Raw genomic sequence first — 288,358 nt, 5'->3', positions numbered from 1 at the left:
ATAGCCTACTAGAGGGTGATAAGTGCATGGGGAGAAATAAACCAAGATAAGGAAATAGGGTTTGCAGTTTTAAAAAACACGGTGAACTTCATGAGATGACAATGGGGCAGAGGTCTAGGGAGTGAGTGGTGGTGACGATTTTGAGGGCACTTACCACAGCTTAATCGCCAAAAAATATAGCACGGTTCCTTGCACGTGATAAATATTTAATAAATGTTTACTAATTAAATAAAATTCAAAGACTTGGCTAAAACCACACACTAGATCAAAGATTAGTCAAGAATGATGTATCTTTAACACATCAAAACTATGATCCCTACTGATCCCTAGAGTATCCCAGCCCTATCCAAAAAAAGCAAAACAAAACAAAACAAAAAAACAAAAAAAAACACTGAATAATCAGTACGAACACAGTGGAAGTTATTAAAAATTACTGTTACCATTTAAAAAAAGAGACGCCTGCCTGGGTGGTTCAGTCGGTTAAGCGTCTGACTCTTGGTTTCCATTCAGGTCATGATCTCACGGTTCACGAGTTTGAGTCCTGCATCTGTGCTGACAATGCAGAGCCTGCTTGGGATTCTGTGTCTCCCTCTCACTCTGCCCCTCCCCCACTCGCTCACTCATGCTCACATGCTCTCGCTCTCTCTGTCAAAGTAAATAAAGTTTAAAAAAAAAAGAGAGAGAGAGAGAGAGAAAACAGAACAATGCCTCTTCAGGAAACTTTTACTAAGCAGCCTCCCATTATTTCAAATCCAAAGTCAGCATTTACTTTCCACAGAACCCTGGGATATGTATGTCAACTGGCCTTGGCTTTCTGCCATAAGAAGTTTATGTGCCACGATAAACACTATGTTTGTCAAGAAGGACCTTGCCTTTTGATTTAATTCTAGGTTTAAATGATGAAGCTACTTCAAATATGTACAGGTATGAATTCAGTGATTAATGCATAATTATATCTATATAACTTATACACTGTCATCAGTAATAAGTTATATTTTAACTTATTATAATTAATGCATAATTATATCTATATAACTTATACACTGTCATCAGTAATAAGTTATATTTTAACTTATATACAACAAAGTTTCCACAATTTTTGTCAATAAATTATTTCACACAGGTATATGCTTATGAATCTATTTAATTATTCAAACTGTGCTAGAGAATACATATTTTGGAATACATATTTCATCAGAGTCAGTTACAACATACATGATTTCCAATGGAAATTTCCTACACTACCCTGATTATCAAAAAAAGTCTGTGTCATCTGCCATCGAATCTGTGCTATGTCAAAATATATTTTTCAAATACGCATTTAATGATGTCACATTCAGCTCATTAGTCTCATAAATGGAGATTCCATTTTAAATTACTTTCACAAATATTTTGGAAACACGTTTTCCAATTATTATTTTTCTAGTGAAGACATATAATTGACCTATGTTTACCTATAAATTTTCTCTGCACAGTGACACTTTTTAAAAAGAGAACAGTATGGAAGGTGCAAAAGCTCTGGCTCTCCAAGGCAATGCCAAAAAAAAAAGAAAAGAAAAGAAAAGAAAGTTGAAATTTAATTATGTCTTCTGATTTTTACTCTTTTGAGTTTTATTTTCTCCCCTTGTTTCTTTTTTAAATGCTAGGAATTATATTCTTAAGGGCATCTACCCCTTCGGGCAAGGATAATGAGAGACTTCACTACTTAGAGTTAAGAACATACAGTTGAAAAGTCATTTCAATAAAAATAATAATGTTACTATTTCAATTGGGGGGGTTAGTTTTACGTGAAGGAAAAAAAATCATTGTTTCAAATTCACTGGTGGTAAATATATTAACTTTCTGCATCGAAATGAAGAGCCTTTTAAGATAAGGAGCTATGCAGTCAGCAGTGACTTCAGTTAGTCAGGGTAACAGGAATCCGGGGTCAAGGCTGTTTCCACCATCCTGGTCACACCACCATAGGTAAATGGGACCCTATTTGTGTAGCACTTGTTTCTGTCATAAGTGTAGCAGACCTCACTCTCTTCATCACAGATGTTGCTTTGGCTGGCCATAACTATTTGATTATCCAGCTCTACTTCCACAGGATCACATTTTTTACAGCTGAAAAATAAAAATACGTATTAGACAATATCCACCAGATGTTGTATCAGAACCTGAGTGACTATTCGTTTCTATCCACAATCAGCTGGCTCTTGCAGCTCTGACTTGACCACTAACAAAAGGTAGCTCCTTTCAGACCTCAGCTGCTCTACAATACAGAATAGTTAACAGGATTTTTCAGCCTTTAATATACAAAAATTCGTTGAAAGTAAACAATATAAATTAATGATATGACAATATCATGGTTTTGTCTATACTGTACCTCACCTTCTAGTCTGTTAGGTTTGTTCCTAACCGTAAAGGAGAATTAAACAGGTTATTTACAGTGACAAAGAAGAAAGAAATATTTTTTAAGTGTATTTATTTTGAGAGACAGAAAGCTTGTGCGTGCACGTGGGGAAGGAACAGTGAGAGAGGGAAAGAAAATCCCAAGCAGACTCCAGGCTGTCAGCGTAGAGCCTGATGCAAGCCTCGATCTCACGAATTGCAAGACCATGGCCTGAGCCAAAAGGAAAATTCAGATGCTTAACCAACTGAGCCACCCAGATGCCCTGGGAAGGAAGAATTTTTTTTAACATTTATTTATTTTTGAGAGAGAGACAGAGTATGAGTGGGAGACGGGCAGAGAGAGAGGGGGGGATACACAGAATCAGAAGCAGGATCCAGGCTCTGAGCTGTCAGCACAGAGCCCGATGCGGGGCTCAAACCCATGAACGGTGAGATCATGACCTGAGCGGAAATCGGACGCTTATCCAACTGAGCCACCCAAGGCGCCCCAGGAAGAATATTTTTAAGGAAAAGAAATTGTCTGATGTTGGATTCCATAGCTTCCAAAGTAACACCTACATGTTAATATGTCTGAAATCCAATTATCTAGCTATTAAGACAAATTGGCCCTTCCTGTACTAATGGCAATAATTTCTTATTTAGAATAAATTTATAGCTGGGGCGCCTGGGTGGCTCGGTGGGTTAGTCTTCCGACATCAGGTCGTGATCTCCCGGTTTGCGAGTTCAAACACCGCGTAGGGCTCTGTGCTGAGGGCTCAGAGCCTGGAGCCTGCTTCAGATTGTGTCTCCCCCTGTCTCTGCCACTCCCATGCTCATGCTCTGTCTCTCTCTGTCTCTCAATAATAAAACAAAACATTAAAAAACAAATAAATAAATAAGAATAAATGTATACCTAACTTTTATCTGTGATAAAGTTTTATAAATGTATGATATCTCATAATGAACACAGGAATTAATGTATTCAAAGCTCAAATTATATTGGTAAATGTTTATTCCTCATATATTCAGAAACATTCTTACTAACAAGTTTAAATAAAAGTTATGAACTTCCATATCTATATTAGTATGAAGGAGAAAATCTCTTACACATCGGACAAATGGTACACAAAGTTGGTTCTCAGTGGTGAGGTGGGATCAGAGATATTCTCCCTGTTGTTCAGAGGAACACTAAAAAAAGAAACAAAAGAGATCAAAATAATGAAACTAGCAAATATTGCTATTTTTGGTAATAGGTATATTGCTTGCACAGTACTTACTGTCTCATCAGCAGTTTAGTACATTTGTACTCTATAACACTCTACAAGCGCTCTACAGTAATACTATTGCTCAGATTTCACCGTAATTTGCATATTTTAAACATTTCCCATTCAAAATAAATCTCCCAGAAGCTCCTCTGTCGATGATCTTCACTTAGTTGGCAAGTCCCTGCTTTTCCTCTAAAAATCAGCTCAAGTTTTACCCTCTTTACGATGATCATTCTCACCCCTGAACAAACTCCTTCCTCTGTTGTCTCACTGACATTCATGTATGAAGTTCATGTATCTTTATTATGGCAAAGGCCATTTCATAGTTGCTTGTCTACAGAGTGGTTGCTGTAGTAGATGATGTAAGTTCTTTGTGGCAAAAACATTTATGCTTTCTCAATGCCTTTCTAGATGTGTGGCATGTAGAATGTGCTCAATATTTGTGGAATAAATGGACAAATATTATTATCCATATTTTAGGACTGCAGAAAGTATCAACTGGAGAGCTCTATGATCTACCCAAGTTCACACAACTACTAAGTAGCAAAGCTGTAACTGGACTCAAGATCCCTAGATTTGGTGATGTTCCGTGAAAAATTAGGTAGCCCTTCTCAACTAGTTGAGGTGATTTCATTAATGCTTACAATTTTTTCATCTATGTCATCATTCCTCCTCATGTGCACCCCTCCCTACCAAAGGACACAAAGGAAAACGTAACGATGGATTTAGCAATACCATCTACATACATGTCAAGCCAAAACCTTAGACACCGTCTCTAAGTCCTCCTTCTCTGTAATGACCCATATCTAATCCATCTACCAGTTCAACTGACTCTGATCCTTTGCAATCTGTGCACAGTTCAGGACACCGCCGTTTCTTTCCTAGATCGTAGCAATATATTAGCCACATTATCGCCAAAATGGCCTCTAAAACACTAGCCTAATTTTCTTCTCTGCCTAAAGCCTATAGTGTCTTCACACAAATAACAGAGTACCCTTATGATGGCACAGAAGGCACTTCATGATATGCTTCCCCCTCTCCAGCCCCATCTCTCACCATGCCACCCTCTTTACGTGCCAGCTGTAAGCAGCTGCTTGCAATTCCACATATTTACTAGGCTTTTCTCATCTCCAAGTCTTCACAATAACAAAAGCAGTTAACAGTTCTGACATTTACTAAGTATTTACAGTGCGCCTGGGATTATGGTAAGCATGTTACATGATGATCTCATACGATTCCTTACAGCAACCGTTTGCTTTCCCAAGAATGATCTGTCTCACCTACCAACCCTGTCACTCCCCACACACATTTACCCAATTAACTCCCACTCAGCTAACAGCCACTTCCACCTACTAACTCCAAACACCTGACTCCCACCACCATTTTCCCTTCACCCTCCAGGACTGGACTGGGTGCCCCTCCTTAGTGTTTCTGAAATATCTTATGCTTATTCCTGTCATAGCATTTACAATACCGTGATTGCCTTTTAAACTGCTTAAAATTTCCTACCAGACTGTAGATTATTTGATGGCATGGGCTGTGTTTTATATAAACTGTTGTATCCCCAGCTCCAATCCTCACTGGCATTTAGTAGCAGTCAATAAATGTTTCCTGAATGAATGAATGAATGAATGAATGAATGAATGAATGAATGAATGAATGAATCTATTCCTTATTAGAGTATAAGGCTCTAGTAATATCAGGAAAGACTTTAACTAATGAGAAAGATAAGTAATAAACATATATGAGGGCCTACTGTGGGTCAAACACTGTTCTAGGTGCTTTTGTCCATTAGCATTTTTAACTCTCACATAAAGTCTGCATGTCTATATATGTACATAGATAATTAACCTTTTTTTACAGTTTAGAAATAAGTTCTTCTAAGTACTGCACATCAAAAAGAGGGGTATAGACAGATATTACATTCAAACAGTGGTTAATATCTGAAAGTATCTCTGCTTACAACATGCAGAAATAAAAAATTTTTAAATGCCACGTACATAATTCTGATGTTTCTCTCCACAATGTCTTCATTAGAATCTTCAGCAGAAGGGATGATCCTGGAAGTAATCCGGACACACTTACATTTGTTGTCAACGAGAACAGTCCTTTCATCTTCATCTTGGGCTTGAAGATAAAACATTATTAAGAAGAAAGGGGGGGAAAGGTCTGTTTATGGACTTTTACTGAGGTAATTTATCTTTTTTCCTGTAGAAAAACTAAGTTTTGTGGTTGATCAGTTTCCGCTTTCTCCATTTGTTCTCTTTCCTAATCTAAAATGCTAAGTGGAATCTTACAGCATCAAGAAGGAAATCCAAATGCACTCCAAACAAATTTTTTTCTTTTTCTCTTGGACCAGTCTATGGGAACCTGGCTGAAGTATTTCTGATTTTCGTCTAATACTTTTAATAGAGGCACAGCTCTCTGAATAATGCAGCCTTGTAAAAATTGGTGCCAAATGACAAAATGATAGAGAAAACAAAAAATCTAGATGATATTTCTCTCAGACCAAAGTAATTATTCAGAAGTGAACAAAAAATAACTTCAGCCTTTATAGTTCCAGTTTGAAGTGTCACATCCTTCCTGAACCCCCATTTAAACTTTTTTTACTCCTTATATTGCATTAGAGTTAAAAACAGGCACGTTTTCTCCAAGATAACCTTACTTGGTGAGACTTTTAAATATTCTTTACTATAGTTTTCCTATCTTCTTTTTCATAATAACAATCAGGTTATCATGGCATAATGATTCATTCAAATAAAATAATAAGTGCTATATATGTTAATATTTCTGATAGGAATTGTTTTAAAAGATATGGTATATATAGATGTAAAGTGCTATAAATTTGCAAAAACAGTTTAGAAAATATTAAAGATACAAGCTTTTGAATGGATACACAGATGACCATTAAAGCCTTAACTCTGACAATCAACATTTATGGTCTAATCTGAATATTGGAAAAAGAGGTCTGGTAAGTGTTGTAAAGAATAAACAAACAAAATTTTTATAATCAGGACTTGTATCAGTTAGCAAGTATTTGAAGAATTATAACAACTTTATTTAATAGGCTAATTAAACAATAATAATGATTTTTGATATATTTTTGTTTTGTTTTATTAATTTTTTTTATTTTTAGATCATTGTAAATTCACAGGCAGTGATAATAAATACCAAAGAGAGAACCCATGTACATTTTACCTAGTTTCTCCCAGTGGTAACATCTTGCAAAACTATAGTATAATTTCCCAGCCAGAATACTGAATTTGACAGAATTCACAGATTTTAGCTTTTATTTACTCAATGTAGGGTGCTTTAGAAAAAAAAAATCTTATAACCCACTATAATAAAATTGATCAGGATAGATATAATTTTAATTGGAAGTCTAATTATTTCAGAGGTATCCCAGAACAGAGAGGACCTAATTGCAGTATTTCAGTCTTAATGATTAACAGTGATTACAAAAACATTTTAAGACCATTGTTTTGTACTTCAAATTGTTGGAAGTACTTTACAATGCATTATTATGGCATTATTCATAACTTCTTAATATGTCTTCTGATAAAAGTCTGTACAGTATTAAATATCTTTTTTTTTAATTTTTTAAATTTATTTTTGAGACAGAGAGAGACAGAGCATGAACGGGGGAGGAGCAGAGAGAGAGAGGGAGACACAGAATCCGAAGCAGACTCCAGGCTCTGAGCTGTCAGCACAGAGCCCAACGCGGGGCTCGAACTCACGGACCATGAGATCGTGACCTGAGCCGAAGTCGGATGCTTAACCGACTGAGCCACCTAGGCGCCCCAAAGTCTGTACAGTATTGCAGAAGAAACATTATGAATTCAATTCAACATAATAATAAAACTTTTCTTAACATTTTGAAAAGAATAAGATGACTTAAGTGGTGTCTTTCCCCTACTCCTATATTCAAGACTCTTAAATGTTTTTCTCAATAAAATACAAATGAGTACGTAACGCCTGACCAAAAATACCGATTGAGTCAAGTATGTGACTTATCTATTAAGTCTTAAATAGAAAATGTCTTTATTTTATTTATAGCATATAATTTCTTTTCTTTTCAATTTTTTTTACTGTTTATTTACTTTTTGAAGGAGAGAAAGACAGAGCATGAGCAGGGTAAGAGCAGAGAGAGAGGGAGACATAAAATCCGAAGCAGGCTCCAGGCTCTAAGCTGTCATCACAGAGCCCAACGCCGGGCTCAAACTCCGGAACCACAAGATCATGACCCGAGTCAAAGTCAGACGCTCAACCGACTCAGCCACCCAGGTGCCCCATATAATTAATTTTCTTACCAGAAACCTAGGAAAAAACTATTCCTGTTTATTACTACTTACTGTTATCATATAAAAATATTAGGCAACCTAATACATCTTCCAGGGAATATACAAATACAGTCAATGCACCAAGGCTTAAAAGATCCTAATATTCTCACTGACAGACAGCATTTTTCCTAATAAACCTGTTAGTACTAGAATGTACCTTACTTTATTCCAAGAGCACCTGAGACATAGCAGGTGCTCAATAAATATTTGTTAAATTTAATTCAGTTCAAAGAATAAGAAAATATGCTTAACAACACATACTAGATATAAACATGAGTTTACTAAAAAGTGATTCTCCTATATAGGCAAAAGAGGATAGAAGTTAGGAGTGTGGTCTGTAGGGTTAGATGGCCGGGGTTCTACCTACCACATGCTTGCCATGTGATTGTAGCTAAGTTATTTCACCTTTCTAAATCTCAATGGACTCAACCATGTGTTAGAAATATTAAGAGTACCTATCTCAAGTGATTACTGTGAGAATTAAATGGAATAGTATATGTAAAGCAGCTAACATAATGCCTGAAAAATAGTATGTACTTAAGAAATGACAGATCTTTTACAAATGTATCTATATGTATTTCATATATATGTTTATAGATATATAAACATGTTCATAAATGTTTATTTATATATTAGAGGTCCATATACTGTACATTTTTAATTCTACTATCTTTGTGTTTAAATATTATTAGAAATTCATTATTTCTAATGCTAAATTAGCAAAACATATGTTTAAAATGACTTCTTAATTACAACATACCCTGTTCTGAAATGAGAGAAATAAGCTCAGTAAGTGTTAGAAACAGGCCAAATTATATCATTTCTAACTTTGCCCTTCTACATGAACATTATTACATCTAATGGTCAGGGTGTATTCCATTTTCTACAGTAGTTTGAAAGGTTAATAAACAAAACAACCACAGTTGTGCCATCAAGTTATAGGCAACCTGTATAATATTAAACATTGTTAAAGTGTCATAAGAAATCTGTAGGCTCAGATTCAGGAAAGTTGTTAGAAGCAATATCAATCTCCCTGGGTAAGTAAAATCCCAAGCATTCTATATTGTAATTATTACAATTACAGTAATGATTATATCATGTCTCCAGAATACTCTCTTAAGGTACTCAAGGAGAGGATTACTGGTCTTCAAGATTCAATATGAAAATTTATATAAGCATAGCTGTCAGCACTTATCCAGATATATATATTTTCTTATTCTCTAAGTTATAGTAGGCAAACAAATAAGAGGAAAAAAAAGAATAAAAAGAATTACAATGAGTCTCATCTGCAGAAAGATCACCGCCCATATGAAGGTTAAGGCATGTTAGAAAAAAGTAGCCAGACAGCTAGCTAACTGAAGCACAAACACAAATGTTTAAAACTGAAGAGCAGATCTGTGTTGTATTTTTCCTTTCATCTGGGTTAATTTTCAAAATACCACATACCTGTCACAAGAACAGCCTTAACAAAAATGGCTAGGACTCCCCAGAAAAGCAAATGGTTCTTCATCTTGGCTTCACTTCTTTAGAAAAACTGAAGCTAAAAAGTCAGGGTTAAGGTGTGTGAAGTATAAGGAGTGTGCAAATGATGGTGCTTCTGCTTTCTTAAAATAACACCCTAGGCAGCTAACAAACTAAAAACAATCACAACTGCGGTTGGAATCTGAAATTTAAATGCAGCACTAGACAGAAGTGTATGTCTCAGATTTCTGTATTTTCTTCCAAAGTAGCCCCTCCAAAGACCTACTCTGATGCAATTACTCTTTATTTCTCATTTGCTCTATAAAGTTAAACCAGATGATTCATAATGATTTCAAGTCAAGAGTACATTAAGAATGTTTAAGTAGGGATTCCTAACTTTAGTCCCTACACAATATTGTTTTCAAATCAAATATGTGATATTTGTTATGCCTAGAACAGTAAATGAAGGGAAGAGAAGGAGAAGAAATTAAAGTCTTTCAAGGTCCCAATTACATCTTATGTCAACTTTTTCTCCTAGCCCTTAATTAACCAAGCTATCAGATTTAAATATACATATTATACATGACATATGTAATATATACATATTCTGATTGCTTTCAGTTATTTTATAAACTCAAACGTGAAATTGGAATTCAAAACAAATGGATACTACATGTATCAGTTGCCATTAATTTGACAGCATAAGGCAGACCTTGTGTTTGATCATCTAGTAACAGCTTTCAGAATTATAAATCCATGAAATGATTTTCATTTGAGATGCCTCAACAGAAAACTCAATCAGTGCAGTATTTCTTGTAAGTTTTGGTCATTAATTAGTGTCAACAAACTAACTAACTAACAAACAAACAAACGCCTGAGCTTTTGGACAGGGCATCCCCCTACCCTCTGCCCCAACACGTTAGAATTTCCTGACTCTTAGGCAGGGTTGGTTCCACAAGCATGCTGGTTACATATATATTCAACATCAAGTCTAAGTTACTTTTGGTTCTCAGTTCTCTAATTTTTTAAGGATCTCTTAGAATTTTGAGAGGCACTAAAAAGTGCTTCAGGATCATCAGCAGGCAAGCAGATTTCACAGCCAGCAGCAGAAGACAGCAGGATGAGAACTATTAATGGCTAGCACAGAATTGCACTCCTTCAGTCATGTACTGAGTCTAACAAGAACATGGTGCTGGGCCCTAGAACATACAATATTACTATACTGTCAACTTAACTCTCATTTTAATTTCTGCTATCATAGGACTTAGAAAGATATTTAGGGTTAAGAAAAACATATTGGAGTCACATGAACAATTGTATCTATTTGAAAAAAAATCTGAAAGCACATTATTTTAATGTATGGTCAGGATGTCAAAACAAGCATCAACCACTTAAGACCTCCTCATCTTTAACTGTAGTTTCTAAATAACTGATTTATTCATTCATTCCCAAAGAGAGTAATTAGAAGTTAGCTGCATACTTTTTTCTTTAGTCATTATGTCCTTGAAAATAAACTCAAGGCTAGACTGCCTCCCCAAAGCAAGCTGGATAAATCCCTGGGGACAAAATGTTTCCTCCAAAGCTTATTTTTTTATAAAAGCAAATATTATTTGATTCATAATTACTAAGCTAAAGAAAAGTTCTATATATGGTGTTTCTCTTCTTTCAATCTTACAATTTTGTATTTCTATTATGTAAACTATGCATCTAAAAGAAATTAATTCTGGCACAAAACAGACACTCAGATCAATGGAATGAACAGAATAGAGAACCCAGAAATGGACCCACAAACGTATGGCCAACTAATCTTTGACAAACCAGAAAGAATATCCAATGGAATAAAGACAGTCTCTTCAGCAAGTGGTGCTGGGAGAACTGGACAGGGACATGCAGAAGAATGAACTGGACCACTGTCTTACACCATACACAAAAATAAACTCAAAATGGATGAAAGACCTAAATGTAAGACAGGAAGCCATCAAAATCCTCACAGAGAAAGCAGGTAAAAACCTCTTTGGCCTTGGCTGCAGCAACTTCTTACTCAACAAGTCTCTGGAGGCAAGGGAAATAAAAGCAAAAATGAACTATTGGGACCTCATCAAAATAAAAAGCTCTGTACAGTGAAGGAAACAATCAGCAAAACTAAAAGGCAACTGACAGAATGGGAGAAGATATTTGCAAATGGCATATCAGATAAAAGGTTAGTACCCGAAATCTATAAAGAACTTATTAAACTCAACACCCAAAAAACAAAGAATCCAGTGAAGAAATGGGCAAAAGACATGAATAGACACTTCTCCAAAGAAGACATCCAGATGGCCAACCAACACATGAAAAAATGCTCAACATCATTCATCATCAGGGAAATACAAATCAAAACCACAATGAGATACCACCTCACACCTGTCAGAATGGCTAACATTAACAACTCAAGCAACAACAGATGTTGGCAAGAACAGATGGGAATGCAAACTGGTGCAGCCACTCTGGAAAACAGTATGGAGGTTCCTCAAAAAAATTAAAAATAGAACTACCCTACGACCCAGCAATTGCACTACTAGGTATTTATCCAAGGGATACAGGTATGCTGTGTTGAAGGGGCACATGCACCCCAAGGTTTATAGCAGCACTATCAACAACAGCCAAAGTATGGAAAGAGCCCAAATGCCCATCGATGGATAAATGGATAAAGAAGAGGTGGTATATATATACAATAGAGTATTACTCAGCAATCAAAAAGAATGAAATCTAGCCATTTGCAACTACATGGATGGAACTAGAGGGTATTATGCTAAGCGAAATTAGTCAGTCAGAGAAAGACAAATATCATATGACTTCACTCATATGAGGTATTTAAGACACAGAACAGATGAACACAAGAGAAGGGAAGCAAAAATAACAAAAACAGGGAGAGGGACAAAACATAAGAGACTCTCAAATATGGAGAACAAACAGAGGGTTGCTGGAGGGGTTGTGGAGGGGGGATGGGCTAAATGGGTAAGGGGCATTAAGGAATCTACTCCCGAAATCACTGTTGCACTATATGCTAACTAACTTGGATGTAAATTAAAAAAAAATAATAATAATATTATTAAATAAATAAATAAACAAGTACATGACATAATATTTTTTAACTTGTTTTATTTTTTATTTTTTTTAATTTACATCCAAATTAGTTAGCATATAGGGCAACAATGATTTCAGGATTAGATTCCTTAGTGCCCCTTACCCATTTAGCCCATCCCCCTCCCACAACCCCTCCAGCAACCCTCAGTTTGTTCTCCATATTTATGAGTGTCTTCTGTTTTGTCCCCCTCCCTGTTTTTATATTACTTTTGTTTCCCTTCCCTTATGTTCATCCGTGTTGTCTCTTAAAGTCCTCATATGAGTGAAGTCATTTGACTTTTGCAGGACATACTATTTTTAAAAAATAAAAATAAAAGAAATTACTTCAGTAAAAATAAGAGGTGGTGACCCAAGTGTCACTTTTGCCACCAGAAGACAGTTACCTATACCTGCAATATAGGATCAGGACCAGTGTTTTGCCAACTGTGGTCCAAGGATTATCTTCCCTAAAAACATCTGGAGTACTAGTTAAAATATGGATTTCCTGGCCACACCCAATTAGAATTACTGGAGACGTAACCTTGGAATACTTATTTTTAAAAAGGCTTCCAGTTAATTCTAATGTACAATAAAGTTTGAAAATTGGTAGACTAGAAGCACCAGCAGGGGGAGGGGGGAGGAAGGGTGATAACTAGAAGTATTATCTACTTATCTACTTATAGAAGAGCAAGAGGTTAATAGAGGTAATTTTTTTAAACACATAGGCTTACATTGAAAACAACTTAGCTGAAGCTTCTATTTATTTTTACAAGTCTGCGCTATAGGTGAATTGTTTCATAATCTTTTTAGCACTAACCAATTATAGGTAAATAACAGGTCTTGGTTTAATTTTCAAATCATTTCATCTCCAGTTTTAGTTATGTTCTTACCAACAAAAATATGTAAAATGTGAATAGTAGAACACTTTCCATGCAAGTGAGTTAAGCTACTGGGAGCTTAGCCATACATTGTAAATTCTTCACCACAAATAGTTTCGTTTTCTACATTCATATAAAAGATTTTTTATAGTAAGAGGTTCAGTGACAGACTCATCTGGATGAAAGACAGCTTAAGGTAATTTAGTCTCACCTTCTTTACTCCTACTCAAGGTTTGTTTCAATTTCCTATACAGCAGACAGTATGAGTTCAGCATTTGTTTAAAAACCATCTGAAATAGGTCGATGCTTCACTTCCTCTGAACACGGCTTATTATATTTGGGATATTCAAATCATGACTTTATTCTCTTGGGACACAGAGAAGACGCTCTCCTTGTCATGTTACTATCTCATTGGTGATTCCTTCTCAGTCTCTGGCTCAATTTTCCTGTGAATAATGAGGTTTGATCCTCAGTCTTCTCTTTTCTGTCATCCTTGCCTTAATTAGTCTTACCTGATCCCATGGCTTTGACTACAGGACATGTTGTGACTTTCAAATATACAATCCTAGACTTTAGCTTCCCTGTTGAGCTCCAAACTCCTACATCCAACTTTCTATTTGATATCTCCGTTTGTCTGTCTAACAGGTATCCAAAACTTAACCAGGCAAAACAGTACTCTTGATAATCAAGCCTTCACACTTCCATTCCAATCTTCTTCTGTCTCTAGTCTTCCTTAGCTCAGTAAACCAACCTGGTTATTCAAGCCACAATTCTCTTCTTTGATTCCTTTCTTTTCATCTCCTCCACATTCAATTTATCACCATGTCCTGTTGGTTTTATTTCAAGAATATATCCCAAATTTATCTGATTCTCTCCATTTTCTCTACCACCCTGGTCCAAGTCTTTATCCTCTATCTAGACTACTACAATAGCCTCAGCCATAAAGTTATTTTTCCTTTGCCCCAGCATTGGCTACTAGGACCCACACCTGACAAAAAAAGAATGGCTAAGTACCCTAAATACTAAAGAGAATCAGACACTTCCTCCAAGGCTTACTAGGAGGCTACAGAACTCAACTTAGTGGCCATTAACCACAACCCCCACTGCTGGAGCTCCTCCCCTAGTCTTTAGAGGACTTTGGAGGGAAGGGGAAATGGCATCATAGGAGCTGTTGGCTTTGTGGAAACAGTAGTGTTTATGGTAAAAGAGACTTTCCCCCCTTACTCTTGGGAGAAAGAAAGACAGAATGCTTTTTCTCTCCCCAAAGTCAAGTGAGGGAGAGATTTAAGAAAATAACCCAGAGAAATAAGGGACCCTGCAAAAGGGGAAAATTGAGAAGCAATAGAACATAACAGTTAAGAGAAAGGATTCTGAGTCTGATTGCTTGAGTGTATTTTCCAATTCATCACCTATTAGCTGTGAAATGGGCAAACCTTAAACACTCATTTAATCTCTATCTTTAAAATGGGGATAATAACAATACATATTCCATAGGATTGTTGTGGGGCTTAACATGTATTATAACATATAAATGAGTTAGAAAGATTTTGGCCTATAGTAAGCACTCCATAAGTAGTAGTGATTATTGTCATCAGAACCATTATAATCATCATCATTATGTTGGTCACTCCATGTTGAGTTTCAGAAAATGCAAACCTAACCTGGAGCTATCTGCTACAATGAAGTTTGAGGAAAGCGTTCCTGAGAGAATTGGACATTTCCCCTTGGGTTGTGGGCATGTAGGAACATAGAAACTGATATGTGCTCATGCTGCATGACCCTTATAAAGTATGAATGAAAATATCTAAAAAGAAGCTATAGTAACCAACAAGGTATGGTTCTGGCATAAAAACAGCTACATATACAAACAAACAAACAAACAAACAAATAAAACAGACACACAGACCAATGGAACAGAATCTAGAGCCCAGAAATAAATTTATACACATAAGGTCAACTATTATTTGACAAAGGAGACAAGAATATTCAATGGTGAAAGAAGAGTCTCTTCTATAAATGGTTTTGGGAAAACTGGAAATTCACATGTAAAAGAATGAAATTGGACCCCTATCTTCCACCATTCATAAAAATTAACTTAAAACAGATTAAGAACATAACCATAAGACCTGACTAACTCCTAGATGAAAGCATAATGAAAAACCTCCTTGACATTGGTCTCGACCATGATTTTTTGGATATGAGACCAAAAGCAAAAACAACAACTAAAACCACATCAAACTAAAATCTTCTGCACAGCAAAAGAAATAATCAACAAAATTAAAATGCAATTACAGAGTGGGAGAAGATATTTGCAAACCACATATCTGATAAGAAATTAACATATAGAATATATAAAGAACTCATACAACTACATAGCAAAGAAGCCAAACAATCTGATTTTAAAATGGGCAGAGGACTTGTACAGACATTTCTCCAAGGAAGGCATTTAAATGGTTAATACGCACATGAAAGGTGTTGAACATCACTAATGACCAAGGAAATGCAAATCAAAACCACAATAAGATATCACCTTGTATCTGTTAAAATGGCTATTATAATAACACAAGAGATAACAAATGCTGGTGAGGATGTGGAGAAAAGAGAACCCTGGTGCACTGTTGCTTAGAATATAAATTGGTACAGCCACTGTGGAAGACAGTATGAACGTTGTTCAAAAAATTAAAAATAGAACTACCGTATGATCCAGCAATCCCACTTCTGGGTAACATCCAAAAGAATATCCAAAGGAAATTAAACCACTATTTCAAAGAGATACCTGCACACCTGTGTTCATTGCAGCATTACTCACAATAGCCAAGACATGGAAATAACCTAAGTGTCCATAAACACATGAATGAATAAATAAAATGTGATATATATGATGGAATATTTTTCAGCCATAAAACGGAGGGAAATTCCGCTATTTGTGACAACATGGGTGGACCTTAAGGGCATTTTGCTAAATGAAATTAAGTCAGACAGACAAAAACAAATACTTTATGATCTCACTCATGTAGAATTTAAAAACATTGAACTCACAGAAACAGAGAGCAGAATTAGTGGTTGCCAGGGGCTGAGGGATGGGAGAAATGGGAAGAGGTTGGTCAAAAGGTACAAATTTCCAGTTATAAGATGTATCAGCTCCGGGGATATAAGGTATAGCATGGTGACTATAGTTACTAACATTGTATTGTACACTTAAAAGTTGCTATAAGAGAACTTTAATGTTCTCACAGTAACAACAATAACAAAATGGTAATTATATGAGGTGAAGGATATGTTAACTAACTTTCCTGTGGTAACCGTTTCACAATATATATGTATCAAATCATCACATTGTATACCTTAAACAGTTATATGCCAGTTATTTCTCAATAAAGCTGGAAAAGAAAAAGAATATATCCAGAGTTTTTCTGACTTGAGGGAGGAAGACAACACTCAGAAGAAGTGTTAGCTTTATTTAAAATAGCCTGAAACTTGGGGCGCCTAGGTGGCTCAGTCGGTTGAGCATCCAACTTTGACTCAGGTCATGATCTCGCAGTCTGTGAGTTTGAGCCCCACATCAGGCTCTGTGCTGACAGCTCGGAGCGTGGAGCCTGCTTCGGATTCTGTGTCTCCCTCTCTCTCTGCCCCTCCCCTGCTCATGCTCTTTCTCTCTCTGTCTCAGAAATAAATTTAAAAACATTAAAAAAATTTTTTGAAATAGCCTGAAACTGGAAGCAACCTAAATATCCATAAACAAATTGGATGAACCAATTGTGGTATGTTATTCAGCAATAAAAGCGAATGAACTGTTAACACACACAACATGGATGAATCTCAAAATAATTATTCTGAGTTAAAGAAGCCAGACAAAACACTTTAAAAAGAGTACATACAGTATGATTCCATATATTATATGTGTGTGTGTGTGTGTATATATATATATATATATAATTGAAATACACATTACAAAAAAATAAAGTCATGTATTTTAAATATTATTTTGAAATTATATTTTGATATATTTATATTAAATTGTGTACTGTATTAACTAATTATTACCTTATTCAATTTAAATAATTATATTAAAATTGTAATTTAATAAAAATGATTCTTTTAATATAAATAATTCTAGAAAATGAAAGCAAACCTACAGTGACAGAAAGCAGATCAATGATTGCCTAGGAAGGTAGGGACAGGGAGAGAAGGGAGGAAGGGAAAGATTACAAGGGTGCCTGGGGAAACTTTTGGAGAGGATGGATATGTTCATTATCTTAATGTGGTTACAAATCCTGACTATACACACGTCAAAATTTATTATACAGTTTAAAGGTGTGCATTTCATTGTATATCTATTAAATATCAAAAAAGCTGTTAAAAAAAATCCACATCTTTATCAACAATGGCCAAACCATGGAAAGAGCCCAAATGTCCCTTGACTGATGAATGGATAAGGAAGATGTGGTATGTATATATATATATCTATATATATATATAGATATATATATAGATATATAGATATATACACACACACACACACACACACACACACACACACACAGTGGAATATTACTCGGCTATCAGAAAGAGTGAAATCTTGCCATTTGCAATGGCATAGATGGAGCTAGAAAGTATGCTGAGTGAGATAAGTAAATCAGAGAAAGACAAATACCATAGGATTTCATTCATATGTGGAATTTAAAAAACAAAACAGATGAACATATGGGAAGTGGGGGGGAAAAGAAGAGAGGGAAACAAACTACAAGAGACTCTTAATGATAGAGAACAAACTATGGGTTGACAGAGGGAAATGGGTAGGAGATGGGCTATAGGGGTGATGGGTACTAAGGAGAGCACTTGTTGTGAGGAGCACTGGGTGTTTTATATTAGTGATGAATCACTGAATTCTACTCCTGACACCAGTATTGCACTGTATGTTAACTAAAATTTAAATTAAAAAAAAAAAAGGTGGGGGGAGAGAAGGCAGAATAATAAGAATTGAAAATCAAAGAAAAAATGAAAAAATAAAAGTGTTATATAGGTAGAGGTGCAGAGTGATATTTTATTATAATTCTACTCTGTCAACTAGTTGAGTACCTACTATGTGCCAGATACTTTTCTAGATACTTGGACAAAAGTAGTGTCTTCATGTTGCTTACATAGCAATGTTGCTTTTGTGAAGGTATTTGAGTACTTCATGTGTGAGATATTGTGGCTGGTATAAGATTGGTAAAATTGGAGATGTTAGTGATGTTCAGATTAGGGATATGTTTCATATGAACCAAATGTTCTATAACTACTGAAGTTGACATTTGGGAAAAGACAAGACAGATTTGTAGAAAAAATATTCACATCTTCAGAATTCAGTTTTTAAGTATGATGTTAGGTTTTCCTTGAATGTTCTTTCTCAAGTTGAGGAAGTTCCCTCCTGTTCGTAGTTTGCTGAGATTTTTTTTTTTCAGAAATGGAGATGGCATTTTTTCAAATGCCTTTTCTCTGATTATTGAGATGACCATATGATTTTCCTTTTTTTTATGTTTGTTAATACAGTGAGTTATAATGATTTTAAATGTTAAACTAACATTGCATTTCTGGGTAAAACCCAACTTATTCATGATGTATTATCCTTTTTATAAATGGATGGATTCAATTTACAAAAATTTTGCTTTGAATTTTTGTATTTATGTTCATAAAGGATATTGGTCTGAAATTATTATTTTCTTATGTCTTTGCCTGGTTTTGTTTTCAGGATCATCCTGAATAGGATAAATCTAGAAGTATCTTTTCCTCTCCAATTTGCTGGAGGTGTTAACTGTAGAATTAGTATGATTTTTTTTCTTTATATGTTCTGCAGATTTTGCCAGTGAGGCCAGGGCCTGGAAACTCTCTCAAGCTGGGGAAATTGCAGAGGACTTCACATTTGTTTTCTGTCTCTCAGAGATCATTGCCCTTTGTTACCTCATGTCCAATCTCTTAAAAATCGTTTCATAAGTTTGTCAGGTTCTTTAGTTGTTTCAGGTGGGAGGGTAAATCTGGTCTCTGTTACTTCATCTTGTTTCAGATTGGATGTTGGAGAAAGTGAGGTTGGGATATAAGTTTTTACACTGAAATTGACTTTTTTTTATGTGTATTTATTTTTGAGAGCGAGAGAGAGACAGAGACAGAGTGCAAGTGAGGGGAGGGGCAGAGAGAGAAGAAGACACAGAATCCAAAGCAGGCTGTAGGCTCTGAGCTGTCAGCACAGAGCCCAACGTGGGGCTTGAATTCACAGACTGAGATCATGACCTGAGCCAAAGTCAGACGCGTAACTGACTGAGCCACACAGGTGCCCCGACTTTCTTTTTTTTAATAAGCTACTCTTTAGACCTGTTTTAGGTTCAGAAAATAAATTAAACATTTAATAATGGAAAATTTCCAAAATTACTGTATCTTCTTAAAATATTGTCAGGGGAAGGCAAAGAAAAAATTAATTATGGTGATTTGGAAGCAATAATTAGTAGGAAAAAAATGGTTTATGTTTATAACGCATTAAACTATTCACTGCTCCAAACTCTTCTCTACATCCAGTCTTACCCCCATGACTCATTGTCCACTCAGCAGACAGTGATCTTTCAAAAGATAAGTCAGATCATATCTGACTCAAAACCCTCTACTGGCTTCTCATTACATTTAGAATAAATGCAAACTCATTATTTTACCTGATTTCCCACAATTCTCCCTTTCCCTCATCACTCTCCAGCTACTTACACTCAGGGCCTTTGTTCTTTTAAATCCCTCTGTATGAAATGCTTTTCATATCTTTGCATGGCTGTCCCCTCATCATCATTCAAGTCTCAAGTCAAAGGTCAGTGCCCCGGAGAGAATTTCCCTCATTGCTAATCACCCGAACCCAGTCACTGTCATATTACCCTGTTTTATTTTCTTCATAGTATTTATCATAGTTTGGATTTCTTGTTTAGTTTATGTAGTATCTGTCTCCTCCTCATTAGAATAAAAGCTCCTTGAGAAGGGCATTGTCTTGTTGCTCATTTCTGTTTCCAAGATCAAAGCACAAGAATACCTAAGATATACTGATTGAATAAAGGATGAATGGAGAACATTTTCATAGGGAGTTGAAAACTCTAGTTAAGTCCTCTAGCAGTATTAGTCTCTTTTCTGAACAGGCTCCATAGTATCAATATATGCAATAGTCCAATTGCCATCTGACCTAGTATAAAGTAGCAGGACTGCAATATTTTTCAATAAATGCCACTTAGGATAACAGTATCTCTCTTTTGGCAGCTATGTTACCCTATTGGCTTCTAACAATTCTACAGTCAACCAAACTCCCCTTTTAAAAAATAAATGCTTCTATAAGGTAATAACCTCCCCACATTTAATACTTAAACAGTTGGAATTTGCGTATGACATTTAGCCTTGGTCCCTAAGTTTTATCTTGCTAAACTCAGACTAACATTACCACCTATTAGATTCTTTTTAAGTCCAGATTTAGTTAATTCTCTCAGCTTCACAGCATCTACAAACTTGATACACATGCCATCAGAATCCTTACTTAAGTTGTTAAGAAAAATATTCAATGGGTTAGTGCTGAAGACAGACTTCTTTGGCATACATCTAAAGTCTCACCTGTAAGCTAACACCAATCCATTAATAGGCACATTTTGGTTAGAGCACTTCAGTTCAAGTTAATTCATATAATAACATCCTATCACACACAATGTAATTCCCCATGTCATCCGTAAGGATAGTATGAATACTTATCTTAAGAAATCAATCTCTCTTCAGCCTCTATCTTTAATGTCATGTGATTTCTCCCCTTGAAAGTCTTTCATAATATAAAAAGATCCTTGATATCCTGGCATCTGGCCACTTAAACACTTAAAAGGGATGATGATATTTTTTAATAGCCTTCTTGGCTTTAAATCCAAGATGTAGCTGAACTCTCTTGATCTTCCTTTTAATGGATTAAATTCTGCATGTAGTGTAACAATTTAGTGTTCCCATTTGTCCTTGAACTTTATATGAAAAATAAGATTTGGTAATTAATAGGACTGTCCAAATCAGCTCCAAAAACACAACATCTAAAATATGTTACAGGGTCATCAGGAACATGGCCTTTATACCTTATCTATATGTACTATATCTTTACCTTCTGTATCTCTGAGACACTAAACAATACAAAAGTAACTTTTGAATCAACCCAGAAAACTAAACTGAGAGGAGACCTTACTAGCACCAGAGGAAAGATCTTCTGCTGAGACAAGGCAACAAAAATTATCTCCAAGAGAAGTGAAGCAAAATAAAGCATTCAAAAGTGGAAAATTCTTTATGTGTGTGTATATATACACAGTATAATGAATATATCATTGCAACCAGTTTAACTTTGAGTATCCTGAAAGTCCCAAAACACCCTACACTCACTCAGAGTTCCACAAATCTGTTGTACATAGTTATTCACAAAGATTAAAGAGGGAATTTTCTAAAGTGAGCTAAAACTTTTTATCTGACTGCAATCTATTCGTCCCCACAAGATGATCCTGGCTGGGTTGCTCTGGACTTCCCAAAACTCCTGTAGAGCACTCTCTTTCCAACTCTACAAGAGCAGATGCAACTTATCAAGGACGATTAGCAGCTCTTTTCCATAGTGTCGTGGAGGAAGTAAGCTGCTTTAGGATGAAGCTGAACAACTCTTTCCCAGCTACTGGCCGCCATAAATTCACTGAAATGCAAACTTCATACCTTTTATGATAAGCTTATGGCCAGAGACGTTGCTGTTGATGCCCTGGGTGAAGAATGGAAAGGTTACATGGTCCAAATCAGTGGTGGCAATGACAAACAAGGCTTCCCCATGTTTTGACCCATGGCCGTGTCCAGCTGCTGCTACTGAGTAAGGGGCATTCCTGCTACAGACCAAGGAGGACTAGAAAAAGAAAGGGCGTTATGGATGCCAATCTCCGTGTTCTCAATTTGGTCACTGTAAAAAAAGGGGAGAAGAATATTTCTGTATTCACTGATCCTACTGTGCCTCATCGCCTGGGGCCCAAAATTGCTAGTGGAATCTGCAACCATTTCAGTCTCTCTGAAGGAGATGATGTCCACCAGTATGTTGTGAGAAAGCCCCTAAGTAATGAAGGTAAGACATCTAGGACCAAAGCACGCAAGATTCAGGGTCTTGTTACTCCATGCGTCCTCCAACACAAACATCGGTATACTGCTCTGAAGAAACAGCGTACCAAGAAAGATAAGGAAGAGACTGCAGAATATGCTAAACTTTTGGCTGAGAGAAAGGAGGCCAAAGAACAGTGCCAGGAACAGATAGACTGCTAAGAGATGGAGGCTGTCCTCTCTGAGAGCCTCTACCTTTAAGTCTGAGTCCAGTCAAAATAAAATTTTCTACAAGTATTGAATAAATAAGATCAGACGTCCAAAAGAAAAAAGAAAAAAGAAAAGAACTATTATCACTAAAAGTTTAAAGATATGCTTAGTAATGTTAAGGAGTATATAAGCAATTACAAGTGTATTTGTAATGCTCTATTTCTTAAACCAAGTAATAGAATGCATATGTTTGTTATATTATCTTTCACAGTTTATATATTCATAATGAATTAAAGACAATTAAGAATCATTATTAAAAAATAAAGACCAATTATCACTGCAAACAATGCATGCTTATCCCTTCCCTTTCAGAATCTTAATCCTGAAACTATTTTGTAGATTAAGAATTAAATAATGGTCCTACATTTTGCATATTATTATAGGTCAAGCAAATGTTGAGTATTAAGTGTAGAATTAAGAATACTAAACTTTATTTCCAAAATTAATTTCTAATCTTTAGAAGCATATATAAATGCATTTTATATGATCATACTTCTGCGCAAATTACTTTGTGTTCTTTTTTGTCACTGGCACATTTTACACACCAGTTTCCAAAAATTGATACAGAGCACATGTTAACCTCTGAAGTAGTTAGATAATATTTTATCATATTGATATACCATGGCTTACCATAAAGTTTCTACATCTCATTTGGGGTTACCCCATCTACTATTATATCAAAAACTACTTTTCAACAAATGTATGTTGCAGATCTAATATGTGTCTTATACGTTGTACACTTGATGCAAAGATACAGATGACCATAAGCAGCCGGGCCCTGCCTTCCCAGAGATTAAATTCTAGTGAGGAACACAGATAAGAAAAATAAGATAAACAAAATAATAATAATAATAATAATAATAATAATAATAATATCACCGTTTGTGATACATACAATGAAGGGAATAAACAAAGTTGTGTGACCAAGAGCAGGTGGGGCAGGGTTGAGGTAGTCTACTTTAGAAGACATACTCGGGAAAGGCCTCTCTAAGGAAACATCTAGACTAAAACAGGGGCCTGTACTGGCTTTCCACACCACTGTAACAAGTTACCCCAAACTGAGTGGTTTACAACACAAGGGTATTATCTCACAGTTCCATAACTCAGAAGTCCGGTAGGCTCAGCTAATTCCTCTGCTCCAATTTCACAATGTGGAAACCAAAGGGTCAGCCAGCCTGGCTCTTATCTTGAGGTTCTGGCAGAGAATCTACTTCTAAGCTCATTCAGATTTTTGGAAGAATTTGGTCCCTTAAGGTTTTAGGGGTGACATCCCTATCCCCTTGCCTGCTGGGTAACAATAGTGGGATAAGTCCTTCTCTGGCCTCTGCTTTTGCCTCATCTCTCTTTCTCCCAGCTAGGGAAAGTTTTCTGCTTTTAGGGCCTCCTGTGATTACTTTGGGCCCATCCAGACAATTGAGGATAATCTCCCCATTTCAAGGCCCACACCCATAGTCACATCTGCAAAATCTCTTTTGCTATGTAACAGGTCATACATGCACAGGTTCTAGGGATTAGGGGATGCGCTTGAAGGGGGGTGGGCGCGTGCAGGGATGTTATTCTGCCTACCACAGAATCAGCCAGACACTGTTCCAAAATAAAGAAAACAGCAAGTAAAAGGCCCAAGGTGGGAAAGAGCTTGGACAAAACGAGTAGCACGGAGGAAGGCTCTGGAACTGTGGCAGAGTGAAGGCAGAACCGCAGTAAATAGTACCGTGCACTTCTTTATAGGAGTAACATTTTTTTCCCATTTGAATTGTGTGAGTTTAGGATCTACTTTGAATTTCAGAATTGGGGGCGCCTGGGTGGCTCAGTTGGTTAACCGTCCGACTTCAGCTCAGGTTATGATCACACAGTTCGTGGGTTTGGGCTGTGCTGACAGCTCAGAGCCTGGAGCCTGCTTCCGATTCTGTGTCTCCCTCTCTCTCTGCCCCTCCCCTGCTCATGCTCTCTCTCTCACTCAAAAATAAATAAGCATTAAAAAAATTTGAATTTCAGAATTAATCTTCGTCATTCTAAAGTTAAAGGAGCATAGGCCTCCTAACTTCCAGTCCAATTCACCTCCCACAAGACTAAAAGTCATTAATATTCTTTATATACATGGAGAAAATCCTTCTAATTCACATTTTTTAACCCTAAACATTTTTGCGTATTGCATACAGAATTTCTCAATATTGATCTGTATCTAATCACAGTATATGTAAAATTTATATTTAAATATTAGGAGGCAAAAACTAAGTTTAAAAAGAACTTAAAACATGAGGAAGAAACTTCATCCCAAATTCTTTTTAAAAATTAAAAAATTAAGACAAACAAAAAACTGAATTCTCTTTTTTTCCAACGGCTTTCCACATAGACTTTATGGTCGTCTCTTGTGGTTAAATGTTTATAAGGAGAATTGCACCTGTGTTGTGGTCTGTTTTTAAATAAACTTGCACCTGCAGTGGCTTTTCACAGAACTGCTATTTGGGATATTACATGTCAGTCGTTTGACTATCATGCAGAGCTCTTTCCTCTTACACGACTTTCTGGGAAGGTCTTAATTTACAAACAGCCTATTTCCAAAAATCCATTAAAAAAAATAGCAACAGTAATTTCTCTCTAATTTCTCTCGAGATACAATAATAAACAGGTGTTCCAGAAAACTCCTCAAACAACAATATGTTCCTTTCAATTCATAAAGTCCAGTGGTCTGGTCCCTCACTGCTTTAAGGAAATTCTATTTTCAGGAGAGGCCTCTGCTATCTATTCAAATACGTCTGCTTTCCTTTTCCTGTATAGGATTTGCTAATTCCTGTTTCAGAATCTTTTTTACTCTGTTATTTTCCTCACCATAAACTTCTTCCTTTCTGCCAGCTCTTGTTAAAACTCCTAAAATCTTTGAAACTAATTCTAGTGTCTCCCCTGCATAATGTCATTCCACTCCGTTCACTCCTTTACTCTCTGTTACTTCATTGCTCATCTCCTATCTCTTTATATCATTTTACACGAGTGCGCACACTACTTTACACTTTTACCCCTTCTCTTCTTATGTGTGTAATTTATCTAAGTTAATGCTTTCCAGATGCAGGGAGGGGATCTCTTTATAGAGCAATAGCAATTGGCACCCAAAAACAGGATATGAGAAAACATATATAAAGACCCATTCTAAAGAGTCTTTATATATAAATTATAAAGAATTATTAAGACTCAGAAAAATAGATGGGAAAATAAAATTTTTCTTGCTAACTCTTCTATTCATATTTAAGTGCCACACTAAGTCTGTTTCCTCTAATAATAAGAAGAAAGAATAAATCCATGGTGGAGAATATTCAGTCAATTATTTTTAAGATACTGGATGCATTCTTTGAAGTCAATCGTAGTAATTCTTTTGTATCTCTCTTGGAGTTGCAAATAAATTGCTTTGGCCTAAAAGGTATGCCATAATTGATTATTTCCCAACTAATTTTACATTATAGCTATAAATGTATCTTAATTCTAATAATTTACAATACCTAAAACAACATAACACACTGTAAAGATGTGTTTTAAGAGACACACTATCTACCATCTTCCTATTGAACAAAGCAAAGGCTCTGGAGTCAGATTACTTGGTTCCAAATGTGACTCTATTCTCCTCAATTTCATCTACAAAATGAGCATAACTGTGGTATATACTTCAGGGGATTGATGAGAATTAACAGTTGTAAGCACCTAGAACGTGCCTGCAGCATGTAAACATTCAAATATTTTAGCAAATTATTATTATTCTTTTATGTTGAGAAAAGATAGCATCTTCTTTCAGATTTACATAAATAAATGCTAAGGTATAATGGTAGGCAGAATAGTGGCCCATCTAAGATACCCATGTCCTAATTCTCAGAACCTGTGAGTATGTTACATTACATGGCAAGGAGGAATATAGGTAGCAGGTGGAATTTTGGTTGCTAATCAGGTAACCTTCATATGGGAAGATTATCCTAGATTATCCAGGTAGGTCCAACGTAATCACAAAGGCCCCTAGAAGGGAAAGAGGGAGGCAGGACAGTCCGTGAAAGAGTGAAAGAATGAAAGGGAGGCTGAAGATCCTACACTGCTGGCTTTGAAGTTAAAGGAAAAAGCCATGAGCCAGAGAATGAAGGCAGCATCTAGAAGCTGGAAAAGGCAAGGAAACATATTCTCCCCTAGAGCCTCCAGAAAGAACAGAGCCATGCTGACAGTTTGATTTTAACCCAATGAGACCATGTCGGACTTCTAATCCACCGAACTGTAAGGATATAAATTTGTATTGCTATAAGCCACTAAATTTGTGGTAATTTATTTTAGCACCAATCAGAAATTAATATAGCTATCATTTTGGCTCAAAATTTCCTAGTATAATTGGGGCAACCATGTCTTTTTATTTAAAAAAATTTCTCTTTAGGAGGACCTGGCTGGCTTAGTTGGTGGAGCATGCAACTCTTGATCTCAGGGTTGTGACATTGACGATTTGGATGAGAGAAAACGTGACTATTCGAGGAAATGAATGTTCAATATGGCAACAGAAATCCAGAGACAATGTGTTTTATATGTTTCAACATACCTTCATTCAAGTACCTATTACAGCGTTGTGGGCTGTGCACAATTAAAACATTTACATGGATGTAAACTTGGCATTACTGTATGATATGGTTGTAGAGTAGTGATTTTGTATAATTATACTTGATTATTAAATATCTTCATTTAGTTCAGTTCCTTAGCAACATGAAACAAGTTTTCAAGTAGAATATTATCAGTTATTTACATTTATATAAAAGGAAACACTTATGTGAACACTAATGTGTTCACTGCTATTTTAAATATTGTATAGTAGAACATTAATTGTAGTAGCTGGTAATTTACAGTGTGAAGTAATATTCTGATATGGCGATCAGTGTAGACAAAAAGAAATTGAAGGAAAATAATTTATAGCAAATAAACAATTTTACCAAAATCACAGAAGAAAAAAAATAAATTTTCCCAAAATTAATCAATGAGGAAACAACAGACCAATCTCTGAATGAGAGCCTCTAATTATGCCTTATGATTATTTGCTTATACTCTGAACACATCTACTACATGCATGGTTTCCCAGGCCCCGGAACAAAACTGGAGAGATGAAATATGGCCGATGCCTCCTAATTCTCTTATATTTCTCTTTCATTATATTGGTTGAATTTGATACCGTATCTCTGAACGGTCTTAGTCTGTACATGTGAGGGTCCAAATTATTTCAACACACCCTGAAGCAGAAATGAATGTCTCTGGGCTCTACAAGTTTTTCGTTAGTGATAAAATATGAACTAGGAAAAGGTTCAATAAAATGACAAAACCAACTTCAGTGTGAGACAGACTTGGGTTTAAGTACCAGTTATATAACCTTGGGTAAATTACTTCACATTTCTGAGCCTCATCTGTGAAAAGAGGATAATAATGGCACCCTTCTCAATGATATCTTACAGTAAGATAAGGTATTTTAAATACCTAACACAGTGCCTGATACATAATTAGCATCTCCCAAAATATTCAATGTTATTGACAATAGCTACTGGAGACAGCCCAGAGATGTATTCAAACTTTTGGACATGATAAAAATGTGAGTCAAGCACGAATGGAGCCTTTATTCAGATGTATTTTGTTGTTGTCTTTGTTGATAATTTTTCATGGCTCAGTTTTACAGGGTACATTTAGAATTCTTAAACTTTAATAAGTTTAAATTACATATTTAACTGTATCTAGCTCATTTATTAATCTGAACCTTTTAAATTTGACATTTGATAGATAGACAGATAGATAGATAGATAGATAGATAGATAGATAGACAGACAGATAGATCTATAACTGTAGTGGCAGGCAGGTAGTATACTCCTTCTGGTCTAGTTTATGTGTGCTAGCTACTTAAGTAAAAACAATCCAAACCTTATTTTGTCTGTTTTCAATTATATATCAAGTATAGTCTCATGTTCCAACTGAATGCTGAAGACCCCCAAATGCCTTTTCTAGCTTAGATATTTCTCCCAAGCTTCAGACTTATATATTCTGTCAAAAGGCACCTGAACTTCTTCACAGACACCTCAAATGCACTGTCCAAAATTTATTTACCCTTGTTTCCTGCACCCTGATAACCTCTTTCTTCCTGAGTTTTCTTAGTTGGGGGAGGGGGGGTACTATCATCCACTCGGTTGTCCAGAAAACCTGGGAGTCACTATAACTCCTTGACCTTCACACTGAAACAGACACTAAGTCCTATAATACCATCTCCCAAAAAGCTCTTAATCTGCCCACTGTTTATATCCTTATTCCCAAGGCCCTAGTTTAGACACTAAAATTCATCACCTAAATGACTGTAACAACCTCACACATAATTTTACCTCTTCCCATAAATTCTCTAATTTTGTCCTGTTTAAAACCCTCCAATGGTTCTCCTTTGCTCTTAGCAGAGTCCAAGTTATTACATAACATCAAAAATGGAGACAGATCAATGTCCCATTTGCAGATGCTTATTAAATTCTTAGATTGTTCTTAATAACTTCTAATATCTTACTGAAATTTAACAGAGCTCAATTTAACTCTCATTTGATTAGCTATTTATCAGTACTTACTATACACAGTATACAGTACTTACTATTACACAGTATACAACTGAGTAATTGTATTAGATATTATAAGGGTTAAAGACGAGCAGTGATATATCTGGCAGAAAAGATGAATATTCTTAACACAATGGAGAAAATGTTTTAAAATCCCAACATAGGAAGAGTTAAAGGGCTATTAGATGCTAATGGAAGGAACTATGTCAGAGAATACAGCCTGGAAAAGATAAGATCTTAGCTGGGCCTTGAAGGACATCTAAGAATTGAGATGTAGGGCAGCATAAGCAAAGGCCAAGAGAAAGAAATCTCAAAAAGAGAAAAAAAACAATGAGTGCTTTAGTTTGGCTAGACTGTAGAATTCATTGAGGAAAATAGAAGGAAAGTAGCTGGAAAAATAAGTTGGAGCCAGGTAAAGATAGATCCTGAACATACATAAGGCTAAGAACTAAGGCCTTCATTCTATAGAGAATGAGGAATGGCTTAAAGAAAAATATTCTACCTGAACCATGTTTCAGAAGACCTTCACCATCAAAGCTATAATTATCATTGAATCAATAGTTAATACATAAATAATTGTATCGACAAGGTTCCTCATGATAAAAAAAAATCAAAAAGGATTAAAATAATGTTTACAAAATAATTACATAGTATTTAGTTATATTAGAGTTTGGAAAGGGAAGTGGTGTCACAATCTCATTAAATTCTTCATTTGGTAATTAAGGCCAACAAACCAAGTCATCTTTAAAAGCTTCAAAGTCTTCATAGATTTATCCCATATTTCAGTACAAGTTCTATATTTTGCTTCACTTTTAGGACTTTTGTGTCTTTAAATAGATATAGACTTTAGTTGCAAAAATAATATATAACCTACTGGTTTCAGAGTAAGTGGTTTCTGAGAGAAATGAAAGCAGATGGCCACTATACCTCCTGTCTTCCATTTTCTTTTTTACACTTAAAAATAATCCTTCTTTCTTTTCTGTACCCAAAAATAGTTCAAGGAGTTTCTGTGATTATATCGAACTATCTGAATGAACTATCAGTGATGCATTTTCCCATTATTGCTATCATATAAAATTATTTTTACCATTACTACTTCTCTAAGCATTAAAAATTTAAAAAACACACTACTTGTTTTTACTTCAGTCAACACAACCTAGTCTATGACACTGGCATTGCAAGTAAATGTGCATTTAACTATTAGCTTAAGTACACAAAGCCATACATTAAATATTACATGTTACTTTTACATTTAAAAGGAGAATAGTGATGACTAGAGAAGCACAAAAGATACTGCAATTCATTGTTAAAGGCTGCCACTTTGATAGGCTGACAGTGAGTATAGCAACATATTTACTCAAGTTCTGACCTAGATTCTGAAGATTTAAAAAATGACTACATGGACCCAGACTTAATGGGGCTCATAGGCTGAGCGGAGGAAGAGCAGTAAGTATAAAGAGAAAGATGTACAAAACATTATGGGAATGCAAAAGAGGAAGCTCTTCACCCTGAGGAGGCCAGAAAAGGCTTTTAAGGTGACATTTAAAATTAGTCTTAAAGGATAAATAAGAGTTCTCTAAAAAGTATAGAAGAAACAATATGTACAAAGGAAAAGAAAGAGCACAGCCTGTGTGTGTGTGTGCATATGTGTGTATACATACACACATATATAAACAAGGCTATATTATGTATGGTGACACTGAGCATGGGGTATGATGTAAAGTTTAAGATGTACACAAGAGTCAAATCATAAGGAATATAAACTTGATCCCATAGATATTGGAGGCTTTTAAAGGACTCTCAGTTAGGGACCTATATGGTCATTTTCTGTCTGCTTATTTGTTTTTTAATTGAATCTTAGATGCAAATAATTGATTATTCTCCTCAGTTTCTGGCACATTATCATTTTTTGTCAGAGAAGGCTCCTCTCCCATTCTTTCTAGTCTCCAAGCATCATCCCATTCTTTGCCCCTTCATAAACAATTGTTCTTTTCACATTATTTTGTTTATATGTATTTACAAAACGTGTATTTTTTGTGCATGCATTTCTATATGTGAACAATATAGTAGTATGTATCTCATTTTTTGCTTTTCTCCCCAAGCACTATGTTTTTAATATCAATTCATGTTGCTCTGTGGATATATAATCCACTGTTTCCAGTCACTGTTTCTAATTACTATGTAGTTAAGATGGCCAAATAATTTATAACCTCAATCATGAGAGTAAAAGAGTGCTATTAATAATTGTACCAGAATAACAGATTAAACAGGACTGTACCAGGTCCACCAAGATATATGGTCATCCCATGCTTCTAAATTCCACGATGCTCATCCATGACCTTTTATTGATCTGCTCTTCCAGGGACGGGCATCCAGGTTGTCTCTAACTCCCTGCTATCAATAATAGTTTTTCAAAGAGTCTCATACAGTTTCCCTTATGGACTTATGTGAGATTTCTTTGTTAGCCAAAAAGATATCTGCAATGATTTGTAAATTTCTAACATAAGTAATTATGAAGATACTGAAATTGCAAAGCAATGTTTGGAGACTAGAGCAGTAGAGCACATAAGTTAGAATGAAAGGTTTCAGTAGGGGAATAATAAAACGTATGGCTGGAAGAGCTACTTTTTGGCAAACTGAGGGAAGGTCATGTACGGTATGAACTTTATCTTGATAGTAACTGAGAGTCATTGAAAAAGGTTTTAAACAAGGGTGTGGGATGATGGAAATGATATTCTAGGAGGATATATCGTATGATACTGAATCAAATGTACAGCAGAGACTGAAAATGAGAAAACCTATTAAGAAAATATATGAAAGCCAGTACTAGCTAAGCAGTTAGCTATAGTACAGTGTGGGTTTTAAGCCAGATTGTCTGGGTTCAAATCTAGTTCTACCACTTACTAGCCTTATGACCTCATTTAAGCTCTGTGTGTCTCTTTCTTAAATTAGAGACATTGTAGTACCTTCCTCATAGAGCTGAATTTCGAGAGCTTATAACACTTCTTGGCCCATAATAACTGCTCTCAATGTTAGTTATTGTTGTTGTTGCTATTATAATTGCTATTGCTGTATAGTCCATAACTGAGCTCAATTTAAGCAAATCTGGCGACAGAACACCTTCAACACCCAGAACTCATGCCCTGAATAAAGTATCCTAATAACACTTAGTGTGTCATTTACAAACCCCTACTTTCCACAGTAAGATAATCCCCAAAGGTCTTAGAGCTTAGAATAAGGCAAAAAGGATATTCTCGAGAAAACAAAACAAAACAAAAACCTGGTGGCCTTCATTATGTGTAGCTTGCTAACTCCTAAGCCAAGCATCACAATAATGTAATATTAAAGTTGATGATAAACTATAGTTGCCACAAATATAATGGTTAAATGTCATATGTTATTTAATATTTATTCCTTTTCTCTGGGGACTATGTGTTTTTCTCTTTAATTGGCACAGGCTTATAACAAAGCTGCTAAGCTGTCTTTTCAGAAATACAAGTTTTTTAAGAAGAAAAATTTCCTCACCTAAACAGTAAATAATTCTAAGATTAAGCTATGGAAGATCAGGCTATAGGAGCTGCTGGAATTGAATAATTAGCTTCTGAATGGTTCCTTATCAAAAAGATCTGAGAATGTTGGACTATAGCATTCTCTCAATATGCACTGGATATTGCAACTCTATTCTGAATAGTTAGGAAATGCAATCATTAGTATAAACTAAATAATATTAGAGCAATGTGATCATTCCCATTAAAAGTAACAAAAATATTTTTCTAATTTCTCTATAAAAATGTATGCATTCTGGTCCTGAAATATGGCCATAAATTCTCAATAATTTGCAACAAAATTAAGCAGAAAAACTTGGATTTATGGGCCTAAATAAAACTTAACTTTTAATACATTTAAAGCAATGATATAATTACAGTCCCACTTAGATGCAACATTTTTTTAAGCAATGTTCCAGAATAACAATCCAGAGGCAATCTCTCACCCCTCTGATCTCTCACAGCACTGGGTTTACATCACACACTGCTCGGTAATTTAGTAATCTGTGTATGCTTGTCTTCTTTTGTATCCAATTATAAACTCTTTAATGGAAGAGACTATGGCTAATTTACCTTTGTATCTACTACACATGTAGTATTCTGCTACAGTTAGTAAGCAGTTAATATTTGCTTAATGATAAAACCTATTAAAAATCACATTCAGAGGTGAATTCTTGCTTACCATCAGAACATAGGACTTTTACCCATACCTTTTTAATTCATTAAATTGTATTTTCTAAAATGTTATAAAGGTTTTAACATGCTTAACATAACTTTTAACACTTTAAAAATATTGTTTAGCTCAAAATACCACTTTTCTAAAAATTTGTATTTTTCTTAAAGACACTATATGTTCGCCAAAGAAATTGTGTGTCACTCTTAATTTTAGCATCATATAGAAAGTTCAACTCAACTCCCTACATTTGAAGGTGTCATTAATACTAAAAATCTTAATCTATCATATGCAATGTATGAAAACCTTAAATTAGTCTAAGATTATAGGACAGTCCTTTCATACTTCTAGCCCTAAAAACACTTCTAAAGTTTGATTAATTCTTCTTTTATTATCACCCTCCTCCTCAAATATTAACCTATGCTCTTGGTTTCTTTCATCCACCCAGCAAAACCTACCCTCAGGAAAAGGTCTGAAACTCATTCACACTGAAGACGCAAAGGACTGATAACAGCTCAATGTGAAAGCCTGGTGTGGGAGCCCTGCCCCTGGTTTCTGTGCCAGGTATGCTAATGTAACCTCCCTAAGTCTGTTTCCACATGTATAAAATTAAAGTAGTTGAATGTTTCTTAAAATCCATTCCAGCCAGGTTATTGCCTTTAGGAACGTTTGCAGCTTTATGCATCATTCATTCAGTGTTTTATGTAGCATCTGAGATAAGGAATACTGTAATTTCAATACTTATTCATTAAACTTACTCTGCCAGACACTGTATTGGGTCCTTTCAGTATAAGTGCTTGCAGAGATCTACTAGGTTAAAGAAGGGAGGAAAAGACAAGTAGGTAAGTAAAGAGACCACACAGAAAATGCTTACGATCTCTTCAATACAGTAAAAATTTCCCAAATTTGGGTAGGAGGACTACACCCTTTTTTTTTTTTTAAATAAGGGGAATGGCGTGTACAAAGGCAGCGATGTGAAAGGCGCGTCGAGTGTTTTCGGCAGCTGAACGCTGCGTAACACTGGACGAAAGTTCACAATCCCTATCCTATTTAGAATTGCCAAGAGTCGTGAGATTGATTAACGCGTGTCCCTCGCGAGGCCACAAATTACTTAAATGCGGGAACAGCGTCTGCTTTTGCCCACCATTGTCTTCCCAGAGTCTCACCCACTGTCTCATGCTTAATAAATGTTGAAGAATTAAATAAAGGGTCCGCCCCTGAGAGTGACAGGTCCAAACATCTTGGGTGAACTTTGTCCACTAAAAAAAAGTCGTGCGGTGCCTTCTGCAGCCAACTTGAGTTCCTGGGAGAGTCAAATCCTAGAACGGGGCGCTCGGGACCGACACCCCTCGGGGACACCCTGAGAGACACAAATCACCGCCGAGTCACCGAGCCCTGATGGGGCAGAGAGCTGGAGATGGGCTAATCCGAGGCTCTGCCAGGATTCTGGAGGCCAGCGGCGCCGTCACGGCCTCAGGTTATGGTGCCCAGATATAGAGTATTTAGACTTTGTGGAGAGAAAACAACATGTTTAACTTCTAGGCTGATAGGCGGAGAAGGTAGATAACAATTCCAGAACCTAGAGAGTTCCCATAGAGCTACGCTCGTCTCCAGGTCGGAAACGCCCGGCACATGCGCAATACAACTAGCCAGGAGCCTCTCCTACGCGAAGAGATAGAGCACCCTCTACCGGCCCCCACGACTTCGCCTCGCGGTCCCTCAAGATCCCGCGTCCTAGCCACGCCTAGACTCGCGAGAGTAAGAAGTCTCACAGGGCTCTACGGAACGGAACTTCCAGTATTTATTGTTCCTACACGGAAGGATTTTAATTCACCGGAATAGATTGGCATTAAAGTGCAAAAGCGAAAACGGAAGAGCTCCTAAAGTGACAAAGCTTACGGGGCTGAGCGGAAGTCCTAGTTCACTCGCCAAGCGGAGAGGATCCTGGGGCCCGGAAGGAGGTGGAATCTGTAGCCGACCTGTTTGCCTGTACACTCGCCTGGGAGGAGAGCGCGTGGCTGTTCAAAGAGGCGTGTTACTGGAGCGCGTGGCTCGTGCGCTGAGGTCAGAGGTGGCCAAAAGCCCGACGTCGGTGTAGAACTTGAGACCGTGAGTTATGGTGGGGAGATCCCGGCGGCGCGGAGCGGCCAAGTGGGCAGCTATGCGAGCCAAGGCAGGTCCCGGCCCAGCGGACGAAAATGAAGACGATTTAGAATTGCCACCGTCGCCAGGGGACTCCAGCTACTATCAAGATAAGGTAGATGATTTCCATGAGGCCCGATCTCGGGCTGTCTTGTCTAAAGGCTGGAGCGAAATGGAGAGTGGGGACGAGGAGGAGGATGGCGATGAGGAGGAGGAGGTTCTAGCCCTAGATATTGGTGATGAGGACGATGAAGATGGAGAGAGTGCGGAGGAGGAGGAAGATGATGATGATGATGATGGTGGGAGCTCCGTGCAGAGTGAGGCCGAGGCATCTGTGGATCCCAGTTTGTCGTGGGGTCAGAGGAAAAAACTTTACTATGACACAGACTACGGTTCCAAGCCCCGAAACCGACAAAGTCAACAAGAAGTAGAGGAGGAGGAAAGAGAGGAGGAAGAAGAAGCACAGCTCATACAGCGGCGCCTTGCCCAAGGCCTGCAAGAGGATGATTTTGGGGTGACCTGGGTAGAGGCCTTTGCAAAACCTGTACGTCAAGTAGATGAGGCTGAGACCCGGGTCGTGAAGGATCTGGCGAAAGTTTCAGTGAAAGAGAAGCTGAAGATGCTGCGGAAAGAATCACCAGAGCTCTTGGAACTGATAGAAGACCTGAAAGTTAAGTTGACAGAGGTGAAGGATGAGCTGGAGCCATTGCTACAGTTGGTGGAGCAAGGGATCATTCCATCTGGAAAAGGAAGCCAATACCTGAGGACCAAGTACAATCTCTATTTGAACTACTGCTCCAACATCAGTTTTTATTTGATCCTGAAAGCCAGGAGAGTCCCTGCACATGGACATCCTGTCATAGAAAGGCTTGTTACCTACCGAAATTTGATCAACAAGTTGTCGGTTGTAGATCAGAAGCTGTCTTCTGAAATTCGTCATCTACTCACACTTAAGGATGATGCTGGAAAGAAAGAACTGAGTTTAAAAGTAAAATCCACCAAGGCCAAGCCAAAATCTGTTTCAGAGACTGCTGCTGCTGCTGCCTCTGCTGTTACAGATATTTCTGATGATTCTGATTTTGATGAAGAAGCTGCACTGAAATACTATAGAGAAATAGAAGACAAGCAAAAGTTGAAGAGAAAGAAAGAAGAAAATAGCACTGAAGAACAGGCTCTTGAAGATCAAAATGCAAAGAGAGCCATTACTTATCAGATTGCTAAAAATAGGGGACTTACACCTAGGAGAAAGAAGATTGATCGGAATCCTAGAGTCAAACACCGGGAGAAGTTCAGAAGAGCCAGAATTCGCAGAAGAGGCCAAGTTCGTGAAGTTCGTAGAGAAGAGCAACGTTATAGTGGTGAACTCTCTGGCATTCGTGCAGGAGTTAAAAAGAGCATTAAGCTTAAATAAAGTTTTCACTTAGCTTAAGTTTTTTGGCAATAACTTTAGATCAATAAATTTTTATTTTTAACCGAAGTTATTGTATTGATATATAATACCTAACCCTAAATTTTAAAAATTCTTGTCGACGGGGATATTTGGGTTGTTGTTAAGTTTTATTTTATTATTATGATTTTTTTTTTTTTGGTCCTTTGAAGTCATACTAAAAAATAGTATGGAGGTAGTACTTTTATATTTGGAAGCAATATGAAAGTACTTGGGAAAAACGGAGGTGTTGAAAAAAGTAATCTGTCAAGTAGTAGTCTATGAAAATTTCACAGATGGTTGTGAAGCAACAGTCAAACTTAGAACACTTTTAATATTTTTCTTGTAAAGTGAAAAGAATGTACCTTTGCAATCATCTTATTTGTAAGAGTCTGTAAAACAGTTCTGACACATATTTCACTTACCTAAGTGTAATTCATGAGCAGGATACTTGTTAATAGGTTTGTCAACTTAAAGATTGTGTACATTGTGTGTAGTAAAAGCTTAGGAATGTAGAGGAACTTCGGTTAAAAGTAGAAAGAGATATACTTTAATTACATTAATTGTGAATACTTCTAATAGTCAATGTGGTAAATAAGGTAAAAATTCCATTTTCCATACTGTACTGGTGACTTGTAGCAGTTGCTGTTTGTATACTCCATTTGCTGAAAATTTGGTAGTTTTACTGCTAGGTAAGTGACAAATTTAAATAGTAAAAAAGTTACATTTTTCTTTAGTTACCCTGGTTTTTACAGTAGGAAAGAGATGCTGCGATGGTGAACTAATTTTTTTTTAATATTTATTTTGGGGAGAGTGCAAGGGGGGAGGGGTGCAGAGAGGGGGACAGAGGACCCAAAGTGGCTCTGTACTGACTGGCTGACGGCAGCAAGTCCGATGTGGGGCTCAGACTCATGAACCACAAGATCATGACCTAAGCCGAAGTCAGATGCTCAACCAGCTGAGCCACCCAGGTGCCCGTGAGATGAAAATGAAAAATAGTTGGGGTGATGCCAGGAAAGGAAATGACAGGACTAGAGAAGGAATGCACAAAACATGTTCTAACTATGCCACTGTTCATTAAATAATATCTAGCTGCTAGAGATGCAGAGATGATCACTGGTTAATATTTATTAGACAGTTGCCATGTACCAGTTGTGTGTCACCAAATTTAACCTTTACAATAACTTTCTGAGGCGTGGTACTGTTCTCCATGTATCATTTATGAGGATGCTGAAATTCCAGGAGGTTAACTTTATAAAGGACACACACTTGGGATTTGGACCCAGACAGGCTTAATAGGAGCCTTCATTATCTTTATCTCTGGGTTACAGCTTTCTCAGTAGCACGTGTCAAGTAATTTTATCTTTTGTTTCCTCATAAAGAGGTTGGTTGGAAATAAAATGAAAACTTAGTAAGTGCTAAGGTACTTTTGTAAGCACTTTAGTGTACTTAGTTTCTTATTCCTCACAACTCTTGTACAGTAAATTCTATTAGCCATATTTTAAAGATGAGGAAATTGTGACCCAGAAAAACAACTTTCTTAAGGTCATACAGCTATTTAGTAGAGTCAGGATTTCAATGCAGCTTTTCTGGCTTCAAAGCCCCATCCTACACTTCCTTTTCTGATACAGTAGAAAAAGTAAAGGTTTTGCAGTTTGGGTGTTTTTGCGTTAATTACTTGATGTCAGACTCCTTCATCTGCATGACAATTATACCTACCTTGGAGAGGTGATATAACAATGGTTAAGAGCTGTGAGATAATAGAAAATAGATGTATTGGCTCTGTCCCGATTCTTGGAACAGTAAACCCTTGTTAATTCCCAAGTGATAAGAGCACTCGGAGCATCTTTTGTTCTTTATTTTTTTTTAATGTTTATTTTGAGAGAGATAGAGTGCACACACATGAGCAGGGGAGAGGCAGAGAGAGGGGGAAAGAATCTCAGGTGGGCTTTAAACTTGCTGCAGAGCCCAGCCTGGGGCTCAATCCCACGACTGTGAATGATCTGAGCCGAAAGGTAACTGTGGGTGGGCTCCTGGCATGGCTTTTGGATGATGGTGATGGCTCACCAGAAAGACCAGGCCATAATTGGAAGTTTGGAATTTTCAGCCCCACGCCCCATTCTCTGGAGAGAGGAGAGAGGTTGGAAATGGAACTGATGATTGATTATGCTTATGTGAAAAAGGCTCCGTAAAATCCCAATAGTATGAAGTTCAAAGGAGCTTCCAGATGGGTGAATGCATCCACACCGGAGGGTGATGCTCTCCAACTTCATGGGGGCAGAAGCTTCTGTGCTTGGCACCCTCCCACACCTCACCCTATGCATCTTTTCATCTGACTATTCATCTGTATCCTTTATCCATATCATAAAGGTATCATTTATACCTTTAAACTGGTAATAAACATAAGTGTTTGCATGAGTTCTGTGAGACACTCTAGCAAATTAATTGGACCCAGGAAGGGGGTCATGGGAACCTCAGATTATAGCTGATCAGTCAGAACCACGGTAACAACTTGAATTATCTCCAGGTAGAGAGTGTCAGAATTGAGTTAAATTGTACAACACCCAACACAATTGCTTGGTGGGGGGGGAAATTCACATCTGGTGTCAGAAGTATTGTGAGTATAGCTGTAGTGTAAAGGAGAAACAGGTGTAAAACAGTTTTCCCAATTCGAGGGTAGACTAGACTATCCAAGTTCCTAACCCAGTTCCATCACTTAGTCTATGATTTGGGGTAAGTTGCTTCATCTCTCCATTCCTTAGTTTTTCATATAAACTGCAATTAGTAGTAGTAGTACCTACTTCATAGAGTTTTTATGAGGGTTAATATAATTAAATTGTTAATTAATGTAAAGCACTTAGAACAATCCCTGTTATACAATAATCACCTAGTAAGTGTTGGCTCTTACTATAGTGTGAGAATTAACACATCTCACACACAGGTGCTGAGTGAAATGTAGCTAATAGTATAGCGATTCCTATCATTGCACAAATATAGAGAATAAAGTGTAGATATATGTAAAAGTGATTCAGATATTTAATGTCCTAAGTTTAGAAGAAGAGGGGAGCATTGGGTGACTTGAAATACAGAAAATCTGGCACAAGACAAAAAGCAAGGAAATGAAGTTAGACTTAAAAAGATTTTCTATGTCAAATCCCTGCCAGATGTACAATGTTGTGGTGAGGAAAAAATGTTTTAAAGGAAGAAAAGCCTTCCATTTAGGAAAGTGGAAAAAAGTTATGCCTGTTAAATATTCCCCCAAATGTATCAAGTACTCCTTCAGAGACCTCACAATACATTATAAACGTTAATTCATTCTGGAAAAGCTAGGCCATAGATGGTGCTATCCTGATTCCGAACATAAAAAATGACTTGCCTGATGTGAACTGATAGCTAATGAAGTAACAAAGACTGTTGTATATGATATTTATGTCACCCAAATTTTGTATTTACTCAAAGAGAACTGAGATGTGCTGGGAATCGTCATAACACAGGAATGATAAATTGCTAACTACTCAATGTGATCACTTACCATAGTGACTCCTTTGTGAACTTTGGGGAGTCTCATGGGTAACAGTTCCAATAAAATAGATTACTGGTTTCTGGCATCAGTCCAAGGCAACAACCTGTTTTATGTCAGCATGTTAAGCTATGGGTAACTATTGATAATAAAAATATTAAAAATTAAAGCGGAAGAAAATACCAAATTAGTGATCCAGTGACTTACTCTACCTGCTGACTAGCTTTGAGATAGTTTCTCTAAGCCACTGTTTCTTACCTATATTCTTATGAAGGAATTAATGTATCCTTTAATTTTTGTGTAGAAATAAATTTATTTGCTTATCAGACCTCAATGGTCAAAGCTTTTGGCAAACTGGGAAATTACTTTTTGTGATCCTAAACATAAAAAATAGCTTCGGTAACTTGAATAATTATACTCACATATCTGACACAAAAAAATAAATTCCATCTCTGAGGAGTAGCTGGAGTTGCCTATTCCTTCCTTGTCTAAAATAAAAGAATTTTAAGTTAATGTTACAGTAATATGTTAACCAAAGTAATTCAAGAAAGGTGAAGGTCAGTATAATTTACATCTCAGAGATAACAATGAGGAACATGTACCACTGTCTGAATAATAAATGATCCCCCAAAATCATGTAGGATTCAACTAAAGTTCCAAATCATTCAAGCTGAAAGTTGCTTCAGGTAATAAATCATAGTTTAAAAAATTCTTTTAGGTAGTGATTCTTTTTAACACATTTGCATTTTGCCATTAAATGTGTAAACACAGAAACATAAAAATTTAACACCACCCAAATCAACAAACATTAACATGTATGTTTTAAATTTTGCTTAAAGTTTGGGGTGCATGGGTGGCTCAGTCAGTTAAGCATCTGACTTCAGCTCAGGTCATGATCTTGCGGTCCATGAGGTCGAGCCCCGTGTCAGGCTCTGTGTTGACAGCTCAGAGCCTGAAACCTGCTTGGGATTCTGTGTCACCCTCTCTCTGCCCCTGCCCCACTCACACTCTGTCTCTCAAAAATGAGTAAGTGTTAAAAAAAAAAAAAAATTAATCAATTTTGCTTAAAGTATATTTTCTCAATACCAAGGTTTTTAATTTGATATAGTTACTTTAGCTACGCATTGCAGATATGTTTTCTGGATTCCTTTATTCATTTTTGAAGAAGAAAATGACTTTTTTACATGGGTTTCTATGTAAAGCTTTAAGTGATAGTAAATACTAAGAATAAATATTTTCAAAACTACAAACAAAACAACAAAAAACTCTGGAGGAAACGAATAAAATGGTCTGCCTTAAATAATACAGGGTAGCAATTAGGAGTTTGACCTCTGGAGCCAGATTTTTTTAAATCCCAGGATCACCACTTACAGTGTGTCTTTGGCCTACTTAATCTCCATCCCAGTTTCCTCACATTGGATAATATATGATGTTATAGCCATTTAAGTAGTTAAACCATATAATGTACATTTAGAATAGCACTTGGCAGGTAGTTAAGTGCTTAGTGTTAGTTACTGTTAATCCATTTTAAAAAATTACTCCACTTGAGTTAATTTTCTCCTTGGAGCTATCATATCACAGTGCTACAATCCAGAGTGCCTAATGTGGTAGGTTTAAAAAGCAGATTTCTGTGCCCTACTATCACAGATTCTGATTTAGCTGACTTGGTGTTGATTTAGGGACTTGTATTTTTAACAGGGACCTCAGATGATCCTGATCCAGATGGTCTACAGAATACACTTCGGGAAACACTGCCCTGGGCACACCAGTTTTAGGTTTCTCTTAGCTAATAACAGGGACATGACTGCAATTAATTACAAGAATGAAATATGGGGTGGTATTAACATGGGACTACAAAACCTCAACTTAGTCCCGTGAGAATCTCTTGAAAGCAATGGACCTTCCCCGTCCCCCGCCCCTCAGTACAATAACGTAGGCTTAATCACATTTTACATACCACAAGTGGGTTCCTGGACTCTCTGAAGCTAGAAGTCCTTGGGCCTCAGGAAACTTTACACTAGGGGACTGTTCCTTTTATCCTCAAGCATTGCTTTAAGTGGCCTATGTTAAATGGCCTATGTTAATATATTAGGAGATCACCTTACCATGGGTAGGACAGGAGTATATTCAAAATAAGTAGATGACTAAACAAAACTTTATTAACACCCATAATTTTTTATACTTATTAAATGAGCTCTTTTAGACATACAGTTGACACTTGAACAACAGGAGGATTAAGGATGCCAACACTCCTGGCCCCCGCCCCACCTCCTGCCCTTACAGTTGAAAATCCATGTATCATTTTTGAATTCCCAAATACTTAACTACTAATAATAGCCTACTGTTGACCAGAAGCCTTACTGATAACGTAAACAGTCGTTAACATCTATTTTTATGTTATATGTTATTACATACTATATTCTTACAATAAAGTAAGTAAGCTAAAGAAAAGGAAGAGAAAATACACTCACCAATCCGGACTCAATTTATTCAAAAAATCCTCAGATAAGAGTACCTGTGCAGTTCAAACCCATATTGTCAAGGGTCAACTGTACTTACATTTTTTTTTTAACGTTTTATTTATTTTTGAGAGACAGAGCATGAGTAGGGGAGGGGCAGAGAGCCAGGGAGACACAGAATCTGAAGCAAGTTCTAGGCTCTGAGCTGTCAGCATAGAGCCTGAAAACAGGGCTCCAATTCACCCTGAACCAAAGTCGGATGTTTAACCAACTGAGCCACCCAGGCACCCCATTACATTTCTAATCACACCACATTCAAAGATACACATAAAGGGAAATTAAGGCTAAATAAATAAGTTTATTCCTTACACTTCATTTTGAGTCCAACTTCTCTTAATCATTTTTTTATTCAGGGTCCTGATGGCACAGAATTTTGAGAAGATATTATTTTTTAAAATATTTGTTTTGGGGAGCCTGGGTGGCTCAGTCGGTTAAGCATCCGACTTCGGCTCACGTCATGATCTCACAGTTTGTGGGTTTGAGTCTCGCGTTGGGCTCTGTGCTGACGGCTCCGCTCAGAGCCTGTAACCTGCTTCCGATTCTGTGTCTCCTTCTCTCTCTGCCCCTCCCCCACTTGTGTTCTGTCTCTCTCTGTCTCAAAAATAAATAAATGTAAATTTAAAAACATTAAAAATAAATAAAATGTTTGTTTTTGAGAGAGTGCAAGCGGGGGAACAGAGGGAGGGGGACAGAAGATCCTAAGCAGGCTCTGCGCTGACAGGTTGACAGCAGCAAGCCCAATGTGGGGCTCAAACTCACTAACAGCGAGATCATGACCTGAGCTGAAGTCGGAAGCTCAACCAACCTTCTGAGCCACCCAGGTGCCCCTTAAGAAGATTTTAGAAAGAGGAAAGGGATTTTTATTGCTGGTGAGGGAGGTGGCCTGAGAACGACCAGAGGAGCAAACCTGTTGTGTTGTAAAAAGGAGAAACTCAAAGATGTCAACCTTGAGACTAGATACATTGGTGGAAGAGATGGACATGTTGCAGTTGGAGTGATTAACTGCTTAGTTAGTATGCTATGGAACCTCAAAAGAAGCATGTACCTCTTACATAAGGAAGGCAGAGAAGTTCCACTTGATAGAATCTTGGAGGAAGAGTGAGTGTAGCAATATGGGTAATGCCAAACATTTAAGTTAATCCAAAGCAACAAGGGCAAAGCAAGGTTGGGAGATAATATTGAAAAGATGGGGAGGGGTTAAATCATGAAAGACCTTAGATTGGATCCTAGATATGGAGAAGGCAAGCAAGGTTTTTAAGAATCTGTGTGACATAATTAGATCAACCTTCAGATAATTACTCATTCTAACTGCTATAGAGCAATGGGATGGGAATAGATTAAAAACAGAGACAAGAAAACCAGCTAGGTGTCCTTTGCAATAATAAAGGCAAGAAAAGAAGATTTCAGTTAAAGCAGAGAAAACTAATTAAGGGACAGATTTCACAGAAATTTAAAAGAGAATGTAAAGAATGTATGAGAAGCAGAACAAATGGCGAATAAAGTCATAGGTCAGAAAAGCAAACAACCAGATAGTTTCAACAACACTATTGAGATATTAAAACTCCAAGCTGACACAAAATATATATGATAAGCTTCTCTACCATAAGGCAGTTGAACTCTACTTCACAGCAAACACAAGGAACACCACTTTGCTCTTTGCTATTAGATATTCATAAAAAAAAAGTATAATTATCAAACTTAACCCAAATCATCCCTCAACATGTTATATTTTCTATGATAAAGGTAATGCATTCATTATAGACTACTTGCAAATACAGAAAAGTAGAAAAATGGAAAAACACATCCATATTTCTCCCACCCAAATAAAACTGCCATTGTGTGACCTAGGTTAAATATATTGCTTAAGGGAAATAATTTCTTAAGAGTGCATTCTGGGACACCAAGGTGGCTCAGTCGGTTAAATATCCAATTCTTGATTTCAGCTCAGGTCATGATCCCAGGGTTGTTGGATGGAGCCCCAGACCAGTTCTGCGCTGATAGTGGCACCTGCTTAAGATTCCCTCTTGCTTCCTCTGCCCCTCTCCCCGAAGTGCTCGAGTTCCCATTCTCTCTTTCAAAAAAAAAAAAAAAAAATTGCATTACAAGTAGTGCTTCTATTTCTAAGACTATTAGAGATAAAATAAACATGGAGAGAACATATATATTGAAGTATTTTTGTAATTAATATTTTGCCAAAGTAAATTAGTAACAGTGATCAAAATCTTGTGATTGAAAAGTAAAGCTAAGTAGACTCTACAGAGAGCTTTCACACTGAGGCTTTACATTAAATGGTATAAATAAATTTCTGCACTTATAAAATCAGAAGTTGGGGCGCCGGGGTGGCTCAGTTGGTTAAACATCTGACTTCGGCTCAGGTCATGATCTCACAGCTCATGAGTTTGAGCCCCATGTCGGGCTCCGTGCTGACAGCTCAGAGCCTGGAGTCTGCTTCAAATTCTGTGCCTCCCTCTCTCTCTCTCTCTGCCCCTCCCCTGCTTGTGCTATGTCTCTCTCCCTCAAAAATAAACGTTAAAAAAAAGTTTAAAACAATAAAATCAGAAGTTAAGCATGAAGTGTTAAATTGAGTGTATTATTTTCAAATAAGTCTTTTCCCAAGTACCACACAATGAAACATAAACAGCTCAAGGAAACCATTATTTTTAAATGATAACAAGCTTATATACTACACCGGGAAAAAAAAAAAAAAAAAGACAAACAAAACCGTTTCAACTGTTTCCAAGAGGTATTTTTTCTCTTATCATAGTTCTAAAAAGCTTATCCTATCATCTTGCAGTCATGGGATCAAGACCCATGCCAGCTCCAAGGTAAGCATGGAGCCTGCTTGAGATTCTCTCTCTCTCTCTCTCTCTCTCTCTCTCTCTCTCCTTCTGCCCCTCCCCCACTCGCACACACTCTCACTTTCTAAAAATAAACAAATAAATAAACAGCTTATGCTAAAAGTTCACCCATGACATTGATCTCTAAAAAGTTTTGTCCTATTGTCTAAGTGTCCATCCTTAAGATCACCAAAGAGTTTCAAAAAAATCAAAGATGGAAAACTAAAAAGAAAATGTAGGCAAGTTGAAAAGAATGTCTTGCTTTATTTCAGAAGAAAATTAATAAGGCTTGATTCTCACAGTGGCTTGGATTTTGTCACTTTAAAACAGTATAGTAAGATGTTCTGTGGATTTTCAAGAAGTAACATGTTTAGGCTTGTTTTTATAATCTTGGCTTCCCTAAATGTGTGTAGCAGCTGAATCGACTCTTATTGCACTAAAGTTTATGCAGAGCTGTGACTATATTATTGATCCAAAAGCTAAAAGCATAAGCAACTAGGAACTTGGAGTAGCATCTACCTTTAAAGAAAAGGCTCATAAACAGCCTTACCTATAAATTTTAAAGGACTCATACTTCAACTGGTTTTCTATATTCATTACACTGCCACTTAATTAATGACATAAAGCATAAATATAACTGCTTGTAAATGCAGAGAGGTACACACACACACACACACACACACACACACACACACCCAATACGCTGCAAAATTCCACAGCATGTCGATATTTCTAATACCTCTAGGGACCTTGACAAACTAGAATGGAGAAAGCTGGCAATTTAGACTAGATAGTATTTCACACTTTAACTCGGTGACTCCCTTGGCTGATTGTGATTTGTGAGGACTTTGTTCTTTTCTTCTACCTACAAAGGAGTAAGTGTATATTCTTGTCAAATTCTTTACTGAAACATTTCAAAACATCCCTGTGAAGGAACTAAAATACTTAAAATTTTCTGCACGCAAAAACAAGATAAAAGATCCAGTGAAGGATGGACATTAAAACCATGCAATACATCTGGAATCTTTGTTTTTCTCTTCAAGGTATTACAGTTTGTAATTCCTAAAAGGCAAATGTGTTTTTATTAAGACTTGCACCTTCACCAAGACTTAAATGAAAAGGTCCAAACAACCTAAAGATACAATGAAAAGTTTTTTTTTTTTACCCTCAGTTTTTACTACTGTAAATTATATGCTGTTTTGCCACGGTGATGAAATATAGCTTATAATAATTATTTTACCCTATGCCAAATCTTGTTTTAAAGGTTTTCCCTATATTTCTTATTTAATCCCCGCATCTCTATGAGTAAGTAATAGAATAATTTTTACAAAAGAGGAATCCTGGCTCAAAAGACAACTCAAGCAGGCAGTAGCGCTGGGATCCACAGGTCAGTGAAATGCCAGAAACTGAAAAGCTACTAAGAAATTGTCAGACTCCTTGAAATCAGCCTCTTGTAAACATCTGTTTAAATACTTTTTGCTTAAAAGTTTTGACGGAAAAGAGTATTAGAAGTTTCATGTTAATTTCTTGTACTTTCGAGAGTGGTTTTCAGAGACTATTAACAGTAAAAAGGTTTAGTTTCCTAGAGAAGTATAACTTTCTCTACAGAGGGAAAGACGGACCAAAGAAAGAGAAAAGCAAGTGGGCAAAATGTTACACAACAGTGATTTTTAATTAAAAGTCAACATGGATTCTATGCCAGCATTTTGCAACCTGAACACAAAGCTAATCTGCTAGGAAATGCAAGGACACATTCACAGAATCCAGCGTAAGAAATAACGATAATACTGCAAATTGTCTTTATTAGAGAAAGAAATGTTTACTTATGGGAATTACAGGATCAGTAATCATTGATTCAAACATTCAGAATAAAGCAACAGCGGCCAATTACTAGCGAGACGGAAGCACTATGAAAGTGAAAACTGCCGACCTATAATAGGCGCTTGCCGTATAAATTCTGATCTGTTTGGCTTAAAATGCACTCATGCGCACCCAGAACACCGGAAAACCAGGGAGTTGAAGTCAAAGCAAATACAAGATTTCTACAGGGCGCACAAGAGAGCGAACAAAAGAGGTGGTAGGAGGAAGACACCCACCTCTAGTTTCTCACATAAAAAGCTGAGGAATCAAAACCGTGAATCAACGGTTAAAGTTCTAGTGTATGAAAGGCAAATGGTACAGTTTAATACCCGGGGGGAGGGAGGTTCCTTTTTAAAATTAGCTTTGTCCTCTTCTCCCACCCAGATCTTTGTGCCTCCGTGCTACGGCTGAAGTTAGGCTGCAACACAAACCGCCGCTAGCTATCTCACCAGGTCTCCCACCTTTCAAGCACTGGGGAGGGCAAACACACCTGACAGTTTAAGAGGGCCGTGCCGGGGGCGGGTAAAGACGCGCACTGGGCGCCGTCTCCTCCCCTAGGGTCGGGAGGGAGGTCAACGCCGGCGGAGGGAAGCGGAAGGTGGGAAGTGGGAAGAGGAGGACACCGCCCCCTAGGGGAGCCGCGCCGCAGGCTGGGGGCCGGGGCGGGAGGGGCGGGCGAGAGGAGGCGGCCGGTAGGGAGACCGCTCCGTCGGGCGGGGCCGTCGCACCAGCTGGCTCGGACCCCGGCGGGGCGGGCTGTAGACGGCGCGGCGGAGCCCAGACGCCGGCCCGCAGCCAAGGAGAAAGGTGGCGGCGGCGACGCGGACGGGACGAGGCGGCGGCTCGCCGCCGTGACCCTCTACTCCCCGGCCCAGGCCCGGGCGCGAGTACGAGGCGGCGGCGAAGGAAGGAGCGAGCATGGCTGAGACCGCGCCGCCGCCCAACGCCGGCGCGGAAAGTTGCAGCGAGGAACCGGCGAGGGGCGGGGAGCAGCTGCTGGAGGAGCCGAGCCGCGCTCCAGCCGGGGGCGCGGACCCAGAGGGCGAGGCGGGGCCGCCGCTGGCCTCTCCTGCCGGGCAGTCGGATCCCGGCTCACCAGTGGCCGCCCCCTTCTTCCTGCTCTACCCAGGCGATGGAGGCGCCGGCTTCGCAGCGCGCCCGCCGCCGCAGCAGCAACAGCGCTCCTGGAGGACCCCGCCGTCGCCGGGCTCCCCGCTGCCTTTCCTGCTACTGAGCTACCCGAGCGGCGGCGGCGGCGGCAAGCACCGTGAGTGGCGGCGGGAAGGGGGGACTCGGCCGGGAAGGGTGCAGGGGGGGCTGCCGCGGTCCGGGCGCCGGACTGTTTACCTCGGAGTCTCCCCAGGCCGCTGGCTCCCGCCCGGCTCGGCTTCCCCTCCCCTCCTGGGCCGGACGCTCGTCCTCGCCAGCCTCCCACGTGCTCGCCGGGTCCCAGCCCCCGGTCCCAGGCTGGGTGCCTTTCCCGGAGGAGCCGAGGAGGGGGCGGCGCCCAGAGACCCGGCAGCCCCGTTGGCCCGCCTTCTGTGAGCTCCAGGCGCTGGGGCCGCGGAGTAGGTGTGGCTGCTGCGCCGCCGCCGCCCGGGCGGCCTCGGTTGTACCACTAAAATTTTTACGAGTGTTCACGCCACACCCGTAAATATCACAGATGCGTCCAAGGGATTGAGAAGAGAAATCAGGAACAGTACGCGAGTTGACATGAATGGAATGTGTGGTTTTGGAGGGGCCCCTCCCGAGATCGTATCGTTTGGCAGGCAGAGGCCTCCACCTTTTAATACCACCGCCTCGGGAGCCCCCTGAATGCAGCGGACCTCACTTTCTGCTTTATCAGTCAACAGCTGTTCATTGCTACTTGCCAGGAGCGGGGTCCTAGAGTAGGCAGTGTGTGTAAAAAGACTTGGAGGAGTGTTAAATCTGGTTTAACATGACAGGGTCTTACAGTATGAAAATGTGGCTGAGGATACAAGGCATGCTGTAAATGCCAAGTACTTTGTTGTACGAGTTCTGAAAAGGGGGAGAAACTTGCCTAAGGTGATGAGGGAATCTCTTTCCCAGAAATAGAGCTAGAGACTTCTTTTCTCACCAGAGCAAGCCTTTTAACTGCTCTATACAACCAAGAAATCCTGACTTTGTCTTTTCTACCCCTAATCCATCCCTTATGACATTAAGAGTCAAATGTTTTCTGTGTGCATATGCTGTGATTATCATAGTTAATCCTCACATCTGTGAGACAAATAGGATGCCACGTTTTCAGATAGAGCTGAGGATCAGTATTATTGAATGATTTGACCCAAGTAACAGCTTTAGAGTAGGACTGAAGTTGACCCAGATTCCTTGCCTACCAAGCCCGTGCTCCTTAAACAAACACCAAACCTCTGAAACTGGGAGCATGGTTCTCTTAGGTTAGGAGCCATTGGGTTCAGCTGGAGGTAATAGTCCAGTGTCACCGTTTCTGTTACTTACCTAGAAAGAGGGCCAACACTGACCACTGACAAAAAGTCTTAGTAAAACCATAGGTTGTGTGTTGGAGTAGTATGTGCTAATCTCAAGATGGGAGTGCCTAATCAAGGTAAAAATTAGTCCTTTAATCAGTAGGGGAAGTAAAGATAATATTCACAACATTACTTTCAATTTTCTAAGGAATCTGCTTTCTACTTTGTTCTTTAAGCATGGCCTCTTTTTTCTCCTTAAAATTTTATTTCTGTGTAATCTGCTTATTAACCACATCACTATAGAATGAAGACACTCCTATCAATTCTTTATAATTCTGTAAAGGTTGTGGTACAACCATTAGTTATTTATTTATTTTAATGTTTATTTATTTTTGAGAGAGAGAGTGCGCAGGTGCGTCGTGGGAGGGGCAGAGAAGGAGAGGGAGACCCAGAATCCAAAGCAGGCTCCAGACTGTGAGCCGTCAGCACAGCGCCTAACGCGGGGCTTGAACTCACCAACTGCGAGATCATGACCTGAACAGAAGTCGGAGTCTCAACCCACTGAGCCACCCAGGCACCCCACAAACTTTATGGACAGAGCAAATGCTCAACTGTGGAGGTGTCAGCTGTGGGGATTATCTGAATTTCAGTTAATTTACTTGATGCTTCCTCCTATTAAGGATTAGCTTTTTTTTTTTTTAAGTATTGTTAGAAAATTAGGGTCTAAGCATGATCAAGATCAGGAATGAAGACTTGAAGCTTCATAGGTGTGATCTCTTAGTCTCTACCTTACAATACAGATGTATTGAGCAGTTCTTGTCCTGAGTTTTTATTTTTACCTTATTTTTTGTTTTTTTCTTTTTTTTGAGAGAGAGAGAGAGGGAGAGAATCTTAAGTAGGCTCCATGCCCAGCATGGAGCTGAACATAGTCTTAATCCTGTGACCACAAGATCATGACCTGAGCCTAAATCACATGTCGGAGGATTAACTGAGCCACCCAGGCACCCCACCTTGTTATTTTTATATGTACTTCAGAACACATGCATACTTGGAAAAAGGAATACTCAATAAATTAAAAGATTTTTTTGTGGCTGCCCTGCAGAGTCAATGCAGTATTACTTTCTATCATGTACAGTATGCAAGCCTTGGTTTGCAAGCCTAATTCGTTCCAGAAACATGCTTGTAATCCAAAGCACTGTGTATCAAAGCGGATTTCCCTATAAGAAATAATGGAAACTCAGATGATTCATTCCACAACCCAAAAACATTCATATGAAAATGAATAAAATACTGTAATATAATACAAAATAACAAAGAAAATATACAATATAAAGAAGCATAAATTAACCTTCACTTACCTTTGAAAACCTTCATGGCTTGTGTGTGGGAGACGAGAGGAGGGTCATTGTGTAGGATGACTTTCACTATCGTTAACGGATGTTGAGTACAGTATAAATAAACTCTTGTCATATACAGTATTTAATGTGTCTGGCAAGAAGGCAGCAGAGGAAGGGGTCTCTGTCTGCATGCAGCCTGACCTAGAATGAAGCAAAGCATTCCTAAGCTTACTCTTGGTTGGAAAAGCAAGGGACCGTCCAGAGGTGCTTTGAAGTGGCAAAAAACACACTAGTGCCAGTTGTGGGCACCTTCCAACATGCATAAATTTCTGCCAAATACTGCGGCCTGAGACCGACATGGGACCATACCCCACAATCCTGTAGAGAGAGAGGGAGAGAGAGGGAGAGAGAGAGAACCATTGGCTCAGTTGTGATCATGTGACATTCAGCATCACGTACTACTTGTATTGCAAGACATCGCTTGTTAATCAAGTTAAAATTTATTAGAACGGTTTGCTCGTCTTGCGGAACACTCATAGAACAACTTACAGTCACAAGGTTTTACTGTACTTGGATATCAGAACTCTGCATCTCCTGGCTGTTCACTTGAGCAACCTGAGGAAACAGTTGTTGGTGTTTTTTTTTTTTAATTTTTTTTTTTTAACATTTATTTATTTTTGAGACAGAGCATGAACAGGGGAGGGTCAGAGAGAGGGAGACACAGAATCTGAAACAGGTTCCAGGCTCTGAGCTGTCAGCACAGAGCCCGACGCGGGGCTGGAACTCATGGACCGCGAGATCATGACCTGAGCCGAAGTCAGCCGCTTAACCGACTGAGCCACCCAGGCGCCCCCCGAGGAAACAGTTTTAAAAAGATTTCTCATTTCAGTTACCAGGACAGTACTTAGATTCAACCTCAGTACCCAATGAGTATTTGCCTCCTCATCACCCAGTTTTTAACTCTTGTTAATGTCTTTGCCCAAAGTACTTAATATAATAATTTTGAGGTGTTGTATATTAAGGCAGTGCCATCTTTTTTATTGTAGATACCTTGATTGTATTCAGATATTTTAAAAACTAACCTTTACATTTGAGTTCAGCTTTGTTTATTTTTTTATTTTTATTTTTTTAGCGTTTGTTTATTTTTGAGACAGAGAGAGACAGAGCATGAATGGGGGAGGGTCACAGAGAGAGGGAGACACAGAATCCGAAACAGGCTCCAGGCTCTGAGCTGTCAGCACAGAGCCCGACGCGGGGCTCGAACCCACGGACTGTGAGATCATGACCTGAACCGAAGTCGGACCCTTAACCGACCGAGCCACCCAGGCGCCCCGAGTTCAGCTTTGTTTAAATGACACTGATAAAGAATAGCAAAAATGTGTGTAGGGAAGGTAGCTTAAACTTTTCAGTGTTCATAATGTGTACTATGTCAGTGTAAAATCGTGCTAGATATAATATCCTTAATATATTCATCATGTTTAAATACAGCAGGAAGGAAGGCTTCTGATTTGCTGTGTTGGATTATGTTCCTTTCTGAGTCTTTCAGTCTGCTAATTAGCTAGTCTGCTAATTTTTTATGCTTCTAGCTTTTAAATGTCATAAAAATTCCTAACCATGCCTTTAAAAAAAAAAAAAATGTTTATTTTGAGAGAGGGAGAGTGAGCAGGGGAGGAGCAGAGAGGGAGAGAGGGAGAGAATCCGAAGCAGGCTCCACACTGTTAGCACAGAGCCCGATGTAGGGCTTGATCTCCTGAACCGTGAGATCATGACCTGAGCTGGAATCAAGAGTCAGACACTTAACCAACTGAGCCACCCGGGCGCCCCCCTACTATGCCTTTTAAAAAATATTTGATCTATAAAAACTACAAGTAACACATAACATAAATCTATTGTCATTGTTTAAATATTTACAGTACAAGAGTACATTGAATACAAAGTGAACTTTCCTTTTGGGTAGGAGACCTACCACCTTTTCTGAGGATACCACTTTTGAGTTTGGTGAGTTTTCTTCCAGAACTTTAGCATGCATTCACAGACATGTATGGGTTCATATTTCATGAGGCTTTTTCCCCTTTGGTGTATGACCTTCCACACCAATTTCTCATAAATGATATAAGGAGCTACTTGCATGCCGTGGTACAATGCTTTTAATGCTTCCCTTTTCCATCCTAACTTTAAAAGGCTTCTCATGGATGAGTAAGAGATGGCTTCTTGGTGTTGGAGTGAAGAGGCACTCCTGCTGTCTGCATAGTTATCAGCTTCTGACAGTGATTCGTTTCTTCTTCCAACTCCCAGAGCCACAGCTAACATTTATGTTTAGGGCAATGACATGCAAATAAACCCACATCTCTGACTTTGTCTTTTCCATTTCCAACAATGTACCAAAAAAAAAAAAAAAAGTTGCACTCAACAAAGAAGCAACTTTCTTTCTATACTTGTATGTGCTGTTGTGAGATGGTAGAAGGGCTAGGAGGGGAATAGAAGGAAGAAAAAAAGTGGGAAGGAATGGTAGCATTGCTATGTCCACCCACTGTAAAGTTGAGTATAGCTAATAGTGAATGCCTTGTTGAGCCCTGGAAAGTGCAGAGAATGAGGGTTTCTGGAAACATTCACAGATGTGCTTTCTCACAGATGCACTTTAAGAACCCATGTTGGGGAAGGAACTGTCTCATTTATGTATAAATGAAAAAATAGTTTTATGTTCGGTTTATACACATATATACAATATAAAGATGTGTATATTATATATGTATGTGTGCATGTGTATATATTATTTATGTGTGTATATGTATATATTCTGATCTTAATTTATCTTCCATGGACATTTCTATTATTGTGTCTCTTTTCTTTTTTCATTGTTTAATAGCACTCCAGAAAACATGATACCTGGTTAGCAGTTGAATACACATTAATTAGATGACCTGATGTATTGCTTTTTTTTAATTTTGAAAAGACAAAAATACTCCATTCTATTTTGTAAATATAGTGGCATCTGCTCAAAACTGATAGGTATTCGGGGAAGGATTGAACAATGAGAACCTAAAAGTATTTAAGGTTCATCTTTATACTAGTAGTTTTTAGAATAGCAGATGCAGTTGTGACTTTTTTAAAGACAGCTTTTTGGTATAATTGACGTAGAGTGGTTCCTCCATTTACAATGCTGTGATTCATAGGCTTTCAGCTCTTTTCCAACTGTGTTAAACATACTTTACCTGTGTTAAGAATCACTTTCTGATCTATTAAATGTTATTTTGTCAAATGACAGATATAAACACCCATAGAAAAGGAAAAAAACCCTTCAGAAATGTAGCATCTTCAGACTTAAAAAAATTTTTTTTAACATTTATTTATTTTTGAGAGAGAGGGACAGAATGCAAGTGGGTTAGGGACAGAGAGGGAGGGAGACACAGAATCTGAAGCAGTCTCTAGGCTCAGAGCTGTCAGCATAGAGCCCAATGAGGGGCTCAAACTCATGAGCTGTGAGATCATGGCCTGAGCTAAAGTTGGACGCTCAAGCGACTGAGCCACCCAGGTGCCCCCATCTTCAGACAGTTTAATTGTAAGTTAGTGACTACCAGAGAACTAGAGTTTAGAACTAAAGAGTATCTAAATACAGGTGGGTCTTTTCCACCCACAGCTGCAGTAACCTGGTGAGGTATGGGGAGCTGGTTCATGCCCCCAATTCCCCCAATTCCTGCATCCTTTGGCTACAAGAGCCTGTCTGCTGCTTCCTTTCCTGATACAGCTCTTATTATCACTGCTGCCTAACTTATCACAGTTTGTCTTCCCAACCAATTTCTCCCCTTCTGCTTCCTTTCATTTGTTTTACTTACACTTCTGGCCCGGCATTATCAAAAAGCTCACACTCTGATTGACAAAACAACAATTTCAGAATATTAGATGTAATCTTTGAGACTTTGTTTTGACTGCCCCCCTCTTGATAATCGTAGGTTAATTCTTTATACACAGAGTTTTCTTTTTTCTTATTTCTGGTCTTAGCTTCATTTTGGATACTAGAGGATCCTAAAAGGCTCTCCATTAGATGAAAGAAGCTTTACTGTAGTTCTGTAATCCAAACAGCTACAAAGAAAGAATGTGAGTAGTAAGATAATAGTAGTAGTAGTTAGTGGCTACACCATTTTATGGAATATTTTTATGTGCCCTGCAAAGAGCTAAAAAGTTCACATTTATCAGTATGTGCTGATTTTTATTAAAATTTGATAGAAGATAGAAGAGCTGATACTTAAAAACTACTCTCTTAACAATGAAAACTGAATGGGGCGCCTGGGTGGCTCAGTTGGTTAAGTGTCTGACTTTGGCTCAGGTCATGATCTCGCGGTTTGTGGGTTAAAGCCCCACATTGGGCTTTGTGCTAACAGCTCAGAGCCCGGAGCCTGTTTCAGGTTCTGTGTCTCCCTCTCTCTGTCCCTCCCCTGCTCGTGCTCTGTCTCTCCTTCTCTCTCAAAAATAAATAAACATAAAAAAAAAAATGAAAACTGAAAAAAAATGAGTCCATGTAGAACTCATATAAGTAGATGTATACAACTTATGTTTTTTGTCAGAGTATTTGGTTCAGTATCTCTAAATGACTTATCTAAATTATTATAAAATACAAAAATTCTGATAGAGTAGCCTTAGATTTGCATTTGCAAATCTGGAGACACAGATTCTGTGGTTTTAGGATAGTTCTTAACTCAAATTTTGCACCTATCAATCACCTGGACATCTTGTTAGCACAGATTTCTGGCCCTATCCCCAGAGATGTTTTGTTTGTTTATTTTTAGTGAGGCACAACTGACGTATAACAGTACATTAATTTCAGGTATACAACATAATGATTCAATATTTGTTTATATTGCAGTTTTTTTAAGTGAAGGACAGAATGAATTCATATTCCTGCATAGTGTGGTGTCACAGCTCATGTTCTTAATCACTGTATGCTCCCTCACCAAAGCATTAAATCAGTTTAGGTAGAAAGCAGTAAGTTTGGTGAGAGAGAGAGCAGAGCAAAAGTGGCAAAGAAAGCAACTTTTGGAGCTAAAAGATTAGTATTGGCCTCAAAACATATTCACTTGACTTACTCTGTCTTGCATCTTTTTCCTTTTTGTTTAGCAGAAATCTGTGTTAAAGAGATGGAATCTTACAAAGAAGCTAAGAGAACATATTCTTGTAGTATAGGTTATAGGTAGTAAAAAGTCTGGGAGAATAACATAGCAGAATTAACTGGATGAAATAATGATATTTTCTTGTTGTCTAACATACTTGAAAATTCCTCAAATAATTAAGTGTTGCCTAAAAGACACGCTGCCTCTTTACCATTGTACAAAAGGTAATGAGTCCCCATCATAAATTAAAGAGTCCCTATTTATGTATGTAAGTAAGTAAGTAAGCTCTACATCCAGTGTGGGACTCAAACTCACAACCCCAAGATCAAGAATCACAGGCTCTACCGACTGAGCCAGCCAGGCGCCCTAAAGAACCCCATTTTAGGGGTGCCTGGGTGGCTCAGTCGATTGGGCATCTGACTTCAGCTCAGGTCCTGATCTCATGGTTCAGGAGTTCCAGCCCTGAGTCAGGCTCTGTGCTGACAGGTCAGCACCTGGACCTGCTTTGGATTCTGTGTCTCCCTCTCTCTCTCTACCCCTCCCCTGCTCACACCCTGTCTCTCTCTCAAAAATAAACATTAAAACAAAAAAAAAATTTAATGAGTTTTGCAGGATATCTGAACTGTTGTTTTTCCACCCAAACCTTATTAACATGGAAACTTCTTCCTCTAGGGTAAAGTGGCTCAAGTGTGAGCTGTAACATTTATTTTGGGAAGTCAGTAGTGTAAGATAGCATGACTTAAAATTATGAGAAAGGAAATGTTTTTAGAGTTACAGAGCGGTGGTACTTGAGAGAGTATCAGTATGATCCCGCCCACCTACTGTAACTACTTCCGAATAATGGGAAGGTTCATGGTCTTCCTAAAGCCCACCAGGCAAGGGCTGCTGACCAAGGTGGGTATCCCTGATTGCAGGGATCCTGTTAGTGACTGACTGGTTCTATACTTGTTCTGTACCAAGTAGACATGACAGGCAGCATGTGTCAGAGGGAGTGGCATGGAAACTGAAAAGAAGTTTATAGGGGCAGAGGTGGGGAAATTTGAAACCTCATAAAACATAGGAAAAGAGCCTGTCAGACTGTGACAGCAAGAGGCATGTAGAAAGCAGAAATTGTTTGAGCATGTTGCCTTTTAGAATACGGTTCCTCTAATTTTAGAATCTGTTTAGGGACTCTACAGACATAAACATCTGCTTCCTCTGCGTTTTTTATGAACTTAAGAAATCCGGTCACCTGATATGAATGCCTGGTAAAGTTCTGACCCATGTCTTCCTTCCTCAAGGCCTGAGAGATGCCCCAGCATCCCCTTTGCTCACATCTCCTTTTGACTTTCCTCTACCTCAGTCCTATGAGCTTTCATCCTTGCTGACTTACGCTTCAAGTGATGGTAGCATTTTTCCCCCCAGAATCCTCAAGCACCTATAATGATGATAATGGCTAGTATTTACTGGCTGCTTACTTTGTACAAAGTGCCATGCTAAGCATTTTACTTAACATTACTTCCGTGAAATCTGAAGTAGTTAATATTATTATCCCCATTCTGTCAGTGAAGAAACAGGCACAGAAACAAATACGATGCCAAAGTTATTCAGCTTCTAAAGGTGGATCTAGGATTCACTGTGGGCTTTCCGACTCTACATGCTCTCAGCCTCCTTTACTGCCTCCCATTACTGGAATCCCATCCTAAACTGAAGGCTCCTTTTCAGACAGCAGCAGTCCGTTAGTTCCTCATTCTGCTCAGTGAGGCCCTACTTCCTAAACGAATAAATAAATGTTAAATTCAATAGTTATGTATGTAAACAACACTGAATAGCCGTCTGTGCACCTGTAATTGCCTGTTTTTTGTCTACTACCTTGTTCTTATGTCCCTCGTGACTAACACATAGAACACATAGTAGGTGCCCATTGCATGTTAAATGAATGAATCTGTCAGGTACAAGTGACTAAAGCCTGCGTTAGAATGACTTATTTGTTGGGGCATGAATATAGCTTGGTTTTGAGGAACTTGGAAGTTTTCATGGTTAAGGTGAAACAGGAGGGTGAAAATATACCATTGCAAGAGTATAGAGTGCTTTGGAGTTACATACCTACACCAACAAGTATCTTTTGGGACTGATACTTGGTAGGTCCTGTTTTAAGCAGATGTATAATGGTGTATAAAGCAGGCAAAGTTCTCATGGAGCCCATGAGCTTTGTGAAGCTAGCTTTTTAGTTTCATTTTATAGTTGAGTAAATCAGGACAGGAGCAGGATAAATTTCCAAAGATATCTACTAAGTTGCTGGTAGCTTTACATCTGTAAATCATTACCTACTGCCACTTAGCCATGAAATCAGTTTTAGTTACTAAGATAGGAGTTAGCTCTAGCCTGATGCTGGTTAATTTTAATAAAAGATTATGCATGGTAATACTCCTGGTGGTTTTTGTTCCTAACAAAATAATTAACTCAGGTATAATCATTTTTTAGTACTTATTATCATTCTTGGTTAATATCTACAAAGTAATACTGAGCCTTTCAAATGTATAAATCTACAATTGTAGAAATCTGAGCATCAGAGGTAAACATAATAGATTTTTGTCTGAGAGAGGGAAAGAAGTAAGAGGGATGGAAGTGGGTGGAAGACTGGAGCATGTGAAAAAATCATGATCATTCAACTGAATAATCTTATACTTTAGCAGAAACATCTAGACTTTCCACCAATGTCATCATGATGGCATTTCATCAAAGAAACCCTTTTGTGCTGACAGCACCTAGTAAAATGTGGGGGTGGGGGTGGGAGAATTATTTTCTTAAATTGTAAAACTGTGATCCCAGAGGCTTTGGGAAGTAGAACTTGTGAGGTTTACAAACTGATTTAGTTGCACAAGTCAATAAGTTTTAAAAAGCACCAGTATGTGCCCAATAGGAACTAGGTAATAGGAGACAACTACCTATAAAAGAAATGTGAAATAGTTTCTTACCTTCAGACCTGTTGAGAATTGGTATACCTACAAGAAATCTATTTCTGGGGGCACCTTGGTGGATCATTCGGTTAAGTGTCTGACTCTTGATTTCGGCTCAGGTCATGATTTCACAGTGGTGACATCAAGCCCCAAGTGAGATTCCCTCTCTCCTTCTCCCTCTGCTGCTCCCCCACTTGCGCCTCTCTCTCTCTCTCTCTCTCTCTCTTTCTCTCTCAAAAAAAAAAAAGAAATCTATTTCTGTAAAGTATTTAAATAATATTATTTAAAACAAAAAAAAAATTAGAAATAACCCATACATGCTCACCAGCATGAAAATGGATCAGAAAATTTTTTACACATACAATGGAATATTATCTCATAATACAGCAGCCAAAAAGATAAATTATAGCACACTACAATGTGGATGAATCTTTAAAAATGCAATGTTGAGGGGCACCTGGGTGGCTCAGTAGGTTGAGTGTCCAACTTCGGCTCAGGTCATGATCTCACCTTTCATGAGTTCAAGCCCCATATCAGGCTTACTGCTGTCAGCGCAGAACCTGCTTCAGATCTTCTGTCTCCCTCTCTCTGCCCCTCCCCTGCTTGTGCTCTCTGAAAAAATAAATATTTAAAACATAAATAAAATGCAATGTTGAGCGAAAGGCTTTCATACAGCATGAAACGCTTTCTATAAAGTTAAGATGAAGCTAAATATATTGTTTAGGCATCCATATATTCATAATAATACTTTTAAAGTAAGGTAATGATATACACAAAATTCAGAAGTAATTGCCTCAAAAGGGGAGGCAGGAATTCAGAAGAGAGAAGGAGCACATAAATTTGTTGGTTCATTTCATCAGTTAGGCAATGATTTCATGGATATTGGTTGTATTTTTAAAGTATTAAAACTATATTTTGAAGTTTGCTATTTGAAGAAGTTCTGGAATAAGTCATTTGAGAAAATAATTTCCCCTTCATTAATCTTTTCACACTACTGACTGTATTAAGCGTTGTTAATTTTTTTTTTAATGTTTACTTATTTTTGAGAGAGAGAGAGAGAGGGAGGCACAGAATCCAAAGCAGGCTCCAGGCTCTGAGCTGTCAGCACAGAGCCCGATGCAGGGCTCAAAACCACAAACTGCGAGATCATGACCTGAGCCAAACTTGGACACTTAAAACCGACTGAGCCACCCAGGCGCCCCTCAAGTGTTCTTAATATGCCCAACTAAGTTAGTGGATGAGGCGGGAACTTGGTAAGATGCTTATTTCCTGCTCTTTCCTCAGAGTGGTAGTACAATAAGTAGTGTATCATCCTTTACTATGACCAGGAAGAATTTGGTTTACCCTTTGCCAGCACACAGCAGGAAAGATCTATGCTGGGATCCCAGTTTCTCAGAAAATGCCCACATATTAAAAACCTGAACTGAATGTATAAGAGAAAGTGGAATATGTGGTTTGTAAAGTGTGAAAGCTAATACAATTTTTTTCTTCCTCAAATCTTAAATTTGTTCAAATTCATATTTGGGAAATTTTGTGGGGACATTGTGCTATTTTGTTTGTGCTTTTTGTTTTGTTTTTGTTTTTCCTAAGTAAAATTTAATCCTTCGATTGGAGTGCTGACTTTTCAGGGCATGAAAGAAAGCATGGACTTTGGTTTGAGGGCATTAAGACAAACCTTGGAATCCCAGATCAGCCACTTGTTAATTGTGTGATCTTGGGCCAGTTACTTGGCTCAACTTTGGTTTCCTTGTATGTAAAGAGGACATACCATATCTCCTTGGCCAGATTCTTGTGAGGATTTGATACAGTATTTATAAAGCACCTAGGGGCACCTAGGTGGCTCAGTTGGTTAAGCCTCTGACTTCAGCTCAGGTCATGATCTCACAGTTCCTGAGTTTGAGCCCCATGTCAGGCTCTGTGCTGACAGCTCAGATTCTGACTCCCTCTCTCTCTAACCCTCCCCTGCTCGTGCTCTCTCATTCTCTCTCTCTCAAAAATAAATAAACATTAAAAGAATTCTAAAGCACCTAACAGAAAATAGAGATTCAATAAATGATAGCTAGCTTAAGTAATTTTTCCCTATTGTATAACAGGGACATTGGGCACGACAAATCAGACTTTGTCTTATAATAGTAGCTGAGTATTCTTTAAAAGTGACTTCTGACTTTGACAGTGAATCTCATTTGCTTTGAATTAATTATAAGATGGAAAATTCAGGCTGTGTAAGCAACTAGAACATAGTATTATTCAGATCATCACCTTGGATTTGAATTTCACTTAGGCCTGTTAGTTCTGCTTCTAGGGCCACACACTATACCTCATCCCTCCTCACAACCATCTTACAAAGATGTGCCTTTATTCACAGGTAGGATCAAATGAGAAAAAAGTTCAAGGTTTGTCTCACTGATGACTTCATGTTACCTAAGCTAATATGTTTACCTAGTAAAGACCCAAATGTAAAAACAGTACTAAACAACGTTTAGAATTATTTGTTAGTCTTCTACAAACAGTGCTTATTCTCATAGGAAATTCATTGCCTGTGAACAGTGCGTAAGTGTCCACACTGAAGACTCAAAGGTGTTTACCTGCAAGCAGGTATGACTGAGATAGTGGAAAGACAGGTTTTCCTGCTCACCCACAGTTCTTATTTCTGAAATGACTCCTAATGCCTCCTTAAACTGAGAGATAACCAGTGCAGGAAGGTTTTTCTCTCCTTGGCAGAAGTGTTAGTTGCTTTGGGCTTCCCTCCTGATATCTTCTACCTGGAGAGAAGGACCTTTGGAAGGAATGTTGACCAGGTCTTCTCTGTTTATTGACCTAGATTTTCTTGTATGCTAGTGTCTTGTAATCAATCCAAGTCTGTTTAAGGTTATTAAATGCATATTGGTTGCTAAAAAGATTGTCATGGTTTGTGATAGGCTCAATTCAGATATTCATGGAACCAGGAAATCTCAAAGCATCCAGATTTTTCTTTGTTTTCACTATTCTATATTTCAAGAATGTGTCAGTGACCTACAGTCTTGGTGTTGTACGTACAGAAGCCAGGGCTCTTTGGCATTGTGATTCCAGGAACTATTCAGTGTAAGTTTAAAGATTTTAATGACTGCTTACTAGGTTATAAAGTATTGCATGGTGAAACTATAAACTGTCCCCTTTAAGCTTTAATGTATAAGATGGAAGTATGTATGTCTAGAAAGGAATCGACCTATAATTAAATGTGAATGTGTTAAACGAAGACTTGTGTTCAGTATTTGGGTACATAAATTCTGCTTCTTTGAAAGGGTGATTTTGTCTTACTGAATGCCCAGTGCCTGGATCGCTGCCTGACATGTGGAATACTTTGACTGAATATTTACTGAATGAGAAAATTAGTCAATGAATAGCTTTGGGTCCAGATGTAGGATAATGTTGAAAGATTTTAAATAGAAATGAATAAACCTGGGGTATTTTGTTTTCCTTAGTAATTTGCTGATTTTCTTCCTAATTGTAAATAATCATATATATATATGCATTTTTACGTTGTACCAGTTTGCTTTCCCTCTAACAGTATGAGAAATGCCTGTTTACCTACAGAACCTGATTCTTAGCATTTTTTCTTTGGGCTCAATCTCAAGTTAGGATGCAACATTTGTGAAATTTTAATATTATATTTGTATGTAATATACATATAAAATGTCATTATAATATTCAAGGAGAATTTTTTTCTTTTAGTTTTCAAAAATCAAGGTATCCTTCTGAATGAAATTCCTAAAATAGAATAAATCGTCTTGGCATATATTTCTTGAAGTTGTAGCTTCCACCTTAAAACCAGATCCTTAAATAGAAAAAATACTTGTTTTCAATTGTCCAAAACATTTTCAAAGAAAATCGTTATCATCCCTTATCTCATTATTTATTGCAGCTCAGAAAGGAAGCACCTAACTTTTTGCTATCAAGGTATAAATGCCTCATTGGATAATACAGACATGTATGTGGGTAGGTGAGTTGGTTGGTTGGTGAGTTAATAATGTATGATAATATGCCCTTAGGATGTTCCAGGATGGGAGGCTTTTTAAAAATATAACATAATTTTATCTTTTACTTAGAAACATAATACATACTTTATGCAGAAACTTGGTAGGGGCGCCTGGGTGGCCCAGTTGGTTAAGCGTCCGACTTCGGCTCAGGTCATGATGTCAAGGTTCATGAGCCCCATGACAGGCTCCGTGCTGACAGCTCAGAGCCTGGAGCCTGCTTCAGATTCTGTGTCTCCTTCTCTCTGTCCCTCCCCCACTCACCCTCTGTCTCTATCAAAAGTAAATATTAAAAACAATTAAAAAAGAAATTTGGTAAATACAACAACTTCAAAAGCGGGGGTGGGGCAGGGGATTGCCATTAATTGGAAAGGATTTTACTTTTTTAGCATCAAGGTTTTTTTCTTGCACTTCTATCCAGTCTGAAAAGTCAGGTTTTGTACCTTGGAGAAGGAGATTGTAAATGCCTTAGAGTATGATATTTAACTTGAAAATCTGCTTTGGCTTTTCTTAAAACACCACCTTTAGTAAAGAGCTTTGATAGCTAGGTATATGAGGGTAAAAGATGGAAGTGAATTATGTGCTTACTAAATTAATCTAACTGCCTCTTTCATCATCTTTGCAATGAAGTATTACCCAGTGTTAATTGTCCTCCTGTTATCTAGCCCTTTTATCCCAAAGTGAGGGAATTGATGAGGATAGGTGCATTGTGTTATGTCTGATCACAGTTTGACTAGCACAGTCTGGAAGTGGGTTGTACAGGATGAGAGCAGCAGCTTAATTGCTCTCCCTGCATCAGCAGCATCTATAAAGCATCCTGGGAATTGCTCGCCCTACGTTCAGAGCAGCTGGTCACATGAGCCTGGATTTTCAGTTCAGTTCATTAGTCAGCCATTTTGGTCAACACCCTGCTTACTGCGCACAACCAATCCTATTAGAACTCAGCATCCCGGCTCATCTGAGCAGATCCTGGAAGTGATTTCTGCAGTTCAGGATATTTTTTAAGCTAAATTGAAAATATTGGTTTATTTTTTGGGATTTTGGGGGGTATTTTTTTTCCTGCACAAAGGAGGATTTTTCACTTATTCATTCAGAGACCAGTTTTTTAAAGCCAGCTAAGGTGGCATCGGCTGTGCAACGTTTAAAGCCTATAGCCCAGCTGAAAAAGGAGGGGGCAGGGAAGAGAAGATAAAAGAACAGAAGCTAGAGAAAACAGGCATCATTTTATTTTGCTATGTGGTAGGAACTGTCTATGAGAAAAGATAGTAGAGGATTGCTTGTCTTGAACAGTTGGTTCTTAAACCGTAAGGTATTTTTCCTTGTGTTTTGTTTTAATCTCCCCCACCCCTTTTCCTGAGAGCTTTGTTTCAGAGCTTTGGATTTGGGGTTTTGGGGTAAGGAGGTTTTATTTATTTTTGTTGGGGTGAGTGTGTGTGTGTTTGTGTGTGTGTGTTGTGGTCCCAGCTGAGTCATCATGTCTGCTCTGACGCCTCCAACTGATATGCCAACCCCCACCACTGACAAGATCACACAGGCTGCCATGGAGACCATCTACCTTTGCAAATTCCGAGTGTCTATGGATGGAGAATGGCTCTGCCTGCGAGAGCTGGATGACATCTCACTTACACCTGACCCAGAGCCTACCCATGAAGGTATGGTCAGAACCTGTCCACTAGTGTCTCACCAGCGTCCTCATTGTTACAGTAAGCTGGGAGGGTCAGGGAGAGGTAGGAAGAACCCGTACTCTGTACTCTAACCTGTTAACAACCATGACAACCTTTTTTCCTTACCTACCACCCAGTTTACCTTCTCTACTTTACTGGGAAAAAATATTATTTCCCTGCCCCCTGAGGTATCCTTTCAATAGATGCTGGTGCCTATTTAGAGCTCTTTGTCTTTAAGCCCCTAAAGAGAACATGTGAGGTCACTTATCACATTTGGCCCTAATTGATAATGAAAAAGCTATTAATATTGATTATATACTAAAAGATTATAGAAATTACAATAATTCTTAATAGATTAAGTTAAGACAGCATGACTTTAGGATTGTACTTTACATAGTTGAAACACTTGAGGTGTTTTACCAAGGGATATCAGGGTATAACCTGTGAAATAGGCTATGATATCTAGAAAATAGTTGATCAAACATTATCTTTTTTTTAATAATATGGACCGTAGATAAGCAGTTTTCCATTCAGTGCTTATTTAATGAATATGGATGCTTTAAAAAGCATAATGCCTCAAAAAGGTTAAACATGATTAATAAGGTAATCTCTACCCATAGAATCTATTGGCCATTGCTTTTTATAAGTTATTTGTGGTAACTGTGATGACCCATTTGAAATTTCCACTGTCAGTACCTTTGAGACCTTTGAGGTTGCTTGACTTGTGACTTTCTCCCAGAACCTTTTCTAAATTGCCACAGGTTTTTAGCTTGTACCCTTAATTCTCTTAAGTCAATGCCATAAGGAAGAGAGTTAATTTAAGTCATAGCTACAAATATTTTGTTTTTTATGTAATGACCTTTTAACTAGTGTTTATTCTCCAGCTTTGAAATAATGCAGAAATGCTCACAAATGAGAAATTCTTTATCAACATCTGCCTGGTATTTAGGTATATCTGCTGAATGGAGGGCATAAGGTGAATTGCACATAGCAGATTGGGTTAGGAAAAGTGATTCCTTGCCCTTGACCTTGTGTTGCAATCTTAGCGTGACTCAGATCTCACCCTTTATGTCTGAAAAGGTTTTTATTTCCCCCGTTAGGCTTAGCCTTGAGAAAGTTTTAGAGAGAATGAATACCACAGAACACAAAGCAGTCATTTTGGGTGTGTCTTTAAGGGCAATATTTAAGTAGTTTTTAAGACCCGCTGCGTCTTTTAACAATTGGTTTGTCAGTTGGACAGCTTCCTTGGCTCTAAGTCTCAGAAATGTGCACAGGGGTTGGCCGACATCAGCTGGAAATCCATAGAATGCCAGTACTGTTTAAAACAACCCCCAAAGGTTTAGGAATCTTTAGGGAAGAAAAATACGTTTTTAGAAGGCTACCAAGAAATCTTTTAGTGAATGCCTCAATTTACATATTTTGTTTTTAAAAATACTCTCATCCATCTTGAAAGTAATATAATATGAAATATTCCTTTAATTATAAAATCCAGTATATTAGTGTTTCATAAATAATTTTTAACATTTTTAGTACTTTGAATTTATATTTGTTTTTTGAACAGGATTCCTATGAGTGAGCAAAAATGAGCTCATGGTTCATGTAAGCATTTATAGTGGTTCTGTATGAATCCTTCATGGAGAAATCTGTGATGGAAATCTGTACGAGGGCTGCAGCCTAAGCTCTAAGTGGCACATTCTTTGATTAAGGAAAAGAGACAAATAGGAACTTCCCAATACCTTAAAATCAGCTATAGAGGATGTGAAGGAAAATAGGGAAATACTGTCCTTGAATTTTGGAATTTTGCCTTAAAGTGGGCAAGAGAAACAATAATTTCAAGTGATTAGAAATGGATATAATAAAAGAAAGTCCAGACATCTGTGGGTTTGGGGACCTGGGAAACAAGGTGGTGCTTTTCAGAGCTTTTATTTCCTTGCTTCACTGGCTAACTCAGGATGTCTGAACAGTCATTTGGACTCAAGAAGTGTCTGCTTTAATATTAATACCAGTGATAAGTATTAGGTATAATTTAGCTATCAGCATGTAAGCAGTTATCGCCAGGCCAGTGATACTGTGAATCTCTCACCTTGTTGACAAAATGGAGCACCTGGTACCTGGACACCCAGGAGGATTCACATTATACTTCCCAGCTGATTCTTGGAGGGAAAGCCTTCCAACCACACAAATCCTGCAATGAGGCACCCTGACTCCCACAGGAGAAAATGGACAAAAAGCATCATATACCCTCTTAAGACAAGAATAAAGATTGGGCATGGCCTCAGTTAGAAGATTTGTAGTTTCCAACTTTTGTTTTCTGAAAACAGCTCATGCCTCTCACTGTGCAGCCCACAGTGCAGGCCTGGACCTAGAGTTTCCGCCTAGCTTAGCCCTAAAATACATGGGAATAGAAACATTCATGTCATCATGTCAGTGCTTGTTGGTAGTCAAGGAAGTGATCTCTCTCTCAGTACCCTTTTTTTAAAACCAGGAGGATATCTATAAATCTGTGTGAGTAGATTTCCCCTAAGACAAGAGCCCAAGACCGATTCCACAGAAGAGGAGAGGGTTCAGGAAAGGCTTCATTTAATGAGTGAGACTGGCCTGGACATTGTACATAATTAGGTGATCATCAGGCAGATGCAGGGTGAAGAGGGGGGACATTTCCAGCAGTACATGGAGAGCTGGTCAAGCTGGAGAATAGCAAGTAGTTATGGGTGGTAATTATCTGATTGTAGGTGAGAAAAATTGAGATAATTAATGTAAACCCTATAAATGTTACTTATGTGTATAATAGTTATTCATGGAGCCTTAGGTTGAACTGCAGCATGTTTTTGAATACATTACCATTTTAATGTATATGTTTGTTTTTATGTCTAATTTTTTGGAGCACTCTGAACTAGTTGTTTACTAGACAGACTAAAGTAGACCGTTAGTAGCTTAAATTCATATTTTAGCATTATCCTTTCTTGGAGCTCTATAAAACAAAGTAATTGATTAAAAATACAACTTAGTTATCAAGCAATACTTGTTTTCCTATTAACCTTTTAAAGAATGGGAATCTGATGTTGAGAGATGATGTCCACAGATGATCAATTTAATACAGTAAAATGTACCATCTGGTTACAAAGACAGGTATAAGCTTTGAAATTACTTTTTTGACTTAGGAAACTTCCTTTTCAGATACAGATAATAAGAGACAGACTATGGAGGCAGTGACATATTGGACAGACACGATAGTTTTCGGGTATTGTAGAGAACTATATGTGATGGCAGACCTAATACATGCTATTATTGCATAACTCTGCAGTTGCCCTGGTGGTGTCATTTTGCTTCAGTGTTCATTAGAATAGCTGGCATTTTACTGTAATGTATAAAGAGGTAGTTTATATGAAACATCTGTCCTTGACATACAAGGACGTGTTCTGGTCTGCCTGTTGGTCAGAAATATTTATTAGGCATTCCTTGATGCAAAGTCCAGTTCTAGGGACTAAGAAATAAATAGACACCCCTTCACATTTCCCGAAGGACAGTCTGGGTGTAGATTATGGGTGCAGATTTGTGATCAGGTTTTTCCATTTGATAGGAACTACTCTACTGATCAGATACAATAGGAAATATTCTACTGATAAGATATAATAAGCAAGGAAAAATCCCCTAAAGATGTAATGGAAAAGTGTTTATTATTCAGTGACTGTGGGAAGTGTCTCATGCTGAGATCACTCCATTGACATTTACTAATGTACTTTTACTCATCAATATCACTGCACCCTAGTATAACCCCATCCTGCTTGGGGTGAAATGTGTATGTTTTAATGAAAAAGGTGCCTGTCCCAATGGGCGTTTTGGCAGGGGAAACCAAAGGGCTATTTACCAAGAAACTTCAGAGCATGAATTCACTATAATGCAGAGCTTCTAAACCTGGGACCCGTGATCCTAATTATCATTCAAAAAATTTTATATCTGGACATTTTTTTCCTGTAGAAAAATCCTTAGTGTCCATTAGAACCCTCAAAGGAAAAACGAATAATGCTTTAAAAACTCAGCTTTTATCATACAGACCTTGGCCCTTCATTCAACATGCATTTAAGTATCCTACTTATGATTTATGCCCCACACTTATAATTTATGTCCTAGTACAGTGAAGTGAACAAGTATGGTCCTTTGGATTTTCTGGGCTTATTTGATAGGTTGGGAGGTGTAGGGTGGGGTACTGCAAGCAAGTAAAATGACAGTCATTGCAGTACAGTAGTACAGAGTGAAAAATCTTATTCCAGAGAAGATTTCCAATTGAAGTAATGTTTGAGCTAAGACCTAAAATATGTGCAGGAGTTATCTGGGTATAAACTGGAGGCAAGGGAGTCTTAAGGGGTGGGGATGGGGAGGAAGAACTACACAGACTCAAATGCCAGAACTGAAAGGTGGTTAGTATTTATTTTCAGCCCCTTTCCAAATTTCCTCTCCAGTAAGTTTTCACATGCTTTACTGGGAACAAAATGTTAGGAGTAGTGATGAAAGTAGTAGGGTTTTTTTTTTTCCTTCTGGTTGTGCATAATGTTAATTTTTTAACATTAAAATTAAGTGTTTTAACAGTAAGTTCATTATGTATGTGCATTTACTCCTATACTTTAATAAAATAAGCATATATTATATGTGAATTTTAATAGCTCTCCTGAATAAGACTTAATAGTCATTTCTCCCAATTAATAGAAGAACAAAACTATTAATCTTAAAAAAAAAAATTGTTAAGCTTTATTTATTTTTGAGAGAGAGACAGAACATGAGCAGGGGAGGAACAGAGAGCGAGGGAGACACAGAATTCAAAGCAGACTCCAGGCTCTGAGCTGTCCGCACAGAGCCCAATGTGGGGCTCGAACCCACGAACTACGAGATCATGACCTGAGCCAAAGTCGGACACTGACTGAGCCACCCAGGCATCTCAAAACTTACTCTTAATGTTGAATCCCAGTAACCTGCAGATTTGTGATCAGACTTTCTATTTTCACTTATTTATATGTGAACATTCATTTATCTTTTTGATGATGAACATGTATTTACTAAGAAAATTATAAGCATGCAATACTCAAAGGTTCTTATGTGAAATGACTTTAACTGAAGTTGACAAAAAATCAAGGCTCCAATTTTCATAAGTGAATATATGTCATTTGTATCAAAAGCACTTTACTAAACTATATATAAGTGATCTTTCTGAATTTAACACAACACCTGTAGACACACAAGGCATCTGGCTATTATAGTTTTCTGTTATGATTAAACAAGCAAATAGTGCTACATGTGTTAGGGCGTAAAAGAAGGATATATGTGCTGTGTTCCACAACAAAGTCTTAATTCTGTCTTTTATTTTCATTTGTACAACTACCAGAAGCTAATTGTGTCACATCTAGATTCCTACACCTACTTTCAGCTTTTCTCCAAACCCATTTCTCTTCCTATACTGATTCATTCTTCATAAAATTGCCAAATGAGTCTTTATGAAAGCAAACTTTTCATTCTTGTACAAGAGCCCTGTTTCAGGCAGCCTTCTGTATTACATGTAGACTACTCCTGAAAAAGTGGTAATGGTGTTGGAACAGGAGAAGACGTTATCGTTTATTGAACACTTATTTTGTGCCAAGAACTGTTCCAAGTAATATGTATATAGTATGTCATTTAATCATTGCAACAACCCTTTGAGCCTAGGTACGATTATTACGCCCATTTTACTAATTGACATTTGGGAATGTAGTAAGTGATGGAGTCAGGATTCAAACTCAGGCAGCCACAGTTCAGTCTGCTTGGGGCACTCCTATAGCAAAACTCAGTAAAATGTAAGTCTACCAATAGACCTGCATGTAACAAAGGGCGTCTACTCTGGTGACCTATTTCTAGCAGTTTTGTACACAGTTGATCACGGCAGTGGCCAGTGTAAGTCCAGTGAACATCAAAATGAGGCCAAAAGCATGCTAGTTGGGGCATGCTTGGTGATTGCCATTAATTGAAGTGGAGATCTTAGCTTTTATCCACTTGTTTTCATTTTCTTCTTTCCACTCGTTTTTATGAAGTGCGTGAAAATATTTACATAGTTGCAGAGATACTCCCAAACAGCGGCACACTGCTAAAACTGACCTAGCTGGCAGGTCAGCACCTTTATGTGCTAAATTTAAAATGTTTCTGAGGTAGATGTACAAAATGATGTGAAAAGCTGTTTGTGGTAAGAGAAATGCTCATGATTATGGATTGAAATAGTAACTACATTGAATCCTTAGTCTTTAGCCAAGTATTTCCATGCCCTTCTTTGGGTAATTTTACTTATCTAATGTTTTTTCATACTCCTGTTCCATACTTAACCTATTTCAGCCAGGTTGTAGATTCTCACTTCGCCAGGACCCTGATTATTCTTGCTGTTACACTATCCCCTCTTGAGATTCTCCATGCTGACATCATACCAAGAAATGGAAAGGCCCCTTGACTCCCTTCATCCAGAAGGCCTTCTCTAGCATGTCCGTTACTCTTCATCTCCTGAATCATATGCCTTGAGTCGTTGGGTAGTGTCTGTGCCACTTGATTGAATGCACTTGGAATCATTCTCCAGTGATTCATTTTAATCTATGTGATCCCTCATTTATGAAATTATATAGAAAGTTCTTTGGGCAAAACTTTGTTTTGCATCCTTCAGAAGGCCTTGTAGTACCAGGTACTGCTTACGGTAGCTATCCAACACACTTTGGGTGAATGCAGTAATGCCCCATAACTCCAGAAAATAATCAGTGGTGAAAGAAAAGATTATTGGAATACCTTCCCTCCATCACACACAATTTGTGCTTTTTTAGGTTTTTTAAATATTTTTTTAAGTTTATTTGAGACTGAGCATGAGCGGGAGGAGGGCAGAAAAAGAGAGGGAAACAGACTAGGAAGCAGGCTCCAGGCTCTGAGCTGCCAGTACAGAGCCTGATATGGGGCTTTGAACTCACGAGCTGTGAGATCATGACCTGAAACCAAGTCAGACACTCAACCAACTGAGCCATCCGGGTGCCCCTTGAGTTTTTTTAATTTAATTCTTTTAGTCATTTATCTCCTATTCCAGATTGACTGTATCTTACTTAGAAAGTTGAAGTTTTGTACAATGTAATAGTTCCTTATTGTTGTTTTCTACTAAATCCAAGCATACTATTCAGTGCTGATGAAAGCAGGGGAAGCGTTGGGCACAGGCTCTGCTGGTAGGCGTGCACATGGGTGCAGCTTTGTTGGGGTTCACTTAACCCTGTGAATCAAGAGCCTCGACAAGTTAAATCCCAGTGATTATACCAAACATCTGTCTTAAAGAAATAATCAGAAATAACAGGCAAGTCCCCGTTTTAATGATTTATAGTAGCAGGACCTTTAAAAGCAACCCGAGTCGCCCAATAGGAAAGTGGTTCAGTAAATTGCAGAACATCTATACAACAAGCCCTAAAAGATGATTGTGGAGGAATATTTAATGGCATAGGGAATTGTTTCGAATATAATTTTTAAAGTTTATTTTACTTATTTATTTTGAGAGAGAATGTGAGAGCGGGAGAGGAGCAGAGAGAGGGAGAGAATCCCAAGCAGGCTCCACGCTGTCAGCACAGAGCCCGATGTGGAGATCGAACTCACACTGGGAGACCAAAGCCTGAGCCGAAATCAAGAGTTGGACACTTAACCAACTGAGCCACCCAGGCGCCCCTAGAATATAATTTTTAAAAGCTGTTTCCCAAACTACATACACTGTGGTCACAATTTGTGTTAAATGCAGGGGTACATATCCACCACAAGTAAAACAAAATGTACCAAATATGTAAAAAGTAATTACCTCTGGACAGTGGAACGACAGGTGACTTTTATGACATTATTTAAACTTCATGTCTTCCAAATACTCTGCAAGAGGGTATATTAGTATAATCAGGAAAAAAAAAATGCTCTTTTTTAAAGCAAAAGGCTGTATCAGTATAGGTGTGCGATCATCCGCCTGACTTGTATTTAATAAGTACTTTCCTTAACAGTTTCACATCCATTGTCAGAATAATTTTTTTTTATATTTCTAGTAGATATTTTGAGTTTTTCTGAGTCCTAGGCCTGTATTTGTGTACTGGCATGCTTTTTTTTCAGAGCTGTCTAAAAGCTGCCTGCAGTACACCAGGTGACCCACAAGGTCTAGACTTAGATGCATTTGGTACAGCATTTGATTTATTCCTTTCAGAAGTGTTCAGAAAATAAAGCCTGAATTGTTAGGATTTAAACGGAATCCTGTTACTGTTCTTGGCTTTCAATATGGCACACCTCCCTTTATAATCTGCCCTCGGTGAGATTACGGGAACATTTGTTGCCACCAGCCCTGATAGCCTCAGATTTATATTGTCAGGTTCTCCAAGTTGTGATTACGTGTGCAGAAGGCAGTCTTTGTGAACTTTCGAAGTGTGGACGTGGTAGCTTGTAATACCATCTTGGAAGCCTATTGGGCAAAGTTCTTTGGACAAAGTTCATCCCTTTCTTGTTGCTCTGCTGTGGAAGAGCTTGGCTAGTCACCCTTTCAAGGTAAGTTTTACCCAAGTTTTGTAAAATCCTTCCTGGGAGAGAAATATCAGCAGAGCTTTGTGCTGCCTCTGAGCTGACTGTAATGTGCTCTCCCTGAAGTCAGCACTCTCCTTCCCATTCCAGTTCCTTCCCACCTCCTTCAAATGCCTGCACTGGTGTCCACGTTAGTGCACTGTCGTAATCACAGTGCCTTACTGTCTTTGCTCTATTGGTGAGCCTTTCTGGACCTTTCTGAGAATAGAGCTGTTTCTTTCATCTTTAATTTGTGCCTTTCTTAATGGAGTTTATAGTGACTCTTCCTTGGGTTATCAGCTTCCAGTGCAGAAGGTCATTCCTCCTAAACTTCTCTTTGACGTGTTTATCATTTTCCAGAGGTAAATGCTGTACCCGATTAGATAACTACTCAGTGATAGAGCTCAGATTGGAATTCAAGTCGTTGGATTCCCAAACCTGGGTACTTGTAAGGCGTGGCTGGAAAGGGCAAGTGCTATCGTCTGAGAGTACCCACAGGATTCTCTGCTTTTCAGCTGTGGTTCTGTATTTTGAGTTTTGTCAGTACCTCCTTTTTGTGGGGAAATAGAAAGCATAATGGGGCGCAGTTTTCCACTGTGGTTCCTCCAACCCCCACCGATTCACTCTGACTGCTGCGAAGTGCTTTTGAGTCCAGGGGAGTAAACACAAAAAACTGTTCCTTGCAATTTTTCATAGTTGAACTTTGCCAGAGAACAGATAGAAAGATTTGATGAGCTTAGAAGCACATGTATAGAGGGACAGAGAAGTAGATTTGTTGACAAATGGCCCCTAAGGAATTATTTATTTTTCGTCATAATTAAATATTCTCAAAATAAAACATATATGTGTCAGTCTGATGAAAATAATGTTTTTTTAGAAAATATTTATTATGTATATAAGTATTTTATGAAAGCAACTTTATTTTTCTAGTTATAGAAATGATATCAATTCATATTGTAAGAGTTACAGAATACAGAAGAGTGTAAAACACAAACTAGTAGAGGTCACCTAAAGTGCTAGCACCTATTTTTTAAAAATTTTTTTAACGTTTATTTTTTGAGAGAGAGAGAGACAGAGCATGAGTGGGGGAGGGGCAGAGAAAGAGGGAGACACCGAATCTGAAGCAGACTCCAGGCTCTGAACTGTCAGCACAGAGCCCAACACGGGGCTCGAACCCACAAACCACGAGATCATGACCTTAGCAGAAGTCAGATGTTTAACCGACTGAGCCACCCAGGTGCCCCAGTTCTAGCACCTATTGATAACCACTAATATGATTTAGTAACTAGATTCTCTTTTTTATTAATATATACACACAGTTCACTTACAAGCTCACACAGTTTTTATACATGCAAAATCGTACCGTTCCTGTGTTGTGTGACCTGCCTTTTTTCCTCTGCGGTATCTTTCCACCACACTAAATAGAAATCTGCATCACCTCACTTAATGTCTTCAGTTTTTTGGATATGCCATAATTTCTTTGACTTCCTTATTACAGATGTTTAGATTGTTTCTAAATTTGGCCACCACTTTCATTTGGGGTATTTTTACCCAAATTATGTTTACAATTTGAACAGTTTACCAATTGTCATCTTTAGAAGTGGAGTTTCTGGGTCAAATAGTAATATATTTTAATTTTTTATACACATTTCCAAGCTGCCATAAACATTTTAAAAAATTTTAATAGCATGGTATCGTGAACTTTCGTATTAGCTTTTTCTTTTTGTCTTTCGCTACTGCAGTTGGTTGTGGTTTCTCACAGTACTAAAATCTGAACTTTCCAAATGAAACAGTTGTGGTTTTTAGAACAGTTGATTCAGCAGCTGTAAACTCCATGATTATGTTTTATCTGGTTTTTTTTTTTTTAAGCCAGTGACAATATCTTAGGTAGAAGAGAATGAGTTTTACTGTTAAATGTACAATGAGAAATTTTCTGATTGCTGGAGTTTGTTTTCTGGGATGAAAAGGCTGCTGAGATTTCTCTTTCTCCTAGAGCTGTAAAATTCAGGGTGTACTACATTTCATCTCAGAATCCCACAATGTCTAGGCCTGTGGGCAGCAAGCTTCCCAGTTGAGGTATCAGACACCTCATGATTATTTCTTCCATTGCAGCCATTCAGGTAGGTGGCAAAGGCTCTACTAATTTGGGGAGGCCACCTTTCCCTCATCCTCTCACTCTCCATCAGGCCGTGTCCTCCTTAGCCTTCCAGTATCACGTAGCTGCTCACCTGATTTAGGAATCCATTTTATCTTCTCTTATCTCTCTAATACCAATCTCTGTTTACCTCATGTTGCAGTTACTTAGTTCTGAAGGGAAGTGCCTGTGATATTTCATACTTGTGACTTCTGTACAAATTCACTGTACTATCTGCCTTAGTAAAAGCCTTTGTTCAACATAAAGCCTAAGTATTAAATGGCCCAAATGTTGATAACTGTATTAGGAAAACCTATAGTTCTCTTGTGTCTTTCTCCTTTCACTCAGGACACCTCACTTCTAACACTTCTGGTCACCAGATGTATGTGTGTGGGGCGTTTGGTCCAACACCAATCTGTGACACCGGCTGGGTGTACAGTTTAACTCAATTCTGACTTTGCCTACCTGGAGGTAATGTCAGATCCCACAGGTTAAGAGCTCAGCCCCACAGAACTGCCCCCCACTCTAGATACTAATCACAAGTAGTAGATCCCCAGGTTACCCACAACTTTTGTCCAACTTGGCTACAAATCAGACGTCCCCATGACCGCTTTCCCCTTAGATTCAGTGATTTGCTAGAACAGTTCACGGAACTCAGGGAAACACTTAAGTTTGCCAGTTTATTAAAGGTTATGAAAAAAGGATACAGATGAAGAGGAGATACATAGGGTGAGGTCTGGGAGGGTCCCAAATGCAGGAGCTTCTTCCTGGTGGATTTGGGGTGTGCACCCCCCTGGAAAGCTTTCAAACCCCATACTACTAGGATTTTGTGGAGGCTTCCTCCATTGGCATGATCAATAAACTCCATTTCCAGCCCCTTTCCCCTCTCTAAAGAAGTGAGTGGTGGGGCTGAAAATTCCAAACTTAGAAGCATGGCTTGGTCTTTTTGGGGACCAGCCCCCATCCAGGAGCCCACCTAGAATCACCTCATTAGAACAAAAGATGCTTGTAGGGCTCTTATCACTTAGGAATTTATAGGGGTTTCGGGAGCCCTGTGCCAGGGACTGGGGAAGAAGACCAAATAGATATTTATTATAAATCACAAGATCACAATCACTTAATATACCTTTTTTCCAAGACCATTTGTGTTTCTTTGCTGATATTTTTGTTTTTAACTCTACTGTGGGGAAGAAATAGATCTTGGTCTAAACTACTGGTTTATTAGAACAGAACCTCTTTGTACTTTTTAAAATTAGTTTGGCAGTTCCTTTACTAATTTTTATATTACTAAAGCTAATTATGTTACTAGTTAGTTTAAGAGTATCTCAGCTATTAAACTTGTCATTTGGTCTGCTTGTGTTGGCCTATTTTTACCCTGTTTAATATTAGGTTTTTTTTTTTTTTTTATTTAACCCCATTTCCCCCTATTTTCTTTTTTAATTGTGGCAAATATACTTAGTGGAATCCAGCTTGTTAGTTTCTTGTAAAGGTAAAGTTCACATTGAATCTAAGGTGTGCTAACTTTAAATGAGTTAGCTTTCATTTTCATAACAGTCCATTGAAGAGTGCTTTATGATCAGTAGTTGGGGCTTCAAGAAGGCTTTCCCCCAAGAAGCTAATAAGCTTTTTAAAAATAACACTCTAAATCAGAGTCACCTAGCATCAAGGAGACAATGTAACTTGGTTACATATTTCTCTAAACTTGGCTGTAACTTTGTTGTCCATAGTTATAAGACTCCTGGAAAAAGAATCTATCAAGAAGAGAGATCTCACAGCCCTGGATACATAAACAATGGCGAGGCACTTTGAGCACATTCAAGCATTTCTCAGGAGAGAAGGAGCTTCAGCTACTTCCCTCATCAGAGAAAAAAGATGGAACTACACAGGGCCCAAGGCTTTGTGAGAGCAGTGGTCCTACCCCAAATATATATCAGTACCAAAGCCAAGGTCCCTCCTACCAGGTCACACAGCCATTGCCATTGAGTCACCATGTTCTGTAAGAGCAAATATTTTACGGTACTTGCTAATTAGTTATTTATAGTGCCATATATATTAGTTTGCTGATTTACTCATTCTTAGACTTGAAACAGAACGATAGCCAAGAAAATAGTTCATTAAACCTCAGATCAGCTATGCTTCCTTAATTCGAGGCCCTCGTACACTTCCAGCCTTGTCTCTTATTTCTTGACTTTAGAAAATGTCTTTGTTCACATGCTCCTCCTGAATCTGTTAGGTGCACCATTTTTAACCATGTTATCTAAGCATTTAGAGTGGTGTGGTGGTCCTGATGTTTCATTACCAGACTTAGGGCACCACACACAGTGACAGTCCACTTGGCATTTCTAAGCTATGCACTCATAAGGAATCAGTGTTCTGAGTGGGAATGAGGCTGTCTGTTTAGCCAGAGTAACCTTGGAAGCTCCCTTTACTATTTACTTTAACATTTACAGTGTACATTTGACATAGTTCTGACTGGTACAACTCTGAATTATTCATTATCTATAGCAAGATTTTAATTCAGGACTATCTTCTGTAGCAATTAGCAAATCTTTAGGTTACCGCTCTCTGAAACTTGTGAATATGTATTATTATGACACAAATTAAAGTTACCATAGATTTTTAGATCAGGCAAAAACATGCTGAGAGTAACAAAGTATAATCCCTAGAAAAATGAAACGTTCTGGCGAAAAGACCAGAGTTATCCATGCTAGTACTTTCTTTGATTCATGTATTAGACACTTTCATTGTTGTTTTGACAATTTGAACATATTCCAGATAGCATAATTTTTAAAATATTTTGTAAATCCTTCTTTGAGGAATGTAAAAGAACAGCACAGTATCCATTCTTTATTGCAATGAAATCCTGAGCGTGCCGAGGTAAGGGGAGAACAACTTTAGAAGGAGAAAACACGCCTCTTATCTTTCAGGGGAGGAGGGCTCTTTTAAATTGATTCCATCACCCTGATACTCAGAACCTTTTTGTTTTAAAAACAAAACAGAAAATATGTCTGGTCAGAGTAGACTGGGAAACTTGTAGATGGGACACGGAAGGGGAAAGTCAGAGAGGTCCCTTGTACTCACCAACCATTCCTACCTAGAAATTCACTTTCCAGAGCTCTTCTGTGCATGAATCTCAGAGGATCTTTATATTTCATTTCGATAATTAGGTACTTTTATTTTATTAGGTGACAAATATAGTTTCTAAGTGAAGAAAATGAAGGATAAATGGTAATATTCACCTTGCTGACTTTCACAAGGTGAGCATAGCAAGTCTGTAAACTAATGTGATGGTTAAGAGTATATTCTTATTGGGGCGCCTGGGTGGCTCGGTCGGTAGGCGTCCGACTCCAGCTCCGGTCATGATCTGGCAGTTCGTGAGTTTAAGCCCTGCATGGGGCTCTGTGCTGACAGCTCACAGCCTGGAGCCTGCTTCAGATTCTGTCTCTCCCTCGCTCTCTGCCCCAGCCCTGCTCACACTCTGTCTCTGTCTCTCAAAAATAAACAAACATTAAAAAAAATTTTTTTTAAGAAGTACATTCTTATAAACCTATAATCCTATGTAATATAAATCTGTAGCATATTGTCAGGATATTGAAAGTGATATATGGAAATATATCTATATGTAATGTATTTTAGCACTAATTTACTATAAAATAATAGTAACTAGCACTTATATTATGCTTTTTCTATATGAAACACTAAGTGCTTTGCACATACATATACACAATTGCAGAATCCAAAAACGCTCTGAAAACCAAGAGCATTTTTCATAAATTTGCCTGAATTCATTTGGTGCTAAGACATGACCTGAATTCATTTGAGGTTATTTATAGTCTTTATTTATCCTATTTAATTTGAACATTCATTTATTTCCTGCAGAAATATTAATGTGCTTGATTGTGAAGTGCTGCCCTGGAGCCTGCTAGTTCTGCATGGTGTTGTGGGGGGGTTTGGGCCTCAGTATTTACCATTTTGCCTTTCTAAAATTAAAAAAATAATCTGAATTTCAAAATATATTTGGCTGGAAAATATTAACATGAAGGACTTGGCATGTGTTACTCTTTTGCTCCTCACAACAGTGTTGTCAGATAGGTACTGTTCTTTTCCCTGTTTTCCAGAATGAGGAAACTGAGGTAAGAGACATGAAGTACAGGGACAAGGTCATAGGGCGAGTAGGGGTGGAGCTGGGATGCCAGCCCCAGTGATCCTGAATCTGCTCTCAGAACTGTGCTCTCCTGCCTCCCTTTGTAAGGTGGCTTCCTTGGGATGTTGATGCAAGTTAGGGATTTAATCCTATTTCCCTGTGCCCTACATCTGTGCTTGGTTTTCTAATTATTAATTTCTAGACTTTTTAATTGGGAGACAGTACAAGTGTAAAAGGTTATAGATACTTGCATTCTTCTTGCATTGCCTGTCCCCATGTCTGGCCTAACCAACAATCTATATATAGTTTTCAAAAATTGCTACTTTCATCACATATCAACATATTATCATAATCACAACATCACAATACCAACATAATCACATATTACATCCTCATCTGCTTCCCTGTTTTCTGAATTTAAACTGAAATGTTTTACATACTTGTATGTTTTTTGCACATCTTTGTAGGATAAGTGATCATATATTTATTTATTTAACTAGAATGTGCCCTTACAGCCCACTTGAATAACCACTATACCACAGCAGAGCTAGAAATTAACCAGTTGAATTGAAGAATTACAGTGATGATATAATAAACTAGTGAAAAAGCAGGACAAATGATAAACTCCTTTCCTAAATGGTGATTTCCACTTGTTGCTTCAGATCCTGTGCTGGTTTCTGTGATACATTTTTCAAGACGGAAGGCTTATCGTGCCCATTTTCATTTTTGTTGTGCTTCATCCTCTGAGAATGTCCCTTTATTTGCTGCATACTTACACACACAAAATTCACCTGATTTTGTGAGTTTGAATATGAATATTGCAGGTGTGTACAATATAATAGCTTCAGAATTACTGAACGATGAAGCTGGTGTACTTTTTGAAAAATTTCTATAGGTTCTCTTATTTCCAAAGTCATCTTACAGCTTTAAGACACAGAAGTACCTATTATATTTGTAATCTTCGCATTCTTTCCTGTCCTTCTCCCTCACATGGAATATTCTGTGTACAGGAATATTGAATTTATAGAAAAAGGAGAGAGTACTGTACTTTTAACTGAAGGCACATCTGTATTGAATTATAAATGATTTATTTTGTCTGTCTTCAAAGCAGCATCTTTTCCTTTATTTTTGGTTTGGGGAAGAACTGTATGGGTGGAGGGTTTTGAGAGAGGTATTTGGACTTTTATGTGGTTATTTTAAGAAAAGTCACTAGTTTGTATCATATTTGGCCTGATTCTAAAAAGCATTCCACATATTTTCCAGCTCCACTGAAGTGGTCAAAACAAACGTTGAATGAGGCCAATGTTGTGTGCACTTAAAATACAAAGAGCCTAATCTTGCTTTTCAGTGGAAAAAAAATCTGTTATTTTTTATGGGATATGAATCCTTGTTTCCTTTTGTTAGAAACTTTGAAATGATTTTAGCTTTGAAACAAATTTAATAGTCGTAGTCGATGTCTCTGCTTAGAGTCCTACCCCTTCTCAGTATTTCCAGCCGTTTTCACTGTTAATCTCTGGGTTAAGCTGAAAGAATTCTAGGAAATCTCCCTTTCAGTTATCCTTTTGAAACCTTGTTTTTAATAGCACTTTTCTTTCTTGGCTTGCATGACATTTTATCTTTCTTTTCCTTTCTTTTTGCCGTTTGCAAAGACTCTTGGGAGGATTTGACAGATTTGGTGGAGCAAATGCGCGATGATACAGAAGGTGCGTGCCACACCAACATCTTTCAGCTTTTTTTCCTTTCTTTTCTTTCTTTATTTCTTTTTTTATTTATTTTTTTTAATTTCTAACCACCTTTTGATTGTTTTCCATAAGCGAGACTGTCAGCTTTAGGTTTTATTTCCCATGGCAATAATTGGAGTAATAAAAATATTTGCTACATTTTCCATACAGGTACTTCATTTGTACAGGATTAGGGTTTTCAGAGTCTTGCACTTACAATCTTTATCCTTGTGGTTCCAAGTAAAGCATATATGTTTATGCTGTTCCTTTAGGATATTTGTTAAATATCCTAATAATAAATGTTTTAAGGGGACTTTATTTCAAAATTATATCAAATTTTTCTAGGCTGTTTTTTCATTTGTTGGGAAGATGTAAACACATTTTTTTATCATTTGTGAAAAAATATATTTCTGTGAATTCCACAGTGGCCAAAAACAAACCAATCCCAGGAATCTGAAGTATCCAGTCTGGAATGTTGTTCTGATTTGTAGATTTCCATAACATGAAGCACTTTCATCTTGGTCCCGTATTATCATTACTTTCCAGTGGAATTACTTTCAAAAGTAGCACATATGCTCCAATATATGAAGTTTCCCTAAACCAATCGTTTCTTCTGAAATCGGCACCAAACTTTAGGGAGCTCAAGGTAATTTATACATTTTATAATAAAAATAGAAAAATTGAAGTTTGGCTCCACTGCACTCTGTCATTTACATTCTCCCACTTTGCCTGGGCACTAAACGTCCCCCAGCTTCAGCACACACTCTCCTAGCACACACAGGAGACTGGCCCTGCGCGCAGACTGGCCTTTTCATTGCCTGTGCCTGAGTGCCTTGAGTGCCTTGAGTGCCTTGAGTGCCTTGAGTGCCTTGAGTGCCTTGAGTGCCGTCAGCCTCCTCTCCTGCCTTGTACCTGCAGCATTCCACCCAGAGCACTTACTCCCCTTCTCCCTTACCTGCCCTGCGCCCCGCTGTGCTTGGGGCACCGCCCTCTAGCCCAGATGCGTGCTCCAGGAAGGAAGTGCTCCTTGACAGCTGTGGCCCACGTTCATTTCTCCACTCAAGTTCTTCAGAACTTGGAGCTTAAGGCTTTTTACTTGTTCTCTCCTTTTTGTGTTTATCGTCCTAGTTCAAGTGTAATATCCTTGAATAGAGGTTGTCTTAAACTTCTTGGTGTCCATGTGAGATCTGGGGTGGTACTGTGCTCAGTCCATTTGGTCACACCAGACAAGACAAGGCATTCTGTCTCTACTGATGCCCAGTAGTTTCTTCTTCACTTTACTTTGAATGAGTAAATTATTATGAGTTTCACCTCATTTCCCACAGTCAAACTATGTCTTTATTCCATCTTTTAATATAACCAGTTACATATAATTCGATGAAAAAGCAAATCAGTATTACCTAGTTGATTGACAGTTCATAGACAACGAAAAACAAAGAGGAGGGTGTTGATTCATTCAGTGAGTACCGTTTACTATTATGTTAGTTGCTATTACTATTATTTACCAGGCACCACACAGGTATAAGGTTTCAATTCCTTTAATAGACTAGGTACTAAAAAAAATGCTGCATAAAAGCCAAAAAATCTATGTCCTTCTTGAAGACTTCTTCCCTAGGACTCAACCTGACAAAATTCCATTTCTTTAATACAAAGTACTACTGAAAGAATCAAGCCTACTGTGAGAGTCAGCCTCCTCTTTTTCATCTTGTTTTTGTGGGAATTTTTGTGAATGATTGCCACAGGTGAAATCAGAAAGGGAAATGAGGTGAATTGTAACAATATAGCACATAAAAAGCCCAGAAGATGTGAACTGTCAATACTTTGATGATAGTAGTAAATTACCAGTCATGTAGTGTATGGTAATGTTGGTCAAGAACGTATTTACAGAAAAGTCTTTCTGGAATGGAGTTTTTTAAAAGAAATGACAATCAGAATGGTGGAAGGGAAGGGGCTTTACTCATTAACTTTTTTAAGTCATTCATCCCTGTCTTTTTTATTATCATTTTCTACTTCTCTTGCCTCATTTCAGTTATGTAAAATGCTAGAGTTTTACTATGTTATTACATAACAAGAGTTTTTATAAAAGTGCTTGTTACAAGAATAAACATGAGTTAAAGAGTATTGCCCACATGTAACAGAGTTAGCAACTCAGAGCCTGGGGTGGGTTCTGGTTTCAGATCTGAGAAAGCTGAGATGTATGTAGACTCAGATCTTTTCAGGAGACCTTTACCGCTGAACTGTTTCAATTCTGTCTCTTATCTGTTATTATGGATGTGTCATAACAGTTGACTTTTTAATAGATGAAGTGTTAACACCGGCCTCCAGCCTCCTGAAAATTTGCTTTTTAACATAACAAACTCTAGGAGGTTGCAGATTAGAACTATTAGCTTTTGGGTTTTGTTTTGTTTTAAATTTTGTCAAGATTGAAGTTTCTTCTGGCAAACTGATTTCTTACAGTGATGGTTGTTGGTTTTACATTCAGTGTGTCTGTCACTCCTGTCTAACAGAATATGAAATGTCTTCTGAGGATGAAAATGTATCTTGCTTACAACACTGATCAATCATCTGGCATCCCATCTCATTATACACTATTAATTTGTGTCTAAAAGTTTGGAAACTCACGAGAAAATTATGAAGATTAAATGAAATAATAAAAGCGGATAATTTACTATCTTTAGTTTCTCAAATATTAAATTCCTTTCTGTACTCATTACCAGCCTCTTAAATGGATTCAGTGAATTTGCAGTTGTCCAGATTATTGCCCATCTTTCTGAGCATTGAAATAGTTGGGATGTTACTTGAATTAGGGAAATGATACACCTTTGTGACATACTATTTGATCAAGACTGCTTACTGGTTCCTTGACATTTTCTTTTGGGTTAAGACTTAATGTCCACCATCGTGAAAAATGGAAGGAACATATCTAAGAGATATTCTTAGCATGTAACACTGTGTCACATAGTCATTGAGTAAAGGTTTATTTTAAATAAAATTGTTGCACTTATACTTATGGAAAACCATAATAATTTTAATCACTAACAATGTTTTATTCTTAGCATGTCCCAAGCATTTCTAAATATTTAACACATACTAATTTGTTTAGTCTTCAGAACCCTAGTATTGCTTTATAAATGAGGAAAGTGAGGCCTACCCCGTGAAGAAAATTGCCAGGTGGAATACTGCTCGGCAATAAAAAGGAACAAGCTATTGATACACCCAACAACTTGGATGAATATAAGGAATTATGCTGAGTGGGGAAAAAAAATGCCAATTTAAAAAGTTACATACTGTGTGATTACGTTTATATAATATTCTTGAAATGATGAAAGTATAGAAATGGAAAATAGTAGTTGCCAAGGGTTAGGAGAGGGTAGGGGGCTGGAGGAAAGTGAGTTTGGCTTTAAAAGGGCAAGATGAGGGATCCTTGTGTTGATGGCAACGTTGTGTGTGTTAACTGTAATTCAATATGAGTATTCTGGTTATGATAATGTACTCTAGTTTTTGCAAAGTGTTACATTTGGGGGAACTAGGTTAAGGGTACACACAACAACTACAATTTTTAGAACTGCATATGAATCAACAATTATCTCAAAAAAAAATTCAGAGAAAAAAGAGATAAACTTTCCCAGAATCGCACAGGGTAGAATTCAAGTAGAGTTCAAACTCCCACAGGCTCACTCCAAAGCTTGTGCCCTTGACCACTACACCAGAGTTCAAACCTATTTGACTTAAGACCCACTGTAAAAATATGTTTTCATCAAAACTCAGTACATACATCATTTATTTGTATGTACCTAGAACATGACCTCTAGAACATGTATCAATACATGATCTTACTATGGTGAGACATAGTAAATCAATTTTATACTCCACTAAGGAGTGTGACCTTTAGTTTGAAAGCTGCTGTAGGTACTAAGCTCTAAGAAAGAGAGCTCTTCCTGAAATGGCTCTATTTTAGATTCTGTTTCCTGCATACAATTATTGTCATCCTCCAAAGGCTGGGCAACTAACCCTTCATCCTTCTGTTTCTGTATAAACCATCTCCTCTGGTGAAAGCATCTAATAATTGCCACTATTATCCCTATGCTAATGATTATCCAACCTCAAACTTTAATTTGTATTTACAGCTATGTGATGAAAAAATATGTTGAGAATACTTCCACATAAATGTCCTTTACCATATCTGAAACCAACCTGATTTTACCCCTTACCCCCAAATAGTTACTCAGTTTTTTCATTTTCATTTCCAGTCTCACGGGGCAAAAACTTTGGCTGTTCGTGACTGTTCTGTTTCCTTAACTGGTACAGTCCTTCATGGCAGGCAGTTTTGGTCCTCTTCCCCCCGCCCCCCGCCCAAATTCACTGTGCATAATCCTCTCAGACTCATCATCTTCAAAGTTTTGATTACACCATCTCTCTGCTCAAAACCTAGAGTGGTTCTCATTACCTGTTTCATTACCTGTCTGCTTTTAGAGACCTCTGTCACCTGACTTTGTCACCTTTTTCACTCTGTCACCTCTGTCACCTTTCCCGTGCTTGCCAGCTCTCCCCATGCCATTCTGATTCTTTTTACCTCATTTCACACACCCATTCCCACCTTTTGGAATGCATTCTTCCGTGTTTTCTGTGATTTCACCTTGAGGGTCTTCCTCAAATCCTACAGTATTTGGTGGTGTCTCATTTGGAACACAGGTGTACAGTATTCCCGGCATTAACCTAAAGATCGAGATTATTCCAGGTTTTTGGTCAGGTCTGGAGTTTACCCTATTTACAAGCTGAACAATTAGCCTGATTCTGTTCTTAGATACTGGCAAAAGATACAAGACTCCTAGTGGGAGACAAAGGACTTTATTACTCATGACGCTGCAAACAGCCTGAACATCAGCATACTGGTGTCTTGCACAAGAGTCCCACCTAGTAGACACCATAAGGCTCAGCAAGATGCTCTGCATGTGGTGGGTGGGTGTTGCAGCTGAGGAACACTGACTTTGGAGAACCCATTGCTTTTATAGGAAGCAGTAAGAAAGCCTCACCTCTCATGACTATCAGCTGCATAAACAGCCCTGACAGATGACCCAGATAAAAGAGTGGTCAAGGTCTTGTTGCAGTCTTGATACAACCCAGTAAAGACGTGTAATGGCACAAGAGGGCCAAGGAGGATTGTCTCTCCCAACATTTTACAGGTAAAATGTAAAGAAATGAGAAATTTTCGCAGTATCAGGGAATGTGAGAAACGGAGATGTAACTCTTCTAGATCAGAGCTCTAGCTGTCCTAAGTCACAGTGGTGCCCTCAACATTTAAACTATTTCTATGGAATAAGCTGAGCAAAGCAAGGAACTTTTGGGTTTGTACTTATCTCCTAAATTTTTTATGTTGCCTCAAAACAGAGACGACTGACTGTTGTCCTAACTTATAAATGTTCCCGGAAATTTTCTAGGTATTCTTCTGTGGTGTTGAGTTCGGGAAGCTCCCAAAACAAAAATTGATTATATTATGATATGGGAGCCTAATGAAGAAGAAACCAGTGCATTTTCATAGGAAACTCTTGGAAAAGAGTGTGTGTAAATGGACATCTTTTAAACATTAAAGATAGTGGATGCCTAAAAGAAAAACACTTTTCCTTTACTGCTCACACTACTTCTGACACCAATTATGCGGGGGATTTTCCCACACCAACCAATTCGCCAGCATCAGTTCAATTCTGACACCATCTACCTGGAGTTAGTGCAGACTCCACGGGTTAGGAGGTTACTCCTACAAGGTGCCCCCTCATTTCAGATGCTAATTGCTAGGCCAGGTTGTCACCTCTGCTTCTGACCAACTAGGCCTAAATCAGAGGTTCTTGTGACCCCCTCATAAAGTTTGATAATTTGCCAGAATGGCTCAGGCCTCAGGAAGAGAGTTTACTTGCTAGATTATGGTGTATTACAAAAGAATACAACTCAGGAACAGCCAGGTGGAAGAGGTGCATAGGGCTAAGTGTGTGGGAAGGAGCACAGAGGTTCCATACTCTCTCTGGGTGCTTCACCCTCCTAGCACCTCAGTGTGTCCACCAACCCAGTGGCTGTCCCATCCCTTTTGGTTAGGATTTTTATGCAAGTTTCATTATATAGGCCTGATTGATTAAATTATTGGTCATTGATGACTGAACTCAGTCTTCAGCCCCTCTCCCCTCCCTGGAGTTGGGGGGTGGGGTACAGCTGAAACTTCCAACCCTTTAATCACATGGCTATTGCTCCTGGGTAACCAGCCCCCATCCTTAGGGACTTTCCAAAAATGCTTCTTTTACCCTTAACTCTGGAGCTATTTCAGGAGCCAGGGACAAAAACCACATATAACAAAAGATGTTTTGGCTCTTATCACTTAGGAAATTTTAAGGGTTTTAGGAGCTCTTTGTTCAGGATATACATATAAAGTTCACAATGCCTTATCAAGAATGAGTGATAGTATATAAAAGAATGGTTTGGAAACATTAAATCACCAAATAAGATCATTCAGTTCAGTATTAATGCCAATTAGAAGGGGTTTTTGGTTATTTTCAGAGATGGGAAAACAGTATAGAGGTAGTCTTCTCATTGGAGGTTGGCAGTTAAGCCTTGACCTGAAGCAAAAGAAAACAGAACCTCTTTTTTATTTTTAATTATGGAAGTTTTCAACTACATAGAGTAATGAAGCCTAAAGTTGCCATCACCCAGCTTTAATAATTGTCAATATTTGCTGATCTTATTTCATCAATTTCCATATTTTTGTTCCTGGAGTACTTACAACCCCCAACTTGGGACTTTTTTACTTTATGGTGGTGTGAAAGGGATATTCATTCAGTAGAAACCATACTTCACGTTGTGAATTTTCACCTTTTCCCAAGCTTTCCCATGATGGTGGGCAATAGCAGAGAAATGTGGCTCCCAGTCAAGCCACGCAGTCACAAGGGCAAACATCTGATACACTTAAAACCATCCTGTGCCATACAGCCATTCATTTTTCACTCTCAGTACAGTATTTAATAAATGACATGGGGTATTCAACACTTTGTGATAAAATAGGCTTTTGTTAGATGATTTTGCCCAACTCTAGGCTAATGTGACTGAGTATGTTTAAGATAGGCTAGGTCTGTTAAAGGTTAGGTGTTAATTTATGATATTTTAAATGGAAAATGCGTTGGTTGGGATGTAACCCCATCGTATCTTGAAGAAGATCTGTATTTTTTTATTTTTATTTTTTAAATTTTTTTTAACATTTATTTATTTTTGAGGGACAGAGACAGAGCATGAGCGGGGGAGGGGCAGAGAGCAAGGGAGACAGAATCCAAAGCAGGCTTCAGGCTCTGAGCTGTCAGCACAGAGCCCGACACGGGGCTCGAACTCACGGACCGTGAGATCATGACCTGAGCCGAAGTCGGACGCTTAACCGACTGAGCCACCCAGGTGCCCCAATAATTTCTTAATAGTACCTACTATTTATTCAGCTCATTTTCAAAGATTGCTTGTCTTAAATATGTCTCTTTTTAATTGGTTTATTCAAATCAGGATCCATACATAATATACATTATTATATATCTTAAGTCTCTAGTTTTTTTATTTTTTAATTTTTTAATACTGCTATTATCTTCCTAATTTTATTTATTTGTTTGTTTTTTCTTTCCAAGTTGTTATCTAAATTCTTTTTTGTTAACATAGAGTGTAACAATAAGTTTCAGGTGAAGAATTTAGTGACTCATCACTTATATACAGCACCCCGTGCTCATCAAAACAAGTTCTCTCCTTAATACCCATTACCTATTTAACTCATCCCCCTGCCCTCCTCCCCTCCAGCAAGTCTCTAGTTTTTTGAAAGAACTGCCTTATTGAGATATAATTCACCATACCATAAGAGTCATACCACAATACCATAAGAGTCACCACTCTCAGCTGTATCATTTAGTAGTTACTATATTTATAAAGTTGTACCTCCATCACGACTACCGGAATATTCTCATCACCCTATACAAGACCAGTGCTGAGCTACTGAGCCTTCTCCTTCTCATCACCCTACAAAAAAAACCCTATACATATCTATTACCATTGAGTTCCTATCCCTCTTTCCCCCAGGTCCTGGCAACTACTCACCCACTTTCTGTTTCTATAGATTTGCCTGTTCTGGACATTTCATGTAAACGATCATTAAACATGGGGCCTTTAGTGCCTGGCTTCTTACATTCAGCATGGTGTTTTCAAGGTTCATACATAACATGGCATGTATCAGTACCTCATTCCTTTTTATTGCTGTGAATGACATTTCATTGAACATGCCACATTTTATTTGTCCATTCATCAATTGATGGACATTTGTACTATTTCCATGTTTAGACTATTATGAGTAAAGTTGCTATGAACATGCATGTATGAGTTTTAAATGGACATGTGTTTTCCCTTCTTTTGGTTATACACCTAAAAAGGGAATTGCTGGGTCATATTGGTGACTATGGTTTAACCTTTGGGGAACTGCCAGACTGTTTTCCAAAGCAGCTGTACCATTTTACATTCCTGCCAACAGTGAACTAGGGTTCCAATTTCTCCACGTTCTTGTCAACACTTGTTATTTTCCTTTAAAAAAAATTTTTTTAATTACATCCATCTTAGTAAATGTGAAGTGGTATCTCATTGTGTTTTTGATTTGCATTTTCCTAATGAGCATTATTTCATGTACTTGTTTGCCATTTATATGTATATCTTCTCTGAAAAAAATGTTCAAATCCTTTGCCCATTCTTTTTTACTGGGTTGTCTTTTGTTGAATTGTAAGAGTTCTTTGTATATTCTAGATATTGGATATAATGTGATTTTTTTCTCCCATTCTGTAGGCTCTCTTTTCACTTTTTAAGGATGTCCTTTGAAGCACAGATTTTTTTAATTTTTATAAAATCCGGTTGTTTGTTTTTTCTGTTGCTGTGCTTTTGGAGTCATTTATTTTTTTTTTTAGTATTTATTTATTTTTGAGAGAGAGCAAGAGCGAGCACAAGTGGGGAAGGGGCAGAGAGAGAGACACAGAATGTGAGGCAGGCTCCAGGCTCCGAGCTATCAGCGCAGAGACCAATGTGGGACTCAAACCCTTGAACCATGAGATCATGACCTGAGCCAAAGTCAGATGCTTAACCGACTGAGCCACACAGGTGCCCCACTTTTGGTGTCATTTAAAAAACCATTTGGTCATGTTGTATAATCCTTTTTATATGTTGCTAGATTTGGTTTGTAAGTACTTTGTTGAGGGTTTTGCATCTATATTCATAAGAGGTATTTATTAATCTATAGTTTTTTTATACGGTTGCCTGATTTTTATCTAAGGTAATAATTGGTTTCATAGAATGAAATGGGGAATGTTCCATCTTCCAGTTTTTTAGAATTGTTTATGAAGGGTTATTTTCATTCTTTATTTTTTTGAATGTTTGATAGATTTCAATAATGAAGCCATCTGGTTCCAGCTTCTTTGTGGGATGTTTTTTTTTTCTTTTCTTGTTTTGTTTTGTTTTGTTTTGTTTTGTTTTGTTTTGTTTTGTTTTGTTTTTAAAGAGAGAGAGAGAGAGAGAGAGAGAGAGCGAGCAGGGGAGAAGGGCAAAGGAAGATAGAGAGAGAATGCCCATGTTGAGCCTGATGTGAGGCTTGATCCCACGACCCTGGGATCATGACCTGAGCCGAAATCAAGACTCAGATGCTCAATTGACTAAGCCACCTAGGCACCTCTATGGGATGTTTTTTTTACTGACAAATTCCGTATCTTTACCTGTTACGGATTTTCTGTTTCTTAAGTCAGTTTTGGTGATCTGTATCTTTGTTAGAAAATGTTCATTTTGTCTAGGTTGTCTAATATTTTGGCATACAGTTGTCAGTAGTATTCCCTTCCAATCCTTTTTGTTTCTGTAAGGTCAACAATGTCTCCTCTTCATTCCTCAGTTTAGCAATTTAAGTCTTCTCTCTTTTTCTATTGGTCAATCAAGCTAAATATTTGTCAGTTGTTGATCTTATCAAAGAACCAACTTCAGGTTTCATTGATTTTCTCAGTACTTTAATGTGCTGTTTATTTCTGTTCTAATCTTTTATTACCCCTTCTTCCTGGGGCTTTCCACTGGTATATGTGTTTATTGGTTGCCCTTGAGGAAGCTTCTGTGAAATCATGGAATTAAGTTATGCTAGAGCTGGAAGAGTCATGTAGGTCAGTGCCTTGACAAACTTTAATGCACATATAGATCACCTCGGGTCGAGTTAAAGTGCAGAACCTGATTCAGTAGTACCATTGGAGCCTAAGGCCTCCCATTTCCAAAAACTTCCAGGTGATGCCAATTTTGATGCCAGGGCTACATGTGCAGTGGCAAGGATCTAGTTCTTTTGGTATCAGGGTCATTTGTGGGGTTTTCCAAAACCTGTTGTTTCTCTCCATTCCAGAGTTAATAATATACTCCCCCGACCCCTTGAGAATTGGTGCTGCAGGGAGTCATTAGGATCGATATGGGTGTGTGTTGTTTCCACCAGATAAAAGAATTACTGAACAAGCTTAACCCTCATTTCACAGATAAGGAAATTGAAGCCCCAAAGAAATGAGACTCCTTGCCTGGTGTCATAAGTTAATTGGTACAAAGAAGTGATTAATATCAAGCAGATTAAGAGTAGTGGGTGGATATGGTGTTCCTGATAATAAGGATGGATTTTAGTGAAGCATATCTTTGATTACGCTATTACCAAGGAAAGGTAGCAATGAGGATAAACAAATTTGTTAAATTTTCTTGACTAACTAACTAATTTTCTTTAAGATTTCAACCAGACAAAATGTTACTTAAGTGTATTTCCTCTTTATTACTCGAGTAGAATTTTATATGGTATTTGGAATGGCATTAAGGAGAATAGATAGATATGGGTACATAGGTAATCTAAGGGTCCTAAGACTCTTGATTATTTTTACATTTTTGAAAAGATTTTTTTAATGTTTTTATTTATTTTTGAGAGAGAGAGAAAGAGACAGAGCATGAGTGGGGGAGGGGCAGAGAGAGCGAAAGATGGAGACACAGAATGTGAAGCAGGCTCCAGGCTCTGAGCCCTCAGCACAGAGCCTGACCTGGGGCTGGAACCGTGAGATCATGACCTGAGCTGAAGCTGGACGTTTAACCGACTCAGCCACCCTAAAAAGATTTTATTTCTAAGTAATCTCTCCACCCAGCATGGGATTCAAACTTACAACCCGGAGATCAAGAGTTGCATGCTCTACCGACAGAGCCAACCAGATACCCCATCTATTGATTATTTTTTTAATACTATTTAGGTTTACTTATTTATTTGGAGAACTTATTTATTAAAGTGAGCGAGGGGAGGGACAGAGAGAGAGAATCCCAAACAGACCCCATGCTCTCAGCGCAGAGCCCAACATGGGGTTGGAACAAACCATGAGATCATGACCTGAACTGAAACCAAGAGTTGGACACTTAACTGACTGAGCCACCCAGGTACCCCATCTATTGATTATTCTTAAATGAGGATTGAGTCAAAGTTCATGATTCTCAAGTGTCATTAGAATAGTCAAATTGTGTTTTATTATAAGATCTTCTAGTGCTTTCAGTAATTTGTTCACTATCAAGGACTAGCAATTTTACTCCCAGCTTTTAAGAAATAGTACAGGGGTACCTGGGTGGCTCAGTTGGTTGAGTGTCTGTCTAGCTCAGGTCATGATTTCGTGGTTCGTGGGTTTGAGCCCTGCATTGGGCTTGCTGCTGTCAGTGCGGAGCCCGCTTTGGATCCTCTGTCCCCTTCTCTCTCTGCCCCTCCCCCACTTGCGTGCTCTCTGAAAAATAAATAAAACACTTAAAAAATAATAATAAATATGTTAAAAAAAGAAATATTACAGAAAAGGTTCAAAATAGATTTATTTAGGAATTATTGGCCTTCAAACATTCTGAACACAGTAAGCTTTCCTCTCTGTATCTTTGTTATTTTGTCATTTTTAATCTCATGTTAATGTTCTTAGGTATCTTTTGAAAATCTCTGTATGGCAACTTTTGTTTCTCATATAGTCTAAATTTTTGATCTATCAAATAACCAGGAAATTCTAAAGAGTAACTGCTTGTGTTACATACGAATTATTCCCAACTTACCCAGAATTGGGTACAATATAACATACTTAATATATGTTAAGTATAATTTAATTTTCTTCAATTATTCTTAAAATATTTCAAGATTTCTCTGTATGAACGTTAGTCATTTCACTAAAGAGATGGAATGGGGTCTTGGTCAGATGATGGGTTTGCAGAACAGTGTGACTCAGTGTCACTCTTAGCTATGTGACTTTGGGTTCACTTTTGTCATCACTATTAACTAAATGAGCCTCATTACTCTGTAAAGTTCATTAATATTTCCTCATATAGAAATTAGCAGTCTTGAAGACCTGTAGTAAACATACACATATGCTTGAAAGAACTTTGGTTTGAAAATCACTTAATATAGTTTATTATTGTAACTATAGTCATTTCTGTAGTTTCTTTAGTCCACTGCTCCTGGTGTGTTCCCCACCATGGTGCTTTGTACCCCTACCCATCTATTCACCAAAACTAGAAAATTACTCTCCATTCTTCCTCTTCCTCCTCTCACATCTAAGTGGTCATCAAGTCCTGAAATCCTGACATCCTACCCCTAGAACAGCCCCCAAAGCTAATTAATTCCCTCTTCTCCCCACAGCTCCGATGGCTCTTCCCTTATTGTTTCTCTCCCCAACTATTGCAGGAGACCCTTACTTGCTCCACAGCATTGAGTTCTAACACCCTTCCAGTTTGTCTTCCATGTGGCTGTGACAGTGGCTTCTCTAAAATTCATATCTGTGGGGCGCCTGGCTGGTTCAGGCGGAAGAGCATGTGACTCTTGATCTTGGGGTCATGAGTTCAAGCCCTGTGTTGGGTGTAGAGATTACTTAAATAAATAAAACCTTAAAAAATAAATAAGATTCAAATCTGTGACATCACACCTCTCATTAAACTCTGTACTGATGAAGTAAAATCCATACTCCTTAACAAAGATCCTTAGCAGTCTTTTACCTATTTCCCTCATCTCATTTCATAGCATTTACTCATATGTACCATAAACTATGACACTTTTTCCATTTTATTTTTCTTAGTGTGCCAAGTTCTTTTCATTCTTCAGTGCCTTTGCCCCAGCTGTTCCTTCCATTCTGCTCCCTTCCCAGCTCTTTGCCAAACCAATGTCTTTCTGTCCTTTAAGACTGAACTCAATTGGGGTGCCTGGGTGTCTCAGTCGGTTGAGCTTCCGACTTCAGCTCAGGTCATGATCTCACACTCGGTGAGTTCAAGCCCAGCGTTGGGTTCTGTGCTGACAGCTCAGAGCCTGGAGCCTGCTTCAGATTCTGTGTCTCCCTCTCTCTCTGACCCTCCCCCATTCACACTCTGTCTCTAAAATAAATAAACATTAAAAAAAAATAAATTAAATTTAAAAAAAAAGACTGAACTCAAAAGTCTCACCCTCTGTTACCGATGTGTATGGCACCTAATAATGTCTGTATATTAATTTTGTACGCTGTTACCTTAATGAATTATATTTTCTTGCATATTTTGTTTGTTTGATTTTCTGGGTGTAGAATCAGACAGAACATGTGAGAGGAGTAATGTTTGACCCACTCTTTCACAGGTTATATGTCTCCAATTTCTTTATCTTCTTTAATTGCATTCTTCCACTTTCAGTACAGTGTTCAGAATTAGCCATGTTAATATGTATTTCTTAATTTTCTTAAAATGCTACAGAGTGACTAAAAACATTTTATTAGCTGGAGAAAAAAAAAAGTCTCAAGGTGCCTGGGTGGCTTAGTCAGTTGAGCATCTGACTCTTGATTTCGGCTTAGGTCATGATTTCACAATTTGTGAGTTCAAGCCACGGTTTGTGAGTTTGAGCCCCGAATCAGGTTCTGCGCTAACAGCATGGAGCCTGCTTAGAATTCTCTCTCTCCCTCTTTTTCTGCCCCTCACCACTGTCTCTCACTTGCTCTCTTTCTCACTCTCTCTCTCAAAATAAATAAATATTTTTTTAAAACCAAATAGCCTCATCTCTGAGAACTTAATATATACATACCTGCCCTTTAAATTTGAAGGGAAGGGGCATCTGGGTGGCTCAGTCGGTTAAGCATCTGACTCTTGGTTTCAGCTCAGATCATGATCTCACAGTTTCATGGGTTCAAGCCGTGCGTCAGGCTCTGTGCTGGCAGCCCTCGCCCTACTCACATTGTCTCTGTCTCTCTCAAAATAAATCAATAAACTTAAAAAAAAGTTCTTTTGAAGGAAAAAGGGAGCCAGGTTAGGTAGCTTTCTTCTGTGCATATTCTCATAATATCCTGTGTATACTTTTGTTAGTGTTCTTACTACAGTACGTTTACACAGCCTCTCAAACTTTTCCACATCCAGTGGCAGAAGAAATTGTATTAGACTTGTATACAGTGTGTCTGAAATTTTACATTAATATCGCATCTAGTATCTTAGCCTTAAAATTTATATAAAATTTACATTTGATTCCATAGAAAGAGGATACTTGACCTAATATAAAAATATTTTAATTTTATTTGTTCTGAAATAAAATTGATCTTTGTCAGAGATGGTAATGTTTATTGTGAAATTTCAAGTGTTCTCTATAAGTTGCCCTGTTTTTGTTCTCCAGACATTTGTGTAAACCAAGTTTGATAAATAGTGAGCACTTTGATGTCAGGAACTAGGTCTTTTATCTCTGGAATCCCAACATTAAATATCTAACACCAAGTAGATGGTCACTATTTATAGAAAAAAATGAATGAATGAACAGAAGTTCAGATTTTGAAATAATAGTGTTAAATGTTAGCATTGTTAAACGTTTTTAGTTATTTTTCTCCTAGAAAAAATATGACATAACATTGTGAAAGTCATGCATTTGTTTTCACTTTTTTTTTTTTAGCCCATGCACAAGCGGGGGAGAGGGGCAGAGGGAGAGAGAGAAAGAAATCTTAAGTAGGTTCCACGTTCAGTGCAGAGCCCGACACATGGCTGGCTCCCACAACCCTGGGATCACGACCTGAGCTAAACTCAAGAGTCGGACGCTCAAGCAACTGAGCCACCCAGGCACCCCTGAAAGCCATGCACTTTTAAAAACCATTTTCTGGGGGGCACCTGGGTGGCTCAGTTGGTTGAGTGTTCAACTGCAGCTCAGGTCATGATCTCACAGCTCGTGAGTTTGAGCCCCGCGTCAGGCTCTGTGCTGACAGCTCAGAGCCTGGAGCCTGCTTCGGAGTCTGTGTCTCCCTCTCTCTCTGCCCCTAACCCACTCACATTCTGTCTCTGTCTCTGTCAAAAATAAACATTAAAAAAAAAAAAAATTTCTGGGCTATACAATATAACAAAACTTTAAAATGAAAACTTTTATGGTTAAAAGTATAAAATATACAGGAAATATCACATTGTAAGTATTCAGTGTAGTGAATTTTCACACACTCAACAATTGCACACCAAAAACCAGAACCCCAGAAATCCTTCCATGCTCCCTTTGGGTTGCTGCAACCCTTTTTAACAGCATATATTCATTCCACAAAATCATTTTACACTCGAGTACGATTTAAGACAAGTAGCAAACTGATTGAATAGATTATTTTTTATTTTGTGACAAATTAAGTTAGTGATTTGGTGATCTTTACTAGTACCCAACATTACAAAATGGAACAAAGAAATAATTAATTTTAAGTGCTAATTATTTTCAGTAGTTTGATTTCGTACTAACCAGGAAATGTAATTAAAATGATTTGTAATGCCCATACTCTTATATACTATTCACAAAAATGATAATAATAAGCATTAAATAATAAACATTTTACCTTCTGCATTAAATAATTAATAATGAGCAGTGAAGTCTTTTGAGCTTTTTATGCCTAATGTCAAATTACCCTGATTTTTGTTTGACCTTCTTTTATTATTTGTTTAGAGTAGTGGTTCTCAGTGGGGAAGCAACCTGATTTTATCTTCCAGGGGACAGGCATTGGGCAGTATCTGGAGATATTTTTGGTTGTCATAACTGGAGGATGCTACTGACACCTAGTGGGTAAAGGCTTGGGTTGCTACTAAACTTAATTCACAGAACAACCCCACATCCCCTCAAAAAAAAGAATTATCTGGCCAAAACGTTAGTAGTGCAGAAGTTGAGAGCAGTATTTTCTAAAGAATGAATGGGTTGTTTGTGTTTGATGTAGATTAGTTCAATAGGGTATAGCACCATACTAAGTCATCCGAGGTATTAGGAATTTAATTTCCCTAGGCATTAGTTCATCTTTCTGCATGGTTTATGCACCCCAGGCCACAAACAGATGTCTTGAACATGTTGCTACTGATTGTAAGAAGAATGACATGAGGCAATGTAGAAGTGTAAATCCATCACCATTCTGGCAAGAGTCTCCAATCCAGCTCTCCAATGACATTTTCTTGCCATCTATTGGGAGGTTAAACAGAATCTAGTTGCTGCCCACAAACATTTATGCACACCCACACATGTTTATCCCATTCATTTCTTCCAGTGATTATGGGAGGTTAGAAACACTGGAGTGCACATAAATGCCAGTAACAAAGTTGGGAATTAATGTCTGATAAAACTGGTTTTAGCGGCTGTGTTTTAGGGGGTAGTTTTGTTGTGCATTTTACCTTGTGAGCTTATTCTGGTCTCAACACTTACCTGCCCTGAGGAAAGAGAGTCACATTTGAGGCCTGGTGTTAAAGGATTTGTTGTGCAAGGAAGAATTAATGGCAATATATATACCAATTCTGACTTTTTTTTCTTTAAAACTACTACTCAGAGAACAGCACAACAAAGCCAGATTTATATAGTTGGAACTCTGGCTTTGTTGTCTCTTACTGGCTGGGCCCAGGGACTGGCTCTTTCACACACTTAGCCTCATTTGTAAGTTGGTGCTACTGGTAACTGTCTCACAGCCTGACGTAAGGAGGGATTGAAATTGTAACTGTCAGAAGCAGCCCACAGTACCTGGCACAGCATAGGCCCCAGTAAGTGAAGGTAGCAGGTGCCTGGATTGTGCCGAGTTCTGTCGGATAAAATGTGGTACTTAGTCCCTTTCATCAAATAATTTATCACACTCTATGCTAAGTCTTAAAATTTTGGGAGTTAATACGGTTAATTATTTTTAGTTTATGTAATGTTTAGTTTAAATAATAATAATGCTAATTAACATAAATAGTAATACTGATGTCAATCGTATACTTGGAACAAAGTTTAAGTACTTTTTTTTCTTCTACATTGCCTTTAATTTTTAGAGCACTTCACAAACTGTGTAGAGAATGAGGTGGGCAGGGCCAGGGTGGAATCACAGAGACCAGTGTGAAGGTTGTGCAATAGTGAGGGAGCTAGGATGGGCACCCAGGTTAGGTTAGGGCAGAGGTGGTGGTGAGATTATTAAGACTGTACTCAATGCTTGAAATTTGATAAAATAAGTAATTTTCACTGTTGCATCAAGGATATTCCTAAAGGAAACTGGCATGTTTCTTTTTTTTAACAGCAAGTACTTGGCAGAGAATACAAAACCACTGTCTCCATTCTTGCCAAGACACCCAACAGTCCTACCCACCATTGCTTTTGCACCTTCGATGCTAACGTCAACACAATGAAACATTGAATTTCTAAATGTGCTGTTTCCACTAACCAGGCTCCATCCTCTCCCTCTTTGGCCGTAGATCCTAATTATCTCATGGCTAACGAACGCATGAACCTGATGAACATGGCCAAGCTGAGTATCAAGGGCTTGATTGAATCAGCTTTGAACCTGGGAAGAACTCTGGACTCAGACTATGCACCCCTCCAGCAGTTCTTCGTGGTGATGGAACATTGCCTGAAACACGGCTTGAAGGGTAGGCCATGGCCCCAGAATGCAAATGTGCACGCAGCTATTTTCTAGCAATACGTGTTCAAGAAAAGTGTTCTTTCTGGAGCCAAAGAATAAGAGGCTTGAATTAATAATATTAATCTATTGGAACGCACCCTATATGAGCACAGACAGGGAGACAGGGATGTGGTTGAATTAAAAGACATGCAGGGCTTAAATCCTTAAATGCTAGAGCTGGAAAGGACATTACGAGTATCTAGTCCAATACGGCAGTTCTGTTGGACAGGTGGAAACAGGCCTAGAATGGGAGGTAATTTGCCCAAGGTCACACAGTGAGTGGGGGCAGAGCAAGTGCTAGAATTCATATCTCCTGAGTCTTGCTTCTGTGTTCTTCCACTTGACCATAAGCAGGTTACATATTCTTTCCCATTGGACTCTTTTCTTCACTAGTACCACACAGCTTTAAGTACTATATTGTTAAAGCCTTTTATTGTTATTATTATAGGTCTAGTTATAAATTCTTCCTGAAAGAGGAAGGACTGAGTCTTGGGGAGTGGGGGATTTTTGGCTTTTACAAAATGTTATCTGTTCTGAAAGCATGAATAATTTCAGAACTGTCTGATAATGCAGAATTAATTCTCTGATAAAAAGGATTAAATAGATGAGAGAGAAGTGTGTATATGTGTTTGTGTGTGGAGGGCATGTTTATGTTGCAAGGGATATTAAAACATTGCTTTGTTTTTATCACCTTAGCTAAGAAAACTTTTCTTGGACAAAATAAATCCTTCTGGGGGCCTCTAGAACTGGTAGAAAAGCTTGTTCCAGAAGCTGCAGAGATAACAGCAAGTGTTAAAGATCTTCCAGGACTTAAGTAAGTTTAAGGTCCACAATTCTGCTAGGAAAACATTAACCATTGCCTTCAAGTCCAAAGATAATGATGACCATAATCATTTATTTCATAACAGTCCAGAATGCATGCTGTTTTTATGAATATGTACTACTACAAGAGACTTGCTAATATAGAATATTAAGAGAAGTGTGTCTGTGAGGGATAATTATCACTAATTTAAAAGAGGTTGTATTCATATTAAAATGCCAAAATTTTTCTTGTTTTTTTAAAAGTACTTGTGGGAATCAGTTAGAGTCTCAAGAAATCAGATCTTAGGAGGGAGGTTGCTAGACCCAACTAAGAAAAAGAATGTGTTCAATGAAGTTTTAAGAGCCAAGATTAAAACCGTTGTCAAGTGGACCTCAGGAACTGACACTGGGAACCTGCCTCAGAACTCAAAAAGAAGACTGATCATTTTCTCAAATTAGACTGGTTTAACTTTAATCAGATAGAGGCCTAAATGGACTGTGTCCACATTGCGAGTATTTGGACACTTAAATGATCCACACTAAGTTTATGAGGATTTACCGATGCTAATGTGATAGAACATTTTCATTTGGGACTCCCAGAGGTTTTTATCTTCAAATTGTAGTCTCAGTAATTCATTCTTCACAAGAGCAGTTGTCCCAAACACACCCCTAGTCCCACCAGCCCACACAGAACTCCTCACATAGGAATGTGGGAGAATAGGTTGTAAGGAGCTCAGTGTGCATGTTATTACTGGGGACTATTAACAAGAGTAAGTGAATCTGTCCCACTATGGCCTCTATCTCTGCTACTTGTAGTTGTTGGATTCATGTGTTTCTGTAGGACACCAGTAGGCAGAGGAAGAGCCTGGCTTCGTTTGGCATTAATGCAAAAGAAACTCTCAGAATACATGAAAGCTTTGATCAATAAGAAGGAACTTCTCAGGTATGAACATCTTATTGAACTTTGTTCTTTTCTTGCTATGTTCTATATTTTATATGAGGTCAAATCATATAAATTTGCTGTTTTTGCAGATCAAAAACAGTTGTTTCATGACAATTTCACATAGTTCAACTAATACTTCCTCCCATACCTCACACACACATACCCAAGAATATATGTTTATTACATGTGTTCAGTCTGTCACTGTGGCATATATATGGTCCTTTGCAGGGTAGGCTAAAACTTAATACACCCAGAAAACAGGAAAGGCTTTTGACTCAACCTTAGCATTTACCCAGATGCAATAAGACAGGAAGTTGACATGTTACATTAAATTTAAAAACAGCACACAAAATTCTAGATGGATTATAGACACAAATGGCAAAGAGGAAACAGTAAAAATTTTAGAAGACAATATAAGGTAGACAAAAATTTCTTAAACAAGACATAAAAAATTCTCCCTGTTAAAGAAAAAATGGATACATTGGTCTACATTAAAATGAAGAACTTCATTCATCAAAAGACACAAGATTAAAAGGCAATCCATAGAGTGTGAAAGGAGATATTTGTAACACATATATTGAATAAATGATATGAATCAGGGTATGTGAAGATCTCCTTCAGTCCAGTAAGAAAAAAACAAGGGCGCCCAGGTGGCTTATTTGGTTAAGCCTCCAACTTCAGCTCAGGTCATGATCTCGCAGTTTGTGAGTGTGAGCCCTGCATCGGGCTCCGTGCTGACAGCTGAGAGCTTGGAGCCTGCTTCAGATTCTGTGTCTCCCTCTCTCTCTGCCCCTCCCCTATTCGTGCTCTGTCTCTCTCTCAAAAATAAACATTAAAAAAAATTTCTTTTTTTTTTTCAAAAAAGAATAGATGAGCAAATGTAAAAATGGGTAAAGGATTTGAACAGGCGTTTCACAAGAGAAAATCAGAATGGCTAGTAAACATTAAAAAGAGGGGTGCCTAGCTGGCTCAGTGGGTAGAGCATGTGACTCTTGACCTTAGGATCGTGAGTTCAAACCCATGTTGGACATAGAGATTACTTTAAAAAAATATAAATGTAAGGGCACCTGGGTGGCTCAGTGGGTTGAGCATCCAACTCTTGATTTCAGTTCATGTCACAGTCTCATGATTCATAGGATTGAGCCCCACATGCTTGCAGCACAGAGCCTGCTTGGGACTCTCTCTCTCTCTCTTAAAATAAACTTTAAAATATATATATTTATATATATATATACATAAGTTCACTAGCCATCATGTAAATGCAAATTAGAACAACAATGTGATACACACCCACCTACAAATAAAGCAGATCTCCGAGGCAAATTTTTAAAAAACCATTTTTTAAAGATGCATTAAAGATGGAAAAATGATCCCTTGCATCTCAAATACAAATATGTGGGGAAAGTATAAATAATCACTTCAGTGAAACTACCAACTTCTCTTTCAGCTAGGCTGTCTATTATCTAGAGTCTATTCATGCACCTATTATCTAAAATAAAGTATTCAGACCATCCCCCCCCTTTTTTTTAACCTTTTCTCTATTATCATAGTACCCATATTCAACTATGAGGCCAGCATTTTCTGCTTGTCTCATGATTACATCATTGGATTCTTGAGGTTTTGTTACAACAGAGTATTCTGTGGATTTCTCTTACAGCGAATTCTATGAACCCAACGCCCTCATGATGGAAGAAGAAGGAGCCATAATTGCTGGTCTCTTGGTGGGTCTCAACGTCATTGATGCCAATTTCTGTATGAAAGGAGAAGACTTGGACTCTCAGGTATGCACAATGTGCTCAGTTACGAAGTGCATCACTCTGAGTTTTGTTAGCTCAGAATTTGGGTTGATCAGATTACACCAACCAAATTAAGAGAAATTCTGTGAGTCATGAATAGTATTTGTAAAAATTTTGATGTGAATATAAGCAATTACTTTGTTTGTTCTTCTAATTTGACTCATTTATGTATTATGAGTGTTTTTCAAATTTTCTCTTGACTGACCCCTGTTTAAAATAGTTTGTACAGACTGGCGCACCTGGGTGACTTAGTCAGTTGAGCGTCCAACTCTTGGTTTTGGCTCAGGTCACAATCTCACGGTTTGTGAGTGCAAGCCCCGCATCGGGCTCTGTGCTGACAGCTCAGAGCCTGGAGCCTGCTTCGGATTCTTTGTCTCCCTCTCATCTTGCTCCTTTCCTGCTCGCACTGTGTCTCTGTCTCTCTCAAAAATAAACATACATTAAAAATTTTTTTAAATAAAAATAAAAAAAGAATACAGACTGAAGCCAAACTGTTTAGGTTCAGATTCTGCTTCTTTATTTTCTAACTGAATAAATTTTGTAGTTTCTCGATGCTTCACATTTCTTAGCTGAAATACAGGGATTTAAAAAAGAGTATCTGTATCTACGTCTTACAGTTATTGTGTGGAATAAAAGAATTAGTAATGTAATTCACCTAGTACAGGGCCTGGCACGTATTAATTGCTTACTAAATAAAGCTGTTGCTTTCATTCTGACTCGTTCTCACCCCTTCTGTATGAAATACTACAGCAAATTTCTGTTACATTTTACTCTAAGAAAATGGAAAAGGAAATATGATATTTCGACCTGTATTAAAAAAATAAGTAAACTGAATAATGAAATAGCACTCCTGAAAAATTTAGACATAATGCATCAATGAAAGTTTGGAAGAATAGATATCAAATTGTTACAGTGGTCCTATCTGGGTGGTTGGGACTATGGGTGTTTTGTAGTACATCCTTTTATTTATCCGTATTTTCCAAAACTTCTTTAAGGAACTGTGCATTCTCTTTGTAATTATCATTTTTAAACTATTATTCCTGTAAGTGAATAGGGATTCAGTAGCAAAATACTTGAAAGACACAAAGGAGACAGAAACTTTAAACCTTAAATTTATATTAAGCATTCCCTTGACTTTCTTGTCAAAATCTTCTGTTGACTTGCATGATCTGGTCTTCTGGTCCTATAAAAGTAAAACATTACATTTTCATCAAAATTCCTAATAACTGTCATGACTTCATTGCTGTTCTGAGTGCCCAGAAAGAGATATTGTATTATGCCTCGGAAAAAGTATCTAATTTTATGTTAAATTCTGAAAATTCTCTTTGTAGGTTGGAGTTATAGATTTTTCAATGTATCTCAAGGATGGGAACAGCAGTAAAGGTAGTGAAGGGTATGTACAAAGAAAATTAAGTTTCTTTTCTCTTTAATGTTCTTCGATAGCATTTAATGTTTACAACAGTAGTGCTTTAACACACTTGCTGGAAGAATTTCCGATGATATAGCTTTAATAGAATCTTGCCAAAAGTATCTGACTATTGTGCATGCTAAGCCCTAAAAAGATTTTGGTTAAGTGGTTTTCTACTGTGTGGTTCAGGGGCTAACAAAATAAAATAAAAAGGTTTATAAAAGGAATCCCTTGCTCCTTCTCTTGAAGTAGTGTTTGAAAACGTGGCCTTCTTGATCAGAAAATTGCATTCTCCATTTCTTAAAACTTGAAATATTAAACATACAATATGGGGTTATGTACAATGTTAACATTCGGGGTAATGAGGTGAAGAATAATCGCAAACTCAGCACTGCTTTTACAGCTCTTGTAAATGTAAAATTACTTCAGAATATCCACATGGCCCTTAGAAATTAGACCTCAGAGGGGCGCCTGGGTGACTCAGGCGGTTAAGCATCCGACTCTTAATCCCCACTCAGGTCTTGATCTCACAGGAGAGTCATTGTTGTAAGTAATACCAGCAAAGCTAAAAAGGCTACCAGTTGTGAGATGAAAATTTTTATTTTTAAATGCCTCTGATAAATTATAGTGTTATACCTATAACCTGAGTTATTAAGGGACTTAAGCTATAGCAAACGCTTTATTAATATGGAGAATTTTTTTGTTTCATTTTTAAATCTCTGAGTCTTTCTTGTTTGAGGGCATTATACATCAGGTCTGTCTTCTGGTTTCTGTGCTACAATTTTCTTTTCTCTGTTATATGAAAAGATTAATGGAGGGAAGATCTTGGTGTTTCTAATGTTATTTATTTTATTTCTGTTTTTTCCTCCAACTCTCCCCTCCCATCCCAGAGATGGCCAAATTACTGCAATTCTGGATCAGAAGAACTATGTAGAGGAACTCAACAGACATCTAAAGTAAAGAATGAATCAATACTTTTACTTTACTGGGGATTTTGTTGCAAAGGAAGGAAAGAGTAAACTGATGAGCCATGAGATAAATTCAGGCAATACTCGATAAAAATAAATTGAATTCCTGCTTACCAGGCACTGAGCTAGGCACTAAATAAATGGCATTTAACTGTTTGGGTGACCTTTAGTGAAAGGCAATTTAAGATTAGTATGTAATTATAGCTCTAGTGATTGACTATGTTCAGTTAAAAATTCTTAACCATGTGACATACCCAGCTGAAACTAGCAGCCTTCTTGGTTCAGTAGATCCAGCCACATATTTCAAGAGTGATCTTGGGTAATCCACTCATTGCCTTGGGACCTTTCGATTAATCTTGTTGGTCCCTTGGATTTGTCATTTACACATTGAATTGATAGTATTAGTTTACCCTCTCTTTGCCATCACTACCATTATTTTCCCAAATACTAAGTATTTTTCAGAACTTCCGGAACATGAAACCATCTCCTCTTTCGTGAGGAGAGCGATCCAAATTCTGTTGGTGTTCTCAAGTACATTGATGTTCTTGTTATGCTAAAGACTGTTGAATAATTCAGAAAAATTGATCTCTCCATCCATTAACTATTATCTTGCTTACAATTCTTTTAAAAAGATAACAATTTTAATAAAGTAAGACCTATTATATGATTATACCAGTATTAGTATAAATTTTGAGTAGTCTTGGTTCCAGCTAGAAAATTCCAGAGCAGTTTAAGTATATTTTCACTGGAGACCAAGAACTAATAATGACTACAGTGAATTAATGGAGATATTAGTCAAGCAGAAGTATGCTTACATTTGATAGTGAAATAGAAGCATGACAATTATTTACTCTTTCATGCATCAGCTTCGTTATCTGTCTTTGGGGATACCTAATGCATAGGGTTGTTGAAAGGAGTAAATGAAATAATGCAAATAAAATAATTTAGAAAAGTGCTCAGTGTATGGCAAGCACTTAATTCATGTAGTTTATTATTATATACTGTGCCGTGCATCAGCTCCTTAATTTCATCCAACAAGTACTTCTTAAATACAAGCTTCAGTGGCCAGGATATAACAGTTAAGACACACAGCCACTTGTAAACTGTCTTAGAACCTGCAATTCTATCACGAATTGTGGACTTTAGACAATGAATGATAAATGCGATGGGTGTTTAAATGGAAAGTACAAGATATTGTTCTGTTTTTCAAGAGAAACCATTATGGGTTTTTTTTTTTTTCCTTTCTGGATAGTGCTACTGTAAACAACCTTCAGGCAAAAGTGGATGCATTAGAAAAATCCAACACTAAACTGACAGAGGAGGTAAGTGTTTTGGAAACACTTTGATTGACATAGAATTTAATAATGTGCATTAGTGGAACCAGTCATTCCTATGGAACTTTGAAAATAAAGGACTTGGCTTTTTCAGATAATGTCTGTAATAGGACATAATCCCTTGTTCTGACTGAGAATGGCCAGCTGGCTTATCTCAGGGGTGTCTGTTATCCAGTTGGACTCTGAAGGCGTAGAACCTGGGCCCATCAGATATCTTGCTTTCTTTTGCATGAATGTTTTGTCTGGGCTAGCCTAGAGTTAACCTTTAGCATACAGCTTGATGTTCGTTTGTTCACTCAACAAACATTTGGTACTGCTTACGTGCTAGAGCTAGAGAGAGATTTATGTGTGCATTGGTTGATGTGTGCCAGATTGGCAAGCTCCCACCCTCAAGGATCTCATTTTCTCCTTGGGGTGGTAGGGCAGATAATATAAAGAGCTCTGGTCAGAACACCAGCATTCCCTGCTTTTATGTCACGCTGCTTACGAGTCATGTGCTTCTGAGCAAGTAAGTCACTTGACCTCCAGGAGGCCCCATCCCTCACTGGCAGATGAGGGTATTTATACTTCCCCTTTCAGCCTCACTGTTGCTTTGAAGATCACAGGAGAATATATATGTGAAAATCCTTAGGAAAGTCCCCAAAATAAGAATAAATATTGACCTCATTTTCGCTTCTGATTAATAAAGAAATTTTTTAATTTGCCAGCGGCTAAGCCACATTTTTTTTCTTCAATAGCATTAGATGTTTCTATGGAAAATGTTACATAAAATTTTCAGGTGACAAAGACTTTCTCTTATGTGTTTCTGATTATAACTACCCTGTTATATACTGTGAGATAGATTTGGTCTAAATAAAACCCAAGTTCAAGTACTGGTCGGGAAGATGCTGTTTAAACATTTTCCTTCAGAACATTTTCATTGTTACAACTTTCAAACACCTTCCTTATTTCTCAGCCTTGTGGGCTTCACTTTTGGATATAGATTCTTAAATTATATTAAAACTTAATGGAAACGGTCCTTAGAATTTTACTCTACAAAGCTTTTTTTTTTTTTTTAATGTTTACTTATTTTTGAGAGAGTGAGAGAGAATGCGCACACACCAGCAGGAGACAGGCAGAGAAAGAGGGGGACAGAGGATCCGAAGCTGGCTGTGTGTTGACAGCAGAGAGTAGAGAGCGTGATGTGGGGCTCCAACTCATGAACTGTGAGATCATGACCTGAGCCCAAGCTGGAGGCTTAACTGACTGAGCCACCCAGGTGCCCCTCTACAAAGTTTCTGAAATACTCTGCATAGAAATTTTCTGCCGTGTTTCTGCTGCTCCTCTGTTGAGGCAATAAGGCCCAACAGTGAAGCATGGTCTCTAGATCTGGGCTACATGGATTCATGTCCCAGCTCTGGCACTTGCTAACTTTCTAATCCTGGCCAATAACTTAAGCCTCTATTTCTTGATCTATTTCTCTGTAAAATGGGGATGATAAAATAATAGTAAGGTTTTTGTGTGAATTAAATGGTAATACATAAAGGCCTAGACCAGTGTCTGACACATCATAAGCACCCAGTAAATATAGTTATTAATTTTATTCCCTCAGTCACAAGACTTGTCCTTTTGACCTAGATTTATTTTATTAGCAATATTAATTCATTCATGTACTTATTTTACCAGTAACATTTATTTTATTGAAACCTTGGATTTGTAGAGATAGGTAAGCACTGTGTATAGGCTTTATAAAGAATAGAAAAGGCAAATCAGATCTGTTTCTTCCATATGTCTCATTTCTTTTCCATATATCTATATCTGGATGTCTTTTCCACCGAGATCTCTTTTCCATATATTTTGGATTTAAGAGGGCCAGGAAAAAAACAAAAACAAAAAAACAAACAAAAAAAACCCCTCTTTTCTTTTCCTGAATGAATCAGTGTGATAAAGTGAGAAGTTGTAAACAGATGATGATATAAAAATATCCACTTTATTATTGATAAAGCTGAATATTCATAGAAGGCCCACTTGGAGATACAGACATAGTTTCCTAAAACTTTCTCTGATGTTAAAATCTTGGAAGTACCCATTTGAGGGTGTCTTTGGATCTAGAAAGCAGACCTACTTGTCCAGAGTTAACTTTTTTATGCACCGTGAGGCCCATGGAGCAGAGGGGAAAATGGGCTTCCAGACCCATCTCTAGAAAGCAGCCTGAGCCCAGGTTCCTCTGTACTTACACACTAGAACCAGAACTAAGCAGAACCTATGCTCACTGCTCATGAGGAGATCCCCTCCTGTTGGAATGGGGATATAAATGTTTCCCCTTAGCAGTGTACTGCTAATAACATTACCTTACCTGTTTAGGTGCTGAAATAAAAAAGTCTCTTTGATACTTAATGGTATCTTTTAGAGAGAGGACTTAGTTCATTTCTTTACTCTTAAAAATTATCTATCAAAGTTCTTATGTATCATTTGTAAGATGAATCCCAAGGCATGAGGTGACTTCTTTTTTATATAATGTTTATTTATTTATTTGAGAGAGAGAGTATGCATGCATACTTGCGTGTGTGCGAGCAGGGGAGGGGCAGAGAAAGAGAATCCCAAGAATGCTCCACGGTGTCAGCACAGAGCCCGCGCAGGGCTCCATCTCACGAACCGTGAGATCGTGACCTGAGCCAAAATCAAGAGTCCAACAGTTAACCACCTGAGCCACCCAGGTGCCCCAAGGTGACTTCTTTATTAAACATTTTAGAAATAGGTATTATAACAAAATATAAGTTACCCATGAGAATACCCTTGAGATAAACAATCTTAAGTTAACATTTTGGTCCTGAAAAAGAGTTTACACAAAAAGCAACAGTAGATATTTTTTATTTTTACCTAACCTAGTTTAAAAATACTTTTCCTAACTTCCCACACCATGAGAACATTTTTATGCAGTCATAGAAAGCTTTATTTCCTTCTAAGAATATTCAAGCCTGAAAATGATGTCCTAGCAGATCATGAATTATCTTATCCTCTGTTAAAAAAGAAAAATAAAAGATTATCTTTTAAATTTTTTCAACAGCTTGCAGTTGCAAACAACAGGATTATTACCTTGCAAGAAGAAATGGAACGAGTTAAAGAGGAAAGCTCCTACATATTGGAATCCAATCGGAAGGTTAACCTTACTGGATTTATAAAACATTCCTAGAAATGTGTTAATGTGTTAGCAGGGCGGTGGGGAGGGCCTCTACTCTAGAGGACTGTTTGGAAGTAGCAAACGTATATCTACTTGACATATAGCATGCTGTTTTTACTAAGACTCCATGTAGAATCGAGTGAATAATGGAGGTTATGCCAGAGTGAGGCTCCTTCTCCTACAGATGCTCCTTGGCTTCTCTGCCACCTACATCTGTTTAAAGATTCCAAGAACAGGTCTCATTCAATTTCTTGTTGTTTTGTACTAATGATTTACACTGTAGTTCAAGGTTATATTCATTATATTAAATATATCATTGTTTTTAGTCCATGGTACTATTTTGTAAGAAGTGTTTATCTGGTACCACTGGGAGTTACCATGTACATGAGTTTACCAGATAACTTAACCCCTTAAAGTATCAAACTTTTTATATATGTCTATACAGATTTTTTTGCAAACCTTTTATGTACTACACAATTCTAAGCAGTCTTAGATAGAGGACATAATTTAACACATTTAGCCCTTTATGATGACTGAAAATCATAATTACCAACAGTGGCAATTCTGTACTACATTACAGTGATGCTACCGTAGGGGCTGTTGGAACTGATAGAGCTTCTAGCACCTATACTTAAATGTTTCCAGGTTGCTCTGGGTGCTTGTTCTCTGCTATTATGATGTCACTGGCATCTGTTGCTTCTCCCTGAAAGTATTAGTGTCTCCCCACTCCCTTTTATCTTCATACTTCTAACCTTCTGTGACCTAAGAATCCAAATATCCATAGTTATTAAAATTATTTCTAAAAAGAAAGCAACTAGGCTCTGAGTGGGGATGAAGTTGTTTGCTGTGAGTAATGGGTTTGGCTTTAGTGTGTGGACTTTATGAAAACAAATGTGATTTCTCAGAACAGAATTTTTTATTTACTAAGCTTCTTCAATCTCTTTGTTGTCTTCATTCATTGTTACACCCGTTTAACCACATATAATCATTTTTCCTTACTAAACAGCAGTACTAGTGTCAGCTAACGCTGTACAGGGTGGTTTTTTTTTTTTTTAATCCTTAAATATATTTACTATTTCATGTATCTCTTCAAGGGTCCTAAGCAGGACAGAACTTCAGATGGGCAAGCACTGAGTGAAGCCAGAAAGCATTTAAAGGAGGAGACACAGTTGCGACTGGTAAACTTCACTTACGTTCTAGTAGTTCAGAAACCCATTAAACATAAAGGCCCACTTAGAGAGGTTTGATCTTACAGACCAAGGTCAGGAACATTAATAGTGACCTAACAGATTTTTGTAGATCCTAAAAAACTGTTTCTCACTCTTCTTTTTTCTTTTTTTAATTTTGAGTATGTTTATTGTGAATATGGTTCTACATAAAGGCAAGTTTTCATATGGTTGATTTTTACCTTCACTGGGCATTAGTTGTATAAAACACTCTTAACCAAGGATATTACCTTCTTCCATAGGAAGGGCTAGCTGCTAATTGATTAATACAGTGCATATTAGAAAACCATAGGAAATTTTGGGGGCGCCTGGGTGGCTCAGTCAGTTAAGCACCTAGCCCCGGCTCAGGTCATGATCTTGGGGTTTGTGGATTTGAGCCCCGCCTTGGGTTCTGTGCTGACAGCTCAGAGCCTGGAGCCTACTTCGGATTCTGTGTCTCCCTCTCTCTCTGCCCCTCCCCTACTCACGTCTCTCTCTTTCTCTCTCCCTCTATCTATCTCTCTCTCTCTCTCTCAAAAATAAATAAACTTTTAAAAAATTAAATTAAAAAATATTTAAAAATGGTAGGAAATTTTTAATTATCTGACTCAATTAAAACGAAATCTAGAAAACCCTCTTAGCTAAGTCTTAGCGTGGATTTTTTCATATCATAATATTTGCTAATGAGAATATTGTTCATACAGAGCTCTTCTGTGACTCTTGTAATGATACTTTAATTAGTTGTTTCTTTGACTTCTTTTTTTTAATTAATTTTTTTATTTGAGTGTAGGTCACACACAGTGTTACATTAGTTTCAGGTGTATGTTTCTCACTTTTTTTTTTAATGTTTATTTTTGGGAGAGAGAGAGACAGACAGACAGACACAGAGCATGGGTGGGGGAGGCGCAGAGAGAAAGAGGGAGACACAGAATCTGAAGCAGTCTCCAGGCTCTGAGCCATCAGCACAGAGCCCAACGCGGAGCTCGAACTCACAAACTGTGAGATCATGACCTGAGCTGAAGTCAGACACTTAACCAACTGAGCCCCCCAGAGCCCCGTTCCTCACTCTTTTTGAACCCATATTCCCTATAATGCTTTCTCAGTCCATTTTCTGAGACAGCTTTTGTAGTTTTATAGTTTCTGTTACAAGAACATTAGGTATATGGGACCTACCTTTTTAAACTTTATGATCCAAGCCCCTGTGAAGATTCTGATTTGTCTCCTTGTGTGTGTGTGTGTGTGTGTGTGTGTGTGTGTGTGTGCATAAATGTATAATAATGAATAATACTCTTGTAATAGATTTTATATAAGTATTAGTATATTAAGACACCCCTTATTATACTAATAAGTATTAGTATATTAATATTAGTATATTAATATTAATATATCAATGGCATTGATATATTAACTCCTGCAATTTTGATAATATGACAGACAAAAGTATCTCCCCCCACCAATAGTGTTTCTGAAAATAGGGAAAAGCCTGCAGATAAAGGTGCCCTGCTTTGTACTAAAAATTATCACCAACTAACAGTGTAAGAATAGAATTTCAGGAGTTCTGAGAAAACAGCAATATAATCTTAGTATCCTTGAAATGACTATCATTTTCCTTCTATGTGTTTATGGATTAGATCTCAAAACACTTTCTATGAGGAAGATTCTAGAAATAATATATGTCAGCATTTTAAGAAGCAGTCTCATTTAATCATGCTACCCATGCACAGAGAAGTACCTCAGATGGCACATCAAAATCAAAATCTCACACAAAATTTTCCACATTCCTTATGTCACAATAAGATACATGTTTGTTAAAAAAGAAAAGAAACCAAGCAAGTAGGTCCTAGATATGCCCCAGGCACACCTCAGGTCTTTGTATCTTTGATCATCCAAATAATGTTGCACTAATAATGGTTGAAACAAAAATGGGTTTCATGTTAAGTGAATATAAAAATTCAGTTACCATATCGATCATTCCCCGTTATTGAGATGTTTATGCTGGGGACCTAAAGTATCTTTTGGGTTTCTTGAGCTCTTAAATATGTCCGTAACATCCACATTGAAGAGAACTGCATCTATTTCATTTTATGGTAGCTACTGTAGCACTCCATATACATTTCCATAATAGGACATGACATCCCTTCTCTTACTATCACGGAGTGTCTCAAGTACGTGCATATTTTACACAGATTAAATAGCAGTATCTTGACCTACCAAGTTTTTCAGATTTGTAAATTATTGAGTAAATATTTTTGTGATGATCCTAATTATTGTTGTTAATGTCTCTGCATTGAATGATAACTTGTAGCTATTTTGCCAAAATATTCAGACCTGAGAGTTCACACCTTTTCCTTTGGAATTACAGAGTTTGAACTTAGTTGATGACAGAGAATAAGCAGTTTATTTACCTTTGGGGGCAGGATGTTGAAAAAGAACTGGAGATCCAGATCAGCATGCGACAGGAGATGGAATTGGCTATGAAGATGCTGGAGAAGGATGTCTGTGAGAAGCAGGACGCCCTGGTGTCTCTGCGACAGCAGCTGGATGATCTCAGGGCTCTCAAGCATGAACTTGCCTTTAAGCTGCAGGTAGGGGGAATAAGAGGAATAGGCTCACTGGCTCTCCAAGATCCTTGGGCTTCCCAGAGTCGCATCTCATTTTGAGGCTAGCTGCCAATAAACCACTTTAAGAATCAGACCATTGCAGGGTCCTGTGTTGCTGTTCTGGAAAGCCATGGTCACTTTTCAGATTGTAATGGGAAAGGGGGTCTGTTACATCCATAAGATAATTTCTACTCTCCAGCCTAACCTGCCAACTGAGTTCTGTATTCCATTAGCTTTTATACTGGAATGTGATAAATTGATGAACCTTCTGATGTTCATTTTTGTGGCAAAGATGCTTACAGCAATATTAATTTTGAACATTGCTTTTTGTTTCTTCCCCATCAGGAAATTAACTGGTATACAAATATATGAGCATTTCTATTTCTCTATCTCCCACTTACTCGTAAGGTTCAAGAGGCCTGTGTGATTTATTTCAGGACTTTACGTTATATGTACATCACTCATACTTCTTTTCCGTAACAGAGTTCAGACTTAGGAGTGAAACAGAAAAGTGAATTAAACAGTCGCTTGGAAGAGAAGACTAATCAGATGGCTGCTACCATCAAACAACTCGAACAAAGGTAAAAGTGCTGTTTCTTTAGTGAAACACTTGGGGCTTTTAGTGCTGGAAGTAAGAGAAGTGTGCTCTGCATTTGGCAAACAAAGTGTATGAGATTCTCCCAACTTAACAGCAGGCATGCTGGTAGAAAGCCAGTTAAATTTTGTGTTTCTCTAAGATGTCACTGAAAACATTTTTAAGAAACATATCAGCCTCTTGTGACTGTTTTGAACAGCAGAACAGTAACCCTCTTCCATCGTCCCATTTCAGTGTCATGTTGGAGGAGGGATAACCTGTGAGGATGAAAGCACTTTTAAATATGTTTACAGTTGTTATTTTCTTCTTCATCATTGAAGTCTCGGAATGCATTGGTGCTAGTGATGTCAGGGGTACTGAGGGCCCTTCTAATGCTTTAGCTCCTTTCTCTCCTCCCCACCATCTCCCTCTTGTCTCTCCTTTCTTCTGAGTGGTTCTGTGTGCCCACTGTCACCCCTGCCCGCTATCTTAAATTTGTCTCCAGCTCTGTCCCCTCTGGAGACCAGTCTTGGGTTTTCGTCTTCTGACTGGCTGTTTCAACTGGTACCTACAATTCAGTCTGCCCGAAACACATCCTCTTGTGAAGGAGTTGTGGCACCCACGGTCATTCTGTGTTGCCAGCCCGTGATGCCACCTTTAACACCCACTGGTCACCCTTCTTTTACTTGAGCAAAACTACACAGTTGCTGGTCCCTGCACATGCTTCCACTTTCCCCATCCATTCCTTCCCTAGTGGACCCACCAACTAGAAATGCCCTTCCTCTTCCCACTCCCTTGTTCTTGACATACATTTTTTACATTCAGACTCAAATGCCACCTCTCCAAAGCTTCCTCTGATACTTCTCTGATAACAGTAATCTACCCATTTGCCCTTGTTGGAATTCCCAGAGCCTTATATCCATACCTGCCCATAATGCTTACTTCTCACTTTCTGCCTCACGTTACAGCCGTGTGTGTGTGTGTGTGTGTGTGTGTGTGTGTGTGTGTGTGTGTACCTTCTGATGAGAGTGTGAGTTCTCAGGGTTAGTAAATGAATTTTTTAAGTTCCCTCGTTGGATCTGCCTCAGTGCCATGAAACATGCGAGATGTTCACTTAGCTGGTGCGTGAATGAAAGGATGAATGGGTTACTTCTTTTATTCAGATGATGCTTGACCAGGAGGTGGTCCTAAATGGCACTGCATATTAATGGTAACTCACAAGTTAATTGCAAATGAGCAAATAAGTTTGAAACTTCTGGTTTGACTGGTTTTTAATAAAAGAGTATCAGGTCTAACTAGGACATTCTCTAAGTGCTTGCTCATGAGCACTTACATGTTTATGATTTAACAGATTAATTTTGGTGTTCATAAGTTGTATTTTTGAAATGTTGTGCAAATTATTTTTTGATAGTTTTTTGACGTGGCACTTAAAGTAGACAGAACTAAAACAGTGACTTCCTTCTTCATATATTAAGCTGACTTTTTCTCTTGTTATTTTTGTCTTTCCCGTTTATTCATTTTCTCATTCCCCTTTCACTCCATTTTTATTTTTATCTTACTAATTTAGTGAAAAGGATTTGGTGAAACAGGCAAAGACCTTAAATAGTGCAGCGAATAAACTGATCCCCAAACATCATTAGGCACTTTGCAAGTGGTCACCTCGCAAGTCTGACGTACAACTTAATTGTAAAGAAAGAAATCTGGAAGTTACTACATTTAGGCTCTGATTCTACATAAAATGTCACCAAAAATTGACTTTGAATTTGTTGGGACTTTAAAAAAAAAGAAAGGAAAAAAAAACCAGTTTGATATATAGGCTGTGGGTTTTTTTCTTTATTTTCTCCCCAGAGTTAGAAACCTTAGTATAAGTTCTCAATTAATTGCCAAATAAACTTTGAGAAATTACTTCTGAGTTGACCGATAAACACACCATTTAAAAAACACACACACAAGAAAAGCCTAGGGAATTAATTAAAACCCAGTGTGCAGATTTTATTGATGCCTTTACAAGCAGTCCCTGACCATATCAGATTCTAGGTGCATTGTGTGTACCAGCAGGCCTGCTCGGCCACTGCGACGTAGTGAACAGGAGGTGACAGCATATGGACTAGCACTCTCCTAAAATAGCTCTGTGTCTCCTAGGCCCTGGCCCCTTTCCACTTCTGTTGTGTAGGTTTACTCCCCAAGCCACGGATAAGTACTTAGCATCTCACTACAGTTCTATTCTCAGTAACCAAGATTGCTTGCAACTTTTTTGCCTTAGTGACTTTGGGGGGGGAGGGGGTGGGAAACCCGCATCATTACATTTCTTTAAAGTACATAGAGATAAAGGTAGTGATTAGGTAACTTATGATAACGTAATAATGTGGAAGCTTGGAAAACCCTCCTAATATTTGTCATCTTCTACCTCTGCCATTTTCCTGCAGTGCCACTTCCTATTTAGGTAGCTCAGAGAGAACAATTTTAATGAAAAACTCGTCTATTAAAAAAAACAAAACAAAAAAAACACACAAAAAAAAAACACTACACAATTTTCAAATCTATCTTGCTTTTCCTTTTGAAGCAAAGACAACAAGGTATAGACATGAGTGATGGTTCCCCACCTGTCATTCCTTGCTGGAAACATTGACTTAAGAGCTTCTATTACTTTCTGTTCAGATGGGGATTTGCTAGTCTCTAGGAAACTAACTATCTGATTTTATTAGAAAACCATCTCAAGGTAGGAAATAGATACATAATAAACTCTTTATTATTATTTAGTCTAAAAGCAAACATTCCCAGTAGATAACCACAAGAGTGATTAATTAGCAGGGCTTCTTTTTCTAAGTGACCCCAGATCTACCCCTTTCTAGGCTTTGCATTGTAAATAATCCTATAAATACTTGGATTTTTTTTTTTAATGACTTTTGATATGGGGGAACAGGCTGTACATAAGCCTTCATTCCTTCAAAAAGTCTTGACAAAAAAATGTTTTTTTCTCATTTTGGTATGATTTGCAGCATTTCAGCTGCTTAGGTGGGAACAAATATAACCCCCCTTTGCTTCCAGCTTTTGAAACTCTTTACCTTCTTCTTGGAAAAACCAGAATTAAGAGAGTAAGATAGATTTCACTTGTGCTTCTATAGGTCCTTACAGACTTGAACCAAAGTCAAGTCAAAGAGCATATGACTAACCTCATGGAATATCCTGTGCTCTTGAACTTATTTTAGTTCTTATAATTTTGCACCTGTTCTTATCTTCATCAACCTTTTGTGGTGATGAATTGCCTTTTCTATGAGCATTTGGGAGGAGTGCTCAAACACTAAAATAAAACATTTTAAAGACTACAGATAGCATGCTTTCAAATTCTATTATATAGAGCCCCAGAGGTTTCACCTTTTAGAACATGCTTCTTTATAGGTGCAAAGTTATGGGATATATAGAAGAAAACATTCATTAGAATTCTCCAGAGAATACGATCAGGAATCTTACATAGGCCCAGTGCTGAGTTGTTTGTCCACTTAGTCACACACAACCTGGTGGGAATGGAAAAGGAAAGAGATGGCCAAACTCTGGCAAAGGCTTTTCCTTATAGAAACAGCCGAAAAGCCTTGGTAAGTGTTAATGTGTAATGTCCGTGATTTAATATAATTTGTGGTTTAGGGAAAGGACCAGGAACATGTTCTAATTCCACATATAATAAGGTAGTTGCCCATTTGCAAGTTCCAGTTATGTGTGTAAAGCAGAAATATGAAGTACCAAACCTATTAGGAAATAAACACAAACAAAAGGTGGATTTGACTTTAATTACTGTGTACTTGAGGTTGGCTTTGGATATGGATTTTCTAAAAAGTGATGTTTTATTGTTTATCATCTAATGGCTGTAAACTGTAGTACTAGAATAAAAAAAATTGGAAAATCAACTTTTCCTCTGCCTGGTTCACCTTCATCTTACTTTTCGTTGGAATTTGTTTCTTCTCCATCTTTTTTCCTCCATATAATTTCTTCCCCTGTGTCCTGCAAAGCTTTTTGTCCCCCCCACCCCACCCCGCCACGTCTCTCCATGCCTTCTTCCCTGGGTTGCTTTATTTTGTGTTGTAAACTTGGTCTTCCTCCCCACCATGGCTTTTGTTTTTTATCACAAGTTCATGTGGCTCACATCCAGATTGCGCCAGGCTGAGCGAGACCGCCAGTCTGCTGAGTTGGACAACCGGCTGTTCAAGCAGGACTTCGGAGACAAGATAAACAGTCTGCAGCTGGAAGTGGAGGAGCTCACCAGGCAGCGGTGAAGAGAGGGCAGCAGGAGCTGACAGGGTGGTCGTGGGTAATTCTAAGGCTAGTTGCAAGATTAGGAGGTCCCAGGATCCAGCCCCCTCTGTTCTGTCTTTGTAATGTCCTTTCTCTGGAATTAGATTCAGAAAGCTTCACCTGTATCAACATTTCCAAATCTTGTCAACATGCTTTGCAACCAAAGAATTAGGAAATTAGAATTCAAGGTCCCAAATAAATAGAAAGGAGTAAGAGAATTAATAGCCAACCTAACACTAATAATGGTATTTCCTAAATTTTTACTGTGTGCAGAAACTTCACAAAGTACTTCACAGGCTTTCTGTCATAACATCTTCCCATCAACCCTATTAGTAGTTGACTATATTACCCCCCATTTTCAGATGAAATTAAAGCTTAGATGGGTTCAGTTTGTCCAGATTGACACAGTGCAGCTAGTCAGTGGCAGCATTCTCAAAGCCTGTCTCTCTCTTGACTCCCAAGTCCTTAACAACTCTTCCATATTATCTGTCAAATGAGACTCAATTCTCTGCAGAAGCCACTGACTTCAAACAAAGAGAACTTTGTTGTTAGATATAAAAGCACATGGCTACTAAGGACATTAGTGGCTGATGATGTAACTGGGCATTGAACACATAACTATAAAGAGAGACCAGCTAATTAAAACGAAATGGGACTACAGTGTTAGTGCTTTCATATTGTTTCTTGTTGAAAATTGGTAAATACTGTCTTTCATTATAGCAAATCCTACTAATTGCCATTCAGTTGACCACAACTCTTTATTAACAGTTAACATTAGGAGCGCCTGGGTGGCTCAGTCGGTTAAGTGGCCGACTTCAGCTCAGGTCATGATCTCACGGTTCATGGGTTCGAGCCCCGCATTGGGCTCTGTGCTGACAGGTCAGAGCCTGGAGCCTGCTTCGGATTCTGTGTCTCCCTCTCTCTCTCTCTGCCCCTCTGCCACTGGTGCTCTGTTTCTCTCTGTCTCTCAAAAATAAATAAATGTTAAAGAAATATTGTAAGACTCTTAAAAAAAAAAAGAGTTAATATTAATACTGATATTCAGAGAGTGGTGACCCTTGGGTACTAGGAGATCTTAAAGTACATTCTTAATTACCCAAGAAAGATTTTTAAAATGTCTGTATTTTAGTGTTACTGGTTTTACTGTATTATATTTTAACACCTTAAAACCTGATTGCCCATATATATCTGGTATCCTTTTATTAATCAAGTATTAAAATGTAATTGCTGAGCTTTAAGAAAAGGGTTGGGCGTTCTTTAGAGATTATGAGTGCAGAAACCCAAATTTTCATCCTTTTCCTCTCCCATCTGTCCCAGGCACCAGCTTGAGTTAGAGCTAAAACAGGAAAGAGAAAGAAGGTTACAAAACAACAGGAACATCCCAGGAAAGGGCTTTCAGAAGCCAGAACCCAAAACGGTAATATTTGTTATTCCCTTGTTCATTTACTTAATTTTTAGAGGCTACTTCGATGGGCTGGACAGTTTTCTCTCCTGGAACATGAGCTTAATTGCTGTGTCCTTGAGTATGTAGATGGCAGACAAGACCTGGGGTAAACACAAGGCCTTGATTCTCAGTCTGTCTCTGGACACTCTCTCTGACTTGATTTCATTTGGAAAAGAAGATTAATAACCATGATTTCCAGTGACCCTCTTAATCCCTTTCGCTTTAAGATTGTTTTGGTATCTTAACAAAAACTGGTGTTCCTTGGGATTCTACTGGCTAACATCTTCAATAATATGTTATAGTAATCTTTCCCCACCCTGATTTTCCATTTAACAGAATTGTCTTAAATATGGATTTGCTTCTGTATACCGTTTTCAGAATCATGAGGATTCCAGTTTTACTTTTCTTGGGAAATTAGAAGAGGAACATAGAGTGATTAAAGAGCAAGAGTAGACATATCTACAGGACAGTCTTAGGAGTGAGACTCCCAGCTCCTGTAGTGGTTAGGAAGCTAAAATGGAAAAGTCCATCTCTGGGATCCATGAAATGGGAGCCAATGTTGTTAAATAATAAAATCAGAAACATATGAAATACATTTTCTGTCAAAGAGAAACACAGGGAAAAAATTATCTTCTTTGTTTACATCATATATAACAAAGCAGGACAGATTTATAAGCTTCTTAATTTAAAATTGCTAGAGAAAGAGATGCTAATTTGCTGGAGAGCAGAAAATAATGGTAAATAGAAATTTATTATGTAGTAGTATTCACTGCAATTTAAAGTGTACAGAATACCACTCCTTTTGTAGCATGCCAACTTCATTATTTTAGTTTAGCAAACATAAAATCTACTTAGAAGGGCTTATAGAGATTTACTTAAATTCTTGGCCTTTTTTACCCTGCTTTTCCAGTGAGGCCTTAAGTTTCTCAATCTGGAATTGTCCTGCGGTAGGGGTTCCAGGAGTGTAAATGTTGCATTAACCTCCTTTCCTTGACACTTGAGTGGTCTAAGAATGTGCATTCTATTTTTGGAGGCTGATGGACAGCAGCTCAAGGCAGACAGCAGTGTCCACAGAAAGAATTTGTCACTGAAAACTGCCTAGGCAGGGCTTACACACTTTGGTAGAGTGGATGTTTGGAACTTTACATTGGTCCTTCAAAATACAAAACTCAAGTGTCTAGGCTATGCAAGTTGTTACGGTGTTGTGGCAGCTGCTTGACTGAGTGTCCACAGGGTTATAGTCTGCTATATATGGCCATGCTTGGTTTTACCAGTTATCCAGAGCTCAGTGGGGAGTGGGAGGTGAAGATACATAGAGATAGACAGAAGTAACTAACATACCCTAAGCAGTAACTGATACCTTGAGCTCACTTTGCAAGTAAATAGGATATATTCTGAATTTTATTTGAATTGCAAGAGTTAAGGAGAATACCTACTCTGAAAATCATTTGTTGCAAACCCTATCAGAATAATTTGTTAAGAAAGTGATAGAGTAAACAATGAGGAAATATTCTGGAAGGTAAATTCCTTCCATATAATAATAAAGCTGCTTAGTGTTATGCCTAAGCTAAGTCAGTACAGAAGAAAATATCTGCAGCATCATCACTGCTTAGCATTCTGAATAATTAATATACTGGGCTGTTTTCTTTTGGCAGGATGGGAAGCACAAAATTCAAGAGGAAAATGCTAAACTTAAAAAGCCCCTGGACGAAAGCCACAGGTGTTTGTTAATAAAATACTAAGATATAAATGTATTTTGGGTGGAAAGAGGGACCTTTCGATACATATGGGCAATGGCACTGACCAGACACTGACTTGTAATAGTAATACTCCAGCAAGTTATTTCAAAGGGGGCATGAACAAGTCAAACAGAGAGCACGTATTAAAACCAAACCCATTTAGTCCATTTTAGAAGAAAGCAGGGTAATAATCAAGCTGTCCTCCGACTCTTCCCCTGGTTAGTCCTCAAACTCACATGATCACTTCAAAGATTATGTTTCATCTTTACTGGATCGGCATCACAAAGGAACGAAGTACAAGTCATAGCATTTCGCAGGGTCTTTAGTGTACTTGAGTAGGACTTGTTTCCACTTGTGAGCTAGTGGAGGGCAGCTATGTTTCACATAAATCCTCTCATTTCCCTCGTGTCCTTTCTCTTAAGGGTCTCAAACAGCCTAACTCTTTGTCTTTTTCTTAACTCTTCATCTGATTTGCTCACTATGAAAAGTATTAGGATAGTATCAAGGAAGTGAACTTTTAACAATTATTTTAGCAAGTAGAAATATAACAAAATATTACACAGTGCCACTGCATTAAAAAACAAAGTGTGATGCTAAGTGAAATAAGCCATACAGAGAAAGATACCGTATGTTTTCACTCTTATGTGGATCCTGAGAAACTTAACAGAAACCCATGGAGGAGGGGAAGGAAAAAAAAAAAAAAAAGAGGTTAGAGTGGGAGAGAGCCAAAGCATAAGAGACTCTTAAAAACTGAGAACAAACTGAGGGTTGATGGGGGGTGGGAGGGAGGGGAGGGTGGGTGATGGGTATTGAGGAGGGCACCTTTTGGGATGAGCACTGGGTGTTGTATGGAAACCAATTTGACAGTAAATTTCATATATTGAAAAAATAAAATAATAAAATAAAATAAAAACAAAGGTGGTCCAACTGTATAACATTCTGGAAAAGCCAAAACCATGGAGACAGTGATTGCCAGGGGTTAGGGGATATGCATGGATAAGCACAGTAAAAATTTTTTAGGACAGTGAAAATACTCCTATGGTATTGTAATGCTAGATACATGTCTTACATTTGTCCAAACCCATAGAATGTACAACACCAAGAGTGAACCCTAATGTAAACTGCAGACTTTGAGTAGTTATGACGTGTTAGTGTAGGTTTGCTGACTGTATCATTGTCTACCCCCTCCCCCCCTTCCCTGTTACAGAATGTAGATATTGGGGGAGCATGGGGGGCCGGTAAAGTATATTGGAAATACTTTCTGGGAAATGTTGGTACTTTCTGCTCAGTTTTTCTGTGAACCTAAAACTGCTCCAAAATTCACTCTGTTACAACAACAACAACAACAACAACAGCAAAGGTTAATAACAAGAAAGACACCACAGTGGGGGTTGGAGAGAACAATGCAGTGTACATTTTTGGCAGCTGTCCCTGTCTAGGCTTTGATGCCTCAAGAATAAGGCCGTGTGTCACCTGAGCAAAGTAGCTGCTGGAGAAGATAAATCAGAGTCCCAACAGTAGACTGATTATGCAGGCACTTGGCCTCCAAGGCCAGAATGATTCCAAAGCCTTTAAGTTTACTCCCAAAGAGAGCATGGTCTGATGTAGGACTAACCTTAAACTACCCCACAGATCAGCATGGGCCACAGAAAGGAACTAGAAAGGCTATAAAATTTACAAGGACTTAAAAGAGCCTTTCAGAATCGGCCCCCTTCCAGCCTAAAACCAAGTACTTTACAATCAGGAGGACCTTACATGCCAGGTTTTGATTTAGGCCCTGGGAATATAAGACAAGACTACCTTATGTCTGTGTCACGTCACATTCATTATTTCCTTAACATTTTAATTCTTAGGAAAGTTTAATCATCTGTTCCTACTTTACAGATGCGAAAACTGAGGAGCAGAGAGGCAAGGTGGCACACCTAAGTTGCCTCTACTTACCATGTCTTCTGTGTATAAGTCCTTTGTCTAAAGCAGCTCCCAGATCCTGAACTACAGTCCTAAAACATACCCAGGTTTCTTGGGATTACGGTCTAAGGAACAGCTGAGAACCTGGTCACTCTGGTGGTCACCCTGCCACTCGATGGAAGAGAACTGGAGCCACTGTGGATGTGTGGTGCATTATCCCCAGAACTGTGACGAACTCATCCATTCTCTCCCTCATTAATTTGCTAAAGTTCACATCTTAAGAATATTTGGAAGAGGGGATTAATACATGACATATAATAGGTTTCTATAATATCAGAAAAAAGAAACTTTTAAAATGTATAGCATTGGCCATTGGAGTTTTATAGGCTGGGATACAAATGCTAACTATTTTCTTGGCAGTAAAAAGAAAACAACAAATGTAACTCCAAATCCATTTTTAAACAGGAACCATAATGTAGGTCAAGGATCAGATTCTAGTAATAGGTTTAACTACAAAAATTTCTTCTCCTTGGAGGTCAAGATTAATAATTATGTCAGTCCCAACAACATAAAAGAACCATGGTAATGCTTTTTCTTTGCTTTTGAAATGATTCACATGGAAATATAATAAGTTGCTGTTTGTTACTGTTTTTAATTTTCCATTGTAGGCTGCCGTCTCCCCCTGTGAATGAACAGGTAACCGAATCTCCTGTTCTCAAACGTCTCGTGTAAATGATGTAGTTGGCTGTCCCATTCCTAGCTGAACACAGGCGGCATGGGAAGTAGATGAATGCACACAGGCCTCAGTGCCCCGTCCTTTTAACAGTATCCTCAACAAACACGCATTGGCCTGAAACTCTCACAGGAAGTAGTACAGCTCTGAGCAATTTACTAAGGAAATGGCACGTCTCACTTCTTAGAAATTCTCTTTGACCTAAGAGAGTGCCTCCTCTTCCCTTAGTTTTCTCTTCTATAAAACAGAAAAAATACTTCTTGCTCACTTGGAAATAAATATAAATGGTTGTAAGATACTTTGCATATATAATAGGATATGACAACCCATGAGAAAGAAGACAGGCTGCTATGACTGAGTCACCCCTTTCATTTATCTGTTAGGAATTAAAAAAAAAAGAAAAAAAAAGAAAAATAGAGTATTGCTTTCTATTCCTGATGATATGATAGGAAAAGAGGGATGGGGCTTTTTAAAACTTCTTACTTCATACTTGTATACTTGAATTTTCTTTTTATAACTGAAATCACATGTTACTTTATTATAAAAGTGAAAAGAGCTCCAAGGATAGTGATAGGATTAGTAGAGTTGTATTAAGGCGTGAGGACCGTATACAATTTGTTTCTTTAGTTTCCAGATAGCCTGTAGCGTGGTTGTATTAATTTTGTAACTTAAAAAAAATGAGTATTCTGAAAGTATTCATGTTTCTGAGACCAAGAGAAACTAACTGGCTCAATATGTGGTTTAGGACCAGCCGCTACTCTCTGCAAAGCCACAGATGTGTCAGCTGTGCCAGCAAGACGGCGGCCTTGCAAAGGTAACGATGCTGAGAACCAAACAGGTTCTTCACCAGGATGTCCGTTACACCACTAGTCCCTTTCAGTAACAGGGACTTTGCTGTGTAGAGGGCAGAGTGGGGAGAAAAAGCAAAAGGAGCAAGCATTTATTGTGTACCCATTTTTTTCAGTCATAGTATGTCATGTCAGTAAATCCCAATGAACACAAATATAAAGAATTTAAAACAAATTTATAAATGTTTATTGAGTGCCTGCTGTGTAGAATGTGCTATCTCGTGTGCTGGAGAAAGAGTAATGAGCAAAGCGTAGACCACGTCCCTGTTGTAAAGCTTATCTCCTCTGTGACATCATTTTGTAGATGAACCTTGGGCTCAGAGATGTGAAGCACATTTCTCAAAGTTACTCAAGTCATAAGTGGCAAGGCCCAGCTGCAGCCTGACTTTGGCCCCAAAGTCTGTACTCTTCCAGTACTCCAGAGGGAAATGAGCTCTCTCCACCAAAACCACTTGTTTTCCCCTCGGGTCCTCAAGGGTCTCTGCTTGAGCGCTTCCCCAGTTTGCTAGAGTAGGCAGAGTGAAGGAAGTGTTCAGATACAGCAAGTGTTCTGATAGCCAGGTCTTTGACCTGCTCATAGTAATATCCACCCCCCCACCCCGCATGTCATGTGGTCCCCAGTTCATAGACGTTCAAGAAATGGGCAAATGACTGTAAGAAACAAGTGCTTGGAAGAGATGAGGAAATGTGCCGAATTCTGCCTTTGCAGCCTCTATGCCACCCTTTGTGATCATGCTGAATTTTAACAAGCAAAACTATAATATGACCTAGTCTTAACGGAATCAGATAAAGATGAACTGCCTTTATAGAGTTGGAATTACAGAAATAATGTCTGTTTCTGGAAGAGAATCTAATTCTGGCTTTTCTAATTCTGCACAGTAACTACAATATGTCAGAGGAAAGTTCCTCTCGGGCTTTCAAATAAAAGTGACCCCCTACCTCTGCTGCATCCTCAGGAAGGTGAATTGTTTGGGAGAAAGCAGCATTATTAACGGGGGGAATTACTCTTCACAGCCTTTACTAGGGACCCTTGGAGCTATGTGTGTGCCACCCTATCACACAGCCTTACCAGTGACACTGCCATAATGACCCACGTGCTGTCCCATTGCATGGCCACTAAATATTCAAAATGCTTAATAAAGAGACTGATTTCCCTATAAAGAGGATGCAGGGAAGCTGTCCTCCTGCTGCGCTGATATCCCAAAAGATATGTCTGTAGAGTATTACAGGGAAGCATTAAGCACATCAGTGTATTAAGAATTCTACTTTCACTTCATGCTCAGCAAGTTTTTTAATCCTAGGCTGGCTACCGCTACCCAGTCCATGGCTAGGTCACTCACTGCCTGCCTGCCTTATTTGGAGTATTCTTAAGTACTTGCAAACTAATTTTAGAATTAGCCCACATAAAAGTGAATATAATGGGTGGGAACATTCTAAAAGTAAGCAATTTGTGTATTATTTGTTCTTTTGAATTCTGTGGCACTGCTTCTCTTCATTTAGATCTAAGAACTAGACAGTAGGCTTCCTTGTAGACAGAAACTGTGTCTGGTCAGATACTATCTGGCACATAGCAGACATTAGTCAATAATTAGGTATTGAGCACTTACCATATTTGGCCTTTTCTATTCCATGCATCTATATGCCCTGCTCCTCTATCCCCCACCTAACCTCCTCTTCTCCTTGTAGAATATGTGTAAGAACTGCAGAGGAACGTTCTGTGATGCCTGCTCAACAAATGAACTGCCTCTTCCCTCAAGTATCAAGCCTGAGCGAGTTTGCAATCCCTGCCATGAGCATCTGATGAAACAGTATTCCGCCAGCCCATCGTAAGACGGGAAGCCAAGGCCTGGACCAGTGTCTGTACCTGTGTTAGATGTCAAGATTTCCTAGAACCCAGACCTTAGAATCAACTCCAGAGTTGATAGCAATGATTTAAATAAACCAGGTCCAGGGAGAAAAGGCAGTGAGTAGTTGGGGGTCCTGGAAAGTTTGCTCATTTTCCCTAATGACTGTATGAATAAAAGTTACTCAGTTGAGCCCCTCTCTTCTAAATCTAAACAATCCCACCTTGAAGGCTTAATTCTGTAGCTTGTCTTTGGAGGGGCTATTCATTTTTATGAATAGTGATAATAATACTGGGGTAAATATAATAGGAGAGAGAGTCCGACAGATAAGAAAAGGAAAATGATTATCTCCCTCTATTGATGTGCAGATTCAAGGGGGAAAGATAAATGTTACCTGAGATCAAAATAATAGATATTATGTATTTTCCCTGGGTGCTGCTAGACATAAACATTGTTTCCTCTTCACCCCCACTAACTACCTCTTTCAAGTATCTCTACCAAACTGTGAACCCAAACTCAGGGAAAAGAAATTAAAGAGTAATATAAATTTTGAATGTACTTAAAACAATATTATAATTTATTATAGTTTCAGGACCAGAAAGGCCCTGGGCTATAAATGTTTTCAATATCAGAACAAGAGAAACACTTGACAGTTTATCCACTTAATGACTTCAAAAGTAAATATCTGCCCTTTTCAGAATGTCCTACTAAGAAATAAGCCAACTCCCTTCTTCATCCTTCCCTGCTCTCCCAAGTCCTAAGGAAAATTGTAAGATATTTTAAAGATAGGGTTTGACTTTTGCAAGTAGTTATTGGAAAGCAAAGCTAAGTTGCGTGTAAAACAAATTTGTCCATGTCTGAGAACAATTAGATCAGAATATTTATTAAATTTTCTTGAATAAGCGATACCTTATTCTGAGCCAAGAATTTGAACTGGTAGACAGGTTTCTTGGAAAACGTGACACTCAAACATCTCTTCATAACAAACCCTTTGGGGGAAAAGAGGAATGTGCTTTCCACAAGGGAAGGAAAGAAATGGTATATGCTATTTTGATTATGTTACATGTGCCTAGATTGTTTGATTCCAATTAAGACCTAAGAAGATACGATTCTGTAACTGGTTTAGAATTCTGGGGTGAAAACATCCTGGAACCATGATACTTGATAAATTCTGTCTCCTGAGAAGGGTTATAGCCTGGGAAAGAGTTGTTATTCGGGAAGTCTGGCTTGTTACATGGTGAAGTTGAGCTATAAGAGTACTAGGAAAGAATAAAATCTAATAGTCTTGCCTAGGTTGTTGACTGGTTTTTTTCCCTTTAAATATTTCTGTGTGTGTGTGTGTGGTTCTTCATTCGTCTTATTTTTGGCCACCTACATGTTTTCAGCACTGTTCTAAGTGCTACAGATAATATGGGGAATTATCCTAAACTAGCAAAAGTTATTTATAATTAGTTTTGAATTAAATTGAAAAGAGGCAGCTCTGTACATGGAATGTGAGGAAGAATAATTAGCCACTGAGATTTTACTGAGACTTACACATAAGCTATTTAGCATTTTTTTCATGTTTTATTTTTTTAGAGAGAAAGCACTCAAGCAGGGGAGGGGCAGAGAGAGGCGGGGGGACAGAGGATCTGAAGCAGGCTCTGTGCTGACCACAGATGCAGGGCTCAAACTCATGATCCGTGAAATCACCACCTAAGCCGAAGTCTGACGCACAGCCAACTGAGCCACCCAGGCGCCCCAGCCCTTTCTCTTTTTGAAACAAAGCTCCAACGACCTGTTATTAGTGTAGCTGTCAACAAAAGCAAGGAAACGAAGTCATGAAAGGCTTGACTTCATAGGTCTGTCTTCCTTAAAAACTGTTCTTTCCACTATTCACAGTAGCAACAAGAATACCATTCTTAGGACTAAACAACCAGAGGCAGAAGACTTGTACACTGAAGACTATACAACACTGCCTAAAGAAATTAAAGATAGCAACAAATAGAAGGACACTCCATGTTTATGAATTGGAAGACTTAATATCATTAAGATGTCAATACTACCCAAAACCATCTACAGATTCCAAGTATCCGTATCAAAAATACCCATATTTTTTGCAGAAATAGAAGCATTTGTCTTAAATTCATATGGAATCTCAGGGGACACCCAAATAGCCAAAACATCTTGAAAAAGAACAAAGTTGGAGGTCTCACTTCTGAAGTCAAAACTCACTACAAAGCTACAGTGATCAAAACCACATGGTACTGGCATAAAGACCTAGACCAATGAAGTGAAAGAACTTAGAAATAAACCTTCACATATATGGACTAAAGATTTTTGAGATGGGTGCCAAGACCAAAAGGGGCTTAAAGGATAGTCTTCTCAACAAATTTGTTGACAAAAAGTGGATGTCCACATGCCAAAAAAAAAAAAAAAAGTGGGGCCTCTACTACATAACATACACAAATTAACTCAAAATTGTTCAAAGATCTAAACAAATGAGCTAGAACTAGAACTCATAGGAAAAAAAGAGGAAAAAATTCATCACAACTATTTGGCAAAAATTTAGGTAAGACCCCAAAAGCACAGTTAACAACAAAAAATAACAGAGGTTGGATTTCATCAAAATTAACTTGTGGAGAAATTAGAACCCCTTGTGCATTGTTGGTAGCAGTGCAGCCACTGTGGAACAGTGTGATGGTTCCTGAAAAAATTAAAATTAAGACGTAATAGAGCAATTCCCCTTCTGGGTATACTGTAGTCAAAAGTGAAAGCAGGGACTCAAAACACATTTATACACCTATGTTCACAGTATTATTTACAATAGCCAAAATGTGAAAAGCAACCCAAGTGTCCACTGACCAATGAAAGAATAAAATGCAATAGATACATACAATGGAATATTATTCAGCCTTAAAAAGGAAGGAAATTGTGACATCTACTACTACATGCATGAGCCTTGAGGGCATTATAAGTGAAAGAAGCCAGCCATAGAAGGACATATGACTCCACTTGCAAGACTCCTTAGAGCAGTCGAATTCAGACACAGTAGAATTGTGGTTGCCAAAGGCTGAGGGAAGGGGAAAGTGGATACAGAATTTCAGTTGGGGAAGATGAATATGGGTTGGTACACAGCTCCCTCTGCTGAAAGGGCCTGGAAGCCAACACTTGGACACAACGGGCACAACCCAGCATTCAATCTTTGTATGGAAACCAATTTGACAATAAATTTCATATTTAAAAAAAAAAAAAAAAAAAAGCTTGGTTTCTGAGGGGACTGGTGGCTCAGTCAGTTAAGCACCTGCCTTTGGCTCAGATCATGATCTCACGGTTTGGGAGTTCAAGCCCCACACTGGGCTCTCTGCTGACAGCGCAAAGCCCACTTCAGATCCTCCGTCCCCCTCTCTCTCTGCCCCTGTCCTGCTCATACTCTCTCAAAAATAAAAAAAAGAAACAAGTTTGGTTTCTAATACCATTCTCCAATAAAAGGAACGAGGGCTCTTTGGAGAAATGGCTGATTCTAGGTCTGGGACATCTTGTAATACCAGAAAGTAAGGAAGTGGCATAAAAACCAAAAACAGTGGGAGCAACAAAATAGGATTATAAGCCAAAAAATAAAACTTTAGGAGTCCATATTGATATAAAAGATTAAGTAAGGAAGAAGTGGCACATCTACACAGAATTACAAATGATTTATGTAGCTACTATTCCTCAAGAAGATGGAACTTCCTGCTTCTTCAATGTGGGCCATGCTTAGTAACTTGCTTCAAAAAAGTATGATATAGAAAGAAATAAAAGGAAATTTATAGTCACTTAGCAAACTCTATGTTGGCAAGATCATGAAAACTGATGCCTGTGATAAGTCACGCTTAGAACGTGAATCTTTGACAAGGTGTAGTGTAATGGCACCTTTGTGTTCTTCCTCCCCAAATCCTATAACCCCAGTCTAACCAGGAGAAAAACCTCAGAAGACTCCAATTGAGGGACATTCTACAAAGTACCTGACCAGTATACCTTAAAATTGTCAAGGTCATCCAAAATAAAAAAGTCTAAGATTAAAGAGCCATGATGACTAAATGTAATGTGCCCTGGAGACAAAAAGGATATGAAGAAAAAGCCAAAAAAATCTGAAGTGTGGAATGTAGTTAATGGCAATGTACTAATGTTAGTTATGACAAATCTGTAGCAATGTAAGAAGTCAACAGTAGTGAAACTAGGTGAGGTGCATATAGAAATTCTATTCTTGCAATATTTTTGTATACCGAAAACTATCCTGAAATTAAAAGTTTAAAAAAGGGTGTTTTCATACTCCTAACTATAGGTCTAACCTTATAGAACTTAATTTAACTCCCTAGATGTTATTTCCAAATAGAGTAAGAATTTTCCTCAGAATGAGGATTTTAAGTCAGATTTATTCCTCAGAGTAAGTCAATAAAAATGTATGATGAAACTCTTAAAGGGAACTTAACCATTCTGTGAAAGGACTCAACGACAGACTAGTGATTTTGAAGTAGTTCTCAGGACCGCTATTATAACCTCATTTCAGCTTTGCTCAACAGAAAATGTAGACCTTTTTTAAGGAATTGTATTTCAGAAGTGACCACGTTTTGATTGATTATAAAACATCTTTCAAATAACTTAGCCTAATATATCCACTTAAAAGTCCCTCAGGTCAAATCTCAAGGATTCTTAGACGCTGAGGAAAATTAATTTTGTTAACACAACTACTTTTGTATAAGAGAATCTTATAAGCATCTTAGTCTATCAAATCAGAAATCAAGTATCTGAGAAATACCATTTCTACACCTAGAATGAAAGGTAAACTTGGAGGCGCCTGGGTGACTCACTCAGTTAAGAAACCAACTCTTGGTTTTGGCTCAGGTCCAGATCTCACAGTTTGTGAGCTTGAGCCCCGCATGGGGCTCTCCACTGCTAGTGCAGAGCCTGCTTGGGGTTCCCTCTCCCTCTCTCTCTGCCCCTCCCCTGCTCATGCTGTCTCTTTCTCAAGATAAATTAAAAAATAAACTTTAGAATAAAAGGCAAACTTTATTCAGACAACGTATTATCTTGAAATGTAAAATTAGTTAAAAATAGAGCCAGTGACCAGTTGTAAGCATTGCTGACGATGTCAGATTCCTACAAGTTAATAATTGAGTTTGATAGAGACACAGCACTCGGGCCTCCAACAAGCAGGTTCAGTAGAAAAGCTATACAAGTCCCCAGGCAGCAACAGTGCCTTACCATTTGGGGGGTGCTGCTTTCCGACACAATAGCATCCATTCATATTCAACTATAAGGTCTGTCAAAAAACAATTTATTCTCAGAGCCCCTGGGTGGTCCATTCAGTTAAGCATCCCACTGTTTGATTTCAGCTCAGGTCATGATGTTAGGGTCATGAAATCAAGTCCCCCCGCGGGCTCTGCACTAAGAGCACAGAGCCTGCTTAGGATTCTCCCTCTCTCTGCCCCTCCTCTGCTTGCACACTCACTCTCTCAAAATAAATAAACTTCAAAAAAAAATTTATTCTTAGAAGTCAAAGGTTAAAAATTAGCCCAACTTGTATTGGGCTTGTATTCCCCCATTTGCTTTCTCAAGAGGACAAGAAATGGATGGAATTACAGCCAGCCTACCAGAAATTGTGAATAACTCAGTTTCTCTTTAACTCTTGGTCTTTATTCTCTAATGTCACTGTCACGTGGCAGAAAGAAAGGTTGAGAGCCTCTTTAGTTCAGTTAGAACCAGTTATGTTTTGCAATCACGGTCTTTGAATATACTTGTGAAATTTCACCTGTGGACTTCAAATTCAGTCTTGATCATTTGGAAGGCGGCTTCTTAAATGTATCTTGGTGATCCTTGTGAGTTTCACTAGGTCCATCCATATTCCAATCCACCTTGGCTTCATGCCTTGTTACCAGGTACTTTCAAAATCATTTCACTAGGATGTCCTAATTGTGACACAAAACCTAGAAGCCATACAAGGGGAGATTTAAGAATTGCACCACATAATAATAATTTGTTTTTTTAAAAAAAGTAAGCTTCAAGCCCAGCATGGAGCCCAATGAGGGGCTTGAACTCATGACCCTGAGATCAAGGCCTGAGCTGAGATCAAGAGTTGGATGCTTAACTGACTGAACCACCCAAGAGCCCCCATAAAAATAATTTCTACCATGATAAGCAACCAAAATGACAAAGTGCCAGAGGGAAAGGTATTCAAAGAGTTAGCTCCTTGCAAGAATAAAGGGCTCCATGAGGCGCCTGGGTGGCTCAGTCGGTTAAGCGTCTGACTTCAGCTCAGGTTACGATCTCACACTCCATGAGTTTGAGCCCCGCGTCAGGCTCTGTGCTGACAGCTCAGAGCCTGGAGGCTGCTTCAGATTCTGTGTCTCCCCCTCTCTCTGCCCCTCCCCTGCTCATGCTCTGTCTCAAAAATAAATAAAAACATTAAAAAAAAAAAAAAAAAAGAAGGGCTCCTATTAAGAAAAAACCCAAACACAATATAAAAACATCACAAAAAGGCAATCAGCAAAATTCAGTTTGTGGAAACCTCTATAAATAAATCTTATTTCTTCAAATAAGGGCAAAAGTAATGGACGGGGAAACATGGATTAAAAGAAATCATAGGCACTTCATCTTCATTAAAGAAGATATTTGTATGGCAAATAAACATGAAAAATGCTCAACATCGTCACGAACAGCAAGTTAGAACCACAACCAAGATACCACTACACAGAATGGCTAAAATTACAAGCTGGCACCAAACAATGAGGATGTGGGCCTACTGGAACTCTCATATTGTTGGTCCATATAAAATAGGATGACCACTTTGGAAAAAGGTATGTCAATTTCTAGTAAAATTAAAAAGATAATCAATCGTACAATTTAGGATATTCTACTACTGAAAAGAAAGATTAAAACATAAATCCACAAAAAGGCTTGCACAAGAATGTTCATAGCAACTTTATTCATAAGAGCCAAAAACTAGAAACAGCCCATTGTCCACCAGTTGTTCACCTAAGTGAAAGGTTAAATTGTGAAATGTTCATACAATGGAATACTACTCAGCAATGAAAAGGAACAAAGAGCTGAAACATATTAATGAAATCTCAAAACATGCTGAGTGAAAATTTACACAGGAATACATACTGTATGACTCCATTTATATGAAGTTCTAGAACTGGCCAAACTAATCTATGGTGAAAACAAAATTCTAACAGGGAGAAGGGATGGGAGTGGTGTAGGAATTGACTGGGAAAAGGAATTTTCTGATGTGATGGAAATGCTCCATAGCTTGCTTGGGGTTTGTGTTACACAATTGTACATTAACACTCATCAAGTGGAAGATACACTTAACATTTGTTCACTTCACTGTAAATTTTACTTCAAGAAAAAACCCTAATTAACAATATGTATTCCAAAAAGCTTAAGATCAAGCTTAAGATCAATGCTTAAGATCAATCAAAGCTTAAGATCAATGTCTGCAACTTTGACATCTATAAAGAAAAAAAGATAGCTTGATGAATATACAGATATAAAGTGAGGAAGAGAATAAGACAAAATATTATTAGGTGTAGTTATAGGTATATGTATAATTCAACTTTTCTGTATGCTTGAAATTTTTTATTAAAAAATATTACAGGCCGGGCGCCTGGGTGGCTCAGTCACTTAAGGTCCAACTTCAGCTCAGGTCATAATCTCACAGTTTGTGAGTTCGAGCCCCACGTCAGGCTCTGTGTTGACAGCTCGGAGCCTGGAGCCTGCTTCGGATTCTGTGTCTTCTCCTGTCTCTGCCCCCCCCCCCGCCCCCCGCTCATCCTCTGTCTCTCTGTCTCTCAATAATAAATAAACATTAAAAAAAAATGTTTTTAATAATAATAAAAAAAAATATTACAGGGGAAAGTCATAACCAACTGCAGTGTGGACTGTTGTTTAGATCCTGATTCAAATCAACTTTTCAAAACATTATTTGTGATAAGAAATTAGTATTTTTAGGAATGGTGGTATTATTTTAAAGTCCTTTTTAAAGACAATATATATACTGAAATATATTTAGATAAAATGATGCCATGTCTTGGATCTGCTTTAAGATTAATATGAAGAGAATAAGTAGATGGAGATTTTAAGAGAGAAAAAAAGACAATTCACAGAAAAGGAAATCCCACAAGTCTTAAACATGAAATGCCACCTCATAGAAGAATACCATTGTGTTTTGGGTTTTTTTTTTTAACCTCTCAAGATTGGCCAAGAATCGACTGCTAATATGCTGTGTTAATGAGGCTATGGGAAAATGGGCACTTGCATTGCTGGTGCAAACTAAGAAAAAACAAATTATAGACATAAGTTTAATTGTAGATCTAAATTACAAGTGCACATACTCTGACCATTTATCCTAGAGAAATTTATGTATGTACAAAATGACATAAGTTTATTACAAGGTAATTCATTTCAGCATTACAGTAGCAAAAGATTGCAATTTTCCTGTTCACCAGTAAGGGACAGGTTAAATTATGTACATCCATACTGTACATTTTAAAAAATGAGAGGATTTTATATACGGATATAAAATGATCTTTAGGATGTATTAAATGGAAAAAAATGGCACAGAACAGCATGTATAGTATACTATAAATTTATATTTTTAAAATGAAAATATCTATTAATATTTGCTTATCTACACAGTAAATATCACTGAATGTTTACACTAGAAACTGATGGCAGGGTTGCCTGAGAAGGGGATCTATGTAGCTGAAGAACAGGATGGGAGGGAGATTTCACTGTTTACCCTTTCATATCTCTTGATTTTATTTCATTCAAAAAATAAAATATAAACAATTTACAAATTACCCCACCATTTATTTTCATATCATACAGATTTAAGAACCAAAATAAACCTTCCTATATATATATCCCTGTCCTAAAATCCAGTAAGAAAACCACCTAACTAAAATACTGGGTGGCAAACCAAACCAAAGGCGTCTCACCAAAGGCAATATGAAGATGTAAATAAACACATAAAAAGATGCTGACCATCTTAGGTCATCAAGGAATTGCAAGCTAAAACAAGAGAACCAGCGCACATCTATTAGAATAGCTCAAATCCAAAGCAGTGACAACACCAAATGCTGATAAGAACAAATTGCTGCAGGAACTCACATTCATTGCTAGTAGAAATGCAAAATGGCACAACCACCTAGGAAGAGTTTGGCAGTTTCTTACAAACCTAAACATAGTCCTACCATATGATCCAGCAATCATACTCCTGGGTATTTACCCAAATGAGCTGAAATCTTATGTACACACAAAAACCTACACATGAATGTTTATAGCAGCTTTATTCCCTTCCTACAAACTTCAGAGATTCTCTTCTAATCTGCTGAATTGAGGGAAAATGTATTCCTACTACATTACAGCAATTTTTTTCAAAGCCCCTGGAACTTAGGCCTGCCTCTACTTTACTGCCGATAAACCATTCTACTCCATAATAAGGTCCTGCCAATTGAATGTGAACGTTTTCACATAATGTAGGAGAAACTCTTAGAACAATGGAATGTTAGTGAATAGAATGTAACTCAAAAACAAACCTGGCCAAGTGAGAATCTGCTAAGGGACTGTTTATGGCAGAAGATGCCAATAGGGCATGTTGATTAATAATGAGCAAGGCCATTGCCTCAAAAGGGCATGTGGCTGTAAGTGGCCTTCTCCTGCTTGCTCCTCCCTACACCACAGAGACTTCCAGTCCACAGTGGACAGTCTCCTTTCCTACCTGGCAGAAGCCTTATTCGACCAGGCAGAAGGACAAACACTTTGGGACCCTGCTTCATTCTCTCCTATCAGCGGGTGTATCAATCAGATCATGATCTTTAGCCATCTCCTCCTGGGTGTCTACACAGAGTTCCCTCCTGCAATTCTAGTAGCTATCTAAAGCAGGATGGGTAACCTGGCCATATCCAAACCTGCTATTTTTATAGCTTTACCACAAAAGAGATTATAAAGACACAAAAGGACCCAAGCAGAAGGGCGAAATTCACTGTCATTACTTCTTTCAATAGCTAATAATAATACACAATCCAGTCTTGTCAAAGTTCAGGAGAGAGAAATATGTCTTTTGATTGGATGGAATAAAAGATTACTCTTAATCTATTACGTGCTTTTCTTCCCCTTCCAGTAACTACATTTGCCGTCTCAGCAATCATTCGTTTACTATCCTAAATAACAAGCTATCACCTATTCAAGGAAGGAGTATAGTCAAGTGTCTGAATTTATAAAATGACTTCCCAAGAACGGCCACCTTTTGTACGCAGTACTCAGTCATTAGTGTGGTAAGATATACCCCTTCATGCTTACCCACCATATAAGCTTTGCTCTCATTCTTTTCCTAGAGATGTGCAAATGAAAATTCATTGGCTTTAAAATATTTGCAAATGAATTTCTCACCAACCCCAATCCCAACAGTTCCTACAGACTTTTTTCATGGCAAATTAGATACCTACTGCTAAACAGAGAGAAAAGATCATATTGTAATATATCACTCCACTATAGACACCAGTTCTGATAGCTTGATACACTCAACCATATATGAAAACACATTTCTATTTAAGTAGTAATACTGAAGACGTTAAGATGGTTACTTCAAGCTCATATGATAAAAACACAAATGAAAATTAACAATGTCTTCTTACACTATACCAGGACTTGATGTAACAAAAATATATTTGGTTGATACACACACTCCAAAATAAATACTCTTAGGTAATCTGCAGCCTGAAACAAGCCTTCATTTATTGACTACTTACAGTACAGTGATTTCATATCTTAGCTGGTAATCAAATATGGTTATGTATTAGGTGAGAGAAGGCATCATCTCTCTTCCAGATATCACCTCTCAGAAATCTGGGCTAATTCAATTTTAAGAACTAGAATTGTATCTCCTGGTAACTATGTGGCAGTCGTCACCCTGAGAACAGGAACAAGGCAAAGAAAGTATACAGGACTTTGATTCTCCTACACAGGTGCACAGAAAGTTAGTTTATTAACGACTACATTTTGAAGCCAGCCATTTTGATCCAATATTTAAATAACAAGCTGTTTAATATTAAGCAGAAGGTACTGTCACAATGTGACAGAAGTACAGCTTTATCCATAAACCCTTCACACAATTATACATTAAATGCTATTTTTATTTAAGCAAGGCACCCCTACTTGTTCTAAAATATGGGATATGCTATCCCACTGAAAAAGCAAATGAGGAGACACATTTTTTTCCTCTAGGGAGCTGGTTTAAATTCAAGTGAAGCCATTAATGTCCTTACCAGTCAGGACTGTTCTCTCACATGTCACTTCACAGTTTTGAGACTAACACACACCTTATGATTTACCCAAAATCAAAAAACGTTGGGGGTGGGTGTTCAGTGAACTTTTAAGTTGAGACTAGAATTCTCTCCTTTAGTATTACAGGCACCAATGTCAAATGCCTTTAGCACAAGGCGTAGAAAGGCAAAACATTTCTAAAGACCTAAAACTGCCAAATTGTTGTCATTTACACTCACTAACCTGTGGTACTTATTTTTTGTTTTGATTCTTTCTTTTAAATTTCTACCCCTACCTAAGTAATCTAATACACCTAAAATTATAACTACTCTGCCAAACCATAATGGTTTGAAGGTCTGAAACCTTTCCTTGCTTTGGTGAGTATTTGGTTAAAATAAATCAGCATTTCATTCCAGAGAAGTTTTACAATCAGAGCTCTCAATTCACAGGCAGAAAGACAAAACCTCAAACAGATCATCTGCAAAATGGGAGGAAGATTTTCAAGGACAGTGCTGAAAAAAAATATGTAGTCTTTACACTGGGTAACATAACTTCTATGAAAACAAAGTGTTTAATCGTATAAAATAAAAACCAGATTTTTAAATCAGATCCTGAAGATTAAACAAAAATTTAAATTTGTGGTTTATTTCATAATTCCAAACTGAAACTTTCCTTTTCCTTTCTAAATAGTCCACTATGTAATTTGTCTTATAAGCAATTAACCCAAAACCCCCAAATCCTTTCTCTAGCAGTTGCTGCTACAAAACTGGAACTTTATACTCCACGTCCAGGAAAGATGTGCAAATGAAATGCTTCCTGTTTCATCCTGAAAATAAAATGAAAAATGTTGGACATTTACTCACAATGAAAAAGTGTTGCCCAAACAAACAAACAAAAAAAAAGCGTTGCCATTCCCAGACCATTTAAAATGATCAATTCTTTTCTTCCTGGTTTAGTGCAAGTCCATTTGGTGACAAATCCATTAAGTTAAGGACAATTATTAGGCATTAGTGTTTACAGCCTGGTATGAAGACAGTAGATCTTCACAATTAAGCACAAAATACATATAACATGGATTTAACTAATATCTAACATCACAAGATTGTGGGACTTAATATTCAAAAATAGCCTATGACAACTATAGTAAAAAAATGCTCCATGTATTTCCAAGAAATCATTCTAGTTAACAGTCTCAAATGTACCACTATATACAAAAAAATGATTACAATACATTAAAAGATTTTAGGGGGAAATAAAAGATACCACATAACATTTAGTCAAGGGAGGGGACATCAAAACATTTAGATTTGTCATAGGTTAACTATGAAATCATGTACTTCCTAGGACAACCATTTTCATAACACTTTTTTAGGAAAAGAGACAGTGTTACAGTAAGTGAACATAACAATGTACACCCCGATTTCAGGAGAATCATTTTAAACATCTTAATATCTGAGAAACTGAGAAAATATGTTTAAATTTTATAGGAAGAAAAACTAACGTAGTAAGCACATTTTCAGTGTGATATAATTAATAGGTATTAAAGGTAAAAATTAATTTTAGGCACATAGATTCATGCATATTGGGAATGATGCCAAAAGATTCTTTGTGATGCTCAATATCATGATTAGTTTGATCTTCATTAAAAAAAAAAAAAAAAAAATGGTTTCCACCATATTATAAATGAGTTAATGCTTAATTTATCAACTGAAAATAATTCCCACAATTGTACCTTTTAAATTTACCTTATTATCTGGAGTCCTTGGAAGTCTTATTTTCCCTTTGGACATGAATTCAGGAACAATTCAATATACCTATGGTCTGAGAATGACAAAAAAAGATTCACTTTAAGAAACTGAAGAGGAAGGGGTGCCTGGGTGGCTTAGTCAGTTAAGCGTCTGACTTTGGCTGAGGGGTCATGAACTCAGGGGTTCATGGGTTCCAGTCCCCTGTAAGGCTCCATGCTGACAGTATGGAGCCTGCTTGACACTCACTCTCACTCTCTCTCTCTCTCTCTGCCCCTTCCCAACTCGTGCTTTCACTCTCAAAATAAACTTCAAAAAATAAAATCAAAATAAAAAAAAATAAAGCTTTTAAAAAGGGAGAAACAATACTGCAGCCATTTTCTCATAGTTCAGACAGCAACTCAAACCCTTTGTCCATTACTTTTCCTAATTAAAAACAAAAACAAAATCTAAAAAACAAGCAAAAAAAACCCTACCTAACTCTGTACAGAAATATGCAGAATTAGCAAACAAACAAATGCTTTTCATTACAATATAGTGTTTTGCCCTTTTTATATGTAATTTAGTAGTATTAACAGAGCAAGTTTACCCAAGTAGAAAGTCTAGGTAAACTCAAAATACAGAAAGGCATTTGTAAGCAAAGACAGACATCCAAAATGACAATGGAAACCATGAGCAGCACTTACGAACATGGGACCGATCCTTGAGCATAGCTGCAACAGCATCCTCATGGGTATCGAAGTGCACATCGGCTTCTCCAGTGGCCTTCCCATTGGAACTGTATTCCATGGTGATCCTAACAGGCTTCAGTGGAGCAAAAAACTAAACAACAAAAGAAGCCAAAAGGAACATAATGGTAGGAGGCCCAATTTCTAGAAGTCTTAAGGTTCTGCATTTTTTTCTTTCAGACTCTGATTCATACGCTCAATAAATTTGTTTTTAGGATATCTCCTTAGGCAACAATGTAGTTACACATCTACCATCTCTTCTGGCTTTTCTGATCCTTTTGGAACTCAAGGTTACATTTCAAATATTTGTTCACTGGAAACGTAAACTATAAGTACACTACACAAAGAATACTCAAACTTTTTTATGCCAACAAGGACTACTTTTATTACTCCTCCCTAATTTATCCTTCCCTGTTTCTAAACAGCATCCATCAAATATACTTCATTTCTTAATAAGTCGTTTTTACCATATTTTCATCAGACATGTACCTGTGAATCAGGTTTTTTACCAGCACTACATAAACCACTACCACACTGAGTATGGTTATCATTTCAAACCAAAGCAACACGAATGTAATACTTTAATGAGATTGTGCAACTTCCGTCTGGTTAAAGATATGACTCCTATTGGGTTTTTTTTTTAAATAATGAAGACAATTTTGAGGCCCCACCACTAACTGAAGAGTCTAGGCTGGAATCTACCTTACGTATATGTCCTCAAGTTCATGAAGTCAATATGGCTGTTGCTTCCTTTTGTTTTCATATACTATCTATTATAAGAGTATTTTTAAAATTCCTTTTCTCCAAGAATTAGGGAATCCTGACGAAGAAGCCTACATGGTTCTAAGCATAGGAACACTAGATTCTTGTTTAGTATATAACTGCCTTGTGACAAATTCCCTCGGAGTCTGTTTCCTAAACTCAAAAATGAATAAAATGAACCATTTTGGAGAAAACCCAAACTTTCCTGTTTTGTTTTTTTGTCTATGTTTATCTGTCTTTTGGTGTTTTGTTTTTTCAAACTTTCTTAATTAGAATACTAAACATATACCACATTATTTTGTATCTGTAAAATCCTCTTTATCATTATACATTTGACCTTAATAAAACCCACACTTCTCAGCCTCTACAACAATGGAGATGCCATCTTACTGTCCAAAGATAGTTCAGAAATATGGTATTTTCTTCTCTATCTTTCCCAAATTAATAGAAGTTCAATTTTAGAACTTTTGTTCAAACCTATTGAGATTGGGTATCTTACTGCCACACACGTTTATAATGTCTTGAGCATTAGCTTGGAAAGGCAATCCTCTCATGTGGACAAAATGTAGTGAAGATGGGGTTCCAAAATCAACAGCCTCTGGAAGCTTTTCGGACATCTCCTTAGGCAATTCTGGGAAGTGGAACAAAAAGCACTATCAGGAACATAAAGGCTTCAAGGGTTATTAACAGATTATAATTAGGCATAATCTTTATGTCCAATTATTCAATTCTTCTTGAACCAGTAAAGAAGGGCTTTAATTTTATTAATTATTTTTTATTTTTTGAGAGAGAGAGACAGAGAGAGAGCACACACAAGCAGGGAGGGGCAGAGAGAGAGAGGGACAGAGGATCTGAAACAGGCTCTGTGCTGAGAGCAGAGAGGCTACAACTCTGGAACCACGAGATCATTACCTGAGCTGAAGTTGGACGCTTAACCGACTGAGTCACCCAGGAGCCCCAGGAAGGGCTTTAATTTTAAAAGCAAAAATAATCTGAAATGTGTGACACCTAACAAATATCACCTGAACCCCCATGAATATTTAGTGCAAAGATTTAGTGCCTCAAACTAATACCAGATTATAAACTACAGATTTTTCTATAAGAACAAAGAGAAGAAAAATGATTATGAGTGAAGAAATAGAGGCAACAGAAATTTGGGGGGTTATAGCCACTTAAAAAAGAATAAATATGGTAATGGGATAATCCCATAGCACCAGTTTAAAAAGGATTTATCAAACTTCAGTGTGGCTTAGTGGTCAGGAATCAGAGGAATAATTAAATACAGAGGCAAACAAAACTCTTTAATTCAGTCAACATTTCTGCTCTCTACCCACATCTTTTCTCATCTTTGTTTATTTAAATTTATTTATTTTGAGAGAGCACGAGCAGGGGAGGGGCGGGGGGAGACTCTGTCTCAAGCTGGCTCCACGCTACCAGCGCAGAGCCCAACACAGGGCTCGAACTGACAAACCATGAGATCATGACCTGAACCAAAACCAAGAGTCAGACACTTAACTGACTGAGTCATCCAGGCACCCCTCATCTGTAAATGTTGACATTTTACCTCCTTTTATATTTGTGCCACCCAGCTTTTTATACAGAATCTACAAAAATGATTAAATAAAAAAACTTTATGAAATAATTAAGCCCTGCTGCACATATTCAAAGTACATACTACACTCAAAGACCGATAAATCTTCAACTCAATTCCTTGGTCCTATAATCTAATCATTTCATACAACATGTTCATAAAAAATATTTTAGTATCACAAGACAGACTTATTAAATCTCAACAGGATGCAGGTCCTTACCTATTTCCTTCTCACTTTCAAAAGCTGTCATGGGTCGAATATCCTCATTTACTTCATGTTCTTCAAAGACCATTTCTGGCTCAGTTATATACTTAGCAGTAGGAGATGTCATTTTCTTTCCCTTATGAGAACCAACATGTGTTCGGACTTCATTTCTTCTGCTTGGAAATATCTCTATATATCTATGTCAAAGCAAAAGTAAACAGGCACAAGCAATGCAAAGTAACTTTAGACTGAACTCGTTTAAAATAAAACATACATATATAATATTTCCAACACAAAGGTGTTATGAAACACAAGTGATGGAGGAAAAGTAAGATAAGATATAGATATTAGCCCATGAAAAGTACTCTCAACAGAACAGGTCACTGATTCAATCTTTCTCACATCCCTGCCCAAGATAACAGCTTTCTTCATATACATTTTAACAGTATTTTCTTTCTTTTTTAAAAAAATTTTTTAATGTTTATCTAGTTTTTATATTTTTAATGTTTATTTTTGAGAGAGAGAGACAGAGCATGAGTGGGGGAGGTATAGAGAGAGGAACGCACAGCATCTGCAGTAGTCTCCAGGCTCCCAGGTGTCAGCACAGAGCCTGATGCAGGGCTTGAACTCACGAATCCTGAGATCATAACCTAAGCTGAAGTCAGACGCTTAACCAACTGAGCCACCCAGGCACCCTTTAACAGTATTTTCTATTCTGTCTTGCTTCATGAGGACAACTATGCAAAGATTAATTGTGTGTATGAAAATAATCTGGTAAGAAAAGTTTTGTTTTTTATAGTTGGTTATCAATCTCTTGAAGCCTCACAAGTCAATTCTGTGAAAATTAATGATATCTGTATAAGATATTAAAAATCAGGGGCGCCTGGGTACCTCAGCTGGTTAAGTGTCCAACTCTTGATTTTTGGCTCAGGTCATGATCTCATGGTCATGTGATCGAGCTCTGTGTTGGGCTCTGTGCTGACCATGGAGCCTGCCTACGATTCTCTCTCGGCCCCTCTTCCAATCGCACTCTCTCTCTCAAAATAAATGTATTTTTTAAAAAATTCACAGTATATGAGGAGTTAACTTCCCCCAGAACAACACCAAGACGTCAATGAGGATTCATGAACTAAATGTCAATTCTGACTTGCTATCTACTTGGCAGTGGGATTATCTATTAAATCCAAGCTTCTGGAACCAGCTTGTTTTTTTGTGTGTTTTTTTTCCCTCAAGACTGCTTTTTCCAAATTAAGTTATCAAGATTGAATTGCAAAAATCATTTGTATTTACAGATCCATAACTATTAGATAGGCACCACTTCTTAATTTATTGAAGAGATTTATACACTGCCATAACATTACCACATAAAAACATTGATGTATTTGTCCTAAGACATACATGAAAACTACTGAAAGAAAATGGGGGGAGAGGGTATTTTTGCATACATATTTTTATCTAAAAAATTTAATAAAGACCTTTGAATCAATTCTATACAAAGATCCTGAAATACACAACTTTAAAATGGCTTTTCTTTTTTTTTTTAAACTTCAAAGCAGCCAAATAACACAGCCAGAAAGCAGTAAAACAGCAATCTAAAATTTGACACTTTTGAGTACTCCTCCAAATTTGACACAAATGAACCCATCCATCATATGCATTCTAATGTGATGTAATATGCAGTATACAAAAACACCTATATTGTATCCATATCAAAATGTTAACCTGAATCAAGAATTAAGACTTTAGCTTTAACTTCCAGTTTTCAGGAAATAAGAGAGGATACAAAGAAACTAGTGACACAATGAAGAAGCAATAAGATCAATATAAAACACGAGACACTGTACAGGACGACTGATTCAGTTTATTCAAGTTAGTTCAAGTTAGTTGCATTTAAAAAGGGGAAGAGAATAAAAAAATAAATAAATAAAGGAGAAGGGAACTTGCCCTAGTTTAAGAGAACTGGAGACATAACAATCAAAATGCACCTTGTGAACCATGTCTAGATTCCGGCACCAAAAAAAAAAAACCAACTCAGACATTTTTGGTACAATTAGGAAAGTGATTATGGCCTGGCATTAGATAATAAATTACTGCTAATTTTGTTAGATGTGATAATACTTGGATCACATAAGGTAAGAAAATGCTTTCTAAAGATGCCTACTGAAAAAAACAGATATATTAAATGTTAATAATTTGTTAATCCTAAGTGTCAGGCATTTGTATGTCATCATGCTATCCTCTCTGCTGTGTTTAGATAATTTTACAGTTCTATCACAGCGCATACATAAAATGACCCAATGTATGATACTTCCACATTATTAGAATCTGCTTCACTTACCGGTTACCAATTTCTTCCCTGTGTTTCAAGAGGGCTTGGTTGGCCATTTCTGGTTCTTCAAACTGCACATAGGCTTCTCCTGTTTTTCTTCTCCCTCTGTAGTCCATGACAAAGGTGATGTCTACTATATTCAGTCCTAGGACACCAAAAAATTATTACAAATTAATGCTGACAGGAGTCTTTTTTATCCTTAGAATATAACACATTCATTCACATACTATTAATTTTTTTGAATTTTATTATTAAAATTTTAGGTGTATTTTGCTAGTCTCTAAGCTGAATACATGCCTAATGGAAAGAAAATTATTATCCAGCTACACCTACACATCTGTATTTCCAGAATGTTTAGAATCCATGCAGTCCATCTAAAACACACAATCTCTCCTCTCTTTTTTTGCCATTAATTGTGTTGTAGGAGAAATAAGAATTTAGACTAACATGACTAATATTGGTACATTTTTTAGAGCTAAAATTAGATGATAATGCTTTTAAACCATATAAATTGTTACTGTCTTAGACAAATACAGCCACTCTTATGAGAGATTACCTTTCTCAATAGTAAAATAAACCTACATGAAATAATTTTGAAATGTGGAGTCCACCAAAGATCAGCATGATAGGTCAAAACATTTCTATAAACATTGGTAATCTGAGTGAAGAGTTCTCCCCTAAAGAACCAAATATAACTGAATGCAGTTACCTAGGAGAAAAGGTTCATCTAAGATATAAAAGGAAACAACAGGAGGAAAAAACAAGGCATGAACATAATGTAACTGATATACTGATATAAACATGATATAATTCATAAACATGATATAACTGAAAAGCACCTGCAAAGAAGTCTACAATGTCTTTTTCATTGCAACTATAAGGAAGTCCTCTCAAACGAACCACACCATCATTTATCGCAGGTGAAGATTTGACCTGCAGGCTCTTCATTAAGGCGTCCACATCTTCATTATTTATCTCATAAACTGCAATGTAAAAGCACAAAAAGTACGCAAATTTACATAACAGAAGACATTAAAAAAAAATCACACTTCTTGGGTTATCCAAGAATTTTAAAATAACAAATGATATTTATTGACTATTTACTGTGTGCCAGCTGTGACTTAAACATCCCATCTTGTGAGGTAAACTTGGTCAACATCCTCATTTTATAAATAAGAAACTGAGATTATCTCTGTGCTTCATTTTCACAGCCTACAAAAGGATATATTCCTAACATCTAACTACTTCATTATTGCTAAGGATCAAATGAACTGCCTTAGACAGTATAGGCTAACGTACTGATCACAAAAAGCCAGAACGTGACTTCACGTACCTTCCACATACCGCTGTCCCATGTACATGCGATGCTTTTCTAAGGCTTTTTGCACATCCTGCTCTGACTCCATTTCAATTAAGGCATCACCCCTTCGTTTCCCATCTCTATTTAAGAGGAAGTGTATTCCATTCTCACCATTGCGAATTCTGCAGTCTGAAAGTATGTGAGTAAAATCAAAACCAGAAATCAAACTTTTACTTCAATTAGAAAAGTCACTAGAATGCAATCTTCCAATTCCAACAACAAAACAATGCATGAACCAAAATGCCTATCATATTCCTTACAGAAACCCCCATCACTGAAGGCGTCCGAATGCTAATAAGGTGGATGTCTGGAAGATGTTCCACTTGAAAAATACAGCAAACCTTAACATATAAGCTTATAATCTCCTGATCATTACAACAGCAAACAAGCTCAACACAGAACAAATTATGCCCCTCCCAATGCTTCTACAATCAGTTTCAAATCACTTAAAAAATTAAAATATGATTAGATTTATATAGAAGTGTTTTCTTTTGTTACAATCGTAACTATAAGAACTCTAAAATGCTATAAGAATAATGTTGTTACCATAATTGATTGTGCCCCCTTTTCATTACCAAGGAAAAGATCCCCATACTGCATACTTATAATGGCAACTAGTTGAAGATGTAACTGGCTTCATAAAATACTTGACCCACTCAATGTTATGCACATGAAAGTACACAATATATTATTATATGATTTTATAACATTTAAGGTGGCATCTTCTAAAGGTCTTTTAGAGCAATATTAAAAATCACAGTCAGATACAGAACTTAAAAACTAACTGTAGATATGTAAACATTCCAAAAATGTTATTAAGGAAATTATATCGCTTGACACTAAGTGATCCTGTATTCTAAATGTATGTGTTACATATAAAGAGCTACCGTTAACAGGTTTTGCTTTTTGAACTTCAGAGAAAACTGGTTTCTACCATGTAGTTTGAACACCACATTTTTTAGTTGCATTTAAAGTCTTTAAACCTGGCATATGCCACAAATGGTACACATGGTGTTACTTGGTATGATATGAAACCAGTCAGAACTAGACAATTCCCAAATATCAAATAAGACGTCTATAGCATAGCTTAACTTGGGTTTTGTGAGACTACCTGAGTAAAAACTCAAACAAAATTACATATTTCAAACATACATAAAATATACCTGAGAAAAAGTTAACCACATCTTCTATAGTGCACGACCACGGCAATCCTTGAGCTCGAATGAGATAAACATCATCCACTTCTTCTCCTAACTTGGACGAAGCCAATTCATACTCAGGGAGAGGTGGAAGGTCTTCCAGGTAGGTCGTTTTGGACTCCTTCCAAGAAAAATGGAAAAATGTAAAAATACTTCTCTGACAACCTACTTAGAAATTGTTTATTCCTGCAAACTAACACTCCGAATGTTATTCTTAGGAGACAGTTACTATTTCAGAGGCAAGAAATAAACTTCCCAATCTAACCCATCCTATTTTGGCTTAAATTGTATACTCTAAAGCAACATGCAGGTATATCCCAGTGATTTGGCAGGACATAAATTTTATTCTGGGCTTGTTTTTAAATTCATCAGCCCCAATAACAATAGTATTTTAGTTAAGGGAGAACAAGAAGAGTCCCTTCAATCTGACAAATACAAGTGCCTCCTACTCACCATGTGCCATGTTAGGCCCTCATCTCAAAAAGCTTACCATCTAAACTAAGACAAGCATTACAAGACAAGATGCTTTAAGTGCTGTAATTAAGATATAAGATTATTAGAGGAATTCAAAACAGAGCATTAACAGAAGAATCAAGACATAATATATGACGGGCCTTGAAAGGACAGAATTTTGACAGCCATATATAAAAGATAGGGCATTCCAGTTTGAGAGGTGAGGGGAAGCAGCAGCATGAACAACAGTCCATTTGCAAACCTGAAATAATCCCATTTGGCTAAACTGCAAGGGACAATTAGGAGCCAAAGAAGATGAGCTGGCAAAAGGAACTTGGTACCATATAGCAGAGGCACCTGAGTGTCAAGCTCAATGTGTTCTCTTAACCTGGTAGGCAAAGGGGAGTTAATAAAAGATAGGACTGGGTAAAACAAGACAGCAGGAGGCGTGTAAAGATTAATCTGTCAAATGGCAAATCCGACCAACTGAATAAGGGAAAGATCATAAAAGGTGACAGTAGTAGTATAAGGTGACAGAAACCTGAGACATACCCAAAGAACTCTATTTTACAATACTAAGCAAACGCTGGAATTTAATAAGATTCCAATAAGCACTACAACCATAACCAGGAACGACAACTGAAATTTTAAGACTTGCACTCTACTGGCCTAAGGAAAGAGATTCCTTTGGACCATCCCACGTTTACATTAAGACTTACGTCTAACTGCAAGAAGTAATGATAAATGTAAACCTCTAGCAGAAGTCTCTTACATACTTAATAAAAATGCAACAAGCACAATTATCAATGTGGAAAGACAACTCAGGTTTTAAGACAAGTGACTTGCACTCTATCGGGCTAAAGAGATACTTCACTCCTCTGTATGTTCTCCTCATTTTCATGAAGACTTACATAGAATTTTAAGAAGTCAATGATAAATGTAAGCACAGTGTGTAACAACACTAGTAAAGGCTCAACAGATACTATTGTCAATTTCACAGAAAAATAATCAAGAGAGTAGCCAGCTGGCAAAGGCTTATTAGAGATAGTTTGTGTTTTTTAATAAAGGCAACATTCCCCATTTTCCCAGAATTCCACAAGCATCACAAGCTTTTACAAAAAGGGCAGCACAAAGTACTGGGCCAGGATTCAAATCCATTAGCTCAGACACTGGCAGACAGAAGCCATGCTGATTAGCCTCCCAGTTTCCCTTAAGTTCAAGGAGAAGCACAAACTGAATTAGATAAATATGATCCAAGGTATCAGGAGTGGGTAGTCAAAACGTGTACTGATATTTCCCAGACGCCACGTTAACAAGCAGAAAAGAAAGCTTCCTACAAGGCACAAAATATTTGCAATCCGAGTTCTTAAAGGACACACACCGACTTTAAAAAAGAAAACACTGTAGCCTCCCTCCTGGGTCCCCAAGTCGTGGCTTTACCCCTAAGCGTCCCCTCTTCCAGGTCCCCTCCCCCAATATTTCAGTCTCCACACCGTCCTCCCGTCGGCGGCCACCCATGGTCCCAAAGGACCTTCGGCTAGAGGAGGTGAAGTGCAGAGGTGACCTTCAGTAAACTGGGGCAGCCCGCCTTTCCCCAGGGACACGAGGGAGAGGGGAGCGCTGGCGACGAGGCTCCTTCCCCACGAACCCAGCCCACGTAACTCTGTGCGTGAACCTCCCCATCAGCAGGCTGCGAGGCGCACCAGGGCCGCCTAGGCCTAGGGCTCTGACTGCACGGAAACTCCCAACCCTCCGCGGGTCCAGCCTCCCAACTTCACCACCAGCGGGCGGAGAGCGACAGGGATGCGGGGTGGGGGCATCAACAGCCTCACAAAACCTACCATGGGCCGGCGGGAAACAAGGCCTCAACATTCACCCCTAGCCACACTTACACTGCCCAACCGACCAGAGACTCGAGAGAACAAAACAAGGAGAAAACCCGAGGCCTGGGAGAGCGTCCCTTGTTCTGGGGCCCAATAGGAGGACTGGGCGGGCGGGGGTAAGGGGGGGAGGGTGCGCGGCGCGTGCCGCGGATCCCCGGGCGTGCACGAGAGGCGCACGCGGAGGGGCGCGGGAGCGCGTGCGCGCGGCCGGGAAAGGGTCCCGCGAGCGGCCCCTCGCTGCGCCCACCTACCTGGCTGTAGCTCCGCGCCGGGCCCGCGGCCGCCGCCAGCGACTGCGGCAGCAGAGGGGCACGCAGGGCCGGGTAAGAGGCCGCGGCCGCGGCGGCGGCGGAGGCGGCCGCGGGGGGTGGCCCCGCCAGCCTCCCGGCGGGCGCAGGCCCGGTCTGGAGGCCCCGCGTGTGAGAGGCGGCGGCCGCGGCCGCCCCGAGCAGCAGCAGCAGGCGGCGACGGCCCGATACGCCCGAGGGGAAGGAGCCGGCGGCCGAGTAGAAGGGCAGGCAGGCGGCGCCGGTGCGCCGACAGCTGCTGCAGTTGCAGCCGCAGCCCCGGAGCAGCGCCCCGAGCACCCAGCGCGTCCCGGCCATGGACTCCGGAGGCGGCGCGGGGCCTGGAGGCGGCTGCGGCTGCAGCGCGAGCGGAGGGGGAGTGGAATCCAGGGCCGGGGAGGGGGTGCCAGGCACATGCGCCGCCGGCACCCGGGGCAGCAACGAGTCGGGAGGAGGCGGAGGAGAGCGCGCTGCTCCGCCCGGTCTCCGCCCTCGGGGCGGGGCTGCCGGAGGGCCGGGAGGGGCCACGGGGCCTGGGTCCGACCGCCCGGTTGTTCTTTCCTTCGATGTAAACTGAGGCCCGAAGTGGACGAGGCGAAGGCCTTCTTGCTCTGGGGAGGGCCGAGTCGTGGAATGGCAGCTTGGCGACGCCCCCGCACCGTCCCCGAAACGCGTGACGTGAGGGGCAACAGGGCCGTTTCTGGGAGGAATTGTGCTACTCTGGTTATAAAGAGGTTGGTATAATATCGGAGGAGGTTTAGTACCCCGTAAATTTGAGATCTGTGCCAAAGGCCAACTTTGTTTTTTTTAAAGTTTATTTATTTATTTAGTTTGAGAAAGAGAACAGGGGAGGAGCAGAGAGCAGGAAAGAGAAGCCCAAGCAGTCTCCGCAACAGTCAGAGCAGAGCCCGACTTGGGCTCAAACCCACAAACCCTGAGATCTTGATCTGAGCAGTCCAGTCCACTCAGGTGCCCCCCACAACTTTCTTTTCAAAAGGAAATGTATAGATACTTATCTGCTGATAATGTATATAGCAAAAATAAAGCCTCCTGTAATAAGTTAGCGTGTTCACAGGTGGACAGGCAGAGGTTTGCAAAAGGACTGGTTGTGAAGTTTTCCTCCTCCAGGGTCCAGGATCCATCACAGATTATTAACCAAAAGGGAGTTCTGAGAGTTAAAAAAAAAAAAAAAAAAAAAAAAGGAAAAGCTGAAAGATTTAAAACTGCTTATTCAAGAAAATCTCAAAGTATAATAAAATGACAAAATTTCAGAAATTATCAACACTTTTCAGTCTTGTTTTATCTATCACCACCACGCCCAATTTTTTTTCTTTGCTGGAATATTTTAAAGCAAACCCCAAGGATCATGTCAATCACCCTTTCAGTATTCATCTGAATTCACAGTCCGTGAACATGTTAGGGATTCTGCCCATATTTACTCTTGCCTTCATTTTGTTAATAGCTGAAGCCATCCTCCATAATACACAAATCTGAATGGATTAGCAATCTCAATGCATAGAATGAAATTTTGCAGATTATAATCAGGAGTAACACTCAATATTTAACACTATTAAAATAGAACATAAGGGAGAATAGAAACTAATTTTTAACAATTATTCATTTATCTAATAATCATTAAGTGTTTTTTGTGTTCTGGGCATGATGCTATGCCCTATGCAGTCAGGGATATATAATAGGCTTACAGACCAAATATCAAAGTGATGGTTAGATTTATATATGTCTAGATAATATAAAGAGAACAATAAGTTTTGTAAATGGACACTAATGACTTACAGAACACCAGGTTTTTATTTTTATTTTTTTAAGTTTGTTTATTTTGAGAGAGAGAGAGCACGGGCAAGGGGCAGAGAGATAGGGGAAAGAGAGAATCCCAAGCTGGCTCCACACTGTCGACGCAGAGCCTAATTCGGGGTTCGACCTCACAAACCGTGAGATCATGACCTGAGACAGAACCAAATGCTGGATGTTCAATCAACTGAGCTACTCTGGAACCCAGGACCCCTGGAACACCAGGGTTTAAAAGTTGTATTAAATATTATTTTAGGGGCACCTGGGGAGCTGACTGGGCATCTGACTCTTGATGTGGGCTCCAGTCGTGATCTCACACTTTGTGAGTTGGAGTGGCAAGTCTGTGCTGTCAGCACAGAGCCTGCTTGGGATTCTCTGTGTCCCTTTCTTTGAACGTTTTTTTTAATTTATTTTTGAGACAGAGAGAGACAGAGCATGACAGGGGAGGGTCAGTGAGAGGGAGACACAGAATCTGAAACAGGCTCCAGGCTCTGAGCTGTCAGCACAGAGCCCGACGCGGGGCTGGAACTCACGGACCGTGAGATCATGACCTGAGCCGAAGTCGGCCGCTTAACCAACTGAGCCACCCAGGCGCCCCCGTCTGTGTCCCTTTTTTTCTGCCCCTCCTGCTTGTACAGCGCTTTCTCTCTCTCAAGAATAAATAAACATTTAAATTAATTAATTAAATAAAATAAAATAAAGTAAAATAAAATTATAGCCCAAATAAGTATAGCACTTTCTAGGACTAAACTTTTATCATGGAAATAAAAAGACTTTTGGACAAATAATTTACACCGAGGGACTTGACTAGGGTAGTGATGATGGAAGTGAAGAGGGAAGATTTGAGATTTTAGAAGGTAGAATCAACAGGATTTGAAGCTACGTTAGAGAGGAGAATATTGTTTTCCGTAATTTTATTGTTATTTGGAGTTGGGAGAGATGGGTGGGGAAAGTTTAGAATTCAATGTAGAGATATTGGAAGCAAGTCAACCCCATTTGTGTTAAGCCAGAGAAATCTGTCCTAAAAATATTCATTTGGGGGTTGTCAGTATAAATGAAACTGCTGATTTGGATGAGATTGTTAGGATCAAGGTTAGAGAGAGAAGGCCTAAAAAGAAGTGAGATACTACAATATTGAATGGCCTGTAGAGGAAAATGAAGTTGCAAGAGAGAAGGATCAGTAAGAGAATTAAAAGCAAATTAAAGAAAGCCAACGGAGTATTTCTGGAAAGAAGTAGGGAGTATTCACCAGTGTCAAGTCCTTACTAACATCGTTACTTACCTGTCAAATGAGATGAGAACAAGAAAAAAGTATCTTAGATTTAGTGCTATGGGAAGCCTTCAGGAATCTTGTGTGCAGTTGTTTGGAGGGGTGATAGCAGAGGCCAGAATAAAGCAGGGATGAGGAAATGGAGATAGAAGTCCAAAATAAGTTTGATTTTGTAGGTGAAAAAGGGGTAAGTCAGTAAAGGAAGTATAGGTCAAAAGTGCGTTTCATTTTGCTTTGTTTGGATTAAATTGGGTTCGATTAGAACATGTTGAAATGATGTTGGGCAAGGATTCAGTCGATAAGGATTTAATTGAGTAGCCAGGAGAAAATAGGCATAATTGATGAGAGGGTTCCTAGAAGGGTGAAAGGGACTAGGCATCAAAGCTCTGGTGCAGAGATTAGCTTTATATAGAGGAGAGTTCCTCCATGGTTTCTATCATAAAGCATATTGTTCTTTGGGTATGGTCATTTGACACTTATTATAGTACTATATGCCGAGTAGCATTGACAGAGTGTCAACCTACTTCTTTGACAAGGATTTATGAGGTAGAGCTAGTCTAAATTGGTGGAAAGAAACACTAGATTTAGGAGAGAATAAGGAGGACAGAAAAACAGTCATCTCTCATTGCTAGGAAAGAATTTTCAAAAGAAGTCCTCTTAACTCTAAAGAGCACATTATTGTGAGCTGGGAGAGGAGCTGGAAGGGGATGATTGTTTGATTACTAATAAATAACTGAAGGAACACATTCTCTGTGCCCCTCAATTCTTGGAGGTGAACATACTTTTCTTCTGATATGCAATGAAGTGGAGTTAATCTTAAAGGTCCCACCCCACAGCCTTCTTTGCATTTGAAAGGAACAAAAAAATCATGAACCAAGGATGTCAATAAGCCTAGGGTGGCAAAAGGAAAAGGGATGGAAGTGAAGTACCATAAAGAAATGGTGCCCATTTGTGTAACCTGTGGTTAAGATGCTATTCATCATCCAAGATTAAAGGAAGAAGTTTATTACATTGACTAGATGCAAGAGAACTTCAGGAAAGTTACTTCCAAGGAAAGACAAAGAGGTGCATTTTATCACCACTATCATTGCTTCATTCTTTTATCTGACAAGGAAAATTGATCGACTGGAGCCACAAACTCAAAAATTTGTCTTTGCTGCAGCGATGTGTTTCTTGCGTCTGCTTTGTCAATTGACACTACTAACAAGTCCATGCTAAACAATGTTTAGGTCTCTCCCATAGATTGCATTTGGAAAACCATTCTGTCAAGAAATAAAATATACCCTTTATGCTCGGCACGTGACAGACCAATAAACTTCTAAATACTACAGTTTCTGCACTTGTTAAAGTTAGCTTGTTAAGATTTGTCTCTAGAAAAGAAATTTGTTGTTTAATGAAATGTACTATCAAGAAATAGTAATATAAATAAAAATAAGAGTATGATTTATATTGATAATAGCCCATTTTTCCCATGTCAAATATGAACAAGACTGGAAATGTGACCTATATTCCTGAGGGAGCTCTCAGAACACATTGTCAACACAGTTGACAGGAACTGTTTATCCAAATAGATGAGGTGGTTACAAAACTGAATTCTATGGGAATGCCGAGATGATACTGCGTAAAGCTCATTGAGGATATTTAGAAAGAGGAATGATGGAATAGAGCACCTCTGGCCATATATATATATATATATGTATATATATGTATACATATATATACATATATGTATTTTTTTTAAGTTTTTTATTTATTTGAGAGAGAAAGAGTGAGAGAACACTAGCAGGGGTCTCAAACTCACAGTGTGAGATCATGACCTGAGCTGAGATCAAGATGCTTCATTGAGCTACTCATGCACCCCGCCTCTGGCCATATTTACAAAGATAAGGTGGCAGTGGTTTTTACTAGTCAGCTAAGGAGAAGTAATCACATCAACTAGCTTTTCCTAGGAGGGCAAAAGCTAGGGTACAACCAGAGCCCAGTCTCTGAACATCAAATGACACACAAGATACTAAATAACCAAGAAGCCTTTGTTAATAGGCATCATTCTGAACAATCACCTCTTTAAAATAGGTAATACATGAACACAGTGTTCAAAAAACAGTCAAGCCATGCAAGATTATATATACACATATGCATATATGCACACACACAGAGTAAGGTAGCCTCTAGCCACTCATCTCTAGTCATCCGCTTCTCAAAGATATTGTTGTTGTATATCCTTTCAGAGATGGTTGGTGCAGTTTCCTCACTTCTAAATTTGGTAATTCCGCTGTATTTGGGATTTTGACAAGTTTTCCACCTGCTAAGAGAATATTCTGAAGCCAGTGTGTTCCTAAACTGAGAGCTAACGGAAAAGGAAATGCAAGAGACCAATGAGATCCTTGTCACAAGAAACAAAAGACACTGGGGAAAAGAAGGTATGAAAGGAAGAGGTAAATCAGCAATGATATTTGTAGAATAATGTTTCCCTCTTTAACAACATAGCTTAATTAGGAAAAACATAAGACTTTAGAGTCACATTCTCATAAAATTCTGGCTATGTCACTGTCAAGCTGTGTAACTGGTCATTACTCAATCTTTGAGCTTTGCTTTCCCAAATTGTAAAAATAAAGGTAACATTAACTACCACATAGAATTGTGAGGTATCTACTACTTAGGAAAAACCTAGTAAGTCGTGTGTTTTTATTTTCTTAGATACTGTTTAAAGGAAGTGGTTATTGTTGCATTTTAATTGTTTCTTCCCTCTGATTTTACCTCAGGATTTATTTATGTTTTTAATCAAAATGTAATTGTCATATAACTACTTCAATATGTATTTGTTAATAATGTATCTAAGGATTTAAATTTATTTATTTGTTTATTTTTAATTCCAGTATAATTAAGATATAGTGTTGTATTAGTTTCAGGTGTACAATAGAGTGATTTGACAATTCTATACATGACTCAATGCTCATTATGATAAATGTATTCTTAATCTCCTTTACCTATTTCACCCATCCCCACCCACCTCCTTTTTGGTAACCATTACTTTGTTCTCTACAGTTAAGAGTTTGTTTTTTTTTGCCTCTTTTTAAATGTGTTTATTTGTTTTGTTTCTTAAATTCCACATATGAGTGAAACTATATAGTATTTGTCTTTCTCTGACTGACTTACTTCACTTAGCATTATACCCTCTAGATCCATCCATATTGTTGCAGATGGCAAGATTCTATTCTTTTTTATGGCTGAATAATATATTCCATTGTATATGTATACCACATCTATCTATTCATCTATTGATGGACAATTGCATTGCTTCCATGTCTTGACTATTGTATATAATACTGCAATAAACATGTATATACATGTTTCAAGACCTATCTGGACTAATGATGGAAATCCTATTTTCCTGAAAGTGCCCTCTATAAGCCTCATGGCAGTCCCGGACATAGGCTGCAAAGTAAAGGTCAAGCTAAAGAAGCTAACAGACATGTATCAGAAGTAAAGACTTTAATCCAACTTGTTACAAACTGGGGAAATATCAAACCAAAAAATAATTTTACTATATCAGAGAACATAAAGTCTTTGAGATAGAAAAAAGTTTTAAGGTTATTGAGAGATTCTGATCCAATATTTGAATCTTGTTTACAGCATCTCTGCCAAGTGGAGATACATCCCATGTTAAATAACTCTAGTGAGAATAATCCACTATTTCCTTAGAAAGGTCACAGACATTTACTCTAATTTTAAAAAAGAAAAACAAAAAACAAAACCAGCAAGGTTTATAGGGACCTGCAAGTCTAGATTCCAGGTGCTATCCACATTTTCCATTTTCACTGGACTTCATTTTCACTCTCTTCCTCAAATTCATCTCCATATAGTGATTTACATATAGGACTGAGTTTATGGGAAGGCTGCCTTTTTAAAAGTTTTTATTTATGGGAAGGCTGACCTTAAAGGAAGCTATTGTCTAAGAAAGTCATTTTGGGGGCCAGGAAGCAAAGTTTCCCCACCCTCAACCACCCCCACCCCAACCTATCATAGACTCTCACATCACACCATTAGCATTTCTGAAGAAATGACACATTAAACTAAGTCACACTAGGGTGTTAATGACATATCAGATAGATTTTATCCTGACGTTTGGGGACCCTGGAAAGTAAAGAACCACTAGCAAAGGAAAGAGCACTGAAGTGGAGAAGAGAAAAGCAACACTGAGGCAAGATGAGCCAGTTTCCCAGTGGTCCATGGACAGAGATACTTAGTTGATTACATGTGAAGGACCTGGAATTTGTTCAAAATACTGTTTATAGGATTCCTCCTTGTATTATTTTGTCTCAGTAGAACTGGGGTGAATTCTTGGGCAATTCTGATACTCAGCTAAATTTAGGAACTGCTAGCTATAAAGCCACATTAAAAAACACATACACACACAAAAACAGAAAACAACATGACCCCCACTTCGCATAAAAACACAAAGTCAATGTCCCTATTCTGCCTAGGGCCATCTTGGTTTGTTTATACAAAGCTCTTGTTCTAAAGTCTCTAAGGTAAAGGTTATGGGGAGAGTCAATAGCACATTAGGTAGCTGATGAAATGTGCTACTGACTTTTTTAAAGTTTCTAAGTTTACTTAAACAACAGGTTTTCAACCAGCAGAATACGCTGATGAATATAAAATACGTAACATTTTGCCTTTAAAACTTCTTTTGGCAGTTGCAGTATATGTCTCTAAGGATGAGAGTTTTATGAATTTGTAGCAAACACTAGGTCATTGGGCCTCAAGATAGCTTTGTGAATCAAGTGGCAAGTTTCAGCTCTTTGGGAAATGGACAAGGAGATAAAAATGCATTGCTATAATAGTGCAATGACAAAAAAAAATGTTCTCACAATTACGGTTGAAGCATTTAGGTCAAAGATATAACAATAATTAGCATTTGTTTAGCATTTTATAGTTTATAAAACTCATTTGCATATTTGATTCTTCTAATAATTCTATAATATAGGTAGGATACGTGTTGAGATACCAATTTTATAGATGAAGATTTCTCAAAACCCAAAGTTTGAGGGAATTTCCCAAGGTTTATAAGAGTATTCTAAGTTTTTAAAACAATTCCAGGTATGAGCCAGAATGTTGTAAACTGTTTTCTGTTTTCTGAATAATTTGAGTTTATTAATTCATACAGAGAGTTGTTTAGTTACTCCTGGACACATGTAGTAAATAATAATAGAACTATCTTTAATGAAGTTGGAGCACATACTCTGAGCTAAGCCCTGTGTCAGGTGTACAAATTACCTCCAACCCTCATAACAATGCTGCAAAATGTTACCTTACTTTGCAAAAGAGGAAATTTAGACTTGGAGAGACTAAGTAAGGCGCCCAATGCTTAATAACTAACAAATTGCAAAGACAGCATTCAGACTCCCATCTTTTTGATACCAAAATTATTTCGTTATACCTTTCTTAAATGATTATAAGGACGTTTACTTACAATCATCAATTCTCAAGTCACTTCAGAATTACTCAAATTACCTGTAACGTTAGTTCATTCATTTATACAACCACACATGCTGAAAACATCCCCCCCACCACACACACACACACACATGGCTTATTTCTAGGGTCTAGGCATTAGATGGGTGCTGCATATAAAACAGAGGAAAAATATCCCCGTATGGAATTTGTAGTCTAGCCTGGGAAATGTATCAGTGAATAAATAACCAGAATATAAAGTGATGAATACTACTTAGGAATCTCTGCCTAAAGCAAATACCAGAAAGTCATCACTGCCTTAGCTGTGTACTAAGTTTGAGTATGTAAAATAGTAAATCACAACCCTTAGTGAACAGCATTTAATTGATTTAATGTTATATAATATGCTTGTAGGTGATGAAAAAAAGTAGACTTTTAAGAAATCCTTTTCCTTTTAGAAGTGCAAATTCCAGAATAAACTCAAATAGTTGGTAAATGCTGTAAAGCCTTCAGAAGTTTGTATAATCACTGATTTGGCTAGAGTAATTTTCTCAGTTTAATAATTATGACTATTACAGTCCTGAGTTTTACTCCCAGTCATGCGGTTGTAGCTGGTATTTATAACTACTATCAATTCCATAGTTCCTTTGCCCTCTGCAAGCTTCTTACCTGGTCATGGTTCCTTGCCTGGTAGGGTGACCCGAACCTTCATCTCTGAAGTGTGTGGATCATTAATCCTACTTGAACTCAGTTGTTGTAGTTCCTCCCTTGGCTTAAATCACCTGACGTGGGAAGAGTAACAGCATGTAAAATGGAGACCTTCCACAATCCAAACATACTCTTTCTTATCCCCAGTGTGCTGGAGTAACCCAATTTCCCCTTGGTAGTCAGGATCAAATCACCACACCATGAACAGTAACTAACTACCTGCTTTGCCTGTTGATTGATTACCATGAGGAGCCCAAAGTAAACAGATAGCAGTCTCAACTTCCAGCTTAATGGAGCCATTCTTGTGTCCTCTGGTGAAAACATTCCTCCATTTGGAACTAAGACCTGTATACCAACAGAACCCAAAGTCACAAGAAGCAAAAAGTTTGCTATTGGATCACTAGGGGTAAAAATGGGAATGACTCCTTTCATTATATATGAATAATATATACAATATATTATTAACATAATATTATATATATAACATACATATATATATTAATAAATATATATATGTAATATAATATATATATAACATAATAATGAAAGGAGTCACTCCCATCTTTACCCCCTTTTATTCCCAGACCCATGAATTCTGTCTATAGGAGAAAGCACCACATACATTATCTGATTTAGAACATATACTGCATCCTGGAGGATGTTGCCTCAGCTGCACAAAGTATGCCATATGTTACTTAGCTGGTACCATATTTGAGTCTTCAAAAAGCCAATCCACCATTCTTTCAAATCTGTGGCTTTAGGGTGATGGGGGATAGAGTAGGATTGGTGAATTCTATGAGGAAACTACCATTACCACACTTCATTTCTATACAAAGACTTCCTTCATCAAAAGTGATGCTGTGTGGGGGCGCCTGGGTGGCTCAGTCGGTTGAGCATCCGACTTCAGCTTAGGTCATGATCTCACACTCCATGAGTTTAAGCCCCGCGTCGGGTTCTGTGCTGACAGCTCAGAGCCTGGAGCCTGCTTCAGATTCTGCATCTCCCCTCTCTCTGCCCCTCCCCTGCTCATGCTCTGTCTCTCTCTGTCTCAAAAATAAATAAAAACATTAAAAAAAAATTTTTAAGTGATGCTGTGTAGAATACGATGACAGTGGATAAGCCACTCTATAAATCCATGGATGGTGGTTTTGGCATAAACTTTATGTACAGAGAAGGAAAATCTATATAGAGATTAAGTGTCTATTCCAGTGAGAACAAAGTGCTGGTCTTCCCATAGTGGAAGTAGTTCAACATTATGTTGATAATAACCTGTTCCAGCTAGGTGATAGATCCCCCTCAAGGAATGGTTCTGTATAAGGGCCTCAGTTTATATGTTCTCTAGTAACATAATCACATCTGGAATAGCAGCTACAACTGGAATCACTATCTAACTGAGTTTACAATAATCCACTGTAATTCTGCAAGATCCATCTGTCTTCTACAGGCTCTCCCTAACACTTATTTTACTGGCCAATAAGTAATGCAGTACACATGAATTTTTTGCCTTCTTCCTAATGTTCATATAGGCATCTTTTTAGATGTGTACACCTTCAGAATTCTATCAAAACTAGAAGGAAAATTGGAGAGTATTTTTCTTTAAAGCACTACCTTGGGAATCTAAGCCATAAAGGAAAACATTAGCACTTCTATCTCTTTATTTATAATAATAGTTTCATTTACTGTGAATTTATCCTCACAAAAACCTACAACTTAAATATTAATCCCATTTGTTAAATTGGAAAACTGAGATGCAGCGGAATTAAATGACATGGCCCCCGTCCCATAGCTGGTAGAGTAGAGCAAGGTCTTAGCCAGATTCCTCACTCCAAAGCTCTTTCTCTTTATACTACACCACATTCTAACTCATGAGATTACGTTATTCTCTTCCTAGGACATGCTTTGGTATTGCATGATATAATTTTATTCTTAAAAGAAATACAAGTAAGAAGGTAGTGTAAATAGTTAAAGTTACATGTTTTCAAGCACTTTTATTATTTTTTTTTTTAGTTTATTTATTTATTTTGAACAAGAGAGAGTGTGAGCAGGGGAGGGGCAGAGGGAGAGGGAGAAAATCCCAAGCGGGCTCTGCTCTGTCAGCACAGAGCCCAGTGCAGGCTCTATCCCGCAAACCCCGAGATTATGACCTGAGCTGAAATCAAGAGTTGGATGCTTAACCAACTGAGCCACCCAGGCAACCCTCAAACACTTTTAAACTTTTTATTTTAACATGCATTTTGAATTTCATAAAGACTTTTGTAGCATTTACCTTTTCCATACTTTCTGTTCGTCAAGGTAAATTGAGGAGAATAATGATAAAAAATTATTGTGGAATTTTATCAGATCTCAAAAGATAATGCCCATGAAACAGGTTTGAAAATCTGCAGTTCCCTATATGGATGTTAGCAATTATTATTCATTGACTCTTAAACCTTTGTAAAATAGGAAAGTTAAAACATATGCAAAAGGTTTAAAAATAACTCAGGATCAATCTTGCTTCATTCTTTACAGATGCTCACTTCTTTCCTCACCCACCCACTCCCAGATCATCTTAAAGCAAATTCCTAGATAATTTTATTAGTTGTGAGAGTGTATAGCTTCTCCAAATTAAAGAATTAGCAAGCGTGTCCTGGTGCATATCGTTGATCATCAAACAACACATTGTTGAGGTGGGTCACCATGGTTTCATCTTCAAGGTGTTTATGATCCTTTCCTGAAGTGTATTTTCTCAAAGTCTGGAGTCTTAGCTCCTGAGGAATGTCTTTCTTAGAGCTACTAAAACAAGATTCTCTAATCAACTCTTTTGACCATACTTACATGGAGCAGAGACTGATGATAGTACTTTAATAAAAACAATGAAGTTTTTACTAGGCCAACCAGCTAGAGTATTACCGCTACCTGACCATTTTTTTCTAAATCTGACCAGTGCAATGTGAGAAGTGATTTCTGTCACTACCCGCTCTTTTCCTCAAGGAAGTTTGCATGCTTTCAGGGGCACTTGGGTGGCTCATTCGGTTGAGCATCCGATTTTGGCTCAGGTCATGATCTCACAGTTTGTGGGTTCAAGCCCCATGTCAGGCTCTGTGCTGACAGCTCAGAGCCTGGAGCCTGCTTTGGATTCTGTGTCTCCCTCTCTTTCTGCCCCTCCCTCACTCATGCTATGTCTCTTTCTGCCTCTTAAAAGTGAATAGATGTTTAAAAAAAAGTTTAAAAAAAAATTGGCATGCTTTCAACTTGTTCTTTTTTCTAACCTTCTGGTCCAGATACAAAAGTGAAGTGGGGGGGGGGGGGCGTGGACAAGAGCAGCCAGCTTGGACCCAGAGACAAAAGCCACATGTTGAGGATGGCAGGGCCTCTTTACTAGCCCAGAACGACTTATTTCTAGAATATTAGGTGAAAGAGATAAAAATGACATTTTTCTTTTTCTTTCTTTCTTTCTTTCTTTCTTTCTTTCTTTCTTTCTTTCTTTCTTTCTTTCTTTCTTTCTTTCTTTCTTTCTAAGAACCACTTATTTCTTGGGGCACCTGGGTGGCTCAGTCGGTTGAGCATCCGACTTTAGGTCAGGTCATGATCTTGTGGTTCGTGGGTTTGAGCCCCGCGTCGGACTCTGCACTGACAGCTCAGAGCCTGGAACCTACTTTGGATTCTGTGTCTCTGGCTCTCCCTGCCCCTCCCCTGCTCAGAATCTATCTCTCTCTCAAAAATAAACATTAAAAAAAAATGGGGACAAAACATAAAAGACTCTTAAATGTGGAGAACAAACACAGGGTTACTGGAGGGGTTGTGGGAGAGGGGATGGGCTAACTGGGTAAGGGACATTAAGGAATCTACTCTTGAAATCATTGTTGCACTATATGCTAACTAACTGGGAGGTAAATTAAAAAAAAAAAAAAAAAAAAAAAGAACCAGCACAAAGCCCAGCACAGTGCTTGAACTCAGGAGCCTGAGACCAAGACCTTAGCTGAAATCAAGAGTTGAATGCTTAACCAACTGAGCCACCCAGGCACCCCACCCCCACCACCAAAATGACATTTTTCTTAAGCCACTGTATTTCTATAAATCTTTGTTACAAAAATCTTAGACTATACCATAATTAACTAATGTATCTATAAAATATTGAAACTAAAACCAAATGTTTAGATTTTTTGTTTTCTTATTTTACAAGCACTTTTTGTTTATATAAGAATCTCCAAGATCTTCAAGGACAGGGATTATGCCTTATTATTTTCTATCGCTAGGACCCTATCATTTTTGTATCCCTAGAGATATACAGAAATGACTTAACAAATATATGCCAGGATATATTTATAGATATTTATAATTATATATTTATTGTATATTAAATAGTGTTATACATTATTTGTTATATATTTATTTATATCATATATAATAAATATATCCTTGGATATATGTATCCAAGGAGTTTGTGCCTTCCTCAAATTTCTCTATCAACAACATCTTGTTAAGTCTTATAACTTGGATTAATCCTATGCTTATATCATTTCTTTCAAAAGAGAAATTATAGAAGCCAGAGATGGCAGCACTGACTTCTCTAAAATCATGTGGCAAAGGAAAAGCCTGTTCCAGCTCTTCTGTTATTGCTTTGCCACTGTTCTGTAAGCAGTCTTTGGAAATAAAAACAAAAATCTGACACAGAAATAGAAAAAATGCATGTCTCCTCAATTCCAATGCCTGACCTTGTTGCCTAGTCCTTTTTTTGTCATCTGACTGCTATGAATTGGTGCTTTTAGAAATGTGAAATTTCCTATTTGAAATTTGGTTCTGTTTGCCTAGATGTGAATAAAAGGTAGAGTTTGAGTTATTGTAGTAATGTTGATGTAACCCATCGATAACAATATGTTATTTTGTGATAGCAGTCTTGATATTAACTAATAATAATGCTATTTAGTTTTTAAAAAGTAAAGTGGGTGGCTCAGTCTGTTAAGTGTCTGACTCTTGGTTTCAGCTCAGGTCATGATCTCACCCTTCCTGAGTTTGAGCCCTGCATCAGGCTCTGCGCTGACAGTGCAGAGCCTGTGTGGGATTCTCTCTCTCCCCTCTCTTTCTGCCCCTACCCTACTCATGCTCTCTCTCTCAAAAAAAAAAAAAAAAAAAAAAAAAAAAAAAAAAAAAAAAACTAAAAAACAAAACAAAACAAAACAAAAACCCAAAGTGGTGTTTCTTTTATGCAGCTAAACAGTAACTTAAAGATCGTTTCGTGTTTAACACTAGCTGTGGTCCTGATTTTTTCATTGACTGACTAGGCTATTTTAGGAAAGTAAAATTGAGACCAATATTTTGGAGGGTTAATCCTAAGTAGAACTCAGTTAATTATTACTAGACAGTCACTGGTCAAATTTTTAAAAAGTAAAATATACTGAGTAGGTTTTATCACAAAATATACTCTTGAGCAAGATAATAGAATTCTGTTAATACATTGAAAAGTAATTAAGGTGCTTTTCTCTTTTCAGTGTACCATTTGATAAGAAGATAACTACTTTTGTCAGAAAAAGAAATAAGTCCACTTTTTATTTTGCATGTACTTTATTACTGACATTCAAGAAAGTATATTGGGTAATTTTAAAGCTAGCAATTATAAACTATATAGTTTGTTCAAAGCAACTGTAATAATTCATGTTTGCTGGGCTAGATCATGAGAGTAAACTGCTTTCAGTAGAATCAGCACTACTGTTTTCCCTCTGGTCAAGGGTCAAGAAGATACTGTATCATATGACAGAGTATTGGGCCAATGAATAATAAAAGTTTGCTGATTGAAAAAGTTTCTCTATTGCGAACATTTGGTTCACTTGAAATAGTAGTATTTGAATACCAACCAGATACCTTTTGTTATCTGTGCTTATGTGTTGGGGGGAAAAAAAGAGCAATTCAGCAAGACTTATTTTTCCATAAGTGTACAAAGTAAATGCTACATCTTCACAGCATAGAAAAGTGAATTAAAAATTGAATTATCAGCTACAAAACAGTATGGTACTGGCACAAAAACAGACCCATAGATTAATGGAACAGAATAGAGACCCTGAAATAAACCCATACTGATACGGTCAATTAATCTATGACAAAGGAGGCAAGAATATACAATGGGAAAAGGACAGCCTCTTCAATAAATAGTGTTGGGAAAACTGGACAGTTACATGCAAAAGAATGAAGCTGGACCATTTTCTTACACCATACACAAAAACTCAAAATGGATTAAAGACTTAAATATGAGACTTGAAACCATAAAACTCCTAGAAAAAAACATAGCCAGTAATTTCTTTGACGTCGGTCATTGAAACATTATTTTAGATATATCTCCTAAAGCAAGAGGAACAAGGAATGCCTGGGTGGCTCAGTTGGTTAGGCATTCGACTTGGGCTCATGTCATGATCTCACAGTTTATGAGTTTGAGCCCCACATCAGGCTCTCTTCTGTTGGCCTAGAGCCTACTTCAGATCCTATGTCCCTGTCTCTCTGCCCTTCCCATGCTCATGTTCTCTCTCAAAAATAAAATTAAAATTTTTGTAAAAGAAAACAAGAGAAACAAAAGCAAAAATAAACTGTTGAGATTACATCAAAATCAAAAGCTTTTGCACAGTGAAGGAAACCATCAACAAAACTCAAAGGCAACGTACTGAATGGGAGAAGATATTTACAAATGACATATCCAATAAAGCATTAGTATCCAAAATATATAAAGAGCTTATAAAGCTCTGGGGCACCTGGGTTAAGCATCTGGCTCTTGATTTCGGCTCATGTCATGCATGATCTTGCAGTTCGTGAGATCGAGCCCTGAGTCAGGCTCTGTGCTGACAATGCAGAGCCTGCTTGGGGTTCTTTCCCTCCCTCTCTCTCTTACCCTTCCCTGATCATGCACTCTCTCTCTCAAAATAAATAAATACATTTTAAAAGAAAGAACTTATACAGCCCAACACCAAAAATAATCTGATTAAAAATGGGGAGAGGACCCAAATAGATATTTTTCCTAAAAAGACATACAAATGGCAAACATACCTATGAAAAGATGCTCAACATCATTCATCATTAGGGAAATGCAAATTAAAACCACAATGAAAAATTACTTTACACATGTCAGACTAGAATAAAAAAGACAAGAAATAACAACTGTTGGTGAGGTTGTGGAGAAAAAGAAACACTTATGCCCTGTTGGTGGGAATGTAAATTGCTGCAACCACTATGGAAAACAGTAGGAAGATTCCTCAAAAAATTAAAACTAGGAATACCATATGATCTAGTAATTCCACTAATGGGTATTTATCCAAAGAAGACAAACACTAATTTGAAAATATATATACACCCCTATGTGTATTGCAGCATTATACCAAAGCTAAGATATGAAAGCAACCCAAGTGTCCATCAATAAATGAATAGGTAAGGAAAATGTGGTGTATATATACAATGGAATATTAGTCATAAAAAAATAATGAGAATTTGCCATTTGTGGGTGGACCTGGAGGGTATTATGCTGAGTGAAATAAGTCAGACAGAGATAGGCAAATACTACATGATTTCCTTATATTTGGAATCTAAAAAACAAAACAAACAAACAAACACATGCAGAGAAAAAACTGATGGTTGCCAAAGGGGACAGGAGTGGGAAGATGGGCAGAATGGGTGGAGAGGAGTGGGAGATACAGGCTTCCACTTATGGAATGAATAAGTCATGGAAACAGAAAGTACACCATAGGGAATATAGTCAATGGTATTGTTAAAGTGTTGTAGGATGACAGATGGTAGGTAGTTACCCTTGTGGTGAGCATAGCATAACGAACTAGTCAAATCACTGTGTTGTACACCCGAAACCAACATAACATTGTGTGTCAACTATACTTCAGTTTAAAGTTTTTTTAAATTATCAGCCCCGATTGTATGAAGAAATGGGCTAAATCAACAACGGAGACAACTAAATTATACATTGTGAATTTAAATGAGGGAATTAAACATAGTAGTAAAGTTAATCTTATTTTAATAGAATCTATCATTACAGTTTCTTTTTAAATTACAATTATGATTGGAAATTTTCTACTTAAAAATCCCCCATGATTCCCTACTGTTCATGAGATCAAGCTCAAATCATTACCCAGCCAACAAAATTGGACTTGGTCTGGTTCCAACCCGATCAGAATAGCCTCAATTTCTACTGATCTGTTCCATGCACTTGCACTCCAGCTGCATAGAACTTTAAACTGTTTTCCGAACAGACTGTGTTATGAATTTTCTTTTTTTCACATTATGAAAAGAAAACATGACCACATCAGAAAATGCTGAAAAGAAAAAAACTGAAGCCGTTTCCATAATCTCGGCACAGTTTACAAAGTAGTGTTTTACTTTGAAAACAAAGAAATGGAGCCACAAGCCAAGGGATGTAGGCAGCTTCTAGATTCTCCCCCCAGGACTCCAGATGGAACACAGCCCTGATGATACCTCGGTTATAGCCCAGTGAAACTCATTCTGACCTCTACACTGTAATATAATAGATTTGTGTTTTTTTAAGCCATGAAGTTTGTTACCGTAGCAATAGTAAAATAATATAATATCTTACAAAATTTAAGACACAGCAGAAGAGCATAATATATGCCTATTTTAAAATTTATTTTAGCACTAAAATCCAATGACTATATTTGGCTCAATATTTTTTGAGAAAGTATATTTGGGAAGTTTCACATTGCTATTGAAATTTTACAGGTAGGATTTTATGATAACCTTGGACTACAACTTAAAATAAGGATTGGGACACCTGGGTGGCTCAGTGGGTTGAGCATCTGACTTCAGCTCAGGTCATGATCTCATGGTTTGTGGGTTTGAGCCCCACATCAGGCTCTGTGCTGACAGCTCAGAACCTGGAGCCTGTTTCAAATTCTGTGTCTCCCTCTCTCTCTCTTTATCCTTCCCCCACTTGCTCTCTGTGTGTGTGTCTCTCTCTCAAAAATAAATAAACATTAAAAAAAATAAGGATTGATTGTATAATGAAGCTGCACAATAAGAGATGTGATATCGATGAGGGTAGGAACCACATTGATTTTGTTCACTACTGATATTTATTATTTATAGTGTTGGGCATATGACAAGTACTCAGTAAATTTTCATGGAATGAACTGAATGAGTGAAATCAGATTCTTAAACATTCTTCTGAGAGAAACTACATGAATACTCATGCACAGTTAATTATTGTGCTGTTTTGATTAATACACATACTAAAAGTGGGCTTTTCTCTACTGCCAATGATGTAGGCAAATTCAAAATCTCTGGTCTTTTTTTTTCAATGTTTACTTATTTTTAAGAGAGAGAAAGAGAGAGAAAGCATGATCAGGATCAGGGGAGAGGCAGAGAGAGGGGGGATAGAGGATCTGAAGCAGGCTCTGCACGGATAGCAGTGAGCCCAATGTGGGGCTTGAACCCATGAACTGTGAGATCATGTCCCAAGCTGAAGTCGGAAGCTCAACCGACTGAGCCTCCCAGGCACCTGGTCTGTGTGTGTGTGTGTGTGTGTGTGTGTGTGTGTGCGCGCGCGTGCACGTGTGTGATACATACATATATATAAGAATACATGATAAAAAGAAAAGAAGTTGTAGTAAAGAAATATTCATTGATAAAAGAATCAACCCTTCAAAGGGCATTTACTAACAAACGTTTTAGAGCTCAGCAGTTTTTCTGAAGCTGTGAGCTCTGCTTCTTTGGCCAGGTATATCCATTTATCATTTCAGCTACTTAACAATGCTGAAACAGTTTACAGCAGAGACATTCGGTGGTAGGTTCACTGAGTGGGCCAGTGTCTCTTTCCTTCAGGTGGATGAGCTCAAGTGATTAAAAAAAAAAAGATTATGTGTTCCAGATTATTGCCACTCCAATGCCCCATTGACTATTTGGAGAACCTTGTTTTCAGGTCAATTGGATGAGTTAACTCAAATAAGGCTATTTGACAAGGGGCACTTTTCTGGGACTTTTATTAAATAGAATATGATGGCGAATGAATAAGTAAACAAACAAAAAAAGGCCTTCCAATAAAAGATGTTACAGAATCAACAGATGGTCATCTATTTCCTCCTAATTTTATTTTATTTTATTTTATTTTTTAATTTTTATTTCTGAGACAGAGAGAGACACAGCATGAGTGGGGGAAGGGCAGAGAGAGAGGGAGACAACAGAATCAGAAGCAGGCTCCAGGCTCTGAGCTGTCAGCACAGATCCTGACACGGGGCTCAAACTCAAACTCACAAACCGTGAGATCATGACCTGAGCCGAAGTTGGTCCCTCAACCAACTGAGCCACCCAGGCGCCCCTATTTCCTCCTAATTTTAGACCCAACACCCACTTTACTTACCTGGTTTCTAGCATAGATAAGAAATAGTGAATTAGCAGCAGCAAAATGGTACTGCATGCTAATAAGAAAATAGCATGAAAAGAAGCTGTAAGAAGCCAGCCTCTATGAGCCAGCAGGAGATTATAGTAAAATTACCACTGTAGCATAATGATTTGGGAAACTGATTCCATTTCAGTACATCTGGTTCAAATATCAGCTTTACTATTTACTAACTGGTAATCTCAGCTTCCCCATCCACACAAGGAAGATAATAACATGGTTACCACATAGTGAAAAGGATCAAATTACATACAGCAAGTAAAAAAAGTGTTTGGATATAGTAAGTGCTAAATAAATTTCATATGTTTTTCTTTTATTGACTTTATCATTATTGCCACTTGTAAATCACATGTAATCTTAGGAAAGTTACTTAATCTCTCTGGAACTCACCCTGGCTTACCACACATGGTTGTAACAAAAATCAACCAAGAAAATATATGTGTAGGGGCACCTGGCTGGCTCAGTCAGCAAAGCATTCGAGTTTTTTCTTTTCCTTTCTTTCTTTCTTTTTTTTTTTTTTTTTTGAGAGAAAGAGAGCGCATGAGCAGGGAAGGGGCAGACAGAGAATCTTGTAAGGGGCAGACAGAGAATCTTGTGAGGTTTTTTCTTTAATTTTTCTTAAGTTTATTTATTAAGTTTATTTTGAGAGAGAGCGTGCAAGCAGGGTAAAGGCAGAGAGAGGAGAGAGAAGATCCCAAGCAGGCTCCATGCTGTCAGCACAGAGCCCGACCCGGGGTTTGAATTCACGAACCATGAGATCATGACCTGAGCTGAAGGCAGACACTTAACGGACTGACCCACCCAGGTGCCCCTGAGGTAGAGAGAATCTTAAGCAGGCTCCACGCACAGTGTGGAGCCTGACTTGGGGATTCCATCTCAAGACCTTGAGATCATAACCTGAGCCTAAATCAAGAGTCAGAGGCTTAACCTGCTGAGCCATACAGGCACCCTTCTTTTTTTGTTTTTTGTTTTTTTTTTTTCCAGCATGCAACTCTTGATCTTGGGGTTGTGAGTTTGAGCCCCTTGTTGGGGGCATAGAGATTACTTGAAAAGATAAAAATTAAAAATTAAAAAAGATAACGTGTGGAAGCTATTTTTAGGCTATCAAATATTAAATATATTTTTAAAGGAACAAATCATCCTATAACCTTTTGTAACACCAAAGAGCTGTAGTCAAATAGACCACAAAATTGTGGTCATAATGATCTTGAATCATCAAAAATGCATTCAATTTCATTCATTTAGCCAACTAATATTTATTAAGGAACCTCAAAATGCTGTATGCTGGACCAGGCTTCATTGGGCAGGTCCTCTCTAGGACTTCTTCGTCTGATACAAAATAGTTCAAACACTTCAAATGTAATATGATAAATATAGATCACAGAAGTAGGCTAAAAAGTACTATGAAGGGATAATTCAGAGAAATTATAGTTGAATTAAGTGGGAATTAAAAGCTCAGAAAGCACTTACCTCTCTGGGGAAGAAAGCATTCTCAGTGGTTATGGAGGGGTGAAAAGGCATGGCATGTTTAGGAAATTGTGGAAAATCCAGGTGTGTGTTGGGGATAAGGTGGATGAGAGAGAAGCCTACAAAAAAAGTGAGGCCTTGTATGACTTGCTAAGAGGTTTAACTAATATCTGGAGTCAGAGTTTTTGTTACAAGAAACAGGAGAAAAAGAACATCGTGATGCACATTGTGGGACTCACAAAGTCAGCAGGAGGCTGAAGATAAGATTTGGAAAACAGAAGAAAGCCAGGGAGCTCCCGCTGTGGTCAAGAGCACACATTACACTAGCTGTTTCTTAGAAAAGACTGGCAGGAGTCCCCTTCACCAGTGCAGCGCGTGCTCCTGCAGGTTCCCTGACACCCAAGGTGTCCCTTGGCTTCACCTCCAGAGTCAATGCCCTGGTTAGGAGGATGCAAATTCTTCCCCTTTCAGTTTCCATAGTAAAAGATGGGGCATGGAGTCCTATCAAAACCATACACAATAGCAGATTCTCCCAAAATAGGAAAAGGGACCTGAATAATTGACAAGAACAAAAAGCAACCCACAAAAACAATTTCGATAGGGGGCAACACCACCAATAACCAAAAAACCATACAAGATTTTAAATAGTGACAAGATCAGATTCATTTGTTCAATAGAAGATGGCTATAAAATGACTTAAATGATGCACAAGTGGACACATTGAAAGATAATTTCTCTTCTTCTGATCCCCAGGTTGATGTTTGCTCTCCCCAGTGACATTTTCCATTTTCTTGCATAATCATATATATGTGGATAGGATATTACCTTTTATATGTTAATTTTAACTAATGAATTCTTTTATAGTTTATAATAGTTTTTTAGTTGATTCTCTTTGACTGATCAATTTTCCTGGTGTGGTAGCAGAATAATGGCCCCCTCCCCCCACAACAGGTGCCCAAATCCTAATCCCTGGAACCTACAACTCTTGATAAAGATTCTCTCCTTGATCAAATTTTAATCAGGCTCCCTAGAGCCATCTTTTGAACTAGGTCTTGACCTTTGGGCTTCCATGTTTGTCTTTGCATTGCCCAGTTTTAGCAAGAATCCTGCTAAGTCAACTTAGCTAGGAACCCCACCCTTGATATCTAATCACTCCAGGTACCTGATCAAATTCCTCATCCTCCACCAACTGATAGCTGATCACCCTGGCCTGCCTTTAGTAACTAACAATCCTGTCAAGTTGGTTTAGCCAGAAATCCCATTTACCCTTGATGTTTCCCCTTAGTAATTTTCCATCCACTGACCCTCGTCCTGTTCTTTGGTTGTAAATCCCCACTTGTCCATGTATTCAGAGTTAAGCCCAGTTCTATACCATATTATTTTCCTCTATTGCAATAGTCTTGAATAAAATCTGATTTTATCACTTTAACACAGCTATGGTGCTTTTTTTTTTAATTTTTTAATGTTTATTCATTTTTGAGATGAGAGAGAGAGAGAGAGAGAGAGACAGACAGACAAGAGCACAAGTGGGGTTGGGGCAGAGGGAGAGAGGGAGACACAGAATCCGAAGCAAACTCCAGGCCCTGAGCTATCATCACAGAGCCCAACAGAGGGCTCAAACCCATGAACCGTGAGATCATGACCTGATCCGAAGTCAGAGGCTTAACTGACTGAACCACCCTGGCACCCCAGCTCCAATGTTTCTTTGACACTATATTGTTACCCTGTATGGCAAAAAGGATTTCCAGATTATACTACATTAAGGATCCTGAGATGGGGAGATTATCCTGGGTTATCTGGGTAGATTCAATATAATCATAAAGACCCTTAAAAGATGGGAGAAAGAGGCAGAAAAGTTAGACAATGAGATGTACTGATAGAAGCAACTGTTGGATTGGTAACAGGCCACAAACCAAGGATTCTGTGCAAACTCTGGAAGCTGGACAAAGCCAATAATTGGACTCTTCCCTAGATTCTCCAAAAGGAATATCCCTGATGCTACCTTGATTTCAGCCCAGTGAAACCCCTTTTGGACTTCTGATCTCCAGCAATGTAAGATCATAAATTTGTGGTAATTTGTTTTATAAATTGTTTTAATTTCTTTATAAAACAATAAAGAAATTAATAACATGGTCTTTTAAATAACTCCCCCTTTTTTTAAAGAAATGATAGACTACTACATTATTTTTCTGTACCTTTGCTTTTTTCTCTCTTACTAATATATCTGAAAGACCATTTCTTTTTCTTTTTTTTTTCTTTTTTACTTTTTTTCTTTTAGGTAATCTCTGTGCCCAACGTGGGGCATCAATTCACGACTCTGAGATCAAGGGTACCATGCTTTACTAAGTCAAGGAGATGCCCCTGAAAGATCATTTAAAATCAGTTAAGATAGATCTGCCACTTTTATCTAACAGCTGCAGAATATTCTCTTTATGTTTATTTCTCTGATTTTTAAAAGTTGTGTTGTGATCTTTTTCTTATTGAATTACAAGAACTGTTTATAAATAAGCCCTATACCTGAAATATGTTGTAAATACTCCAATTTGTCCATCTAAAATTTTTGTTATTAATATTTTTCATTATTGGCAATTTCTTTCACATATCAAGTTTACCAATATGTGCTGTATCTGTGTGGATTTGGATTCTGGAGTTGTGTCGAGCTTGGAAAGGTTTTCTTCCTGATGAGATTATAAAAAATTCTTTGGTGTTTTTTCTAGCATTTTTATGGATTCAATTTTACTTTTAATCTTTGATCCACTTGAAATTCATTTATTTTTTTAAGTTTATTTTGTTTTGTTTTGTTTTTTTGAGAGAGTGAGAGAAAGTGCAAGCAGAGGAGGGGTAGAGAGAGAGTGAGAGACAGAATCTCCTTGCTGTGAGCACGGAGCATGGAGCCCGATGCAGGGCTCTACACGAACTATGAGATCAGGACCTGTGCCCAAATCCAGAATTGGAAGCTTAACCAACTGAGCCACCCAGGTGCCCTGATCCACTTGAAATTTAATTTGGTATAAAAAATTAAGGTAGAGATCCAAGATTCTTCTGATGGCTATCCAGTTGTCCCTCACCATTTACTGAATAATCTACTTTTCTTGCAGTAATTTTATGTTTTCTTTTAAATTTTTTTAACGTTTATTTATTTTTGAGACAGAGAGAGACAGAGCATGAACAGGGGAGGGGCAGAGAGAGAGGGAGACACAGAATCTGAAACGGGCTCCAGGCTCTGAGCGGTCAGCACAAAGCCCGATGCAGGGCTCGAACTCACGGACCCTGAGATCATGACCTGAGCCGAAGTCGGACGCTCAACCGACTGAGCCACCCAGGCGCCCCATTTTATGTATTTTTTATCTATATCTTTTCTTTCTATTCTTTTCCATTGATCTAGCTTACTTTTCAAGATTTTAAACTTTGTATCTTTATAATGTTTTAATATCTGATAAACTGCCCCTGTCCCCACTATCTTTGTTTTTTAGAATTCCCCTGGCTAAACTTGTATACTTCAGTTTTTCTGGAAAATCCTATTTTTTTTTTTGAAATTTCCATCTTATTGGTATATTTGTTGGGTGGAGAATTGCATTAAGTTTATAGTTTAATTAGAGCATTGTCTTCATATGACAGTGCCATCTTTTCATTTATTTAAATCTATTTTTAAATTTATTTAAATTGATTTGAGCAAGAACACATTGTGTAGTATGAAATGACATTCATTTAGGCTTTGAAAGACATTATTAACCATGGAAACTAAGAGCATTCTCCCCATAAGATAGCTAGTGGCCTTTGATGTGGCCGGGGTAAAGGGTATAGTCTAAACATTGATGAATTACTAAGTCAGTCATCACCCCCATCCTGGCAATTTGAATTACAAATGCAGAAATAATTTTCCAGTTGGGGGCAGGACAGAAGAAAGTAGAAACATTCAATCTAACCACTCCATATCAAATAAGGCCCATGAATTCTGCTGCTGAGTACTCCAGAGCTGTCTTGAGTCTAGAATCGCTCACCAGTCTCCTTGAGACCTATGTGGCCCTATTAAGGCACCAGTTTTGAGGTTTCTTTGACATTCATCTTCCATTGTTCTTCTATGAGATTGTACAATAAACTCTACTATAAATGATCTAGTTGAGTAGATTTATAGTCTTAAAAAAAAAAAAAAAAAAAGACCTAAGAGCGGATACCTTACAATTACATGTCAGTTTACAAAGTGCTTTCACTTACATTATCTCATTTACTCTATCAACATCTCAGTAAACTAATGAACTTCAGAGATAGAGAAATTTTCAGGCATCGTATCATTAAAAGCAATTAACTTCCAAGGCAGAAAAATCCTACACTGACACTTTCAATAATCTGAGGCTGTCTCTGGATAACTTCTAGAGACAATTTTTTTTCAATGTCCTCTAAACATGGTTGGGTATGAATGTGAGGTCCCCAAATGCATAGCCAATTTACCACCAAGTTGAGGATGAAGTTGGCACACAGAGAAAGCCTGACTCAAGGGAACTGTAGAAAACTGGAGCTGGATCCACTGAATAAATGCCACCCTGAAAACTTCCAATCTTGAAACTTCATTTCTGTGAACCAACAAATATCCTTATTGTTTCAACCAAAGATAGTTTAGTCTTCTGCTGTGTGTAACTGAAAGCATACTATCTGATTTGGCATCAATTACATTATTACATGCATTCAAAAAGCGGGAATAGGGCCTTGGGAGGAAGATAAGAGCACCCATGCCTGGGGAGGGAGGGGTGTAAGAAGTCTGGACAAAGGATGTTGCCTCGTCAGTTCACAGGTGTGTGTAGAAGAGGGTCTATGGGAGCAGACAGATTGGAAGAGAAGAGAAGAAAAAAGAAGTAAAAGGAAAAAAAGGTAAAGATAACTTTCATGTACTTAGTAGCCCAGTTCCTTCTAAGTTGCTTGATACTTTTAGTTTTAAAAGGAAGCTTAGAGTATAGTTATAAATCTGCAAGTAAAAATAGTAATTTCTGCAAATTAAATTTTGAATAGCACTATAGCAGAGCAATGTTTCCCAAACTTCAGGTTTTCTCACAGCACATTTAGATATTTGTTATGTCTAAGTCATGTCATGTCTGAGTCATACTTTTACCTAATCCTTTCTTTTAAAACAGTAATGACCAAGGGTTATTTTGCCCCTGAGAGGACACTTGGCAATGTCTGCAGACATTTTTGTTTGTCATAAATGGGTGCTACTGGCATCTAGGACATAGAGGGCAGGGATACTATTAAAAATCCTATAATACACAACATAGCCTCCCACAACAAAGAACTGTCTGGTCAGCAGTGCCAAAGATGAGAAACCCTGATTTAAATTAGCTTGTTTTTCTCCTAAAATTCATAATAACTACCATTTATTGAGCAACAGTATTTTAAAAATATTGTTCTACAAACTGAGGGTTGATGGGGGGTGGGAGGGAGGGGAGGGTGGGTGATGGGTATTGAGGAGGGCACCTTTTGGGATGAGCACTGGGTGTTGTATGGAAACCAATTTGACAATAAATTTCATATTTAAAATAAATAAAAATAATAAAAATAAAAATATTGTTCTAAGTGCTTCATGTGCAGTATCTCATTGAATCCACACATTCATCTTATATATTAGTATTACCATTGAACTTATTTTACAAGTGAGGAAACTGAGGGCTACTTAATTTGTCCAAGGTCTAACAGCTAGCAAGTAGATGAACCTGAGTACTGTGATGCTAGAGATTCTGAGCTTGACCAAAAAGATCTACTTTACATCGCTACTGTAAATGAAAACCATTATCACATGCCTTATGTAATAGAAGATATAAATAAATTCAATAAGAGCACTATTTTATTAAGCTCTAGCTAAATATTGTTGCCTACTAAAGTCTCTGGGTCTAAAGCCTGTGGCTCTCTCTCTTACAACTGGAGACTATATGTTAAAGAGATGTTAAAGACATAGGCATCAAACCAAGACTTTCTCCTTCATATAATCAGAAGAAATGAAAATTAATTTAAAGGGGAATAACTTTCTTAATATGTGACTCAATATTATATAAAGCTGTGTTTGTGTACTACTTATATTCCCAACCCTACAATAATACAAAGCCCTGGGACATTTGATTCCCCATGAATTAGATAGTACCTGGGTTCCAATTTGGGGTCTCCTACTTACTCCTGGTGTTACATTAGATGTGATTTAATATCCTCACCCATAGAACTGGGACAGGGACATCTGCCTCAGTGGGTTGTGGTAAGAATTAAATGAGTATAGAACCTTGAAAGATTCCGACAGAAAATTACACAGCCATAAAATAAATATTAGTTCCCCTCATTTCCTGAAAATTCTGTGGTCTCTTTCCAGTACTGGCTTAGATTCTCATATGCTTCCATGATTATACAAGCCCTCTAAGAGCCATGGTAGGATGGGCAGCCACAGTTGGCTCCAGAATATTACCAGAAACAAAGAGCTGCTTTCAGTCCTATCCCAAGTAGCTACTAAGGCCTCTTGGGAGGCATGGCCTTTTGAGCCATGCTGCGTAGCCACCAACCACCCTTTCCCAACCCACTGCCTCCTGTGATGGTTGTTGATGATCTGGGGAAGATTTATGGAAGTTGTAAGCATGAAGGCCCTGTGACAGTGATTCTAATAGATGACACAGGTCCCTGGAGGTTGCCGAAGGCAGGAAAGAGGGGAGAAGGAGGAGGCTTTGTTCCTAGGAACAGAGTTGTGGTTCCATCTTAATGTCTTTGCACACACACACCTGCTCCAATTTTAGACCTGCCATTTGACCATGCAGTCACTGAGTTATGGCTGAAAGCTACACTTTAAATATTCACAGCACTTCCTATAGAACTAAATTTACAGTTCTGTGATATCAAGTAAAGCAGAGTTCAACTGAGCATTGGAACTATTGTCTGCTCGGTGGTCAGAACACCTTGTATCTTTATGCTGTAACTCTTGAATTTCTTCCCTACTTGATTCCTGATACCTTTACTCCTCTAAAATATTGCTTTAATAAGTTGAGATTTCATGCCATAATTAGGGATAATGAATGAAAATGCAAATACAGCTAGAGTTAATGCATTGACAAATCCAAACTATCTCCCCCCCCCCACTAGAATATAAACTTCTTGGGGTCAGGGACTTTGTTTTGTACCCTACTATATCCCCAAGTGCTAACATAAGTAACTAGTATATGGTTAGTACTAATAAATATTGTTGAATGAATGAGAGTTTGTACTAAGGTAATTAGTTGTAGCAGTCAACATGTCCTTTGTCTACATATGTATTTTTTTTTTCATGCTTCAGAGCTTTACACATGTGGCATCATCTTTCTGTAATGCCATGTCTCTGCCTCTTACTCCTCTCTCACCCCTTCCTGATCTGGAGAAAGTCTATTAACCTTTTAAGACTTGCTTCTTGAGACACCTGGGTGGCTCAGTCAGTTAAGCCTCTGGCTTCGGCTCAGGTCACAATCTCACAGGTTTGTGAGTTTGAGCCCCATATCAGGCTCTGTGCTGACAGCACGGGGCCTGGAGCCTGCTTCGGATTCTGTGTCTCCCTCTCTCTCTGCCCCTTCCCTGTTCTCTCTCTCTCTCTCTCTCTCTCTCTCTCTCTCTCAAAAGCAAGTAAACATAAAAAGCAGACAAACAAAAAAAGACTTGCTTCTTTTGGGGCATGTGGGTGGCTCAGTCAGTCAAGTATCTTGCCTACTGATTTCAGCTCAGGTCATTATTTCACAGTTCATGAGACAGAGTCCCAAATCAGGATCTGCCCTCACAGGGTGGATCCTGCTTGGGATTCTCTCTCTCCTTCTTTCTCTGCCCCTCCCCTGCTCACACACACTCCCTCTCTCTCAAAAGTAAGTAAATAAGCAAGTAAGTAACTAACTAAATAAATAAATACATAAATAAATAAAAATAAAACCAAAAAATGCTTTATTTTGCACATGAAATCTTCCCTCCATTTTCATTCTAAAACTCTTCCCCTGTACTCAAATGGAATGATTGGTGTGGAAACACAGAGTAGAGCCTATAAATACGGGATTTAGAAATAGTTGGTCAAATTTCAAGGTGGGACGGATTATCCTGGGCTTCTTCTCTGCAGATTCTTCCTGGGGGTTCCTGGATGGCTCAGTCAGTTAAGCATCCGACTTCGGCTAAGATCATGATCTTGCAGTTCATGAGTTTGAGCCCAGCATCAGGCTCTGTGCTGATAGCTCAGAGCCTGGAGCCTGCCTTGGATTCTGTATCTCCCTCTCTCTCTGCCCCTCCTCTGTTCACATTCTATCCCTCTCTCTCTCAAAAATAGGGAACAGTTTAAAAAAAAAAACCGGTCAAATCTGTAGATTCTTCCTGGTTACCCTGATGCTATACAAACCTTAAAAATAGTGCTATTTGGGGAGGGTTGCAATATTTCTCCCAAGGAAAAACTTGATTTATCTGGGACCAGATTTCTATTGGTGAAGTACAGGGGAATTATATTGTCTAAAACAGTATCTCACATCTCCAGCTATAAGAGGATTGTGGCCTGCTCAGGTTGCTATGGTTGTGACCATGACAACTATGAAAAACATGAGAGGGATGCCAAGAAGAGGGAGTGGTAGTGGCCATAAGTGAGAGAGAACAAATGGCCAGGAGTAGGGACAGCCTAGGGTTCCTGGGGTCCAGTGGTTGTAAAGGCAGGGATTTAAGACCATATTGCAAGATCTGACTTCCACATCTCATTATTTACATTGATGCAAACCCTGAACCGCTCATAACTAATCTGTTTTATTCATCCATTCTGCTTTAAGTTACTCTGAGTAGGGGACTGGAGATGGGAGAGGCAACCTAAGAACAGAGGGCATAACCCAGAGGGCTGCAGCTCTTGAGAACAGGCACTATCTTATTAAGCCAACTGTGAATTTGTGTGGGTGAAAGTAACAGCTGCTGATTCTTAGGATATTTTTAAGTTGCAGCCAGTTGGGATACTTTCTATGCCTATATATGGTCCTTCATGCTAAATGACCTCATGGAGATGGGTGGGCTAAAAACATAGACTCCTTGCAACTGCAGCATCATCTCTTGGTCTTTGGCACCACATAACCAGCTTGCTCTCTGGGAAACTTTAGCAAGGTTAAAAGTTAAGCAGCTCATCTGACATACACAGTAGTGACTTCTCCATCCCCTCCCCCCCCCATTGTTGCTAGGTTTCTTTGAGATTAAAAGAGAGACTTATTTGTTTAGTCCCCATACACTTTCAAGCTGCTTAGCTACCACATCCTGTGCACAACATGTACTCCAGGCAAACAAACTTCTAAGGGTACCGCAGATTGAAGCAGTAAACTAGCCTATCCAGAATGAGCCCCCCGGAGTCCATGTGCTATATGAAGCAATCCAAAACACAGCTGGTAGAGTTAATTTTAGGCTTTCTGACCTTGGCAATGTCCTATCAATTTGGGAAAGGCAGCTTTGAATAGGTTCAAAAAGGACCCTTTCTCCTCCTCCCCCCAACGCAGCTGCCTGGAAAAGTGGCTACAAGGTCTAAGTTTAGTGGGAAAAAACAATCAGTTGTGGACAATAATAAACTTGACAGATAAAGACAGTCAACATTTACTGGGCAAGTGCATATAGTCCATGCAAGAAATCTTTGATGATTTTTGTCCTATGAACTAAGATTCTAAAAATTGCATACCAAAAGTAGCAGCTTCTAAAAAGTTCTAAGACTGGCTTCTTGAAAACAAAAATCAATTTCTATGTCATGGTGCTTCAAAACACCAAAACAGAGAAACTTAACAGAAGACCATGGGGGAATGGAAGGGGGAAAAATAGTTACAGAGAGGGAGGGAGGCAAACCATAAGAGACTCTTAAATACAGCGAACAAACTGAGGGTTGGTGGGGGGGGGGGTGGAGGAGAGGGAAAAATGGGTGATGGATATTGAGGAGGGCACTTGTTGGGATGAGCACCGGGGGTTGTATGTAAGTGATGAATCACGGGGATCTACCCCTAAACCAAGAGCACACTGTACACACTGTATGTTAGCCAACTTGACAATAAATTATATTAAAAAATAAATAAAATGTACATTGTAAAAATAATTAAAATTAAAAACCCACCAAAAGTGGTTTGACAATGATGAGAGGGGAATAGAAGTTTTATTAATTTGTGCTGTTTATAAATATAACAGGAATTTATATGCAAGGAGTAAATACATACCAGCCATTTCTCAATGCACAGGATCTAATTCTCTGACCAAAATAAGTGAGGTCCTGGGGCACCGGGGTGGCTTAGTCGGTTGGGCGTCTGACTTCAGCTCAGGTCATGATCTCACAGTTCATGAGTTCAAGCCCCGCATCAGGCTCTGTGCTGACAGCTCAGTGCCTGGAGCCTGCTTCAGATTATCTGTCTCCCTCTCTCTCTGTCCTTCCCTGACTTCTCTGTCCTTCCCTTGCTTGTGCTTTATCTCTCAAAATAATAAAAAAAAGTAGGTGAGTTCTCTTTCATATATGCTCACATATAACATAGGCTTTTCCTTACTGAAACTTACATGCTTTTTAATTTTGCTTTTGTCTGATTACCTGTATTTCCCAATGACCTATAGGACTCATGATGTTTTTTGCTTCCAGAGGCCCATAATAGACAGTAAATGCTTGTTGAATGGACAAATGGTATGTATGTCATCATTCTCTTAAATCTAGCATTTTATTGCACAAACCTCACCTTTAAAAGAATGAACAGCTTGAATTGGAGGGGATTGGGTTAGGGTTGGGATCAATAGAAGATTTCTTCTTCCCTTGTAACACATTAAATAAGCTTTGTATTTTGATACTTTATGGCTTTTAGTGATAAATGATTGTACCCAGAGACACCAAGTTTCATGAACCAATCTTTTACACTTCTTTTTAAATTTTTTCAAAAATTTGTTAATTTTGAGAGAGACAGAGAGAGCAAGTAGGGGAGGGGGAGAGAGAGAATCTGAGGAAGAGAGAGAATCCCAAGCAGGCTCTGCACTATTAGCATGGAGCCCAACATGGGGCTTGAACCCATGAACTGTGAGATCATGACCTGAGCAGAAGTTGGATGCTTAATGGACTGAGCCACCCAGGGCCCCACTTTCATTCTTTTCTATTATATCAGAATAATATGCCCTTGAGAAGCATTTATAACCATACACTGGTTTGTGTATAACTATACATGTTTGTCTTTAATGAAGCAAGGTATGGAATTAAGATCTAAACGGCATTAATGAGGGTTAGGTTGAACTGCTAGCTATGTTAAGTGGGATTGTGTAGCATGCCAAAATTCATTTAGGATATATTCATTCTAATTTAGGTGATTATGGAAATGGGCAGAAGGAAATGGGATCTACTGAATTCAGCTTGTATGTACAGCTATGTGATTTTGAGCAAGTTACATACATAACCTCTCAGCATTAGTTTCCTAATCTATACATGGGGGGAATAACACCTAATACCAACCTTATGGGGTAGTGTAAGGAATAAATGACATGAGGATAAAATATATGAAAAACTTAGCAGAGTGACTAGACCATGAGAAATATTCAATATGAGGTAGCTATAAAAACAATCTTATGCAATAAACTAATTAGATGGAATAATTGCCACATCAATCTAGATGTTATGTAACCAAAACACTCTTGCACAACAGAATGCACTTGATCAGGTTACTAAAGATTTGTTGCCTAGGTGTACTTTTTCTATTGCTGTGCAGGTATCTATTCTTTCCCAGTCAGATCACATTTTAGAATCAGAAGGAATCAGCTACTTAAGAAATACTGAGGCCCAGATTTAGCCACGGGGTTTGAATTTGGCATTTCTTCTCCCTGGTATTAACTGCATTTCCTTTTAGTTTTATATATAAAAGAATATCTTTATATAGGCAGAAAAGGCTGGGTGATATGAGGGCAAGGAAAGAATGCTCTGGTCAAAAAAAATCATTGTTCTTTTTTTTTTTAAGTTTTTTTTAAATGTTCATTTATTTTTGAGAGAGAGAGAGAGAGAGAGAGAGAGAGAGAGAGAGAGAGAGAGAGAGATGGATAGGAGAGGGGGAGAGAGAATCTCAAGCAGGCTCCGTGCCATCAGTGCAGAGCCCCATGTGGGGCTCAAACTCACAAACTGTGAGATCATGACCTGAGCCAAAATCAAGATCTGACGCTTAACTAACTGAACCATCTAGGCACCCCCCAAAATCACTGTTCTGTATCAGCAAATTTTAAATTCCCATCACTAATTAATACTTCTTCTAGGCCTTTGCAAAAGGAGACCTGCTATTTATTTGTTTTTCTTTTTATTATGGAAAATTTCAAAACTAAATTTTCAAAAGTAAATAGCACAGCTTAATGATTCTCATATTCTTATCACCTGGCTTTGACAATTATCAACTCACAGCCAATCTCATTTCATTTATACCCCTACTTCCCTCTCCCACATTATTCTGAAGCAAATTCCAGGCATATTGTTTCATCTGTAAGTATTTGTACATATTTATAAAACATAAGGGCTTTTTAAAAAAACATAACTACAACATCATCACCACAATAGTTAGTCCTTAATCATCAATTGCCCAGTGTTCAAAACTTTCGGATGTCCATAAATGACATAAATATTTGTTATTGTTCTTTTTCACATTGCTTGTTTGAATTAGGATGTAAGTGAAAGCACACCTGACAACTGGTGGGTATCTCTCTTATGTTTCTTTCAACCTCTAGGTTTCTCTTTCAGCTCTATTTTTCCTTTGTAATTCATTTGTTGAAGACATTGGGTCCTGTATCATTTCTCCACAGTTTGGATTTTGTTGATGAATCCATGTGGTGTCATTTAACGTGTTCTTTACCATATTCTCCTGTTCCCTCTTAACCAGAGGGAACCAGAGGCTTAACCAGATTCAAGTTCTTTTTTGTTGGCAAGACTTTTTCACAGGTGATGATACATTCTTCCATCAGGATGCATACAAAGTATGGTTTTCTCCCTGTGATACCAGCAGCCATGATTAATGCCTAGATCCAGTAATTTATTAGGAGTTGCAAAAATGGTGATATTCTAATAATAATTAAATCATTCCTACTGTTTTTTTAAATTTTCTTTTTTTAACGTTTATTCATTTTTGAGAGATAGAGACAGAGCGCGAGCTGGGGAGGGGCAGAGAGAGGGAGACACAGAACCTGAAGCAGGCTCCAGGCTCTGAGCTTTCAGCAGAAAGCCCGACATGGGACCTGAACTCACGAACCATGAGATCATGACCTGAGCCGAAGTCGGATGCTTAACCAACTGAGCCACCCAGGTGCCCCTGTTTTTGTTTTTTTGTTTTTTTTTAACTGAAATGTTTCTATAAGGAGAAATTTCCTCTTACCCACTATTTGGAAACTTGGCTTTAATTAGTGTTATCTTACCTGGGAAGGGTAACATGTTAGTGAACACATTGGAAATGATTAATCTGATAAAAAGTATGATGAATCATCTCTAAGGTTGTAGAAACCATTACCTTGAGGGAAAAGGAGATTATAAATACAACTGAAGTAGGTAAGTGGTGATCAGAAACCAGAGATATCTGGGAAGAGAAGTAAAGAATAAACAGATGCTTACAGGTAATGCTCTGCTATGTCTATCCTTATCGGGAATATAAATTCCTATTTGCAAGCCCATCTTATGGTTTCAAATACTATTTACTAACTGAGGTCTACATTCATGCCTGCAGTTTGGATCTCTCCCTCTGCTTTGTGCAGTAGTCAAACTCTTCCAGACATCACTACTTTGATGTCTAATAGACATCTCAAAGCTAACTAATCTAAAATAGAACTTTGGTTTTACTACCAAATTATCACTCAGACCTTCCCTATTTCAATAAATGGCTATTTCCATCAGTTGCTAAAGCCAAAATAATAGGAGTAATCTTTGACTCCTTTCTTTCCCTAACCTGCACAATCACCAAGTGCTGTTGGTTTTACCTTGAGATTATTAATTTCTCCTATTATTAATGACACTACCCTAAACCAAATCACAACTGAGAAACAAATGGACTATTACAATAGTCTTCTGGTTTCCCTTCTGACATGTTAGCCTCCTCTGGTCCATTCTCCACAACAAGGGAGAATGATCTTTCCAAAATGCTAATCACGGATCATGAGCTGATAATTGTTGAAGCTGTGTGATGGATTCATCATATTTCTTCCCCTCTATATATGTTTGAAATTTTCCAAATTAAAAAAAATGAAATGTTATTCAGATTATTTTGTTTTACTTCTTTTGTTTAATGTTCTCAGAATAAAATCCAAATGCCTTGCCTAAGCTTGTCAACCCCAGCCTGCCCTGTCTACATGTCCAGGCTTCTCTTATGCCATTCTTCTTGGTCACTCTGCCCAGGCCATAACCTTTCAACTCTAAGAACTCTTTAAGCTCTTTCTTATCTTAGAGCATTTTCACTTGTTATTCCCTCTACCAGAAAATGCTCATCCCCTAGTTCTTTGCAAGCCTGGCTCCTTCTCTTGTCTCAGGTCTTAGCAAAAATGTCACCTCCTTGAGAGGACTTTATGAACCATTCAATCTAAATTAAATCCTCTTTGGGGCACCTGGGTGGCTCAGTTGGTTGAGCTTCCGACTTCGGCCCCAGTCATGATCTTAGGGTTTGTGGGTTTGAGCCCCGCATTGGGCTCTGTGCTGACAGCTGGAGCCTGCTTCGGATTCTGTGTCTCCCTCTCTTCTGCCCACACTCTGTCTCTCTTTCTCGCTCAAAAACAAATAAACGTTTAGAAATATTAAAAAATAAATAAATGAATTAGATCCTCTTCCTTCACCATTATTCTCTATGACATTATTCTGTTTATTTCCTATCTTACCAGAATGTATAACTATCTTGTTTGTTTATATTTATATATGTAAATATACTTATAAATTTGAATGGATCTGTGAAGATATTTGAAAGCATATACCCACACATGTTCTGTTGTATTCTATTCTACTCATGCTATAGTCTCAATTCTTTGAAAAACTGGTAAATACAAACTTTAATAATCTTTCATAAACAAAGATTTATAAACAAAATAAGTTTTTGACCAGGAGAGGAACTTCTTGAAATTTTAAGAGAAGAGTGATATGAAATATGGATTGGTGAAAGTGCAATTGCAATTAGAAATGTCCATTTGAATAAATCTCTATTTGGTTCTAAATTTCCCAGTGCTTTCGAAGCCGAATAATTTTAAGTGACAGCCATGGTTTGATTTAAATGTCTAACCTCTGGAATTATATTCCATATTATTAACATGACTATCATTTTTAAGACCAATATATTTAAGTTTTATCAGCTGTTAATTTCAGGCAACTCTCCTTGTGGTATGAAAAGAAGAACTCAGCAGGTACTTTAGCAGATTCTCTCCTCTGCCAATTGTTATCCTGATTCAGTATCATAGGATTCATCTAAATTGTGTTTGAACAAAAGCAAAACTATGTAAGACAGCCTGCCAAATCATGGAGCAGATGGGAACTGTCTGCCAGTCATTTGATGGATGTCCCTGACATGACAGACTTTTAGAACTGGAATATCTTAGAGATCATGAAATAATCCAAGACCCTCATTTTAAAAGGTGTGAACTGTTGTTCTAATAGGTTAACTGATTTACTCTTCCCAAACATAATTTCCTAATCTGGTAATTCAAGTCTTACTTTCAGAAGACCCTTATGGAATTACATAATAAATTAGTACCAAATCAAGATCTGGGCTTTTGTTATAAATCCATTATTTTCACTATATTGAGATAAATCCTTTCCCCCCTTCTTTCCTGCATCTTTTGAGTATTTAAGTCTTCCCAAATTATTCCAGTGACCTCTGCTGTTCCCAAGATAATGTCAAGATTCCAATATTTTCTTCTGTATTTTTTTAAATGGTTTGATTTACCAACATGCCAAACTAATAATGCACCAACTCAAAAGCATATAGTTCATATTGGTACTTCCTTCATGTCAGTTAGCCCAAAGTGGGTTAATAGCTGCACATTATTTAAGTTATGTTCAGGTTCTTTGAAAACTTACTTGTGGACTTGATGCATGTTTTAAGTAAAGAAGATGGACATCTCTTGTGTAAAATAAATGGGTACTTAAATTGATAATGTTGTGGCAGGTTGGTTATCAGTGGCAATGCTGATTAAACATTTATGGGGCCTAAGCCAATTATAACCATTCGGCACTCTGTTGCACAGAACATTCTAGAGGCTAGAATTGATTCAGTCCCCCTTATAGGGAGCCTTGCATTTCACAGTTAAGGGGTTCAGAGCCAGGCTTTATAATCCATTTAAGAATGCTCCACATTGAATATGTCACCACAGCAGTTTTCCCAGCTGCTGATGACACCATAGCTTGCCTGTTGAGACAATAATGGATCCTGACCTCTCCTAGTTCAGGGTTTTAAAATACAACCATAAAACGACAGGGACCTTGAAAACCCATTTAGACCCTTTTCTCTCCTCTGGAGGAACCACACCCAACCCATTCCAAACACGTTAAACTTCCTCCTGTTTTTATATACTAGCAAAGAGACTCCATAACCTTTTACCATCCTGTGCCGAACACTTACAGAGGGCATAATTCTGGTGGCAATTCCATCCCTCACTGCAGAACCCTGACATCCCGCAGCTGAAGCCCACTTCCTGACTGCTGAAACCCAGCTAAGCAGTTCGGAGCGTTTTGCCACGACCCGCAACTAGGTGGACAGTCCTTGACCAATCTGGTGGCCCCAGTGCACTCGCTGGGCGTGGTCCGGGGCTGCAAAGATGTCCAGAACTTGAGGGACCCGGGGCCACAGCGGAGAGGGAGGGTCGGCGCCCGCCACTCTCGCGAGAGTTCGCGGGTTGAGGGCGGTGAGGGACTGGAGACGAGGAGTAGGGGGAGGAGGAAGAAGAGGAATCGGAGGAGGGGGAGGCGCGACAAGCAGCTCAGCAGTCACGGCGGCTGTTCTTCGGAGAGCAGACGTGTGGCCCTTTCCCCGCCTTCTTTCCCTTCCCCTCCCAGTGAGTGATTCAAGCCGTGCGCTTCCCACTTCCGCCCCCTCCGCCTGCCATTGGAACTAGCAAAGCCGAACAAGTTGGGGCCGTCGAACAGCTGGCGCTTCCCTTCCTCCTCCTCTCCTCTTCTTCTCTCCTTCCCTCTTCATCCCTGGCCGCCGCCGCCGCCGCCGCCCGGAGGCCTAGAAACCGCAAAGCCCCCAGCCCACGCCGCGGCAGACATGAGCTTCTTGTTGTGAGTAGCCAGGCCCCGCGCGCGTCGGCTTTGTTCGGGCGACCAGGGCTGCGGGCCCCAGCTCGCCTTGCCCCGAGCTGCCCGGGCCGGGCGTTCCCACTGAGCAGGTCTCCGGTAGCCCTTCTGGTGCGCTGGCGCTGCCTGACGGCCGTCGCCTCCCCAACCCGCTTCAAGCTCGCTTGGAGTCCTCCAGCCCCCACAGAGGCTCTTTCTCCCCGGACCCCGAGTCCCGACACACCCCGGTGCCTGGGTCTGCATTCTCCATCTCCCCATCTTTCCCTTCCTTCCACTCTTGGGTTTGTTGGTTTGCACGCTCTGCATAGATACCTCCCACTCCTCCGCATGACCTTTATGCGTCGCTTGCCAAGTGGTCTTTCTCCGTTTCGTTTGCCCATTGCTTTTTTCTGGATTCCAAGCACAAAAGGTCGGGCGTTGTACTTTTCCCTGTCACCCCAGCACCCTTTTAACTTCCCTCTTAGGTTTTAGGAGTGGAAAGTTGGAGTAACAAGTCCTGTGCATGTAACACATCCTTAATGAGGCGGCTTTAGGGTCAGGATCCCCAGGTGACAGTCCAGGGTCTTGGAGTGTGGAGCAGCTACTTGGTTCACCGAGGTGCCCTTCCTCCCAGTATGCTCCCCAGAAAAGTACGGGCTTTATCTTTTTAGACAGCCACCAAGCAGTCCGGTAGTGTGCTCTGGGTTGATTAGGTCCGCTGGGGAGTTATTTTGCAGATCATTTGTAAATGCCAACTTACCGTCACATTTAGTGCTGGTCGCTATTTCATTTACCTTTATTGCAGACGAGTTTGGGGGGATGGACAGAAAGATGGGACGGCCAGATGGGGGTATGGAGGCAGCAGACAGCCCCAGGTCGTCTGAACACCCTTGGAATTACGCGTTTGAAGGCTTCGTTGTGATTCACTTTTGTTTGATCTGTGGTTAGAAAGCTAATAAAAACTTGGAGGTTGAAACTAACATCATATACTCCTTTACTGTTGTGGACAGAATAGTATTTTTCTTCACAACAGTAGCAATAGCAGTTCTGTTCCCATTCTCTTCTTTCTCCACCTGTAATTTTTAGTCATCACATTGGCACCTGGATCCTGAGAATTTAATTAACCCTTATTTTCATAGGCCCCTATGTAGAATATTAATTCTTTTTCGAGTGTTCAGGCAAAACTGAGTGACCACAGAAGGCTAACTGGCAGGCCAGCTTGCTAACATTGCTCATGTGCACAGGTGGCCTGGTTTGTGTCATCCTGCCTAACACATGTGAGTTTGTGAAATCTCTTCCTCAGGCTCATCCTGGAAGTTGATTTTGAGTTTGTCATGTAGGTAGTGATAGGAGGATTGGGGGACTTATGAAAGTCCTTGTTTCCCATGTTAGCTTGAAACGAGATTTCCAGGTATCTCAGCTTGAAGCTTCTCATCTTGAGTGTATTTTTACACTGCTGATGTTTGATTTCTTCAAGAATTAAAAGTTGTCTTCAAAATAGCAATGTAGATGATGTCTGTAACTGCTGCTAATGGACTTGTGTCTCTTGGCACTCCGAGCTAAATTGGTTGAGGCAGGGAAAAACCATATGTGGCTGAAACTAGGGATGGAGAAAGTTTTGGTGGTATTTTCTGAATACACATAGAATAGTATCCTATTTATACATGGCTCAGTATGTAATAGTTACAGAAATGAAGTGGATAACTTTATTTCTTCTGAAGCATATTAGTTACATAAGAAAAATCTTGCCATAACTGATGTATGTAAATATATGGCACATTAGAGGGTTTGTACTATTTGGGGTACAATTTTTCAGTCAGGTCTCATGTAGCAGTTAATATATTCCCAACATTGGATTGTGTTTGACAATCCAAAAAAGTTAATCCAACATTTTTGGTTTTGGTTTTTGTCCACTAGTAGTTCCAACGCTAAATTGAAGATCTCATAGATATAAATAATTATTCTCAGAAATGAAAGAACAAAGTTTTGGTTGTTTCATCTATATGTTATTTGGTATAGCTTCCTGAATATTATTTCTCTACCAGGAGTTGATCAGAGAAATTAAAAGTTGCTGTTTAGGAGTTAAATATAAGTATTTTCTGGGCATCTGGGTGGCTTAGTTGGCTAAGCCTCTGACTCTTGATCTCAACTCAGGTCTTGATCTCAGGGTTGAGAGTTCAACCCCCACGTTGGGCTCCATGCTGGGCATGGAGCCTACTTAAAAAAAGTGTGTGTGTTTGTGTGTATACACACATTTTTCTCTAGTTCTTAGAAGCTTACTTGGAAGGCTACTGTAAATGGTTGTAGCTGAGGAAGTAAGGGCAATGTGAGATACGTTAGTTAATGAGGGTGCTGACTCATAATTCCCGAGGGCTTTAAGACAGAAGGAAAGAATTATTGTTTAAAAAAATAATTTATTGTGCCAGGCACTGATGTAGGCACTGGGTATCATTTATGAACAAAACAGTAAGAGATTCCTGTATTAGTTCAGTTTATGTTTTGGTAAGTGACCATAAACACTGAATATCAGTAAATTATACCACATGGTAGGAGGACGTAAGTGCCAGGAAACAAAGTAACGCAGGGTAAAGAGGTTTTGGGATGGGGAGATGAGGTAGATTAGGTAATACCCAAAGGGTGTCCAGATAATCAGCAGCAGTGATACCTTTTGTAGCTTTTGTGCAGATGCACAGAATAAATTTGTACAGCATGTGTAGATAAGATTGGGACAAAGCTTTGGGTGTGCTGCAGACTGGCCTTTGGGTATCTTTAATAAGCTAAATTCCCAACTGATACATAGAGAAACTTCACAGGAACCTAATTTAACTTAATAGACTCAAATCTTTAAACATTGTCAGCACCTGCTGTGTGCTAAGCATTGTGGACAATGTGGGACTCCAGAGTGATCGATCGTTTATAAATCGTCATCTGTAATAGATGCAGTACATGGGGGTCTAAAGAATATGGAGCAATTTGTCCGATTTGGGCTGGAAGAAAGCTTCGTGAAAGAAGTGATGGAATATATAACAAGGGTTTTCTGAAAGGGGAAGGGGAAGTAGAAGATTTCAGTCAGAGGAAACGTCATAGAGACATGAATTTGCTTGTGAATTGTCCATTTTCAGGTTTGTCTGAAAAGCTGTAGAATCTTGGAGCCAGATGAGATCTATAAGTGACATAGCTTACTCAAGTTCTTTTTGGTAAAGTGGCAAAATCACTAACTTTAGGTTATTGGCCTGATTATTGGCATGGGTTAAATCAAAATACAGCCCTCTTAGGGTTTTCCCTCTCTTGGCATTTTATGCATATAAAATTCAGGGAAATTTAGGATCAGAGCTCTTAACGTTCACTCAAAGTGTGTTCACTGAAAATACTGAGTATTCTCTATATTTCTTGCATTTTGGAATTGCTAGTCTCTTCTGACCAGTGAAATTTTACAGAAATATTTAACTTGAAAAAGACTAAGGCCTTATTTCCTAATGTAGGGCTACTTGGTTGAAACAGAGTTGAAACAAACACTTGTAGTTAACTTAAAATGGAAGTCTGTAGGAAAGGTGGTTTAGGGATGTGAATGAGTATAAACCAGATCTGTTTCTGTATAGGCAGAAACAGAGATAGATAGAGACAGGAAGGAAATTTTTATTAAGCATTATGTGAAGTAACTTCAATGTAAAGAATAGAAATTTAGGAAAGGAGACCCAGGGTTATAGCTGTGTTTATGTGTCCATCTCTGTCTTCCTCTCCTACTTCTCTTTTTTCTCCCTGCCCCCTTCCCCAGATCCATCTTTGTTTTTTGTTTTAAATTTTAAGCTTATGTATTTATTTTTGAGTCAGAGAGTGGGGGTCGGGGGAAAGAGAATCCCAAGCAGGCTCTGCACTGGTAGTGCAGAGCCTGACATGGGGCTCGATCTCATGAACCATGAGATCATGACCTGAGCCTAAATCAAGAATCGTATTGTCTCAGTTTTGGCTAGTGGGAGTCCTATTCAGGCTGGCTTTTGTGTCCCTTTGACTTGTCTCTGTCTTTTTGTGAGCACTACCTAACTTTCTGGCACAACCAAATGTTCCAGGTTTATCCTACACTTTCTCTGCCCTGGCCCTGGAAATGGTTATTTCTGTAAAGGTGTAGGTTCTATTCATTGAAAAATAGTATTTAGAAAACAGAATGTAGGTGATAGGTATGCTTGTTGGTACAGATGCATTGCTGCTCCCAGACCTTCTCATTGGACTGTGCTAGAAAATAACATAACCACACACATTTACGTGTGCATATATTTTTTTCTGTGTATATTGAGTACATTAACTCTAACACCTGCAATGCTGAGCCAAGTAGCACAGGGTTCCTTCTAGCCTTCTCCCTTTACGTATTTTTCACTTCCTTCTTTGTTAGTGAGAAACTAGGCTCCCATAATCCTCAACATACGTATTTGCTCAAACCGCTGTGTATAGCCATTCTCCTAACCCAACCCTTCCTGGCCACCCTTCTTGTGGCTTGGGCCTCCGCATGTCATCTGAGCATGTGTGGGCCCCTGCTTCCACCATATCATGGTTGAAGGCAGTCTCAGACTCCACTGGGTATGGTGTGAGTGTGACTAATCTAATTTTTTCCCTATGAATCCTGTGTTTAGGATCAATACATCAGACATGTTGGGAGGATTAGAGATACCGAATGGAAAAAGCCTAGCTCGATAAATTGTAGTTAAGTGCAACAGTTCATTATAGCCAAGTAGCCTTATAATTACTATTTATAAAGGAAAGGTTGGATTTTCTTTTATTGCTACTATTTTATCTTTCAGCCTAAATCCTTTTGTTCTCAAATTGAAATTTGATGGGAATAGTTCAATAGTTGTAGTATTGGCTATTAGAGGAATATTTTTTGTGTATGTTTCTTTGTAGAAATAGGTGATGGTATAACTTAAATACTTTCTTAATATTCACTGTAAATATGGAATAGTTAAGTGGAAGCAATAGAAGTAAAAACCTTTTATGGCACATTTTCCAGTATCTTGGTGCCTAGATCATGTTTCAGGCAGATGAGCAGCAGCATGGCCTTTCTGCTCTGTAGAGAGTCTGTTTATTAATTAGTGCCCTGTAGCATTAGATTTAACTACTGAAATAGCTTTTTGTTTAAAAACTCCCTGTGGTTATAGTTTTTATTCACATATGCCTTGTTCCATTCTTCCTAACTCTTCCCCACATCCTGCCAAATATTTAGCTGGCCCTTTTGTTTTCAACTCTTAGAAATTTCACTTTTGAATCTGTGAACAACAAACTGATTTGTCAAAACTGAGTTCTGTCAACTGGAACATAGCATTGTTTTGAGGACTGATGCTTATGTCTCTAGCCTATGGTTAACTCCCAAAGGGGTCTTAATCAGTCAGCCTATTTAACTCTTTAATTGATCCTTCACCGACTTTGTCAGGTTTTTTTTTCTTTTCTTTTTTTTTTTTTTTTTTTTTAAATAAACTCTACCCTCAACATGGGGCTGCAACTCCCAACCCTGAAATCAGGAGTTGCTTGCTGTACTGACTGAGCCAGCCAAGCACCCCAACCTTCTCAGTTATTTTTTTTTAATTTTTTAAAACTTACATTCAAGTTAGTTACCATATAGTGCGATGATGATTTCAGAAGTAGAATCCAGTGATTCATCCCCTACATATAACACCCAGTGCTCATCTGAACAAATGTCCTCCTTGATGCCTCTTGCCCATTTAGCCCATCTCCCCACCCCAAACCCTTCCAGCAACCCTCAGTTTGTTCTCTGTATTTAAGTCTCTTATATTTTGTCCCCTCCCTGTTTTTATATTATTTTTGCTTCCCTTCCCTTGTGTTTGTCTGTTTTGTGTCTTAAATTCCACATATGAGTAAAGTCATATATTTGTTTTTTTCTGACTTATTTCGCTTAGCGTAATACACTCCAGTTCCATCCATATTGTTGCCAATGGCAAGTTTCATTCTTTTTGATTGCCGAGTAACATTCCATTGCATATGTATATATACCATATCTTCTTTATCGATTCATCAGTTGATGGACATTTGGGCTCTTTCCATACTTTGGGTATTGTCAATAGTGCTGCTATAAACATTGGGGTGCATATGCCCCTTTGAAACAGCATATCTGCATCCTCTGGATAAATACCTAGTAGTGCAATTGCTGGAGGGTTTTTTTTTTTTTATTTGTTTTTTAAGTTTATTTATTTATTTTGAGAGAGAAAGAGACAGCATGAGCAGGAGAGGGGCAGAGAGAGAGGGAGAGGGAGAGAATCCTTAGCAGGCTCCATGCTGCCAGTGCAGAGCCAGATGTGGGGCTCGAACTCATGAAACTGTGAGATCATGACCTGAGCTAAAACCAAGAGTCAGACATTTAACTGACTGAGCCACCCAGGTGCTCCCCAACCTTGTCAGTTTGTAATTTGGGAAATAACAAACATCAAGAACCAACATGAAAGTTTTGTTTGTTTGTTTGTTTCTTTTTTTTTTTTTCAAACTACAGTTACAGCCAACTATCCAAAAAGTACAGTTACAACTTGCTAAACATTTGGGAACCAAAATGTACCTCAATTGAGAGGTATCGATTTCAGCTTTTGCTTAAGTGGGAACATAGTTTGGGTGTTGGGACTACATTGTTTAGTGATAACTGTAGGTTCTAGAGATACCTTTACCTTTTTTTTAAATTTTTTTTTTAAATCTTTTATTTTATTTTTGAGAGAAAGACAGAGTGTGAGCAGGGGAGGAGCAGAGAGAGAGAGAGAGACACAGAATCCAAAGCAGGCTCTAGGCCCTGAGCTGTCAGCACAGAGCCTGACGTGGGGCTCGAACCCACAAGCCGTGAGATCATGACCTGAGCCGAAGTCAGATGCTCAACTGACTGAGCCACCCAGGTGCCCATACCTTTTTTTTTTTTAATGCCATTCAATATTTAGAAAAAAAAGTACCACTATCATTTTGTATTACCATTGGGAAGAAAGGCTGCTGTTGGCTCTTTGGTGACAGAAGACCCCCCCGCCCCAGGACTGAGGAGATCCATATCTCTATATAATAATAATTCTTGATAAGTCTGCTTTGTACCCTTAAAGTGTGGAGCTTTGGCATCACCTAGGAGCATGTTAGAAATGCAAGATTTCAGGCCCGAAGCCTTGAATTAGAATGCATTTTAAGATTCCCTAGGTGAAAAGCACATTCAAGTTTGAGAAGCTTTGGATTATAATAGTAAGTGGATAATGCCTGTATATGGAGTTAAATGATTCAAAATAAGGTAAAGAAGAAAAATCCTTCGGATTCACTATAATACTGCCTCTGTTCTTGAGAGAATCTGTGAGGCCCTGACAGTTTCTATTCTTGACCAAACTTAGTCAGGCTTTGGAACCTTCTCCTAGGCTCATCTGTGCACTTCCTTAAAGTCTAGTTTTAGCAAGAACCTTGCTTGGTCAGTTTAACCAGACCCCCCCTTCCTGCAGCCTCAATATCTGATTTAGCTTCCTTATCCTCCACTGTCCCTCAGGTGATGTTTGATCATCCTGGCCTGTCTTCAGCAAGAATCCCCTTAGGTCGGTTTAACCAGAACCCTCCTAACCCTGATATTTCCTCCTAGTAATTTTCTGTCCATTCATCCCCATACCCTGCTTCTTGGCTATAATTCCTACTTGCACATTAGACACCCCCCTCCCCCCAGTAAAATCCCATCCCATTGCAGTGGTTCCTATATTTATCTCATTGTACTCTCAAGGAGGTTAGGTCCCTTGGTTGTCTTTGCATACTTGTGATTATTTAAATTATTAGTTAAGGTCCCCTTCCCCCCTTCTGGACTGTAAGTTTCATAGTGTTTGTTCACTGTTTTATTTCTCAGAATGTTAGTATATTGCTTGGCAAGTATGTCGTGTGTGTGTGTGTGTGTGTGTGTGTGTGTGTGTACAATTTTTTTTATTGACTAAAGGTTGTCATGGAAACAGTAGTAGTTAATGAGTGAGGAGACCTGAGTTTCAGAGTCTTTGTTCTGTCACCAGCCATGTGACCTTGGGCACATCACTTAATTTCTTAGCTTCTGTTTCCTCTGTCTACTGGGTGGAAAGGAATGCCTAGTCTATTGGGTAAATTTGAGAATTGAAAGAGAGAATGTATATGTAAGTTTTCATAAACCAGAGAGTCCTGTACAAACACTGTTATTATCCTTGCTTATGAAGTTCCCAAACCCAGTATATAAATGCTTTCTGCATTCCAAATTTTATTTAGCTATGTTACAAATGAATGGTATTATTGAATAATACAATAAATATTTACTGGACGCCTTCTGTGTCTAAAGCAAAGTGTTTGCTGGTGGTGGAAGGAGAAAGGTAGGGGGTCAGAAATAAATAAGATGTGGTCTCTGGCCTCAAGTATCTTTGAAGACCAGTATGTCATGTGGATATACTCCTCAAGAGTTGTTTTTAACTCATTTTAAGTCCACTGGCTAACGAAGGTTAAAGATTATTGATGTTGCATTGACTATACAACTCTTTTGGATATAGGAATGAAATAGTTGCATTCCGTGTTTATAAAAGTCACAGGATGTATCCATTGTGTTCATATATACGGAACAGCAGGAATTGTGTAGATGTGTGCTTCTGTATTTTTAGGTAGAGGCTGTTTCTAGTGGATGGATGTGGGTTCCTTCCCTACTAGATTTTGCCACTGCTGCCGTAATTACTCTGCTGTAGCACTGCATTTTTTAATAGGGAAAGGGAGTGGCTGGAATTCTTTGGACCACTTTTTTCTTGCAGTTCACTTGGACTTTTCAGGTAGAGATTGGAGTGTGCTGGCAGTGGTTGGCAAAATCCCAAGGCATAGAGAGCCTCTGTGATGTGGTGTTTGCTTACCACTCCAGCCTCATTTGTGCCTTCCTGCCATGCTCTCCCCTATGGAGCCCAGCCATTTTATTTGCATTTCTTTCAACATACATTCCTCCCTTGTCTGCCTGCCTTTGTAAGTGCTATTCCTGTTCTTCTGGCTGGACTGCCCTTCTTCCCACCCTTATTTCTTCAGTTCAAGAGCCAACTCTTTTCCCCTGACTTGTGACCCCTTTACAATTTATTGGATAACATTTCAGATTCCATATTATAGCCCTTATCAAAAACAACTGTACTTATCAGTTTTCTGGCCTTTCTTCTTCATCAGAATGCGTGACCTCCTTAAAGGTAACAGCTATTTCAAAAGCTGTACTTAAATCTCTACCACCTAGTATAGTGCCTCATATATATTACACACTCGGTAACAAAAATTTTTTAAAAAATCAAAGACATTTTCAAGTATTTTCATGGTGGTAGGTGGAGGTCTTAGTGATTCCTTTTACTCTGCTCTAATTTTGACCTTTAAGAGACTTCTTGGGAAATATAAATAGGTGCACAGAAAGGTTTGGAACACCTATTTGTTGGATGTTTATCTCACAATTTTGTAGAGACCTTGTTGTCTTACCCCTTTTTCAGGATTGGTATATGACAGGCACATGTTTCCTACCTGCCACTGTGAATTGTGTTCCAGTAGCAGTGAGTGAGAGTGCCCCTTTCCCTGTATCCCACCACCATTGCACCACTGAGAGTAATGTCAAGAAAACTTCTTGGCTTCTTGGGCTTTTCATATTAATACCAAGTAAACAAGTTAATGGTAAAGATTCTGCCAAAGAATCTGTCTCCTTTATTTCTAATGATATAGTTAGGGTGCTTGCTTCCATTGCCATCAATCTTTCTCCTCTTTAATTTTAAAAGGGAAAAGTAATATGTTAAACGCATTGATCAACAAAGTCACAAAATTAAGTTTTAAAATATTAATGACTTTTTTTTAAATTTTTTTTTTTTTTAACGTTTATTTATTTTTGAGACAGAGAGAGACAGAGCATGAACAGGGGAGGGGCAGAGAGAGAGGGAGACACAGAATCGGAAACAGGCTCCAGGCTCTGAGCTGTCAGCACAGAGCCTGACGCGGGGCTCAAACTCACGGACCGTGAGATCATGACCTGAGCCGAAGTCAGACGCTTAACCGACCGAGCCACCCAGGCGCCCCAAAATATTAATGACTTCTTAGAAAAATACTGATTTTCTCCAAGACCTGTATGGATTATAGTCCCTAAAGGGAGATTTTACAAAATGAAATATTTAATTAGATTTCTTATTTCTTAGTTATCTTTCTGATATTTTAATGTAGATAGCAAATAATGAACATGTTTGGGAGGCAGATGGCATACTTGGAGCTGTAAAAATGACGTACAGATTCTGGAGATGGATTTAAAGCTGCTTTTCACCTATTCCTTTTAACATATTTGTTGCTTTTCTTATGGAGTCTGATAGAGATCTCTGCCAGGGTTTTCCTCTCTGGATTATTTCGAGGTAGAGAGTTTTTTCTCCAAAATATAAGTAAATAGTAGTGTCCAATTGCTGTTGAATCTGATGAAATGTTTATAGTTTTGAGCATTTACAGGTCAACTGTTACAAGCATGAGTAAGTTATATGATATGACAACTCAGAACACTTTATCATTTTATCAGTAAATACTTTGCATATTTGTATATATGAGAAACACTTCTAACCTTAATGAATTTGTTCCTTTTTCTTATGGTAGTTCTGATACTTACATTTCACTTAGTTCAAAAAGAAACGGGACAACAAGGGAGGATTTTTGCAATTTTATACATTTTTTTCTTTTCCTCCTCTTTGATGGTTTTCACTTGTTTGTGTTATCCTTTCTTAGTTTTCAGTGGCTATGGCTATAGTTAAAGCCTGCTGCAGGTACTGGGGAGCATTGCTGAATTCCAGATAGTGTAAAATGTCATTTTTGCAGTATTAGGATTAAAGGGGCTTTTTTTTTTTTTTTTTTTTATTGTACCATTCCTGGAGTTTTATATAGCCCTTTCTCTGCCTTGTGTTCCCAGGTTTGACTGCATCTGTATTATTTTCATAGGGGCTTTCCTGACATAACCCTGGTAATGATAGCTGTTCTTGTTAGCTTTCATTTAGAGGATTGATTATCCTGTGCTTGGGTGCCATAAGCTCATGGTTAAACCATTGGTGATCTGACAAATGGAAACCCTTGCTTCTCAACAGAAAGGGAGAATGAAACAATCTTGAAGAAAAGAAATATTTTATCTGCATTCGTCTGTAGAAGAATTCAGTTATTCTTGGGACACCTGGATGGCTCATTTGTCTAAGCTTCCAATTTTGGCTCAGGTCATGATCTCGTGGTTTGTGAGTTTGAGCCCTGCATCGGGCTCTCTGCTGTCAGCGTGGAGCCCTCTTGGGATCATCTGTTCCCTTTTCTCTCTGTCCCTCTCCTGTTTGTGCTCTCTCTCTCAAAAATAAATGTTTTAAAAAATATTAAAAAAAAGAAGAAGAATTCAGTTGTTCTTGTGATCTGCAGATGTACTCTAAAACAATATGTCTAGAGCCTGTATAGGCCCCTGTATGTCAGACTCTGAGAGGCAGAACTTAGAAATTAGGTGGTGGCAGTACAGAATTTAAGTTGGGCAAAGTCATTGTACTTTTGTGCCTTTTTTTCTTATTTATAAAAAGAACAGTTTTATGTTTAACAATATGCAGTCTTCATGGTGTCTGAGATTTCTGGTGAGTTGTGGAATTGGTGAGAATGAGATCAAATCTCTGGGTAAATAATTTACAGTTTTAGGGTTGGAAAAGATTCCAGTTCACCCTCTTGTTTTTAGACAAACCAGTTGAGACTCTGGGATCTTGTGATTTTCTAAGGCCACTCTTTGTTATTTGTGTAAACAAATCCTGATGAGATTTGATTACACCAAGAATTCCAAGTCTCTTGTTATTTTAGTTGTATTTTTTGACATTACATGATTATTTACTCTTTTTACAATTGCTTATTTAAAATGTACAATATGTAGATGTAACTTAAGCTTATGTCTGTGGAAGGGCCTTTGCTATAAGGGATAAAGAGATAGTATGGCTATATTTAACTGGTGTCAGTTATGGAGAGCTGACTATGCACCAGTGGTTCTTTACATTTCTATACATATCATTTAGTTTTCAGAACCATCTTACATGGTAGGTGATATAATTTCTCTCTCTTTTTAAAATTTTTTTAATGTTCATTTATTTTTGAGAGAGAGAGGAGCAGACACAGAATCTGAAGCAGGCTCCAGGCTCCAAGCTATCAGCACAGAGCCCGATGTGGGGCTCAACGTGCGGCTTGAACTTAAGAACCAACCACAAGATCATGACCTGAGCCGAAGTCGATTCTTTACCGACTGAGCCACCCAGGCGCCCCATGATTTCTCTTTTTTGTAATCATAATGATTAAGTAGCTTACCTGAAGTCACATAACTAGTACAAGCCAAATACAGGATTCCAGCATACCCAACTGCAAAAATCAAGGTTTCCACTATTCCATGTGAAATAGATAATGCCCCGAGTTAAACAGTAATGGTAGATGGCTTTTGTCGATCTTTGTGTCCAGTATTGCATTAGTGTTTTTTATTCTCTGGTTTCTAATTCTTGAAACGACTGCAGCATAATGCTGTCTCCATTTTGTAGATGACGCAAATAAGGCTCTAGAGAGGTTAAGTGACTAAGTCTACGTGTCTCACTAAGTAGTGGAGGCACAGTGTTACTCCAGGGCTGTAGGACTGTAGTTGGCAGCCAGCGTCCTCCCACTACTCTGTGCTGCATGCTGCTTTAACAGATCTCAACTATGTATTTCATTCATGGCTTTTGGCTTTCTCAGGGACCATTGATATATCAAATTGATTGAATCTGGCAGTTTCTAAGGTGAATGAATGTTTTTGAAACAATTTGATAATAGCTAAGCAGCCACCAGCTAATGAACCATTAGGATGAGAAGTCTCCACATATATAGGTGATTTTGGCTTACTGATTTGTGGTGTACTGGAAATATTATGAGTCATAGATATATTGCACAGTACGCTTTTATTTTATTTTATTTTATTTTATTTTATTTTATTTTTTAAAGTTTATTTTTGACAGAGAGAGTGAGTGTGAGCTAAGGAGGGGCAGAGAGAGAGGGAGACACAGAATCTGAAGCAGGCTCCAGGCTCCGAGCTGTCAGCACAGAGCCCGACGTAGGGCTTGAACTCACAAATTGTGAGGTTATGACCTGGGCTGAAGTCGGACGCTTAACCGACTGAGCCACTCGGGCGCCCCTGCTTTGATTTTAAAGATAGAACAGTTTATTGACATTTCTGTAAATAGTCTATTTTATTGCCAAATTTTAATAAACATTCACACTGTTTTTTAATTAAGCTTTTATACTTTTAAAAATTTATTTTTGTTGGTATTCTACATGTACATGATTTAGAGTTAAATAGTTCTGTAAGGCTTGTTATAAAAACAACCTCTTTTTTCCTGCTTCAGGATACAGCCATTTGAACTCTTTTACCTGATTGTTTTAATTTCTTATCTCTAATTTATAGTGTTACTTAATTTTTTCATTTCTAGGCATTAATTATTGAATTATTTTTCTTTTTTTATTGAAGTGTAATTGACATATAGTATTACATTAGTTTCATGTGTGTAGCAGAATGATTCAACATTTGTGTACATTGCAAAATGATCACCACTGTGAGTCTAGTGTCATCAAAGTATGATACAGTATTATTGACTCTATTTCTTATGCTGTATATTATGTCCCTGTGACTTACTTATTTTATAAGTGGAATGAACTTTGAATTTTTTGATCCCCTTCACCCATTTTGAACTTCCCCCAAGCTCCCTCCCCTTGGCAACCACCAATCTGTTCTCTGTATCTATGTGTTTGGGTTTTGTTGTGTTTTGGTTTTTAGATTCCACAGGTAAATGAAATTATGCAGTATTTGCCTTTCTCTGACTTATTTCACTTAGCGTAATACCGTATAGGTCCATCCATGTTGTGGCAAATGGTAAGATTTTATTTTTTTTTTTATGGCTGAGTAGTATTCATGTGAGTTTGTATTACATATTAAAAAATTTTTATTTTTATTTTAAAGAGAGAGCGCATAAGCAGGGGAGAGGGGCAGAGGGAAAGAGAGAATCTTAAGCAGGCTCTGTGCTCAGTGCAAAGCAGGATGCAGAATTTGATCCCACTACCCTGGAATCCTGACCTGAACCTAAATCAAGAGTCGGATGCTCAACCAACTGAGCCACCCAGGTGCCCCTGCCAATGTTCTTTATCCATTTTCCCTTTGAACAACACTTAGGTTGTTTCCATATCTTGGATATGCTAAATAATGCTTTAGGAAACATAAGGGTGCATATATCTTGTTGGTTTCATGCGTTCCCCCTTGGGCGAATACTTAGTAAGTAGTGGAATTGCTGGCTCATATGGTAGTTCTATTTTTTTTTTTTTTAAGTTTATTTATTTATTTTGAGAAAGAGGGAGAGCACAGGCAGGGAAGTGGCAGAGAGAAAGGGAGAGAGAGAGAATCCCAGGCAGGTTCCGCACTGTGAGTATGGAGCCTGATGTGAGACTTGAACTCACAAACCGTGAGATCATGACCTGAGCAGACACCAAGAGTCAGACGCTTAACTGGCTGAGCCATGCAGGCGCCCCTATTGTTAATTTTTTGAGGAACTTTCATACTGTTTTCCATAGTGGTTGTAGCAGTTTACATTCTACCAACAGTGAGCACGCATTCTCTTTTCTCCACATCCTCACCAATACTTGTTATTTCTTGTCTTTTTGATAATAGCCATTCAGACAGATATCAGATGATATCTCACTATGGTTTTGATTTGCATTTCCCTGATGATTAGTGACCTTGAGCACCTTTTCATGTGCTTGTTGGCCATCTGTCTTTTGTGAGCCACCCAGGGACCCTAGTTTCTCTTTTTTATATAGTATCCTGTTCTTATTTCACGAAGCAGTATTTTTTTCCTATCAGTATTATATAGTTCTTTTTGGAATGGGGTCATTTTTATTCTTCTGCATCTTTTATTCTCCAGGTTGCTTTTTTCTATTTTAGTGTCTTCTTTCATGTTAGAGGCTCCCTGCAAATGCCTGGTAACTCCTTTGCTTTCTGCTTTTATTTACATGTAGGACAATTGAAAATCCAATTGGAATCTGTGTGCTTGTGTGTGAAGGGCATGTTAACTGTGGTCTTTGCTGAAAGGTGATATGGCTAGGCTGTTTCTTTGAAGAACTCCTGGTATGAATCTTTTTAGGCCTTTTTACATGGTGTGGTCAGATTGCCAGCAAGAGCTCTTCTGGTGTTTGCTTTTTTTTTTTTTTCAAATTTTTATTTAAATTCTAGTTAGCATATATGGTAAACGGTTTCAGGTGTAGAATTTAGTGATCCATCACTTACATTGCTTGGAGATTATTATCCTGGCTGCAAGGTTTTTGGTATCCTGAAGGAGCTGAAGGTTGGGGGCTATAGAGGTCTCGATGTTGATTTTTCACACTCATCTAATCTCTCAATGTTAGCTTTGGTACATTTGCCTCCAAGTGTGCCTTATCTCCCAAGCTAGACACCGTCTCTGTTTTGCCCTTTTGTAGGTAACCCTAATCTTTTCTTAGGAGGGGGGTAGTACAGATGCCCACTGTGTAGATTGCAGAGGGAAGCTGGGTGTGTAATTTCTTAGACTGTGAAAGTCTTGCTCTATCTTCACTCCCACTTCCAGAGTATCCTACTTATTTCATTCCTGAACCTTTTGTGGGATCTATGGTATAAATTGGGTAGCTTCTAAGTTTAGGGTTAGGTTTCCTTAGGTATGTCAATTCAGTTATTTCTTCATCTATTTTATAATCTTAAAATTTTTATTGTTGTCTTCTCTTTCATTCTGTTTGTCCTTACAGGATTATAATTATAATTTTTTTTTAAATTCACTTTATTATCATTTTGAGTAGGGAGTGGAAGCTAATGTGTATTTGTAGCCTACCATCTTCAACAATTCACTCTTCAAAATAGTTTTCTTATAAATTCTAATTCATTTTATTGCCACATTCTGTTAAGTGTTGACAGTTATGTGGTGTCTGTAAGTGAAAGGAAATTATGTCACTGTGTTAAACTACTTTGTGCTTTTTGAGTTGCTTTTGTTTCAGTGATGTCTTAGTGGGTAAGGAGTCTAAAAGTCCTTTTTCCAACTAACAGTTCAATAACTCATTTTTACAAGAAAACAGATTAATACAAATTTGAGCTGTATGTAAGGAACTGTCTTTTATGTATTATCTATTATCAGTCTTCACTAATAATCCATATTATTCAGGTTATGCTTCTGAAGTTATGCTTTAGCAAATCTCATTTAAATCTTTAATGTCTTTGACTTCAATTACTCATTGGTTAAAATTTATCTCCAAATCGGGAATGATCTCTGTTTATGTAAAAACAAACAAAAACCAGTCAATTGCATTTGAAATTATAGGAGGAAACGATTTATAAGTTTTGTATTTATGTTCCTGATATCTTTCTCCAGCTCCAAGAAATAAAAGAAATAAAATTTTCCCATTTTCCTGGACCCTATCTGTATTTATAGGCATCACCATGAACTTCCTTATTTTCTTAAGACTATTAATTTAATACACTGAATTTCTTATAAGTGCTGTCATTTTGAACTTTAAAGTATGATACAAATATGATCAAAGCTTTCTTTAGAGTCACTGTTTAATAAAGAATAAACCATAGGATATAAACTATAGATTATTTTTCATTGAGTAAAAAGGGTCTGTACTTATTCATCCTGAATGTCTGTGTTTTATCCAAAAGAATACTTCTCTAGGATTAAAAAATAAATGTGGAGCTCATGGAAAATTTCACAAGAACATGAATGTTCTTGTGATAGCCTGAGAAAAAGGAGACAGATTAGGACAGGAGTTCTTTATCTGGGTTTTTGGACATGTTTTAGCACCTCCCTGAATTCCTATGTGCAAAATATTTTGTCTCTTATGTCTCTAGGGAGAAAGTTCTTAAATGTCTTTCAGATTATCAGAGGCTCAAAACACTTGAACTAGAGGCAAAAAAGTCAGTAAAGAAAAAAAATCATTGTTTATATGTTTAAGAACATCATGGGAGGTATATTTCCATATTATGTAGCTCAGAGATATGTCAGGCTCACGTTCACCACTTTAGGTTTATCTTTATTTTTGTTTTATTGAAATATGATTTACAAACAGTGAAATGCTCAGATCTGAGGTATATAGTTTGATAGGTTTAGACAAGTGTGTGTAAAGTCTGTGTAACCCATACCCTTTTTTTTTCTTTTTTTTTTAACCCATGCCGTTTTCAAGACCCAGAACATTTTCATCACCCCAGAAGTTACCTTAACTTCTTAAAGTAAAAGCAAAGGCCATTCTTTGTAGCTCTTTGATTTAAGGACAGACTTCTTCTTTACATAGTCCTGGAGAATATATTAGCTAAATTAGTTGCTCAGGTTTTTTTTTGTTTGTTTGTTTTTTGTTTTTTAAGGTAAGTTCAGTGCCCAATGTGGGGCTTCTACTCACAACCCTAAGTTGTGACTGACTGAGCCAGCCAGGCCTCCCATAAATTTTAGTTTATTTATTTTGTTATTATTTTTTTAAGTAGGCTCTATGCTCAGTGTGAGGCTCAAACTCAGGACCCTGAGATCAAGAATCACATGCTCTACCAGCTGAGCCAGTTGGATATCCTGTGAGTTGCTCAGCTTTTATGGGGGATCTACTGTTTATACTTGCTGCTCCTTTCTCTCCACTGGACAACGTAGGTTTTTAAACTATGATGATCTTTTAGGTGAGCAAAGCACTGAGATGATAATTAACTACTTCACCTCCTAGGATCCTAAAGAAATTAGCTCATGTGAATTCTTATAGTTAATCCTGTTCCTCACTTCCACAATGGTTAATCAGTCAACATCTGATACAACTAACATAGTGACTGAAAGAGCTTTAATAAACTTTCCTAAAGATAGTAGTAGTTCCAGGGGTAGCAACTCTTAGAAAGATTAACAATTATCGATCATTTATTGCATTAAAAGTAGCTTCTGAAAAAATACCCACATGAATAAGAAGTGTAGGACCTGCTCTTAAGCACATGGCAAAAAGGAAGACAGACTAGTTAACATAATTTTCAGTTGGGTAAATACAGTAACAGAATACTGTACAGAGTACAGTCGTGCTTGAAAGAAGACATGCTAATTCTTTAGGGGATGGCCAAGGGCAGTTTCTTTGAGAAGGTACCTAAGTAGGTTTATGTGTGGATAATTGAGAGAATTGGTTATATCAGCCAACTTCTAATTTTCCATCTGTCAGTACCTTTAGTGAGCCTTAAAATGGGTAGAGACTAGAGATTTTGTAGAGATTTGGGAGCCCTTCTGGAGAAAATGAATAAAAAATTAATGAATACAAAATTAGGTAGCAAAGTAAATATTTAGAGTAAGAAAAAAATCATAATAAATTACATATTTAATAAAGCCAAGTCAATGAATATCACAAAATATAGAAAAATAACATTTTTATTAATTAACTGCCCGATATACCTTAATATATTTTTGTATACATTTTTGACTGCATACTTTTTGACTTCTTATGTCAACAATTTGTAAAATAGGATTACTGTTTTCTGTAGAGAGAGTAGATTATTCTATAGAGAGAATAGATTATTTCCTTCTAGCATTACTGATCAAAATGTGTTTATTATTATTGATAACTTTCAAGAGTTTCAGATCTATAACTCATTGGTAATGTCATGTACTATTTTAAGATTGTTGTCAAATTTCAGTATATCTCGACTAAGTTTTTTCCTTAGCTGATGTGTAGTACAGTGTTCTTATGTCTCTGCCAATACCCTGTGGAGCTCATGTCTGGATGACTGTGGTCCTGCACATTAATGTGTAAATGACACCAAATGAGGCAGTGCTTGGGTGTAAGAATATTCTTGGAAGTCATTCCTGTACCTAGACTAGCAGTAATTTAATTATGCATGGAAATGATTGAGAACTAGACATATCCTGTGAAACCTACATACTTCTCCACCTCAACCTCCCTTTAGCAAAATGCCCAGAATACTGCATTAGCCAAGGCGGAACTGTGATGGAGCAGGAGTTAGAGAAAGCAGTCTTAACCAGTTGCAATTAGCATTCCTTTGCAAGTTTTGTGAAAACATACGACCATGGGAACACATTGTTAGGACTGCTTCCAGTACCTTGGAAGGGACCATCCCATTGAGGATCCCTGAAATTTAAACTGACAGTGTCAGAGTAAATTCAGTCCTACAGTCTTAAGCTGTAATTTTGTGCTTGCGTTTGTTAACTGACTACCAGAAAGATGTTTTACCACTATACATATGTAGTAATGTAGTATGTACTATGCTGCTTATGTCCGTTATGATTGAATCTATTTTTGTAAGCCCAGGATATGAGTTCAGCAGATTATGCCAAAATACTTGGTTTACTTTACCATTTTTGATCTGGAATCTTTTATCAGTTTAGCTCAACAAAACGTTTATTAAAGATCTGTTACAACCTATGCCTTCTGCTAGATTCTGGAGATGTAGTGCTGACTTAGAAATAGTTCATACCTTTGAGAAACTCATGGTACATTGTAAAATAGAGACACATGATAGTGTCCTATGTGAACACAGAGAAGGCTTCCTTAACACAGTCTAGGTTATCAGAGAAACCTCTTGAGGAAGATGATACCTGGATTAATTCTTTAAGGATGACTAGACATCGGTGAAAAAAGAAAGTTCAGTTAGAAGTATATGAGATAAGGAGGAGTAGGCTGTATCTGATTTAATTTCATATTTTTTTCCTAGTCAAGTTGGCTTTGTCATAAGAATTTAATTTCCCAGCATTTAGACCACAAAACGATGTCATTGATTGCATTGTATACCTCTTGCTTTACTGCTCTGTATTTGTAGGCGAATGATAGACTATAGGAATAGTAGGTGAATCTTTGCCCTATTGTTACCTTGAGATCTGTATCTGATACAAAGATTGTTCCAAGGGGCACCTGGGTGACTCAGTCGGTAGAGCAGGTGACTCTTGACCTCAGGGTTGTGTGTTTGAGCTCTATGTTGGGCGTGGAGCCTACTTAAAAAAAAAAAAAATTGTTCCATTGGTGCCAAGACTGCAGACTTTATTCTTTATTGAATCCTTTATAGTGGGTTGCTATTTTGGATTAAATCCCAGAGTAATTCTGCTGTTTTGCTTTGGAAAAAAAGAAAAAGTAATCCTATTACCACAAGTAAATGCATATGAGCTTTTATTTATTTATTATTTATTTATTTATTTTGCATTTTAGCTTTTAAAGTATGATTAAATTAGTTTAAGCAATGGGAGGATATGGAAACTTTCTTAGTTATTAAATATATATAAAATAAGTTCCAGAGATGAAAAGTACACCATAGAAAATATAGTCAATAATTTTGTAATGTATGGTGACAGATGGTGACTACCCCTTTTGTGGTGAACATTGAGTAACATATAGAATTGTTGAATCAATATGTTCTACACCTGAACCTAACATAACATTGTATGTCAATTATATTTCAGTAATAAAAAAAGTATAAAAACAACCTCTTGCCTCCTCTCCCCCCACTGGGAGGAGTAAGTTTGCTTAGAATTGCTGAGATGTCTTGACAGTTTATTTTTTATTACTTTTTTTTTATGTTTATTTATTTATGTTGAGAGAGAGCATGAGTTGGAGGGGTTGAGAGAGAGAATCCCAAGCAGGCTCTGTGCTGTCAGTGCAGAGCCCGAGCCCAGTGCAGGGCTAGATCCCACAACCATGATCATGACCTGAGGTGAAATCAAGAGTTGAATGCTCAACTGACTGGGCCACCCAGGTGCCCCAGATTGACCAGTTTCTTTCTTTTTTTTTTTTTTTAACGTTTATTTATTTTTGAGAGCGAGCGAGTGAACTCACAAGGAGGGGAAGGGGCAGAGAGAGAGAGGGAGGCACAGAATCCAAAGGAGGCTCCAGGCTCTGAGCTGTCAGTGCAGAGCCCAACACAGGGCTTGAACTAACAAAACTCGAAATCGTTACCTGAGCTGAAGTCAGATGCTTAACCAACTGAGCCATCCAGATGCCCCTGACTGACCAGTTTTTAAACTAAGGTTTAAGTAGGGTAGAACTGCAAAGGGCCCAAGATTGAAAATGAAATTTTGGTTATCAGGATTAGGAACTGTCCCCAATCCATCTGCTGCTTCTCTTGCTGCAGTTAAAATCTTTCAGATTTGGTGTGCCAAATAAAGATGATGGATCCTTTTTTTTTCTTTAATATTGGTAACAACTGCTCTTTGCAATAAGAACAAGCTTTTCTCCCCCTTCAACATTATTATTTAATGTTAAGTAAACATTTGTTAGGAATCTGTTGTATCCCAGGTTCTGTGTTAGGTACTTGGGATTCAAGGGTGACTAAAACATGATTCGTAACTCACATTTATGTAATCAAGTGTGAGAAAGAAAAACGTAAACAAATAAGCATGAGAGGTAGTGTTTTAAGCTGACTCTTTGTGGATTAGTATACGTGTGGCGGTAGAATTGCTATGGCCTGAATGTGTTCCCCCAAATTTATATGTTGAACTCCTAATGCCCAATACGATGGTGTTAGGAGGTGAGGCCTTTTGGAGGTGATTAGAAGGTGATTGGGGTTAGTGCCCTTATAAAAAAAGACCCCACAGAGCTCCGTAGCCCCTTCCACCATAAGAAGATGCAGTGAGAAGTGGGAGGCACCAGCTTAGAAGAGGGCCTTCACCAGTACCTGACAATGCTGTCACTCTGTTGTTGAACTTTCAGCCTCCGAACCTGAGAACTAAACTTTTATTGATTATAAGCCACTCAGTCTTTTGTTATAGCAGCCTGAATGGACTAAGGGATAAAGTAAGGATTGGTGTTTTACTTACACATATACCTGCATGTAAATATGCATTTACATGTAGTCATTCATTCACAGGACATTTTATTATTTTATTATTTTTTATTTTTTTGAGAGGAGAGAGAGTGTGCATATGCCTGAGCTGGGGAGAGGGGCAGAGGAAGAGAGAGAGAGACTCTTAAGCAGGATCACACTCAGCACGATCATGACCTGAGCTGAAATCAAGAGTCGTCTGCTCCATCAGCTGAGCTACCCAGGTGCCCCTCATTGAACATTTTAAAGCTGTTAGTTCCTGTGTTGTGCATTTGCTGTGTAAAGCTACCTTAAAACTAAGGTGCTTTAAATGTATTTACTCATTTAATTGTCATAATGGTTCTACATAACTGATGATATCGTCTCCAGTATACTATCTAAAAGAGAATAAACACAAAAATACACACATAAGGTGTTTCAGGAGCATTAAGCTACAGTGAGACACAAGAGAGAATGGACAGTTTTTCCTGAGAGTTTAGGAAAAATTTTCTAAAAGAATTGATGTTTAAGCTCCCTAGATACCTTTGGTTGAAATACCGGTGTTATTTGGAATTACTGCCAACTCATTTGCTAGATCGATGTTCATTCTGAGTTCTACACATGCAAGTTTTGGAGTCTTCTTTTTAACACTGCAGCACATTGTATAGGGTTCTGAAAATGGAGTCACTGCTATTGCATAGAAATCACCCAGACATTTGACTCTGGGCACTTCCTAAAGTCTCTTGTGGTTTCACTACCCATTTACTGACTGGGGTAATGAATTTAGTGCTGGGGAAAGGAAACTGCAGCCTATATACGACTCAAAAGCTCAGAGGGTGATCGGAGATGAGCTATTAAACTTTAGTGTCTTTGCCTGTAGCTGAGATAATGCCTCAGATCACTTCACAGATGTAGAAACTAATTGGCCTTTGTGTGTGAAGTGCTTTATTATTTTCCAAGGATTAGATTATAAAATTTTATAGGGTATTAAATAGTGACTTGCCCAACCCTCTACTTGTTCTTATATGAAGTCACTAAGTTATACTTTATAAAGTTGAAGAGTTGTGAACCTGCTTCACATTGAGAGGCAACCCAGTTAGCAGTTTAATATACGAGTACAATATTCCCTAATAATGTGTTAAAGAGCAAGATGTTAAAATTTGGAAGAAAAGTTTCCATGACTACAGATGTCTGGGAAGCCCTAGGCTAAATCTTGAACAATTTTCTTTGCTACTATAGGACTTTTCTTAACTTATAAAATATGCATTTAATAATATACTAGTGCCTCTTTTGGCCCTGTGCTAACCAGTGAAGATACTGAAATTATTAGTTACCTTCAGTCTGATCTTTCCTCTGAGCCTAAGTCTTGTAAATACAACTGCCTACCTAACATATCCATTTGGATGTCTGATAGATATGTCAAGTTAATATGTCCTAAACCCATCTTCCACAGCCTATCTCCATAAGTGGCCCATCTTCTATCTACTTGAGACTAAAAATCTAGGAATCGTCCTTGATTCTTCACCACTGTCCACAAATCATGAAATCCAGTAGTGAGTCTGTTGGTTCTTCCTATAAATATTGGAACCTTCTTCCTTCCATCCCCACCAGGAGAGTAGGGATTCTTGCTCAGTGTTGTGTCTCGGCTTAGAACGGTGCTTCTTAGAACATAAGTGGTGGTCAGAGTATGTTACTTGGAATACAGAATGCAAGACTGGATAAATGGATGAAAGAAACTGATTTATTGAGGTGGTGAGGAGAATTTAATAGTAAAGATTTTTCTTTAAAAAATGTAAAACACAGAAGTATAATTTACACACCATAAAACTCATCTTTAAGTGTACAGTTTAGTGATTTTAGTATATTAAAAAGTTACACAATCATCAGGACTATCTAATTCCAGAACATTTTCATTAACCCCCCAGAAGAAATCTTGTGTCATTAGTAGACACTCTTCCATTGCTCCCTTTACAGCCCCTATTTTCTGTCTGTATGGACTTGCCTGTTCTAACGTTTTGTATAAATGGGATTATACATTATGTGATACAACATATTTTGTGTCTGGGTTCTTTTCACTTAGCATAGTATTATCAAGATTCACTCATTTATCAGTGCGCATGTTCTAAACTAGGTTTTTTTAGACTTTGTCCCTGTATCTCATCAACTTTTTTTAAAATCTATTTTTTTATTGAAGTATAATTGACATATAATATCCTTCTAGTTTTAGGTGTATTCTCATCAACTTTTTAATCTTACCAGAATTCCTCAATTTCTGGCCTGCTGATAGCCTTTTTTCTTGCTTTCCAGCGGTGTTAAGGAACTTGTTACTCTGTCATTGATGATAGTAGCAGTAGCACCACTCATAATAGTGGCTTAAAAGGAATGTTAGGCAGAAATGTAAGTAGGTATGTCTGTTCAGATTGCAAACTTCCTTGAATTGAAGGTAGTCTTTTTGGTACTCAATGTTTTTAGCTTAGAGTCTTTAGCTTTATTGTTTTTAGAACATGTTGTACTTGATTTTGGCAATTTCTAACATTTTTTGCTGGTGCATATCTGCCTTTCTGAAAACATTAGTATGTTTGGCACCCTTTTGGAGGAAATTGTTCTTTGGCGGGATTTTGTTTTTCCTTAATGGCAGTGCTAAGTGTTCATATAAATTAGTAGAGGTATGAGGAGAGGAGATAGAATTAGGTAGTTTGAAGATTGTTTTAAAAATGTGCCTAACTGGGGCGCCTGGGTGGCTCAGTCGGTTAAGTGTCCGACTTCAGCTCAGGTCATGATCTCGCGGTCCGTGAGTTCGAGCCCCGCGTCGGGCTCTGTGCTGACAGCTCGGAGCCTGGAGCCTGTTTCAGATTCTGTGTCTCCCTCTCTCTCTGCCCCTCCCCCGTTCATGCTCTGTCTCTCTCTGTCTCAAAAATAAATAAACGTTAAAAAAAAAAAATGTGCCTAACTGATAACTCTCTCACTATGAATTAGTCTTGTGTTTTTTCATAAGTGACTTGATTAAACTGTGGTGATATAGGAAGAAAATTATTAGAAATAATTGGATGGAAGGTAAAGGTAAGTAAGCATCATGCAGTCTTCAGTAGTGGGTAAAAGAATGAGCTTTCAAGATTTCAATCCTAGATTTAAATTCTGGCTCCTTTATTTACCACTCTTATAATCTTAAGCAAATACTTAAGTTCTTTAAACCTCAGTTTTGTTACCCATAAAATAAAGAAAATAATAGCATATACATCATAGTTAAGAGGATTAAATGAGATATTGCATGTAAAATCCTTCTCAGCACAAAGCCTGCATTAAATGTTAGTTAATATTAATCATCATTACTGTCCTGATGTAGGAGTTCTCAGCCTGAAGTTCACTGGAACTGTCAATTAAGAAATATTTATCAAGTACATGATCTTTAGTATTGGACTTAGACCTATGGAAGGAGCTACTGATGTGAATGACAGGTTGGTACCTAGAGGTGAAGCAAAGAGAACTAATATTAGTGGAGGTCTTACCACAGGGTTCAGTAGTAAGGTGGATATTATTTTTCCCATTTTATAGATGAGGAAGCTGAAGCTTGGTAATGTCAAATAACTTGTTCAAGATAATTGGCATGTTCTTGGGTGTCAAAATATACAGACATCTATTCTTCTAACTCTTACTGGTTCCCCTGTTTTGAGTTTTCTATATATCTCTCCCCTCCCCAATTCCTATAGCCTTAAGATTCTCCTGTTCAACTTGGGAAGTATCAACTTCATTGATAGTTGGATTGGACAATAAAGGGTTAAAATAAGGGTAATGATAAATGTGAGTGTTGAGATGGTGAGAAATGGCTTATGGAAGTTAACCTAGTGTCACTATGGGGGCTAATCTATTTGTCAGGTTCTCAAAGAGCAAATAAATAATGCTGTTGAAATTTACAAAAGGTAGATCAAATTGGATTACCAATTGTAAGAGATGTGGGTTCAGGGTTTTCCTTTAGGACTCAGTTATTTGTCAAACCATCCTGTCTTGCTGTAGAAACTGATCGGCCTTCAGATGTGAATAAGAGGACTGACTAGGAGAAACAATCCTGAATCTTGGTTGTTTATTTGGAAAGAAAAGACCCCTGGGTAATGCCATGATTTATCAATGTAACATCCTTATATATAAATGTGTCATTCACTGTCTAATCAGAAAGCTCCAAATTCTTTTAAAGTTATGATACTGTGTTAGCTATTTTCATACATTGTTAATGAGATTGTAAAAGGGTACGACTTATTTGGGGAGAAAAATAGGCTTATGTAAAATTAAAAAATGTGCGTGTCCTTCACAGCAGTTTTACTTTAGCAATTTATTTTTCATATATACATGTGCACAAGGTTACTTACTGTAGCGTTGTTTATAGTAACAAGTGACTGGAAACAACCTAAATGTTTATCATGAAGTGACTGATTAAAATATGTTATACTTTGGGGCGCCTGGGTGGCTCAGTCTGTTGATCATCCAACTCTTGATTTCAGCTCAGGTGGTGATCTTGCGGTTCATGGGTTTGAACCCCATGTTGGGTTCTGCACTGATAATGCAGAGCCTGCTTGGGATTCTCTCTCTCCCTCTCTCTCTCTGCCCCTCTCCTGCTCTCTCTCTCTCTCTCTCACTCTCACAAAATAAATAAATAAAGTTAAATATATATATATGTGTATTATACATTTGTATAAGGAAGTACTATTCAGTTTTAAGAATAAATTAGATCTGCTTCTGCCTTAATATACAATCATCTCCTGGATATTAAGTGAAAAACATTATTTAGTATACTATAGCATGCAACAACTGTGTAAAAAAAAAAAAACAAAAAACAAAAAACATGTCCAAGCATTTTTATGCTTGTATAGGCATAGACTGTTTGGAAGGATATATAAGATCTTAGTTCTGAGATTCTTCAGATAAGCAGATTTCTTCTGAGGAGGGTGGGTTGGGAGGGCAACATACTTTCTGTTATTGAAAATGTCTTTGAATATTTTCACCAAATATCTTAAAATGCCATGTGACATATATGCATTTGGGCATACATTGTTATAAGAGCTTTGTACTCATTGATGAGGACTTTTGCATATATGCTTTCCTCTTTGTGCTTTTGAACTTGAGGACTCTGTCAGTTGATCTTTTGACCTAGGAATGAGGACTAGTACTGACCCCCCCTTCCAGGGTATGGTGGATACTAGAGGAAGTTTCAGGTAGCTGTTGAAAAAGCTGAATATGCTTTTTTTTTTTAATTTATTTTTTAATAATTTTTTTTTTTTGGAGAGAGAGAGAGCACCTGAGTGAGGGAGGGGGGCGGATAGACAGAGAATCTTAAGCAGGCTCCATGCTCAGCACAGAGCCTGACACAGGGCTCAATAACACGACCCTGGGATCATGACCTGTGCCAAAGTCAAGAGTCAGATGCTTCACTGACAGAGCCACCCAGGCACACCAAAGCTGAATATGTTTTTTTTTTAATTTTTTAAAGGACAAAGTTAAGGGGGTGCCTGGGTGGCTTAGTCGGTGAAGCGTCCGACTGTTGGTTTCAGCTCAGGTCAAGATCTCTCGGTTCACAAGGTCGAGCCCCACATTGGGCTCTGTGCCTACAGTGCGGAGCCTGCTTGGGATTCTCTCTCCTCTCTCTTTGCCCCTACCCCACTTCCATGCTCTGTCTCTCAAAATAAATAAACTTAAAACAAATTAAAAAAAAATAAAGGACAAAGCTGAGTTCTTCTTTTTTTTTTTTTTTAATGTTTATTTATTTTAGAGAGAAAGAGCACAAGCAGGGGAGAGGCAGTGAGACAGAGGGAGGCAGAGTCCAAAGCAGGCTCCAGGCTCTGAGCTGTCAGCACAGAGCCCGACACAGGGCTCAAACCCACAAACTGTGAGATCATGACCTGAGCCAAAGTAGTATGCTTAACCGACTGAGCCACCCAGGCACCCCCTGAATATGGTTTTTAAAAAGAATATATAAAAAATATAGAGTATTGAAATGGTTAGGTTATATTGCCTGAATAAAGCAGAAGGGTCAGAGAGAAAGAAAACTAGAGAACTTGAAAACATTTTTGAAGTTTAAGTGTACATGGAAATGAGGAACAGAGAAGGAAGTCAGTAGTCTACATTGAACTAAGATCACTTTATAAACATTATCTCATCTCTTAAATTATACCTTTTTGTAAAAAGTTATTTTCCAGACTTTCAAAAAACCAAATAAATTGAAGCCCAGATGATAATTTGTGGTTTCCTAAGTAACATAAAAAGAAAGTGGCAAAATGAGGAATAGAACCTTGTTTTCTTGATTTCCATGATTAGCATTAGATCACCCGAACCTTCATATGGGACTAGCACCAAAAAATAAAACAGGATTAAAAAAAAATTCTTTCATAAACTTGATGTGTAAAAGCATTTGTTTCTGAAGTAGGGTTATATTCCCCGCCACTCCCCCCCCCCCCCCCCCCCATCCAGTCTTAGAAGAAGAGGGTGGGAGTGGTGCTTGAATACTGCTTTGGATATTGTGCTACCCTTTGCTTTGTGACTCTCTCATTCTGGTTCGGGAACAGGAAGGACAATGAAAAAACTAACATTTGCACAGCACTTTACAGTTTTAACCAAACTTTATTTCACCTTTATTACTTTTCTCATTTTGCAGCAGATCTAAGATCTAGACAGTGGTGATGTTTTGTTATTTTAATTAGGCTTTCACTGCTTAAGAAAGAATAGGCTCAAGAAAGTTGGGGTATTTGCCTAAGATAACATAGCTGGCCTTCACAAAATCGAGCTCAGATTTCTTTTTTTTTTCTTTCTACTCAAGACTAAAGTCTTATGAGGTAGATTTACTTAGTTTTGTGGAAGACCAATTCTGGGTGGAGTATCAATCAAGAAAACATTTGGAAGCCTAAGACTTCATGGCAGAGTGGGTCAACAAGTAGATGGTTTTGGGGGGCAGGTGAGGCTCTGACCCTCCTCTGAGTGCAGGCACAACTGATGTCCTTAATAATCCTCATGTGTTCCGCCAGCGCTTTTCAGAACAGCTTGTCACGTCCTCAGTTGCTGCATTAACTGGAACAGTGGCTAATTAAAGAGAGTGTATTTAACTTTAACACCCTGCCTGAAGACATGCACCAGATTAGTCATAGGAGAGCTATTTTTGTCATTAATCACACATAAATCAGTAAAATGTCTTTGTAGAAAATGTTGGTGAGGTTTGTTTCTCACACTAAATTTTGATAAACAAAGGGTGAGAAGAGCTGGAAAATAAAGTAAGTCTCAAGTTTGGTGTAGGCATAATGATCTTTATGTTTTTATATTTTAGAGATGCTGGGAGAGGATTTGGTGTTTAATGCATTCTATGATTAAACTGAAGAAGGGTTTCGGTCCAGGGCCTCTTGTCTTTTTTTTTTTTTTTTTAACTTTTTAAAAAATGTTTATTTTTGACAGAGAGAAAGAGACAGAGCATGAGCGGGGAAGGGGCAGAGAGAGAGAGGGAGACAGAATCTGAAGCAGACTCCAGGCTGTCAGCACAGTGCCTGATGAGGGGCTCAAACTCATGGACAGCGAGATCATGACCTGAGCTGAAGTTGGACACTCAACTGACTAAGCCACCCGGGCACCCCCAGGGCCTCTGTCTTAATATTTGATATTTGGATTTACTTTGGGGCACTGGAAACCCACTGGGTGGTTTTAAGCAGAGGAGTAATGTCTGATCAGTGCTTTTAGAGTTACCTTGGCTGTTGAGTAGAGATACCTGGCAGAGGGAGGGGACAATAATATGAAGAACATCAGTGTACTCTAATTAAACATCTGAACAGAGACTTCGGTTTAAACAACAATTCCATTGCCTTAGAATGAAAAATACCTGTCATTTGAATTCCATATTTGGGTTGAATTTGATACTGGGTTCTTAGTTTATTCAGGATCCTCAGTACTTTTTGAAAGCTCCTGAGGTAATTATAATATGTGACCAGCACTGAGAACTACCCTTTATCTTGGCGAAAACAGGAGAGATCATGGGGCTAAGCATGGGAGAAGGAGGCAATGAGTGAAAAGCTATGGAGAGCTTGCAAAGTGTAACTGTCTGTTCTTGGAATTCCCTTTCCATATTCATATGTTCACTGAATGTTTTTGGTGGTATGAATTTAGTAACATGAAACTTTAGAGTTCGCACATACCCAGCCTCTCCTTGTTCTAATTCTTTCTTAACTGTTCCTTTCTATATGAAGAGAAGAAAAGGGAAGTATTGAGAAGGAATTACCAGGATATAATACAGTTTGATAAAAATTTGATAGTATTAACAGAAGAATCCATCTCTTAAAAACTCTTAAAAACATTTCTAATACTAGTTTCATTCGATCCGTTTAAAAAATGTGTGTGTTTATGTATCCACACGAACTGAGAAATTTGAGAAGCCAACCATATTAATGTCTAGCTACTTATCTGCATATGTGGAATTCTGGGTTAAGATTGCTGATGTTTCCTATAACTGGGCAGAACATGTAGCTTCTCATTCTCACTCTGGGATTTTTGTGTTTTATTGACATGAAACTATCTTTAATGAAGGAAATAAATTACTTGTAGTAAAATGAGGGACTTAGAATAGGGGTGAAAAGGAATAAAATGACCAAAAATGATCATAGAAGTACTATTTTGTTTTTATAGATTACAACCTATAATCCTGAATCTAATTTATTGTGAAACACTGGATTAGTTATAGCTAAAAATTATCTTTCTCCTTGGGAGTTGCAGTAGGAATGTAGGGAAGATTTGTAGGAGTTTGGGGTATCAAACATAGTAGTCACCACCATTATTGCACTGGGATTTAACATAGCCAGTACAATTTAGGGCTGTTTATTTGTAGACATTAGGATCACCTCAATGTTATTTTATTCAGTAATACAGTGTAGGCAACTCTGTTGAAAGTTGTGCCTTAAATATTGAGGTTCTTCTTTTCTTTTCTATTCACAGTGGTAGCCGCTCCTCTAAAACATTTAAACCAAAGAAGAACATTCCAGAGGGTTCTCACCAGTATGAGCTCTTAAAGCACGCAGAAGCCACACTTGGTAGTGGTAATCTCCGGATGGCGGTCATGCTTCCTGAGGGGGAAGATCTAAATGAATGGGTTGCAGTGAACAGTAAGTAGCCTGTTTCTCAGTAAGCTCTAAATTAGGTTAGTAGCCTCATTATAGGTTAGTGTTGGAATGCTGTCTGTTCTAGGTTCTAGTTAGCAACTTAATGTCACAGGATAGTGATACCTCAATCCACTTTAGCCTTTGTGTTATTTTATTTGTGAATATGGAGTTCTATGAAACTTTTGTCTCCTGTTATAATGTAATACAAAGCACAGATTTACCATCTTCAGTGGAAAAAAATAATTAACAGCAATTAATGTTTATGGAACACTAATTCTATGTCTTACCCTGTGTTATCCTTTCTACATGGATTATTTTTATTTCATCTTTATAGCATCATGATGTAGGTACTATTATTTCAGTTTAATATAGATAAGGAAGGTAAGACAGAAAGATTAGTAATTTGCCTAAGTCGTATAGTTATCAAATGATAGAACCTGGGCTCAAATATAGAGCTTTAGAGTTTTAGAGACTACATTTTTTTTTTAAGTTTTTCTTTTAATTCTAGTTAACATATAGTGTTACATTAGTTTCAGGTATACCATATGGTAATGCAACACTTCATCCATCACCCGGTGCTCATCACAAGTAGAGACTACACTTTAATCACTATGCTAAATTGCCTCTCTCAGTAGTACACTCAGTTACTTATCTCTGCCTTTTTTTTAAAGGAAATTCAATAATGATCTTATGAAATTAGTAAAATATGTTTATCAGGTACTCTTTTTTTGGAGTAGACCTTTTAAAAAATTTTAAAACCAGTGTAGTTAACCTACAGTGTTATATTAGTTTCAGGTGTAAACAATAGCATGTTTTCACCAATTCTATACATTACTCAATGTTCATCAGTATAAGTGTACTACTCTTTAACCCCCTTCACCTCTTTCACCATCTGCTCCCTGCCCCACCGCCCCTCTGGCAACCGCTAGTTTGTTCTCTACAGTTAAGAGTCTGTTTTTGGTTCGTCTCTTTTCTTTTTTCTTTCCCTTTCCCTTGCCTTTTCCCTTTGTCTTCCCTTTTTTGTTTAGTTTCTTAAATTCCACATAGGAGGGCACCAGGCTGACTCAGTCAGTGGAGTGTGTGACTCTTTTTTTCGGGGTTGTGAGTTCAAACCCCATGTTGCATATAGAGATTACTAAAAGAAAAAATAAATTAAAAATTCTACATATGAATGAAACCATGTGGTATTTGTCTTTCTTTGGCTTATTTAGCTTAGCATTATATTCTCTGCATCCATTCATGTTGTTGCAGATGGCAAGATTTCATTCTTTTTTATGGCCGAGTAATATTCCATTCTCTCTCTCTCTCTCTCTCTCTCTCTCTCTCTCTCTCTCTCTCTCTCTACATATATATATATGTATATACATATACATATATATATATGTATATACATATATATATATGTATATACATGTGTGTGTGTGTGTATACACACACACACACACAAACACCATATCTTCTTTATCCACTCATCTATGGACGGACACTTGGGTTGCTTCCATATTTTGGCTATTGTAAATAATGTTGCAATAAACATAGAGGTGCATATATCTTTTTGAATTAGTGTTTTTGTATTCTTTGTGTAAATACCTAGTAGTGGAATTACTGCATCATGTGGTAATTTTGTTTTGAATTTTTTGAGGAACCTCTGTACTATCTTCCACAGTGGCTAAACCAGTTTGCATTCCCACTAATAGTGTATGAGGTTTTTCTCCATGTCCTCACCAACCTTTTGTTTCTTGTGTTGTTGATTTTAGCCATTCTGGCAGATGTGAGATGATATCTCATTGTAGTTTTCATTTGCATTTCCCTGATGGTAAGTGATGATGAACATTGTTTCATGTGTCTGTTGGCCATCTGTATGTCTTCTTTGGAGAAATGTCTGTTCATGTCTTCTGCCCATTTTTTAATTGGATTATTTGTTTTTTGTGTGTTGAGTTTGTAGTTCTTTATGTATTTTGGATACTAACCCCATATTGGATATGTAATTTGCAAATATTTCCCCCATTCTGTAGGTTGCCTTTTAGTTTTTTTGGCTGTTTCCTTTCCTGTGTAGAAGCTGTTTTTTTTAATGTAGTCTCTGCAGTTTATTTTTGCTTTTATCTCCCTTGCCCCAGGAGACATATTTAGAAAAATGTTGCTATGGCCAGTGACATTACTGCTTGTGCTCTCTTCTAGGATTTTTATGGTTTCAGGTCTCACATTTAGGTCTTTAATCCATTTTGAGTTTCTTTTGTGTATGATGAAAGAAAGTGGTCCAGTTCTATTTTCCCAGCACCATTTGTTGAAGAGGTTGTCCTTTCCCCATTTTATATTCTTGCCTCCTTTGTCATACATTAATTGACCATATAAGTGTGGGTTTATTTCTGGGCTCTCTGTTCTGTTGATCACATTGATGTATGTGTCTCTCTTGTGCTAGTACCATTCTGTTTTGATCACTACAGCTTTGTAATATAATTTGAAGTTGGGAATTGTGATGCCTCCATCTTTGCTTTTCTTTTTCAAGGTTGCTTTGGCTATCTGGGGTCTTTTGTAGTTCCATACAAATTTTAGGATTATTTGTTCTAGTTTTGTGAAAAGTACTAAATAGAGATGGCATTAAATCTGTAGTTTGCTTTGGGTAGTATAGACATTTTAACAGTATTTGTTCTTCTAATACATGAGCATGAAATGTCTTTCTGTTTCTTTGTGTCATCTTCAATTTCTTTCATAAATGTTTTATAGTTTTCAGAGTACACGTCTTTCACTTCTTTGGTTAGCTTTATTCCTCAATGTCTTATTATTTTTGGTGCAATTATAAATGGGATTTTAAAAGTATTTTATTAATTTTTATTTTTAATTTATTTTACTTCATTATTATTAATTTTATTATTCTTTTTTTTTTTTGAGAGAGAGAGAGAGACTGCAAGTGAGGGAGAGAGGCAGAGGGTGAGGGAGGGACAGAATGCCAAGCAGGCTCCATGCTTAGCAGTGGGGGGAGGGGGTGGGGAGCGCCCACCACGGGGCTTGATCTACAACTGTGAGATCATGACTTGAGCCAAAATCAAGAGTGAGATGCTTAGCTGACTAAGCCACCTAGGTGCTCCTACATGGGATTGCTTTCTTAATATCACTTGGAGGAAAACATATTCATTCATAGTCAATATGAATGACTGTTGAAAAATCGAAATATTAGGATTATTACTGCACCAATATTATTATTACCAATAGGTAAATTTAATAAGATTGTTACTAGAGTCAATATAAAAATTATAAATAGCATCAAAAATATTGCAAACCCAGGAATAAGTCTAATGAAACATAGAAAACTGTTCCTTTATGATAAGTGCTTTTTGTGCTCTTAAGAAATATCTTTGTGAGGGCACCTGGGTGGCCCAGTTGGTTAAGCGTCCGACTGGCTCAGGTCATGATCTCCAGGTTCGTGAGTTCAAGCTCTGTGTGGGGCTCTGTGCTGACAGCTCAGAAGACAGCCTGTTTGGGATTCTGTTCTCCCTCTCTCCCTGCCCCTCCCCTCCAAAAATAAATAAACATTAAAAAAAAGAAGAAATATTTGTGTAAGTGAATGGGGGGAATGGGTGAAATAGGTGAAGCAGATTAAGAGTACACTTATTGTGATTAGCACTGACTAATGTGTAGAATTGTTGAATCATTATATTGTACACCTAAAACTAACATGCTTCTGTGCTTGCTGTTTCTTGTCTGTTTCTGGTCTCCATTCTGGTCTCCATTCTGTTCCCCATTCTGTTCCATTGGTCTACTAAGACCGCACTATTTTATCCATTGTGCTTTACAAATTTTGATGTTCATCTTGTTCTTCCTTAAGAATGTGTTGGATATTCATAGCTCTGTGCATTTTCAAATACATTTTAACTTTTTTGATGGCTATGGACCAGCATCCCACTATCATTTAAATTTGCAATTCCATGATCGCCACTCTCTTTTCATGTGCTTTTTGACCATCTGGAAGCTTCTTTTGTTAACGGTTGGGGTTCAAAATTGTCTCACATTTTTCTACTGGGTTGTTGTTTTCTTTTTGATTCATAGGAGTTCTTTATATATTCTGAATACAAGATTTTTGTTGGTTATATGTGTTGCAAAGAATTTCTCCCACTCTCTGCTTTGCTATTTTATCTGCTTAAGGGAGCTACTTAACAAACAGAGACCCCTAATTTCAGTGTAACCAAGTATTGTGATTTCTTTGTATGCTTTTCACCTGTTCTTTGTGGAGAAAAGAACACTGATAAATCTAGGATTCTGCTTGAGTAAAATTAAAATTTAATTTTTTACTTATAACTGGTATTTGCTTTGCAGCTGTGGATTTCTTCAATCAGATTAATATGCTTTATGGAACAATCACAGATTTCTGTACAGAGGAAAGTTGTCCGGTGATGTCAGCTGGCCCAAAGTAAGACATGGTTCATAATCACTTCTCATTTTTACTTAAAAGTTCTTAGATAGAAAGAAAGCTTCTGAACATATAATTTCTTTGTGTAGCATCTCCTTCCCCAATGTAGCACGATTCGCCAATGACTGATACATTAAGTCCAGATTTCTTAGCCTGAGTTTTCTGGCTCTCCCTGTATAATCCTCCTTCCAACCTTTTCTCTGTTTGCTTATGAATCTTCTCTGGTCTATCCAAACTAGATTACTGGCAATGCCTTGCTGTTCCTTCCCTTGCATACACTCTGAAAACGTGCTTACTCCATTATTCTCTTGGATATTTTTCTTCTCTTCCCATCTCCCTCTAATCATCTGGCAATATTTTTAAAAAATCCTACCCATCTGTAAGGCTCACATCAATTGCTTCTAAACCTTTTGATTTTTTCAGACTAGATCTGATCTATTTAACCTTTTTGTCTTTGTGATTATATTTCTTTCTTGCACTGTTTATACATGTCTTATTTAACCTATTAGATTCCTTCTTTGTTTAAATCCTTTTTGGTGCAAGAACAGTGCTTGCCACCTGGTTAGCACTTGATAAATGTTTGCTTGGATCGATAGATTCTTGAAACTGGCCTTTATTACTACTATGGCTGATGATAACAATGGCTGCTACCATTTATTTAGTGCTACCTAAAATGTCAAGCCTTTCATGCGTTTTATCTTTTACTTCATACAACCCTATGAGGTAAGAAAAGAAATGGAGTCTGAGAAAGGTTAAGTAAGATGTTCAAGGTCCTATTATCTAGAAGCAGGCAGAACCAGATTTAAAATACAGGTCTCTTTGAGTCTAGTGCCTGTACTCTTTTTTTTTAATTTTTTTTTTTTTTAACATTTTATTTATTTTTGGGAGATAGAGAGAGGGACAGAGCATGAGCAGGGGAGGTGCAGAATCCGAAGCAGGATCCAGGCTGTCAGCACAGAACCTGACGTGGGGCTTGAACTCATGAACTGTGAGATCATGACCGAAGCCAAAGTCAGAAGCTTAATGGGCTGAGCGACCCAGCCACCCCTAGTGCCTGTACTCTCAATTGCTACATTGTGTCATTTTATAACTTTAAGAAAGATTAATTGGTACTTATGAGACATAAAGAGAGAAGTTTTATTTTTAATGCTGACTTTTTGTGAAGTATATGCTTCACACCAAAAACAAAACAACATTGCCCAAACTTACTAGTGCTTAGGGGTATTATCATTTTAAGTAGCGACCTTAGATTGCTCATCACTTATTTTAGAATATTTTTGGTAACTTTTATTTTATGTATTTATTTTTATAAATTATTCTCATGTTTGTTTATTTTTGAGAGGGAGAGAGAGAGACCGAGACAGAGCACAAGCAGGGGAGGAGCAGACAGAGAGGGAGAGCATCTGAAGCAGACTTTGTGCTAACAGCGCTGAGCCTTATGCAGGGCTCAATCCCACCAACCCTGAGATCATGACCTGAGCCCAAATCAAGAGTCTGACACTTAACTGACTGAGCCACCCAGGCACCCCTAATTTTGGTAACTTTTAAACTACAGTGTCAGTCAGATTACTTACTACCCAAGAGATTCAGTTTTAGTACTTCATAGTCATACTTTTATTTTTTGACCAAATTCACATACTGAGCAGAGTATTACATGGAGTTGTCTGCCCTTATTCTTCAAATTAATTTCAAATGAGCTTAGCTATTTCCCAGAATCTTTTAAATAAAAACTGACAGTTTGCCATCATCAAAGATGTTCAAAAGAATATGGTTTAAATATCTCTTAAGGTAATTTTTTTTGAAAAGAACTTACTTTCAGACTATTTCAAACCTTGAAACTTCAATAATTTTAAGTGTACAGAAAAGGTGCCAGAACACAAGGAACTCCCATATCTTTTTTTTTTAATTATTAATGTTTATTTTTGAGAGAGAGAGAGAGAGAGAGAGAGAGTGCGCACGTGGGGGAGGGTCAGAGAGACACAGAGACAGAATCTGAAGCAGGCTCCAGGCTCTGAGCTGTCAGCAGAGCCCGACGTGGGGATTGAACTCATGAACCGTGAGATCATGACCTGAGCCAAAGTTGGATGCTTAACCGACTGAGCCACCCAGAGGCCCCTCCGTATCTTTTCCACACAGATTCCCTAATTATTAACATTTTACTGCATTTGTTTCATCACCTACTCTGTATATGTACTCATTAACAATTTTTCCTGAACCTTTTGAGCAAGTTATAGACATTAATGCATCTTTACCCCTTCATATTCAACTGTGTATTTGCCAAAAACAAAGTTAGTCTTCTGTATAACCAATATACAAACCCTCCACATCACTTCCTCCAGTCCATAGACACTATTCACATTTCATTACTGCTCAGTTTTCCCTTTCTGGTCTAAGATTCTACCTAGGAATATGTATGGCATTTATTTGACTTATCTTTTCAGGTACCTTCAATTTGGAACAGTTCCTCAGTCTTTTCCAGTATTTCTTTTCTTTATACAGAAAAGACTTAACATAGCAGGCCTGACTGTTACCCCTCAAAAGGCCTGTTTACACAATTGATCCTGACTGTTACCCCTCAAAAGGCCTGTTTACACAATTGATCCTTGGATAGCATCTGAGAACCTGGGATTTTGAAAGGGTTCCCATCTCCCTATTTGTTAAAACAGGCTCACTGTGCCTAAACTGTTTGTACAAACAGTATGGCTTATGCTTTCCTTCTGGGAGTTTAGAATTTTAATATGTGCCATGCAGAGGGTGCATCTTGACCATTTCTCAATAAAAAATCTGGACAGTGAGTCACTAATGAGCTTACCTGGTAGATCGTATTTAACATGTGTTATCATAGCTCAGTCTTGGGGGAATTAAGTGTGGCCCTTGTGAGTCCACTGGGAAAAGACTCTTGGAAACTTGTGCCTGGTTTCTTCTGGACTTTGCCCTGTTTGCTTTTTCTTTTTGTTGATTTTGGTTTGTGTTCTTTCACTGTAATAGATCATAGCTGTGAGTACAACTGTGTGCTGAGTTCTGTAAGTCCTCTTAGCAAATCGTCAAACATGGGGGTGATCTTGGGGACCCCTGATACAGTCTGTCTGATGTTTCCTTGTGACCACATTTAGGCTTTGCTATCTTGGCAGGACATCATAGAAATGATAAATTTCTTCTCAGTGGATCATATCAGAGGGCACACACAATATCAACTGTCCCATCACTGGTGATATTAACCCTGATTACTTTATCATCTGAGTGTTTGCAAGGTTTCTTTACCTCAAATTTGTCATTTCCCCCTCTGAAATTGATCAGTATTTTATTGTGAGGTTTTCTGATATTATACCAATATCCTTGTTCCTGTGAACTAGGGAGAATTACTACCACTTAGAATACTGGTCTGATCACTTTTCCTGCAGAAACCTTATCTAAGTAAGCTGGTTAGGAGGAATGTATCTAATTTTTCAAAAGTAACAGGCACGGGATCTCTGTAAAGATACTGGAAAAACAAAAAATGATCTTCCTTGTCTCCTTTCCATTCATCCATCCTTCTTCCCTCCCCTCCTTCTACCTTTCTTTCCACCTGCCATCCCTCCCTCCCTTCCCTTTTTTTTTGTTTTTTTTTTTTGAGAGTCTTATGCCCATTTTTAGTGCTGAGAAGATGCATTTGTCGTCATGCTTTGCCATCTTTACTAGAAGATGTTTGGGATTGTACCAAGGAGAGGCATTTGTTAGTAGCTTAGTACTGGCCCCTTGTAAAGTGGTATTGAGTGATGGCTCAGAGGATTTTGTCAGTTATTATTATTAACCAAGAAATGATGAGTATTTTGTAGTTTGCAGTTGATAAGTTTATACCATGATGATGGAGATAAATTTCAAAGAGAATGGTCTGTCAGAGGTGGAATAAAAAAATCAATGTGGGCAAAATAGAATTACAGGATGAAGTCATTCTTAAGTATAGACATGACAAAAGAATAAGAATGGATCGAGGAATCATAGTTATAAACTGTAGAAGTGTAAGCAATATATAGTTTTATTTTTCAAAAAGCTTTAGGATATGGAAAATAAGTGTGTTTAAAAACTTCAGAATATTGAAAATGATTTTTAGGTCAACTGTGTCCATTTTTTATTTTTGCATTTAAAAATGAATATGGAACACCTGATCACTAATAAAATGAAAAATATGATTGCAAGGAAAGGCAAAAATGTTAAGGTTTCTTAACATGTGGGAGAAAACATGGATGAGTCCTGTCTTTAAGTGAAGAGTAATGATGCTAAAAGTTATGTGGTTCATGATCTATGTCTCCTAAGAGGATCAAACAAGAATAGGCTTAAGTGTCCCTCAGGACTTTAGTTTCATATTAGGAAGAATCTCTGGACTATGAAAGTGATTAAGCAGTGGAACAGGATGCCAAAAGTTGGAGAATCTCCTCTTGAAGACCTTCAAAGTAGACTTGATAATCTACCCTGTTGCCCAGGGTTGGCAGTAAGGTATGCTGTTAGAATGTTTATGCAGGTGTATTGTGTTTAGGTTTATTGTTCAGGTATAAGTAGCTATAATTAAATAGATTCCTTATTTATCCTATCTCAAGATAATTTTTATTATTTAAAATATTCTGTAGTATTTCCCATTATATTTTATTTCACCTCCTTCGTTAGACTCACTGACCTGTCATTTTGTTAGTCTAAATTGGAACAGGGTTAGAAAAACAGAACTGATTCAAAGAGATAAGCTAAATGGTAGCCAAGTAATCTTTTGGAAACTAAAAAAACGAAATGATAGTTCAGTTTGGAGATTTTTATGCTTTGGAGTTGCAGCTGTGTGTTTATTCCTTATCTTAAAAATCAGGTTGTGGTTGCATGTGGGTATGGGTTTGTGTATAACTCCATTACCAGTCTTGCCATACTGTCTTTACTTACTCATTTATGAGCCTATCTCCTCTACCAGTCTATTTTCCATAACAGTATGGAAAGTGTCTTTCATTTTAGTGTCCCTTGGTTAAGAACAGTATTCCTTGATACAGTATTTCTCACATGGTCGGTGTACATTAAATGTTGATTATACCAAACGATAGTGTTCTGTTAATACCCAAATCCTATGGGCATCTTTATTTGAGTTGCCATTTTTCTTTAAAGGCAAATTTGGCTTTTCAGCCAAAGGTACTCAAATACTGAATCATTCTCTTCTTCATGCATCTTCCATGCCGTTCTCTATCCTTAACCCCAAATTTAAAACTACAAGTAAAAATAATTGTACTGTACAAGAAATGTTTTTCAAAGAAAAAAAAAACCATAAAGATTAAAGATGGTTATCACAGAAGTGGAGACGTGGAAAGTTAGCTAGGTTTTCTACCATGGCAATGTATGATTCTGAAATACAAATGCTGTATATAAAGAAAAACTTAGAAAAGTTGAGATTGATGGATCAGCTTAGTTTGGATCATGCTAAATCCAAAATAGTCCAGTCAGTAGCAGTTTAAAAACTCTAAATTTAAATGCCAAATGCAAAAGATCTTTATTTGGAGGAGCAGATTGTTTAAAACATGTCCTGTATACATTCATGATATACATACATTTAACAATATAAAAATATATGCTTTTTGTATAGGTATACTCTGCTATTCTGTGTGCCTGTTATCTTTCCAATACAGATATGAGTATCACTGGGCAGATGGAACAAACATAAAGAAGCCTATTAAGTGCTCTGCACCAAAGTATATTGATTACCTGATGACTTGGGTTCAGGACCAGTTGGATGATGAGACATTATTTCCATCAAAAATTGGTATGATTGTTTTGTATAATTGGGATCCATTATGCTTTATATAATTTTATATGTTTTTGGAACTTTCTGGCTCTCTTCCAGGAACCATACTAGCCTATCATATCTATCACAATATTTCTAATCTTACACATTTAAGTGCCTTATCTTTTCCATACCAAGTTCATCATGAACATTAAGTTAAACCTCCCTGTAATTTTAAACAGTGAGAATATCCGTATATCTTGGATAGTAACAAAATTTGGCCTGTGTTATAGAAAAAAGAGACTGGATGCTGAGTAGGCAGCCAATATCATCTGCCATAGTCATATCCATTTCTTGTTTAGGGAAGAAGTTTATGTAACTTATATTCAGTTTTACAGTGTATTTTCAGCAAAGAGGGAATTTGAATTTATGACCACAGTGTGAATCTTACAGACTATGAAATCAAGCTAGGTGAGAAGAAAACCAGAAGATTTTGAGGGGTTGGCCTGTTAGCAACTTGAATGACATTTGCTTTTTTTTTTTATTTGTTCTTCAGGGCTGACCTTTCAAGTGGAAATTGTTCATAGCCAGCTAGTTCATATGATTTTACCCTCTCAAACTTCTTACAACTTGTGTTTTCTGAAAAAATTAAGGATTTGTTCTATCAACGGACAGCTTTTTGACTACATTTTATATTTTTATTTATTTCTTAAAGTTCATTCATTTATTATTTCTGAGAGAGAGGGAGGGAGGGAGAGAGGAGGCACACAAGTAGGGGAGGGTAAAGAGAGAGGAAGACACAAAATCCAAAGTAGGCTCCAGACTGTGAGCTGTCAGCACACAGCGGGACTCAAACCTCAGAACTGCGAGATTGTGACCTGAGCGGAAGCTGGACGCTCAACCGACTAAGCCACCCATGAGCCCCTATATTTTATACTTTCAGAGTTTGTGGTGGAGGAGACCACAATGTAAATAGTTGCTGTTATTATGGATTGTTTTAAACACATTTATTGAATGTTTAAACTACCTTGGAGCCTTTGTAATAAAAGGTCTATTTTTCAGGACTCCCTTACATACATCATAATCATTTTTGTTAAGTGCCTTCACCTTATCTTTTATCTCCCATAATATATTTTGTAACTTTTTATTTTGACTCAATTTCAGACTTTTAGAAAATTTGCAGTTGTACAAAGAACAGGATCCTGTATATCCTTCTTCAGATTTTTTTTTCTTCTTCCAGATTTTTTAGTTGTCAACTTCTTACCATATTTGTGTGTGCACTTTCTCTCTCCCTCCCTCCCACCCTCCCTCTCCTCCCCTCTTTTCCCTGTCTCTTCCCCCTAACTACATATTTTGTTTTTCCTGAACTGTTTGAGAGTAAGTTATGTGTATAATGCCTCTTTATCCAAATGTACTTCAGTGTGCATTTCCTTAGAAAATCACAGTATAACTATCAAAGTCAGGAATTTAACAATGATACAATACTGTTGTTTAACTTACAGGTCTTTTTCAGATTTTTCACATTTCCCCAATAATATCCTTTATAGCAAAAGAAAATCTTTGACATTTGCTTTCATTCACTTGTCATGTTTCTGTAGCTTTCTTTAATATGGACTATGTGTACTTCAGTCTTTTTGGTCCTTCATGACATTGATGTTTTCGAAGAGGATAAGCATACTATTTTATAGTGTCCCTTCATTTTGGTTTGTCTTATGTTTCCTTGTGACCTATAATATTTTTAAGTGAGTGTCATGTGATGACACTGAATCCAGGAGTTTTAATATTTGCCTTATGTTTTGCCAAACTGGATCATTTTGCCAGTGTAACAAAGGACATGAAATTTTGTATTTTCCTAGTTTTGTATTTGTTTAGTGCTGTAAAAGTGCTCTAATTCATAAAACAATAAGCCTCATTGAGAGGGACTGTAGCTAATTTCAGAATAAATGCACGTGGGTGGCTCAGTTGTTTAAGCATCCAACTTTGGCTCAGGTCATGATCTCGTAGTTTGTGAGTTCGAGCCCCATGTCAGGCTCTGTGCTGACAGCTCAGAGCCTGAAACCTGCTTTGGATTCTGTGTCTCCCTCTCTCTCTGTCCCTACCCGACTTGTGCTCTGTCTCTCTCTGTCTCTGTCTCTGTCTGTCTCAAAAATAAACATTAAAAATAAATAAATGTAGACCTGGAGTAGTAATGAAATAATTTTCCATAGAAAAAATATAAAAAAGTGTTGCAAGCATTTTATTTATTTAAAAAAAAATTTTTTTTAAGTTTATTTATTATTCTTGAGAGATAGAGACAGAGCATGATCAGGGGAGGGGCAGAGAGAGGAGGAGACACAGAATCTGAAGCAGGCTCTAGGCTCTGAGCTGTCAGCACAGAGCCGGACGTGGGGCTTGAGCTCACGAACCGTGAGATCATGACCTGAGCTGAAGCCGGACACTTAACTGACTGAGCCACCCAGGCGCCCCAACAAGCATTTTAAGTAAAACTGAACATGGTTAATACATTGTATTCAGCACATATTTGTATTGAGACTTGATGTTAAGAAATCTAAGGATATAAGTGTGAGTTTTAGCTTCATTACCATCTTAGTCATAAATTTATTTCATTTTAGTAAACTGGTAAGCACACAAGAAGCATTAAGGGGTGATGCTGAAGTCTAGTTCTTATTCCATGGAAATTTTAAAGTTTAATTTCATTCATGATATGTTGAGAACTTCTGAAAAGTACAGTGGGTATTATTAAGTAAAATAATTCACAAATATTTCTTTAAAGGGTTGTCTTGTTAATTTATGTTGCCATTTGTTGACAAACTCATATTGCTTTGTTCTTGTCTCTTGTTAATAAGGGGGTTGTTTATCTATTTATTAGGTGTCCCATTCCCGAAGAATTTCATGTCTGTGGCAAAAACTATACTCAAACGCCTCTTTAGGGTTTATGCTCACATTTATCATCAGCATTTCGATCCTGTAATCCAACTTCAGGAGGAAGCACATCTCAATACTTCTTTCAAGCACTTTATTTTTTTTGTTCAGGTAAGTTGGATTCGGAGACCTTTAGAGTTCTGATTTTCTTTTCTTTCTTCCTTTTTTTAAAATGTTTATTTATTTTAGAGTGAGAGAGAGTGAGAGAGTGTGAGTGGGGGAGGGGCAGAGAGAGAGGGAGACACAGAATCCAAAGCAGGCTCCAGGCTCTGAGCTGTCAGCACAGAGCATGACTTGGGGCTTGAACTCACAAACTGTCAGATATGACCTGAGCTGAAGTTGGGCAGATAACCAACTGAGCCACCCAGGCACCCCAGGAAGCTTTTTTTGCTCAGTAAAACGCATTATGCGTAGAATTCAAAGGTGAATACTGCATCCATACTAAAGGTATCCTTTAGGATAAAATTTGCCATATCTCTCTAGTCTTTATGCTCTTCTCTACTTGCCATGATAAGGCCTTTTGTTTCTAAATTCCACTCATCTCCAGGTTGGTGGCATGCAAGTCTAAAATGGATCTCAGAGGTCTTGCCTTGACATTGCTTCAGTTAACAGGCCATAATGGAGCGGCTGAATTAGGAACCTGGCTAATTGGCAGGCCTCCAGATGAACTTGGCCCCTTTACCATTTTAGCATTCCTCCTAATCCTCTTAACCCTCAATTCTCAATTCCTGTCTACCTTGGATTTTTTTCTTTTTTCCTTCCTTCCTTCCTTCCTTCCTTCCTTCCTTCCTTCCTTCCTTCCTTCCATCCTTTCTTTCTTTCTTTCTTTCCTTTCTTTCTTCATATTCTGGCCTGGAAATGGGCTTTGTATATAACACCTTTTTCCTCCTCCTTTTTAAACCCACATGCTGAATAATTTTTAAGTTAGGTACTATTCATTATGTCCAAAAGAGGAAAAAATTGCCCCAAAGAGTATTGCTATTCCAGAGGTCCATTGGTCTTTTCTCTGACTCTGGTTGACCTCCTCCTTCTCACTTTAGTTCCCAGGGGTGTAGACTAAGAGGAGTCCGATATTCTCATCCTGCTATAATAATTAGACAGCAAATAGGCAGGACTGAAAAAGAGGTGGAAATGGTTAAGCTGATGAGCTTCTTTTTGGTTGAGGTTGAGAGGGTAGATAGTAGGCAGAAGTCCAAGTCTTAAATCTGTGTTAGTTTTGTTTATCTGTGGGCATATACTCACAAATGCCCTCCCTTCATCCCATCTCTACTAAAGAAAAATGTGTCTATTTTCCCTCTCTACATACCCCTCACACTAAAAGCACACATTTCATGTCTCAATTTCACCTATATAAACGCATTTTAGATTATAACCTGCCAAAACTGTTGCTCAGAGGAATTACTTTACCATGGTATCCTATCTACAGACACCTATAGAAAAAAAGAAAATCTTATCCCAAAGTTTGCTTCTGTGCTTTGGTTTAGACAGAAGAGGATTGCTAATGTTCAGGTTTTAGTGATTTAGGAGAGGATATTCTCCCTCCAGAAGGGTTACTTTTATCCTACTGTATGATCTTATTTGAAAATGCAATGTTATCTCTCAGCTCCTAGCAAATATTGATACCTAGCATTAAGCACATCTGAGCCTATTGAAATGTATTTCAAGACACTGTGACCTTCTTAAAGGTAGTTCCATTAGTATACAGTCACCCCTTGTTGGTGTAAGAGGGACCTCTGCCCTAGACCTCACTGTTTAGAGAATCCTGTTCTGGTCATTCTCCAGCTGTACTCTCACAGAGTAAGGGACCCACAGGGCAAAGAACATACCTCCCAGATCCCTCTGGTTTGTGCTCTGGTACCTGATCTCAATTTTCTTTCCACATGGTCCCAGTTATATTTCCAAGTTCTGCATGGATCTTTTCCTTGGGTCCATTCTTTAAAGGGATGATCATATCTCTGATACGTGTACCTCTAGATCTTAGGGGTAGCGAGATGGCAGCAGTTTGTGAAGGTGTGTGACCATGGCCTACATAAACCAACCAGGGTGTCCACACAACTGCAAGTGAGGCTCCTTAAAGTTCCGGGTAGAGCTGGGGGTTGGAAGATCAGGGAGGTTTGCTGAGGGTCAGGGATAGGCTCTCTTCATGTTACTCCTTTCCAGTGCAGAATCCTGAGCAATCTTGAGAATTCTAAATTTGAATCTGCTTTCCTGGTCACTTTGAAGGTATATTTGTTAAGGTAGGAGGACAGAACATGTTTTATTTAACAATGTTTTAGCTTAATGTAAAATTTAATAGTCATATGCTATATATCCATTTGTGTTCTTAGTCCAGATCCCACAAATCTTAGGGGTAGGCTTGCTCTTAAATGCTTCTAATTCTTTCCCCCGGTACTTACTATAATGGTTGACATGATCATCTCAATAAGTGAATGAAATTCGGAGCTCAGAATGCCCCACCATGGCAGAATATGAGATCAGAAGTATAGACAGCCTATATTTATTTAGCCTTACGGTGTTATAGTTGTGGGGAAATCTGTTCAACATTGAAGCTCACAACGACAGGAGTGGAATTCATAAAGAAGCAAAAATTAAATCCAGGCTTTCTAATTTGTTACAGGATTTTGTTTATCATTTGTGGACTCCGTGTTTCTTATGTTACTTTCATGCTACATCTCATGATAGCTTGCTGATGTTTAACTCTTCTACTCTTCATGTTCATGTAATGTTGAAATTTGCCTGAGATGCTAGAGTTTTTGGTCCCCACTTGTTTGACAATATCTAAATGGTTATTCCCTTTTAACAGGAAGCAGCACTCTCATTTATTGAGTATTCACTTTATGCCAGGAATTACATGAAGTGGTTAGCACACAGTATCACATTTAGTCCCTACAGTAATTTTACAAGGTAGGGGGATTTACCCTAGTATTACTACAGATGTGTACAATATCAGAAGTGCATAAGTGATTTGCCTAAGTCAAGACACAGAGTGGGGGAATAGGAATACATTTTTTTGAAAAAATGATAAGACCCTTATTTACTTTGAAAGCTAATGTCCAACAAATGTTAATGGAAATCTGCTTTGGGATGAGATATAAATAATACATTTTTACTATTTTTTCCTGCCTTTATTGTGTGTAGGAATTCAACCTTATTGATAGAAGAGAACTTGCACCACTCCAAGAACTGATTGAAAAACTCACCTCAAAGGACAGATAAAAGGATGCAGAGCTGTGCAAATTGTTCCTCAAATGAAGTGTGTGGAGTTTATTTGGATTTGGTTGTGTTTTATTTTTATCTCGGTCATTTTTGTCATAGGTTTAGGGGGCTTGTTTGGGTTTCTTTTTCTTTATTCTGAGTAAGTGAAACCATATTCAATTGCTAGAGGAAGCCAAGAACCATTCTCTGTAAATTTGATAGGGGTAAGTTTTGTCTTAGTGGCATATGGTGTTTTTTTTTGTTTGTTTTTTTTACTTGGTTTGCTTACTTGCAGAATTTTTGATAATACTGTGTGCTGAAAGAAAACGCTTGCTGATTGGACTGATGACAGTTGGGGGTTCTGTGTTGTGTAAATTGTGGCCAATTTCTGAAGTCCCCAAAAGACTTATGTTTTTAAGTGCCTTGGTAGGCTCACTTCTGAGGTGCAAAGCACAGACATAGAACTGAACAGGGCTTGAACAATATTAGGATTACTACCCAGGGCACTTACTGATGCATGTTTTAAAATGTCTATGATAAAAGCCATAGTTTACCAAAATTGGTGATCTCCAGCTTTTACTACATTAAAGAAACACAATTTGTAAAGGTGTGCATGTAGAACGTACAAAATTAGTATTTATTAATTATTTTTGATATTGATGGTAATTCTGTTCAACAAATGTTTAAAGTTCTACAAGCAGGTCTTTCTTCCATCTCTTGATATCTGTGATATTGAAACTAAAGGATGTTGAAGTGTAATACCTATTGCATTTTAGCTTCTTTCTACATGTTAACCGCACTCTAGGTGTAAAAATTCAGGTTTTATATAGGTTTGCCATCTTCAGAGGTGATGCTGAACTGTGAGGTTTCTTAGCAATTGCCAAATGAGCCATAAGTCTAGAGAATTCCCTTCTACTTTGAAGAGGAGGGGATGGATAAGAGTGTGTGTTTGGTTGGGAGGGTTTGTTTGTATGGGGAGCTATAGATGGAATTGTATGATGAGTCAAGTTCAGAAAGTCTTGTCTTAAAATCCTTGAGTAGAGTGGCATGAAGTTTTTAACCAATTTCTTGTAAACAAAGTCTTAGAGACTTCCTTTTAGGAATCAACTTCCATGAGAAGTTAAACATAAATTATTAATTTTAGGTGTAGACATTAAACATGGAATTTAAGGACTGTTTGGGGAAATTGATCACTCTCCAGCATTTCCATTCAGTGAATGGAGCTGGTGTTTGCCTGTCATTTTAAAATGATACAGTACCCTTCTCTGCTTATGATAGGCCCAATTTGAAGCATTCTGACTTCTGATTTTTCTACTGTGAAAGGAAATCTTTTTCTTTGCAGTGATATCAAACAATGTAAGTGCTAATTTAGTAGTTATTAACTTTTACATTTTATTTGTTATGGCTTTCTAGTGAATTATTCCCATAAGTAAAAAGTTCAGAAAGTTAATTTTTAAAATAATTTTAACATTTTTCACTTCAATTTTAGTCTTGAGAAGTATCTTTTTCAGACTTCCTTTTGATTTTGTCATTTCTGGTAAGATCTGTTTCCTTCAGTTACAAATATATATTTTTCCTTTAGTGTGAAATATATACCTTTTTTCCTTGTGGAATAGAAATCTTGCTTTGAAATTATATAGACTAAAAATGGTCAGTAGGCGAGAATCTAAAATTAAATAAATCAGTCTGTCTTTGCCATTAACAGGGAGAGCAGTGATATAATTTAATGCCATTACAGTTATGATGACTAGGAACTGCCTTTTTCTCCATTTCATTTCTAACAATCATTCTCCAAGTACCAACAGTAGAAGTAATGGGAGAGCCTGGCAAGTATGTTCGACGTTCATTGGTAATGGTTATTGATAAACTGCAGTGAGAAGTAACTGATGTCCTTAAAACAAATATTTTATTACCTAGGTAGGTAATATCAATCCCTGTAGGTTGATTCAGAAATAAAATTTGGCATCAAGTGACATGGGGTCCTATTTATTGATGAAAATGAAGCATGATTATTCCAGTAGTCTTCCATACTGCGTTGGACTTTGTATCATCCTAGTAACAAAGGGGTTGCAAATAGCCAAGTGTAGAAAATACTGAAAAATCGTTCTTGCTCTTTCAAGCCTTACACAGTAGTACACTGTAAAAATGGAAGGATGTTTCTATAAAATAATGTTTAGTACTAGGCCCTACTTTCCTACTGTGTGTAGATAGGAGTTTGTTGTCACTGTGTCAGAATCTCAGGTGCCTGCTTCTGAGTATTCCTTTAAACAGAGGTATTATTAGGAAGTAAGGAGGTAATGTACGCATGGATATGGTAACAAAGTAGAGAAGTTCTCCCAGGGAGAGTTCTGGCATTGTACATGGGGTTACATGGCCACAGGTAAGGAAACACCCACCAGAGCATGTGAGAAATAACCAGTTTAACAAAACTTGCTTTGATTTGATTCGTTTCCATGAGCGTTAATAAGATGCCCTTTATAAAATAAGGATCAAATCCTGGTTTTGTAGCACTTTGCTTACGAATGTGTATTGGATTCTTCCCAGATCTCTTAATTTAGTTTATAAATAACCAAGATAATGATTTCCCCCCTGCTCTTTATACAGAGATTTAAAGCAGAAGTTGGTTTTCTCATCCACTAATTAAAGCATAAAATATCAAGTAATAAGTTAACATAGTATTATTATCACAATGCTTTGGTTAAGTGTTGAAATGAAGCAAGTTTTAGGAGTTATTTTAAATGATGGAAAATTAATAATCCAAGAGTGAAAATCTTTCGGTAAGCAGTAGATGGTGCTACTGGCTCTCATTTGCTGACTTGATTGTTCTGTTTCCCATAAAAACCATGCCATTAGACTTCATTAAAAGAGTAAGCATGTGTTAGTTGGCTGGTAGAGGCTTTGGAGGTCAGTTTACTTTACATCGAAAGATTTTACATTGCTCTTTCTACTTGTGTTATTTGTAAATGGTAAAGGGTGAGCATAAAATGTATTGGCTGGGAGAAGACAGGTTTAGTGTATAATATATCTCAGATTAAGTTACTGCCTGGCTTATCAGGAAAGATAAAACACTACAATCTCTTATCTTCAGGAAATACAGATGATGTGGATATTTATATTTTACATGTAATCACCAGACTCCATTTTATGTATTAGCATTTTCCTTGCTTATGGGAAAATAGCAAAATGACATTTCTTTTATACCTTTGTGTACACCCTCTCTGAGAGAGGTTTTGATAACCACTGAAATGGTGAAATGTGAGATACAATTATTAAGTTAGTTGTAGGACTTTCTTTTCAAATAACTATGTCATACCTTAAACATCCAAATGAGAGTTGATCTTCAGAGTGGTTCCTGTGGGAGCATTATTCTTTCTAGCTATGCTTTGAGGGTGTAATGTTTTTGGAGCATTTTCAGAGATGCCTTGAGAATTGGTTTATGACTATGCAAGAAAATCTATTTCATCATTTTAGTTGCACCGAAGACTTTTTTGGCAGCTTAGTAAGACCTAGCTCATTCACCAAACTTAACTCTGCTTTTTTCTTAGAACTAAACCATTAGAGAAGTTCAAAAGACTGCCATAGGCTCTGAATTTGCAGAAGAGAATGTTTTGAGCATTGGTAGCACCATTTAATAAAGGAATAGTTTCCTGATGTCTCTACTTTGAAGTACACAGTGTCATTTGGATGTATAGGTTTTATTTAATTTTTACAAATTTAGTTTAATTACCTTATTGTTAAATATAATAATTAAAAAATCAAGGTCTGTCTCTTGTTTTCTACTTTCGTTCCTTTCCCTGATAGCTTCTGAGTTTTATCTCAACTACTATAAGATAATTTTGATTGAAGGGACAGTATGAAAAAATGGATCCAATATTTAATTTAGAAGTAGCTTAAGATAACAATAGCCTTTACCTTTGTCCTTTTTTTTAAACATTATTTTCACTCAAATGAAAAGACTGCAGATCATTGTACAAAGAAATTGGAATAAATTTTATATAATAATTATGCTGAATGTTAAACCTGTGTATCACAGATAAAATATTTAAAATTGTATAATCATTTCATATGTCATTTATAACTTTAAAATTTTTGAATGTCTTTTTAAAAGATATGGGACCATAAGTATATTTGTAACTTGAAAATGTGACTGCATACCAAGGGGAAAAGTTATTTTGAAACTTTTCTGAAATATTAAAGAATATACCAATTTTTAGACATGCTATTCTAGATCCACTCCTAAAATAATTTAAATAGTAGAGTTTTGTCATAATGTTAAGATTCACCCACAGCAATTACTGTTTTTCAGTTTAATGGTGTATGATATTACTAGAGGTAAAGATATCTTAAGATTTATTGGAAAAATTTAATTTTAAGGTATAGTAACAGTTCTGACTACAATTTAAACTTTTAAGATGTTCCTAACAAGTTAATCATAGAGAATAATTTATTGTAAAGGTATAATACTATGTTCCATGTCTGCCACTTATAGCTGAACAAAACCTAAATTTTGACAAAAGATAGGAAATGCATATTAAAATATTGAATAATCTCAGTTTTGCAGGTATGATGCCAGTTCTTTTTCTGTGTGTAATGCTATACAATAGAGCATTTTGGGTTACAGTTCTCAAAGATAGATAATGAAAGCACTGGCCTGTTTTTAGCTCTGTTGGCTTGTCATCTCCTTCTCCTTAAATTACTTCCTTACGCTGTTGACTTCCCACCTCTCAGCCTCCATTGCACTAGGAGAACAAAACAGATGGGTTGATTGTGCAGGTCCTTGTTGTTAGTGGTTCTGAAGCACTTTCTGTAATCCACTGACAGGAGTGTTGGCAGGTGCAACTTACATAAGCATTTTTGGTTTGTTCTGGTTGACAGCTTTCTTGAAGTTATGTCACTGAAGCTGAGATTATTAGTAATTTAAAATTTTTGTTAATATTTAATTTTTCTTCTGTGTATTAAATTTTTATGTGTTGGTGTTTCTTACAGGTTTGTACATATTTTCATTTTCATTTTCTGAGAGAACAGATTAGTGCATTTCCATATTAAGAACACATTTCTCCTTAAATTGTTCTGCAGAAATAACTATTTTTAGGGGAAATAGTTTTTTACAGTCACTAAATTGTATGTGTTATTTTTGTACATGCATAACTAAGGTGGTAAGGGCCCTAATCCTGTAGGGAATGCTTAACTTTTGTTCTATTTGAATTTTTCCATACGTTATTACTTAAAATTATCAAGGAACAGTGTCATGAAATCTTGGTTGAGAGAGAGTACAATAAACATGACAACTCTTAAAGTTTGAGTAGAGATAATTTCTGATGACAAAAGCATAATCCTGCCAGTGCCATATAATGGAAGCCTATTCACATTGTGTAATCGCAGAGAATGTGCAAGACAACAGATCCTGCTCTCATGGAAACACACAATTCTCTTTATTTTTAAGTAGTTGGATGGGGGAAAATGGTCTAAAATATGAAAGGAAACATGAATGCTATATTGAAAAGTGTGCCAAGATTACTCAAATTCTAGTTATTACAGATCAAAGTTTAACTGCTTCGTCATTTTACTTTAAAAGGGATACTGGGGACGCCTGGGTGGCTCAGTCGGTTGAGCGTCCGACTTCGGCTCAGGTCATGATCTCACAGTTTGTGAGTTCGAGCCCCGCATCGGGCTCTGTGCTGATGGTGAGCCTGGAGCTTGCTTCCGATTCTGTGTCTCCCTCTCTCTCTGCCCCTTCCCTGCTCATGCTCTGTCTCTCTCTGTCTCAAAAATAAATAAAAACATTAAGAAAAAAAATTTTTAAAGGGATACTGAATGTCAGAAAATCTGTAATATGTTTAATTGAAAGATGTAAATAATGTATACAGACTTGTATGTGATGGGATGGAAAATATTTAAATTCTAGGTTTTTTCTAAAGGAAGAAACTGAATGTTTATTTAAAAAATTAATAAATAGTTATGTTTGGCCATGAATCCTGCATTATTGATTATTTTTGCTGTAGATGCTCCCACATTAAACACATTCCTAGAAAAATATTTTAAGTTTGGAATATGTTGAACATTAAATTTTTTCTAATGTTTACAACAACCTCAGAGGTTGGTATCTCAGTGTCTTGCATGCTAGAAAACTGAAGCCCGGGAATTGTACAAATCACTGATTAGGACCAGGATTAGAATCCAAATACTCTTGACCCTGAAGCTAATGTTTTTGTTTGTTTTCTTTAAATATTCTACTACTATGAGAACAGTTAGCAAAATAATTATTACTTGTTGACCTTTCTGTCAAGCTTTTATCAAGTATTTTATCTTCATTATAGACCATTAAAGAATATTAATAAATAGGAGCATCTGGGTAGCTCAGTCAGTTGAGCATCCGACTTTAGCTCAGGTCATGATCTCCCAGGTTGTGAGTTCAAGTCCCACATCTGGCTCACTGCTGTCAGCCTGTCAGCACAGAGCCCACTTCAGATCTTCTGTTCCCCTCCCTGTACCCCTCCCCTGCTTGTGCTATCTCAAAAGTAAATAAATATTTTTTAAAAATATATTAATAAACAGTATTGGAGCATCTTCATTTTACCCTGATACCTAAGTTCTAAAAGAAAGTATGTATTTTAGAGTATTCTCAGAGTATCATATTCTAGAGGGATTTATTAGAAGCTTTTGTGTTTGGAACATCAGGTCACCAAAGTATCCCAGTGTCACTAATTGGTATTTGTAGAAAAAGCTAGGAGTACACTTCTCTAAAGAAGACATCCGGATGGCCAACAGGCACATGAAAAGATGCTCAACGTCGCTCCTCATCAGGGAAATACAAATCAAAACCACACTGAGATATCACCTCACGCCAGAGTGGCTAAAATGAACAAATCAGGAGACTATAGATGTTGGAGAGGATGTCGAGAAACGGGAACCCTCTTGCACTGTTGGTGGGAATGCAAACTGGTGCAGCCACTCTAGAAAAGTGTGGAGGTTCCTCAAAAAATTAAAAACAGATCTACCCTATCACCCAGAAATAGCACTGCTAGGAATTTACCCAAGGCATACAGGAGTGCTGATGCATAGGGGCACTTGTACCCCAATATAGCAGCACTTTCAACAATAGCCAAATTATGGAGAGAGCCTAAATGTCTATCAACTGATGAATGGATAAAGAAATTGTGGTCTATATACACAATGGAATACTACTTGGCAACGAGAAAGAATGAAATATGGCCTTTTGTAGCAATGTGGATAGAAATGGAGAGTGTTATGCTAAGAGAAATAAGTCATACAGAGAAAGACACCATATGTTTTCACTCTTCTGTGGATCTTGAGAAACTTAACAGAAGACCATAGGGGAGGGGAAGGGAAAAGAAAAAAAAGGGAGGGAGGCAAACCATAAGAGACTCTTAAAAACTGAGAATAAACTGAGGGTTGATGTGGGGGGGGTGGGAGGGAGGGGAAAGTGGGTGATGGGCATTGAGGAGGGCACCTGTTGGGATGAGCACTGGTTGTTGTATGGAAACCAACTTGACAATAAATTTAATATTAAAAAAAAAACAAAAAACCAGGAGTAGAAATACCAGTCCATGCTGATATGGATTGTCAACCTGCATACTTAAATAAAAGCACCTTGTTCTTTTTTTTTTTTTTTAATTTTTTTTTTTTAACGTTTATTTATTTTTGAGACAGAGAGAGACAGAGCATGAACAGGGGAGGGGCGGAGAGAGAGGGAGACACAGAATCCGAAACAGACTCCAGACTCTGAGCTGTCAGCACAGAGCCTGACGCGGGGCTCGAACTCACGGACCGTGAGATCATGACCTGAGCCAAAGTCGGATGCTTAACTGATCGAGCCACCCAGCCGCCCCAAAAGCACCTTGTTCTTCACATACCATAGCTATAAAGCATCTACTGTCTATAAAGAAATAAACACATAAGTACCCATACTAAAATTAGCTATATTTTGAGAAGTATGTTCATTTGCTTCTATTGTACTACATTTAAATAGTTAATTCTTCATTATATATTATTTGGAATGATGCATTTTGGTATCAAGTTCTAAATACTCCTTTAAGCAACAATGTGTAATAAATGTTTTATATTCCTGGGGTGCCTAGCTGGCTCAGTTGGAAGAGCATGCGACTCTTAATTTCAGGGTTGTGAGTTCAAGCCCTTTGCTGGGGTATAGATTACTTAAATAAAAACAAACAAATGTGTTATACTCCTATTTTATTTTTGTTATTAATTTTTTTTTTAATGTTTACTTATTCTCAAGAGAGACACAGAAACAGTGTGAGCGGGGGAGGGTCAGAGAGAGAGGGAGACACAATCTGAAGCAGACTCCAGGCTCTGAGCTGTCAGCACAGAGCCTGATGCAGGGCTCGAACTCACACACTGTGAGGTCCTGACCTGAGCCGAAGTCAGACGGTTAACTGACTGAGCCACCCAGGTGCCCCTTATACTCCTATTTTAAACAGACTAATGAGTACAGTGTCACATTTTTTCTAAAGTTTATTTATTTTGAGAGAGGGAGAGAGCAAGAGCGGGGCAGGGGCAGAGAGAGGGAGAGAATCCCAAGCAGGCTCTGCACTGTCAGTGCAGAGCCCAACGTTGGGCCTGAGCCCACGAACTGGGAGATCATGACCTGAGCTGAAACCAAGAGTCAGAGGCTTAACTGACTGAGACACCCAGGCACCCCACAGTGTCCTATTTTCTTGATGACCTTGATTTACTTTGCAAGCATGCAGCATAATATAGCTTCCTTTGGTAAGGCCTTATGTAGGGCTGACGGTTTCCTGCTATGCCCTTCTAGCATGTTATTTTGCTGTTGCACTTCAGATTTGTTGAAAGCACCCTGACCTCCCACTCTTGCTTTTATAATGGCTTCTGCATTCATGTATTTCTGGGCAATAAAGAAGACTGTAAGGAGAAATTCATAACCAAGCTTATTATAAAGTCAATAAATAGCCATTTTACAGAAGTTGTTGGGTTCATGTATACAATATATGGGCTATAACCACTACATATCAACATTCAAGGCCTTTTATTTTTTCTGTCTTTGTTCTCATCTTCTGAGTTCTCATTTCTCACGTTAGAGTTTTCATAATAAACCTATGTGTTATCAGTCAAGGTCCTGTCTCTTTCTTTAGTAATACCAGCATTCCCAGAGAAGAAAAAGAATTCTCAATTTGAAGGGGTAGCAAAATTTTGGGCGAGGAAGGATGAAGATGGTAGCATGCTCATGACTGGCTGGGTACTCCAATACCTTTTTTTTTTAAAATATATATATTTATTTATTTTTGGGAGAGCGAGAGAATGGGTGCTCATGAGTGGGGAAGGGGCAAAGAGAGAGAGAGGGAGAGAGAATCCAAGTAGCCTCTGCTCTGTCAAGCACAGAACCTGACTCAGGGCTCAATCCCATGAACTGTGAGATCATGGCCTCAGTAGAGATCAAGGGTTGGTCACTCAACCTACTGAGCCACCCAGGTGCCGCCAATACCCTGTCTTATCTGCAATTCCAAAATTCATAAAATCTGAATGCTTGGAAAACAGTATTTTTTTGAATTTAGTGTAAACTTAACCTGATCTAAAGTTAACAGTCTTTATCCCATTTAATGTGAAATCTGTTTCAGTGCAAAATAGCTGTGTATTGGATTTAACACCTCTGCAGGAGGGTGAGGGATGGTTACATAACATATGTACCACACTACTGGTTTTTTCCAATATATATACACATATTTATTTTTTATTTTATATACATCCAAGTTAGTTAGCATATAGTGCAACAATGATATTGGGAGTAGACTCCAGTGATTCATCCCCTACATATAACATCCAGTGCTCAGCCCAACAAGTGTCCTCCTTAATGGCCCTTGCCCATTTAGCCTGTCCTCCCACCCAGAACCCCTCCAGTACCCTATTTGTTCTCTGTATTTAAGAGTCCCTTATGTTTTGCCCCCCTCCCTTTTTTATTTTTTGTTTATTTTTGGGAGACAGAGAGAGAGAGAGACAGAGTGCAAGCAGGGGAGGGGCAGAGGGAGAGGGAGACACAGAATCCCAAGCAGGCTCCAGGCTCTGAGCTCAGAGCCCTACGTGAGGCTCAAACCCATGAGCTGTGTGATTGTGACCTGAGCCGAAGACAGGGTAGGGGGAGCCTTACTCCCCTTAACCGACTGAGCTACCCAGGCTCCCCTGTTTTTATACTACTTTTGCTTCCCTTCCCTTATGTTACTCTTTTTTGTATCTTAAATTCCACATATGAGTGAAGTCATACGATATTTGTCTTTCTCTAATTTTGCTTAGCATAACACACTCTGGTTCCATCCATGTTGTTGTAAATGGCAAGATTTCATTCTGTTTGATTGCTGAGTAATACTCCATTCACACTACTGTTCTTCTGAAATCCAAAAATGTTTGCATTCTCAAACATCTGGTTACAAGGGTTGCAGGTAAAGGATTGTGGACAAAAATCAAGAAGGTGATTTTAAAAGTGCTTTTGTCTCTTACTTGCATTATACACAGGTTTATGTAGGAAAATGGGAAATTATGCGGAACTTGATGCCAAGAAAGGTAGGTTTCCCTGTTTCTCCCATCTACTTTGTCTTTTTAAGGAACACTTTTAAGCTTTGAGGGACTCAAGTTCTCACAGCCAGAAACTGGCAGAGCTGAAATTTGAAACTAGTCTTTATAGTTTTCCACTGCTTAAATCACTCTCAATCACGGCACTGTATTACTTTTCTTGTGTGCCTTTTGTGGAAACCACTGTTGGCTATTTCTGCTCCTCAACTCTAAACATCTTTATCAGATCCATCTGGGATTTCTTCCTTTTCTTCGTCTACTTACCTCCTATTTGAAGGTCTCAGAGACTAACCCTGCCTTACTCCTCTCAGTATCGCCCAATACTTTTACCATTTCATGGGTTTCCCCCCATGCTTGGATGTGGAATATAATACCTAGTGGCTTCCCCAGATTCCTTGCCATCCCTGATAACAAGCATTCAGGCTTTTTTCATTTCAAGGATCCTGCTGGTAATTACTATGCGGATAAACAAAAGTAATAAACATAAAATAATAAAATAATTATAAGGAAGTTAATGATTTTTACTGTTTTTATCCTAGAGTTCCCATGGATTCACACTTTGATTTCTGCCTTTTCTTAGAATGGATTCACCATTACACCACTTCTGACTCTACCATTAGATGCATTTCAGGTCTGATGGTAATTTCAAGGTAACAAAGAGTAATAGGGCGTTTGGTTTCCGTAGACCATTTGAGCCCAGGAACTTCTAGATGGCATAGTGCCAGCTTACCAGATCTTTACCAAGATTAAAAACAAATTGTAAAGAGTATTTCTACACTGCATCTGTTGCCAGCTAGATAAGTCTTCTAGCAGAGTTCATGGCACATAGGTAGGCATTCAAAAATTCAACATATACTATGTGTCAGGTATAGGGAATGCAAAATTAAACTATCTATCGTATTGCCACGCTGAACAGAAACCTACGTGGTGTGGTAACGTCTGCATAGCATTGTAGGGGCAGGAAAATTTTCCCTTCTTACGTTTTCCATTCTTTTCCTGGTCTAGTAATTAAATTGACACAGGATAAACAGGAGGAAACCAGATTTAATTACGGCACATACAGGACCTCCATAAAAATAAATTCAAAGGAATAACCAAAGTAGGTCATTGCATCTTTTAGACAAAGAAACAATAAATTAGTGAAGAACTGACAAGACAAAGGGGTTTGGGCTTGGGGTAGTAAATTGGTAAGTAGCAAGGTCTGTTCATAGGCCTTCTCAGCCCTCAATTCTCTATTTGGCGATAAGGAGGTCTGCCCTCCTGATACAGGGAGGGCACCTTTTACATAGATTCATCTGCTTTCAGGGGGGACAAGGGAGGGGCAGAGTATCCTTGCACTATTTCTAAAATTCCTTTATTTCGAAATAATCTGTATGCCATAGTGGCACATTTTTGTGTGACGTATTCTCTATGAGCATAAAAGAGACTCAAATCAAACGGGACAGGGGTTTGAGACATCAGGAAAAGCTTGCTGTGTAGTGGCGTCTAACTACGTAAATTCCCACGCCAGATCCACTTACGGACTTTGAGACTTTGCACAAGCAGGCTTCTCAGTGCCTGTTTCCTCACTGATAAATCGGGCTAATGGTGGGATTTCCTGCACTGGGCTGCGAGGTAATTCAAGAACAGCGCTCGAAACAGTGTCTGGCACGCAGTAAGAGTGCAATACACTTCCTGAGGGTTGGGTTGCCCGCCAGCACTTAGCCTGACGTAGCCTGACCGTTGTCCTCGGACTGGACTACACGGGTAATCCGTTTGCTTTTTCTACCATACACTGCGTCACAGCCAGTTCTGTACCAGATGCTCTGTTTATTTCCACACGACCCGCTGGAGAGGCGAACTCTCCGGAGTCGGGGCCGGCCATCCTGGTGACGAGAGCGGGTGGCAACCCCGGCCCTCGCTCGCCCTCCAGCTTCGGCGCTAGTCCTCCGGAACCGCCACCCCCGCGTCCTGGGAAGAGGCGCGTCGTCGCGCGCGCCGTCCCGCCCTGTGCTCCTGCGTGACCCGACGTGCTGGGCGCGCACGCAGGAGCCCCGCCCGCGGTGGCCAAGGCCAAGGAGCCGCTAGAGACTTTGCCAGCTGGGGAGATGGAGGGGGCGTGGCTTCCCCGCTGGCGGGCGGTCGCGGCGCAGTCCCGCCCCCGTCGGCAGCCTCCGCGCGCCAAAATCAAACCCCAAGACCCGCGGTCCCGGTTACTTGCTGCCGGCGGGAGCTCAGCCTGCGCGTCTGGTCACGTTCGGCAGTGGCGCGAGCCCCAGCGCGCGCACCTGTGGCCGCCTCCTAGCCTTCTCTGTTGGATGCACTCGGGCCACCACCAGATTAGAATGGCCACCCCACCTAAGAGGAGCTGCCCGTCTCCCGCGACCGGCTTTGAGGGGGTCCGCATCAAGAAGATTGCCATCGAAGGGAACATTGGTAAGGAGCCTCGGGAAATGTTGGCCCCCAAGCAGGGGGGCTTCCCCTTAGTGAGGGCTTCCTTCAGGCCTGTGTGGATGCGGACAGGGCCTCTACTTCCCTTCCCACCGAACGCATTTTGCCCTGTCCTGCCCGGTTTCCCTCCCGTGCTCCGAGGATCGTCGCGAGGATCGTCGCAGCCCCCGGGCGTCAGGCGGTGGTGCATGCCCGGGCATGGGGGCCTCGAAAGGTGCACTTTGGGCCCGTTTCCTCCTTTTGTTGGGATCGCTCAAGGGGAGGGCTTTTTGCTTTTTGTTTTTATATTGAGGCTGTGTTAGTTCTAGAGGTGTAATTTACATACATTAAATTATCCTTTTAGGTGTACTTTTCTATGAGGTATGACAAACATATAATGCTGTTTTACTACCACCATGGTCAAGATTCAATACATTTTTATCACCTCAAAAAGTTCCCTGGTGCTCCTTTGTCGTCGGTTCCCTCTGTATTCCTGTGTCTTGGCAACCACTGATCTGGTTTCTAAGTTTTGCCTTTTTCCAGAATGTCATATAAATGGAGTCAGAGTATGTAGCCTTTTGTGTCTCCCTTCTTGTATTTAGCATAATGCTTTTAGATTTTTTTCATGTTGCTCAGTACCCGGGATTCGTTGTCTCCCCACTTGGGAGAATGAAGAGGTGGACACAGAATAAAATGAGCAGCAGGCAAAAGTTTATTAGAATCTAAGATTAGAAAGGTAAGAATTGCAGAAAAGCTCTCTTTACAGAGAGGGGCATTTGCAAGTGAATGCCCAGTCAACTGTAGGCAAGGGTCCTTGTTTTATAAGTTCTGGTTGCACCCTCCCCCCCCAACCTTCCCCCTTGTTCCTTCTCAGGTTCTACCCTTATTGGCTAGGTAACTAAATGCCTAGTCATTACTTTTTGAGTGGCTTGTTTCCATTGTGTGGGAGGTGATCTATGTATGGCCATACTGTTCCTTGTGGGTCATATGTTCTAAGGTCTACCACTTACTTTTAGTCACATCTTTTGTCAAATGCCTGAGGGGAGTAAGTGATGTCTGTTACATTTCTTAAGAGGAACTCTACACCTCAGCCAGTCTGCTGTGATCAGACACTCCCAGCATTGTTTTAAAATATGTTTTTCCCCACCCAGTGACCTTCAAGTCTTACTTAGCCTCTCCCTTTCTGCCTACTGAATCCCATCTTCTATTATACTTGTGTCTGTAGTTCTCTTTTATTGCTGAGTAGTATTCCATTGCATGGATATACCACAGTTTATCTCTTCCCCAGGTGTGAACATTTGGATGGTTTCCAGTTTTAACGCTTAGGGATAAAATAGCTATAAACATTCCAGTACAAGGAAAGAGTTTTTAATGATCTTAATATCATGGAGCTCCTCACCCCTTCCCCCACTTCCAAGTAAACATTGGCTTATGATTCAAAGACCAATGCCCTTTCTGTTCCTAACCCGGATGAGGGCAGACTATACCATGCATATCATTTTACAAGGTACATCTGAACTTACATTCTTCTGTATTTCCTACCACAGGAAACCTATGCCTGATACTTCCTGTTCTGATAGAATTTTTTTGGCTCCAAGTTGGGTACTGGCCATTCATGCATACAGCAAATGTTTTTGAATTCTTACCACATTCACAGCCCTTGTACTTCTTTAAAAAGACCAGGCAAAGTAGACGCTTTAACAGTATTCCTAGTAGAAAATACCTGAACACACCCTCAAAGACGACATCTTGTTGTATTGCTCCAGTATTAAGGCATCAGTGGAAAAGATCCATATAATAGATTCTCATTTCCTCCTAGGATAAATTCTTTGAAGGTGAACGTTTACTAGTGTGAGTCCTTATAGCCACTTATTGGATAAATAAGAACATATATAAAGGAGGAAATAGTTGAACAAAGCCATTTCAAGAGTAACTTTGAATGAACAACAACATCTAGATACCACACTGAATTAATCCTCTTCCCTTCCTTAAATCCAGTTAAGCAACATATATCTAGATCTCCCTAAGCACCTTTAATCTTCCCAGCACCTGAATCATTTCCTAATGTGTCACCCCATCTCCATCTTCTCTTACCTAGCTCCAGAGCAGACTTTCTGTATATAAATGGAATTGTGTTACTCCCCTGCTTAAAATTCTTCTCTGACTTCTCCATTACCTACACTGGAAAGAGTTGCAAACTGATGCCTTGCATTTGCACAATAGTGGCTGGCATAGACTTGAAAAATAAATTTATTTAAGAACATTTTTTTTAGAACGTTGGAAATATTTTATTTTTTAAAGTTTATTTGTTTATTTTGAGAGAGAGAAAGGGCATGCACTGAAGGGGCAGAGAGAGATGGACAGAGAGAGAATCCCAAGCAGGCTCCACACCACCAGCATGGAACTGATGTGGACTGAGCCCATGAACCGTGAGATCATGACTTGAGCTGAAATCAAGAGTCGGACGCTTAACCACTGAGCCACCCAGGCGCCCCTGAAAAACAAATTTAATGAATTGCTAGCATTTAACATTTTTGAGATTTGTTTTTGAACATCTAGATTCTTGGTGTCTTGTACGGTATCTAAAGATCTGGTAACACTGGGCTTCTGTTTCTGTAAGATAACAGTTTGCTATTTGGATGTTGGATGAGTTGTGTTCCAACTTGTCTTGTCTTCCTGACACTGAGGTTTGTTAGTTGTTGTTAATGTGCTTGCACTGCTTTTCCTGTCCCTTCCACCTTATTTGCCAGTCCCAAATAAGTAGAAATGTACAAATTGCTAATATGTGTGTAGAAGAATATTTTGTGATTCCTAGAATTTGAACTTTAACTGGTCATTTTAGTTTATACTCACGTAACTCATCTTCTCATGTTTTCTGTTACTATAATGCTCCCTTCTGTTAGATTTATGGAGGCCTTACCTGCTTCTTTTCATATTAATAGTTTGTACAGATGATTTTTGGATCGTAATGCTTGTTTGCCATTAGTAATTCTGTTAGGTTCCACATAACTTTTTAAAGTTATTAACGTCAGTGTCTTTGGTTCTTGTTCTCCTTTGCTTTCATAGAATATTAATTTATTAATTAGCTTATTTTTCAGCTCCCTACTTTCCCCTCAAAAGTTAAGGAACTAGAGGGGCGCCTGGGTGGCTCAGTCGGTTGAGCGTCCGACTTTGGCTCAAGTCGTGATCTCATGGCCCGTGAGTTCAAACCCCGCGTTGGGCTCTGTGCTGACAGCTCAGAGCCTGGAGCCTGTTTCAGATTCTGTGTCTCCCTCTCTCTCTGACCCTCCCCCATTCATGCTCTGTCTCTCTCTGTCTCAAAAATAAATAAACGTTAAAAAGTCAAGGAACTAGATTAATTTGGGAACTACAGGTAACTGTTGTTACTCTGCTTGAACTAAAGAGTAATTTTAAAGAGTAACTGTTTTTGCTCTTAAAATTTTAGAGTATGACCACATGAAATTTTTCTATTTATAGGTGTGTCAGAAGAAAGCTGAATGCTCTAGCTTTAAGTGCTTTCAGATTCTGGGCCCCTGGGTGGCTCAGTCGGTTAAGTGTCCGACTCTCTGTTTTTAGTTCAGGTCATGATCTCAGGTTTCCTGAGTTCGAGCCCCACATCTGACAGCACAGAGTCTGCTTGGGTTTCTCTCTCTCTCTCCCTCTCTATGCCCCTCCCCCACTTGTGCTGTCTCTGTCTCTCTCCAAATAGGTAAATAAACTTAAACAAATTAAAAAAAAAGTGCTTTTAGACTCTGGGTGATGCCTGATTTTTTAGTACATTCCTTGGATCCTCTTTTCGAACATCATATTTTCCTTTCTTCCTCCATCTAGCTCAGTGAATGTCCAGTGATCATTATATATGCTTCTGTTTACCATTCTAAATGCTTTACAGTCCCTGTAATTACTCTCCCCATACAAAATCTGTGGTCACCAGTGTTTTTCCCATGATTAAATCTAGTGATCATCTAGTTTATCTTTAAAAGTTTTTCTTCTGTCCTGTGGTGATAATATGACTTTGTGTTTTGCTTCTCAGCAGTTCTTTGTTCTGTATTACCTTCTTATTGGCCCTGACCCCTGCCCCCACTCCCTGTTTTAGCCCTATGTGTGATCCTTTAAAGTTCTTCTGGTTTTTCTTCTTTTCTATTGCCTAGATAATGTCCTAGGTTTGAATATGGTTTTTCACATCAAAGGTAAGTTCTTTTTGCCCTCTTTGAATCCAGCTTATAAAGATGAGGAAGTTTTCCTTGTAAACTTGCAGAAGCTGCAGCGCCTGGGTAACTCAGTCACTTAAGCATCCGACTTCGGCTCAGGTCATGATCTCGTGGTTCATGAGTTCAAGCCCTGGGTCAGGCTTCATGCTGACCGCTCAGAGTCTGGAGCCTGCTTTGGATTCTGTGTCTCCCTCTCTCTCTGCCCCTCCCCTTCACACATGCGCTCTTTCAAAAAAAAAAACCATTAAAAATTTTTTAAAAAAAGCTTTCAGAAGCTGCTTTTTTAATATTTTTTGATCTATGTGTGTGTGTGTGTATGTGTAATTCTATATACATATGGACAGAGAGAGGAGAGAGACACACACATTATGTTGACCAGAGATGCCTAATATAAACCACATTTGGTGACTTAAGATAGAAAGGGTGTGGTGGTCATTAGGAGTATTGGTACACCCTGTTAAATTCTAGATCAAGACTTTCCCTACTACTTAATGGAATGTATTCCCAGGTAATGTTAAAGTAGTGAATATAATATGCCCTGATTATACCTGAACTATTTCCTTTATTTTCCCTCCTAGGTGTCTCAGAAACTAGTGAATGATCAGGGAGAAGCAAAGTACAACATGTTTTTTTTAAGGATTGGATAAAGTGCACAGAACCTTTAAAGTGAAGCAGAAAAAACATGGCTATTGCTTGCTTATAGGGGTGCTGTGCAAAAACGTTTTTATAATTTCTGTTAGACACTATGGCTTAATGTCATATAGTGTCATATGATTAGTGTCATATAATCATATTATTTCTCATTCTAAAGCTCTAGGTTTTGGATGCATCTTTATATTGATTTTATAGTTCATTTGGCCATTTTTAAGTTGGTTTTAGATAGGAAGGACGTAAGCCTGTTTGTAAACTGAGAAAATAGAGCAAGTAGAGAGGAAAATTTTGAAAATGCAAGAGCCTGTTATTGTCACTGTACTCATAGCTTGTTTATCACAGTGGTTTCCATAAAGAGGGTATTCTTATTATTTCCATTGTATTGTGAAGAAACAGGCTTACAGAGATTCAGTAACTTGCCCAAAATCACATATCTAACTAAGCGGAAGAATAGTTTTAACTATTTTCCGCAAAGTTGTCTCTAATTACTTGATTAAGGAAAGTGAGGCTAGGACTAGGATTCTTTTTGCTGCTGTAACACCTTGCCTACAATGTCACCAGGTTTAAAATTCTTCTGTTCCATGGCTTTGATAAACTAAAAACAATAACAAACAAGTGTCCATAATACAGTGGGTAGGGACCCTTTCAGAAAGCAAATCTAAGAGAACATTTAGGAAATTGAATATTTTTGTTTTTTTATATTGTTTGCTAGTATAAATTTTGTAAAAGCTGATGACTGTTTTGGCTTTTTTTTTTTTTTTTCTAAGTCTTCTTCAATTTTCCTTTTCCTGTCACAACAGCTTCAGGGAAGACAACATTTGTGAATATCCTTAAACAGGTCTGTGAGGATTGGGAAGTGGTTCCTGAACCTGTTGCCAGATGGTGCAATGTTCAAAGTGCACAAGATGACTGTGAGGTATGAAAATAAAATTAACTAAAGTAAAATTCTTTTGCTTTAGAGGACCAGTAGTATTTAACCTTTGGATTTTTGTTTGTTTTCCCTTTTCCAATAAAATTTTCAAATCTAGCTTTAAGTCTGTCTCTTCACCTTCATATATGGATGAATGTGTGTATGTGTGGGGGGAGGTACGTGTGTGTGTGTGTGTGTGTGTGTGTGTAAACATTCATTGAGCGATGCAGTTAAGATATGTGCTTCATTGCATCCAAGTAGAATTATAAGTTTTTAAAAATTAATTAAAAAGTCAAAAAATCTAATTGCAAATTAAATTCCTTGAGTAGATTTTTACATTTTGTTTAAAAACATGCAAACACAGAAAACAAAGACAAAAAAAACTACCCAATAACTTTTTTATTAGTTTACCTTTTGAGTCTTTTATATGTATTAGAGAGAAGCATTTATCTCTTATTTGTTTTACTTTTCATTCTTGCCAGACTTTCACCCTGGACACAACTTTGAATTTCCCAGCACTTTCCATTCTACATTGCAAATAAGAAAGAAGGAATAACAGAGATTTCATTTTTTATGGCAAAATTTTTATATTGTATGTGTACGAAGGAAAGGGATCTGATTGCTAGGACTTTTGTTTCTGGAGAAATGAGAATTGAACTTGAAAGTAGCATAGTAGAAATCATCAGAATGGAAATGTGTGGTAGAAACTTACTTTGTTAGAATTGAGGATACAGGATTGAACAAAAATGTCTATTGTTTAAAGTTTAGCTGTTGGTATGAGGAGTCTGGGAATAATAATTGAGTATTTAAAATGTAAATCATTAGCAGGATGCTCTGTAGAATTTGAGGATATATGGTTGTGAATAACCAAAAATATTTTCTCCCATACCTATTTGCCAAGCATAGTTAACTTTAACATAGGGGTGTGCTTAGAACATTCTGATCCTTAGAATAATCCAGGACTGAATCTTGAAGAGACTTCCTTTCCATAGGACTCCATTTTTTAAAAAAATGTTTATTTATCTTGAGAGAGAGAGAGCGCATGAGCGAGCATGAGCAGAGGAGTGGCAGAGAAAGGGAGACAGAGGATCTGAAGTGGGCTCTGTGCTGATAGCAGAGAGCCCAGCGTGGGGTTCTAACTCACGAACTGTGAGATCATGACCTGAGCCAAAGTCAGATGCTCAACTGACTGAGCAACCCAGGTGCCCCATGGACTCCATTTTTTGTTTTAAGAAATTGATATTTCAATTTGGTCTTTGGGGGGAAGGTAAGATTATCCTTAAGTAGAATTTTAAAGTGGGTAAATTTGTTTTTTTCTTTCAACATTTTTTCATTAACATATGATATAACTATAGAAAAGTATAGGAAACTTATGTATAGTTTGAAGAACAATTTGAAAGCTAACCATCAACCAGGTCAAGAAATAGAATATTACTCTTATTCTCCCTGTTTGTCCTTCGGTCACAGTATCTCCTTTCCTTGGGTAACAATGCCGCTAGGGGTAACCACTCACATAAAATACCTCTTGCAATAATAATTCTTCTGCTTTCTAAAAGTAATTTAATTATCCACAAACATATGACTAAGAAATAAAATTTAGTTTTCTGTTTTTGAATGTTACATAAATAAAATCAATTGGTTGCAGTTTTTTTCCCTCTTGCTTTCTTTGCTTAGTAAGTTTATGAAATTTGTTCATTTGTTGCATACAGCTGTAGTTTGTACGTTTTCATTGCTATATAATATTCAATTATATTCAGACATCACTGGTTTTCCATTCTATACCTTTGATTAATTTTTTAGTGATTTCTAGTTTAGTTGTTGTAAAAACAGCCCTGTTATGAACATGAAACCTGGTGCACACATGCAAGACTTTCTCTAGAAAGAAGAAGTAAAATCATTGGTTGGTGGGGTTTTTGTGTGATGCCTATTTTCCAAAGTGGTATTATCCAGCTTCCTAATTTTTGTCATTCTGTTGGGTATTTAATGTCTTTTATGTTTTTAATTTTGCATTTCTTTGGTTGCTAATGAGATTGTGCTCCTTTATTTAATTAATTTATTTGCTGTTTGGATTTATTTTGTTAAGTCCCTGTTGAGGTCCTTTTGTCATTTTCCTTTAGTTTTCTGTCTTTGCTCCACTCTGCATTTTTATCTCCCAAAGTATGTCTTGTGGCCTCTTTTTTCACTGAAGTGCCTGGCTTAGGTTTACTTACCTTTAGAAATGAAAGACCTGTGTTCTACCAACCCCTCTTTTCCCCTCATTTCTAGGGTCAGCTATCAGTGCAGTTATTCTCAGGTGTTAGTAGAGAGTAGACAAATTAAACCAATGTCAGAAATACAGAAAGGATTCTTTCATTGGAGTAATGTCAGGCTAGATTGGGTTAGTTGACCTCCATTAAAGGCCCATTCTAGTTTTAGTATCATAAGCTGCAAACTCCTTTTAAATATGTGTAACTGGTTCTTTAGCACTTTAACTATCTCTCCCTTGTAGTATGCATATAATTAACCTGGGGTGCAGAAACTGATACATAAAAACCAAAATGCCAAAAGTTTATTAAAAAAATTTTTTTTTTTTTTAAATTTTAGAGAGAGAGAGGGTACATGCAAGCAGGGGAGAGGGGCAGAGGGAGAGAGAGATCCCATTATCCTGGGATCATGACCTAATCCAAATTGAAGAGTTGGACATTCAACCGACTGAACTACCTAGGCAGCCACCCCTGCCGTACCCAGAATTTTAATCTGTAGGGAGAAGTGTAATTATCAGATTCACTGAATTAGGTCATTCTGTTCTCTATGCAGGCCCATAATTCTCAACCAGTGGAAGGAACCCTTAAGAATCTCAAAGTTTTGGGATGCTTTATAAAATGACAAACAGTGCCTTGGGAATTTTAATATGTGGGATGCTTCCTACTTAAAAATGACTGCCCTAGCAAATCACTGTTAGTGTTGGGATTTTATTGACCCTTTTAGTTATGTTGGAGAGGAGAGGTTGAAAACATTGCAGTAATATATATAGGAAGGCAGATTTATAGTAAGCAGGTTGTCTATTAAGCTTAGAATCAGGCGCGCCTGAGTGGCTCAGTCGGTTGAGCCCCTGACTTCGGCTCAGGTCATGATCTCTCAGTCTGTGAGTTCAAGCCTTCCGTTGGGCTCTGTGCTGACAGCTCAGAGCCTGCAGCCTCCTTCTCTCTCTGCCCCCACCCCTCCATTCTGTCTTTCTCTCTCCTCTCTCTCCCTCTCTCTCTCTCTCTCAAAAATAAAAAAACATTAAAAAATTAAAAAAAAAAAGCTTAGAATCAGAGCCCAGGGTAATTAGTTATATTATCCTAATTGATGTCATCAGACTGACACATTGATGCATCTGTCTCTATTTTAAGACTTGGTTTCATGGATCTGATTGATACTCATGTTTATGGGCAGGGGCACTTTCTTCCCATGTACTAAAGTCAAAATTCCAAATTGACCTTTATAACTACTATGTCAGTAATCCTAATATTATTAACAAATAGTTTCGTCATACGGTTTACTATAATCTAGTCATGTCTCCATGATGTTACAATTTGATTACCTTAATTGAGTTTTGGTGCACATTCTTGGAGGATAGCTTTATATTTGTACGTGTATTGGGGTCTATTTATGTTCTTAGTGCTTGGTACTTCTAGGTGGCATTTCAGACAGGGTGGGGATAGTATTTTGGGGTTAAGGTTGTGGAATGTGAGGATAGTGGTGTATGGGTTCCCTGTATCTTTGGATATTTTCTTCTTTTATCCTGGACCTCTACTAAACTCAAGAAATGGGATTTTCTTCCATCATCTTGGAGCCTTTCTTCTCCAGACCCATTTCTGATCTATTTCTTGGTATTAAAGTATGGATCACTGACTGTCCAAATCTGTTTTCTTAGAAGGCTGTCAATGTTGAGAAGTAGACTGTCTTTAGAAACCATCCCGGACAGGGCCAGTCCTACTTTGGATGTTCTCCATTTAATCACACTTCTTGGCAGTTGCTGTAGAGTTGGAAGCGTTGGGTTATTGGTACCTTTGATCTCTTCCCCTAGTTAGTAACTGAATTTGCACCTGCATGCTGTGCATGCTTTTTTTTAGCTGTTTTATTTTTTTACCTGCCATCTAGTGGCTGAAATGTTGCTATACTGTTGATAAGCTGAACCAATTTTACCAAAATAATGAGGCAAAATACCTAAAGAGATTATGTTGTCTCCCCTCTTCCTCCCTCCCCTTGATAAGATTATTTTTAAAGGTACCACTCGGATGATTTTCAATCTTTGAATTGAAGGTTTATTTCAAATAATCACTTGTTTGGTGGTTTATATTATTTCAGCCCAAAGCTTTGATTTACTTTCTTTTAACTTATTTTTGGGTTGGACAAACTGTTAGGGACATATCTCTGCTCTGTCATGTTTTTCTTATCGAGATGAAGTCTTAGGGGATACCTGTTTTTCAAATAACAACATTTTTTGATAAGTCATTCTTGAAAATTAATTAGGTATGCTTGGTAAAGTACTTCTATTCATACCTTCTGAGATCACTTGATAACTTTTGTTGGCTATGTTACGATTATCTTATTTGGTCGATTCTGATCTTTTTTGGTTGAACTTAATTCACCTCTTTTGCAATGTTTACAAAGTTCAGTTAGAGTTAAAAGATTAATGATTTTGTATCTTTACTTGATATTTCTGGTTTTCACTTATCTTGACAATAAGTTGTGCTTTCCGCAAAATAATAAAGTGTTCTATCATGAAGTGAGTTACAGAATTAAAGATATGAGTAAAAGTGATCCATAATCCCACTACCCTGTATGTATCTTATATACAGTTGAGATAATAATTTACTATATCCAATTTTGGCACTTGGGGAGCTACATAATTTAAAAAAAATGTTATACAGTAATACATGTTCATTGTTTGAACTTAAAATATCATAGATTACCAAAGGAAGAAAATAAAGCTTACCTGTAACCTTATTACCCGGAGAAAACTAGAGATCTTACTTGGCACAGCAGTATATAATTTTGTACTTTTCTTTTTTCCTCCCATAATGTTTATATCAAAGGCAATTAAAAATGTCATTAAAAGTTTAAACAATTCTAAGGGCAGCCTAATTTATTGTGTGCATGTACTAGTAGTTACATAATATAAATGCCTAATAATAGTGAAATGATAGCCTATTTGCTTAGTAATGTGATAAACATCTTTGTGGTTAAATCTGTATTCTAGATTACTTCTTTAAGACAAATTTCCAAAAGTGAAATTAAGTAGGCCCAAGGATTTACACTTTTAAAAATAAATATAGCTAAGCTGCTTTCTAGAGACGTTCTGTCAACTTTTACATAATATAATTTGACCTTAACCCATTCACATTTTTTATCTGGGTCCTTTTTCAGAGGGGGAAAAACAGATAAAATTACACTCAATATGGTATAGATGATACACAGTGTTTTTTTAGATAAATTTTTAGTATGTATTTTATGCTTGACTCCATAGTTGCATGCAAGAAACCCAGCAATTTGTGGTGTTAAAAACTTAATGCATAGAATCAAAAGGAAACATTTTGTATGGGCTGACTCTCAGCCACTCTGAAAAACTAGAAAATGATATCCTGGCTTATTTTCTAATTTGGTTCAAAGTTAAACTCAGACAACAACTAACACCTTCAAAGCTGTATGAAATTCTACTACAGACTTTTTATTTAGTTTTAATTTAAACATTTGTATTTTTAGAGCAACTAGCTGATTATTATTTTTATCAGTAGGTGATGAGTCAGGATTGGTTCTCTGGATTATTTTCATGTAGTAGACTTTGGGTAAGAGGGATTACATTTATTGGAAAATCCAAATAAAAGGAGATGTGTAGTTTTTTTGTGTGTGGTTAATATTTGCATTGTGGTCAAAAACAACATATCATAAATTTTACCATCTTGACTATTTTATTTATTATGTTTATTTTTGAGAGAAAGAGAATGAGCGGGGGAGGTGCAGGAAGAGGGTGGGTACAGAGAATCCTAAGCCAGCTCTGTGCTGACAACAGAGAGCCTGATGTGGGGCTCAAACTCATAAACCAGGAGATCATGACATGAGCCAAAGTCGAATGCTCAACCAGCTGAGCGACCCAGGTGCCCCATCTTAACCATTTTTAAATGTACAGTTCAGTAGTGTTGAGGGTATTTACATTGTTGTAAAACATCTCTAGAACCTTTTCATCTTCAAGAACTATAGCTATTTCATGAAACAACTCTCCTTTGCCCCCTTCCCTCAACCCCTAGGAATTGCCATTTTGTTCTTTTATAGCTATCTATGAATTTGACTGTTTGTTGGTTTGTTTTATTTTTTTAAGATTTTGTTTATTTTATTAAAGATTTTATTTTTAAGTTGTCTCTACACCTAACATGGGGCTCGAACCCACAATCCTAAGATCAAGAGTCACAGGGTCCACTGACGGAGCCAGCTAGGTGCCCCCAAATTTGACTACGTTAGATACCCTGTATAATTGAAATTATACAGTATTTGTCCTTTTGTGATTGGCTTATGTCACATAGCATATTGTCCTCCAAGTTCTCCAGGAAAAGTTTCAAACTTTTTAGTATGTAATAAGCCCATTTAATTTTACATACGTAACCTATTTTTGTTATTTCTGTGCATAGCAAATTTATCCTAAGTGTTTTTCAAATGAACCAAGTTCACTTCTAATAAATGAAGTGTATCAGGTAGACTTAAGGTAATACTTGGTGCTATGATAAGCTCTTAAAACCCTGTAGTTCAAAATAATAAAATTTTATTTCTCAGAGAATAGTGCAAATGCCATTTGGTGGATGCCACGCCATGCTGTGACTCAGGGACCCAGGCCCTTTCTAAATTGTGACTCATCCAACCTCTAGAACCATGCTTCAAATTTTAGTGTTTATTAGAATGACCTGGAAGACTTAAAACACACATTTGGGCCCTACCCCCAGTTTTTGATTTATTAGGTCTGCTGTGGGGTTGGTGCTGAAAATTTGCATGTCTCACAAGTTCTCAAGTGATGGTGCTGTTGCTGTATGGGGACCATACTTTGTTACCCCTGGAGCTGAATTTGAGAGCCTCTGCTCTAGGCTCTTGGTTTTCTTTGCTTCTTCTAGCTGCTGGAGAGAAAAGCATCACATTCCAGAGGTTTTTAGAGTGAAGCCTGGAAATGGTATACATTGTTTCTGCCCTACTTCCATTGACTGGAACCGAGTTACATAGCCACACTCAATTACAAGGGAGGCTGGTCAATAAAGCCTAGTTTGTGTCCAAGAAGAAAAACAACCTGGATTTAGGGAACACATAGCAGTGTCTGCCACACACACATTTCAAGATAGGAGCACCTTAAGTTTATTTTTTAATGTAACTGAAACCCCACGGTGCCAAGTTTAATTCATTTATGTGGAAGAGGTCTTCAACAGACGTTCTCTATTCTCTACTTCTCAGTTCTAAAAACTAAACTCTTAGAAAACTTAAATATGCCCTTTGGCTCACATTCCTAAGCACATTCGTTTTCTAAAAACATGCCAGGGACAATGTAACCAGGAATAGAGCGTACTAATCCAAGAATTAAATTTTGAGTTTTGAATTACTATTTATACTGCAGAGAATTCCATATATACATGGATACCACTCCCACCCTGCTCCTCTTCATTAGCACCAAATATATGTAATTCCTTTAGCAAAGTGAAGACACTTCTTTAAATGATATGTTAGGGGACGCCTGGGTGGCTTAGTTGGTTAAGCGCCCGACTCTTGACTTTGCCTCAGGTCATGATCTCAGGGTTTGTGAGTTTGAGCCCCCCAGGCTCTGCCCTGACAGTGCGGAGCCTGCTTGGGATTCTCTCTCCTTCTCTCTCTGCCCCTCCCCTGCTCTGGCCAGTACAAGCACACACTCTCTCTCAAAATAAATATATGTTAAAAAAAAAATAATATGTTAGGATTAAGCAGGGAGTCTACTTTGCTTCTAAATAAATACCAGCACCAATCATGTAATCAACTGTAACTCATGAAAAGTTGATACTAAATTATTTTTCTGGTTAATTTAATGTACAAAGGGAGAAAACCTAGAGACTCTGTTTCACTTTATTATTTTTTTATTTCTTCATTACTCTATGTCACTTTTTCCCCCCTGAAACTATTTTTGAAGTTCAATTGCTTTAAAATAAACAACTACAATCATCTGCCACCTTTCTGAAGAACTGGGGAAGTGTGCCTAAAAGCTGGTTTCAGTACTCAAAGAAATGTAATGTGACCTGATATTTCTGTTTTGTTGGAGAGGTTTGTTTTTTGTTTTTTTTTCCTCATTGTAGGTATATGCTTATTTTTTTTGGTCCACTCATAGACCCTCTCTGAAGGAGTAGCTGACATACAAGAAAGGTAGAGAAAGTTTGGTTAAGAGAAAATGCTTGTTGATTGGTCAAAAGTTTACCAAATTATTTTATGTCTGCCAAACCTGAATGACAATACATGACGAAAGTGTGCTTTAAAAACACAAATTTAACTACCTTTTCTTTTAAGAGGAATTTTTTTTTTTTTTAGGTTTATTTATTTTGAGGGGGTGTGGTTAGGGACAGAGAGGGAGAGAGAATCCCAAGCAGGCTCTGTGCTGTCAGCACAGAGTCCAACGAGGGCCTCTATCACGAATTGTGAGATCATGACCTAAGCTGAAATCAAGAGGTGGACACTCAACCAACTGAGCCACACAGGCGCCCTAAGAGGGAATGTTTGTAATAGTTGATAAGGCACACACAAATAAGCTGAGAATAAGGAAGGAAACCAATCATCTGAGTGGACCAAATGGAGGTCACAAAATTATGCATTAAAATTAATGTGGCTTATTCAAAGAGTATTTGCGTAATACTTTTGACACAATCTGATAAACTTATTTTCTGATTAGAAGGATTGTCAAGGGAGGGACTGTTAAAAGATGGTCATGTCACTGACCTGACATCAAAGGAGGAAATAAACTGAAAACTAGATAAGAACTAAAAAGTAATACCAATTTGGTCTCGTTTAGTGTAAGATTGAATAGCAGTTTCTACAGTTTGTGCCTAGTGTTTTATGTGTTCAATGGAAACTTGTGCTTTATTGCTAACTTCTTTTATAAATCCAGCAGTTGGTATTTATAGAGTTGTTTAAGAGTAATGTCTATTACTGAGTAGTTTTTGAAATGCTATCCTTTTGAGGGTACAAAAATAAAATATATACTACTGTTTTCTCCCTGTAAAAATAATACATTAAAAACGTGGTTAAATTGATAAATTTCATTTAGCTGAAAAGATTCCTTTGTATGAAACATTTTTTTTTCCCTGGGGGATGCTGAATAAGTGGAAAGTCAGTTTATAATTAACAAAGCCTTTTTAATGAAATTTAATAAAAATAAATTTATTCTTTAAGCAGTTTGGGAAGGCAGCTAACTACACCCTTATTTCAGTTGATGATGTGCTAAGAGTATTTTCTAAACAGACTTATTGTTGACAGTTAACTTCTTGCTATTTTATGCTTTTTTTTTCAATTTTGGGAAGAAGATTCAGTTAATTATGTGGTTTGCGGTATGTAATTTAAATTCTGCCTCAAAGTGCCATGTGTTTGTGTGGTTTTTAGTTCTTAACTGAAACTTTGAGGTCAATATTTACACTTGGTGGATTTTTTCCCCCCAGAGAAAAACCACCTACTTTGAGCATGAACTTCTAGGAAGTGTTCAGGGGTGTTTATTTGGACTAGAATTGAGAATAGGAATTATATTTTATTTCTTAAAAGTTAGTATATAAGATTAAAGACTTTATACAACTTTTTGAAGAGCCTTCATATAGCTTGATATTACAGAAAGACTGAGGAAGCATCCTTTGCCCTTAACCATAAGGACCTATGAAAGCAGCTCCTTATTTATTCCTTTGGTCTCGGACTATAAATATTTGATCCTACAGTGCATGTGGTGGATTAAAGTATCTTTCTTCTGAAAACAATAGTATTCAAGATAGTCAACTGTTAGGGCAGAGCTCAGTCTTTTTTTTTCTGACAGGGAAATGATCACTCCTAGTCCACAAAGGGAGGACTTGTCTCCTAGGATGTTTTGGCTTCTGCTTCTCTGGGCTATGAATAAAAGCTCTTCTTTGCTAAAGCAGTTGCAGTTGAACTAATAATAGTGGGATATGGTTCCTGTAAATGGAAGCATTAGGTTTATAAGTTTGATTTGGCATGTGTAGATCCTTTTAAGGATTACTGTTGAGTCACTGGAATTTAGAGAGAGGGAAGTGAGAGTGACTGACCTACCCCAAGGTATGTGGGATTGCCCTTTTCCTTATAGATAAAATTGGAATTGGTTTTATTTTCCTTCCTAAAATGGGATGGGGCTTAACTGTTTAAAAAGGGAAGGATATGCTTAGTAATAAGATTGTAGGTGAAATTCAGTTACATTAAATGCTATTGCAGTAAAATTTTACATATAATCTGAAGGTAAGCCCTAATTCTGCTATTAGTTAGCTGTGTAATCTTAGCACTTTAGTTGTTCTAAACTTTTCTTTATCAGTAAAATGGGAATGATAATAGGAAAAATCAAGCTTGTGTAAGAATTAAATAAAAAACAAAAATGAAAGTCCATTGTGTTGGAAAGACTATATAATAAGGTGAGGTATTGTATTAAAATACGTGCAATATTTGGGAGATTCTTGTACTAAAATATTATTTGTTGTTTATCTGAAGTTCAAATTTAACTGGAGGTCCTGGGTTTTCTTTTCTCTTTAAAAAATTTTTTTTAATGTTTATTTAGTTTTGAGAGAGAGACAGCAGGAGAGGGCAGAGAGAGAGGGAGACACAGAACATGAAGAAGGGTCTATCCAGGCTCTGAGCTGTCAGCACAGAGCCCCACTGGGGCTCAAACTCACAAACTGAGATCATGACCTCAACCAAAATCAGATTCTTAACTGACTGAGTCACCCAGGTGCCCCTATTTTTTCTTTCTTAACCTGACAATTCTAATATTATAGTATTCTAATGTATTCTATGACTGTGAAACAAAGAATATTGTCACTAAAAGGAAGAAATTTCAGTTGCTTCTTTCTCTTCATTCTCTTATTTTGATATGGAAAGCAAGGAAAGGTAGGGTTTACTGACTTTGACTATAGTAGTGGTCCTCGGATGCTCAAAACTATTTCCTATGTATTTTACAAGTTAGAGATTCATTTAGAATACCAAGTCTCTTTTAAAAATGCACATATTGAATTAGATATCCCTTCATGTAAACTACCTTAATCCGACTATATAAAACTCTAATTACAATGTGATTATATAGAATATTTTATTTTTTTAAGTTTATTTATTTATTTTGAGAGAGCGAGAGCCTGAGCAGGGGAAGGGTAGAGAGAGGGAGAGAAGGGGAATCTGTCAGCGCAGAGCCTGATGCAGGGCTCGATGCTCTGAACCGTGAGATCATGACCTGAACTGAAATCAAGAGTCGGACGCGTAACCAACTGAGCTGCCCAGGTGCTCCTATATAGAGTATTTTAGTGGAGACTGTGGTTGGAGAGAGATTAGCAAATAGATACTACCTAGGTATTGGGAGTTTTTAAGTGTGAGAGGAATACCAGAAGGGACCTAAGATGACCTTGCCTATTTAATTATTTAAACACATAGTACTTTGTGCAGAGTAGGTGCTAGGCCAGAGATCTGAGCAAAGCATTGAAACGTTTTAGTAGTAAACTTTTGTGATATTTTGTAAGAGCAGTAAATAATTTTACTGCTTCCAGAGATCAAATAGTTGAGAAGAATTTTAAAATTTATAGTTACAGAATGTCATATTCATACATGTTTTTGTCAAAAGCTTGAGTAGGAGTGAAGTAATCCCATTTAGAAATTGAGTTAACAATTTGCAAAAACAAGATTTTTATCTGTTGGGTCAAGTCATGACTAAATCTATCCAGCATTTGATTTGTAATTATGATCACAGAGTATTATGTGGAAATGTGTGATTGCCTTCACTCCAAAGTTTAGGGTTATGTCAAGAGTACATTTACCTTTATCAGTGTGAATTTATTTAACATTTTTGAAAACTTATTTAAGTAAGCTGTGAATGTCCATTGATTATGGAACAAAATCACACTTTAAAATTTGGATCTAAATGTTCCTTTTTCTAATTTTAGTTGATTCTCATGGAATTGGTGTTAACAAGTCTATATATACGTATTCTTCAGGATCTTGTTCCATCTCTTTTCTGATCATATCTAGTTCTGTCAGTCTCTTGTTCATTTTAGTTAACTATAGCTAGATTAGCTACACAGTAATTTCAAGGCTTTATTTGCCTTTTTTCTCAGGCACAAGGAAAGTGGCCTACACAAATTCACCATTTAAATCACTTGTCAAGTAGTTGGCTCAATTTTATTTTCTCCAGAGAGCACTAGACTTTGAAATAACCCTGATAGGTATTTTTCAAATTCACTGATTATATTAATGAGGTTAAATTTTTATGGTAATTTAAAATTAGGAATTTAATTGGACATTTTTCTATATTATTTGTACTTATTACACAGAATATGTGACTATATTGTCACATTATTTAATAGAGACATTTGAAGTAGATACTATATATGGGAAGTTTTTAGGCAGTAAATTGCTTATTGAACAGATTAATCCTGTGAATTCTTAATTATTTTAAGATATAAAACTATCATTTATTCATTAAAAAATTTTTTTTCTTGATGTTTATTTATTTTTGAGAAAGAGAGAGAGAGAGAGAGAGAGGCAGAATGTGAGCTGAGAAGGATCCGAGAGAGAGAGGGAGACAAAGAATCTGAAGCAGGCTCCAGGCTCTGAGCTGTTAGCCCAGAGCCTGATGTGGGGCCCAGACCCATGAACTGTGAGGTCATGACCTGAGCTGAAGTCCAGTGCTTAACCGACTGAGCCACCCAGGTGCCCCCATCGTTTATTTTATTTTATTAAAATTTTTTTTTAACATTTATTTATTTTTGAGAGCACAAGCGAGGGAAGGGTGGAGAGAGGGAGACACAGAATTGGAAGCAGGCTCCAGGCTCTGAGCTGTCAGCACAGAGCCCAACGTGGGGCCCAAACCCGCCAACCATGAGATCGTGACCTGAGCTGAAGTTGGACACTTAACTAACTGAGCCACCCAGGTGCTCCAAGACAACTTCATTTAAAAGCTAATATTACTTTATTTAACTAAACAAATATATATATATATGTAATGATTATTGAGGAACCAAAGACTTTTAAGTAGGTCTATCAATATTTACCATATTAAAACTATAACTTGAAACACTTAAAAAATTATCAGTTAATTCATTTAAAAACCAAGTACTGAAAAAAAAATAAAAAATAAAAACTGTAGTACTGAACCCATTACATGTTAACATATGTGCCATAACTATTTTCCAAAAAAAAATTTAGTGAGAAAAGTGGCATTGTTTTATATTTTGTACATGTCTTTAATGCCCGACTTAATAGCAAACCAGAATTCTTAAATCTGCTTTTACGTTTAGACTATTGCAATTTTATCACATGTTATATAGTTACTGGAAAATTATACATTCATGAGAGAATGAGAATGGAATAAGGTATATTTGTTATTAAAATCATTTTTTTTCCAGGCCGCTTGGGTGGCTCAGTCGGTTAAGTATCCAACTTCAGCTCAGGTCATGATCTCACAGTTTGTGAGTTCGAGCCCTGCGTGGGACCCTGTGCTGACAGCTCAGAGCCTGGAACCTGCTTCCGATTCTGTGTCTCCCACCCTCCCCCCCCCCCCCCATGAATGAATAAACATTAAACAAATTTTTTTAAATAAACAAATAAAATAAAATTGTTTTTGTTTTCTTGTAGACCCCTGCAAGGATCTCAGGGACTTCTTAGGCATTCCCCTACCACACCTTCAGAACCTCTGTTCTAGATAATAGATACATCTGTAGAAATGAAAGACTCAGAAGAAACTCTAGATAAAAAGATTTCTTGAAAAAAACTGCATCTAAAAGATTAGTAATTCCACTGTGTCATTACATCCAGTTTGTGTTCATAGTTCTCTATTGTCTCATAGTTTTCTTATAGTTTATTAATATCAAGAGTCAACGTTACACTTGTTACATGTTACATTTGGTTGATATGCCTTTTAAATTGTACTCTGTTGGTTCCTCTTCCTCTTTTTTCTTTGTAGTTTATTAGTTGAAGAAATTGGGTCATTTGTCCTTGTACAGCATCCCTTTTTCTGGTCTTGGCTGAGTGCATCTCTGTGGCATAGTTTAACATGTTTCTCAATCTCTGTATTTCCTGTGAATTTGTAGTTAGATCTGTAGAGCCTTGATTAGATTTGGTTTTAGTTCTTTTTTTGGCTAAATTTCTTAGGTGACTATGTGTACTTTCTTTCACATTCCACCAGGAGGATGTCTTTTGTGATGGTAAAATCAATCAGTCTTTTCAGGTTTTGTTAGCCTAATTCATACACCATAAAATTCCATATTAGCTTTTCTCTAATGATTTTAGGATCTGTTGCTAATTGTTGCCCTAATCCAGTATATCATTTGGAGTTGCAAAAGATGATATTCTAATAATCAAGCCTGTTAGTTGGGATTCTTCAGTAAAGAAGACCTGTTCCTTCATCTACTCTTTCATTAACCTTAAATAACATTTGTATAGAAAGGGCCAGAATAAAATTTTTGATATTTTTTCCTCTTTATATGCAAATTTCCAGAATAATTAATTGGTACCCTAGCAACTTCCAAAGATGATTAGAGAGTTTGGGTTTTTGTTTTCTGGTTTTCTTTAGATTTGAATTTACAGTTTTTGTCTTCCCTTCCTTCATCATTCCTTTTGGACATTCATAGTTGTCCTATCTTTTGACAAATTGAAGCCCTTTGACGTTGGCTCTCTTGCCTTTGGCACAGCCTCAGGAGATTTTGATCGTTTACTTATTTCCTGAAACAAGATGTGTTAAGCTCATCTTATACATTTATTTCTCCAGACATGAATAAGGAATGTGACCCTAGTTCCTTTCAGTGGGAAATGGTATTTAGAGATCATAATCTGGGTGACATTTATATTCATTCCTACAAGGTTGTCATTATTGATAGGCCTTTTGGTGGACAGAGCTAGGGGAATTATATTTTATAGGAAGGAAAATAATTCATGAGTTCTGGATGCTATTTCAAATTCAAATGTAAGATTACAGAGATTTTACTTTATTTTTTATTATACATTTTTTTCTTAACACTGAAAATATTGGTTCTAACAATGTGGTTATTAAATCACAAAATTTTAGGGAGGACCTGTTCTGTTTTATTAGAAGATTGGGGTCTAAAATACCTAAAGGGACCAGGTAACTAAACAAATAAATCAGGCCTGCTGTGAGATTGGCAGGGGCTGATAAACAGAGAATGGCAGTGGCTCATAAACTGGAGAGTATATGTCCCGCTTAATGGAAGCATGTGTGATTGGCCCTAGGTGATTTTTAGTGAGATAAAATACAGGCACAGTATTGCTTGGTTTCCACATTAAAAATTTAATGTTACGTTAGTTTCAGTTGTATGGATAGTGATTCAACAAATCTATATCTTATACACACTCACCACAAGTGTACTACTGTCTGTCACCATACAATGCTATTACAGTATCATTGACTATATTCCCTCTGCTGTGCCTTTTATTCCCATGACTTACTCATTCCATAACTGGAAACCTGTACTTCCCACTCCTCTTCACCTATTTTGCCCGTCCCTGGTCCTCCTTCCCTCTGGCAACCATCATTTTATTCTCTGCATTTATAGGTCTGATTCTGCTTTTTGGTTTTTTTTTTTAATTTTTTTTTTCCTGATTCCACATATGAGTGAAATCATATAAATATAAATCATCTTTCTCTGATTTATTTCATTTAACATAATACCATCTAGGTCCATGTATGTTGTCACAAATGGCAGTCTCATCCTTTTTTATAGCTGTGTAATATTCCATTGTACATATACATTTGTGTGTGTATGTGTGTGTATATATATACATTTTTTTATATGTGTGTACACATACATGTATATATACACACATCACATTTTCCTTATCCATTCATCTGTCCATGGACACTTAGGTTGTTTTCATACCTTGGCTATTGTAAATAATGCTGCAGTAAACAGAAGGATGCATGTATCATTTTGAATCAGTATTTTTGTTTTCTTTTAGTAAATGCCCAGTAGAATTACTGGGTCATATGGTAATTCTATTTTTAAGTTTTTGAAGAACCTCCCTGCTGTTTTCCACAGCGGTGATACCAATTTACGTTCCCATCTATAGTATACAAGGATTCCTTTTTCTCCACATCCTCAACCACTTGTTATTGTCTTTTTTTTCCTTTTTTTTTTTTTTTTTTTTCTCCAGAGAGAGAGAATCTTAAGCAGGCTTCAGGGTCAGTGTGGAGCCCAACAGAGGGCCCAATCCCATGACCCTGGGATCATGACCTCAGCCAAAATCCTGAGCTGAAATCAAGAGTCAGGTGCTCAACCAACTGAGCCACCCAGGCGTCCTTGTAATTGTTTCTTTATTTTAGCCTTTCCAATAGGTGTAAGGTGATATCTGCTTGTGGTTTTGATTTATATTTCCCTGATGATTAGTGATGTTGAGCATCTTCTCATGTGTCTTTTGGCCATCTGTATGTCTTCTTTGGAAAAATGTCTATTTAGGTCCTTTGTCTATTTTTTGATCAGATTCTTTTTTGTTGTTGAGTTGTATGAGTTCTTTATATATTTTGGGTACTAAGCCCTTATCAGATGGATGTATCATTTGCAAATATCTTCAAATATCATTACAAATATCTTTCAATAGGTTGTCTTTTTGTTTCATTGATGGTTTCCTTTGCTTTCTTTTTATTTTGGTGTAGTCCCAATAGTTTATTTTTGCTTTTGTTTCCCTTGCCTTTGGAAATGTATCTCAGAAAATGTTGCTGTGGCTGATGTCAGAGAAATCATTGCCTGTGTTCTCTTTTAGGTAGTTTTATGGTTTCTGATCTCACATTTAGGGCTTTAATCCATTTTGAGTTTATTTTTGTGTATGGTGTTAGAAAGTGGTCCAGTTTCATTCATTTACATGTAGCTGTCCAGTTTTCCCAACATGATTTATTGAAGAGATGGCTTTTTCTCCATTGTATATTCTTGCCTCCTTTGTCATAGATTAATTGACCATATAAACATGGGGTCATTTCTGGGCTCTCTGTTCTGTTCCATTGATGTGTATATCTGTTCTTGTGCCACTACCATACTGTTTTGATTACTACAGCTTTGTAGTATACCTTGAAGTGTGAGATTGTGATGCTGTTACTGAAAAACCCAAGTTCAGATACTTGTTGCACAAAAAGCCAATGCTCAAGAGACGAGTTTTGGTTGGAAAGGAATATGAGTTTTATTCAGGCGGCCCACCACCTGGGGAGACCGTGGACCCTTGTCCAAAAACCAATTCTGAGGTTTCTACCTGGCCCAAAGATTTTTAAAGGAATTTTAGGGCAGTTAATCAGTAAAAGGGGAGCACAATGATCTGTAATACTTCTTGATTGCATGCATGCACATTCAGTGGTGCCAGCTACAGATGTTATCACAATGCCTGGGGCAGTGGGGGGAGAGGTTGTACAAGAGAGTTTCCTTCAGGGTTTTTCTAGGAAACAATACAGGATCTATAGATATACCAAGAAAGTTTTAGTTAATTGATCACTCAGCTAAAGGTGCTTGCTAAAATTTATAGACTACTAAATTGGCCAGAGGGCTAAGGCAACACAGGCAAATACTTACAGCTTTGTTTTTCTATCTCCTGATTGCTTTGGCTATTCAGGGTCTTTTGTGGTTCCATTTAAATTTTAGGATTGTTTGTTCTAGTTCTGTAAAAAAATGCTGTTGGTGGTTTTCACATTTTTAAAAAGAAGTCACAAATCCAGATATATTATGTGAACTTATATTTAGGTTTTAAATATTGACAACTAATTCAGATTTTTTAAAAGTCCCATTTGGACCAAACAAATATTTTCTTCCATAAGCCATTAGTTTGTGACTTCTTGTGGAAGAGCTCTAAAGAACTGATTGTTAAGCTAGCCTTCTAGACCTCAGGCAAACTGAAAAATAAAATGGGAAAGAGTAGGAGGAAGAGGACTTAATCATCTTGGTTTTGCTAATCATGATGCATTTATTTATCTAACTTCTCTTTTTGAGCTTTTTAAAAAATTTAAATAGCTCTATTGATCATTAATTTTGTTTTTTGTTTCTTTTTTCACATTCAAAATAGGAACTGACACCGTCTCAGAAAAGTGGTGGGAATGTTCTTCAAATGATGTATGAGAAACCTGAACGATGGTCTTTTACCTTCCAGTCATATGCCTGCCTCAGTCGAATACGAGCCCAGCTTGCCTGTCTCAATGGCAAGCTCAAAGATGCAGAGAAACCTGTATTATTTTTTGAACGATCTATATATAGTGACAGGTATATATAAATAACTTGCACTTATCATTTTGGAATCGTGGCTTGGAATTGACTTTTTTTTTCCTGTTTCCTGGTAATCAAAGTAATAAGAGAGGCTGTGTTGAGGAGAAAAATTACCTTCAGCAATTTGGTAATCATGACATTAGGGAAGTACTAGTATTAAGAATTGCTAGCTTCCATGGAAGCTTTAGGGAATATGATAGCCATTTCATTCAAATTTGCAGAGAAGGTTTTTTTCCTCTAATGCTCTTAAAATTCTCATCTACTCTGATTAAATCTGGATCTATATTCTAGACTGCATCTTGAGCCAGATCAAAAATCTCTAAGGGAGCCTTAGAGTTACCTTGTTTATGCAAAGATTCTTTTAAGCTAGAGTGTTGGCTAAGAACAACGGTTCTCAAACTTTTGGTCTCTGGACCCCTTTCCATTTTCTTTCTTTCTTTCTTTCTTTCTTTCTTTCTTTCTTTCTTTCTTTCTTTCTTTCTTTCTTTCTTTTTCTTTCTTTCTTCCTCCCTCCCTCCCTCCCTCCCTCCCTCCTTCTGTTTCTTTTTTTTTCTCTTTCTTTCTTTTCTTTCTTTCTTTCTTTCTTTCTTTCTTTCTTTCTTTCTTTCTTTCTTTCTTTCTAAGTTTATTTATTTATTTTTGAGAGAGGGAGAGTGCGCCCACACGTGAGCACACAGGAGGGGAGAAGTGGGGGAGGGACAGAGAGAGAGGGAGAGAGGGAATCTCAAGCAGGCTACACTGGGCTCACATTCACTAACCATGAGGTCACAACCTGAGCCAAAATCAAGAGTTGGACACTTAACCGACTGAACCACCCAGGCACCCCAGGGTCCCTTTCTATTCTTAATAATTATTAAAGAGCCAAAGGAGCTTTGTATCTTATTGATATTTATGTTATTAGAAATTAATGTTGAGAAACATAAAGGACACTTATTTATTTAAAATTAGTAATACTAAGCCCATTATGTATTAGTGTAAATAATATACTTGTAAAATTGTATTTTTCAAAACAAAAACATTAGATAGAAGAGGATTGTTTTACATTTTTACAAATCTCTTTAATATCTAACTTAATAAAAGACAGCTAGATTCTCATTAAAGCCTTCTCTATCTGTATACTATGTTCTTTTGGTTGAAGTCTAGTGTATAAAGTAATCTGGCCTCTCACAGAACTTCTGGAAAGGTCTTGGGGACTACCAGGCATTCTTACACTATATTTTTGAGAACTGCTGTCCAAGAACATATTTCTTATAGTTGGAGATATTCTATTTTTTTTTCCTGCTAAGTTATTATTTGCCATGGATTTTGGGAGAATGTTCCATGTCCAGTTAGTAGATCTCCTTTCTATTTCTTTGTGTTTTTTGGAAAGGAATTATGTGTTGATGTAGACTGTCTTTCAGGTATGTTTTTGCATCTAATTTGTATGAATCTGACTGCATGAATGAAACAGAGTGGACAATTTATCAAGACTGGCATGACTGGATGAATCACCAGTTTGGTCAAAGCCTTGAACTGGATGGAATCATTTATCTTCGAGCCACACCAGAGGTGAGACTTAAAATTTGTTTACTCCATTGACAATTTAAAAAGTAATATGTAGAAGTCCTTTTAGTGGTATGCAGTGAAGGCAATTTAGTTTAGCTCCACTCCCTGCTCTACTCCCCACATGCAAATTAGAAATTCATAATTGTAGAGAGAGGCATTCTCTTTTCCTCAGCAAAGTAGAAGCCCACATTGGCAAGTTGCTCTTTTAGGCCCTTTTCTCTGTGCTTTCTCCATTTTCTTCTTTATTCCTTCCTGACTTTTGGAAGGTCTCTTATCTATCACAGCTAGATTAAAAATTTTGCTCAAGTAACTGCTAGAGTTTAGGCTTCTTGGTGTGAAACTTTGAGTGTTTAATTACTACTGAATTTCCAATGCCTGGGTACATAGTGGGAGCTCAGTAAATATTTGTGAATGAATTAACAAAGTTGATGGAGGTCCATTTTAAGAAATCCTTTATAGTTCATGGCTTGGAATGGGTAGGTAGTAGCAGCTTCAAGTGAGAAGAGACTTAGAGGACCATTGCCATTTTCACTTAAGGGAGCTTACTTGAAAATGTGCCTTTCATGATAGTTTGTAATATAGCTATTCTTGTTTTTATATGAAATTATGTCATGAGTCCAGGAAGACTAAGTGGATGCCCTTCATAAAGCTAACCTAAATAAGAGCTTACGTTTATTAACACATTTCTGGTTTTGGTGCTTGCATTTCAGTTTTGCTGTTTTTTATTCCTGTGTCTTCCCTAAGCCACAAAGTAGGCTCTGATGAATATAAATTTCATGACTTCTAGTCTGAAAGGATACTGTGTGGCTATTGAATCGGAATTTTCAAAGAAACTAGGTTTCTGATTCCAAGTGATGATTTTGTTCTTTTTAAATTCAAGAAAGCCAGAATTTAGCAGTAATTTTGAAATTCACTTTTATTTTTGAAAAGAATTTTTTTTGTTTTTAGTTACGAATATAGCAAGCGCAAATGTTGAAGAACATAAAGAATACTATAAGATATAGTCAATGTCTTAAAGTCTAACACAAAGCTGTTTTCATCAGTGTTATTTATACTCTTTTGATTGGAAGATCATCTAAGTACTTGAAAAGAGCATTTATAATAGATTTTGAACACATTTTATATATTGAACTTTTTACCAAACTTATTTTATACAGTATTTTTCAAGTATGGATCCCATAAGTTTATAGACTTGTTCTAATCGTACTACTTGGTTTATAGCCACCAAATGATTGAAAAGCACAAGGAGGGGAAAAATGAAGTATTTCAACTTTCTAGAAGGAATAAATGGAGATGCTGGCTAGCATAGCTAAAGAGACACTAGAGAAGAAAACTTTTAATGACAGCAGACAAGAATAATTGTTCTTTGCCCCCCCCCCCACCCCTTTCTTATTGCTTGCTTTTAGAAATGCTTGAATAGAATGTATTTACGGGGAAGAAATGAAGAACAAGGCATTCCTCTTGAGTATTTAGAGAAGCTTCACGATAAGCATGAGAGCTGGCTCCTGCATAGAACCCTGAAGTAAGACCTCCTTATTCTCACTTACTATCCATTTCAAAGATCTTTAACAAGTCTTAATCTAAAACATGTACAAGTTTTCATTTTTAGCCCTTTTTCTTTTAAGTTAGTATTTTAGGATCTCCCAGAATTAGGTGTGAATTTTGATTCTTTTTATTGTAATGAGATCCTGTTTCCTTAAAGTTTTTGTAGTTAATCTCCCCCAGTGTTATTGACAGCATAATATATGGAATTGAAGTGGTAAAGTAGGAATATATCTGTGTGTATTATTTAGGTACTGTCTTTCAGAGAGAATTTAAGATAAGATACTTTAAATTTATTTTTTAGATCAAGGCTTAGGTAGTAGTATAGCACAGTTGTTAAGAGCATGTACTTCATTGTCCTTAGTCAGATCTTGGTTCAAATCCAGACTTACTAGTGTGCAACCTTAGGCAGTCTCTGAGCCCCAGACTGACCTCCCTGGGCTTTAGTTTTCTCATCTTTAAAATGCAAACATTCCTACGTTATGGTATGATTTTAGTTTTTGAGAAGAATTACATGTCACAAGCCCTAGCTTTATATATTTTATACCTGAGATTTTTAGATATTATTAATATTATTATTTAGTAGTAAATCAAGGTGAAAAAGAAGGGGCTACCAGATAAATTACTGACAGGATGATTTTAATATAAAATGACTGACAACATTTTGATTTTCCAGAGATGGTATAAGAGTTTTTAGTGTTTCTCTTTTATTTATTGTTTTTTCTAATTATTTTGTTCATCTCTCTTTTTTTAAAAAACAGAACCGACTTTGATTTTCTACAAGAAATCCCCATCTTAACACTGGATATTAATGAAGACTTTAAAGACAAACACGACAGTCTAGTTGAAAAGGTAGATTTGTACAAAGACTCTAACACTAACATTTGTTTTGTCTTGTCTAGAAAAGTGTTGTAACTTGTGAGAAAACAACTTTCTAACAGAAAAGAATATGTAACGTTACAGTAAGAGACAGTTAAGAGCTTCAGATGGATTTAGACTTTAGACTCTAATCCTAACGTCAAATTCTAGCTTTGTGACCTTGGCTAAAATAAGGAGATTCTTTTATCCTTTGGTCCCTTTATCTCTAAGACAGGGATGATCACATTAACAAAAGCTCTTGCTCATCCGCTTCTCTGCTTTGTTTCCTTTTCTTCTCCTCTTCTCTGTATCACCAGTCTTTAGGTACTTTCATAACAAACTACTTGTGAAATAAAATTTATCTTTTTCAACTAAATTCAGTATGGAAGATACTTGAAGTTGTAGGATATGGATTTTGTCCATTTTTATATTAGCTCAAGTCTTGAGATTAAAGAATTTTTAGTTTTGACTTTTATGTGGGACCTTGTCAGTGATAAATTGGCATGCCTGATCATTGAATCATTGTTGTATTCATAGTTAATCTATCCTCCACATATTTGGGAGTTGACTATATTCTATTAATGAGTGTTGCTTGTAATGATAAAGGGAGTGGGAGAAAACCTATTGATGTACACTTGAGAGAGAATAATAATGGGAATCATATAATAAAGATCCCATTATCCATGTTAATTAACTTGGTGATGATCCAAGGTCTAAAGAAGCCAGTTTTTTGCTTTGTTTATTTATTTACTTATTTATTTTTTAATGTTTATTTATTTTTGAGACAGAGAGAGACAGAGCATGAACGGGGAAGGGTCAGAGAGAGGGAGACATAGAATCTGAAGCAGGCTTCAGGCTCCGAGCTGTCAGCATAGAGCCCAATGCAGGGCTTGAACTCACGGACTGTGAGATCATGACCTGAGCTGAAGTTGGGTGCTTAACCGACTGAGCCACCCAGGCGCCTCTACTTTGTTTAGTTTTGAGAGAAATTTGATTTTTTTTCTCCTTCACAAAATATATATTTACTTTAACAGGAACCTGACATTCATAAAGGCTATATCTCAAGAATTTTGAAAATGTCAACATTTATTATTTAACTACTCTGTAGCATATAGTTGCTTTTCCCATGATATAAAGTAAAGCATATTTGGAAAATTCAAATGACCTCTTTATACCATTAATGATGTTAAAAATATAGGATACAATTCATTTATGATACTATTAAAATAGATGAAAATTAAATCGGCCATTGCCTTCAGAGTGGATCTATAGGACAGCTTTATCTAACACTTTTGTGTTTTGACTAAGAATCACTTTTAAATGTTACTGTTTACTTTTACTTTCATTAATAATGCTAGTAGTTGCCTTTCTCTTTTTCCTTATTGAAATACATAACTGACATAGTATGTTATATATAGTTTCAGGTTTACAACATATTGATTCGACAGTTCTATATTTTCCACAGTGTTTAAGGCAGAATCTTTGTTTCTTCAGAAGAATTACTGTGTCATCTAGAATTTGTAGAGAACAGAATCTTGTTGCATTGTGATGTTGGGCAGTTGGTTACATTCACAATGTACATGACCCTTCCGTACATGTTAACATTACAGATTGTAAATCTGATTCAAATTTGTGCTTTAGAAAAATTACAAATTTTGCATGTCTGGACCTTTCAGAGTTGTTTAAACCATCACGATTACTAATATTTTTTGGTGCTAAAGCTGCACGTCATTGGTCTATGTTATTATAAGGAGATTATGAAATTTGTGTTATGGCTGTTAAAGAATTATATTAATCTTCGATATAAATAACTCCTGTAATGACATTTTAAGTCATTTATCTTTTACTACTGAAGTATTTAGTAATATTTCTTTGAAAATAAATGCTGTATCTTTGTGATAGAGTTACTTATACAGTTGGGGTCTTCAACTGTTATGTACTATAAAATAGGGATGAGGGGCGCCTGGGTGGCGCAGTCGGTTAGGCGTCCGACTTCAGTCAGGTCACGATCTCGAGGTCCGTGAGTTCGAGCCCCGCCTCAGGCTCTGGGCTGATGGCTCAGAGCCTGGAGCCTGTTTCCGATTCTGTGTCTCCCTCTCTCTCTGCCCCTCCCCTGTTCATGCTCTGTCTCTCTCTGTCCCAAAAATAAATAAACGTAGAAAAAAAAATTTAAAAAAAAAATAGGGATGAATGTTAGATATTTCAAATTTGTCAAGGAATTATACTAATATTTATTTCCTCCCTTCAGGTCAAAGAATTTTTGAGCACTTTGTGATTTTGCTGAAGACTACAGGCAGCCAAATGATTCCAGATGCTTCAGCTTTGTGTATCTTCGTCGTTCCATATTCATACAAGTCTCTAGAAAACCCAGGTTTTTTACCATTTTTTGTTTCAAGAAAAAAATAATTGTTTTGATGAATTCTATATAAAAGCTTACAAGCAGTTTCTTTTCTTTTTCGCTTTACAAAAATAAAGACATTTAATTATCTCTCATGACAGAAAGTCTGAAGGTAGATGTTTCCAGAGTAAGTGCTGGCTAAATTACATCATAAAGGATCCAGCCTCCTTCTACCTTTCCTTCAGCAGGTTGGCTTTTTTTTTTTTTTCTTTTCCTGGTGCTTCTTATTTCACTGGTGACAAGTTTCTTAACTGGGAACTTTAATGTTACATAGTAAATGGTAAGGTATCCTGTGTAAATCAGTGTACCTTTAAAGGTGAAAAGTGGAATTTAAAGAATCCCTAAAAAAGGATTATGAAGTTTTAAATACTTTTGATCACATGTGTTCCCTTCCTTTTAATTTATGTGGAAGATAACACCACCTTAGTATTTAATCACGTCATTGATATTTATTAATGGGCCTCTAACACATTAACAAAGGAGCAGGTCAGACTTTGTTCCCATTTTGTAAAGGCAAAGCCTAGCTTATAAGTCATTTAATCTTTTTTCTGCTTTTATTTCTAAATCTGTGGTATGGGTGAGGCTTCATTCATCTTTTTGCATGGGATTTTAGAGGATTAAAGAGGAAATGATAACTTAAAATGTTTCTGTAATTAAAAGATAAATGAGTATAAAGGTTCAATTTATATGGAGCTTAGTAGCTACCTACTTTCTGTCTTCTCAGACCATTCTTTTTAGAATGGGATATTAGTCTTATAGTTAAAATATTGGTTTAAAATATAACTGTCTTTAACCTATTTGAGGTGAAAGTATAGTTTTCCCTAAATTTCTTCCCATTTTCATAGGTAAAACGTTAGTGGAACATAGCAAGGGATGTTTTTCCATTTTATTTTTTATTGACCCTGTACTGGGAATGAGTAGTTTTTCTTTACCTTTACATGTGGTAAGAAGTCAAAAGAGACACAAGGTAGATTATCTTCTTAGCGGTGTAGTCTCTTTTGTCCAGCTCTTTTTTTTTTTTTTAGAAAATAGCTTGTCACATGGTAGGGGTTTTTTCCCCCCAGTGTTTATTTTGAGAGAGAGAAAGCTAGTATAAGTATGAGCAGTGAAGGGGCAGAGACAGAGGGAGAGAAAGAGAATCCCAAGCAGACTCCATACTGTCAGCCCAGAGTCCCATGTGGATCTCGATCTCATGAACCCTGAAATCATAATGTTAACCTAAATCAAGAATAGGATGCTCAACCAGCAGCCACCCAGGTGCCCCTCTTTTGTCCAGCTCTTACTTCTTGCCCTATCCTGCTTTCTTTACTGTCTGGATTAATTAGGTAGCCTACTGTTTTATTTTATTTATTTTTTTTAAGTTTTTATTTATTTTTTTCTAGTAATCTCTATACCCAACATTCATCTCAAACTCACGACCCCAAGATCGAGACTTGCATGCTCTTCCAAATGATCTAGCCAGGTACCCCAGCAGCCTGCTCTTTTAAAGTTTAAATGAAAGTCACAACATTTCTGCTTTGAGAACATCATGATCATTCTTTACTTCAGTTTGCTGTGCTTCTCTGTAGGGTTATAACTTAGATTTTTTTTCTCTTCCTTTAAATTCCTGATAATAATGGTCTTGCTTTATATGTTCTATATTTTGAAAGCATTATCATTTTTGTTAAATATATATTAGGAAAGACATTAGGAAGACAAGGAGGTAGAATAGTTGTAATTTTTAAAAATCTGCATGGTTTCATTTTAGGTCTAGAGATAAAATGTTTTTTCAAGTTTGTTCAGTTAAGGTGCAGTGTTTTTTCTATGTTTTTAACCTTTCTAGTTAGATTTTAGAAAAGTTCTGTTTTTGAAATGAGTGGAAGAGACACTTTGCCTTTGAAACTATCATTTTCCTTTTTAAAATGTCATTTTTGTTTTGTTTTGGTTTTTTTGATAGTCTAAGATGATGATTTTGTAGGTTAAACAGTCTAGATGCACTGATCTTTGTAAGGGAGACTTTATTTCAAATCCTATATTCTTCATGAATATTGAAACTGTCTCATGATATTGTATGGGTATTTTTTGTTTGTGTTTGATACAAATGAATTTGTTTAAATATTAGCATAATAAATAAATATAATCTCATGAACTGTGATGGAGCTATACTCATTGAAATGATTACATCTTTTAAAAATTCTACTTTTGAAGAAAATATTATGAATATAAAAAGGTAACAAAGGTTTATATATATTACATTGTTCTGCTTTAGACATAATTTAGAGATTTTTAGTAACCTCTAGAAATGTTTAACTTAATGACTTTATATCTGTAGAATTGAAAAAAAAAAGCTTAAAAAATTTATTTGTTATGATTCAAAATAAAAGCTGTGCCATTGAGTGGGTACAAGAGTGTTGAGCCTAGTGGTCTGTATTATCTCTTGGATCCTATTTCCCGTTTCATTTCATGTTTCATCAGAGTGCATGTACTACTTTTTATACTTTACTCTTCTAAGAAGGTAATTTTAATTGTACAAGACATTCCCTCATTCAGGATATTCTCATCTGTGTCTGAAACTTTAAGCACTGTATACTGAGCCCCCTAGAAAATAGGTCTGTCATATTTTAAGGGACAAATCATCCCAAAGCATTTTTTTATATAGAGATACAAATTTTATTACCTCCAGAAAATGCTAAATTAGACTACAGACTTTGGATTTTACCAGTCTTATCCTTTTTTTTTTTTTTTTAACTTTTTAATAGACTTTATTTGTTAGAGCAGTTTTAGGTTCACAAGAAAATTAAGTATAAAGTAGAGTTCCCGTATAGTCATTGCTCCCATATTTGTACAGCCTTTTCCACTATCAACATCCCCCACCAGAGTGGTACATTTGTTTTAATCAATGAACTTACATTGACACATTATCACTCAAAGTCCATTGTTTACATTCAGGTTTACTCAGTTTTGTACATTTGTATGTTTTGACAAATGAATAATGACATATATTCACCACTGTAGTATCATACAAAAATAGTTTTACTGCCCCCAAAAATCTGTGCTCTGTTCATCACCCCCATCCAACCTCTGGCTACTACTAATCTTTTTGTCTCCATTGTTTTGCCTTTTTGAGAAGGTCATATGATTGGAAGTATTCAGTATGTAGCCTTTTCAGATTGGCTTCTTTTACTTAGCAATTTGCCTTTAGTTTCCTCCATGGCTTCTTTCCATGCCTTCATATAGCTTGTTTTGGGGGGTTTTTTTTGGAGGTGGGTGCACTGAATAATCCACTGTCTCAATGTACCATAGTTTATCCACTCTCCTGCTGACAGACATTTTGGTTGCTTCCAAGTTTTGGCAGTTATGAATAAAGCTGCTACAGACATCTGTGTGTAGATTTTTTAAAATGTGTATTTATTTTTGAGAGACGGAGTGCAAGCAAGGAAGGGTCAGAGAGAGGAGATACAGAATCTGAAGCAGGCTCCAGGCTCCAGCTGTTAGCTCAGAGCCCAACGCGGGGCTCAAATCCACAAACCGCGAGATCATGACCTGAGCCGGAGTCAGAGGCTTAACCGACTAAGCCACCTAGGTGCCCCTGTGTGTAGATTTTTGTATGGACATAGGTTTTCAGTTCACTTGGGTAAATACCAACCAGTGCAGTTGCTGGATTGTATGGTAAGAGTATGTTTAGGTTTTTAAGAAACTTGGTAACTGTCCACCAAAATAGTTGTATCATTTTGCTGTCCTACCAGTAATGAATGTGATCTCCTATTGTCTCACAACCCTGTCAGTACTTGGTGTTGTCAGTGGTTTGGATTTTTGCCATTCTAATAGGTATATGGTTATATCTTGTTTTAATTTGCAATGTCATTATGACATGATGTTAACCATCTTTTCATATGTTTATTTGCCATCTGTATATCTTTGGTGAGATGTCTGTTAAGGTCTTTTGCCCATTTTTAATTGGGTTCATTTTCTTATTGAGTTTTAAGAGTTCTTTGTATACTATTGATAACACTTCTTTATCAAATGTGCCTTTTGCAAATATTTTCTCCCAGTCTGTGATTTAGCTTACTCTCTTGACATTGTTTTTCACAGAGCAGAAATTTTTAATTTTAATGAAGTCCAGCTTATTATTTCTCCTAAAGATTATTATTTTTCTTTTCTTTTTTAAGTTTTTTAAAAAAATATATCTTTTTTATTTTGAGAGAGACGGTGACAGTGTGAGCAGAGGAAGGGCAGAGAGAGGGAGAGATAATCCCAAGCAGGCTCCACACTGTCAGCGCAGAGCCTGATGGGGGGCTTGAACTCAAGAACCGTGAGATCATGACCTGAGCCAAAACTAAGAGTCAGATGCTTAACCCACTGAGCCACGAGGCACCCCTTTTATGGATTATATCTTGTATTGCTTCTAAATAGTCATTGCCATGCCCAAGGTCATTTAGGGTTTCTCTTGTGTTATCTTCTATGAGTTTTAGAACTATGCATTTTACATTTCGGTCTGTGATCCATTTTGAGTTAATTTTAGTGAAGGGTGTACGGTCAGAGTCTAGATTCCTTTTTTCTTTTTTTTTTTTGTATGTGGATGTCCAGTTGTTCCAACATCATTTGTTGAAAAGATAATCTTTGCTTCATCATATTGCCTTTGCTCCTTTGTTGAAGATCACTTGACTGTGTATACATTGATCTATTTGTTCTTTTCCCAATACCATACTGTTTCGATTAGCTTTATAGTAAGTCTTGAAGTTATATAATTTTGTGTTTCCTAGAGGCCTGAGCTACTTAGGTTTAATAATACTTTGGAGGCTTTTTAAGGCTAACCCTAATAAGGTTTTTTTTCTTTCAAGTATTTATTTCTACAATGAAATTTTTTCTCATCTTCAGTTAGATAGTTTAATATTGAGAAATGAAGGCAAGGTTGATATAATTAAGTTCTTCCTTATTCTGTGTAGTTCCTTGGAATATTGTCATTAATTATAAAAAGTACTGAGATTAGTAATGCCAAATACAGTCTCCACTCCCCCCCCCCCCCCCCCCCCCCCGCCACACAAGAACTGTTCAGTTAATAACTTTTTGCCATAATATCTCTTGGAAAGTTATGTCATGTTATAGAGAATCACTCTTTTTTCTCTTTGGGTGCTAAGACTTGCCCTACTCAAACTCATACTCCAAAACACACTAAACAAGTATGCAATAAAAATCAATATTTAAACATTCCTGTCTCAGACAAAAACATACTAATTTACTTAACACTTTCTATACAGAGATTATCACTTTGAATACATGTGAATTATGTGTCAGGTTATTTTGCTCTGTATAAGCATGTCAAAGGAGAAGAATGAAGAGGTTGCATCTTGTCAGACTCTGTTATGTTCAGATGGTATTTGCATGTGTTTTGAAGTTCCCTGAAGGGTGTTTTTGTTGTTGTTGTTGTTGTTATAACTTAATTTTAAGTGCAGTTTGAATGCAAGATAACCATTAAATTAGTCCCCAAAAGTGTGGAAAATTGGTGGAGGGAAATGGTACAGAAAGTATAATTTAGATTCCAAAGAATGATTCCTTTATTCTTCTCTACTAACCACCCCCCACTATCAAATTTTCTACCTGGCATGTATAATAAACCGTTTTTACAATATATTTTATGTACAGTCCATTTACTTATTGCTTATAAACTTGTTATTTTTCATCGATGCTTTTTTGGTATCTTGGTATATAATATAATGGGTCCTATTAAAATTAATGGGAAAAGTTTTCATTTAAAGCTTTTTACTTAGGTGCTTTCAGGAATAAAGACATAAGTGAAGGATAGGTATGTAATTTGAATTTGAATAAGTTTTACCTACTCCCTTTCTCCCACCATTTTTTAGATTATTGTGACTGCAGCTCTATAATTGTATGTTTATTGAGTTATAAATTCTTAATGTGATATCGATGTTCTCAGAACATATTCCATCAAAGAGGATGTGGATTTGGTTCAGATTTCACAAAATAACACCAAATTCTGCTTTGGCAAATTTTAAATTGATAAATATTGAAGCATTTTTTATTTTTAAGAATTAAGACCATTCTCAAGGAAGTTATTAGCAATATGGCTATTCCTTGAATTTATTTAATATTAGTTCTGTGCATAGAATATGATAAGTACTACACCAATCAATGTCCACTGCACTAGAATAAGAGGTGACAATTAGAAGTAAAACTAGGTAACAGTACTTTCGTTTTTGGTTTAGTTTTCAGATGAGCTTAAAAATCTTTTATATGTAGAATAGTAAGTACCATAAGTAAGATAAAAGCACCATATGAATACAAGATATTATCAAATCCTTTCATATAACCATCTTTTAGCCTTACAAGTTTGTAGTAGACAGAATTTACCACTATTTCACAGATGTGAAAGGCTAAGGGATTTCTCAAGATCCCACAAAAATTAAAGCTGAAACAAAGACCCAAATATTTTGACTCTACCATGTAGGTTCATTTTATTTTAGTCAATAGTGACTCTATTTTTACCTCTCCTTTTTTTTTTTTTTAAACTTCTGCTCTTTGTATATAAGGTCATTTTTCTTTTCTTCCTTAATTCTAGGCAGTATTTAATGCCCATTTCAAATAACAATTTGAAAATTGAAAATTCTATAGCAAAAGTAGTTTAAGCCCATAATTATTTCATAGTTAAATCAGTAGTTATCGTCATTTGCCACATGAGGTCATTATATACTCGATTATTACCTCTGCTCTGGCTGTAATCCAAGCAAAATTATTTTTATGGTGAGTGGTTGGAATAAGATAGGAGCTCATGAGAGGTCTTTTCTATTGCCAGAGAAAAGCATTAATTGATTAATAAATGCTTCATTGAGTGAGATTTTACATGTTCAATTACAGGGGGGTTGGGGAAAGAAAATGAGCTGCTAGATTAAATATAGGCAATCAAAAGGCAATGCTTTTAGAAATATTTTACTCTAAGAAAGTCCGCTATACAGCTTCCAGCTGCTTCTCCAAGTATTCGATTGAGGAATACCAATTGTTTTTTATGGTTAGATAATTATGCTTAACAGGTTGACAGGGAATTTAATATTCTAATATTTACTAATTAGACGTCATATTAAGGGCTGACCTGCAAAATTGTTTACCATTTATTTAGCAATTGTGTATACAAAGAAGCTTACATTTATTTTTACTATTCTGTGGAACTACACGAAGCTTAGATAAGATGATTATTTTTTCAAGAAAAAAGATTTTCTTAACAAAACTACTGTCAAGAAAGTGATTGGGTAACAGAAGTAGTCGAAACCTGATCTTTGACCCATCTTCTGAGACATAACACCTTTAAATGTTAATTGGCATCACTTCAAAATGTTGGTAGTGAGGGTGCTTTGGCGGTGTTGAATATATATACGTACGTATGCACTGTTTTTACTGTCATCCCTTGTTCAAAACTAATTAAGTTTCATTCAAAGGTAAAGCATCTCCTAAAACTGTCATTTTGTCCTTGCTGTTACGGTCAGCTAGAATGGAATCACTTTATGTTAAAAGAGTAAATTAGGAAATTGGCTAATGTTATAAAACAATTAATGCTCCACTTGGTACAGCAATGCTATCTTGTTATGTTATACAGTGCTTAGAATACTAGTTAGCAAATCTGGCTCAGGAACAGAATAGCCACTATGGGCATAAGTTATTATTTTGCTAATGGCTGACATGAACTGGTTGCTGAATTAGTGAATGAAATAAATCTGTTGAGTATGGTAACCAGCTTCTAACAGATTTGACCTTAAACAGGCAACAGAGTATTGTCCTCTTCAGAATAGTTACCTTGAGAGACTATTTATTTCAAAGATTCTGCCATTATTCAAAACACTCTTGGATCTGAGTTTAGAGTCTGAGTCATAGATTTCAAAAATGTGATTCAGGATCTTTTCTGTGACTATATAGTTTTTTTTTTTTTTTTTTTTTTCATGACCATAAATCATTTAGTGACAGTTTAGTGAATTAAAAGGCTGGTAAAACTGGGAAAAAGCCTCTTTGAGCCATAAAAGAAGGTAATAGTAAGACACTTAGATCTCTTTCCTTTTTCAGTCTATGAAATATATGTAAAGCAAATTTGTATGTTTTTAACTAATTCAAATGTTTTGA

The 288,358-nt window shown here is 37.7% G+C and overlaps 6 protein-coding genes, 1 long non-coding RNA gene and 1 pseudogene across 20 annotated transcripts; 5 read left to right on the top strand and 3 right to left on the bottom strand.

The window, feature by feature from the left end:
* Positions 1-1,126: 1,126 nt before the first annotated feature.
* JCHAIN (joining chain of multimeric IgA and IgM) lies at positions 1,127-9,584 on the bottom strand. The gene is made up of 4 exons (XM_015081900.3): positions 9,425-9,584; positions 5,639-5,765; positions 3,481-3,561; positions 1,127-2,106 (listed from the first exon to the last, which is right to left on the bottom strand). Exons 1-4 carry the CDS (start codon positions 9,486-9,488, stop codon positions 1,902-1,904), a joined length of 477 nt encoding a protein of 158 aa, XP_014937386.1. The 5' UTR covers positions 9,489-9,584; the 3' UTR covers positions 1,127-1,901.
* Positions 9,585-22,077: 12,493 nt separating this feature from the next.
* LOC106983687 (40S ribosomal protein S6-like) lies at positions 22,078-22,810 on the top strand (annotated as a pseudogene).
* Positions 22,811-35,431: 12,621 nt separating this feature from the next.
* UTP3 (UTP3 small subunit processome component) lies at positions 35,432-37,200 on the top strand. The gene has a single exon (XM_015081899.3). It carries the CDS (start codon positions 35,698-35,700, stop codon positions 37,132-37,134), a length of 1,437 nt encoding a protein of 478 aa, XP_014937385.1. The 5' UTR covers positions 35,432-35,697; the 3' UTR covers positions 37,135-37,200.
* Positions 37,201-48,656: 11,456 nt separating this feature from the next.
* Positions 48,657-128,747, top strand: RUFY3 (RUN and FYVE domain containing 3). Of its 11 annotated transcripts, XM_027058036.2 has the most exons (20): positions 60,766-65,035; positions 65,155-65,378; positions 81,877-81,930; positions 99,658-99,831; positions 100,560-100,677; positions 101,506-101,607; positions 103,265-103,388; positions 104,735-104,796; positions 105,702-105,767; positions 107,032-107,101; positions 110,160-110,252; positions 111,368-111,451; positions 113,896-114,063; positions 114,562-114,659; positions 118,797-118,916; positions 120,257-120,356; positions 122,039-122,103; positions 124,699-124,726; positions 125,509-125,577; positions 127,298-128,747. In XM_027058036.2, the coding sequence occupies exons 2-20, from the start codon at positions 65,201-65,203 to the stop codon at positions 127,439-127,441; spliced, it is 1,917 nt and encodes a 638-aa protein (XP_026913837.1). In that variant the 5' UTR covers positions 60,766-65,035; positions 65,155-65,200; the 3' UTR covers positions 127,442-128,747. The 11 variants fall into 11 exon arrangements, 10 of the variants coding, with proteins under 10 accessions (XP_053073242.1, XP_026913821.2, XP_053073243.1 ...); XR_008296285.1 differs by lacking the exons at positions 60,766-65,035; positions 65,155-65,378 and adding an exon at positions 48,657-49,152 and having other exon boundaries at positions 124,007-124,726; positions 127,298-127,350; XM_053217267.1 differs by lacking the exons at positions 60,766-65,035; positions 65,155-65,378 and adding an exon at positions 48,657-49,152.
* Positions 128,748-138,184: 9,437 nt separating this feature from the next.
* On the bottom strand, positions 138,185-151,710 carry GRSF1 (G-rich RNA sequence binding factor 1). Of its 2 annotated transcripts, none has more exons than XM_027058060.2 (10): positions 151,248-151,710; positions 148,625-148,781; positions 147,435-147,590; positions 146,941-147,084; positions 146,111-146,246; positions 143,788-143,969; positions 142,486-142,607; positions 141,173-141,308; positions 140,487-140,562; positions 138,185-139,567 (listed from the first exon to the last, which is right to left on the bottom strand). In XM_027058060.2, the coding sequence occupies exons 1-9, from the start codon at positions 151,599-151,601 to the stop codon at positions 140,513-140,515; spliced, it is 1,437 nt and encodes a 478-aa protein (XP_026913861.1). In that variant the 5' UTR covers positions 151,602-151,710; the 3' UTR covers positions 138,185-139,567; positions 140,487-140,512. The 2 variants fall into 2 exon arrangements, with proteins under 2 accessions (XP_026913861.1, XP_014937382.1); XM_015081896.3 differs by lacking the exon at positions 151,248-151,710 and adding an exon at positions 150,955-151,092.
* A 374-nt stretch (positions 151,711-152,084) lies between these two features.
* On the bottom strand, positions 152,085-160,936 carry LOC128314535 (uncharacterized). Its single transcript, XR_008296288.1, has 3 exons — positions 160,744-160,936; positions 160,486-160,598; positions 152,085-152,451 (listed from the first exon to the last, which is right to left on the bottom strand). It is a non-coding gene; the product is annotated as an uncharacterized LOC128314535 (long non-coding RNA).
* Positions 160,937-189,196: 28,260 nt separating this feature from the next.
* On the top strand, positions 189,197-242,689 carry MOB1B (MOB kinase activator 1B). 3 transcript variants are annotated; one of them, XM_015081897.3, is made up of 6 exons: positions 189,197-189,578; positions 220,303-220,469; positions 224,778-224,871; positions 230,505-230,638; positions 233,469-233,632; positions 236,660-242,689. In XM_015081897.3, exons 1-6 carry the CDS (start codon positions 189,565-189,567, stop codon positions 236,735-236,737), a joined length of 651 nt encoding a protein of 216 aa, XP_014937383.1. In that variant the 5' UTR covers positions 189,197-189,564; the 3' UTR covers positions 236,738-242,689. The 3 variants fall into 3 exon arrangements, with proteins under 3 accessions (XP_014937383.1, XP_053073241.1, XP_053073240.1); XM_053217265.1 differs by lacking the exon at positions 189,197-189,578 and adding an exon at positions 202,551-214,805; XM_053217266.1 differs by lacking the exons at positions 189,197-189,578; positions 233,469-233,632 and adding an exon at positions 202,538-214,805.
* Positions 242,690-249,197: 6,508 nt separating this feature from the next.
* DCK (deoxycytidine kinase) lies at positions 249,198-282,379 on the top strand. Its single transcript, XM_015081901.3, has 7 exons — positions 249,198-249,691; positions 255,348-255,463; positions 273,716-273,909; positions 275,313-275,460; positions 276,864-276,979; positions 277,761-277,851; positions 280,106-282,379. The coding sequence occupies exons 1-7, from the start codon at positions 249,364-249,366 to the stop codon at positions 280,130-280,132; spliced, it is 1,020 nt and encodes a 339-aa protein (XP_014937387.2). The 5' UTR covers positions 249,198-249,363; the 3' UTR covers positions 280,133-282,379.
* Positions 282,380-288,358: the final 5,979 nt, after the last annotated feature.

This window comes from Acinonyx jubatus, chromosome B1 (genome assembly GCF_027475565.1).
Source record: "Acinonyx jubatus isolate Ajub_Pintada_27869175 chromosome B1, VMU_Ajub_asm_v1.0, whole genome shotgun sequence".
In the NCBI taxonomy this organism is placed as follows: domain Eukaryota; kingdom Metazoa; phylum Chordata; class Mammalia; order Carnivora; family Felidae; genus Acinonyx; species Acinonyx jubatus.
The sequence above is the reverse complement of the archived record's forward strand: the minus strand, read 5'-3'. Positions and strand labels throughout refer to the sequence as shown.

Coding starts and splice junctions, on each gene's coding strand:
- JCHAIN (XM_015081900.3), bottom strand. CDS start 9,488: ATGAAGAACCATTTGCTTTTCTGGGGAGTCCTAGCCATTTTTGTTAAG. Junction 5,766..9,424: donor TAAGGCTGTTCTTGTGACAG/GTATGTGGTATT, acceptor TTTATCTTCAAG/CCCAAGATGAAGATGAAAGG. Junction 3,562..5,638: donor GAGAGAAACATCAGAATTAT/GTACGTGGCATT, acceptor TTCTTTTTTTAG/TGTTCCTCTGAACAACAGGG.
- UTP3 (XM_015081899.3), top strand. CDS start 35,698: ATGGTGGGGAGATCCCGGCGGCGCGGAGCGGCCAAGTGGGCAGCTATG.
- RUFY3 (XM_053217267.1), top strand. CDS start 48,804: ATGGCTGAGACCGCGCCGCCGCCCAACGCCGGCGCGGAAAGTTGCAGC. Junction 99,832..100,559: donor CCTGAAACACGGCTTGAAGG/GTAGGCCATGGC, acceptor TTATCACCTTAG/CTAAGAAAACTTTTCTTGGA. Junction 111,452..113,895: donor AGGAGACACAGTTGCGACTG/GTAAACTTCACT, acceptor CTTTGGGGGCAG/GATGTTGAAAAAGAACTGGA.
- GRSF1 (XM_027058060.2), bottom strand. CDS start 151,601: ATGGCCGGGACGCGCTGGGTGCTCGGGGCGCTGCTCCGGGGCTGCGGC. Junction 147,591..148,624: donor TGTGGTTAACTTTTTCTCAG/GTATATTTTATG, acceptor ACATACTTTCAG/ACTGCAGAATTCGCAATGGT. Junction 142,608..143,787: donor TGAAAGTGAGAAGGAAATAG/GTAAGGACCTGC, acceptor TCCACTTCCCAG/AATTGCCTAAGGAGATGTCC.
- MOB1B (XM_053217265.1), top strand. CDS start 214,750: ATGATCTTTAGTATTGGACTTAGACCTATGGAAGGAGCTACTGATGTG. Junction 220,470..224,777: donor TGAATGGGTTGCAGTGAACA/GTAAGTAGCCTG, acceptor TTTGCTTTGCAG/CTGTGGATTTCTTCAATCAG. Junction 230,639..233,468: donor ATTATTTCCATCAAAAATTG/GTATGATTGTTT, acceptor TCTATTTATTAG/GTGTCCCATTCCCGAAGAAT.
- DCK (XM_015081901.3), top strand. CDS start 249,364: ATGGAGGGGGCGTGGCTTCCCCGCTGGCGGGCGGTCGCGGCGCAGTCC. Junction 273,910..275,312: donor CGATCTATATATAGTGACAG/GTATATATAAAT, acceptor ACTGTCTTTCAG/GTATGTTTTTGCATCTAATT. Junction 277,852..280,105: donor ACGACAGTCTAGTTGAAAAG/GTAGATTTGTAC, acceptor TCCTCCCTTCAG/GTCAAAGAATTTTTGAGCAC.